This window comes from Schistocerca gregaria, chromosome 4, assembly GCF_023897955.1.
Source record: "Schistocerca gregaria isolate iqSchGreg1 chromosome 4, iqSchGreg1.2, whole genome shotgun sequence".
NCBI classification, from domain to species: domain Eukaryota; kingdom Metazoa; phylum Arthropoda; class Insecta; order Orthoptera; family Acrididae; genus Schistocerca; species Schistocerca gregaria.
The window spans coordinates 169,040,926-169,276,942 of record NC_064923.1 but is presented as its reverse complement, the minus strand read 5'-3'; the positions used below and the strand labels follow the sequence as shown (position 1 = coordinate 169,276,942).

Sequence of the window (236,017 nt, the reverse complement as noted above, 5' to 3'; positions counted from 1 at the left end):
TCAGTGTAACGTAATCCAAAATTTAGAAACAGGGAAGCAATTTAGTTCTGATTATTGAAAGAATGAATTGAGTTTACTTTAAGAAAACATGCAACTGGTTTTACTTTTAATATAATAAGATACATACCAAGCCAGCAGAAGTCACTTGCTAAGCTAATACAGAATAAATGAGATTGTGAACTCTTAATTTGTGCTATATCTTTGGCTTTCCCTGCGAAATTTTATCTTACTTTAACTGAATGAAGTTGCTATTCAGAATTAAAAATTAGTCAACCCTCTGTTACGCAGTACAAGAATGAGGCAGAAAAGTTATACTGAAACTTATCATTAGCAAACACACAAAACTGGTTGTAAAAAGGTAATCAATTTTCCTATTCTCAAGAAACTCGGTGACCATGGAAAGGAAAAGGGCCCCTGCCTGGTAATAATATCTGCGGACAATGACAACACAGGTGCCCTACAAGCTTTAAACATTGCAGTTAGTAATACTTTTTGAAAGAAATGTCACTGGCTAATGTACACATAAGTTCGTAATTTTTCACTGGTCTGGAGCTGTGCGGACGACGAATAATGTAGCCGATGACAAAGGTGAGCTGCCGCCACAGTGGGCTGGATGAGAACCCAAGGTCGTCTGCACAGCCACGGATGATTATGGGATAGGCTTTAGTTACGTGTAGGACTGCAGCTTCCTACTGACCTCTCAATATCCTCCGGTTCACGGAATAGGTACGCCTACACTGACGCGTTCGTAGCTGCATCCTGCGTCTGCGAGAGCGCCCAACAAACGCTTCAGCACTCTTTCATGATTCCAGATGCTCTGCTGCCTCTTTGCTCGCAGCGCGACAGAGACTTTCCATACACAAAGATAAACAACGGCACAGCTGCTGGCATTTCGTCGTTGCTATCGATCCTTTTAAATAAATTTCACGTGGCGACAACAGCCTTATGACACCCTTCTCAACCCCAGCAGAGCAAGCATCCAGGCGAGAGCAGAAGAGGTGCGGCTTCATAGTGAAAAGTGGGCTCATAGTGTCAAATACTTTGTAACTTTCACTCGATGCTGTAACCGTTGAAATAACGATAAATCCTCTCTCAGCCCGGACAGTGTAATTTCGTTTTTTTTTTTTTTCAATTTATAGATGACTTTTTGTCCGTAGCCAGTTAATGTTGTGTCGTAGGGACATCGGAGATTCTGTGACAAGTTACCTGTGACTTCCTAGACTTGCGCCATAAAGGCCCCCCTAAATCTGTCACGAGGCTACTACCCATGTAGCTGACTACGTTTGGGATGCACACAAATGCTTTTAAGTTAGGCAACTCTATAGAGATTGGTTCAAATGGCTCTGAGCACTATGGGACTCAACTGCTGTGGTCATTAGTCCCCTACAACGTAGAACTACTTAAACCTAACTAACCCAAGGACATCACACACATCCATGCCCGAGGCAGGATTCGAACCTGCGAGCGTAGCAGTCGAACGGTTCCGGACTGCGCGCCTAGAACCGCGAGATCACCGCGGCCGGCCTCTATAGAGACTTCGGTGTAATACATGTAACTTATATCCTGGGGGAAATGGACAGAAGGGTGCCCAAATAAACGCCTTTGGCTGTCAAGAAAAGAATTCTTGAAGCCTGTAATGTCAAAACAAATTTTAACAAAGCGTAACGAAATTCTAATCGCATGTAAAGGTTTTTAGTGGCAACGAAGTTAATATGTGGAAACTCACAGAGGACCATAACGCTTTTCAATTGTTCGTTTTTAATGATGTCATTGATGTTGAGAAATAGCTCCATGGTTTGATGGAATCCGTATCAGATTCGATACTGAGTTTATCGCTGTGTTATCCCTTAATCTGTGGTAGATCCCTCGAAAACCCAAATCCAGTATGTGGAAAAAAGTGGAAGTCACATTCGTTACAAGAAGTGTAGCAAGGTTATCCACAAAACGGCAAGGTTACCATCATTTTCCTTACTTGTTATCCCTTTCCTTTTGGTTTGGCTATAGGTACATGAAGCAAATTGTTTGTGCCATCGTTATCAGATCTGTACTATTCAATGGCACTTTGCGTCTTTCCATATTCTCAGGTTGCGATGCTCAGATTCTAATCATACTCTATGGCCTAACTTTATCTCTGTAATTACTAAATTAAGAAATGTAATGGATAACGCTAATGGCAGCTTCAACCGACAAATTGGGCATAGAGGAAGGTAACTTCTTACTTGAAGCATACCCCCAACCAAAGAACACTAAATTGAACTCTAGAAATTGTGTTCATTGCTTGATTTAATCTTATGTAACATTGTTGCTCCTCTTTTCTTTTATGGATTTTTTTTTGAATGATCCAATTAATACCAGGGAGTCAGGAATTGTCATGAGCAACACGTAATTAGCGTGAATGGATTTTTTTATTCTATCAAACAACATTCCCCCTGAATTTAAACTACATGGAATTTAATTAATATTACTTCTGAACTGAAATAACTTTAGTTACATGGAATTACTAATAAATGAACTCATGAATTAGCCTTTGGTCACACTATCAGGAATGCAAGGCGGTGAAACGCAACAATTTCATGCACTGGCACTCACAGACAGATACATCGAAAGCAACCGTGCGCTAATGACAAAATGACATGCGTTAAGGTACTTCTTTCGAAAGCTCTACAGCAAAGATGTCTCACGTTACAGTATTTCCGTAAGCTCGTGAAGCGAGTGGGAAAGATGGAATTAATGAGTGAAAACATTCCCAAAGGGGAGACTTTGATTACGACTAATGATATAGAAAGGTTTCTCTCACTTGACCAGATAAAGTACACCGGAAGGGGCGCATTACGCGCTTTTGGCGGAAATACTCAGTTCTGCTGTCGCCCACGCAGAAGCCACAGGAATGTCACCATACATGTGGATGAAAGCGTTGTAATTCTGATATTGAAATCGATAGAAGGGGGACAGTTAATGAAAAGCTATGGACACGGGCACCACTTCGATCATTGTTAAGCACGTGGCTATCTCTCAGTCACAAAGGACAAAATTCAAAAATTACATAAAATTAACTAAAGATTAATATAATTTGTTCTAGATTACTTCAGATACGTGTTGGCTGCCTTGTTCAGCACAGTGTCTACCACTTGCATACACATGTACAACACAATGCGTCTACAACGAACCATATAGAGAGTCAATCCAACACTAATCTAGTAAAATACCTATCCCCCAATTCATGCTACCTCTAACAATCCCTGACCAACGTTAAACACTCACCAATCACGGAATTCTGATCGTTACTGCTTTCTTTCGGAAACCGCACGACCGCTTGGCGCAGTCGAAAGCCACAAACAAAATGCCGCGAACTCGTACAAAAATTAAATAATAGCATTGTAACCCGATTTCTATTATCTCTGTGAACGTTTTCTATCATCGACCTATTTCAGTTCTATGTATTCTCTGCAGTTACTAGCCCACCGCAGAAATGACGCGAAGCGGTGGTCAAGAGCCCATTACAAGGGAACCTGCTTTAAAATTTAGCATCATAGCACAAAATGATGTTTGCAAAGAAATATCTTCTTTTGTCTTCGTAAATACCACTATTTAAAAGGCCGAAGCTGGTTCTGTGAGGCACAAGACTGGTTGTCAGCACTACTACAAAGGCGGTTGCAGCTACCAATCACCATCATTTTGTTACACCAAAACAATTATAATTATATCGATAGTTGACTCTTCAATAGCCAGATCAACCGTAAATAATACGTCGCTAGTACTATCCGCAATGATCTAACTCTTTTGCAACTTCTTTCACGTACCAGCCATATATCAGTTACAGCACATTTCTTCAGCTCGATCCCGCTATTAGTAATGCCAGAACATAGCTGCTTTCCGGAGACAACGGCCCCTCATTCAAACCGCTCTTCTCCGATTGGCTGAAAGCCAACCTGCGTTCTCTACTTTCGTCCGGCTCAAACTTTATACAGCCCCCTGAAACAAACTTTGTGTTTAGCTTTCTTGTGCTCTGCCTTGGCAAGTCTACTGCTTTCTAACTATCGTTCGGTTATTTCTTCACCACAATAGATCCCGTTATGTTCTCGTACCACGCCCTCATACACAGTAGGTTAGGCCAAGAAAGTGTGACACACGGGTGCTTATCAAAATAAAACACAGTGGTGAGATTTCCGTGTCCATTAGCCGACGTTTATGATTGTTGGAGGAAAAACGGTTTTTCTGTGCCATAGATTATGATAAACGTAATCTAATTTGCCTTCTGGGACCAACTGCATATCGAAATGTCGTGAAGCGTACTCTGATTTGCTTCTGATATCACTTGAATCTCGACACTAGTTGTGAAGTATACTAGCAGTACCACTTCAAAACTAAAGTCCAATGTCCTTGACATCCATTTGTTTTAAATATGTGGAACATGCAAGGAAGGAGCTCAAACGTAATGTATCATGAACAGAATGACCTTATTTATTCAAACCAGTACTGATTTCTAAAACATCGATTATGAGAAATTCAATTTCCACTTCTATCACATGACATACTGTAAGTAGGCTGTTTAGGTTTTCTTATTGGTAACGCCACATAGCGCTCTGTATGAAAAATCACTGGCTGTGCTGTGCGCAGTCTGTGGCTAGTTTGCATTGTTGTCTGCCATTGTAGTGTTGGGCAGCGGCAGCTGGATGCTTACAGCGCGTAGCGTTGCGCAGTTGGAGGTGAGCCGCCAGCAGTGGTGGACGTGGGGAGAGAGATGGCGAAATGGCGGAGTTTTGAAATTTGTAAGAATTGGTGTCATGAATTGATATATATATATATATATATATATATATATATATATATATATATAATGACTATTAAGGTAAATACATTGTTTGTTCTGTATTAAAATCTTTCATTTGCTAACTATGCCTATCAGTAGTTAGTGCCTTCAGTAGTTTGAGTCTTTTATTTAGCTGGCAGTAGTGGCACTCGCTGTATTGCAGTAGCTTGAGTAACGAAGATTTTTGTGAGGTAAGTGATTTGTGAAAAGTATAGGTTAATGTTAGTCAGGGCCATTTTTTTTTTGTAGAGATTTTTGAAAGTCAGATTGCGTTGCGCTAAAATTATTGTGTATCAGTTTAAGCACAGCCTTGTACAATTGTTCTAAGGGGACGTTTCATATGTCGACCCTTAGCCGAGGATACTTCACTGGAATGTTCTGATTTTTTCCTTGTAGTTTGTGTAATTAGTGTAGATTTTGTTTATTGCTAGCGCGTAATTGTAGAGAGAATCTCCTTTGTAGTTGCAGTCTTTCATTGTTGTACAGTAAAACAGTTGTGGCACGCACGTATATTTGCACCAAGTATTTCGCAGCTTCGCTTGCAATTAACTACATATTATTTTCAGTGCTATGTTAATGTGTTCTCTTATTTTTGCTCTTCATATTGTGCTTTTCTGTGTTATCATGTGAAATTTTGCGACAATAATGTCGTGTGAAAAACGTAATACTAGGCTACAAAGTAAACTGAGAAATGACAGTGAAGACGAAAGCAGTGTGTTAGCGCCACCATGTAATGAATTCACTAATGTTCAAAGTAGTAATTTGGTAATTGTTCATAGGGAAATGGAGCGGGCTGCAAATAATGGTGTAGGCAGTGAAACAGTTAGTGAACATGGAAGCATTATCGATCGATCTGTCGGCAACAGCTCGCGTCAGGAATCCGATATGACAGGACACAATCTTGCAGATACTGTACATTCAGGTTTTGCGTCCTCACCGTTTTCTCAAATAAGTCGAGACACATTTTCTGCTTGTAAAACTGTGAATATTGCCGGTGCAAATGCACTGCCGAAAAGCATACAGGAACAGATTCCAGACAATAATACATTATTATTGCAATTAATGCAACAAATGAAACAAAACTAGAGACAAACAAAACAACAGTTAGACACAATGGAACAAATTCTTCAAAAGTTAGACACAATGGACAAAATCTTCAAAAGTTAGACACAATGGAACAAAATTAGAGACAAACACAGCAAAAGCTTCAAAAGTTAGACACAATCGAACAAAATCTTCGGAAGTTAGACACCACACTTGAACAAACACGTGAAGATTTAACTACTGAGTTACATAACATTGAATCTAAATGCCAAAAAATCTGTAATGATGTAAAAACACAAATTTGTGAGCATTTCCAACCCATTTTTTCGCGGCATGAAAATGCATTACAGAATCACGAAGCAGCCATAAAAGAACTGCAAACTATTGTTCACGAAAATCATGAGACCTTGCAAGCTAAAACTGACTCAGTTGCATCCACCGATTCGGTTACACAACTTGCAAGAACTCAGGAAAACTTAAAGGACACAGTAGATTCGATTTCAACACAAATGGACACTCTGAAACTTGGCTCAGAAAAACACACTGAGGAAATGTATTTACTATCGGAGAAAGTAGCCGAACTTTCAGATCAATTCATTAACTTATCTACAAAGGTAGATGATTATCTGAATGATACAGAAGAGTGCGAACAAATTAGGAAATTCAAACAAAATCAGAATCAAATTAATACACAACACCAAAGAGAAATCCGGGAAGTGCAAGATCAGATGACACAGGTAATACAAGAATTACGTATTTCAGAGGACACTCGCGCTCCAACACGAAAAGATGGACTTAGAAATACGGAAAAGCCACAAAATAATAACACAGGGAATTTTGGAAATTATGAAAGAAATTGGCAAGGTGCACCGAATTTTGAGATGGAACCGTCGACACGACTTAACAATGACCGATAGCTACTCGCCGACACGATGATTTTGACTATAAGCTGTTCATTACTGCACGTAAATTCAAAACATTTAAGAATTCTGGCAATGACATTCATCCACAAGCGTGGCTCCATCAATACTCTCATTGTTTTCCTCCCAACTGGTCATTGGAGCACAGGTTAGAATTTATGTGTGGCTACTTGGAGAATGAACCAGCTGTAAGAATGTGATCGGTCATCACGATTGTCACAGTGAAGGAGAATTTTATCATGCCTTCCTCTCAGCATATTGGTCTCAAGCTACACAAGACCGCGTAAAACATAGCACCATAATGATGAAATATTTCTAACAATTTGAATTATCCAGTCTTGTCAAATTTTTTGAAGACATGTTACATAAGAATCAGTATCTTTCAAACACATACAGCCCCTCAGAACTCATCCGCATTTGCTTAATCAAATTACCTGAACATTTAATTAATATTATTTTGGCAGGGCGTTGCAAAGACGACATTGAAGCTTTTCAGGGACTGTTACAAGAACTGGAAATTGACTCTGACAATCGCGGAACGCGAAAACAGGAGCACAACAATTGCAGGACACACCTGTCACAATTCCGCGATGACAGAAATAATACACGAAAAGGCTATTCGTACAACGTAAATCGTGACCAAAACAGACAACACCCATATGACCACCACTGGCAGAGTAATAGTTACAGAGAAAGATCGCATTTCCGTAGTAATGAATATTAGACAGACAATCATAGAAACAGACAATATGGAAACCAGAACTGTTATTATCACGGGAGACAGAATAATTTAAGACGCAACGGTCCAGCGCGCAGTTACGATTCTGGGAGAAATTCTCCACCAAGTGACCGACAAGAAAGACACTATGGAATCTACCGATATGACGACAGACGATATGATCCTAACGACAGACCTGAATTTCATCAGAACTGGCGGGATTCAAACAGAGCTGGGCCCTCTCGGCAAGGAGAATTTGTAGAGGATAGGTCTCGTAATCCCAATAACGACGCGCGCCAACAAAGAAACAGTCAATGACTCGCACCGCAGGCAGCCACGTGCGCCGGCTGGCTTAGAGAAAAATAACATAGGCGCTAACCTTGAGAAAAATTCCAGTATTCTTTACCGACGTATACCGCATGATAATTGCGTTCAAGTTGACTCTGAGCACTAGGAAGAGTAAAGGATTGTACTACATTTCACATGTAAAACCGTTTATTGAAAGATAATCTGCTTTTTAACGTTGTCTTTGCCATTTAACTTTTCACTTTACAATACTAATATGCTTTGTCAACTTAGAATCTGTTAACATGCAACAATGTTTGCAGTAAAATATCCATGCAAGAACCACGAGAACTTATTTAAACAGAAATTACGCATGCATTGTTATTGTGAACAAACGTCACAGTGTTGTTGTGTTTATACATTCTTGCTTGTTAGTTGCACGATTACGTAACGACTATAAGGCTCACATACTCAGAACATTTACCAGTACTGCGAATGAGATTTTAATGCAATATTTTGGTTTACTTGAAAATACATTCTGGATTTAAAGTACTTTCTGTGAGATACCAGATGACACAGTGGTTAGTTTATGTGACAGCTACACGATTTTATCACGACGCTACTAATGAGTGACAATTTACAATGTTGCTTTTGCAATGTTTCTGTTTTATATCTGCACTGTTTTTCTGAATTCTTCTGGAAAGGAAAACATGTTTTAGTAGTAACTTTTGTGGTATAGGTACAACGAGAGAGCCTTTTCCGTAGCACAACAGTACGTTACAGCACAGTACTTTCCTCATCACTGCAATAAGCGTAATAACTAAGATATTTATACGCAAAGCATTTCACTTTTGTTTATCATGAGGTAAGTACATTGACTTCTGCAGAACTTAGCTTTAGGAGGACGATAACTACGACACTTCCACAGAATTATCTTACAGGAAGACGCACATACAGCGCTACGGGACACACATTTGAGTGATTAATTTTATACTTGAACCATTTATTTTTCAAGATTTTTGAATTACATAGAAAGTTTTCCGTGATACGTTTCACTCCATTCCTGTAATCTGAAACACCTGAGGGTATAATTACATTAATCCTCAGGGGGTGTACACGCTTACTCTGTGTGTTCCATGTGTTTGGCAAGCACAGGGAGCCCTAGCTAGTATGGTATTTGCTTATACAACTTTACACATCGGTACCATATTTCTGTAACACATATTTACACAGCTATCTGATCATTTAACTGAGAGACAAACATTTTTTTATTACGTCAGTGACACATGTTTACGCAGTTACACATTTGGATAATTTCACACTTTTGAAATTTCAATTTTGTCTATACTTTGTGAAATGTTCATATTTTTTTCGGAACCATTGTGATACTATGAGAGCTTTGACTGATGTATTTGGTATGGGATCATGATTTTTAAGGTACGTTTGAGGCAGATGACACTTTTGACATCAGCAGAGAATTTTTTTAGGTTTTGAAATTATTGGCGGAAGCTACGACGATTTTGAGATTTGGCTGAGGTTTTATGATGTTATGATGACGATGTGTATTACGCTATTGCGGTATGTTTATGATCAATAAGCTGATGCTATATGAGTTATTTGATTATGCTACGTATATGTGATGATGAAATATTGAAGAAGTGTCGACGAATAAGGTAAGGAATAATGAGTAGTGGTTAGGGACTCTGGTTTGTGAAAAAGGTTGTTGGAAACCAAGAATAGTACTTTAAGAGTTATGAAATGTATGTAAATGCGTCAATGTATTACAATGCCGACGAAAATACAACGACTACAGTGGGTCTACACCTTTGATGACCCACCAATACCATTATTTCTACAAGGACTGCAGTGGGTCTGCACCTCTGGTGGCCCACCAATAGTAATCTCTACCAGGATTACAGTGGGTCTGCTCTGTGATGACCTACCTACCGATAGTCTTCAACGTTGACTGACTCTGCTGTGGCCCATTACCTGTCTGCATGTCAAGAGTCAGCACTGTCTTTCGTTGGAAGGACAACACTTCTTCTTCAAGACTGCTTAGAAATCCACTATTTCAAAGTGCAATTTCTTTTATTGTTCAGACTTTGAAAAAAAAAAAACCTGCAATTTTACTGTGATGAACGATCAGGACTGTCTTTATGGACGGTGAGAAAATTTTGATATCTTTGTTATAGTAATTATGAAAAATTTTATCAAATCATTATTGGCCACTGCCAAAAACAATTTGCAAAAATTTTTTTGTGGGGAGCATGGGGGCTATGTAAGTAGGCTGTTTAGGTTTTCTTACTGGTAACGCCACATAGCGCTCTGTAGGAAAAATCACTGACTGTGCTGTGCGCAGTCTGTGGCTAGTTTGCATTGTTGTCTGCCATTGTAATGTTGGGCAGCGGCAGCTGGATGCTAACAGCGCGTAGCGTTGCGCAGTTGGAGGTGAGCCGCCAGCAGTGGTAGACGTGGGGAGAGAGATGGCGGAGTTTTGAAATTTGTAAGAATTGGTGTCATGAATTGATATATACATATTATGATTATTAAGGTAAACACATTGTTTGTTCTGTATTAAAATCTTTCATTTGCTAACTATGCCTATCAGTAGTTAGTGCCTTCAGTAGTTTGAATCTTTTATTTAGCTGGCAGTAGTGGCGCTCACTGTATTGCAGTAGCTTGAGTAACGAAGATTTTTGTGAGGTAAGTGATTTGTGAAACATATAGGTTAATGTTAGTCAGGGCCATTTTTTTGTAGAGATTTTTGAAAGTCAGATTGCATTGCGCTAAAAATATTTTGTGTCAGTTTAAGCACAGTCGTTTATAATTGTTCTAAGGGGACGTTTCAATACTGAAAACCATAGATAAGTAGATGCGGTAATTCTGGGTTTTCGAACACCATTTCACTCAGTACCGTATCAATGCTTATAATCAAAAATATGATCACATGGAGTGTCAAACGAAATTTGTGACTGACTGGTTTAAGGACTTTTTTGTACTGAATACGCAACATGATGACGACTCATCGTTACATAAAGGGTGTTACAAAAAACTACGGCCAAACTTTCAGGAAACATTCCTCAAACACACAAAGAAAGAAAATATGTAATGTGGACATGTGTCCGGATACGCTTACTTTGCCGTGTTAGAGCTCATTTCATTACTTCTCTTCAAATCACATCAATCATGGAATGGAAACACACAGCAACAGAACGTCCCAGCGTGACTTCAAACACTTTGTTACGGGAAATGTTCAAAATGTCCTTCGTTAGCGTGTATACATGCATGCACCCCCGTCGCATGGAATCCCTGATGCGCTGACCGGCAGGAGTGACCGTGCGGTTCTAGGCGCTACAGTCTGGAACCGAGCGACCTCTACGGTCGCAGGTTAGAATCCTGCCTCAGGCATGGATGTGTGTGATGTCCTTATGCTAGTTAGGTTTAATTAGTTCTACGTTCTAGGCGACTGATGACCTCAGAAGTTAAGTCGCATAGTGCTCAGAGCAATTTGAACCTGATGCGTTGATACAGCCCTGGAGAATGGAGTATTGTATCACAGGCGCCCACAATACGATCACGAAGAGTCTCTGCATTTGGTACCGTGGTTGCGTAGACAAGAGCTTTCAAATGCCCCTATAAATGAAAGTCAAGAGGGTTGAGGTCAGGAGAGTGTAGAGGCCATGGAAAAAGTCCGCCTCTGCCATTCCATCGGTCACCCCATCTGTTGTTGAGAAGGGTACGAACATTTCGACTGAAATGTGCAGAAGCTCCATCGTTCATGAACCACATGTTGTGTTGTACTTGTAAAGGCACATGTTCTTGCAGCACCGGAAGAGTATCCCGTATGAAATCATGATAACGTTCTCCATTGAGCATAGGTGGGAGAACGTGGGGCTCAATCGAGACATCACCAATAATGCCTATCCAAATATTCACATCTGTGTTGATGAGGTGATTACACAGTTGCGTGCGGATTCTCGTCAGCCCACACATGTTGATTGTGAAAATTTACAATTTGATCACGTTGGGATGAAGCCTCGTCAGTAACGAGAACATTTGCACTGAAATGAGGATTGACACATTGTTGGATGAACCATTCGCGGAAGTGTACCCGTGGAGGCCAATCAGCTGCTGATGGTGCCTGCACACGCTGTACATGGTACGGAAATAACTGGTTCTCCTGTAGCAGTCTCCATACAATGACATGGTCAACGTTACCTTGTACAGCAGCAACTTCTCTGACGCTGACATTGGCCGGCCGGAGTGGCAGTGCGGTTCTAGGCGCTCCATTCTGGAACCGAGCGACCGCTACGGTCGCAGGTTCGAATCCTGCCTCGGGCATGGATGTGTGTGATGTCCTTACGGCAGTTAGGTTTAATTAGTTCTAAGTTCTAGGCGACTGATGACCTCAGAAGTTAAGTCGCATAGTGCTCAGAGCCATTTCAACCATTTTGACGCTGACATTAGGTTTATCGTCAACTGAACGAAGAATTGCCTCGTCCATTGCAGGTGTCCTCGTCGTTCTAGGTCTTCCCTAGTCGCGAGTTATAGGCTGGAATGTGCCGTGCTCCCTAAGACGCCGATCAATTGCTTCGAACGTCTTCCTGCCGGGACACCTTCGTTCTGAAAATCTGTCTCGATACAAACGTACCGCACCACGGCTATTGCCCCGTGCTAATCCATATATCAAATGGGCATCTACCAACTCCACATTCGTAAACCACGTTCGTGATGAACACTAACCTGTTGATGCTACGTACTGTTGTGCTTGATGCCAGCACTGTAGAGCAATGAGTCGCATGTCAACACAAGCACCGAAGTCAAAATTAACTTCCTTCAATTGGGCCAACTGGCGGTGAATCGAGGAAGTACAGTACATACTGACGAATCTAAAATGAGCTCTAACATGGAAATGAAGCGTTTCCGGACACATGTCCACATAACATTTTTTCTTTATTGGTGTGTGAGGAATGTTTCCTGAAAGTTTGGAAGTACCTTTTTGTAACACCCTGCACAGAAGAAAGTGTGCCCCAGGGAAATGTGTTGGGAACCTTGCTGTTCATGTTGTATTTTACCGCCACCGCAGACCGTTTTGCGTATCATGCCGATGTCTGTAAAGTACTACCGTTGGGAAAAAAGCCGCATATGTATAGAGTCATGGTATGTTTTCTTAGAGCTGCGCTGCGAAGATAGACAAATTGCTTTAAATGATCAGAAATATAAAATGGTGCAGTTTAGAAAACGAAAAACATGGTATACTAGGGCTGTAACATAAGCAATAACGGCTGGAATTTGTAGCTATTTCTAGGGATATGAACTGGAACGATCAAAGAGGCCTAGTTGTGGATGAAGCGAAGTGGTGGTACAGTGGTAGAATTTTACGTAATTCAATCGGTATACAAAGGAGACAGCGTACAAAAACATGTACGATCTACCCCAGACTACTGTTCAAGTCGGTCGAACATGTACAGAATGAGACTAACAGGGAACGTTGAACGAATAAAATTTAGGGAAGGACGAATGGTCTAATGTTTGAAAGAAGGTGCTATTTCTCAATTTTGATCTACTAATGTTGTTAGTTCACAACTAGTTTCAGCTTTCTGGGCGCTGTCATTTCAAGACGACTGGTATACCTTTCTATTTTAGAATCATAAAACCGCTTCAGAATGCCCTAGATGACTGCTTCTAATTCTGAAATAATGAAACTACTAAAGAAAACGTGAGAAATAACACCTTCTTATCGTAAAGTGATGGCTGTACGAAGAAAAAGATAGTTCACCCGTTCGTTTGATACATAGGACATCGTCATGAAAACGCTTAAGAAGTGAAATTATAGACGCTTGATTATAGAAGTAAACTGCTCCGTGAATTGAACTTAGAAAGTTTCTAGAAACATTTTAAGTGATTAATGTAGAACTGTACAATAAGCCCGTACGTGTCGCTCCCTTAGGACCACTAATTACAGCGCACACTGAAACATTTAAACAATCTGACTTCCCGCGCTCCATATATGAAACATATGGGAAAATCCTTAATAAAGGGCACAGGAGACATATCCACTGCAATGCACCTCACAGTCGTTTGCACAGTTTCAATGTAGATGTAAAGATTGTCGAAAGCTCTGGGCTGGTGAAATATGGATTTTAGCTGCCGAAAATGACTAATGATGACCTGTAGTGACCGGTGAATATGTCAAGTTCTCTGTCTGACAACTTCATTAGTAATGATCTGAGACCACCGACTTCTAAAAACGCTTTTAGTTTCTTTAACCACTCATGAATTGTACTGGAACAAGTAAATAATCCATGTTTTAGGTTTTGAGAATGATCTACACCTAGCCAATACGTACTTCAACTGCCGTCTGTTCGTCACGTACAGCCATCTACTCAACAGTTAACGTGCAGCTGCAAACACAAAATCTCTGTGGAAACACGAAGAATGACATCGTTACCGATTCCACGCAGTGTATGACAGAATTTGGTTTTAACTGACCCGTTGACGCAGACTTTCCTGTAATCCCTTTTCAGCGAAGTTCGTTACCGAGGTTTTGTTAAGCACAGGCACAGAATATAAATGAACTGCTCTGAAAGTAAAATGAGGGAATTTGACGCGCAAAAATTCCTAAGGCAAGCGGCGGAGTGATTGCTGGTGCTTCCCGCAGCAACCATCGCTCAATTTCGTTCGGCAAAATACTGGCGCAGTTGCAGCAGCGATAGTGTGGGACAACTTATAAATTATTAATGAAGTGTAGCATTACTGATAAAAATTCTATGCCATGGTAATTCGTGACAAGTTAGATTATATACGTTAAAAAAAATACATGTGTAAGTAAAACGACATTAAATTAAATTAGTTTGACATAAATATTTTCAAATGTTGCCTTGTTCCATCCAGTTCCTGTTATATTCTTAATCAATGGTATTTTAGTGGCAAAAAATGACGCGAGTGTACTTTCGGTAGTAGAATAAGACAGACATATCACGGAAATGTAATTAAATCAGAAACAGTGCGCTAGTGACACTATAAAGGAAACACGGTTTCATAACCGACTAGTGAATCTGGGAATATTTGGCAATTGCTAATATGTATGGGAATTCTATGAACGTCGCAATCTACTACACCCCCCCCCCCTCCCATCTTCTCTGTCCGTCTCCCCCACCCGCTCCATTTGTTCATCTCCTCGTCTTCCCCCATCTCACACCCTTCCTTGTTCATCTCCTCCTCCTCTCCCTCTCACTGTCCACTTCCTCTCCGCCAACATCTTTCAATTTCCTTGTCACACCTCTCCTTCTCCTCTTTTCCCCTCTCCTGTTCCTTTCTTTCACTATCTCTATCTGTCCATCTCCTCTTCCCCTCTCCGACACTTAGCCCTATTTATCATCATTGCAAATGAAACCTCGATTCGGAAATGAAGTCACTTAAAACGAATAGGTAAATCAGATGGAATCATTAATACAACGTATTAGGGGTACAGGAAAGATTTCTCCATTTGCTGGATCCTTGAGGATAGTACCTTCAATGACAGTATTTCCCATAGTTTTAATATGTGAAGTGGTATGATTACAAAGTTTCTGATCATTTACAGCCTATAACCGCCAGAATTTTTTTACAGCGTCTGGTAAAAATTTCAAATAAATTGGTAAAGAATTTTTCGAGATTTTTTCTAATAATGGTTCTCAATTATGTATTACATATATACCATACATGTTTTGAAAAAATTCATGGCCTACGTCTTTCCGGACGATTGTTAGAGTAACGTACAAGAATCTGTAGCTGACATTTAAGAACGTTTCGAGATTCTTGGTAAAAACTTTAAACTACAACTTGTCTCTAAATAGCAGTATACGTGGGTTGCGTAAACAGTAGTTATAATTCATACTAGAACTCACTGACAGACGTTCTCCGTATTACATGTCCTCAATATACTCGCTCGGGATCTCGATGAGCTTCACTCACACGTCAGCGCGTCCATCTCTGTCGATGTCTCGCAAGGATAGATCTATGCAAGGATGATGTCTCCTCTTGTGTTTTAGCATCTGCTACGAAGACGTTTCTTATTTTTGGGGAACAAGTCGTAATCGAACCGACACGTCCCGGATGGATACAGTGAATATTCGAGAATTTTCTACCGCCAAGCACAAAGGAGTTCCTGTACGGTGTTCGACATGTAGCGTGGTGAATTGTCAGGCAGAATGATGGGATGCAGTGCCAGAAGCTGTCGTCACTTTTCTCTCAGTGTGGGAAGAAGATGATGTCGCAATAAATTACAGTAATGAGCTCCAGTGGCCGTCTGTCCCTACGCTACAAAGTACTGCTGGATTAACCTAGGATATCGTAAGTCACGGAAACCATCACTGTATACTAACTGGTTTACGGCGTTCAGTGGGCGAGGTGTACCACGGCGTTTCCGTTCATTGGATTTCCGCTTTAATCGTGGTACATGCAATCAAGCACAGGTTTTCTTTCGTCTATAGTGACGATCCTTGCAAGGAAGTCTTTCTCGTTCCAGCGGTAGCAACAGATAAATTTCTCTGCAAGTGCATAAGCTGCCACTGTTGTACCTCGATCACTCCATGTGGTACCCAACGTACTCCAATTATGAGGACCACAGGATATCGTGCAAAATGTGGAGCACCTTTCTGTGGCACACGTGTAAAGGTTTTGTTTAACGTAAGGCTTCAATAGCATCTGGGTAATAGAGGGTAAAATCTCTCACGAACAGGTTTACTGCGAGGAGGAATCGAGCTGTATCTTGCGATGGAATAAGATGCGTTTAGACCCTGCTATGTGCCGGCAATAATTTTCTTATATTATTTATCATTTATGAAGAGATATTTTGTAAATTAATTCAGAAGACTTCAAAAGATTACATAAATTTCAATAATCGATTGAATTTAGTTTTTCCTATGCAACACTATAGTACAAAATCAGTAGATAAGAGTAATGTGCAAGAATATGAAACATGAATAACTGGCACTACGTTCGTGCACCATAAAGAAGAAACGATTAACAGCAGGCAGGTTTCTTACTACGTTTATAATGAATTGCAGTGCATTTTAGCCCATTTATGTTGACGTATAATGAAAACAGTGTAAAAGAGTCTTTATTTTCATGTGATTAAGAGAACTAGGGTGATGATACTACACGATTATTTGCTGCGCGTCACAATATTCTTCTTTGTTTCAGATATTCGGTACATAAATGGATGATTGTACAGGCTTTTGAGACGAAGATGTGGCTTATAATGATGATTCTACGAATATTTTGAGGTGATTTATTGAGTTTACGGAAATTATAGCACGGGTTTAAAATAATGATATTTATAAGGATTTTATGGATTTTTGGGGGGAAGTTTTGAGTAAGTGAGGGTAATGGCAGAGATATTGTACGGACTTCTGATTCTTCTGCTAATAAGGTGTACGTGGCGCTATTTTGGTTTAGTGGATTAATCTGAAGTAAAAAAAAGAACAACGGTAGATTTTTGTGAAAGGATAGGCCATTCCAATCACAAAGAAAGCAGGCGTTGACAGATGTGAAAATTACCGAACTATCAGTTTAATAAGTCACGGCTGAAAAATACTAACGCGAATTCTTTACAGACGAATGGAAAAACTGGTAGAAGCTGACCTCGGGGCAGATCGGTTTGGCTTCCGTAGAAATATGGGAACGCGTGAGGCAATACTGACTCTACGACTTGTTTTAGAAGCGAGATTAAGAAAAGGCAAACCTACGTTTCTAGCATTTGGCGACTTAAAGAAGGCTTTTGACAATATTGACTGGAATACTCTCTTTCAAATTCTGATGGTGGGAGGGATAAAATACAGGGAGCGAAAGGCTATTTACAATTTGTACAGAAACCAGATGGCAGTTATAAAGGTCGACGGACATGAAAGGAAAGCAGTGGTTGGGAAGGGACTGAGACAGGGTTGTAGCCTCTCTCCGATGTTGTTCAATCTGTATATTGAGCAAACAGTAAAGGAAAGAAAAGAAAAATTCGGAGTAGGTATTAAAATCCATGGAGAAGAAATAAAAACTTTAAGGTTCGCCGATGACATTGTAATTCTATCAGAGACAGCAAAGGACTTGGAAGAGCAGTTGAACGGAATGGACTGTGTCTTGAAACGAGGGTATAAGATGAACATCAACAAAAGCAAAACGAGGATAATGGAATGTAGTCGAATTAAATCAGGTGATGCTGAGGGAATTAGATTAGGATATTAGAAACTTAAAGTAGTAAAGGAGTTTTGCTATTTGGGGAGGAAAATAACTGATGATGGTCGAAGTTGGGAGGATATAAAATGTAGACTGGCAATGGCAAGGAAAGCGTTTCTGAAGAAGAGAAATTTGTTAACATCGAGTATAGATTTAAGTGTCAGGAAATCATTTCTGAAACTATGTGTATGGAGTGTAGTCACGTATGGAAGTGAAACATGAACGATAAATAGTTTGGACAAGAAGAGAATAAGAGAATAGAAGCTTTTGAAATGTGGTGCTACAGAAGAATGCTGAAGATTAGATGGGTAGATCACGTAACTAATGAGGAAGTACTGAATAGGATTGGGGAGCAGAGAAGTTTGTGGCACAGCTTGACTAGAAGAAGGGATCGGTTGGTAGGACATCAGCAATTTAGTATTGGAGGGCAGCGTGGAGGGTAAAAATCGTAGAGGGAGACCAAGATATGAAAACACAAAGCAGATTCAGAAGGTTGTAGGTTGCATTAGGTACTGGGAGATGAAGAAGCTTGCGCAGGATAGAGTAGCATGGAGAGCTGCATCAAACCAGTCTCAGGACTGAAGACTACAACAACAACAGGCCATTTGAACACTTTTTTGTAGGTTAAGATACTTCTTTACCTGATATGCATGTTTTTTTGTCTTTAGTGCAATTAATTGATGATTTCGACAACTTGATATAAGTTTTTATTCATTTAACACTTCTTCGCTGCAAATGTGATACCACCACCACATTCTTCTTCAGTACCTCTTGATTGTTTGATTTTTTTCTGATGATGATTATTTACAGTATTTTGTTCAGTTAAAATTTAATTTTTTCCTTTACATTTATCTGTATATATGTCTAATGTACTACTTTTGCTGATAGGTTTCTTCAATTTTTCTACAAATACTTCATTAATTTTTTTTCATTTTTTATCTCTTATTGTGATCTGACTGGCCGGCGACTAACATTTTACAATACATTTCTGTATTCCTTAATCGTGCTGTAGCCCCAAATATGATAGTTATGTTGTGATATGTACTTTTTTAGTGAACAGATGTTATTATAATACATAGCACTGATACATGATGATTATTAGTTAAGATGTACTTAGCAACACTCTTTTTATTATGTGTTGTATTATGTAACAATGCATCTGGCACTGCTACATATTTTGGTTCGCGTTCTGTTTTAATGGCTGGCCGGAGTGGCCGTGCGGTTCTAGGCGCTACAGTCTGGAGCCGAGCGACAGTCATGGTTGCAGGTTCGAATCCTGCTTCGGGCATGGATGTGTGTCATGTCCTTAGGTTAGTTAGGTTTAAGTAGTTCTACGTTCTAGGCCACTGATGACCTCAGAAGTTAAGTAGCATAGTGCTCAGAGCCATTTGAAACATTTTTTTCTGCCTCATTGATTGCTGAGATATGTTTTTTTCTTGCTTATGACTACATTTCTTTTTGCTGAGATACTTGCCTTCTTTTTACCGCCATGTGCACTTTTTATGACCTGCATTTTGCTTTTTCCTTTTCGTTTGGGGTAAATTAATTAGAACTGAGTTAGTATAAACGAGTTCTACTAGGTTCTTGTTGTTGTACGCGAAAAAGGAATACTACATGCAACACTGGAAATGTGAGAGTAAGGATTACATTAATTATTATTATTATAAGTGGAAGGAATGTTTATATGACAACGTATGCTTGTAGGAATTATAGTAGACAGAAGTGAAGTAACTGAATTAGGTGAACGACATTTTACAGTGGTTAAATGGAGAGGGAGATTCGATTATTTTTGTACAGCCTGCCGATCTACAAGTATTTTCTCTTACTCATGCGACAAGACACACATTTACTCAAAGATTTACAACACTGCAATCCTCTTTTTCCCTTCTCTAAACCAGTACAATTTTTTCTCATTCAGCCAATATTTATTTTTCATTAATTCTTTTACCTTGCAGTTTGATACCTTGTACTATTGTCACATTGTATACATTTTTATGTCAAGTTGTTTTTAATGCATTACCAAGTATTTTCTATGTCTTATGTTAGAACATCATTTTTTATGAACTGCTGAAGTAACTTTTCACAATGGGTGAACATGTCAAGCAACGTACCTTTTTTGTATTTGGCTAGAATTAATGTTTTGTATCTGGTGTATTTTCTGAAAATGGCCATTGAATGCCAACGTAATATGTGGCACTTTGTACAATATAAGTTTTCTTGATGTAAGTATGGACAATTTGTGATAAGGTTTATCTGACATGCTCTTCTTTGCACTGAGCCGGAGATGTTACTTGGACTCTGTATAGGAAAACTGAAATGAACTCAATACTTCTATCCTTAACGGACTTTCACTGACTAAGGAATGTACTGCTTAGGAAATGATGTAATGTTATGAGCATTTCTTTTATTACGTTATATATATCTCTGTTTACTTTCTGTGTCTGAACTACAGTAGGCTTTGAGCGACTACGCAAGAGTACACGAAAAATTTGTACGGTGCTATTGGCTGACATTGTAGTGAACGTTTATTGTACAAATGGCTCTGAGCACTATTTGATAGTATTTCATTTCAATGGAATGTACTGCAATTCATGTGTTACTCAAGTTTTTGTCATCAAGAACTTTTGCTTTTCATTTGAACAATTTTCCAACGACTTTCTACAGTGACTGCTGTCTTGGACTGTTTGCAACATTTTTCTTGTAGGAAAAGTGAATAAGTGAAGTGATATATCTTACCAAAGGACTGACTATTCCTTTCAAGTACTAATTCTGTATCTAACTACAGAAATTGATTTCTGCATAAGTGCATTACAGCTTCAAATATGTACATAGTACAAGCCAGGAACTTTAATTTTACGGTTTTCCTTTTATGTTGTATGATATTAATTGTGCATTTATTTTTCCATTTTTTATGTATTGTGCAGAAATTATCATGCAGAATTCTGGCTGGAGCAGCTGAAGAGTAACTTAAGGGTTTTGTGTTATATGAGATATTGTAATTTTGGTAATATTTCGGATGCCACATGGAAAAGTAAAGCTTCAGTAGCATCTGATTGATAGTGGGCACATCTCTGCAAAAGAAGTAGCACTGCAGGGGACTGTCAATAGAAACTTTTCTTGTGAGCGAAGTGCAGTCTGGGATAGAGAAAGAGGAGGAGTCGAGTTGTATCTTGTGATGGAGTAACATGTCTTTAGGTTGTGCTATGTACTGGCAATAACCACGAGTTCAATTTCACATTACCACACAGAAAAAAATTTAAGTAGATTTAACTATACATTGCAACAAAAGCTAATCAGTCGCTTCCCAATGCCTACTCTTGTGGCTAACACACTAGCAGTCCATTAGCATCCCACATCCAACAGGGAGGCTAGGAGTTACTTTTCATGCACTCTGTATGGGGAGCCATTGCAAAAGATGCCGATCTCGAATGACATCCCTGCCATCCCAAAACATTTTCACCCATCTCAGCACCAAACAATATGACACCGTTGCATCACCGCATGCCTCACACAGTCCCTCGAAACGATGTTGTGCACACCAACCAGATACCTCTTAAATCTTGATCCAGACACATTGTTTGTGTTTCCAAAACATACTGTTAGGGAGCATGAACTGCCGTCCTGTACTTCCAGACAGTACACACTGCTACTGACACAAACACAGCAAATTCCCACTCACTGCACTGCTTCAGCTGACTTTGTGCTATCAACTATAGACAGCATGTATGAAACTGGACGCACATCCTTCATGTTATGGCAGTATTGTCACTACTTTTTTATCCAATCCTAGTAGATTAAATTGGATAACGCTAAGCAAAACGAACAACTAAATTAGCTTAGGAATATTGAAAGGTAACAACATTACAAAAACGAATATATCTTATATTCTCAATTCTTTTAATCTGTGCTATATATATATATGCCTTTGTTTTATTGTATATCACAATATGCATTAATTAGATAAAAATATATATATTCTGACGTTGTGCATTACTACTTGTGGTAATTGCACACAAAGAATATGAATGGTGATCGTTGTTAAGAATATATATTGTAACTATTTAATGAATGCACTTGAAAAATGCCATTACTTATGTATTTGGTTTTATGAAACGAGAAAGTAGGAGGTACTAAGACTTACGTGTATTGAATTTTGATGTCCACAGGGACAGCATAGGACAATCTCCATCGAGCAACCGTTTTAGTTACATTTAACTGATTGCAGTGGTACAAAGCAATGATAATCCACTTATCAACATTAAATTTCCTCAGATGGAAGGTCTTGGAGTTATATAGGCAATGAATAAGATAGCCCGTAGTTTTGTAATGAAGGGTTTAATTTAATACGGAGGAAATTCTGTTGTTGTTGCTGTTTTGTTGTGATGGTGATAGTGGTGGTGGATATGGTGGGGGTTGTCTTCAGTCATTCAGCGCTCCATGCTACTTTATCCTATACAAGTCTCTTCATCTCTGAATAACTACAACAACTTACATCGTTGTTAGTGCGATTACTGCATTCATCTATTGGCCTCCATCTACGAAACGTATCCCACACACATCTCTCCCCTACTATATTGGCGATACCGTGGTGTCCCAGAATGTGGTCTATCAACTGATCCATTAATCTAGTCAGATTGTGCCACAATTTTTTTCCTTCCCAATTCTGTTTAGTAACTACCCATTAGTTACTTGATTTACCCACCTCATTTCTTCTACAGAAAAACGTTTGTTGCCGCTCACAGCCGACATTTTATATAATCCCTACTTCGGCGGCAATCTGTTATTAATTTTTATTTCATCTCCACAAGCTTAAATTCCAGATTGTCTGTAATTTCCTTTGCTGCTTGCTCAGTGTAGAGACTGAATAAAATCTTCAATAACCTAACATGCTGACAGTGCTTCCCTTTCATGACCTTTGACTCATGTAACGGCTGTCTGGTTTCCGTAAAAGTTGAAAATAGCGTTTTTCTCCCTGTATTTTACTCATACTGCCTTCAGACTGTCAAAGAGAGTACTGCCATCAACATTGTCAAAGGTTTTCTGTAAGTCTGCAGATGCAATAAACGTCGATTAGCCCTTCCCTCACTTACCTTATAAAAGAAATTATACAGTCAGTACATCCTCGCCTTACACTTATTTCCGAGGAGCCTAAACTGATCTTCCAGTTTTTTCTATTCTCCTGTAAGGAATTCATGTTAGTGTTTTGCAACCATGATTTATTAAACTGATAGTTTGGTAATACTCACACCTGTCAGTAACTGCTTCCTTTGGAATTAGGATTATTATATTCTGCTATACGTCTGAATGTATTTCAGTCTCATACATCCTCCACACCATATGGGAGAGTTATTTGATGACAAGCTCTCCTAAGGCTGTTAGTATTTGTGACGGATTGTGCCTCAACTCCAGTGGCCTTGTTTCGACTTAGTTCTTTCAGCACTCTGTCAAATTCTTCTCGCAGTATCTCTTCTCGCAGAAACTTCATCTCCTCTCCATTTCTACAGTATTGTCCTCAATTACATCTCCCTTGCATATTCCTTCCAACGTTCGCCTTTCCCTTCTTCATTTACGACTGCCTTTCCATCTGAGCGCTTGGCATTCATATAGCTGCTTCGTTTTTCACCAAAGGCCTAATTAGTTTTCTGTAAGGATGCATCTAGTTTTACCCAAGTGAAGTATGTTTCAAATTCTTACATGTTTTCCTCTAGCCATCCCTGTTTAGCCATTTTGTGTTCCTTTTCAGTCTCATTTTTAGACGTTTGTATTCCCTCTCGTCTGCTTCATTTTCTCCATTTTTACATTTTATCCTTTCAGCAAATAAATTAAAAATCTCTTGTGTATCCAAGGATTTTCGACTAGGACTTGTAGTTATACCTATTTAATACTACGCTGCCTTCGCTTAATTCTGTCATGTCTATGACAATGCGTTACCAATAATGTTCATAGTAGCTTAACTGCATTTCTATTTTCTTATTCGTTATTAGACTTACTCTTGCACTATCTCTACTTGAATTTGTATTTATAACCTCGCATTCACCCGACCAGAAGTCCTCTTCCTCCTGCCGCCTAATTTCCCTAATTCTCCAGTTCACTTATATCTAACATCAGCCAATCTATCTCTCTCTTAAAAGTTTCTAACCTACCTGCCCATTGAAGTAACGTAGCGTTCTACTCTCGGATCCGTGAGTGACTCTTTTCTTTCTCGTTTCATTTTACCCAAGAGGATACCATCATCATTTGCCATACAGTAGAGCTGCTTGTCCTCGGGAAATATGGCTGTAGTTTCTCCTTGTTTTCAGCTGTTCAGAGTGAGGGCATGGAAAAACCATTTTGGTGGATGTCACAAACCCAGATCAGCCAATCATCGAGTCACGTGCCCCTGCATCTGCTAAAATCTTTTCTACCGTCCTTCAGGTAGCACAGGATTGTCTCACCATTCAACAGATATGCCTCTATTGTTACTAGACGTATGGTAGAGCTATTTGTGTTGTTGAGGCCCGGAAATCATCAAACAAATGGCAAGGGCAAAAATTCATGAGGATCATTGGAGCTCACTGTTGTATGGTTGTATACTTATTATATCGTTGCTGATTTATTCTGTATAGTAATTTTACTGTTAAGTAAAATTTATTGTGTTTCTTGATGTGTGACTGGCAACGCATGTGCCTTTACTCCACAGTCATGTGTAAAATAATTTAGCAGTCTTGCAAAAGACTCGTAGTGAGAGCTGCTGTAGGCTTGTCAGCCAGATTATGCGAACAAGAATTGATAATATCCCGTACACAGGCACGAAAGATAATGAAACATTAACTACATTACTCGAGTTCACGCCAGGACGTCGTTTAATCTAACCTACAGTTGTTCCGTTTGTAAAGCGATATCTAGTTTACGATAAGGTCGAGTGATGTTTGCAGAATTTGATCCCAAATATTATGTGTGTTATTGATATCGAGCGCTCCAACTTAATGGTTCTGGCATAATAATGTGTATAAGTATTCACTCCCGCAGAATACACAGCCACTGCCGCACGCCGAACTCTTCCCTGAGCCACAAATACTTAGGGGAATATTTTCCCAGGGTGGATCGGTTTACCGTATAACGGTCACTCAATGAATGTTTCAGATTCTTCAGGACGTGTCAGTATTGTACACAACAATTCCCACTATGGAATATATTTACACGGCAGGCAGACCTGGAATTCCGAGACAACTGAAAAACAGGCTGCAAAAAGTTAGTTAAATGACACTGAAAAACAGACACGGCATTAAGGGTATCGCCAGGGTCGCCAGCGTATGCAGTGTAGTGTAGTAGTTAATGTCCCAGGTTTGCACACTGTAGGTTGTCAGTTCAAACTCAATGACGAGATATTTTTTATTATTTAGTACCTATCATTTTTGGGAGTTTATTGACATATCTTACATTTGTAATTTATCAGCACTATGGTATATTACACCCCCCCCCCCTCCAATTAACCATGGACCTTGGCGTTGGTGGGGAGGCTTGCGTGTCTCAGCGATACAGATGGCCGTACCGGTGCAACAAAAACGGAGGGGTATCTGTTGAGAGGCCAGACAAACGTGTGGTTCCGGAAGAGGGGCAGCAGCCTTTTCAGTAGTTGTAGGGGCAACAGTCTGGAGGATTGACTGATATGGCCTTGTAACATTAGCCAAAATGGCCTTGCTGTGCTGGTACTGCGAACGGCTGAAACCAAGGGGAAACTACAGGCGTAATATTTGCCGAGGGCATGCAGCTTTACTGCAAGATTAAATGATGATGGCGTCCTCTTGGGTATAACATTCCGGAGGTAAAATAGTCCCTCATTCGGATCTCCGGGCGGGGACTACTCAGGAGGACGGCGTTATCAGGGAAAAGGAAGCTGGCGTTCTGCGGATCGGAGCGTGGAATCTCAGATCCCTTAATCGGGCAGGTAGGTTAGAAAACTTAAAAAGGAAATGGATAGGTTTAAGTTAGATATAGTGGAAATTAGTGAAGTTCGGTGGCAGGAGGAACAAGACTTCTGGTCAGGTGAATACAGGGTTATAAACACGAAATCGAATAGGGGTAATGCAGGAGTAGGTTCAATAATGAATTCAAAAATAGCACTGCGGGTAAGCTACTTCAAACAGCATAGCGAACGCATTATTGTGGCCAAGATAGACACGAAGCCCACACCTACTACAATAGTGCAAGTTTATATGACAACTAGCTCTGCAGATGATGAAGAAATTGATGCAATGTATGATGAGATAAAATAAATTATTCAGGAAGTGAAGGTAGACGAAAAATTAATAGTCATGGGTGACTGGAATTCGAGAGTAGGAAAAGGTAGAGAAGGAAACATAGTAGCCGGATATGGTTTGGGGGAAAGAAATGAAAGAGGAAGCCGTCTGGTAGAATTTTGCACAGAGCATAATTTGATCATAGCTAACACTTGGTTCAAGAACCATAAAAGAAGGTTGTACACATGGAAGAATCCTGGAAATACTAAAAGGTATCAGATAGATTATATAATGGTAAGACAGAGATTAAGGAACCAAGTTTTAAATTGTAAGACATTCCCAGGGTCAGATGTGGACTCTGACCACAATCTATTGGCTATGAGCTGTAGATTAAAACTGAAGGAACTGCAAAAAGGTGGGAATTTAAGGAGGTGGGATCTGGATAAGCTGAAAGAATCAGAGGTTGTACAGAGTTTCAAGGAGAGCAAAAGGGAACAATTGACAGGAATGGGGGAAAGAAATACAGTAGAAGAAGAATGGGTAGCTCTGAGGGATGAAGTAGTGAAGGCAGTACAGGATCAAGTAGGTAAAAGGACGAGGGCTAGTAGAAATCCTTTGGTAACAGAAGACATATTGAATTTAATTGATGAAAGGAGAAAATATAAAAATGCAGTAAATGAAGTAGGCAAAACGGAATACAAACGTCTCAAAAATGAGATCGACAGGAAGTGCAAAATGGCTAAGGAGGGATGGCTAGAGGACAAATGTAAGGATGTAGAGGCTTATCTCACTATGGGTAAGATAGATACTACCTACAGGAAAATTAAAGAGACCTTTGGAGAAAAGAGAGCCACTTGTATTAATATCAAGAGCTCAGATGGAAACCCGGTTCTAAACAAAGAAGGGAAAGCAGAAAGGTGGAAGGAGTATATAGAGGGTCTATACAAGGGCGACATACTTGAGGACAATATTCTGGAAATGGAAGAGATGGTAGATGAAGACGAAATGGGAGATGCCATACTGCATGAAGAGTTTGACAGCACTGAAAGACCTGAGTCGAAACAAGCCCTGGGAGTAGACAACATTCCATTAGAACTACTGACAGCCTTGGGAGAGCCAGTCCTGACAAAATTCTACCATCTGGTGAGCAAGATGTACGAGACAGGCGAAATACCTTCAGACTTCAAGAAGAATATAATAATTCCAATCCCAAAGAAAGCAGGTGTTGACAGATGTGGAAATTACCGAACAATCAGTTGAATAAGCCATGGCTGAAAAATACTAACGCGAATTCTTGAGAGACGAATGGAAAAACTAGTATAAGCTAACCTTGGGTAAGATCAGTTTGGATTCCTTAGAAATAATGGAACACGTGACGCAATACTGACCTTACGACTTATCTTAGAAGAAAGATTAAGGGAAGGTAATCCTACGTTTCTAGCATTTGTAGACTTAGAGAAAGCTTTTGACAATGGTGTCTGGAATACTCTCTTTCAAATTCTAAAGGTGGCAGGGGTAAAATACAGGGAGCGAAAGGATATTTACAATTTGTACAGAAACCAGATGGCAGTTATAAGACTTGAGGGACATGAAATGGAAGCAGTGGTTGGGAAGGGGGTGAGACAGGGTTGTACACTCTCCCCGATGTTATTCAATCTGTATATTGAGAAAGCAGTAAAGGAATCAAAAGAAATATTCGGAGTAGGTATTAAAATCCATGGAGAAGAAATAAAAACTTTGAGGTACGCCGATGACATTGTAATTCTGTCAGAGACAGCAAAGGACTTGGAAGAGCAGTTGAACGGAATGGACAGTGTCTTGAAACGAGGATACAAGATGAACATCAACAAAAGCAAAACAAGGATAATGGAATGTAGTCGAATAAAGTCTGGCGATGCTGAGGGAATTAGATTAGGTAATGAGACACTTAAAGTAGTGAAGGAGTTTTTCTATTTGGGGTGCAAAATAACTGATGATGGTCGAAGTAGAGAGGATATAAAATGTAGACTGGCAATGGCAAGGAAAGCGTTTATGAAGAAGAGAAATTTGTCAACATGAAGTATAGATTTATATTTCAAGAAGTCGTTTCTGAAAGTATTTGTATGGAGTGTAGCACTGTATGGATGTGAAACATGGATGATAAATAGTGAATAGAAGCTTTGGAAATATGGTGCGACAGAGGAATGCTAAAGATTAGATGGGTATATCACATAACTAATGAGGAGGTATTGAATAGAACTGGGGAGAAGAGGAGTTTGTGGCACAACTTGACAAGAAGAAGGGACCGGTTGGTAGGACATGTCCTGAGGCATCAAGTGATCACAAATTTAGCTTTGTAGGGCAGTGTGGAGGGTCAAAATCATATAGGGAGATCAAGAAATAAATACACTAAGCAGATCCAGAAGGACGTAGGTTGCTGTAAGTACTGGGAGATGAAGAAGCTTGCACAGAATAGAGTAGCATGGAGAGCTGCGTCAAACCAGTCTCAGGACTGAACACCACAACAACTACAACAATATGGAATATTCGATGTTTTTATAAATACTAACAGTCTGCTTTAGTTAATCTCTGTATAAATTGCTATCCTTTCCTTCCAGGATATCAGCCATGTTCTGACAGCACGTTGGAAAGAGTTCCAAGCGCAAAATGTTTCACACAAAGTGACCTCTCAATTATGCCCCATAAATGAAGGGCTTATTTCAATAGTGGTACAAGCCTATTACCTCCACTTTTGTGCCTATAATGCTTCTGAAATTAATGAGCCAAACTAACAGCAGGAGTCCATAAGTTTGAATATTTCTGGTACCTCAACTGCAGATATTTCAGAGCTCATTTAACTCTAGGACTCTGTATCTCAAAATGAACAAAAATGGACTTGTATCACTATTGAAAGAAGCCCTTCATATGTTCGATGGGATTAATGTCGGATGATCTGCATGGCCAAATCATTTTCTCGAAATATCCAATCTTGTTTTCAAACCGGTATCGAACAATTTTTTGCTCAATCCCATGGAACCATTGTTTGGGAATATAAAGTCCATGAACGGCTCCAATGGTCTCCAAGTAGACGAACATATTCGTTTCCAGTCAGTGATCTGTTCACTTGGTCAGGGGGCCCAGTCCATTCTGTGTAAACACAATCCACATCATGGTGGAACCAAAATCAGACTACAAAGTGCTTTGTTGACAAACTGGGTCCCTTGGCTTCATGGGGTCTGCACATTTCTCGAAACCCACCATCAGCTCTTACCAACTGAAGTTGAGACTCCTCTGACAAGGCCACCGTTATTCGTTCCTTTTGTACCAAACCGATATGGTTATGGGCCCAGAGGAGGCGCTGCAGGCGATGTCGTGCTCTTCACAAAACACTCGCTCCGGACATCTACTGCCTTAACCCATTAAAGTCAAAATTTTCCCCACTTTGCTAACAGATACGTTCTTCGTACATTCCACATTGATTTCTGAGGTTATTTCGCGAAGTGTTTCTTGTCTGCCAGCATTGACTACTCTACACAAACGCCGCTGTTTCCGGTCGTTAAGTGAAGGACGTAGCCACTGCATTGTCGGGGCCTGAAATGTGGTATTCTCGACACATTCTTGACACTGTGGAGCTCGGGTTATTGAATTTGCTAACACCTTCCCAAATGGAACGTCCCATGCGTCTATATCCAACTATCATTCAGCGTTCAAAGTTTGTTAATTCCCTCTGTGCGACAAATAATAAAAAAAAACTTTTCTAGTGATTCTACTGAGTGCAAATGACAGCTCCGCAAATGCACCGCCCTTATATACTTGATGTATGCGATACTACTGCCATCTGTGCATGTGCATATCGCTATCCAATGGCTTCTCAACTCAACGTATTACATACAAAAATAATAGAACTGAAATAACCACTCCACAGCGCCAGAGGCGTTATATCATTCATGTAATTAAGGTAGCAGTATTCAGTATCTGCTCAAGGTCTTTAATGGGACACCTCCATGAGGGATGCTCTTTCTCCCCTAGTCCTAATAATCGAAAATAGCCGACTTCGTGGACTGTTTACTTACCTTGATCCACAACAAATTACTCTTTTACAACAGTTATGTGTTTGAAATGAATAAGTTACATTTAGTTATCTTTGGTGGTTACTCTGTTCTCTGAAAGCAACCTGCTGATCTTACTGACTGGTTTATTGGCAGTAGAAATCGTATTAAATTCCCCGTATTTTGCAAGATCGTTTGTGTTATGAGCATATAGAAAACATTTAATGTCATTTGTCATGGTGAGCGACTGATCATTGGTACCTGTCAAGAAAAAGTAACGGACCTAGAACAGAACCCTGTGGTACCCTCCGTCTAAATGCCCCTCAGTCAGATTAAAAACCTTTCCCTGTTTGTAGCCACTGAGGATAACTTTCTTCTGCCTACTTTCTAGATACAGGGTGGTACATTTTGGGTTTTATCCAAATGTCTCCATAATGTTGTAACTTATGCAAAAGTATTACAAGAGCCACAGAGTCAAGTGTCTGAGTTAAATCACAGTAAATACCTACTATCGCCAACTTATTGCTTGGCTATTACAATGCTACAAAAACAAAAGAATATACTGTGACAAGAGTCTGGGCTACCTCCTAATTTCGTGTCGAATTTCCGTTTGCCTGGCATAGTGAAGGAACTGAGAGTGGCAAAGACTCAACAGGTCGTTGGCAGTCCGCTGTGGAAATACTGAGCCATGCTGCCTCTGTAGTGCAGAAATGCGGAAGTGTTGTAGTGTAGCATTTTGTGCACGAACTGTCTTATGGATAGCGTCCCACTAATGTTCGATGGGATTCACGTCAGGCGATCTAGATCGCTGAATCATTCTCTCGAATTTTCTAGTATGTTCTTCAAAGAAACCGGGAACGACTGTGTCATCTTTAAAACTTCTATGAATGGCAGCAAATGGTCTCCAGATAGTCGAACATAACAGTTTCCAGTCAATGTTGAGTTCACTTCGACAAGCGGACCCAGTCCATTCCGTGTAAACACAGTGCACACCATTATGGAACCACCACCAGCTTGCGCAGTGCCTTGTTGACAACCTGGGGGTCATCGCCAAACTAGAACCCCAACATCAGGCCTTACCAAATGAATCGGTACTTATCTGATGAGGCCATGGTTTAAAATTCGTCTAAGGTCCAAACGCCATGGTTACTAGCCCAGGAGATGCAGTGCAGGCGATGTCGTGCTAATAGCAAAGGCACTCGGAGTCGATCTTCTGCAGCCATAACCCATTAACGCCAAATTTCGCCGCACTATCTTAACGTATACGTTAGGCGTTCGTCTTAATTTGATTTCTGTGGATATTCACGCAGTGTTGCTGGTCTGTTAGCACTGACTACGCAAACGCTCCTGTTGTCGATCGTTTTGAGATGGGCGTCACCCACTGCGATGATATCCGTGCTGAGAGGTAATGCCGAAATGTGTAAATCTCGGCACTCTCTTGACACTGGCATATTAAATTCTCAAACGAATAGTTCCTTTTGTGCGTCCGTAATCGCGCCGGAAACCCTTTTACATGAATCACCTGACTACTATGACAACTCCGAGAATACTCTGTGTATGCGATACTGACGCTCTCTGTATATGTGCGCATCGCTATCCCACGTCTTTTGTCACTCCACTATAATATACGGTGCAAGAATAATACAACTGCGTAAGAGAATCAAACAATTCTCCGCATATCAGAGTCAGAGACTGTATACATCATTGATGCACCGAAGATTGCAGCATTCAGCTTCTGCAAAAGGTCTTGCAAGGGATACTTCCATCAAAGGTTCCCCTTTCTCTTAGTGTTAAGAATTTAAAATAGCATGCTTCAAGGACTGTTCAACGACTTGGGAATGGAAATAAATCTGTTTTACAATAATAGTTCTGTGTCAGAAATGTATGCATTACAGTTTGTTATTCTTGATAGTTGATCTGTTCTCCAAAAGCAACTTCTGATCTTACTGACTGACTCACTAGTTTCAGAAATTGAGTTACGTAGCAGGTCATTTGAAGAACAGTTGTGATATGTGCCAACAGAAAACATTTAATGTCATTTGCCTTGTTTACTCGCCGGCCGGTGTGTTCGAGCGGTTCTAGGGGCTTCAGACTGGAACCGCGCGACCCCTACGGTCGCAGGTTCGAATCCTCCCTCGGACATGAATGTGTGTGATGTCCTCAGGTTAGTTAGGTTTAAGTAGTTCTAAGTTCTAGGGGACTGATGACCTCAGATGTTAAGTCCCATAGTGCTCAGAGTCATTTGAACCATTTTTTTCTTGTTTAGTCGCAGATCATTAATACCTGTCTAGAAAGGTACCGGACAGAGGAAAGAACTCTGTGGTACTCTCACCTTCAAACCTTTCCTTCTTTGTTAACACTGGAGGATGACTTTCTTCTTCCTATTTTCTACGCGTATATACAGAGTGAACCATTTTGAGCTTTTCCCAAAACATGGTACACATGATGAAACGCTTTTGTATCATTACAGAAAATACCCGCAGTCGTCAGCTTATTGCTGAGTCATGATATCATGATATAGAATCACAATCAAAAGAATAAATAGCATTTATTGACGAACAGAGAAAAGGATATCCAGCTGTAAAATATTAAGAATGAAAAGTTACTGAACGGCGTGGCTTATTAGCTACGGGTTTCTTTTTACGCTAGCTGTTTAGTTTACAGAACCTTGTACTAATTTCCGTTGTTTGCGCGCCCGATCCGGTGCAGTGTGTGGCCCGCAGCCATGTCCCCATTAGCACTAGTTGGCTGAGTCTCCTGGCGGCTGGCTTACACACACAGGCCGTGGGAGCCGGCGTCATTGTCGCTCGACTATCCGCCCACACGGCGTGGAGGGGGGGGGGGGGGGGGGGGAGGCGGGAAATCGCTGCCATCCAAGCCACCAGCCACTCGGTGACAACAAGCCATTAGCGGCGCCTTTTGACGCTCGCGGCAGCCACTCCAAGGCCACCGAGGGCGGCGTACCATTCCTTTCAGTCTGAGCGTTATTGTGGCCGCCATGGGGGGTTACGGGTCTTCAAATCGCTGTCGGTAGGTGAAGTCACTGCAAGACTCAAAACGGTTATGCACCTGATGTCTGATACGAAATGAGTCACAGTTTTTAATGATAGTGAAGTAAGTAACTGTTACAATATACACCGTGATTCACAAATATATACAAATATTTTAATATGTTATTCTACAAGTAAAACTTAAGAAAGATGTTCATATAGACATAGGTCCGCTAATGTTTAGTTACTGAGTTGCGGTTAATAAAAAATTTTGCCTGAAATTTAGCAATTTCGTAATATGAAGCCCTCGCAAAACTGTATGAGGTTGAAGTAAAGCAAGATTTCCATTTATTTCGTTGTGGTTGATTTGGTTAATCTAATAAAACATGTCTCAGACGTGTATTTGTAGGAGTTTTCCGGAACATCCAGGGAAACAAAGAAGTAATTTCGTATAATTTTTATTTTTTATTATTTTGAGCTTTTCCTCATTACAGAGGCTTATCTCAAACGTAATAATTTACTCGTAAAGTATTACACAAAGAAATAGTTCTTAAACTATATTTTCAAAATATTCCTCCAGGTGTTTCGATCTTGTGTGTCCTCTTCCTCTGCGCCCATTTTCCTCATTGCGTGCTGTACATTTTGAGGCCAGGTGGTCATAGGTCGTCCTCCTCTTCTTCTCCCCTTCGGTTCCCATTCCAATATAAATTCTGGTACTCTGACTTCCTCTATTCGTCGTACGCGCCCGTACCACTGTAATTTCTTCCTTATCTTCTTTTTCCTGGGAAATCTTACTGATCGTCTCCAGAAGTCCATCTCTAGAGCTTGTAATTTTTTAGTGTGGTTCAGGTTCATTATCCAGGTATCCGTTCCATACAGAACCACACTCTATAATATAGATTAGTATATAAATTTTTTTCTTCTGCTCATTACATTCCTGCTCCATAAGACTAACTTTAGCATCCCAGTGACCTTCCCTCCGTTACTAACTCTTTTATTGATTTGTAACTCTGATTTCCCCTCGATTTCTAAAATGGATCCCAAATAACTGAATATGTTTATCTTTTTGATTTTCTTTCCTTCACTGTATAGCTCATCTGAATCATTAGTCAGGCATTCTGCTGTTTGATAATTAATCTTCAAACCCCTAATTTTGTATCCTTCTGCTAGCTGACAGCACATATAGTTAGCATCCTCCCCATATTGTGCTACGACTACTTGATCATCAGCAAACAATAAATGATGTAGGTAAGTTCCACCTCTTATTTCTAATCACATAGTATCACGTTTACGAGACCATGTCCTAAGGCTAATATCTATATAGGTTTTTAATAATGATGGTGACATGCGACAGCCCAGTAAAAGGCCTTTGCTTGTTCTGAATTTCTGTGGACGTTTATTACCAACTTTCACTTGGCAAATGTTATATTTATACATCTGTTGTATTATTTTCATCAAGGAAGAGTTTATGTTTGCCATATGTAGTGCTCTCCAAAGTAATTTTCTTGGAACAGTATCATACGCTTTTTCTAGATCCATGAAAATTAATCATATTTTTTTTTTATTTTTCCCTATGTTTCTCCAAAATCTGTCGTAATGTGAAAATATGGTCTAAGCATGATCTCCCAGGCGGGAAACCACATGGTTCTTCTTGGGTTCTAAACTTTTTCCCAGTTTCTTTTTAGTCATTTTCGCAAAAATTCTCATTAATATGATTGTAACCCATATTCCTCTGTAGTTTGAACAAATTTTACGATCCCCTTTCTTAAGTATGGTAGTAATGTAACCTAGCTTCATCTCGTTGGGTATTGAATCTCCATGTGTCATTTTGTTGAAGAGCTGTGTTATTAGTTTCACAATTCTGTCATCACCATATTTCTGACACTCCAGAATGATACTGCCTGGTCCAAGTGATTAACCATCCTTTCCTGCTCTCAACTCCTGAAGCACTTCACTTTTTAAAATCTGGATCTCATCATCTTTATGTCCCTTTTCTTCCACTGTTCCTTTTTCTAGATATTCGTCTCTGTCCCAATTTAATCATTTTTGGAAATAGTTTTCCCATTCCTTTTGTGTTATCAGTTGAAGATTGGTTTCGCTTTTTGTATCCTGTTGAAGCCCTTTTAAAAATGACCATGCTTCTTTTGCTCTCCCAAATCCTAATTTGCTATTAACCTTGGCACATGTTCTTTTCCATACTTCATTTTCTTGCCATCCTTATTATTTTCATCACTTCATTCTTCTTTTCCTTGTATGCTGATCTTGTTTCTTCTGATTTATCATTCAGCCACTGAAGGAACGCATTTTGTTTTTCTCTAACGAGGAAGTCTATTTCCTCTGACCACCACTCTGATGCATGTTTGTGGTTGCTATCTTTTTTACCCAACACCCCGGTCACTATGATTTTCACATTAATTTTTATATAGTCATATATTTCCTTTGTACTTACTTCAAATGATTCAACCAGATTTATTTCGACCCTCGCCGCGAAGAGTGTTCTGATACTTCAATCTTGTAGGCTGTAATTATTATAAGGTAAATTTTCGTCTTTCTAAGATTGGTTCGTTTTACATATTTATATGTTACTTGTATCATTCCTTGCATTCTTCCATGGCCAAAAAGATTTCATTTTTACTAAATTGTGGTCTGATCCACACTGGGCTCCTCTGTAAGATATGGCGTCTACTGCCTTGAAACTACTTCCCTGCATAATGACAATACAATCTATCATAGAACGAAGTTCTTTAGTGTTATATTGTCACGTATATTCATGAATGTCCTTGTGTTTGAAAAATGTGTTGGTAATTTTTAGACCACATTGTTCACAAATTGCACTCTGTCTCTGCTCATTGTCATTATATTATTCCTCTTCATGTTTTCCTACTATTCTACGGGATTCTCTAATTCCTACTCTTCCACTCACGTACCCCATGATAATCAGTTCCTCTCTTCTTCTAATAATTTCCGGGTATGCAGCCGGATCCCGTCGACATTCTGCCACGATATTTCGGCCCAGAGACGTCCGGCCATCATCAGGTGAGTACACAACTACTGAAGAGCCCAGGTGCACCTGGGCTCTTCAGTAGTTGTGTACTCACCTGATGATGGCCGGACGTCTCTGGGCCGAAATATCGTGGCAGAATGTCGACGGGATCCGGCTGCATACCCGGAAATTATTAGAAGAACAAATACGCCGGGAAAATTTCAGAAGTCAGTTCCTCTCTTCTTCGGATTTTTTAATAGTCTCCCTGAGCGTGGCCCAGAATGTGTCTTTCTCCTTATCTTTTGTGTCGTTTGGGTTCATATACAGCAATAACCACAACTTCCTTAGCAAATAATGTAATTTCAACAATTATAATACGTTGACTGATGAATGTCCTATTTGTGATCTTTTTGTCCATGATTTCTTTAACATCGTGGAGACTCCTGCTTTGGCTCTCACTGCCTTTGATACCACACTTCAGATTTATACATAATCACCCAGTTCTTCATCTCCTGGCCTTTCTTCTTTGTTTCAGAGAGAACGACAACATCCATGTTGAACATGTCAAGTTTTGCTGGTAGAAAATTTATTTTAGTGGAAGTACCTTGCGCATACCAGCATCCAAACATCATTTTCCGTTTCTCATCTCAGTTCGTCGTCCAAAGGTCAAATTTTTCCGAGGAATATTATTAGTTTTTTTAGTATTTTTAGGTTTTTATGTGAGTGAGGAGCTGTCCCACTGCACAACCCCAACCCGGAGGGCCAGGTAATTTTTACTCATGGTTTCCGTCCTTTAGCCTTTGATAAGCCAATATCATACTACAAGGCAGCCGTGGCTAGTTTTGGTCCACCCCAGGTATTTTATTTCCCCGGTACCCCATATCTGGTTAGCATTCCCCTATCCGCCACCTGGTGAGGCGCCCGATAGAGAGACCAGCAAGCTCCACAAGGGTCGTATAATTTTTAATTTATTAACAACCTCGTCCATTTTTTTTTAAATTTTAGACTATTGCCCAAGCTTTCCAACAAAGGTTGTAGAGCATTTAGTTTTGGAAATATGACAGTAAAAACGTTAACTGAAAATGTATTAATGTGTCAGATAATCTGCATTTGTTAATACCATAGCATACGTGAATTCACGTTAAGCTGGAAAAAACAAAGCTCACGGTTAAGGAACTGAATAGTGTACATAAAATTTCACAATACATTCACAATAAATGTTCAAAAATGTCCCCCACCGAGTTCAATACATGAATGTCCGTCAGAGTGATTGTATACTATTATGCCGAAGAGGTAAGGGCTAGCTGCAGGTTTTGTTTGCAAGGGTCTAACTGACGCGAAAATTCTGCCTGCGTTGTCGTTTTTGTTGTTATGGTTTTAAAGCAAATACTGGTTTAATGGACCTCTATTCTGTCGTGTGCAACGTCTCTACATCTCTGAATAACTACGGCAAATCTGCGGAACTTGCTTACCATTCCCATTTGCAGTTCTCCCACTAGAGTTTTTACCCACCAGACATCCCTCTGTATAATCAACTGATTTTAGTTTCCTTGTAACACAAACGTTGCCATTTCGATTCAGTCCCTCCTTGTTAGTTACTAGATCCACCTGTCTAATCTTCAGGATAGTTCTTTAATACAATATATCAAAACCTTCTCTTCCCTTCTTATCTGAAACACTTACATTCAACGCTTCACTTCCGTACAGGCTAAATTCCATACAAATTCATTAAGAGAATACTTCCTGACAGTTAAATTTATATTAGATGTTTAAATATTTCTCTTTAATTCAAATTCATTTCTTTCTGTTTTCACTCTGCAGTCTGTGTCCTATATACTTCGGTCTTCATCAGCATTTTAATATCCAAATAGGAAAATTCACCAACAGTTTCTAGTATTTTATTACCTAATGTAATTACTCAATTATAACCTCATTTAATTCGACTAAATTTTATCACCCTTGCTTCACATTTGTTGTAGTTCACCTTATAATCTTTTAACGTACTATACAATTACACTGAGGTGTCATTCCGAAGTCTTTTCCGTGGCTGTCAGATATAGAGTGTCACTGAGTAACAATTTTTTGTTTTCTTTCTGGTTTCAGAACTTTAATTAATATCCATATTTATCCTTGGTTTCTTTTACTGCTCAATGTACAGATTGAATAACATTGGGAATTGGCTACAATTCAGTTTTATTCCCTTCTCAGCATCTGCTTACCTTTCACATCGTTAGACTAAATTAGAAGCAGTTTAGTTTCTATGGAAGGTGTATTTCATTGCTGCTACCTTGGAAATGTGAAAGACAATATTGGCGTTAACATTTTTGAATAATATTTTAAGGTTACAAGTGCTAAAAACATAGGTTTGCATTTGTTTAACCTGTATTCTGTGAGAAGTACTGTGATCAGTATTGAATCTCATGTCCCTACATTTCTCTGAAATACAAAATGATCTTTACTGAGTTAGGTTTCTACCAAAAAAATGACTCTGTGCTCTGTGTGACTTAACGTCTGAGCTCATCAGTCCCCTAGAACGTAGAACTACTTAAACCTAACTAACCTAAGGACATCACACACATCCATGCCCGAGGCAGGATTCGAGTCTGCGACCGTAGCAGTCGCGTGGCTCCATACTGTAGCGCCTAGAACCGCTCGGTCACTCCGGTCGGCGGTTTCTACCATTTTCCTCATTCTTCCGTAAAAATTTCTTGTCAGTATTTTACAACCATGTCTTATTAAACAGCTAGTTCAGAAATATTCATACACGTAGGTATTTGTTTTCCATGTCGATAGAATTACTACATTCTTGTTGATATGAGGGGGTATTCAGCTTGTCTCTAACAGCTTGCACAGGAGGTGGAATACTTTTTTAAAGGATAGCTATCCCAAGGACATCAGCAATTCAGAGCGAAAGTAGTCTACGCCAGGGGACTGTCAAATTCGCCTCGCAGTAGTATTTCTCCCAACTATCATTAATCTACTTTATCTTCCATTTAGATAATATGCGATAACTTTGTGTGTGTATGTGTGTGTGTGTGTGTGTGTGTGTGTGTGTGTGTGTGTGTGTGTGTGTGTGTATGTGAACATTTTCTCCATTCATCTATTTGTAATTTTTGAGACTGTCGAGTAACACAAGGAAAAAGTCATTTCGTAACAAAAGTCTCTTAGCGCAATAGACGTGAAATGTAAGGTAAAGCTGTGGAGAGTAATGAGTGTGATGCAGAACAAATGTGAACCTGAATAAGAAATATCAATTTCTTTAACACTCACTTGAAAACAAGGTAACTTTTGGACGTGATTTTAATTCCAAACTCTACGTATAATTTTACCATTCTTGAATGATAATGATTTTGCCTCCAGCACATAAGGAGAAACAATCCCCTGTGGGAGCTGAGTATGTATGGGGAGTAAGCATGGCGGGTTGGACGAATGCCACAATGTTGTCACCGATCAAGTAAAATAAACGAAACTCCGTCGAATGAACTCATCCACAGAAGAAGGACTCGTACCAAACACTCAGAAGTTGGAGCGGCGAGTGTAATTAAGACAGACAGCCATCAGTGAAACCAGAATAATATGTCACTGTCATACGTCTTACATAGTAAAACACTGCTATTATATTTGCTGTGCGAACAGTTCCACAAGTTCCGTGCTTTAAATCTGTTATGCCGAGATGCTGATGGAGCCTGTGCAGTGTCAAGAAAGATTCCAACATGTAGACTGGCATGCATTAAAGCTGACTTACAGCGAGAGTGTGAAACGATCAGAGCCCCCTCGTCACGAACGCGTGTTTACGCTCAGGAGGACTTAATTCACGCCATGTGACGCAGCTCCTTTGCACATCATAACGCACTGAATTTTCCCACATCCCGGTCCTCCTACCCACTACACCCAACCTTACTCCGCTTGTGCCCTTATAGTCTTCAAGTAATCCCGACACAGTACTGTCACGAATGTAAAGGACCATCAAGAGGAGTAACGCAGGGAAATTCTAAAATAAAAACAAATTACAACTTAAATGTTAAGCAATTCACCGCTTTCATAGATGTACCAGTTTTCCTAGTGATTTCTACAAAGGAAGCTATGGTACACTACCTTCTCACGATGAAGAAATGATATTTCAATTTATGCGTGTTTCATGAGGCCGTGTGGGTTCTTTCTCTAATGCAGCAGTCGGTTCCTCGTCCGAATTGTTTCATTATACGTTTTGGGGCTGCAGCCAAGCAGGACAACTTACCTCTCAGTACTAGTGTCTGTGTATATAATTCCTACTCTTGATTTTCTATAAATATCTCTGCAGCACCAGCAATCAATTTGTTTCATTTCGCCTCTGTTCCTCTTCTATGCAATAGCTAGGCACGGCTTTAAGGGACAACTTTTCTCTTTCGCCTTCACCGCATTCTCACCACCTGCCACCCTACTCAGCTAATTTAATCTTTACTCACCGCATCACAATAGAGGTTGATGGTAGTTGTAGGGAATATGAAGCAGAGCTGGTACATCAGTTTCGGATAAGCGAACTTGATACGGAAACGATATTTAGATAACTACCAAACAATTTTTTTTAGGTACATTCCTCCTGTGAAAGGGGAAAATACGAACTGTTCTTTTTACGACATAATAAAATGATTTATGACGTACGTACTTCTTAACTCGTCCCGATATTTGCACACTTTAGCACACTGCTTCTGGGTTTCGGGGATACGCGCATGCCCAGGGATCAAATCCGTCTTGTAGCTTAATGCCTAGGCCCCCTGTTCCAGCCACTCTGGATGTGGCTCTTAAGCGGTTTACCGAATTCGACAAGGTGACTACCAAGCTGATATCCAAGTTCCTCCTTACTTGCCCGATTCGCAGGCATTTGGAAAAGTTCTTCCACTTTCTCGTAGTCTAACACTTGAGAAGCAACTGGGGTACACAGATTCCGTCCGAAGGGCAAATGGGGGGGGGGGGGACGGGGGGGGGGGGCTTGACAGATCAGGCTACGAGGCGCCCTCAAACACTTCTTCCCTAGTAGTCAGTCTTCTGGCTGGTCTGACGTGACTCGCCATGAATTCCTCTCCTGTGCCAACCTCTTCGTTTCAGAGTAGCATCTGCAACGTACGTCCTCAATTATTTGCTGCATGTATTCCATTCTCTGTCTTCCTCTACAGTTTTTGCCCTCTACGGCTCACTCTCGTACCCTGAAAGTCATTCCCTGCTGTCTTATCAGATGTCCTACCCATCTGTCCATTTTCGTTGCCAGTGTTTTCCACATATTACTTTCCTCTCCGATTCTGTGCAGAACCTCCTCATTCCGTACCTTATCACTCCACCTGATTTTCTACAACTTAAATTACTCGATTCTCTTTTGTTCCGGTTTTCCCACAATCCATGTTTCACTACCATACAACGCTATGCTCCAAACGTAGATTATCGGAAATGTCCTTCTCAAATTAAGGCCTATTTTTGGTAACAGTAAACTTCTTTTAGCCAGGAATGCCCTTTTTGCCGCCCTCGCTCCTTCCGTCAATGGTTATTTTGCTGCCTAGGTAGTAGAATTCCTTAACTTCATCTACTTCGTGTCCATCAATCATGATGTGAAGTTTCTCGCTGTTCTCATTCCTGCTACTTCTCATTAATTTCGTCTTTCTTCGAGTAACTCCCAGTCCATATTCTGTACCATTACATTGTCTATTCCATTAATAGATCACGTAATGGTTCTTTACTTAGATCTGTTGTGGTTGGCAGGAGAGCCAACCCGTATGCCTAAAGGATGGCCGAAATGCACGCGTTCTAGCTTACGCAGGCTGGCGTGAGGTCTGGAACATGACAAGGGAATTAGAATTGAGAAAAACGGACGTAGCTGGTGGAATACTTAACTTTAATCCATTCATGGAGAACGTCGCTCTTTATGGTACATAATTCACAATATCAATAGTACGGATACTGGTGCCTTGCTAGGTCGCAGCAAATAACGTAGCTGAAGGCTATTCTAACTATCGTCTCGGCAAATGAGAGCGTAGAAGTCAGTGAAGCATCGCTAGCAAAGTCGGCTGTACAATTGGGGCGAGTGCTAGGAAGTCTCTCTAGACCTGCCGTGTGGCAGCGCTCGGTCTGCAATCACTGATAGTGGCGACACGCGGGTACGACGTGTACTCATGGACCGCGGCCGATTTAAAGGCTACCACCTAGCAAGTGTGGTGTCTGGCGGTGACACCACATTCCTCCCCCGAAATTCGGCGAACGGTTGTGGCATAAGGCTTCCGCCCGCCGCGGGGAGGACCGCATGTTGACGTATGCGACGAGGTGGGGAGCCTAACAACAGGCGAGGCTGTGCCACCCGCACCCTGCCATTCGGACCGCGGGGAGCTAGGAAACGCCTGATAACCTGCTCCAGGGTGCACGCCAACATGCGGTGCATGCGCCCGTAGAGAGACAGGAGGGGTCGAAGGGGCGACCTCCATCGGGCCGGGGCACCCGACGGGCGAAGACGACATATGGTCCGGAGCGGGCAAGAGTTCCATGTCGGAGGACAACTGGTCACGGGAAGCGATCGGCTGCGGGTGACCCAGGGATGCGGCTGCAGCGACGCGTCCACTGCGAGCGTCGCCAGCGGGAGAACAGGCGGCAGCGACGGCGGCGGCGGCGGCGGCGGAGGCGGCGGCGGCGGCGGCTGCGGCGCGTCGCCATGGGGCAAAATGGAAGGCAGCGTCGGTAACACCTGGGGCTGAGGCGAGCCAGTAGATGGGTCTCCAGGGCGCTGTCCGGACGGCACCGTCGCTGAAAGCAGACGGTGAGCGGCAGATCCCGTGCGACGACAGAGGCGCAGCTGATTGAGATGCCGACGCACCTCACCAGAGGCCCCCAAAACCAGATACATAGCGCGTCCGAGGCAGCGAAGAATGCGCCTTTCGAGCCAACGCCGTGAACTCGACAGTGGCGATAATAGACAACGTCGCCTGGAGCAAAAGCAGGTGTCTGCCGAGGCACAGGAACCTAATGCGGCGGATGTAGCAAAGACATCAAGGTTCGATGACGACGACCGTGGAGCAACTCAGCCGGCAAGCGACCATCTCGCGGCTGAGAGCGATACGAGGACAAAAGAGCAATAACGCGTCCTCCCGAGAATGCGACTCTTTCAACTTCAGCATCTGTGACTTGAAAGTCCTGACCAATCGTTCAGCGGCACCGTTTGGCTGTGGCGTAAACGGCGCGGACGTCAGATGTTGAATAGCATTGGCCTTGCAGAATGACTGAAATTCTGCGGACATGAATTGTGGGCCAATGTCGGAAACAATAGTCTATGGAAGACCTTCAATCCAAAAGATGGCGGATAACGCTTGGATGGTGGCTGATGACGTCGTGGAAGACATCCGGACAACAAAAGGAAAATTACTGAATGAATCTACCACAAACCAACCACCGAGCATTCCAAAATGGATCAGCAAAATCGATGTGTAAGCGTAGCCAAGGGGAAGTGGCTTTTGGCCATGCAAAGAATTTCCGCGGTGGTGCTGATTGTTATTCGGCACACACCATGCAAGAAGAGCACATATTCCTAATCGCGGCATCGATTCCGAACCAAGTACACTGCCGACGAGCAAGTTGTTTCGTTCTCACTATACCCCAATGTCCTTGGTGCAGAAGCTGTTAGACAGAGGACTGTAACGAACGTGGTACCACGACCCTGGACTGATCATTATCAGAAAGCAACAGCAAAACACCACGTCGTACAAAAAGTCTCCCGTTGTGAGCAAAATATCGGCGAACCACCGGGTCCCCGATCCGTGACTTTGACAAGGGCCATTGCGTAGCAACAAAACGCAGAACGGGAGCAAGGACAGGGTCGGCAGCTGTGGCTGTAGCTACACGACGAAATCATTCGGAAACGATTCAACCACGTCATCGGTTTCCGCTTCAATGAACATGCAAGCAAGTTCGGAGGAATCGAATGCTCTATCCTCAGCAACAGGCAAGCGGGACAACGCATCGGCGTTTCCGTGCTTAGCAGTGGACCGATACAAGACATCGTAGCGGTACTGCGAGAGGAAAATAGACCAGCGAATGAATTTCTGCGCTGTACGTGGAGGTACAGGCTTGGTCGGATGAAAAAGCGATGTCAAAGGTTTGTGGTCTTTGATTATGGTAAAGTGACGACCATACAAGAAATCATGAAACTTTGTAACACCAAATACGAGAGCTAATGCTTCTTTCTCGATCTGTGAACAATTACTTTGCGCACACGAGAGCAATTTGGACGCAAAGGCAATAGGGCGATCGTGCGATCTATCTTTGTGCGCAAGCACAGCACCGATCCCGAAATCCGAAGAATCCACCATCAACAAGAGGGGCTTCTGGGGATAGAAGGGCGTAAGGCAAGTAGTGGAAAGCAACGCCGATTTCAACTGGCGAAAGGCGCGTTCGCATTCCGTCGTCCAGACGAACGGAACACCTGTATACGGCGTAAGCGATGAAGCGGAGCTGAAATGGAAGAGGCATGCGGAATATATTTATCATAATAGTTGATTTTTCCCAGCACACTCTGTAGCTGCTTCAAATTCTGCGGCGACGGCAAGTCTTGTATGGCACGAAGGTGCGTGGGACTGGGATGGATGCCTTGGGCATTGATTACATGTCCCAGGTATGGCAAGTCCCGAGCAAAAACCACACATTTGTCCTTCCGTAAGCGAAGGCCATTTTGTCGCAAGACCTGAAATAATGTTCTGAGATTGGCCAAATGTTCTTCTTCCGTCTTTCCAGAGATCACAATATCGTCCAGATAATTTGCTGCAGCAGGAACCGACGCACAAACAGTTTGTAGAAATTGCTGATACAATGCAGGGGCGGATGCACACCCGAAAGGCAGTCGTTGAATTAGAATTGAGAAAAACGGACGTAGCTGGTGGAATACTTAACGTTAATCCATTCATGGAGAACGTCGCTCTTTATGGTACATGATTCACAATATCAATAGTACGGATACTGGCGCCTTGCTAGGTCGTAGCAAATAACGTAACTGAAGTCTACGCTAACTATCGTCTCGGCAAATGAGAGCGTTGAAGTCAGTGAACCATCGCTAGCAAAGTCGGCTGTACAACTGGGGCGAGTGCTAGGAAGTCTCTCTAGACCTGCCGTGTGGCGGCGCTCGGTCTGCAATCACTGATGGTGGCGACACGCGGGTCCGACATATACTAACGAACCGCGGCCGATTTAAAGGCTACCACCTAGCAAGTGTGGTGTCTGGCGGTGACACCACAAGATCAGCAATGTTTTCAGCGGATCGTATCTTTGATATGCTTTCACCTTGAATTTTAATCCCACTCTGGACCTTTCTTTTATTTCCATCAATGCTTCTTCGATGAACACACTGAACTTGTCAAAACTGCCTTTCTTGTGCCTTTATCTTTCCTAACGCCAAACACATCGTCATCTAACAAATCCTCAATTTTCCTTTTACAAGGCCGTTGGTAGAATGAGGGTGACTCAATATGCAGGAAGTCTTCGGCTACCAATGCTTATTATTAATTAAAATATAAGCGGTGGCAGGTTTCGAACTCGGGAATGAAGACGTTAACCCTAGACCACCTGTGCGAACTTCACAGCTAAAGAAATGCCTTCGGAGTACTCTTTCCACCGGTCCGATCTCTTATCTGGAACTTCCATTGCACTGTTAATGCTACCACCCTTGCTTTTAATTTCACTGAAGACTGTTTTGACCTTCGCATTTGCGCAGGTAGTCCTTCCGACCATCATTTCTTTTTCGATTTCTTCAGATTTTTCATGCTGCCACTTCATCTTATCTTCCTTGAACTTCCTATTTCTTTTATTCCTCAGTTACTTGTATTTCTGTATTTCTTAATTTCCCTGAACATTTTTATAGTTCCTTCTTCCACCGATCAGCTGAGGTGTTTCTTTCGTTAGGCACAGTGTCTTCGCAGTTACCTTCTTTGTACCTATGTTTTTCTTTACAACTGCTGTGATTGACCTTTTTTGTGATGTCCATTCCTCTTTAACTGCACTGCTTACTGAGCTATTCTTTATTGCTTCATCTATAGCCTTACAGAACTTCAAGCGTACACCGTCATTTCTCAATACTTCCGTGTTAATTCTTCCTGACTAATCTCTTAAACTACAGCCTACCCTTCATCACCGCTAGATTGCGAGCTGAGTCTATATCTGATGCTGGGGACGCCTTACAATATAGTATCTGATTTCGGAATCTTTCTCTGACAATGGTGTAATATAATTGAAATCTTTCCGTATTATTCGGTTTTTTCCAAGTATACCTCCTCCTCTTGCGATTCTTGACGAGAGTATTTACTACTACTAGCTGAAATTTCTTACAGAACTCAGTCTTTCTCCTCTCGCATATCTTGCTCCAAGCCCATATTCTCCTGTATCCTTTTCTTCTATTCCTTTCCCTACATCTGCATTCCATTCCCCCATGCCTATTAGATTTTCATCTCCGTTTAATTACAGTATCACCATTTTTATATCCTCATATACTTTCTCTATCTCTTCATATTAAGCTTGCGACGTTGTCACGTACACCTGATCTATCGTTGTCGGTATTGTCTTGCTGTCGGTTCTGATAAGAACAACTCTATCACTGAACTGTTCACGGCAGCACACTCTCTGCCCTACCTTTCTATTGAGAACGAATCCTACTCCCTCTACACAGTTTTCTGCTACTGTTGACATTACTCTATACTCTTCTGACAAGAAATCCTAGCCATAAATCTACATCTACATAGTTTCTCGGCAAATCAGATTTAAGTGCCTAGCAGAGGGTTAATCGAACCATATTCATAACAATTCTCTATTCTTTCAGTCTCGTATAGCGCGCAGAGAAATCGAACAACTACATGTGGTGGTGAGAATTCTGATTTTCCTTATTTAATTATATCAGTCGTTTCTCCTTATGTAGGTCGGCGTCAACAAAATATCTCAGCATACGGAGGAGAAAGTTGGTGATCGAAATTTCGTGATCAGTTTCGGCCGCAAAGAAAAATGCCTTTGTCTTAATGATGACCACCCCAAACCTGTAACATTTCAATGAAACCCTCTCCCGGAATTCGCGATAATACAAAAAGTGCTACCCTTCTTCGAAACTTCTCGATGTACTGCGTCAGTCCTACCTGGTAATGATTCCACACCGCGCAGCAGTATTCTAAAACAGGAGGGATAAGCGTAGTGTAGACAGTCTCTTTAGTACAACTGTTACATTTTCTAAATGTCCTGCCAATAAAACGCAGTATCGGTTAGCTTTCCCCACAAGATTTTTTGTGTTTTCTTTCCAATTTAAGCTGTTGGTAATTGTAATTCATAAGTATTTTGTTGAATTTACGGCCTTTACATTTCATTAACTTACTGTGTAACCGAAGTTTGTCGGATTCCATTTAGCACTCGTGCTGATGACCTTACACCTTTCGTTACATAGAGTCAACTGTCAATTTTCGCATCATATAGGTACCTTTTCTAAATATTTTTCAATTTGCTTTGAACTTTGGATGACTTTACTTGTCGATAAACGATTGCGTCATCAGCAAACAACCTAAGGCGGGGACTCAGATTGGCTCCTATATCGTTTATACAGATGAAGATCAGCAAAGGGCCTATAACAGTACCTTGGGGAACACCTGTACTACTCGAGTGTGTGTGTGTGTGTGTTGGGGCTTATGGGCGCTCAACATCGAGGTCATCAGCGCCTGTTTTACTCGACGACATTCCGTCAGTTATTACGAACTGTGACCTATCTGACAGGAAATCATTAATCCAGTCACATAACTGGGACGATATTCCATAAGCACACAATTTCACTACAAGCAGCTTGTGCGGTACAGTGTCAAGCGCCTTCTGAATATCCAAAAACACGGAATCGATTTGAAATCCCTTGCCAATACCAATCAACACTTCGTGTGAGTACAGACCTAGTTGTGTTTCAGAAGAACGATGCTTTCTAAATCGGTGTGGACAGTATGTCAATAGAGCGTTTTCTTCGAGATTATAATATTTGAACACAATATATGTTCCAAAATCCTGCTAAATATCGACACTAATGACGTGGGCCTGTAATTTAATGGGTTACTCCTACTATCTTTTTTTAATATTTGTGTGGCCTGAGCAACTTTCCAGTCTTTGGGTACGTGTTTTCCATCGAGTGAACGGTTGTATATAATTGTTAAGTATGAAGCTATTGTAGCATGATACTCTGAAAGGAACCTAACTGATATACAGTCTGGACCAGAAGACTTGCTTTTATTAAGTGATTTAAGTTGCTTCACTACTCCGAGGAAATCTACTTGAGCGTTACTGACGCTGACAGCGGATCTTGACTCGAATTCTGGAATGTTTACTTCGTCTTTTTTGCTGAAGGAATTTTGAAAGATTGTGTTTAGTAACTTTGCTTTGGCATCACTATCGTCGATACCGTTTCCATTGTTATCGCGCACACAATGCATTCATGGTGACATGCCGCTACCATTCTTCACATACGACCAGAATCCCTTAGGATTTTCTGCCAGGATTCGAAACAAAGTTTTGTTGTGGAAACTGTCATAAGCACCTCGCATTGAAGTCTGCGCTTAATTTCGAGTTTCAGTAAGTGATGGCCATCTTGGTGATTTTGCGTCCTTTTAAATTTGGCCTGTTTCTTTCGTTGTTTCTGCAAGAGAATTCTGATCCTTTTTGTGTACCAAGAAGGATGAGACCCGTCGTTTGTTAACTTATTTGCTATGAATCTCTCAACTGCTCCTGATACTATTTCTTTGAATTTAAGCCACATCTGCTTTACACTTACAATATTAATTTGGAAGGAGGGGAGATTGTCTCTGTGAAAGGCGTTAAGTGAATTTCCATCTGCTTTTTTGAATGGGTATGTTTTTCGTTTATTTTTGGAGGATTTGAGGGTTACAACATTCAATCTCGCTACGATAGTCCTGGACTTCTTTACATTTCACTTCACTGACCCCTACTATTTGAATTTGCCGTTTCAGATTTACAGCTTCCATACCACACTCAAGCTTTAGAAATTCCACCCTCTGACTCGTAGAACGTTATCCTTTCGTTGGTTATTAAATGTTTTTTCATGGTCACCTCTCCTTCGCCAGTCCCCACCCGGAGATCCGAATGGGGGACTATTCCCGAATATTTTGTGAATGGAGAGATCAACATGACACCTTCTCAATTAAAGGCCACATGCCCTATAGATAAACATTATGTCTCTTTAATTCAGTGGTTGCATTAACTTCGGCAAAGAAGCTTTCCCTTTTTTTGAATTTTTATCTATTTGTTTATTTGGTTTTGTGTTTCTTTTTTTTAGGACCACAGTCAGCTACGAGTAGGAGGAGACAAGGTGGACACCGGTCGAACTCCGTGGCCTGGCCACGATGCCTCCCTCTTTCCCGTCGCAGTGCTGCATCCTCAATCTACGCATATTAGTTTTAATTATTTATTATGGTTTTATCTGCACATAGATACAGAGAAGAACAAAGAACAAACTAGTTCACCCATCCGGAACACTGGAAATCCTGCAAGGTGGTACGGGATGGAAGGCGGGGCGAACCCAAGGTGAAGCGCGTCATGTTTCATTCCGAATGGGAGGACACCTGTCACGCCGGAAACACGCCACCTTGGTGGAGGCGTGGTAAAGACGCTATTAAGATAATCAGCAAAATACGCGCGATAACGGGAACCGCGCGCAACCACTACATGTGCAGTCAGCAAATATTTCCACAAATCAAGGCGCGATTGATGAGCATATTCAAATAGATATGTCGAAGTCCAGCCCTCCGACTTTGTTGCAGGAAAGTACTCCACAGCTGGGTAGAGAAAGGACTCGGGATCAGTAACACGCGACGGCAATCGTAGAAAACACGTGACCATTTATCGGCCGAACAACCAGACATCGGCAGCGGCTACGCAGTTGAAAAGGTAATGCTCATCGTTGAGATTACGACAGACGGCTCAGAGACGATAATCCGTCAGTCCTATAACATGGAGCCGCTAATTAGTTGGATACTTCCAAGTCGATCGGAAATGCTCCGGAAAGAAGCTATGGTGAATATGCCGCCAAATCCCAATGCACCGCAACAATGGGAACTGCCATTCTACTACGCTACAGGCGACACCACGCAATGAAAAAACGCTCCTAGAAATATTTCGCCCGCAGCAGGCGCTGTCGTGGCAGTTCGGCGCCAGCATTCACTATTTGATCACAAGTATCTGGACACCCTCAAAAGCACACGTTCTTCATATTAAGTGCATTGTGCTACGACCTACTGCCAGGTACTCCATATGAGCGACCTCAGAGTCATTTGACATCGTGAGAGAGCAGAGTGCGGCGCTCCGCGAAACTCACAGACTTCGAACGTGGTAGGTGACTGGGTGTCACTTGTGTCATACGACTGTATGCGAGATTTCCGCAGACCTAAACATTCGTAAGTCCACTGTTTCCGATGTGATAGTGATGTGGAAAAGTGAAGGGACACGTGCAGCAAAAACGAGTACAGGTCGACCTCGTCTCTTGACGGACAAAATAATGTTTCAGACGGCTCTGAGCTCTATAGGACTTAGCATCTGAGGTTATAAGTCCCCTACAACGTAGAACTACTTAAACCCAACTAACCTAAGAACATCACACACAACCATGCCTGACGCAGGATTCGAACCTGCAACCGTAGTGGTCACGCGGTTCCAAACTGCAGCGCCTAGAACCGCTCGGTCACACCGGCCTGCTGTTGACTGACAGAGACCGCCGACAGTTAAAGAGGGTCGTAATATGTAATAGACAGACATCTATCGAGAGCATCACTTGGAATTCCATACTGTATCAGGATCCATTGCAAGTACTATGACAGTTAGGTGGGAGGTGAGAAACCTTGGATTTCGTGGTCGATCGGCTGCTCATAAGCCACACATCACGCCTGGAGATGCCAAACGACGCCTCGCTTCCTGTAAGGAGCGCAAACATTGGACGATTGAACAGTGGAAAAACTTTGGGTGGAGTAACGAATCAAGGTACACAATGTGGCGATCCGATGGCAGGGTGTGGGTATGACGAATGCCCGGGAAACGTCATCTGCCGCCGTGTGTAGTGCCAACAGTACAAAGGGCTAAACTGATGTTTTAAGCACCTTCTTGTTTCCCACTGTTGAAGAGCAACTCTGGGATGGTGATTGCATCTTTCAACGCAATCGAACACCTGTTCATAATGCACGTCCTGTGGCGGTGTGGTTACACGGCAATAACATCCCTGCAATGGACTGGCCTGCAGAAAGTTATGATCTGAATCCTATAGAACACCTTTGAGATATTTTGGAACGCCGAATTCGTGCCAACCTTCACCGACCAACATTGATACCTCTCCTCAGTGCAGCACTACGTGAAAAATGGGCTGCCATTCCCCAGGAAACCTTCCAGCAGCTGATTGAACGAACGTATCTCTGCGAGGGTGGAAGCTGTCGTCAAGGCTAAGGGTGAGCCAAAATCATATTGAATTCCACCATTACCGATGGAGGGCGCCACAAAGTTGTAAGTCATTTTCAGCCATGTGTCCGGATACTTTAGTTCACATAGTGTGATTGAGTTTTACAATGACGGCTGCGACATTTGCAAAAGCGAGCCTAATGACACCAACCGGGACCGGAGCAGATATAGACAATGTCACAAGCACGGAATGTAAATTATGCGTAACAGAGGCGTCGACACTGCACCACTGTTTGCGCTTCGTGTTCTTGTAAAGTGCTGCAGCGCGATAGCGGACGTTTGTAAGACCAAGCCCTCTTGCACGTGGCGGGCGAGTGATTGTATCACAGCATACTTCGACGATGGACACAGCCGTCAGAAAATATCTGAATGCCGCTTGAATACAACGTCCTATCGTTATCGGCAGCGGTAGAATCTGCGCAATAAGATCTATTCTGGATGCTAGATAGGCATTCAGGTAGGAAACACGCTGCAATGGATAGAGGCGGCACAGGAAGCTGTGACTAATCGTATGCGGGGTCATTCTCAAAACATGACGGAAGCTGACCGCTGCCGTACGGCCCACTGACTACGTAAATGTGATCCCAAGGTAGCAGGGATGTTGGACACACGGCAAGGGCGCTAGATCTTCCGGGCGGCAAGGGGGGGGGGGGGGGGGTAGCCCGCGTCATTGACCATTTTAACGCAAACGGTGTTGTTGTGTATCGAGAGATGGGTACCTTGAAGTTCGGATGGCGGAATACTCGCATCCTCACGGAGGAAATCTCCCATATCTGACGTTTCCGATCTTGTAAATTCCGGGCAAAAGTTGAAACGTAGAGTTCCTTAACGTGTTTGCCATGATCTCATTGCGATAAACCCGCGCACAGACTAACTCACAGTGTAATCAAACACGAGCTCACACGCTCCGCAGACAGAGGTACGGTACGTCCACTCCGGTTGTCCGCTGAAGCCAGACTGCTTCTAGCCAGACTGCACCGGTGCCTTATTGGCTCTTTTACATATTATTTATTTGCCGTCTTCGCCTGTAGCACCGCTTCTCAAACGCTTCTGTTCTTTTCCAGATTTCTCACACAGCATGTTTCACTACCGTACAGTGCAGTGCTCGAAAAGTACACTCCTGGAAATGGAAAAAAGAACACGTTGACACCGGTGTGTCAGACCCACCATACTTGCTCCGGACACTGCGAGAGGACTGTACAAGCAATGATCATACGCACGGCACAGCGAACACACCAGGAACCGCGGTGTTGGCGGTCGAATAGCGCTAGCTGCGCAGCATTTGTGCACCGCCGCCGTCAGTGTCAGCCAGTTTGCCGTGGCATACGGAGCTCCATCGCAGTCTTTAATACTGGTAGCATGCCGCGACAGCGTGGACGTGAACCGTATGTGCAGTTGACGGATTTTGAGCGAGGGCGTATAGTGGGCATGCGGGAGGCCGGGTGGTCGTACCGCCGAATTGCTCAACAAGTGGGGCGTGAGGTCTCCACAGTACATCGATGTTGTCGCCAGTGGTCGGCGGAAGGTGCACGTGCCCGTCGACCTGGGACCGGACCGCAGCGACGCACGGATGCACGCCAAGACTATAGGATCCTACGCAGTGCCGTATGGGACCGCACCGCCACTTCCCAGCAATTTAGGGACACTGTTGCTCCTGGAGTATCGGCGAGGGCCATTCGCAACCGTCTCCATGATGTTGGGCTACGGTCCCGCACACCGTTAGGCCGTCTTCGGCTCACGCCCCAACATCGTGCAACCCGCCTCCAGTGGTGTCGCGACAGGCGTGAATGGAGGGACGAATGGAGACGTGTCGTCTTCAGCGATGAGAGTCCCTTCTGCCTTGGTGCCAATGATGGTCGTATGCGTGTTTGGCGCCGTGCAGGTGAGCACCACAATCAGTACTGCATACGACCGAGGCACACAGGACCAACACCCGGCATCATGGTGTGGGGAGCGATCTCCTACACTGGACGTACACCTCTGGTGATCGTCGAGGGGACACTGAATACTGCACGGTACATCCAAACCGTCATCGAACCCATCGTTCTACCATTCCTAGACCGGCAAGGGAACTTGCTGTTCCAACATGACAATGCACGTCCGCATGTATCCCGTGCCACCCAACGTGCTCTAGAAGGTGTAAGTCAACTACCCTGGCCAGCAAGATCTCCGGATCTGTCCCCCATTGAGCGTGTTTGGGACTGGATGAAGCGTCGTCTCAAGCGGTCTGCACGTCCAGCACGAACGCTGGTCCAACTGAGGCGCCAGGTGGAAATGGCATGCCAAGCCGTTCCACAGGACCACATCCAGCATCTCTACGATCGTCTCCATGGGAGAATAGCAGCCTGCATTGCTGCGAAAGGTGGATATACACTGTACTAGTGCCGACATTGTGCATGCTCTTTTGCCTGTGTCTATGTGCCTGTGGTTCTGTCAGAGTGATCATGTGATGTATCTGACCCCAGGAATGTGTCAATAAAGTTTCCCCTTCCTGGGACAATGAATTCACGGTGTTCTTATTTCAATTTCAAGGAGTGTATATTCTCAGAAACCTCTTCCTCAAATTTAGGTCCTTGTTTGATTCTAGTAGACTTCTCTTGTCCTCCTCGCTCCGTCCGCCACGGGTTATCTTGCTGCCTTGTTGCCTTATGTCCATATACTTCGTAATCTCCAATCCTGATCCTAAGTTTCTCGCTGATCACATTTCTGCTACTTCTCATTACTTTGGTCTTTCTCTGATTTACTCTCAGTCCGTATTATGTGCTGATTAGTGTCTTCGTTCCATTCAGCAGAGCCTGTAATTCTTCACCACTTTCGCTGAAGATAACAATGTCGTCAGTGACTCTTATCAGTTTTATCTTGAATTACAACTCTTCAATCATTCCACTACTTCCGTCAGTGTCCTTCGATGTATACACTGAATAACCGGGGCGAAAGACTATATCCTTATGGTTCACCCTTTTTAATACGAGCGATTCCTTCTTGACCCTCCACTCTTTTTGTTGCCTCATGTCTCTTGTACATATTGTGTAATATCCGTGTTTGCCTATTGCTTGCACCTATTTCTCTCAGAATTTCAAGTATCTTGCTCCATTTTACCTTGTCGAATGCTTTTCCCAGATCGACACACCCTATGGACGTGTTTTGATTTTTCATCAGTCGTGCTTCCATTATCAAGCGTAACGTCTGAACTGCCTCTCTAGTGCTTTTACCTATCCTAAAGTTAATCTGATCATTGTCTGACAAATCCTCAATTTCCTTTTGCTCAGGCACTAACAAGTGCCAAAACCAGAATAACACGCAGACCCGGTGATGACACAGGATAAGCTCTGGAAAAAAGAATGGTATGTTCGTATTTGTTGTCATTGCAAGTTGGGTGTTTTGTGCACTGCACACTCACATTGTCCATTCTAAAGTTTGTAAGACCTCAAAAGTTGTAGGGTAGAGTCGAAGAGTCCTTGTGAAATAATGTAGAAAACCGTTACAGGTTCAGCAGACATGATTTTCTTATACAGTCAAGCAGATGTAAATTCTAGCGAAGCTGATGTGATGTATGCGGCCAAGTAATGACCTAGCAGACATCCAACGCTCACCATGTTTTCAGCCTTTTATAGGTTAAGAGAAAAAGGGAACCTTGTACTACATAAGGGCAGAAGAGCCCTATGAATTATACACACCGCCACCTACTCCCGTTTTCGTAGGAGCAGGTCTGTCGCTAGACGTATCATTAGTCATAAAACGTTTTGTTTCTAAAGATTTCCAAACCATATCAGTTGAAACAAGCCATTGCGATTAATAAGATTTTCCTTGAAATGTATCTACACCGATTCCTTATTAATTGAATCCCAGAAGCATCGCCGGCCTGTGTGGCCGCCGAGAGGTTCTAGGCCCCTCAGTCTGGAACCGTGCGGCCGCTATGGTCGCAGTTTCGAATCCTGTCTCGGGTATGGACGTGTGTGATGTCCTTAGGTTGGTTAGGTTTAAGTAGTTCTAAGTTATACGGGACTGATGAGCTCAGATGTTGTCTCATAGCGCTCAGGGCCATTGAACCATTTGAACCAGAAGGATCCTGTCGAGGCCAAGATATCCGGGGCAGAATAATCCGTGTGTTCGAGTATGGGTGACTTACTGGGCTGCAAAAGGCGAGTGTGGCGATCATGTTCAACGCATCTTTCACGAACTTTGTGGTGGTCTCACTAATGTACGCTCTGCTACACTGCAAGGTGTCCTGCATGTTCCAGTCTTCCGAAAGCCCAGATCATCCTTTGCCGAATGGAGAAGAGCACAAGTCTTTGTAGGCGGGCGGAAGATTACTTTGACATAATGTTACCTTAAGATTCTGCCTAATCTCGTACGAGAGGAGCCTCTTGATCTTGTTGATGGTCACGTTTCTTCTGCCTTAAAACTGTGCAGATCTGGCGTGGAGAATATCCATTATCTTTGAACCCATATTGTAAGCGTTCATGCTACTTTGAACGCCAGCCTCCCTCAGACACAACATGTTACCCGGTGCACAAATGCAGGGAACAATGAGACTGGAAGACCAAGAACGAAGTTCTCGGATTATAAAAGGGATGTAGTCTTTCGTCTTTCCTGTTCAATCTATACAACGAAGAAGCAATGGCGGAAATAAAAGAAATATGAAAGTGGGATTAAAATTGATGTTGAAAGGATATCAATAAAAATGGTTCAGATGGCTCTGAGCACTATGGGACTTAACTGCTTTGGTCAGCAGTCCCCTAGCACGTAGAACTACGTAAACCTAACTAACCTACGGCCATCAAAAACACCCATGCCCGAGGCAGGATTTGAACCTGCGACCGCAGCGGTCGAGCGGTTCCAGACTGTAGCGCCTAGAACCGCTCTGCCCCTCCGGCCGGCGGGTATCAATAATACGGTATGCTGGTCACATTGATACCCTCAGTGATACTGATGAAGAACTATAGGATCTCTTGAATGGAATGAACCGTCTCATGATTACGGAATGGGCTGAGAGTAAACCAGAGAAAGGCAAAGGAATAAGCTGTAGCAGAAGTAAGAATAGCAAGAAAGTTAACGTCAAAATTCTTGATCACTAATTTGATAAAGTGAACGAGTTCTGCCTCCTTGGAAGTAAAATTAGCCATGGCGGACGAAGGAAGGAGGACATAAAACGTAGACTAACACAGGCAAGAGAAAACTGCTGGTATCAAATATATTCCTCAAACACAGAAAGAAATTTTCGAAAATGTATATCTGGATGATAGCACTGTCTGGTAATAAATCGCCGGCCGTTGTGGCCGAGCGTTTCTAGGCGCGTCAGTCCTGAACTGCGCTGTAGCTCCGGTCGCAGGTTCGAATTCTTCCTCGGGCGTGGATGTGTGTGCTGTCCTTAGGTTAGTTAGGTTTAAGTAGTTCTAAATCTAGGGGACTGGTGACATCAGATCCCACAGTGCTCAGAGCCATTTGAACCATTTTTTACTAGAGGATCACGCACAATGGGAAAACCAGAACATAAGAGAGCCGAAGAAGAATTGTGAGGATTGGGTAGATTGATAAAATAAAGAATCAGGGTGTTCTCCCAGAATCAGCAATTACATGGAGAAATGACAGGAGAAGTGTTACATCAGGGAATATCCTCCATGATACTAGAAGGATCGGTAGAGGGTAAAAACTGTAGAGGAAGACATAGATTGGAATATGTGCAGCAAACAACTGACGATGTAAGTTGCAAGAGCTACTCTGTTGCTGTTTGTTACAAGAAAGGAATTCGTGGCCGTCCGCATCAAACAAGTCAGAAGACTGAGCAGTAAAAACATATGTAAGTGCAACCTAATACCGCAGCCAAGCTACCCCACTTTGACATGCTTCCTCCACTGACAAGGCGTCGGATTGTAGGTAGAACTTTATGGTGAAACCAAAGTAATTATGGTCTAAGATATGCTTAAGTATGTATACGAATCCATGCGTCTCTGCTGTATTAATTTTCTTATAATGTTATTAGTCCCTTTTCCAGAGATTTACTTGTCTGATGATGAAAATTTAGCTGTGAATCGGATGGGGATGTCTTTAATAAATTCTAGGGAAATGGTCTGTGAAAATAGTCAATGAAAGTAGTTGTTCAAAATATTTACGTTATACATATTACACATGAACTCAAAGAGTTTAATGCAGACATGCTTGCATATGTGGATATGGGGGACGACAGACGTTGGGTGTACTAAGTTTAAACAAACTTCTGCAAAAATGGAGTCAAGAGCTCAGATGGTATTCGGACTGTATTCAAAATAATAAGGAGGAAGAATTAATTGTATAGGAGATGTATACACGGAAACCAAGTTGATGACAGTATTACGTACACAGATGAGGAAGTAGCTGCACATGAGGTTGGATGAGCCGACCTGGAGGAAGATCTATTTGGGTTTAAAGTAAATGGAAGAAAAACTGTCTGGTTTTGTAAAATAAAAAGAAGAGTCGAATTTACGGTTATGACAATTCTAGTTTTCAAGAAAGTGTGACGGGAATACATTACACGAAATTATGGATATAGCATGGATACAACACAGCAAGCGAAAAGTTATCTACACCTTGTACAAAAAGGAGTCAAAAGGGAAAGAGTGTTTGAGAGGGGAGTTATTGTGTAGCCATGTGTACAAGAAGGGAGCAGTAAACTAAAAACAGTAGAAATTTAGAAAGGGAACTGAGGGGGAGCTCGGAAAAAAAGGGAGGCTCCCCGATCACAATCAAAGTCTGCCAGAGTCGGTAAAGTCTTGGAAGGTAAGTTGAACGGAATTAATAGGGTGTTGAGAAGAGTTTGTAAGATGGATACCAGCAGAAGAAAACGGGAGGAACAGGGTGTAGTCGAATTAACTGAAGAGATTATGAGGGAAGTAAATTGGGAAATTACACTAAAAATAGTAGGTTAGCTTCGCTGTTGTCGACTGAAGTACATTACGAATGCCGAAGCAGAGACGGTGAAAATGTAGTCTGGCAAGAGACAAAAAATCCATTTCAGAAAGTGAGATACTTGTTAACAACGAATAAATATTTAAGATTTAGGGAATGTTTCTTGGAGGTATTTGTCTTGCTTTGAAGCATTGTACAGAAGTTAAATGTGGACTATAAATACGTTAAATAGGAATAGCTTAGGAAACACAGTTCTAGACAATGATGCTGGAGATTAGATGGGTACATCGAACAGTTACTGACCAGACACTGAGTCGATTCAAGGTGTAAGGAAATTGTGTGGCACAACTTAGCTAAAAAATGTGATTAATTGGATGTTCACATGTCTGAAGTATCGAAGTATCTTCAGTCTGGCAATGGAGGGCAATGCAGGGAGTAGACGATATGAAGGAAAACTAAGGCTGGACAACAGGAAGAAGGTACAAACGGATACACTTGTATGTGCTGCCGTTGCACGAAGGTGAAGACGGTTGTACATGAAAGACTAGCGCGGACACTCATTAAACCTGTCTTCGAACTGACGACTGCAGTAACAAAACAGGGAAAGAAACATGAAAACAGGTGAAGTTGGAAGTGGTAATAGTCGTGAACTTAACGTACTATGCTGTTTCAATGATTATTAATTATTTCTACATTTCCGGATCATCACTGCAAAATACCGCATGTAGCTTTTACTTTGGCCGTATTGATACTGTAACAGCTCTATGTCATTCAGTACGATCACGACGACACCCCTCGATTGACGTTAACACTCGTGGTATCATTCGCCTTCATACATGGCCGTGGACATTAGAAAATTCGTGACACATGCTCAATGGTAGTCAATTGATTTAAATGTATTTCCCGGCTGACTCTTAATTCAATTACTGCCACGGGGTGAGGAAAAAGAATACATCCTGGTGGTACCAGTATTATTCGTATTTAGATGTCCGATTAATCTGAATGGTTTGCTATCTTCCAGCGTTTCTATTCGCACTCTATGCTGATGTACCGACAAGGACCACTTTCGGAGATAAACATCCAAGTACGTAATTGATGTTCAGTTTCTCAATATAGTCCGTCGCACTCACACATTATACATCTGCTGTTAGAACAATTTCATGTATTTACATTTCTGGTGGCCCACAATATTGGTTGGCTAAATATTATGACGATACTTTGCATACAACATCCACAGATATTGTTTATCATGCAGTCAAGACTACGTTGTGAAGCCAAAATCGTGGATAAAATTGAAATGTAGTTTGTTTATTAACACTTCTCTTTTCACTGATTAAATAAGAAATGTGAATTGGGATTGGAGGTGATGATCCTATCCTTCTTTTTTAGTATTTTAGGTCCCCGTTAATTAATATCTGGCGCGTTGTTTCTATCAGTTACCCCCTTAACCGTCTCAGGATAAGATTCTATTAATGTTCCGCGCTCACGCGTTTCACCCTTTTATAAAATGCTGAATTACGTAAACTATAGCTTTCCGTAGCGCTCAACTTTCGTGGGCTCCCCAACCATAATAGTTTCCCAAGAGCATCTTTCCCAGCTAACACAAAGTACGCATTATGTTGTCGGATACATTTTCACTTCACCCGACAATAAATTTCTCTGTTCACTTCGTCACGCGTGATGTACTTTAAACGTGATTGAAGAGTCTTTAAATAATCTCCTTAACGTATTTCGCAGTCGCGTACCACTTATTCATCGACTAGCCCGATCGCGATAACTGAAGGTAGAGAGCTCAATAATGTGTTACATGTTCTCTTATATGTATTAAAAAACAAACGCGCCCCTATATCTTTCTGTCAAGCTTGGTCTTTGCTACTTCGCTTTTTATTACTTTCCATTATATTGCACCTTAGTAATACCGTGCAGTTATTAAGGTTTCGTGTACTTTCCCCTTTTTAATTCTCCCCGATTTTAATTAATATGGTACTAACCGACACGCCTGCCCGCAAAGTACCGTTATAATACGACTTGTCAAATTACTCTGTTGCTATTTAAAGATTAACCGTCACGCTCCAAATAAAACATCACAGGCTATTTTGTTCTTATTACACGACATGTTGTGAAATATCTGCAAGCATTCGCTGGGAGCCACCAGTAATTTGCTTTATGTACCTTTCCAAAAGGGCGTCACTCAGATAATCTGTTTTTAAATCAAAATAGCATTTATACCTGGTAACCGATGTCTGATCGTGATGAGCATTAAGGGCTATGTTTTTCTTGGTAATGTTATGTCGCTTCCCACAGCAGATCCATGTATACTTTTTCTTATATTTTTCTTATTAAAAGCACACATGAGTTCGTACTTCAGTATAAAAGAAGAAATACTTCATTTACTCAACGACCCACGTCAAAACAGCAATGATGCGCCATTCTTCAAGCAAGCGGCAGCTTAACGCATGCGCAGTTGGCATGATTGCAGACAATTGCTCTAATCGGCCAGCCTGCAGAGCTCTGCAACGGAGCGGACCAGTCTCAGCCGCGAGGAGCTCAGTGATAGGTCGCTGAGAATGAGCTCCGTCTAATACTGAGAAATTCTGCGAGCAGCAGCATCACACGTCGTAAGAAGCATACAATTCACACATTTGTCAATATGTTCAATATGATGTGTTCGCCAAAGTTTCTTCTCAATTACGTCTTCCTTCACTGTCGAAACTACTGGCCTCTGTAGAGGTTTTTGTCGTCAAAGTTATGAACGAAGTTACAAGTAACAAAACCTTTTTCGATCCTTGCAGGTTTCAGCCTGAAATGATGGCAGTTAACCGCAATATAATGTTTCGGCGGCCAGCAGCAACAACCTGGCCCATCACGGTGATACTGGTGTTTATGATTTCTCTGCAGAATGCCGCTGCACAGGGTGAGCTAACGATTAAACTTTTCACAGAACTGGGTTATGTCACTATTCTGTCACATTCCATAGATCCTACATCCTATCAGCAGCGATTTCTGACCTAAGGCTAGGTGCTAAGTGTTCCAGATAAAACTGTCGCTTCGTATACTTAAAATCAATTTTTACTCAAAAACCTGACTGTATGAGGATGCTTGATTTTCAAAAACTTCAGCTATAGCCGTTAAGTGCGCTCAAGGAAAAGTTCTTTTACACGACTAAATTTATACATATTTTTTACTTGATATGCTCATAATATCGAGAGACCAAGAGAAAACATGAGTTTTTCCATCGAATTTTCATAACAATAAGAGTAGATTCATTTCATTCCAATTGAGTATTATAAGTTTACTGTAGTGCCATTTGAGTTTCTGGATCAGAGCTGGTGTTTAATTTACCGCATTACCTTGAATTCCAAATGAGATGTGATTGTCCTCAGTTATGGCCTTCCATCGTTATTTAACCCATCGGATACCTGTAATAATATGTGCTTCAGGTAATCAGCCAACGCGTGTATAAAAACTTGATCGGTAGAGGCGTATTAGCAGAGGATATAAAAAATGGTTCAGATGCTCTGAGCACTATGGGACTTGACTTCTGAGGTCATCAGTGCCCTAGAACGTAGAACTACTTAAACCTAAATAACCTAAGGACATCACACACATCCATGCCCGAGGCAGTATTCGAACCTGTGACCGTGCAGCAGCGCGGTTGCGGACTGTAGCGGCTAGAACCGCTCGGCCACTCCCGCCGGCGCAGAGGACATAGTATTCCGAATGTAGCATCTGACGACAACAAACTGAAATCAAACGAACGTTGAAGAAAGTCGAAAATTCTAAAGAGTAGAAGGCACATGTTCAGGTCTTCCGTTAAAAGCGATAACAGGAACCCCGAAAAAGGAATTACATTTGTTAGTTTTGCCACATAAATTGCCTATTATCTAGTTGGGAAAAATGCGTTGATGCACCGTTAGAACTAGGCTTGAGTCGTTTTGTTTTCTGAGTTTCGAGGGAAGATGGAAATCAAAGCGAACACACAGGTGCATCTATGGATGAGCGGTTCAATAGTGTCTTCCCCAAACGCTGTTAATATTGGCCGGTAGTCAATTTCTTTGAAAGGTAATCGTTGACGATATTAACCCCATAGAAGCTTGACCTCTTGTGCAACTTTTTCTGAAGCTACCTCTTGAGACAAAAGATACCACTTAAGACATTCCGTGACTGCAGCGCAGTTAATAATGCTCCCTTTGTGTTGGAACTTATAACTGAAACAAAGTACAATTTCAAAAGTAAAAGTTAATAGTAGATTAGAATGTTCAAATGATAAACTGATACTGCTCCGTGAACTTACATATGTATGCTGTGTTTAATGAGCTCCACAAACTTGTCGATATCGTTTCTCAAAGTCGTCCAGCAAACAAATATATTGTTACGTACTGTCGCAACAGGTAGAGTCTTCGAGCTGAAGAGTTCCTAGTAATTAGAACCCAATCGTTCTTCGTAGGAACTATAATGAAGGAAGTAGTTTCGGTACTACTCTGAGGTACCGCGGCAGGCCTAATACGGTTCACGACAGCATTTTTCGCGTTGAGTCAAAAGAAATTTTCCGCTGAAATCACACAATCAAATTTTAATATTTTCCTTTATCTAAAATGGGGGAAGAAGCTGTTAAGGCATCAGCAGTTTTCTGTAGGCTATCTCGTGCCGTCATGCAGACAAAGAGCTTAATGCTTGTATGTATTACGTAGTATAATGATTTGCTAACGAAGAAAGGAAGTGAATTTCTTACCCTCAGAAGGGATGTTTTCCTGACATTGTTTTTCTATTAGAAATTATGTGAAGTCCACTCTTATAATCATAATAAAGTCATCGTTAGATGTGTATGGCGAATTACGCCCTTCCCGACTCCTGTGTCCCGGATGTATACATTTCGACACGTAGTGTATCTAGAATTGAGGCGATTGATAATTAGCTTTCGTTGTCAGCATTATCTAACTCCTAAAGGTCACCAGATTTTATGAGCTTATTCATTTAATATTATTTTCTTGACAGCAGAGATAGACATTCTTATCGGAATACTGTTAACGAACTGCTGTTGCAGTATTTCGCCGTAGGCGACTGACAAAATTCCTGAACTATGGCGTATGAACATCCACATCATTCGGTTCAGTCACTTGTCCACTAAACCACTAGTTAAAACCGACTCTCACCTCGATCGTAAAATGTCAGTATTAATCAGGTGCTGGAATGATTGTTTCTTTTGTTAATGCGCTCAACATCAAGTTATCACAGCCCTCGCTAGTTTTTCATACATCTGGCTAACATATACTTCCGGAAAAAAATTGCACAACTGGAGAGAGGACGTGGAATTTGACCAGATGACGCCATATGCCACCACAGGATAGTAGCTGCTCTCATGATATTTCAACATCGTCCACCAATAGCATACTTGTTTAGCTACCAAAGCGCCATCTATCCGCGTACGCTCCAATAGCTGAGTGGTCAGCATGACGGATTGCCCGCGTTCGATTCCCGGCTGGGTCGGCCATTTTCTTCGCTCATAAACTGAGTGTTGTGTTGTCTTCATCATCATTTCATCCCCATCCAGCGCGCAGGTCGCCCAGTGAGGCGTCGAATGTATACTGCTGGCCAATAAAATAGCTACACCACGAAGATGACGTACTACAGACGCGAAATTTAACCGACAGGAGGAAGATGCTGTGATATGCAAATGATTAGCTTTTCAGAGCATTCACACAAGGTTGGCGCCGGTGCCGACACCTACAACGTGCTGACATGAGGACAGTTTCCAACCGATTTCTCTAATACAAACAGCAGTTGACCGGCGTTGCCTGGTGAAACGTCGTTGTGATGCCTCGTGTAAGGAAGGGGAATGCGTACTATCACGTTTCCGAATTTAATAAAGGTCGGATTGTAGCCTATCACTACTGCGGTTTATCGTATCGCGACATTGCTGCTCGTTTTGGTCGAGATCCAATGCCTGTTAGCAGAATACGGAATCGGTGGATTCACGAGGGTAATACGGAACGCCGTGCTGAATCCCAACGGCCTTGTATCACTAGCTTTTTGGATGAAATGCATCTTATCCTCATGGCTGTAACGGATCGTGCAGCCACGTCTCGATCGCTAACAGATGTGGACGTTTGTAAGACAACAACCATCTGCACGAACAGTTCGACGACGTTTGCAACAGCTCGGAGACCATGGCTGAGGTTACCCTTCACGCTGCATCACAGACAGGAGCACCTGCGATGGTGTACTCAACGTCGACCTGGATGAACGAATGGCAAAACTAATTTTTTTTGGATGAATCCAGGTTCTGTTTACAGCATCATGATGGTCTCATCCGTGTTTGGCGACATCGCGGCGAACCCACATTGGAAGCGTGTACTCTTCATCGCCATACTGGCGTATCACACGGCGTGATGGTATGCGGTGCCATTGGTTACACGTCTCCGTCATCTCTTGTTCGCACTGACGGCAATTTGAACAGTAGACGTTACATTTCATATGTGTTACGATCCGTGGCTCTACCCTTCATTCGATCCCTGCGAAACCCTACATTTAAGCAGGATAATGCATGACCGCATGTTGAAGTAACTGTACGGGCCTTTCTGGATACAGAAAACAGTCGACTGTGCCCTGGCCAGCACATTCTCCAGATCTCTCACCAACTGGAAACGTCTGGTCAATGGTGCTCGAGCAACTAGTTCGACACAATACGCCAGTCACTACTCTTGATGAACTGTGGTATCGTGTTGAAGCTTCGTGCGCAGCTGTACCTGTACACGTCATCCAAGCTCTGTTTGACTCAATGCCCAGGCGTATCAAGGCCGTTATTACGACCAGAGGTTGTTGTTCTGGGTTGTGATTTCTCAGGATCTATGCACTCAAATTGCGTAAAAAATATAATAATATGTCAGTTTAGTATGCTATATATTTTCCCAATGAATACCTGTTTATCATCTACATTTCTTCTTGGTGTAGCAATTTTAATTGCCAGTAGTGAAATAAGACCGGCAGCAAGGCGGCCAGACCTGCCCCGCAAGGGGCCTCTAGGCCAATGGCACCAAACGCCGATTTCCATTTTCCATCTATCCCTTAATAGAGAATGCTCACAGTATGGTGCAAACGCGCGAAGCAAGGAGGCAGCTATGCCAAGGGGGCACTTAAGTGCTTCCTACAGTCATATGCGCCAGATTGAAAGGGCTGAAATTGTAGCCTTCCGAGTGGCGGGTCAGTCCTTTAGGAGACGTGCCGCTCAAGCTGAACGTGGTGCATAAGTTGTGCAACAATGCTGATATCACTGGTTACTAGAACAATGTACCACCGTAGAGGAGGTTCTGGACGGCCATACAGCACAGACGCCCACAGGCAACGTCTTATTCTAAGGCCAGCAGTGGCACATCGTACAGCTACCGCAGCACAGATAAGCGAGCTTGTGTGCCCAGACGTGTCAACACGAACAATTGCGAATCAGTTATTACCAGTGAGACTACGGGCACTCACACCTCTGGTCCAGCTTCTACTCACGCCACAGCATCGACGTGCACAGCTGAACTGGTGCCGTGAGAGGATCAACTGTAGTCTTCAGCGATGAAAGCAGATTATGCCTCCATGCAAGTGATGGTCTCGTAGACTGCATTCGCCCAAGACACACTGGCCGCACCTCAGAATTTATGATCTTTGGTGCGATAAGCTACGAAAACGCTATAACAATCGTTCCCCATTGGTGTTTTTGGAGGGAACGCTAACATGGCTTGGTCCATGTGGAATATTGTTCGACCCGTTCTTTTGCTGTCCTTGTGACAGTAAGGTGGTGTATTATTCCAAAAGGATATTGCGCTCCCACCCACTGCCCATGACATTTAGCGTGCTCTGCAAGATGTGTAGCAACTTTTCCGGCAATCACGATGCCCAGTTCTGTGTCAAATCAAGCACCTTTGGCGTATGAGGGGATGAGAAGTGACTGCATCAGGACATTATCGCTATCTGTATGATTGACTGGATGCCGGAGTCAGCTACAGCATTGACGGCCTTGGAGGCTACACCACGTGTAAATATGAAAGATTCAGTAGAGGTCGATATCTGCCACCTCAGAACCACTAGTGTAATTGAACAGTACAAGTAACCACTTCATACACCCAAGAATCATTGTAGCAACCACAAATCTTGAGTTGATTGGAAATCTTTAAGAGGTGTACAGATTTTATTGCCGTTAGTGTATATGAAATTCAGGGACATTAAAGCTGGATAAGATCACATTTGGTTTGTCCCGCTCATTCTGATATTAGCACACAGTGTCTATCTGATGTGCACAAAACTGAAATTTATTGACGTAGTTTGTTTCTTTGGGCATACTACCAGACTAGAAAAGACACGAATCAGCAAGTTCGGAAATCTTCTTTTAGCTGACCATCTACTAATTGGATGTACAAACATCAACTGTATACTCTGATGTTTTTCTGCATAATAGTTTAGTAAGAAATATGACATAACACAAAATGATAAAACGCTTGCTACATTCATTTCAAGGCAACGTACAATTAAAGGAAGATCTTCTAACACACAGTATTGGCCTCTTTGATCATTGTATAAAATATAGACAGTTATACTGATATTAACTGTAATCGAAACGTTGCTAACACAAAAACCTGCAAGGCTTCATAAGTGAAGAAGACGATGGCGTCATACTATATTCCCAAAATTCATGTAACCTGCAGGAAACGTGATCTTACACTCTCCTTGATGACCGCAGTTTGTTATCCATCACACCCTGCAAGGCATCGCTCCATAATTGCATTTCGGATAGCAGCTTGGATCCCAGTCGTTAGGGTAAGTTACCACGTATCAGGAGTACTGAATACCTGTCCGGGGATCCAGCAGAAAATCAGAGCTTTCCCTTATCTTTATGGCTAAACGAGGGCGTCCTTGACATTCTGGATTGTTTGCTGGGTTCATTCGTTGAATGCTCTGCAGGGCGCTGAGTAAATTGGCACACGTCATTAATTTCAGCCCTTATTTACGTCTCGTCTCCATAGCACTCATAATCGCACAGATTTCGGCCTGAAATACATTAACCTGAGTGGAGAGACGGGTCCTGAAAATAACGTCAGGCAACATGGTGGCAAAGCCAACCGTGTCCTTGGTTTGGATTCATCTGTAAATACTACATTGTTTATTATAAAAAATAATGTTGAGTGAACAGTTTATAGCACACTGTCAAGTATAAAATTATCCTAGTTTTCAACAAGAGAGCGAGTAATTCCAGCCCTGACATTTTATAAATGCAAGGTGCGCCTATATACCTGAAATTCTGTTTTGTTTGTATATCGGTTTTGTCGCTCATGAGCGATTGTGTAAGGTCGGTCAAAGACGTTAACTTTATTTTGTTGCCTGAATGATTGTTTGACCACAAGGAGCGTTTTTGGATCAGCCATTAGCTGTTCAGCTGCCAATGCATATGTCAAATACTTCAAGCTCTGTTATTTTTAACCTACATACATGTGGCTGCCGAGAGAATTTCTTATAAGTTATGAGACTCAGACACACATGAGAGTGTTCGTTATTAAAATCAATCAGGTCAAATTTTCCAAGGGCGAAATTAAATTCTGTTCCTGCTGACCATCCCTTCCCTTCGTAAGTGTCCTTTGTAGTTGGGGAGAGTATGACGTGGTACTAGATGGAAATGTAGAATTCGTTAATAAGTAAGAAGGAATTCACAGGTCACCTCATCGCGGGGATCTAATAATGATAGCAGTTGCAAATAAAGCAGTATCCTCTGAGATATCTCTAATTTCAATAAATTTATCTGGGAGAGTATTTTAAGCCCGTATTGGAAGAATGTTCAGCAAGAAGGAACCGCAGAAAAATGCGTAGATGATCAGTGAATCCATTTAAGTGTAACTTTCTGATTATACTTTTTCCCCACATATTATCGTATTTAGGGTCAGTATGAGATGCATAGTGTAACAACATCTCACGTATGACCATCTCCAGTATGTTTACGTTATCAAGAGTGAAATTACAGGCTCTGAACCAACACAATTGACGCTTGGTGATATTTCTTAACCACTGTAGCGTCTTTTCTATTCAGCTGCAGTGAGCAGCAGTTATCGTAGCGAGCCGTAATTATAGCCCAGAAGCGGTATATGAACAGTACCTAACTCTATGTTCAGTTCGCACTTTGCGGATGATGGATTACAGAGCTTTTCCTTACTCGAACTGACATTAGTTCTGCCTAGCTCTCTGTCTTCTCGGTGAGTCTAAGTAGTGTCGCTATCTGAACAGGTTCTAGAGTATTGGCATTTTCTCTACGCTGGAATCTTCGCAGCGCTGTGAGCACTTCCGTTGTTAAGCAACTGCTCTTATCGTTACTGCAAGGGACAGACTATATCCTATGATGATCTCTAGATATAGGTGTAGACGTACAAGCGGCAGAGTTCGTCACGTTTTCAGTATGATTATACCTCTCTAGGAGACTGTCGCAGAGCTAGACATGCTGATTTTAAAGGTTTCAGTTTCGTTTGCTGAGCATCTGTTTGGATAGTTCACTTTATGACTCTGTGTATGAGGCTGACAGAAAGTGAGATGTGGTCATTCCAGTGGTGCTAGTCCACTCTTACGTACAGAGAGTAGGACAGTTTGTGCTATCGGTGTCTGTTGCAGTACAAAAATATTTCTCCATCGTGTTGTGGCGGCACAAGTTTCCAAATCTAATTAATTTCAATCACTCAAACGTAGGTCTGATTGAGATATAGCTACATAACGTATTATGAGCGCTAAAAGCTTCTGAAGAATGAACGGTGAGAGAAATCGGTTAAGATGCTTGAAGGCCCCTCCTGTTAAGTGGTTGTTTCGGGAATTAAATGAACGCATTGTAACTTGAATACCCTGTCGACTGGACACTATCTTCTCAAAACTGAACAATTATGGGAACAGGTACCGCATGCTGTCAGAGATATGAAACTTTCTTTTCCAAAAGTGACTGTGTAGATCAAAAACGTACCGAGTCTCACGCTTGCAGTGTGATATCACATATTAATCCCAGCCCACTGTCGTTCTACGGAAATACAAGTTTCTGTTAGACGCCCATAGCGGTCGCATGATATACGGCAGAACCAATGATGAGCACCACTGTGCCAAATTTCTAGCAACTGTGGACTACGTTTGGCCGAGCTGTTCTAGGCGCTTCAGTCCGGAACCGCGCTGCTGCTACGGTCGCAAGTTCGGATCCTGCCTCGGGCATGGATATCTGTAATGTCCTTAGGTTAGTTAGGTTTCCGTAGTTCTACGTCTAGAGGACTCATGACCTCAGATGTTAAGTCCCATAGTGCTCAGAGCCATTTGAACCATTTTGTGGACTATGAGCGCCATCTGCTGCCGCAATATTGGACGGCCGGCGACAGTGCTTGGAGCCACTTCACTGTGGGACGCTATATCCTAGATGCTATTGAATAACCTGGGCTCTGTTTCTTCTGCATTATTTGTAACGTGTCTTCATGTACGTGGACAAATATAGGTTACGTAAATCATCTGTCTACAGCGTTAACAAGTTCAGTTACCATTTCTGCTCCTGTCCATCTTTTCTACGACGACAGTTGCCCACCTTTCCTTATCATTTCATACTATGTTATACTCAACATACAGTACGGTCTAGAATTTTTGTATATAGAAAGGAGATACCACGTAAATGAGGCTGTAGCCCCTTTCAACAATCACGAAAGCGTTTGACATCATTGTGGCTATTTAGTCTAACAGTTCCTTACTTTTTAAGGGCAGGTTTAGAAAGGTTGCCGTGATATGTCCTCTTTTTCGGCTGGGTATTTGCATGCTAACCTTTGGCACACTCCATCCACTAAGTGAGCATTCTTAAAAGGTAATTGGTTTATTTCGCGTTACATTAGCGACAGTGTAGTAAGAGTTCATCCAGATCCCTGGTTATAGGCCAAGCCTTGTACAAAATAAGGTGCGGCTGGCTTCCCTTTACTACTGTTCCACATCAGCAGGCATTCATACCACAAGGTACAATGCACACCATGAGATTCAGATATTTTCTGGGTTGGAGGGTTGGGGGGGGGGGGGGGCTGGGAGGGTGTTTGTGCCATCAACGAGATACAGGCTGAAGCATATCTAGAGCTAACATTTTCAGAGGTCTGTCGGCTCTCACCAGATCCAGCTCGGGAATCGCAGTTTCACCAAAGCGGTAACCAGTCAACAAAAAAGGAACTTCATGATGTGCTCTCCATCTGGCCGACGTAGAAGGAACGTTTGGCTTGTCGAATGCAATGGGCGCGGCCAGTATTAGGCCATCATGTTGAAATATATGGTAGTGAAATGAAGTGGATCTACATTTTAGAAATGGGATAAGGAGACGATCACTAGTAATTTTTCGTGGACACATAGCCAAATAGTAAAGCGACCTCTCACGAGCTGCGGGAAACCTGTGTTCGAGTCCCAAACCGGCACAGATTTTCACTGTCGTCATTCCCTTCCACTGCTGATGGCTGTGATTATTCGCAGTTTCGAACACATTTCATGTATTTCATAACGGTTGTAGTCGCCGTAGTGCTTGTTCTTTTGCCTTCCGCCACACACCGTTGTGTGGCTTGCGGAGTATATATGTAGATGTAGATGTAGAATTTTAACACAGTGTAACAGCCCATAACTGCAGTGGAAGTAGCACACTTTTATCTTGGCACCTATTATATTTTCGGGAGAGTATTCGAGATACTTTCTTAACTTCTGTATACGTAATTTTGGAATATTACCTGAAGTTAATAAGGGAGAGATCTGGCTACAGAGGTGTTTCTCTTTCTTTTACTTAGAAATTACCTTAGCAAGAGATACTGATCGTGAAACGCCACAAGTTGTGAACTGTGTGACTTTTTTCTACAACAAGTTTCGGGACTGCTTTGTTCTATTACCAAGTTGCTATGAACATCTTTATATAACTTGACAATAGGATAAAATAGTCCCGTTACGCATTCTGGGTAAAATTCTAAAAATCACTCATTTCACAACCGATGACATAACATGATTTTATGATAACGCTCATAAAGCTTTAAAACTCAATTTGCCTACAGATACCTACAGAACCATCCGCATTCCACCAGAAAGGAATACGTATCAGAGACGGTTCTCATAATAATGGCCGTTTGTAGAGAGGGTCAAGTTAAACAATTGCGCGTTTCTATAGGGACTCGGTTGAAATATCTTCAGTGGGACAGAGAAGGTTCTCTCTTACTACTTATTTCAACCTATGGCGATCCTAGAAAGACAAGACATGTGGTATCAAATGAATATAAAAACAGGTATATGCACTTGGCTCAAATGTTTCCTTCTTTGTTTGAATCAAAAATATTTAAGCCGTAAATTAAATACACGTGTCACATTTGTTTTAAAGAGGCAGCAGTTAAATCAAATTTGAGCACTATCTCCACTGAATCGTTTTCTCTTGGCATCGTTTACACGAAATAACTAATATGAATTAAAAATCGAACACATCCCATTAACCATAAGGTTTACCATCTTTTTATAGTTTTCAACAACTATATGTTATGGTACGTTCAAGAGTGATCTGTAATGTACGTTAAGCCAAGAAGTAAATATCTATTGAATATACAGAGTAAGACAAACAAAAACGACGCACAACAAAAGAACTACCCTACTGGGACGGCAATCGGTATATTTGATGTTCATGTACACCTAAAAAATTTTATTTCAGTGAAATTAGATCATTTATACAGGAAACGTAGCTTCACAAACTGAGCATGGCAATAAAGCGTTCTTCCACATATGGCCCTTATGCAAGCTGATATCCGGCTTGGAACTATCTCTCAGAATTTTTGGATTTGGTCCTGAGAGATATCGTGTCAACTTCTGTACAACTGGTGCGTTATATCATAGAAATCTCGAGTTAGTTCGGAGGGTCCTGTCCGTAATGCTCAAAAGGTCTAATTTCGAGAGGTGTCGGGGGACCTTGCTTGCCAAGTTAGGGCTGGGCATGCACGATGACAAGCAGTAGAAACTGTCGTAATGTAAGGCCGATCATCATCTTACTGAAGTGTAAGTCTTGGATGGCTCTCCATGGAGCGTAAACTGTCGTGGACGTACCACTGTTCTGTGAGGGTGCCGCCGTTGACAAAGTGGCTATAAAACAAATGGCACCCCAAACCATCATTCCTAGGCGTCGGGCCACATGCTCAGAGACAGTCAGGTTGGTATCCAGATACGTCTTTGGTGTACAATCTCATTGGCTGTAGTGAATTTGTCTTCACTGATCAGTCCCGCCTCTAGGTGAGCCCGAAGATGAGCGACGACGAGTCTGGAGCCGCCCCAGACAACGGCAGTATGCCAAACTGGATATTGCTTGCCATGTGGCCTGACAGCCAGGGGTAATGGAAAGGGTCGCCATTTCTTTTCACATCAGGATCCCGTTGGTTATCATCCGCTGTAACACAGTGGTACATCAACGATATTGTGAGCTATGTGGCATACCATCCAGGGCTTACATTCCATAAAGATAATGTCTGTCCCCACAAGACGTTAGTTTCATCTGCTTGTCTTCCTACTTGGTAAATCCTGCTTAGGACAGTAAAGTCGCCGAATTTCTTCCCAACTGAGAACGTTTGGAGCATTATGGGCTGAGCCTTCAAACCATTTCGGGATTTTGACGGTCTGTTGCGCCAATTGGAGATATTTTGGTGCGTTGTCCCTCAGAATGACATCCAACAGATCTAACGATAAATGCCAAGCCAAATAAGTGCTTGCATAAGGACCAGAGGTGGACCAATATGCTATTGACTTGCTCAATTTGCGAAGTTCTTTATCTTGAAGAAATCATTCAAGTTTTCTGAAATTATAATCATTTGTGTGTCTGTACAACTACGTGACATCGACCGATTGCGTTCCATTTGAATAATTCCTTCGCGGTGCGTCGTTTTCATATTCTCTTTTTTTTCGAAGAGCAAATTATAGTTGTTAATAACATATGTTTAATTTGAAATTAACATTTTCCTACAAGCTCTGAATCTGAGAGTCTTCCTTTGCTGAGAGCAGATGGTATTTATGTTCTATATTCTATCTCTCCGGATATGGAACTAATATACTTTCTAGTTCAATATATCCTCTAGTTCTTATTTATCGAGAATTCTTCGCGCAGGGAATCGACGCAAGTATCTGTAAAAGATCATATCTGTAAGAGAGCACAAATTTCCCCTTTTGTAGTTTTCTTGAGCCTAGAGCATATTCTACAGTGGAATGTTGTAATAACTCATAGCGAGACAGAACTACCAGCATGAGCCAGGAGAAATCACTCGGATGAAACTGAACATGCCTCATTCACTCTCGAAGCCTTGTATGTAATATGATGGACGTGAAAACGACAAATTCTGTTCCCTTAAATTTTGGAAAGTTAATCGAAATTGTAAAGCACTAACCATCTTGAGGTTGAAGCTCTTTTGCCTGTGTTTGCTATAGCAATAACATATGTTTTTGGGTGGGATCCCCATTTAGCAAAAGATAATTTTGTTTTTTGTCCCAGACATGTTTCACGGCAGTTGCAGTATCGTGAGTGTTTTTTTATTTTATTTTATGGCTGTTAACACAAGGAATGTTCTTTACTGTTTATATGCATGTAAATATTAGTTTGATAATCGTAATAACATATTTTTTAAGAGCACATAAAATTATCTTATCACACCTTGTCGCCACATCGTGTGGTTTTCCTACTGTATTACGTTTCTATAGTGTCTGTTTTCTTTACAGTTTGTCATCTGCAACTACATACATCTTAATGTAGACCATGTATTTACCCTTTTGCCTACATTAAGTTGCATATAGTTGCAGGTGGTACCTATACTTCTTACTATTTTGGTCATTCTGTTATTGATGCTTCCACATAACGTGTCGGCAGTTGAGAACCGACCAAAAGATAAACAGGAAACTTTGTCGACTCTTCCGGCTTCTCAGGACAAAGCTATGAAATCTGGATGTTGCCATTATTGACCTCAAGACCCCGTAAGCGTTTCTGCATCTATTATGGTCAACATTTAGTGCTCCACTACAAATAATTTTAATTGTCCTGTATCATATTCATTAATGGTCAGTTTTGCTCTCACTGCGGACTCTGATTCACGCATGTCAGCGCTTGATACAAGTTTTTCGAATTTGCGATGAAAATGTTGGACGAAGATGAAGGTGCCGATGCAAACAATGAAAGTGAGTCTTTTTACATTAGTGAAGACGAAACTGCTCTGTGTCGTCGTGCCAGCAAGAGAAAGACAAACCAATACTGTACCTGCTGCAATCGTCCAGTTTGTCAAACTTGTCATTCACACATGTGCGAATGGTATGGAGAGGAGAACTTGGTTGAATATTGTACAATGGCGAAAAACTGTGTACCAGTGCGTATTTGACGTTCATTGTATACCGTCCATTTTTCACACACTATGTTCCTATTACAGCAACATAAATTTTTATAGCAGGGTAGATTTTTATGTTTCATTTCACAACACTGTTATAAAAGGTTTCATAAACATTTTTTTTAATTTTGCGATTTATTTCGAGTTATTTTCTGACTAAAATTATGTTTCGCTTTCTTATATATATAAAAATGTTGTTGTTGATGTTGTTGTGGTCTTCAGTCCTGAGACTGGTCTGATGCAGCTCTCCATGCTACTCCATCCTGTGCAAGCTTCTTTATCTCCCAGTAGTTACTGCAACCTACATCCTTCTGAATATGCTTAATGTATTCATTTCTTGGCCTCATTCTACGATTTTTACCCTCCACGCTGCCCTCCAGCACGAAGTTGGTGTTCCTTGATGCCTCATAACATGTCCTACCAACCGCTCCTTTCTTCTTGTCAAGTTCTGCCACAAACTCCTCTTCTCCCAAATTCTATTCAATACCTCCTCATTAGTTATGTGATCTACCCATCTAATCTTCAGCATTCTTCTGTATCACCACATCTGTCAAAACTATTTATCGTCCATGTTTGACTTCCATACATGGCTACAATCCATATAAATACTTTCAGAAACGACTTCCTGACACTTAAATCTATATTCGATGTTAACAAAATAATCTTCTTCAGAAACGCTTTCCTTTCCATTGCCATTCTACATTTTGTATCTTCTCTACTTCGACCATCATCAGCTGTTACGCTACACAATTAGCAAAACTCCTTTACTCCTTTAAGTGACGCTACTCCTAATCAAATTTCCTCAGTATCACCCGACTGAATTCGACTACATTCCATTATACTCGTTTTGCTTTTGTTGATGTTCATCTTATATGCTCCTTTCAAGACACTGTCCATTCCGTTCAACTGTTCTTCCAATTCCTTTGCTGTCTCTGACAGAATTACAATGTCCTCGGCGAACCTCAAAGTTTTTATTTCTTCTTCATGGACATTAATACCTACTCTGAATTTTTCTTTTGTTTCCCTTACTGTGTGCTCAACATACAGACTGAATAACATTGGCGAGAGGCTACAACCTTGCCCCATTCTTTTCCCAACCACTGCTTCGCTTTAATGGCCCTCGTCTCTTATAACTGCCACCTGGTTTCTGTACAAATTGTAAACAGCCTTTCGCTCCCTGTATTTTACCCCTGCCACCTTTAGAGGTTGAAAGAGAGTATTCCAGTCGACATTGTCAAAAGCTTTCTCTAAGTCTTCAAATGGAACAAACGTAGGTTTGCTTTTCCTTAACCTTCCTTCTACGATAAGTCGTTAGGTCAGTATTGCCTCACGTGTTCCAACATTTCTACGGAATCCAAACTGATATTCCCCGAGGTCGGCTTCTACCAGTTTTTCCAGAAGAATTCGCGTGAGTGTTTTGCAGCTGTGTTTTATTAAACTGATAGTTCGGTAAAAATGATATCCATGAATAAATATTTGTGATGTAAGTAAGATAAATTAACTGTCGTGAATAAAGCGAAGTCGCGTCCCTCTCGATACCCCAACACTGCTTATGATACGAGGGAATCACCGCTCCATGTGAGAGTCATTCCGAGAACTTTACATAACAACATAATAACGAGTAGGGTATTCCAAGTGGAATATTGCCTGTCAAGGTCAATCTTGCGCGGTGTTGCAGACGGGTCGCCGCCAGCCAGCATCCTGATTAACATCGAGCAGCCACTGACCGCAGGCCTCGGCTACGAGATTACGTGCCGCACGGTGGACCGGGAGGCAGCGCCAAACATCTTCTGGTGGCTCGGTGATCGGAAGCTGCACAACAGTATAGAGCGCACACTGGTACGTGCTGCTTTGTTTTCCATAGGAATGCAACTCGCACACAATAACTGTCGCACCTTCTATGCCGTATGTTGTCAAGTCGTATGACCAGAAAGATGTAAACATGCGGGATACACCAGAGCTGAGAAGTCACATCTAACACAAGTAACATTTTGGAGCAGGAGCTAGTTACAGTCTATTATCATACACTAATTTCTTCCACTACAAGCGACAATGTCATCCTGTTGGTATGCGAGATCCAGTGCCCGTTCCAATTTCTACCAACTCAGAAATCAAAGATTGCCTTGTTGGTTTATTGGGCGCCATACAACAAGACTAAAACTTCGGGTGTCAGTCCTCAGCCAGTAAATGGATTTTTCATTGACATATACACTGACGTGACGAAAGTGATGGGATATTTCTTAATATCGTGTCGGACTTACTTTTTCCCGCACTTAACAAGTCCTTGAAAATCCACTGTAGGAATAATGAACTACACTGCCTCTACAGTCATCTAATATTGTGCACGAACTGAACTTTAGATTATGTCGTATATATGATCTATTGGATTCATGTTGGGTCGTCTGAGTGGCTGAATCACTCGTCCGGACTGGCAAGATCGTTCCTCAAACCTATCACGAGCAATTTTTCCCGTTGACATGGTCTTCTGTCATCCATATCAACTCCTTCGTAGTTTTTTTATTTATTTACACGTCACGTTCCATAGGATCAAATTGAAAAGCAAGGCCATGGAACATGTCAGTACACGTAATTACAACTTAAATGTAATAACAGATAAAAATTAAATGTTTATGAACCCGAAAAATGTCAATCCATAAATAAAAGCAATCAACAATGCAACGAGAATGAGCTTAATTTTTCAAGCAACCTCTTCGACGGAATATGAGTGACCCATGAGTAAACTCTTCAGTTTTGATTTTAAAGGGCGTCGATTACTGCTAAGATTTGAATTCGAGCGGTAGCTTATTGAAAATGGATGCAGCAGTATACTGCACACCTTTCTGCACCAGAGTTAAGCAGGTTTGATTTCTGCCGTGTATTAACTGGTTGAAAGCTGCTTATTCTTGGGAATAGGCTAATATTTTTAACAACAACTGACAGTAAGGAATATATATATTGGGAGGCAAATGTCAAAATACTCAGACTCGTGGACAGGGATCGACAATAGGTTCGTGAACTTACACCACTTATTGCCCGAACCGCCAATTTCTGAATCAAAAATATCCTTTTAGAATGGGAAGAGCTACTTTAAAATGTAGTATCATACGACATAAGCGAATGAAAATAAGCAAAGTAGAAAAATTATCCTGTCACTCACTTCAGATACCATTCGAATAGTAAAAATGGCAGCCCTACGTCTTTGAACAAGATCCTGCACGTGGGCTTTTCATGACAGTTTACTATCTATCTGAGCACCTAGAAATTTGAACTGTTCAGTTTCACTAATAACATGCCCATTCTGTGAAATTGAAACGTCAGGTTTTGTTGAATTGTGAGTCGGAAAATGTAAAAACTGAGTCTTGCTGTGATTTAGCGTTAGTTTATTTTCTACAAGCCATTATCTTGGGTAATGAACTACACTATTTGCAACCATGCCATTGTTGCACACAACATCCTTTTCTACCAAGCTAGTGTCATCAGCAATCGTGAGAGTTACCTGTAATACTAGAGGGCATATCATTTATATAAATAAGGAACCAGAGTAACCCTAACACTGATCCCTGGGGCACTTCCCACTTGACTGTACCCCACTCAGACCCCATATCACAGCGATTCTCAACGTTATGAATAATGACCTTGTGAGCTTCTCCCCATATTTCGTAATGGTCCTACTTCTGGAGCAATATTTTGTGATCAACACAATCAAGAGCCTTATTTAAATCAAAATATATGCCTTGAGTTTGAAACCTTTTGTTTAACCCATCCAGTACCTTTCAGAGGAAACAGAATATAGCATTTTCAGTCGATAAACAACTTCTAAAGCCGAACTGTACATTTGACAGCAAATTGTGTGATACAACATGATCAATGAACCTTATATACACATTCTTTTCAATAACTTTAGCAAACACTGATGGAATAGAAACAGGTCTAAAATTGTATACATTATCCTTTTTCCCATTTCATAAAGCGGTCTTACTACTGAGTAGTTTAATCGTTCAGGAAACTGACCATTCCTAAAGTAAAAATTACAAATATGGCTAAATACAGGACTAACATGTGCAGCACAGTACTTTAATATTAAGCTAAGCACTCCGTCACATTCATGAGAGTCCTTAGTCTTCAGTGATCTAATTATTGTCCCAATCTCCACCTTGTCTGTATCACAGAGGAGTATTTCAGACATCAGTCTTGGAAAGGCATTTGCCAAGAAAGTCGTATGATTCACTATAGAAACTAAATTTTTATTTAATTCACCAGCAATGCTTAGAAAATAATTGTTAAATACTGTACATATCTCTGCTTTATTAGTAACAGAAATATTTGTATTGTGAACTTACTTTAAATCGTCGACTTTGTGCTGCTGAACAGACACATCCTTCACAATTGGCCAAATAGGTTGAATTTTATCCTGTGAATTAGCTATTCTATTTGCATACCACATACTCTTTGCCTTCTTAATATCATTTTTAAGCACCTTACAGTGCGGTTTGTAATAGGCTGCTGTAGCTTGATTGTGACTACTAACATTTTCATATAATTCCCACTTTGTTCTACAAGATATCCTACTAGTCAGCCACCCAGACTGCCTACTAATGCTAGTATCCCGTTTTGAACGTTCTAATGCAAAGCAACTCCCAAAGAGCATGAGAAACGTGTTAATGAAAGCATTATATTTATCATCTATGTTATCGACAATATAAACATCCTGCCACTCTTCTTCCTTTACAAGGTTAGAAAAGTCTATATTACTGTTGGATTAACTTTCCCACATACTTTGTAATTATATGTGACATTTGTTTGAGAACAAAAGCATTTTAGTGTTAAAATTTGTGTAGCCTGTACTGAAAGGCCAATTACCCTTTTACTAACAGAATGCCCATCTAGCAATGAAGAATGAATAAAAATATTGTATGTGGCTGTGCTACGGTTCCCATGCACCTTAGCTGGAAAGAACACTGTCTGCATCAGATCATATGAATTTAAATCGTCTACCAACATCCCTTTTTTTGCTCCATCACATACAAAATTTATATTGAATTAACCATGTATAACTAATTTCTGATACTTCCTACAAAGTGAGTCAAGAACCCTCTCTAGCTTGAGCAGATATGCTATGAAGTCAAACTTAGGGGACCTACAACCAACAACGACTAAATGTTTAGTTTCACCCAAATTTAACTGCCCCTGCACAATATTCAAATATCTGTTCAGTGCAGTGCCATGATGCGTCTGTGGACTCAAATGGAATACTTTTTTTTTAGTAGATAGCCACACCCCACCCCGCAAGAAATTCCTTGAAAAAACAGCCATCTAATATGTATCCTGGTAAAGGAAGCCTCTGAATATCAGAGCACCACTTAAATAATTTAAGTGGTGCTCCGATATACCAATAATTTCAGAGTCAACGTTTATAAGCAGTTCTCGAACTTCACCTCTAATACCTCTTATATTTTGATGAAATATGCTAATTCCTTCACTACTTGGAAACATGACGTCCTCTGAAGGTGAGCGCTTAGTTAGAGGGACTTCCTTTAAGCAGGTATATCTATTAGCAGACTTCAATTTAAAAAAGGTGCACGTCTAACACCAACTACTACTGGAGTTTTTCCATGAGTGATCCCACCACCACCCACTACACTGTAACCTATAAACTTTTCCACCCTCCACTTCCCATACTTACTGCGGTGCCAGTCATGCCTGGTAAAACCTGGTCTACTGATAGACCCAGCTGGCACCACTGAAATGTGACACATGGCCTTTGTCCTCAGCACCCTCTCCACTCCACGAATGGCTGAAATTGGTCTCGAATAGCCGTACATAGTCATTTCCAGTCAATGATCGGTTCCGTTGGACCAGAGAACCATTCCGTGTAAGCACAGCCCAGACCATTATGGTGCTACTAGAGTGCTTTTTTGAGAACTTTTGCTTCATGGGGAAGTCTGCTACACACTCGAACCCTACCAACTGCTCTTACCAACTGAAATCGGGATTTACCTGACCAGACCACGGATTTCCTGTCGTGTATGGTCCAACCGATATGGTCACGAGGCCGGGACAGGCGCTGCACGTGATGTCGTGGTGCTACCAAAGGCACTCGCATCGGTCGTCTGCTGCTATTAGACCCTTAACGCAAAATTTTGCCGGACTGTCCTAACGGATACTTCAAGGGCTTCAACACAATAAATAAATGACACTTACGTCTGTTGGGCCACATTTTAATGCTCCTACAATCTCTGTTTTCAGTTTAACAACCTTATTTCGCTGCCATACCATCCAGAGCTGTAGACGTTTGGTACTCGACTCAGGATGGTCTTTCTCAATTCCATGAATCTGATACCGATTAGTTTATTACTTGGCAAATTTTTTTCTTTTTTACGTTTTTCATCCATCATTAAATTCAACCAGTACAGCTACAATGTTTTCAACAAAACTTTCGAAGCGTGTCCGTGTTTCACCTTCTGACGCTCTTAAGCACAATCACATTTACCTGAAGCTGACCTCTTTACTAAACAGGCACCCCTATCGATTGAACAGTCAAGGGGTTTCTTCACATTTACCCGTGAGTGCTATATTATCTATGAGCTCTGTCATCGATACTTCATCTATTCTCAGACTCCCTTCACTTCCCTCGCTCCATCTTCGACATAACCGGTAACTGCTACAAGCTACAGCCCGATCTTTCACTGATCCTACAATAATAGCGGCATTTGCTATGTCGTGTTTACTAATCTCACTTGGTTCATGGAAGTCCTATTGGTAAATAATATGTTTCGGTACCACAGTCTGATCCTTTCTTACTTCTTGAGGGTTTGTAAGAGTCTAAAAGGTTCATACGTTTTTCCTGATTTCACTTCCGTTACGAAGTGCTATGCTTGTACCTAACTTTAACTTTATACCAATCAGAAATGATCTGCGATTTTCAACCAAGAATGCAATAAAAAAATTTTCCCCATATCCTGGACGTCTCCTACTACTCAAAGACAATTTGGGACTGTTATTTTTCCTCACTTTTACTTTGAATTAAAGCTTTACCTAGGAATTGACAACATACTTAACGAGACCATTACAATATGTATGCGATTGCACTATGCATGGGAAAAACCGATCACTTATGAACGATACGAGTATGTTAGCGCTGAGTACTTTTCGGTATATTTTGGTCGTGATTGTAACATGTGGTTTCATTCTTTACTAATAACTAAAAAAAACTGATATATTCGTTAACCATAGCGGCAGTGATAAAATTTTTCGTTTCTAAATAAATCTTTTTTTTAAAAAGGAATAACTTTTATTCCCGAAACTTCCATTGGTTTAAAATATTGCTTTATTACAGAAAATGGGAAAAACAACCACTGCTATTTTCATAACGATGCCGACAGTAGTGAGCAACAAACACATGGCATTGCTGAGACAATAATCTACATGTTACGATATGACCTGCCTTAAGGTACGCGTGTACATTTTTACGAAGTTACACACCAATGAAGTACAATGCTTCATTTATTTTAACAGATTACAAATTTGTATGCCTCATCTATGAAATAATAACAGAAGAGGGAGGAAATGACGGTAACAGTTATAAACTAAAAATTTAATAACAGTTCATCATGAAAGAGGGTTGTATACATGGAAGGGGCCTGGAGATACTGGAGGGTTTCAGATAGATTATACAATGGTAAGAGAGAGATTTAGGAACCGGTTTTAAACTGTAAGACATTTCCAGGGGTAGATGTGCAATCTGACCACAATCTATGGGTTATGAACTGTAGATTAAAACAGAAGAAACACCAAAAAAGTGGTAAATGAAGGAGATGGGACCTGGATAAACTGACTAAACCAGAGGTTGTACCGTGTTTCAGGGAGATCATAAAGGAACAATTGACAGGAATGGCGGAATGAAAGACAGTAGAAGAAAAATGGGTAACTTTGAGGGATGAAAGAGTGAATGCAGCAGAGGATCAAGTAGGTAAAAAGACGAGGATCCTTGGGTAACAGAATGTATATTAAATTTAATTGATGAGATTAGAAAATATAAAAATGCAGTAAACGAAGTAGGCAAAAATGAATACAAAACGTCTCAAAAATGAGATCGACAGGAAGTGCAAAGTGGTTAAGCGGGGATGGCTAGAGAACAAACGTAAGGATTTAGAGGCATATCTAACTAGCGGTAAGGTAGGTACCACCTACAGGATAATTAAAGAGACCTTTGGGGAAAAGAGAACCACTTGTATGAAAATGGAGGGAAAGCAGAAAGGTGGAAGGAGTATGTAGGGGGTATAAACAAGGTCAATGTACATGAGGACTTTATTGTGGAAATGGAAGAGGATGCAATGACGATGAAATGGGAGATATGATACAGCGTGAGGTGTTTGACAGAGCACACGAAGATCTAAGTCGAAGCTAGGCCCCTGGAGTAGAGAACATTCCAATAGAACTACTGACAGCCTTGGGAGAGCCACGCCTGACTTTCCTCTACCATCTAGTGAGCAAGATCTATGAGACAGATGAAATACCCTCTCGCTTCAAGAAGAATATAATAGCTACAATTCCAAAGAATGTATGTGTTGACAGATGTGAAAATTACAGAACTCTTACTTTAATAAGTCACGGCAGCATAATACTAACACGAATTCTATACAGACGAATGGAAAACCTGATTGAAGCTGGCTTCCAGGAAGATCAGATTGGATTCCGTAGTAATGTTGGAACACGTAAGGCAATACTGACCCTATGACTTATTTTAGAAGCTGGGTTAAGGAAGGGCAAACCTAAGTTTCTATCATTTGTAGACTAAGAGAAAGCTTTTGAGAATGTCGACTGCAATACTTTCTTTCAAATGCTGAAGGTGGCAGGGGTCAAATACAATTTGTACAGAAACCAGATGCTGTTATAAGATTTGAGGGGCGTGAAAGTTCAGCAGATGTTGTAGGGTTGTAGCCTATCCCCGATGTTATTCAATCTGTATATTGAGCAAGCATTAAAGGAAAATTCGGAGTAGGAATTAAAATCCACGGAGAAGAAAAAAAAAAACTTTTAAGTTCGCGAATGACACTGTAACTCTGTCAGAGACAGCAACCTGCAAGAGCAGCTGAACTGAATGGACAGTGTCTTGAAAGGAGAATATAAGATGACGATCAACAAAAGCAAAACGAGGGTAATGGAATGCAGTCGAATTAAATCAGGTGATCCTCAAGGAATTAGATTAGTGAATGAGACACTTAAAGTAGTAAATGAGTTTTGCTATTTGGGGAGCAAAATAACTTATGATGGTCGAAGTAGAGAGGATATAAAATGTAGACTGGCAATGGCAAGGAAAGCGTTTCTGAAGAAGGGAAAATTGTTAAAATCGAGTATAGATTTAAAAGTCAGGAGTTCTTTTCTCAATGCATTTGAATTGAGTGTACCCATGTATGGATGTGAAATATGGGCTATAAATAGTTTGGACAAGAAGAGAATAGAGGCTCTCGAATTGTGGTGCTACAGAAGATTGATGATGATTTGATGGGTGGATAACATGACCAATGACGAGGTATTGAATAGAATTGTGAAGAGGAGAAACTTGTGGCACAGCTTGACTAGACCAAGAGATGAATACACTAAGCAGATTCGGAAATATGTAGGTTCCCGTAGCTACTGGGAGATGAAGAAGCTTGCACAGGATATAGTAGCATGGAGAACTGCATCAAACCAATCTCGGGACTGAAGGTAACAACAACAACAACAGTAATACAGCTTGGCTTTAAAAGTGGATAATAAAGAGGATAATATATCTGATTTCTACTGCTTCATACTTTTAGGGGATTCCTTTTACTGATGTTAAATACTGACCCCTCTCTAAAACTTTTCTCTCGCTAACTTCAACCTACTATATAGCTAATTATTTCTTGATGTTTCAGGACGTATCTTATTAACCCATACCTTCATTTAGCCAAGTTGTTCAATAAATTCCATTTACTGCCAATTAGCAGCACAAAATCTATATTAGTTACTTGACCTACGTACTTAAACTTTAGTTCTTTTCTGTATAATCACAGCTGAAAAGCTAATATTATCTCTCGCTATGCACCGCTGTCCACTACCATTTAATTCTATACTCTAGTTACTTTCAGAATGAAACAATTTCTGACGATAAAATTTATAGTACATATTAACCAGGTTCTCTTTTTCAGAGTCATTTTTTTTTTTGCTTGTTTAGGTCAGTCACGTGTTTTGTCGAACAAATCGAAACCCTCACCTGCTCTATCTCATGCATAAGTTATCGATTATTCAGGCCTATGTAAAACAGCAAAGAGCTCTTGAATAACCTCATCTTAAATCGCCAAGCTATATGAATTTTTTGTCATTTAGATCGACCTTTCTTCCATAAATGAACTCAGAAAACCATTATTACCCTTGACAATTACATTTCAGGTCAGCATCATTCCCGTGTCTCCTTCTCCCGTTAGGCAGAAATGCTGATTTATGTTGCTGTGCACAGACGGAGCCGTTGAGCCAGCGCTGGCGAAACGGTTAGGCAGTTTTGCGGATGGCCATCATGTTGCACGCAAACGAACGTCGCTAACTACAATATGAACAACATCAATTAGTAAACAGTTACTCCCATATGCTCATGAGTCTAAATTTACAGAAGGAACTAAAATATTTCTAAACATACAAATTTTAGTTACGATTGTGTGCTCCCCTACAGATGTTATCTTTACAACTTTGCAAATTATTGCCTTAATGACAGTGTGATATTTTAATCCGTTTCAGGAGATTTTGCCAGAGAGCTTGAAGTGGGATTATTCTTTGACAGGGCGTGTTAGGGGGTTCAGAACGAAACATTATTTTAAACAGTAAAGTGAAAATGTAATCCATTTACAGAGAGATTATCATCTCACTATAGTTCGTGATTGCTGCCCGTCGTGCCATAAGGCTACAATATAAATAATTAAAAAATGTTCATTCAAAAATCTCTAACTGGCCAAGGACTTTTGCTTGATTGTAATTCTTTGAATTTAAGCAGAACCTGCTAATGTTCAAATTTAGGAACGTAAGACAAAGATTTTTTTTCTTCAATAGTTCCTAACAAATTGTATTTGGTGGTTTCTGTTTCAACAAACCTCTTTTCTGCCGAAGGTAACTGAAGACGGGAACGAGACTGTATCAATACTGTTGCTGACGCCGTCACCGGATGACAATGGCCAAACCCTCAAGTGTCAAACCAAGGGCGCACGTGGTGTGCAGGAGAAATCAGTGGAACTTCTGGTCCACTGTAAGTCACATATCCACCGTTTCCTTTTTCTCTGTTACTGGTATTACTTCTATATTAAGAAACTATCATCAAGCACGCTTATACGGTTTACGTCATGAAACCGTGTTTGCCCCTATTGAGGTGCCCGTACCGCCTAAGGCGTGTATTACGTAATGTGTTCCTGATATCTTTCACTTTCAAAGCTTCTCTTACATGCTCGTTTCCATAATAACCAGCCTTACAATCAAAAGGATACCTTTTGGCAAACAGACTACATCAGAAAGAATTTTTAAGAAACACCGCTCATAGTACAACAAAGAAAAAAATAAAACATAAATGGATGAGCTAGAAATGAGATTGGACACCACAATTGTAATGCGTGTACGCTTCAATCACTAGTATTGCAAATTATTATACTATTAGATGACGTTATCGGGATGTAACAGTGATTTTACAGTTAAGTAAAATTAGTAACAAAAATTTATTAAAATGGGATTATGATCCAGACTGTTTTAATAATTTTATCAAAATATTATGTCCCAAAACCGCAAGAGAAAACAAATGAACTTTGGTACGCCCGCTAAACCCACTGGGTAGAACAGGTAATAGGATTGTGGAAAGGGCTAAGGGTTGAGGTCAGTTTCTGCTTCTAATTGTCATTTATTATAATTTAGCAACTCTTTCACGGTTGAAAGCTTCCAACAAGAAATCTTAACAAGGTAAATAGCCAACTAAGATGGAAATAAAATAATTTGAAGAACCAACAAACGCAAGGTGCAATACCAATGACTGAGGGCCACAATTAAACTTCAAAATTCCAAAATATATTACCATAATCTTTAAAGTGGGAAGGCAGCAGTGTTTAAGATTCAAAGATAAATTTAAACATTAATTTGCTAAATTTTAAGAAACAAACAATAACCATAAGCCTACAATTTAAAATAGCTGATAACAGATTATTACACACCAGTGGCACTCAGAAGGCCTTCAGGAAGGTCGGTCTGCACTCGTTCACTTAGGTGAGACAGGTGGTGAGCCCAAATGGTTCAAATGGCTTTGAGCCCTATGGAACTTAACTTCTGAGGTCATCAGTCCCCTAGAACTTAGAACTACTTAAACCTAACTAACCTAAGGACATCACACACATCCATGCCCAAGGCAGGATTTGAACCTGCGACAGGAGCGGTCTTGCGGTTCCAGACTGTAGCGCCTAGAACCGCTCGGCCACCCTGGCCGGTGCGGTGAGCCCAACTATACTTGATGCGTCGAAACCCAACCAGGGGACAGCCACGGACTGACAGATACAACAAGTTGCTTCTCGTCAATCAGTACATCAGAACCCCAACCGGCGATGTTGCAAACGTGATAATCCACAATGGAGTACGTATTAGCTCTCAAAATTACACCCCACGATGGACAGCGACAACAGGTGAGGATAGGACGCTGCCAGAAAGTACGTATGTGGTCAGGGCAGGTAACCGGAACACCAACGGTCACTAGTCAGAAAATCCCGCTGGTACACTTGAATTTGAAACATGGTAATAGTTAACACTGTCTAAATTTACGTCAGTGCCCAGGACGGGTAACCAGAACACTAACGGCCACAAGACAGAAAATTACACTGATGCACTCTAATCGCAGTCGACCAAAAGTTAATCGCACCGCATGGCGGCTAAATCTCAGCAGTAGAACCACTCGGTGTTACTCACAGTAGAATCTCCCTAATAGCAAACCACCGAAGCGAACCACGACAACATGAATAGACGTGGCTTGGGTAGTTGAAATCATTACTCAACTTTGATGTCCTGGGTCGGTGAACCTGGAAGCTCGTCGCGATCGGACATCTCCACACACGCTCCGGCACTCCGCTGGGGCTGCCAGCGGCTGCAGCCGACTGCACGGCGCGGAGATAACTTCCCTCGTCCGCAGTAACCGACCGACTCGCAGCAAAATGCCGAGAACGTCTAAAATAACCGTCAGTGGAAATAACGGCAACTACACACACAACCTGACAAACACTTGCACGAAGACCTGAACGATACCCAACAGTAACTAAACACTTCGAAGACAAATCGGGAGCTGATGCGCCCACACACACAGCCGACTCATGAACGTTCGGCGAGCCAAAACGCGTTGTCTGGTAGGGCGACCGACCGACAATCTACCATGTCCGTGGCCCGGCTCAAGTGATACTTGGCGGCAATGGTCGGGTGGGCCGTGTCAACGCAAACCTGACTCCTCCTCCAACTCGACTGCACTAGTGTCGCATTGCAACTCTGGCAGGTCCGGACTGCGCTCCCGAAGCGACCCCAACCGACTGGCAGCCCGAAGTCGCAATCCGGTCTGCAGACGCCAACTGAACTCTCGACGTGAACTGACGATCCCAACTACCGACGAACTGAACTGTCTTCAGACAGACAACGACCAGGAAGTCATAACAGTCAAGGAAAGAGACTACGAGAGGGGATATATCGATACGCGCTGCTAATGCCGCTCACGGTTAGGGAAAACAGCAACTCAGTGACATTAGTAATTTAAATTAACGTTGAGAGGCGGAAGTACGTTAAAAAAACAGGATGATGGAGGGAACACGAGCCAAGCACGGCTCAAACTTTCTCCACCTAAGTTCGCCGGCTTCCAAGGACAGTGCCAATTTGAATAAAACCAGTTTGAGTGTTTGGATGTGTCATTATAAAACAACAAAACAAATAAAACTCCGATGTTTCTATCGTCTTTGCAGGGGTCGTCTTCAGGTCAACCAACTGCCGGATTCGATGGAGGATTCCCCTGTATACTGTTTATTACAGTTGTCAGGTGGGTACTTACGCTATATTCTGACATGTCATTGGAGAGTTTCAGGTAAAGATTGCTACGGAGGGTTGGCTGTAACGTAAGCTAGTGCTTGTGCTATCCGTAGCTGGTACCGAGGGGAAGTATTTTCCTGCTACGAGACATTGTTGATGTAAGACATTTCTCTTCTATCCGTGCTCGTGTCAGTGTTGTAGGTGTATGGTGACAGAAGAATTACGGTGACTAAAGATGATCAGGAAGTGAGTATGGAAAGGGCTGGGAACAGCCTTGGGAGGTGCTGAGACTAGATTCCTTCTCAGATCACTAAGTAGAGAAGGATTTGATGAATGCCAGGAAGATAGAAATTTCAGTTTTTCGAGGTTTTTTCTTTTTATTTAAATCAGATCTCCACGAATTCCCATCCTGTGCCACCTCTTCGTCTCAGGTAAGCACTTGCAACCTAAGTCCTCAATTATTTGCTGAATTTATTCCAACGTCTTTGTGTCTCTACAGTCTACAGTTTTCGCCCTCTACAGCTCCCTCTAGTATCATGGAAGTTATTCCGCGATGTCTTAACAGATATCCTACCCTTCTATCTTTTCTGCTTGTCAGTGTTTTCCTTATAGTCCCTTCCTCGTCGATTCTCCAAAGATCCTCCTCATTACTTAACTTACCAGACAGCCTAATTTTCAGCATTCCTCTGTAACACCATGTCTGACATCCTTTTATTTTCTTCTTTTCCCTTTTTCCCGTACTACATGTTTACTATCATATAATGTTGTGCTCGTACATTCTCAGAAAACTCTTCCTGAAATTAATGGATAAGTTTTTGCCTCTGCTAACGCTAGCCTGCTTTTTATTTCCTATGCTCCTCCCGTCATGGGTTAGTTCTGAGCTCCAACGTTGGGCGCGTTATGGGGCCTCTTAGGGACTTTGCAGACAAAAAGGGTAAGAAAAGAAATGTCCAGTCCACGTGCATACCGGGTGGAGTCATTCCAGATGTGCAAAGGGTCCTCCCAGATGCCATGAAGAGCAGAGGGTGTAGCCAACTGCAGGGGGTGGCTCACGTCGCTTCCAATGATGTGTGTCACTTCCGATCAGAAGAGATCCTCTCTGGATTCGAGCGGCTAACAGAAGTGGTAAAGGCTCCAGTCTTGCTTGCAGGATGAAGGCAGAGATGACCATTTAGAGCATAGTCGACAAGACCGACTTCTGACCTCTAGTACAGAGCCGAGTGGAGGGTATGAATCTGAGGCTCAGACGGTTCTGTGACCGTGTAGGCTGCAGATTCCTAGACTTGCGCCAAAGGGTGGTTGGGTTTCGCTGAATTGGTCAGGTATCCACTATACGCAGGAGGCGGCTACACTGGTAAAAGGGGCTGTGTGGCGTGGACTGGGCGGTTTTTGAGGTTAGCTCGTATCGGGAAAATACAAGAAGATCTTCAGTCAGAAAGGGTGCAGGCTGAACACAGGAAGAACGTAGCTACTGGAACCATTGGTATAACAGTTGTAAACTGTCGTAGCTGTGTTGGGAAAGTACCAGAGCTCCAAGCGCTAATAGAACGCAGTGATGTTCTAATCGTTATAAGCATTGAAAGCTGGCTAAAGCTGGATATGTGCTCAGCCGAAATTTTTGCGAAGACCCTAACGGTGTTCCGAAATGACGGGCTAAACACGGTTGGCGGTGGCGTGTTTGTTGCTGTTAGAAGTAGTTTAACTTGTGAAATACTTGAAGTAGATACTTTCTGTGACTTAGTATGGGCAGATATCATTGCTGGCAACCGGAATAAAATAATAATTGGACCCTTTTACCGACCTCCGAATTTAGATGATTAAGTTGCTGAAAGGTTCAAATAAAACTTGAGTTTGATTTAAAATACGTACCCGACTCATACGATAACAGTTGGTGGTGACTTTAATTTACCCTCGAGGTACGCATAATATATCATCCGAAATTGTGCTAAAAGCATTCTCTTTTAATTATTTCGAGCAGTTAGTTCATGAGACCACGCGAATAGTAAACGGTTGTGAAAACACTCTTGACCTCTTCGCAACAAATAATCCTGGGTAAATAACAAGCAACAAAACCGATTCAGGAATTAGTGAACACAGAGATGTCGTAGCGAGAATGAATCTTGTAACCCCCAAATCCTCGAAAAATAAGCGAAAAATATATCTATTCAAAAAAACAATACCTACTCTAAAAATTCACTTGACGCCTTCCCAAGAGACAATCTCTACTCGTTCCTAATTATTAATATAAGTGTAGACCAGATGTGGCTTGGATTCAAAGAAATAGTAGCTGGCGCAATTGAGAGATTTATACCAAATAAGTTAACAAACGACGGAGCTGATCCTCCATGGTACACAAAAAGAGTTAGAACGCAATTGCAGAAACAACGAAACAAACATGTCAAATTTAAACAGACGCAAAATCCCCAAGATTGCCGATCTTTTACAAACGCTCGAAATTTAGCGCGGACTTCAATGCGAGATACCTATAACAGTTATCACTACGAAACTTTGTCTCGAAACCTGGCTGAAAATCGAAAGAGATTCTGGTCGTATGGAAGTTCGTTAGCAGCAAGAAACAATCAATGCGTTCTCTGCGCGATACCAATGGAAATGCTATGGTTCAAATGGCTCTGAGCACTATGGGACTTAACATCTATGGTCATAAGTCCCCTAGAACTTAGAACTATTTAAACCTAACTAACCTAAGGACAACACACAACACCCAGCCATCACGAGGCAGGGAAATCCCCTGACCCCGCCGGTTATCGAACCCGGGAACCCGGGGGAAATACTATCAAAGACAGTGCTACCAAAGCAGAGTCACAAACACAGCCTTCCGAAATGCCTTCACAAAAGAAGACGAAGTAAATAATCCAGAATTCTAATCGAGAACAGCTGCCAACATGAGTAACGTAGAAGTGAATATGCTCGCAGTATTGAAGCAACTTAAATCACTTAATAAATGCACATTTATTCTCATAGTGTGTTGAGTGCTATTGAAGAGGGATTTCAGATCGATTCTGTATTTTTGGATTTCCGTCAGGTTCAGACTGTATACCAATTAGGTCCCTTTGGGAGTATGCTGATGCATTAGCTCCATACTTAACAATCATATACAACCGTTCGCTCGACGAAAGATCCGTGCCCAAAACTGGGAAGTTGCACAGGTCACACCGATATCCAAGAAAGGCTCATATTGTTAACGTCGATATGCAGCAAGATTTTAGAATATATATTGTGTTCGAATATTATGAATTGTCTCGAAGAAAACGGTCTATTGATAAACAGTTAATAAGGTTTTAGAAAACATCGTTCCCATGAAACACAATTAGCTCTTTATTCACATGAAGTGTTGAGTGCTATTGACAAGGGATTTCAGATCGGTTCCGTATTTCTGGATTTCTGTAAGGCTTTTGGTACTGTACCACACAAGCGGCTCGTAGTGAAATTATGTGCTTATGGAATATCGTCTGAGTTATGTGACTCGATTTGTGATTTTTCCTGTCAGATAGGTCAGAGTCCGTAGTAATTAACGGAAAGTCATCGAATACACCATAGCTGATTTCTGGCGTTCCCCAAGGTAGTGTTATATGCCCATTGCTGTTCCTTAACTATATAAACGATTTTGGAGACAATCTCAGCAGCCGTCTTCGGTTGTTTGCAGCTGACGCTGTCGTTTATCGACTAATAAAATCTCTAGAAGATCAAAAAAAACTGCAAAACTATTTAGAGAATTGTGCAAAAACTGGCAGTTGACCCTAAATAAGGAAAAGTTTGAGATCATCCTCATTAGTGCTAAAAGGAACTCGTTAAACTTCGGTTACACCATAAATCAGTCTAATCTAAAAGCCGTAAATTCAACTAAATACCTTGGTTTTACAGTTACGAATAACTTAAATAGGAAGGAACACATAGAAAATGTTGTGGGGAAGGCAAACCAATGACTGCATTTTATTGGCAGGACACTTAGAAAATGTAACAGACCTACTAAGGAGACTGCCTACAATACGCTTGTCCGTCCTCTTTTTGAATACTGCTACGCTGTGTGGGATCCTTACCAGATAGGACTGACGGAGTACATAGAAAGAGTTGAAAGAGAGGCACCATGTTTTGTATTGTCGCGTAATATGGGCGAGAGTGCCAGAGAAATGATACAGGATTTGGGCTCGAAATAATTAAAAGAAAGGCGTTTTTCGTTGCTGTGGAGTCTTCTCACGAAATTCCAATCACCAACTTTCTCCTCCGAATGCGAAATTTTTTTGTTGACACCGACCTTCATAGGGAGGAACGATTATCACCATAAAAGAAGGGAAACCAGAGCTCGTACGGAAAGATATAGGTGTTCATTCTTTTCGCGAGCTATACGAGATTGTAATAATAGAGAATTGTGAAGGTGGTTCGATGAACCCTCTGCCAGGCACTTGAATGTGATTTGCAGAGTATCCATGTAGTAGTAGATTTCGCTGCCTAGATAGCGGAATTCCTTATCTTCATGTACTTCGTGACACCAATTTTGATTTTAAGTTGCGCGCTATTCTCATTTAAGCATCTTCTCATTACTTTAATCTTTCATCGATTTACTATCAATCCATATTCTATATTAAACTTTCTGGCAGATTAAAACTGTGTGCCTGTCCGAGACTCGGGACCTTTGCCTTTCGCGGGGCAAGTTCTCTTCAAACTGAGCTACCCAAGCACGACTCACAGCTTTAATTCCGCCAGTACCTCGTCTCCTACCTTCCATTCCAGACATATTCTATGTTTATTCGACATTCAGCTGATACTCTAATTCCTTTTCACTTTCTCTGAGAATAGGACGTCGTCATTGAACCTTGTCACTGATATCCTTTCAGCATGGACTTTAATCCTGCACTTGGACCTTTCTTTTATTTCCTTCATCGCTCCTTCGATGTATAGTTTAAACAGTAGGGATGAAAGACTACATCCCTGTCTTACACCCGTTTTAATCAGAGGACTTCGTTCCTCGTCCTCCACTCTTATAGTCCCCTTTGGCTCTAGCACATATTTCCCTACAGCTTACACCTATTATGTCAGAATTTCGAGCATCTTCCACAAGTTGTCACTGTCGAACGTTTTTTTCTGGTAAACAGATCCTGTAAAAGTGTTCTGGTTTTTGTTCAGCTTTCCGCCCATTATCAACCGTACCGTCAGAACTGTCTCTCTGATGCCTTTACTTTTCCTCAAGTCAAACAGATCGTTATCTAATAGATCCTCAATTTTATATTCCATTCTTCAGTCTATTATTCTTGTCAGCAACGTGTATTCATTAGCAACTAAGCTAATTGTCCTACAATTCGGCTCCGCACTCTTCGGAATTGTGTGGGTGGCGTGTTTTCGAAATGCAAATGGTGTATAGCCGGAGTCATACATTCTACACTCCAACGTGAATACTTGTTTTGTTACCACTTCCACCCAGTGGTTATACTATTCCCAATTAAAATTTGATAGTGGTCGCTATTAAAGATGAGAAATCGCAGTAAAGTGCGTAGATTTGGGCTCACTGAAAGGCTACCGACTGTGATGAGGTGCAGAACCAATATGCCTTAAATATGCAGTCAGTTAGGAAGTCTTCTTACTTGAGGAACCTCCGCCACTGGTGGTGCAGATCAGATTGCAAAGCAATTATTTTCCATAAAAAAACTTTTAGGGAAATAAATGAACGAGTAGTAGACCTCGCATCTGACATTTTTTTCTCACAGCCTTGTTTATCTGTCGAAGAACTGCGACGATTTGCTTTAATTTCTTGTACATGGGAGAAGTGGTAATTTATGCAAAGTACCCCAGCATTGGAAGAAAGAAAAAGTTTTCAATCAAAACTTTCTAACGAAAAAAAGAGGGAGTAGGAATGGAAATGTGTCAGTGTGTCAACCAGGCACAGACAGTGTACTTTCCTGCTGCATTTGACGGGAACTTCAGCACAGTTACAAACGTTTGCACAGATTATACTCTAGTTGATAGGCGCAGTATAAGATAGATCTTTAATGGCCTTTTAGATCTTTGTTCGCAAACAGGAATAGAAATACTGAAAGAAAGAAGACAGGATCATGTCAGTTGGAATTTTCTCCTGGTTTAATAATTGTTGGTAGTCTCCTTGGGCCTGCTGCCGGATCCAAAATTTACAATGACTCAATAACTGTCAATGGATCTGAAGTGAAAAGTGTTTCCTTTCAAGTACAAAGATTAGGGCATTACTCTGAGTCGCCGAGGAAGATCTGGGACATAAGAAGCTTGTAGTATATAAAATTCGGTGTTCATGTGATTCGCACAGTTCAAGGCAGGTGGGCACAACGTCACCGTCACACGAGTCTGCAACAGCCTGAAGAATCGGCGACTGCGGAATACCTTACAATTTAGGAACAGTGGTCACAGGACGGTTGTTGAAATTAGATTGGCAGCCGATTAGAATAATGCAGACATCAGTTAACCTTATAGTAGGACGAAGAACCCTGCACTATCACGCCTCCAAAATAACATTCTGTGGTGCAGCCTGCGTTAGTGTTTGAGGATGATCTTTGAGTGTCACACATCGTTGGCACCGGTGCAGCGTCAGAAACCCACTCTTGGACAGAGCATCAGACGTTGGTGGAGCATGCACCCTGCGTGAAATGGGTGTCTATGTAAGACGACATTTTCCTGCCATGGAACACTGTGGACAGTGATGGTTTTACCACATTGTCTTGAGGTACTCTGGAAGTTACCTTTACATCTGTCGATCTGGTTCCGTTAAGAACGACGTGTTGAGTTCAGTCTGCAAGGAAATCTCCAATCTAGTGGACAAGATGGTCCGGTATGCTCGAAACGTTTTCATTAAACGGCAGTGCGTGACGGTGTAAAATGTCTTCCTAGCGTCAAGGAACACGGCACCAGACTGAGCTCCGTTGCCTTTCTCGCTATGGATCGCAAGGAACAACAGAGCGAGCTCAATTTCACGACGTCTCTTTTTGTGGAGTACATGTTGAAATCTAAAAAGGAGATTTTTCGTTCTCCTAAAATGACGAATTTCTGGAAAATAAAACAAGTTCCATCATTTTACAACAGATTGACGTGAACAATATTCGCCTGTCATTATGTGCCCATGTCCTACAACTCTTTATGGTAACGAGAATGACCTGCGCTTTCTTACAATCGCTAGCTACCCTTCTTTGCTCCTACGATAAACTGTTGATAGAGGAGAAAGTTCTGTCACGTAAAATTTGTAGAATCTGTCTCATCTGGTCTTGATGCCTTTTCACTACTAAGTGATTGGAGTTGCTTTTCTGTTCCGGCATTAGTTATCTCAATATATACCATTTCAACGTCCATACTATTACTAAAAGGAGGGAACCAGTTATGACTTTCCTCTTTGAAGTAATTTCGTATGACAGAATTCAGTTATTCCGCTTTCTCTGTGTTATCTTCCGTTTCGGTGTCAGTGTGCTCAAAGTCGATTTTGCACTGCTTACTGATTTTATATATGTCCAAAACCTCTTAGCTGTTTCAGTCACGTCGGTTGACTAAATTTTAGTACAAAAGTCATTGAACGCTGCTCTCATTGCTCTCCTTACTCCACTTTACGGTTCGTTCAGCTTTATCAGCTAAGGTTGTCTGTTATTCAGAGTGTGACGATGCTATATTGGTTTACTTATAATTTTTCTGACACGACCATTAAATGTGTCTGTCCCATTCCTTAACACCTTGTCGGAACATACTTGTCTAAGGCATATTGAATGACGCTAGCGATTTTTTTTTTATTTGTGCTCCACGTCTTTGTCCTCAGCAATGAGTTCTCGATGCTGATTATCTAGATACTGTGCAATTCGTATCCCGTCACTAAGCCAAAATAGTTTCTTATCTTTTTTAACGTGCCTTGTAATACCTGTAGTTATAGCTGCTATGACAGCCTTCTAATAACTAAAACTTCCCCTATGTTAACTGTTAAACTCATGATTGTCTGTCTAAAACATTACCTTCTAGAAAGGATTCTCTAATTATCTGTTCGAGCCGGCCTGTGTGCCGTTAGTTCTTGGCGCTTCAGTCTGGAACCGCGTGACCGCTACAGTTCGAATCCTTCCTCGAGCACGAATGTGTGTGATGTCCTTAGGTTAGTTAGATTTAAGTAGTTCTAAGTTCTATGGGACTGATGTTAAGTCCCAGAGTGCTCAGAGCCATTTGAACCATATCTGGTCGAAGTAATTTTCGGACTAGACATCCAGAATAATGTGAGACGGATCCCAGCCTCTAACCCCAGTTCTGATTGCATGATTCTCCCATTCTATACCAGGCAAGTTGAAGAATTCCTATGACGATCAGGAAAATTACTAACGATGTTCTGCACTTTCTCTCTGAAGGGCTCTACCACTACAGCTCCTGAACTTGGTGGTCTATAAAAAGCTTCCTATTGCCATTTTAGTCGACCTTTGATGCTTATCTTCACTCATAACAATTCAAATTCTAGATCCGACACAACCCCGCATGGATATTATCGCGTTCTTTTCTACAATAAATAAGCCGTCATAACTGACGATAAAAACATTTGCACGATGAATTTCGTTGCTGTCCACTTCCGGTTTCTATAACTTTCTCTTCCTAATACTGCCTGGGCATTGTAACCTTCAATAAACGATGCTAAATCTTGTACATTTTCCGTAAGCAACCTGCGAGGACAAGCATTCTACACCGTGGTTGACGTAATTACGACTTCGGCAGGGGATTCTGTATGATGGGTTTCTGTATCTTAAAAGACCAGCATGCATACGCCACATGGAGTCCAGTACACTAGTAGCTGCTTCCTCCACGTAGTGAACGTCTGACCCACTAAGGGAAACGGTTCCAATCTTCACCCTACACCTGAAGTTGATAAATTCGCATTCGATATCGTCAAAGAGTAGTCTCAGCCTCTTGGTTACAGGCCCTGGTTTAGACCTTCTACGCCGCCCTATACAAGAGCACATCGATCGACCCTACAAGTAGTTACCTTATCCTGCATCCCACCTGCGATGCGAGTTGCCATCACCAGATCCGGCATCCGCAGAAAGGAGCCGAGAACGGCCATAGAACTCAAGCAGCAGACGTCAGTTATGCCGACGTGTGTCACTATCTCCAGCCAGGTGAACCCACTGTTCTCGATAGCCGCCGGCAGAGCTCATCCACGTCACAGAAGAGACTCTTGCGAACATACCGAGTGCACGCAGGCATTCTCCCCAACCCTGCGTGCTATATCCATGACGTGCCCCATCACCCACCTAATACTGCAACTCCAAATGACTGCACATGTCTGAGCATGAAAGTCATCCACTAGACCCACAGAAGAGACATCCTGCGATGGCTCAGAAATGTTATGAACACAGGATAACACCTCGTACCTGTTACTAAGTTCCAAGAAGCCAGCCGTGCAATCTGTTCCCTCTTTCGCCTTCCACCCTGTGACACCCAAACCCAGCGCCGTCTACCATTCAATCTTGAGCGAGGACGGAATGGTCAGATGTTGTGTATCGGAAGACAAAGCGACAACGAAGTCACCAGGGGATACCATCGCACCAAAGGTGTTGCAGATCTCGACACTGGCACCCCAAGGCCCCCACAGCTGTTGACCATGCCCAATACAGCTCTCAGCTGTTTACGGACAGTAGCCAGTTCTCCTTTGTGAACGCCGGAACAAGCACCGTCCCTAGCCTTATTGTACTGTGTGAAAAAACTGAGTAACTTGTCAAAAGAATGCAAGAAGCCTATGTTCCCAGAATATTTAAATATGACTTATGTACTTTCTCATGTAATTTCGCTTTCCAGATCCTCCGATTGTCTCTCTGTATATGGATCGTCCTCCGCGTCCCGACGGCATACGCGAATGGGATAACATCACTTTGAAGTGTTATACACAGTCAAACCCGCCCACGTGGAGTGTGAAATGGATGTTACAGGTTAGTATGCAACTGAAATATTTGAAATATTTTGATTCATTCATATAGTTCTGGACTATACTAACCAGAAATGTCTGCCATATCTATGTCTTTAACAAATAAAAACTTAACTAACGCTGCATATATGACTTCAACTCTTGTGTACATCACAGAAAAAGTGATTACAAGTAGTAAAACGACTCCAAAGAGTTCATTCTTATTTGCGTTTTGATTATTTTTAGATTGTGGCTATTTGTATTGTATTGTCATTTACTCGCCAGTTGTGGTGGTCATGTGCAACATACTCATGTCAGACAGATAACAATTTACGGTTCGATGCGCAGAGTATATTTTCATAGAGAGAGAAAAATTAATGAAGATATAAATGGGGGGGGTGTTAATTCACACATTAGACGATTCCATCTTTACTAGTGTTCATAGTACCATTGTAGACAAAACCCTTGATAATACGAACCATTTGATAAAAGCAGCCTAAAGTCAGTCCGTGGCTGGACGTGAGCGGGAAGAAACGAACCGTTGACATACGATGCCCGCTCTGTAACTGTTTGTGCCACTTGTATCGTGCTTGCTTATTGGCTGTCAGTGGGATTGCTGTCAACTTAAAATTGAAACCGATTTTAACGGCATTATTCCGAAATTTAATGTTAATTTTTTTATATCACTCCGAATTGTAATACTAAAAACTACGAGGGTTGCCCATAAAGTAATGCACAGCATTTTTCTTCAACGATTCTTTAACGAACATAACAAAAATTACACAGGTAAAAGAATGGTGTTTTATCTACACATCCTATTTTTCACCGTAATCTCCATCCCTTTCTTCGGCCTTCCTCCAGCGCGAAAGAAGGGCTTGTATGACCTGTCGTGAATCACCTTCTCATCGTCCTCATAATGTGTTCTACGAATGGCATCCTTTAATAGCCCAAACAAGTGGATGTCCGAGGGGGCTAGGTCAGGGTTGTAGGGTGGATGGGGTAACGCTGTCCAACCCTGTTCTGCCATGTGTTCAGCAGTCCTCAGACTTGCGTGGGGCCGAGCATTATCGTGTTGCAGCATAACATCTCCTGGGTTGTTATGGCGCCGAAGTCGCCGGAAGTGCGTCTTGAGTTTCGTTAATGTGTTGACATATGCTTCTCAATTAATGTTACCACCTCTTGGCATCACATCAAAGAAAATCACGCCTGAACAGTCCCAGAACGCGTTGATCATGACGTTACCCGAGGAAGCAGTTGCTTTGAATTTTTTCTTCTGTGAGGATAGGGAATGGCGTAATTCCATCGACTGTCGTTTTGTTTCGGGCTCAAAATGGAGAACTCAGGTTTCTATGACCGGTCACTATCCGGGACAAGAAAGCCTCCGCCTCAGTTTCAAAACTTTGCAACAAATGAAGATAATTGTTTTTTCTCTGCAATTTTTTATCCACCATTAGACACCGTGGGACCCACTTGCACACCCGTTTGAACATCCCAGACTGTCAATAATTTCATCCACATTTCCTTTCCTGATTGACAAAGGCAGCATCAACTCTCGAGCAGTAGTGCGTCTGTTCTTGCGAATGACATCAGCTCTCTGCAACATGTCAAGTGTGACAGCCGTGGATGGTCTCCCCGAACGCTGCAAATCGTGGAGTTCCGTCGAACCGCCTTCTGGCAACCTCACCCACCGTACCCAGAGACTATCTGTAGCCGGCCGCTGTGTCGAAGCAGTTCGAGATGCTTCAGTCTGGAAACGGACGACCGCTACGGTAGCAGGTTCGAGTCCTGCCTCCCGCATGGATGTCTGTTGATGTGCTTAGTTAGGTTTAAGTAGTTCTAAGTCTAGGGGACTGATGGCCTCAGATGTTAAGTCGCATAGTGGTCATAGCCATTTGAACCATCTTTGACTAACTGTACTTCTGACGACAGCAGATGCTCTGTGCAAGCGTTTATAGATATTCCCCATTGTTTCTTTCTCTGCAGTGAGAAATTCAATGACGGCACATTGCTTGTAACGTTCATCACTTACAGACGCCATTTTGAAACTGTCCTGCAGCTACGCTATCTGTCGGAAATAACATAAGAACTTGGTGGGCTGACTCAGGACGCCTCATACAATACATACGTAACATTTTTCATTCTTAGCTTTGTTTTCGGCTGAGAAAAAAAAATGCTGTGCATTACTTTCTGGGCAACCTACATACATACGTGAACATAATTAGTAACTACACTGCATAACACAATTAAATGATCACTTATCGGGAACCCCATAATTGTCTCCCATTGCGCTGCAGACGTTTGAAATTTGGCTAAAAGGTTCCTACACACGTCTTATGTAATGGTGCAAAAGCCATCATCCTCGAGCACGGCGACGCTTCAGACTGGAAGGCGTCGACACGTGCTGAAACAAGACCAGATCACTGATGTTCGTGTGAAGTCTAAGGTCGCATTTGCTCGAAATTTCATCACAATTCTGCCTAGCGGCGGCATGGACGTGTCACATATGGGAATGTCGTCGCACGCCCTTGTTCGCGCATTTTGCTCCTGCTCCTGACGCCTCTGCGACTGAGGCCAGAATAATGACACCCAGCGTTGAAATCACATGGTTCTCTCATGGGTGGCCGATGAAAACATTTCAGATACACGAGCGCTGAAAATCGACACTAAAGCGAGAATTCCTATTGCGATGATTAACAATAATGGTTCAAATGGCTCTGAGCACTAGGGGACTTAACTTCTAAGGTCATCAGTCCCCTAGAACCTGGGACCGTAGCAGTCTCTCGGTTCCGGACTGAAGCGCCTAGAAGCGCACGGCCACTCCGACCGGCTCGTACAGTAATTGATCGTATTTAAAGAAAAGAAGTAATCTACCCATTCACAATCATAACTCAAGTTAAAGATTTAACAAAATAAGTCAAGCATTAAAATTAGATCCTGTGTACCTAGGTGGAAGTAGCGTAGGTCACGCCATGTCAATTACATTGAATGTATTCATCCAGTATTGTGAACAGAGCACTTAGGCACTTCCAGCTGTTCATTCATTAAATCTTCAGCCTCAGGCATTATAATTTAATGTATTACTTGTTCACTACTGATACCTCTTCCAGACTCCATTCACATATAATACTGAACGTACCTGCAGAACGTAGAGTAGTTTACGACCCTTAGTTCAGACTACGTCACATTATAAACGTTGAGATGCGTGAGAAGATAAAATCTCTTCAACGATACAGATTTTACATGCGTAGCCTCTAATATTTAACGTAGTAATTCATTTGTAAAGTAATCTGATGTCACCCGCCCGGTTAGCTGTGCGGTCTAACGTACACCTTTCCGGATTGGGAAGGAGCGCCTGGTCCCCGGCACTAATCCGCCCGGCGGATTTGTGTCGAGGTCCGGTGAAACAGCCAGTCTGTGGATGCTTTTTGGGCGGTTTTCCATCTTCCTCGGTGAATGGGGTGGTAATTCCTCTTATTGCGCCTCCGCTACACTATGTCGACGATTGCTGCTCAAATAAGTTCTTCCACGTACGCGTACACCACAGTTAATCTACCATGCAAGCATATGGGTTACACTCGTCTGGTGTGAGACGTTCCCTGGGAGGAGGGCTCCACAATACAATCTGATGTCTGAAGCTGCTTTACAAATAGCATCTCGAATTTCACTCGATTTTGAACAAGTGGACAGTGTCGCCAGGGTTATCATGGTGGCCAAGTATTTTATGGAAGACGGTGAGGAACGAGCGCTGCAGTCAGAAAGTCTCCAACCTGCCCTCTTCTGGCGGTATGTGGACGATAAATGTGTGGCGAGGCTCCAAAACATACATTACTCATGGTTCTCCTTAATTTGATCTCGCTCCATCCGAACTTAATGTTCACCTTACCATTCCTGTATGTCATCGCCAGAAGAAAAGTCGACGGTATACTGTGACTCCAGCGTCTATCGCAAACCAACCACATAGAGCTATATTTACACGCCACGAGTTACCATCATCCGTGCACAACGCTGTAGTGTATTACTCTTTGCTACACAGAGCACAGGTGGTCTCAGATACCTACAGTCCCACTGGTGAGCTATAACTAAGAACGCAATTCAAACAGGATGGCTGTTCTGATAGATATACCATGTATTCCAGTCCAAGCAAGTTCACAGAAGGGACGTAAATGAAGATCAGGAGGCACTGCAACGCCGTTCTTGATGTATTTGGCGGTATGTCTTCAAGACTGGAAATAAGCCTCAAGAGACGATACAACAAGTGTGTTTTTCGGGCACCAGCAGAATTGAGAATTTGTAGTGCTCGGTTAAAGACGATGTTCGCATTAGAAAATGTGACATATACAAGATGGCATGCCAGTGTGGCAAATATTTCATTGGGAAGACACGAAGAACTGTGCAAGATGTTGTGCAGAATATCATCGTCAAACACCACCGTCATACATACCTTGGTGATACCTATAAAGCAGCGATAGGGAGCATTGCCACGACACGGGTAATCACATGTCTACATGTCTTACTAGAAGACCGAGGTCTTAACCTCAACATATCTTTCTGGGACTGTGCTTTTAATGAGGCCAGACATATCCGCACAGTGCACTATCTTATGAACAGATCTGCAGGTTTTGAACTAAGCGCCTTCTGGAATCTTGTACTGGCTGCCAAAAAAATCAAACCAGAAGAAACAAGATCTTACGATTCACAGCTAGAAGCAGCTTACTGCTGAGATATAACAACTGTTGACCACAAGGGCGTCTGACAGAACGGACATTGCCCACAGCGTACACAAGAGCGTGTAGCTTCTCGCGCAGGCGTATTACCTGCTCCTGGTGTCATAAGTCTCGATAAAGCAGTGTGCCCCTTACGATCCAGTAGTAAACCTATTGAAGTACTTATGGAATTGTCATTTTTAAAAATTGGGAGTCGTGGCCGCGTTAAAGCCTCCTAATAATGTTCGCATTTAAATTTAAGTTTGTTCTCACTTACGACACTCCTGACCTCGAAATAGACTGCGCTTGATTGCAGCCTTGTGAGACCCAGAAACAGTTTCAGGACTGTCAGTCAGGAAAGAAAAACGAGAGTGCGATTATATGCATACAGAAACCCTATTTAAAAATTTTTAAACGCCACAGAGTTGTCAATGAAATTTCACATTCACAAAAAACGAACCTGTACGTCAGGTGAAGAAAAAATGCAGCTATTGACAAACGCGCACTTCAGGACTTTTGTAAGTTTTGTACCTTTAATAGAGGCGGCCTTGTAACAGAGGCTCAGTAATTTCATTATTCCATTCTGCAAAGACATCAGTCACTTTAAGTATGCTCCAGCGTTTTTCTGAAATTACAAAAGCTAATCGAGAAAAGTAAGATTGTTCCAAACGCAAAAGACTGTTCCAATGTACAACATGGTCAAGTGTCTAGAAACAAATATACTACTCAAATTTAAAAGAATGACCATCGAGAAAATATTGTCAATAGTGTATTTAACAGGCTATATGTTACATTATTACTCTAGTGCACACCACTAATCAGTCAATGAAATCGAATCACAAGTGTTATCAAAAGCTAGTAACAAGTTAAAACTATTTTGAAACAGAAGCACTTGGAATATAACACATGCTTCCATTTTCGACAAAGAGAAAGTTGCTAATACCTTAAAAAACTCAGTTCATTTGCAAAGATCATGTGTTGCTTGGTAGGAGAAATGTCGTTTCAAGATACAAACTGATGCATCACAGACGAAGTATTGCTCAAGCATACACACGGTATGTAACGAATTTTAAAAAACTTACACAATTTTACTCATAATAAAACGCTATAATCGCACAGTTCGCAATATTCTACACTTGTATATAACACAATGTACAGCTATTCAATATGTAGACTCGTAATATTTACAAACATAGAAGAAAACACACTCATGTTTCGCAACAACGAAAACAATGTAAAATGACTGAAGCTGCTTAAGGCAGCCTTTAGTGCGCATTTTTTCATATGATTTGTAGCTACAGTGCTAGAATACATGGAATCAGTTCATGAAGTTTACGAGAATATAACATTAAATGTTATATGTATTGTCGCTTAGTGATGTGTAACAAACCAGTATCGTGACGGTCTTCATCAAAATCGGATAAGAGGAAGAGAAGATAACGCGATTTCCGTGGGTTTTCCACAGGTAACTTGAACGTATCTTGGGGCAACATGTAGGCTTCATTACATCAAAACTGGAACACAGAAGGAAAGATACCGTAACTTAAAATTTTGTCGATAATCGTCTGCTCAGCATAGTTGTGGAATGTTTATTTATCATGGTATAGCACACTAAAGAAGCAATAAATGACGCTCAGAGTTTCATTTTATACCAAAGTACTAATAGAAGATGCAGTTAGTTTCATTATTATTGTTATTATAACTATTCAGGTATAGAAGTATTTTTGACGTTTACGTCAGTAGCAGAATTAAGCGACACAATCTTATATTTATGAATTCAAACTAACATTGAATTTACTTGGCTACAGTATATGGATTTTTTTGCTTTTCCTTTGTATATTAAATTCTTTGCCGGTAAAAGCGATTTTTTTTAGGATTGTTTTGTTATTTGGGTATCTATCACTAGATTGTAATTTCGTTTTGCTTACGATTAAATGTGCATAGAAAACGGTCGAGTCTTTCTGAAGACACCAGAACGGCTAAAAGACTGAGTACTATGTGGTTTTATGGATCCACCTAAGATCGTGAGGCGCGTCTTGTTGCTGCTCAAACACATCAGGGTTTAACTCTCTCTTTGGAAACGCTTTCCGAAACCGAGGCATGACTTAATTCTGACTGAGAGCGTCATGCCTTATCTGACTCCTCACAACCCTTGAGATACAGAGACTTACAGTTACTTGTCTCCTACATAGCATCAGGATGTGGTGCAGCAAGTAAGTTTTTTTAACCCGAATCCCTCTTATTCTTAACAGTTTTAAAGTGCGATTTAAACGTATACTATTGCCAGTCAGTTTGTGTTATGCCATGACCGTAAACAAGGCACAACGCCACACATTGAATGTTGCGGACGCAAACGTTAGTGTCAGTTGCTTTTCACACGGCCACCTCTAAATGGCTCTGTCTCATGTTAGGAAGGAAGCAAGGTCTTTGTTCGTGTTTGCAGTCTTACTAATTCAAATATTGTACGCGAAAAGGTCATAAATAGTCCATGTATATGAAATCTCTGGCATAGACATAAATGAAAACCCAGGCAAAGCTGCATACCACCGCCGGTATAAAATAATTTTCGAACTGCACTGACAGTTGTAGTGTCCGTGTGTTAAGAAGATAATATGACATTCACGTAGAATGATAGAAATAAAGTCCTTACGATTCCTGTTACTTACGCAAAAATTAAACAAGATGTTTCCATTGCAGTAAGTATTCAGTGCTAATGTTCATTTCCAATAGCACCCGTGGTCTCGTTTTAACGTTTTTGAGTAGCGACCAAAATATCCTTGATCCCGGGTTTGAACCACACCACTGACTAAAATTTTCATAAAAATAATCAGTAATGGCGGCAGAAGACTTCCGGCAGAAGAAGTCACCCTCATTCTGCCAACGGCCTTGTCGAAGAGAGTGAAGAAGCGGACAGATGTTCAGGGCACTGTCTTGCCCTTATGGATGGGACGCTTCCCGCAAAACGATGAAAATCAACAAAGATCAACGGCATGAGAATGCAGAGGACAATGGCATCAACGGTATTAAAGACTCGAAATGTATACATACATGATGTGTGGCCTATAATTAAAAATGTGTCTTGACAATCTCTCCTTTGGAAAAAGATTCCGGAGTAGTTCCCCTTCGGATGTCCTGCAGGGGATTGCCAAGGGAGAGGTGACTGTGACAAAACGATTGAATAACCAACCAAAGTATAACGTTCTACGATTCGGGGCGTCGGAAGTCAGAAGCCTGAAGGTGGTGGTAGATGGTGGAATATAAGGCGTACCCATGGGCAGATAAAACTCAAGACCTAATTTAGTAATGATGAAGAATAGGCTAAGCTTAAGAGACTAGTCATAAAGAAACAATATGCAAAGAAGTGGGGTATGGAAATAGTAAGGAATGAAGAGAGATACTTGAAGTTCTCTGAGGCTACAGATACAGTGATAATGAATAACTCAGCACGCAGTTCAGTAGAAGAGGGAGGGACATCTCTAAAAAGGGGATTCACAAAAGATGGAATGAAAAATATAGGCGGAAGTAAGGTAGCTGCGAGGAAACCATAGGTAACGTAAGAAAAGCTTCACCTGATTTACGAAAGCAGGGTGTACTAAATGTTCAGGGAAGTTCAGCAATACAGGGACACAAGTCGCTTAAGAATGAAACAAGAAGGACAAGCAGTGAAGCTAACAGAAATGGTTGCAAGAAAAATGTGAGAAATAGAAAAATAATTGATTGGCGGAAGGACTGCCTCATAATAAAGGAAAGTGAAAATAGCATTCTGTGAAATCATAAATAAGAGCGGAAAGACACAGAGTACAATGAAAGTTCCATGGTTAAATGCAGAGGAGGGAGTGGACAGGTGGAAATCGATTTGTGTGATGGCGTGACAGAAGATACAACAGGAGTCGATAGGAAGAGATAGAGGATCCAGTATTAGAGTCAGAATTAAAAAAAAAAAGAGCTTTGGAGGTATTAAGATCAAATACGGCGGAAGGGATAGGCAATATTCCTATCAGAATTTCTAAAACAATTGAGGGACTACAAAATAAGTATTCGCGTTGGTGTGTAGAATGGATGAGACTGTAAATACACCAGTAGAGGTTCAGAAAAAAATTATTCTGCAGCACAATTCGGAAGATAACAGTGCGGATGTTACCACGAACTGTGTTTAACAGCTCATGCATCCAAATTGATGACGAGAATAAAGTACAGGAGAATGGAAAAGAAAACTGAGGATCGGTTAGATGATGATCAATTCAGCTTTGGAAAAGGTAACGGCGCCCAGAAAGGTGGATCTGGCTTTGTCATTGATAATGGAAGCAAGACACAAGAAAAGTCAAGACACTTTCATACGATTTGCCGACCTGGAAAAAGCTTTCAAGGATGTAAAAGGGTGCAAAATGTTTGGAACGCTGTGGCAAGCACAGGTAAGCTGCAGGGGAAGTACCTGTGGTCTAGGGCTAACGTCTTTGATTCATAATGAAAACGTATTCGGTCCCGGGTTCGATCCCTGCCAGTGCCTAAATTTTGATAAACAATCAGCATTGGCGGCCGAAGACTTCCGGCATAAGAAGTCAGCCTCATTATGACAACGGCCTTGTCAAAGAGGGCGGAGGAGCGGATAGAGGTTCAGGACACCCCACTTGTCCTAGGGGTGGGAAATTGCCCCTAAAGGCGGAAGAATCAGCAATGATCAACGACATGAGGATGCAGAAGGCAATGGAAACCACTGCATTAAAGACACGTAACTTGTGTCCACAGGACATGTGGCCTGTAGTTGAAGAACTGTCATGATGATCTCTCCATTGGCAAATGATTCCGAAATAGTCCCCCATTCGGATCTCCGAGAGGGGACTGCCAAGGGGGAGGTTACCATGAGAAAAAGATTGAATAATCAGCGACAGGATAACGTTCTACGAGTCGGGGCGTGGAATGTCAGAAGCTTGAATTTGGTAGGGAAACTAGAAAATCTGAAAAGGGAAATGCAAAGGCTCAATCTAGATATAGTAAGGGTCAGTGAAGTGAAGTGGAAGGAAGACAAGGATTTCTGGTCAGATGAGTATCGGGTAATATCAACAGCAGCAGAAAATGGTATAACAGGTGTAGGATTCGTTATGAATAGGAAGGTAGGGCAGAGGGTGTGTTACTGTGAACAGTTCAGAGACCGGGTTGTTCTAATCTGAATCGACAGCAGACCAACACCGACAACGATAGTTCAGGTATACATGCCGACGTCGCAAGCTGAAGATGAACAGATAGAGAAAGTTTATGAGGATATTGAAAGGGTAATGCAGTATGTAAAGGGGGATCAAAATCTAATAGTCATGGGCGACTTGAATGCAGTTGTAGGGGAAGGAGTAGAAGAAAAGGTTACAGGAAAATATGGGCTTGGGACAAGGAATAAAAGAGGTGATAGACTAATTGAGTACTGTAACAAGTTTCAGCTAGTAATAGCGAATACCCTGTTCAAGAATCACAAGAGGTGGAGGTATATTTGGAAAAGGCCAGGAGATACGGGAAGATTTCAATTAGATTACATCATGGTCACACAGAGATTCCGAAATCAGATATTGGATTGTAAGGCGTACCCAGGAGCAGATATACACTCAGATCACAATAAAGTAGTGATGAAGAGTAGGCTGAAGTTCAAGACATTAGTCAGGAAGAATCAATACGCAAAGAAGTGGGATACGAAAGTTCTAAGGAATGACGAGATACGTTTGAAGTTCTCTAACGCTATAGATACAGCAATAAGGAATAGCGCAGTAGGCAACACAGTTGAAGAGGAATGGACGTCTCTAAAAAGGGCCATCACAGAAATTGGGAAGGAAAACATAGGTACAAAGAAGGTAGCTGCAAAGAAACCATGCATTCTGGCTTTAGCCGTCGCCGCGGTCGGACGTGCTTGTTGTTTACTCCGCGTACGTTAGCGCTATCGCCGGCGTTTGGTGTTTACGTGAAGTTAGCTGTACATTTTCGTTGTTATTTTTTGAGTGGTGTCTCTGATAAGTGTTTTTATAGTGCTTTCGTCCGTTCCACGTCTCGTGCTTCGCCGCAATTTCGGTTGTTGCCGGAATTTCGTCGGAACCGACGACCATGTCTGACACCGTCAGGAAGAATACTTTAGTCTTCTCGTTCGAGAAAGAAACACGGCCGGTCCAACCCACTGCGCTGGAAATCCACGATTGGCTGACTGAGGTAATCGGTATAAATTCTGACTCTGTTCATACCACGCAATTAGATGCTGAAAAATACTGTGTTTTTGTTAAATTTCTGAACTCAGTGACAGTCGATAAGTTGCTTGCAAAATGGGGTAATTCCGTCGAATTTGTTCATCGAGACGGTTCAAAAAGTAATGTCTCTGTACGAAAAGCTGATATCATGTACACCAATGTCAGGATTTTGAATGTTCCAATTGAAATTGATAATCAGTTGATCAAGGACGCTCTATCTAAATATGGCGAAGTTAGATCTATCTATAACGAAAGATGGTCGAAGCTATACAAGATACAGTGTTTTAATGGCATTAGATCCGTTGAAATGGAGGTGAAAGCCAACATTCCGTCCCATATATCCGTTGCAGGCCATAAAGCACATGTTGTGTATTCTGGTCAGGAGCGCACGTGCAATATTTGCAATGAGACAGGTCATTTCCGACAAGATTGTCCGCGCCGTGTTTTTGTTCTTCGGAACAATCTAACACAGCGTCAAAAACTGACCCTCATCGATGTCTTACCAAATAGCACTTCCCTTCTTTCGGTTAACGACAGTGGTGCATGTACTTCTGCAGTGCCCGCCATAACTACTACGGAGTTCCCTCCCCTGAGCGTCATTACATCACACCCTTCTGTTCCCGATTGCGATCTCCAGAATAAGAAGCGACCGTTGGAAACGACCGATGACGGCTCGGACGGCGAGTCCGCCCGTAATTCGCCTTCCACCCGCAAGCAGAAGCAGTGTCATGCGGATGTGCTCGAGGAAACAAACAGTACATGTATTGACGTGACGACAGCCGCTGAGGCAACCCGGCCGCTGTCGGCGGCTGAACAGGTACAAACGGTCCACGGAGGGGACGCAGTAACGATTGTCGCGGAGACGGAAGAGGCGCACTCCGAAGCACAAGAGGTGACGGAGCGGAACCCAACTCAAGCACTTACAGACCCACAAACCGCCGACTCAGTCAGTGCTCTGGAGCTAGTGACGGAAGAACAAGGAAATGGCACTCGTAAAAAGGACGCTGTTGAGGCAGCTTCGGTCACAACGGTGGTAAAGATAGACAATCCGAATGACGGCGCGTTGAACCAAGATGTCCGAAGACGCCGACTAAAACCGCAACCTAATCTCAAAGCTTCCCGTAACCAAAGCAAACAACAACCAGCACAAGAGGAAGCGACGGCCAAGAACGTCTTGTATGAAATCATCACGGAAAGACCTAAGGAGGTACCTTCAAGTGACATTAGTGATGCAAAGCCCCTCGGTAAAACTAAAACCCGAGATGTTCGGAATCCTGCACCAAAATGAGGCTGTAAGATGAAAAAAAAAAAAGGATTTTGTTGAACCAGTTTCATTTCTAATTGTACTACTGTCTTAGTCATATTTCAGAGGAACCAGCTTCAAATACCGACTATTCTTTTAGATGTTTGTTTAAGCGGAGTCGTTTCTCCCTTCTAGAAGCTGCACATCTCTTTTTTTTTTATTAATATTTTGTTATCTTTTTAATCACTTATTTACTTTTTATGCAAACTAAATGTCCCAGGCATATACAATTACGACTATCAATATTAACAGGATTACATCCGTGACTAAAGTTACAGCGCTCAAGGATTATTTATATGAGTCAGGGACGGACATTGCTTTCCTACAGGAAGTAGTGCTGACTAATCTTACAGTGCCTGGATATTTGGCGATTTTAAATGTCTCACTTGACACCAACGTCGGTACAGCAATTTTAGTCAGGGAGGGGATTCCTGTCTCGGATATCGAGAGGTTGGACTCCGGCAGAGCGATAGGTATAAAAGTCTTTGGTTCTACCCTTATCAATCTGTATGCCCCTTCTGGCACATCCAATAGAATGGAAAGAGCACAGTTCTATAAAGAAGAAATCATTTATTTATTACGGAAAAACCCAAAAGATCTTATAATAGGCGGTGATTTTAATTGTGTGATAAATAAGAAAGACCAGGTTCCGAATTTTAATAACTGCAATGAACTGAAGCGTTTCGTCACTGTTTTACAGCTTAAAGATGCTTGGGAAATAATGTATCCCACATTTGTGGCATTTACATTCCTAGGTCCTCACTCACGTAGCAGGATCGACAGACTCTACATCTCGCAAAGTCTAGTTAGCTCCTTCATTAAAGCAGAGACGATTCCAGTTTACTTTTCTGATCATAGCTCCGTGCTAGCTTCCATCAACCTTACTGCGCAACCCACTCGCCGTTTTAGAAGTTCATGGCACCTTAATACGTCACTGATGCAGGACGACGGATTAGAAGAAAGTTTGACAGAAGCGTGGGCATTGTGCCTCCGCTCTGCAGATAGACACGTCTCAGTACTAGACTGGTGGTGCAACAGGGCAAAGCCTAAACTGAGAAAAGTTCTCATCCAGTATAGTGTACAACGATCGAAAGACTTGAAAAATTCCATAGAATTTTATTATACCATGCTGCGAAATTTATATGAGCAGGCAAACACTTCCAACGTCCGTCTGGCAGATATCAAGCAAACTAAGGCCAAATTGCTCAGTCTTAAAAGACAGCAGATGGAGGGTCTGAAATTAAAATCCAAGGCTAAGACAGTCGTGGAGGATGAACATGCTTCCTTGTACCATCTACTGAAGCACGAAAGAAACAGGAGACGCACCTTCATTGATGGACTTCAGTCTGAAACTGGCGAGACACTCACGACTCAGAGAGACATCGTCAATGCAGTGCACAAATATTACGAAGACCTATACACTGCCAATCCGGTATGTGAAGAGTCCTTCGATGAGTTCCTTAGTTCCATAGCTCCACAGGTCTCGGACGAGGAAAACGAAGACCTTCTCGTTGAGTGTACTAACGAAGATATCCACAGAATCATCTGCAAATCTCCTCTGAGGAAATCGCCGGGACCGGATGGTTTGCCTGTTGAATTTTATAAACGATACTGGCCACTGATTGGTGACATGTTTACCCGAATGACGAACGAGGTGCTTCAGGGAAAGCATTTACCTGCTGTTTTTAAAGAGAGCACAATAGTACTAATCCCAAAAAATGCTGCACAAAGAAACCTCAACAACTTTCGTCCTATCTCCCTGTTAAACTCCGATTATAAAATCATCGGCAGAATTTTAAACAACAGACTCTCACAGTTGGCCAAAAAGATAGTAAGTCCATACCAGTCCTGTGTGCCTACCAAGAGCATTTTCAAAAGCATAGCTGAATATAGAGATATAATTGCAATCACTGCTGTGACCACCATAAAATGTGCTATCATGTTTATTGACTTCCAGAAAGCATTTGATCGTGTGGATCATAGATTCCTTAGTGCCACACTGAACAAAATAGGTTTTAATGAGCGAGTCGTAAGTGTGATCAGAAATGTTGCAACAGGCATCAGCGCTTGTATATCAGTTAACTGCCAGAGGACAAAGCAGATTCAGATCAGGCGCGGCGTTCCTCAAGGAAGCCCCCTCTCCATGTTCCTATTCGTGCTTTCATTAGAACCTTTCCTCCGCAGTGTTCATGCCACTCTAACTGGCATCACATTATCTGGTCACCGAACAGTCATAAACGCCTATGCCGATGATGTCGGAGTCGTCCTGCGAAATCCCGACGACATTTTGAAATTGGAAACGCTAATTAAAAAGTACTGTAGAGTCTCCGGAGCAGGTGTCAACGCAAACAAAAGCAAACTCCTAAACCTGCGGGGTTTTCAACATACCACCTTAGCCTGGGCCACAATGGTCACCCAATGCAAAGCACTAGGAATAACACTGACACCTTGTCCGTTAAAAATGGCAGCTATCAATTGGAGAAATACGTCGGGACAACTTCTTGGAACAACAAGAGAAAACCTCCACCGTAACATGAACCAAGTTCAGAGGGTGATTTTCATTAACCACTGCATTCTCTCCAGGAGTTACTTTATAGCACAGATCTTCCCACTACCGAAAATGATTGGAAAAAAGATAATGTCTACCATTGCCAGCTATCTTTGGAGAGGGGACATATTCAGAGTCGACGCAAAAACTGCGACCTTAGATCCCAGGAATGGAGGTTTGGGGTTAGTTGACATCAGAAATAAGGCGTCTGCGCTTTTTATAAAAAGGACCGCCACTATCCTTAGCGACCACGCTGATAGCATTACAACTAAATTATTTGAAGTTGTCAGGCCTGCCAGTTTACAGGCGCCGGTGAATGTGCAAAAAATAAATAACCGGCTCCAGTACGTTCGTGTATATTTTGTGGAATTCAGCTATCTCGGCGGTGTCATCATCAACTCACGACGGATCACGGCCCGCGATATTCTGTGCCATCGAAAGAAAATGGAGGGGAGAAACAAATTGGAAAGTAAATACCCACACACTGATTGGGACGCCATATGGAAAAATATTAATATGCGTGGTCTACCATCGGACGTCAAGTCAGCGTGGTATAAAACAGTGAATGAGACCGTAAGCACCAATGAAAGGTTACATGCAATCGGCGTTAGCGACACGAACCTATGTCTCAAATGTAAATTGATCGACACGTTAGTGCACAGATTCACGTGCGGTGGCAATCTACAACTCTGTAATTGGATTAGGGAACAACTGGCTTTTCTTACGAGATCTTCGGTGGAAAATTTTCCCCCTGTTACATTCCTCAGGCCTCAGACTTGCTATTTTCCAGCAGCAAAAAACAACTCGGTCCATTGGTTAATGGGACACTATGTGAATTACGTAATTAATCACCTGGGAAATGACAATTCCACTGATTTTTACATGTACTTGAAGTGTGCTTTTTATAACGCCCTGAAATATAAAGACCACAAGAAAAACTACGGCAATATGCTGAAAATTGTATTCGAGCGACTGGGCATTGGTTGACAAGCCAACGAGATAAACAAAAATCGTTTATTTAAGCGACACGACGCTTAAACAAAAACAATTGGGGAGAAGTACAATTTTACAGTTTCATATTACAATCTCTTATCCTCTGCTGGCAAAGAAGGCTATTTTGTTTATTGCACAGAAGAAGCCGAAGCCGAAAGCCAGTATCGCAGGGTTAAAGATAAATTGTTTTCTTATACATTCATTTTATGACTGAGAAGGAAGTCTCATTTGTTTCCATGGAAGGGAACATACTTTTTTATTATTATTATTAATCTCAAGAAGGAAAGGAGGCTATGGAATTAGTGCCTTAACATAAAATTCCTTCTTCACATTCCATGAAGATTTTTCTTTTACAATAAAAAAATAACAAACAAACAAAAATAATAATAATAACAATTAAAAAACTAAACAGAAATTAAAAAAAAATAATATACAGGTTCAGGGTCCACTACTTCCTACAACTTTATTATATATTACAAGAAGTATGCTAGGTTGCCGAGAAGCAGTGGATGAGAAAAAAAAAAAAAAAAAAAGAATGCGTAACAGAAGAAATACTTCAGTTGATTGATGAAAGGAGGAAGTACAAACATGTTCCGGGAAAATCAGGAATACATTAATACAAGTCGCTGAGGAATGAAATAAATAGGAAGTGCATGGAAGCTAGGACGAAATGGCTGCAGGAAAAATGTGAAGACATCGAAAAAGATATGATTGTCGGAAGGACAGACTCAGGATACAGGAAAGTCAAAACAACCTTTGGTGACATTAAAAGCATTGGTGGTAACATTAAGAGTGCAACGGGAATACCACTATTAAATGCAGAGGAGAGAGCAGATAGGTGTAAAGAATACATTGAAAGCCTCTATGAGGGTGAAGATTTATCTGATGTGATAGAAGAAGAAACAGGAGCCGATTTAGAAGAGATAGGGGATCCAGTATTAGAATCGGAATTTAAAAGAGCTTTGGAGGACTTACAGTCAAATAAGGCAGAACGGATAGATAACATTTCATCAGAATTTCTAAAATCATTAGGGGCAGTGGCAACAAAACGACTATTCACGTTGGTGTGTAGAATATATGAGTCTGGCGACATACCATCTGACTTTCGTAAAAGCATCATCCACACAATTATCGCCAAATCAGCTTAACAGCTCATGCATCGAAGCTGCTTACGAGAATAATATACAAAAGAATGGGAAAGAAAACTGAGAATGCGTTAGGTGACGATCAGTTTTCCTTTAGGAAAAGTAAAGGCACGAGATAGGCAATTCTGACGTTACGGCTAATAATGGAAGCAAGGCTCAAGAAAAATCAAGACACGTTCATAGGGTTTGTCGACCTGGAAAAAGCGTTCGACAATATAAAATGGTGCAAGCTGTTCGAGATACTGAAAAAAGTAGGGGTAAGCTATAGGGAGAGACGGGTCATATACAATATGTACAACTACCAAGAGGGAATAATAAGAGTGGACGATCAAGAACGACGTGCTCGTATTAAGAAGGGAGTAAGACAAGGCTGTAGCCTTTCGCCCCTACTCTTCAATCTGTACATCGAGGAAGCAATGATGGAAATAAAAGATAGGTTCAGGTGTGAAATTAAAATACAAGGTGAAAGGATATCAATGATACGGTTCGCTGATGACATTGCTATCCTGAGTGAAAGTGAAGAAGGATTAAATGATCTGCTGAACGGAATGAACCGTCTACTGAGTACACAGTATGGTTTGAGACTAAATCGGAGAAAGACGAAGGTAATGCGAAGTAGTAGAAATGAGAACAGCGAGAAACTTAACATCAGGATTGATGGTCACGAAGTCAATGAAGTTAAGGAATTCTGCTACCTTGGCAGTAAAATAACCAATGACGGACGGAGCAAGGAAGACATCAAAAGCAGACTCGCTATGGCAAAAAAGGCATTTCTGGCCAAGAGAGGTCTACTAATATCAAATACCGGCCTTAATTTGAGGAAGAAATTCCAGAGGATGTACGTCTGGAGTACAGCATTGTATGGTAGTGAAACATGGACTGTGGGAAAACCGGAACAGAAGAGAATCGAAGCATTTGAGATGTGGTGCTATAGACGAATGTTGAAAATTAAGTGGACTGATAAGGTAAGGAATGAGGAGGTTCTACGCAGAATCGGAGAGGAAAGGAATATGTGGGAAACACTGATTAGGAGGAGGGTCAGGATGATAGGACATCTGCTAAGACATGAGGGAATGACTTCCATGGTACTAGAGGCAACTGTAGAAGGCAAAAACTGTAGAGAAAACCAGAGATTGGAATACGTAAAGCAAATAATTGAGGACGTAGGTTGCAAGTGGTACTCTGAGATGAAGAGGTTAGCACAGGAAAGGAATTCTTGGCGGGCCGCATCAAACCAGTCAGTAGACGTTTACTACACTGGGTTACCGAAGGTCATGGGGCAACTCCTAATAATGTGTCGAGAAGCCTTTCGCCCGGAATAAAGCAGAAACTTGACGTAGCGTGGAACCCGACAAGTCACTGGAAATCTCCTGCAGAAATATTGAGCCATGCTGCCTGTATAGTCGTCTATAATAGCGGAAGTGTTGCTGGTACAGGGTTTTGTGCACGTACTAACCTTTCGATTATGTCTCATAAATGTTCCATGGGATTCATGTGCGATGGTCTGGAGGCCAATCGAGTTGCCTAGAATGTTTTTCAAACCGGTCGGAAGCAATTTTGCCCCATTGACATCGATGCTTGAGAAAATGAAGTTCATGAATGCTAATGATCTTCAAAGTAGCCGAACATACCCATTTCCAGTAAGTGACTAAATCAGCTGGATTAGAGGACCCAGTTCATTCCATGCAAACACCATTGTGGAGCCACCACCAGCTTTCGAAGTTTCTTGTTAGCAAACTGGGACCATGACCTTGTGGATTCTGCGCCACATTCGAACCCCACCATCAGCTCTTACCAAATGAAATCGGAGCTCATCTGACCAGGCTACGGTTTTCCAGTCGTCTAGGATCGAACCGGTATTGTCACGAGCCCAGGAATGGGCCTGCTGGGGATGTAGTGCTGTTAGTAAAGGCACTCGCGTCGGTTGTTTGCTACTACAGCCCGTTAACGCCAGATTTCGCCGCACGGTACCAATGGAGATGATCGTGGTACGTCCCACATTGATTTCTGTGGTTATTTCACGCACTGTTGTTTCACTTCTAGCACTGACTGCACTACGCAGCCTCCGCTGCTCTTACTCGTTAAGTGAAGGTTATCGGACAAAATGTAATGCCGGAAATTTGATATTCTCGACAAACTTTTGAGACTGTGGATGTCGAAATACTTAATTCCCTAACAATTTGCGAAATATACTGTCCCGTGCCTATAGCTCTAACTACCATTCTGTCTTCGACTATGTAAAATGATGCAGGGCCTTCAAATGTACAATGTGTGCAAGAACAAAGAGGGAACAATAAGACTAGAAGACCAAGAAGTAAGTGCGGGAATTAAAAATGGAATAAGACAGGGATGTCATCTTTCGCCCCTACTGTTCCATCTACACATCGAAGTAGCAATGACGTAAATAAAAGGAAGATTCAAGTACGGGATTAAAATTTAGGCTCAAAGGTTGTCAATGCTAAGGTTCGCTGATGATATTGTTGCCCTCAGTGAGAGTGAAGGTGAATTGCACATCCTCTTGCATGGAATGCACAGTGTTATCGATACAGAAAATGGTCTGAGAGTAAACCGAGGAAAGACGAACGTAAGGAGAAGTATGATAAATGAGATGATCTACAAATTTAACATCAGAAATGGGAATCATGAAGTATACGAAGTCAAGGAATTGTGCAATCTATGCAGCGAAATAATCGATGGCGTATGGTTCAAGAAGGACATAAGAAAAAGCTTTAGTAAAAAGGGCGTTCCTGTCTTAGAGATGTCTACTAGAATCAAACAGAGGGCTTAATTTGAGGAATAAATTTCTGAGAATGTACGTTTGGAGCACAGCACTCTACGTGGACTGTAGGAAAACTGGAACAGAAGCGAATGGAAGTGTTTGAGACGTGTTGCTGCAGAACAACATCGAAAATTTGGTTTTAAGGGATGAGGAGGTTCTCGGCAGAATCGGAAAGAAAAGGAGTTTAATGACACACAGAAAAGAAGAATGATTGAACACCTGTTAAGACATCCGGAAATAGCTTCCGTGGTATTGCCTGCAACTATAGAGAGTAAAAATTGTAGGGGAAGACAGAGTGTGCAATATATCTAGGAAATAATTGAAGCCTTAAGGTGCGAGTGCTGCTCTGAGATGAAAATGTTGGCTCACGAGACGAATTCATTGCAGGCCACGTCAAACGATTCAAAAGACTAATCACTCAAAAAAAGTTAATTTAAATTAAGCATCTAAGACTTGAATAGTTACATCACCGTAGACTACACTGTTCAGTCAGATTAATGAGGACTGCCGATGTTCGACGTCAACGTGCAATGACCACCCACAAAAGGCAGGTGCCAATACTAGCAGTAGAAGGTATAAAAAGTGTGTCAGAGGTTGCAGAATACAGTGCAGTCTTTGTCGTAATGTGGAAACTAACCGATTTACTTGACATCTAAAATGGTATGGTCTTTTGAGCCAAGAGTAGGGGTGTTTCCAAAATGGCAAATTTTGTGAATGTCTCCGTGTTAAAAGCATGCCCTGTATGGAAAAATGGCATCTTCCAAAACCGTAGAATTAATATTTCCGTTAAGATCAAATGTATTCTTCATCTAGTAATAACGCAAAACAATGCCGGATTCCACCATCTTCAGTCAGATACAAACACCAAGATACGTTGTGGCAGACGCTGAATAAGCGTAAATTGAATAAAATAATTTAGAAATGGAATTCCCACAGGGATTTTGAAAGACCATACCAACAGCTTCTTATCGTTGCACGTTAGTTTCTGGACACAGAAGGATGATGTAAATCACTGAAGGGTTGACTTTACAATGCCTCTTATTTGTACATGAATTGCATCTCTTATGAGTGTAGAACGTCGGTCTAAAGTATATACCAGAGGTTCACTGGTAATGTTAACATCTCCCGGTGAGTGAAAACAAAATCACGAAAAATCACTTGAGATCACGCACATTCAGCTCACACTGCAGTGCTCTTGTATATTCGTTTGTCCTTCAATCAAACGTAGGTCATTACACATCGCACAGGGTGCTTATACATGCATATTGGGGTTTTAACGATTTATAATATTTATTATACTGAACTCACAGTTATAAATGATATCTCAAATGAAAGAGCAACTCTAACAGTTTTACCATGAGCCTTCTAAATGTTCAATGTGAGCACAATTTGTCACACGTCACACATCAAGTCTATAGCCGAGTTCTTCTCAAACGATGATAAGTGTGTCTTCAGTGATTGTAGCAACAGCTGCTTCAATCCCGCTTCTTAATTCAGGGAGGTCTCCTGGTAGCGGAGGCACGTACACATGATCCTTGTTGAAGCCCCATAGGAAGAAATCGCATGTTGTTAGGTCGGGTAAACGTGGAGACCATGCAAAGCAAGCAAGCCCTGTCACTGAGCCCCTTGCAGCCTATCCAGCGCTTGGGTACAGTGAAGTTCAACCAATCGTGTACTTCGCTATGCCAGTTCTCACAATGAACATTTATAAGTTTCTTGGTAAAAATGTTTGAGTTGCTCTTTCATTTAACATATCATTTATAACTGTACGTTTAAGGTAATAAATATTATAAAGCGTTAAAACCCCGATATTCATTTATAAACATCCTGTATTTAGAAATGTGGAAAGTGGTGTGCTCTATAGTTCTCGTACCGGAGCATAATAATAATAACAACAATAATAATAAAAAGTACTAGTTTTCACAAAATTTTTCTACAGAAAAAAAAAGTTACAGAAGTTTTCATCACTGTGTGAAGTGCTGAAATTACCTTGCGTACGTATTTGAATTGCTACATTTACATGAAACACGCAATTATTATATGTACATACAGAAAATATTTACATTTGTACTACACAAAAATTGTGGTAAGCAATAAATGATAGTCGCATCTGCTTACATATTTTAGTTAGATCACTTTAACTGGTCTTTTACTTAGCTCACTTTAACTGGTCTTTTACTTAGCTCACTTTAACTTGTTCTTTCTTCAATAAGAGTGAAAAAAACTTATTACTATATACCAGAAAGCATAGGTAAATATTAATTTTCTTTCCTCTTTACGTTACATTATATGCAAGTCTAGGCAGTATTGATGTTAGAAAATATCAATCCCTGCCATGCATTCGATCGTTAGTCCAAAAACGCTCATACTTTGTTTCCCCTAACATGATCTGCAGCAAGACCTGAATCTACATGGGCTTAGTTCTAGGGATAAATGCAACATGAGTTCCCTTACCTTAAGCGTCAGAACTTGTTCACACACATTATTTCTGTGAAACAATTTGGCCGATAAGGCATAGATATGGTAAGCATTAAATCACTGAGTGTAATTTTCAGTGATGCCCATCCCATTGCTAAAAGAGAGGTAAACTGTGTTCCATAGTCTGCCAAGAGCAGGCCAGTGGGGTTCCTGTCGGTTCTTGATTTTGTATGAATGTCTGCAGGGTGAACCTTACCGACGGTTCTTCCACACTCACAGCTACATAACCAATTTTCTCGGCTGCCACAATGGAGCTTGTGCCACAGTTGGTTTGGCTGTCGAAAATGATGACTGGAATCATGCCCATCCGGTCGTAATGGTTTCCGCTTCTCGTGTGACATTAGGGACTGTGACTACACGACCCTGACCTGTTATCAGATCTACGCTGCTCCGGTCTACTGCGACAGTTTCCGATAACTGGAAATGTTGCTTGTTGGCATTGCGTGATCGCCCGTTGTTATTTGAATACTGAAGCTGTGCACTGTGTGCTGCCTTCTCGCCACCTTGTATCAAATTAATGTTATCTTTAGAGAAGAAAGAATTTCGGACACTCATCAAGTGCATTTAATAGTTTTTCTCGCGTCGTGACAAGTAACTTGGATTTTAAAATTCGCAGCACGTGGGAAGCCGTTACCATCTCAATTACATTATTTCGTTTTATTTATATATTTTTCTATGTACCGGGGGACACTTCCTTGTCATCCCTTGAAAGGTTATTCGTTAAATACTTCCTTCTGCAAGCTTTTCCTAACACCCTACGAATAATATTAGGAAGAAAGAGTATTCAAAATCTTCGCAGATTTTACATATGTCTGCAGCCTCTGCAGCCCAGAGTGCTGGGTCATTTTGCATAAGCCCACTCATGAACTTTAATTTGTGAATATAACTCTATAAGCGCAGTAATATGCAAGTAACTTATTGAATCAATAGAACGGTTTGGCCAGACTTTTTTGCTGAAGAAAACACATTTAATTGTTGACATCAGATCATGGTTTCCTCTAAAATTTCATGTGAAATGAATGCAGTGGGTCCTAAACCAAACAATACATTAGGAATAGCAACGTTAGGAGACGACGCTTGTCTGGTTTCGGCGTAGTAATCGGCACGGAAGTACAGCTGGATGCAGAAATATCGTTAACCGAAAAAATGAGCCTTTGCTCTCCATTACTTAATTAACTTCCTCTATGACTCTCTTACGTGTAATAACTTCTTTTGCTACAGCTCCTCGCCACTGTTTTATTTCATTGGCAACAAATTCGTTGACTCTGGTTATCTGGGCAGATGTTTGTGTTACTTCGTCGGGAATTATGTTACCGACACACTTATTGGTTTCCTCCATAAATAACTGGAATGCATTTACATCCTGTATTTGGCACTCTTGTTCCCATTGGTAAATCTTATTCTCGATTGTTTGGGCAAACTATCGTCCCTTGTCTCTTAATCAATTGGTTCATTCTTTTTTCGTCGTTTCTTGATGTCACTTGAACTGATCTGTTATAAGAATCTCTTGCTCAATAGATATTTTATATGACGGTTAGAAATTTAAAAATTAATAAAATGTTACACAAAATAACAATATGAATTAATTACACATTGATTAGTGCAGGAAAATCAAGCCAATTTAGCGTCCACAAATTAAAGAAGACAGATATAACATGGGATAATAGAAATAATATTCATATACTTTTTGTTACTTACACGAAACCTGTGAGAGAGTTTCCAGGGCTCTAGGTGTCCAGCCGGATGCGATCGTTGAAGTCCTACGATATTTCGGCGAATAACCGACATCATCAGATGGTTCTGATGGAATGGTCTATCTGCTCATTGGCGGTTTTAGTTATGTGCCTCAGTCGGGCTTCGATTCTCTGCGCCGACGGTACGATTTCAGCGCAGGGAATCGAAGTCCGACTGAGGGACATAAACAACACCGACAATGAGCAGACAGAACCATTCAGACAGACCATTCAATCAGAACCAAATGATGCTGCAGGAAAGGTTATTCGTCGAAGTATCGTGGGACTTCAACGATAGCATCCGGTCGGACACCCGAGAGCCCTGGAATCAACACATACGCCGGGAAACCCTCCGATCACATACGATGAGGGAGCTACAGTAGCAACAAAGATTCGCAACAAATGTCGATTTGAACCGAGCTGCTAAGACCTAAATGACTGTCACCAAAGCTGCTAGGTGGCTCTCTCTGGATGCTAGAAATTAACATTTAGCCACACAGGTGCATATTGCTTTACATAATAATATATTTTTGTTTAAATGTTTACTTCCACAGGTAAATATGCGGACAGCCACAAAATTACACATCTCTTCTAAAACAGATTATAACATACAAAATTATGGGTGCGTTCCTAGGATAGATAAATGATAGCACGTAATAGATGTGTCTCAAATTTACCGAATATTTCAGATTATCTTTTCATAAATTCATTCGCTAAAATAATGGTACGTCAGTGGCTGTGCTGCTGGCCTATCAATACAGCATTTAAGAGCCAAAAATTTTCCGTCTAGCAATAAACTAGAGTGATGGTGGACTCTGTCCTGTGCGCTCAGATACCACACCAGAAGATGTAGAGGAAGACAGTGAATAAGTGAACATAAAGTAAAGTAACTGAGGAGTGTAATCCCTACGCCTGCCGGAGTGGTCGAGCGGTTCTAGGCGCTACAGTGTGGAACCCCGTGACCGTTACGGTCACAGGTTCGAATCCTGCCTCGGGCATGGATGTGTGTGATGTCTTTAGGTTAGTTACGTTTAAGTACTTCTAAGTTCAAGGGACTGATGACTTTGGAAGTTAAGTCCCATAGTACTCTGAGCCATTTTTTTGTAATGCCTACAGCGCTTGTGTAAAACTATGTTAGCTGTTTCTTACCTTTGCAAATGAGTGGAAAAATTTCTTGCCAGGTCACAGCAATACAGTAAATAAAAATGTAACAAAACTTAGGTTTACACGCAGTTCTCCACAGAAAGAATCGATGCCACATCTGCTCATGTCTGTCATTTCTACTCGTCAGTCTAAGAGGAGACCTCCCATCAAACGAGGCACATGTCTCAGTACAAATGCTGATTAATAAAATTCTCGTTACACTCAGGAGAAATTGAATCACTTACTTATAATCTGCCAGCCGTCAGTGGTTGCTTGGGTAGCAGACAGATTTAGCAACGGATATTGAACATCATTTGTAACAACAACACAATTCATTTTATCTGCCGGTGCCAACTACGGTTCAGTTAATATAATATTCAAGTGCAAATGCACAGTTACCAACAATCAAGCCAATCCCTGGTGGCACCTTGGGAGACAGGACTCATAGCCATGTGCCATCCACTGGTCTGGAAGAGCCACAGTACACTTTCGTCAGGTTACGAAACCAATTTTCAATTATAAAACTTATCTTACAAAACACATCTTAAAAAATAAACCTAAAATTTCATGAACCACCCATTTAACAAACACTTTAAGGAAATGTATATACCTTTTAAAATTATAACAGTTACAATCTCGCCCTTTAAAATAATACAAAACAATGAATTTTAGGTAACCATACTCTCCAAAATTTGCGAATTTCCAATAACCGACCACAAGCCAGTAATAATTATAAATACAGGAGAAAAGCCAGTAATAATTAGAAATACAGGAGAAACTTTTAGTGTAGGGAATTATGCTGGCTGACAAACCAGGCACTATTAGCAGAAAAAATTATTAACACCATGCAAGATAACCTTAATCTGGAAGAGAATTTACGAATAATGACCCGTTTTAATCCCGCCTCCCCCTCTCCCCCGTCGCCAGTGTCTTTATTGAACACAGTTCGCCGCGGGGGGTAGTAATGCGGTCTAGGGCGCCTAGCCACGGTTCGCGCGGCTGCCCTCGTCGGAGGTTCGAGTCCGCTCTCGGACATGAGTGTGTGTGTTGTCCTTGCCTTAAGTTACTTTCAGTTATATTAAGTACTGTGGAACACTACGGATCAATGACCTCACCAGTTTGGTCGCATAGGAACTCACCACAAATTTCTATACACATATCCATTGACGAAATATACAGATCAATATCCAGAGCAAGTGACGGAGATGTATCATAGAGAGGATTAAATTCCTCTAAAACCTTTAGAATTTACATACTTGGTCAACAGCCGCTGGGAACTACGCCTTATAGGTGTCGGGACAAAGACACAAAAAAGGTAAATTTTTATTTGTGGGACATCCAAAACCGATAGATACAGAGTTCAGAAGAAGGGAGCGTGACATGGTTATGAAACATGAGCAGAGTAGACAGTAAGGTACGTCTGTAGCTCGCTATTGAATGCGTTGTAGGAAGTTATTCAGAAAATTTTTATGCATGAGCTCAACTTTCTCCTTAAGAGCAGTGTCAGGATTGTTGAATCTACAATTGAAAATCTCGGTATCTCCCAAATCATTTAGAGTCAACGCCTTATCATAGACGTGAAGTATAGAAAGATCCTCTTCAACATTAACAAATTTATGACTATTTAAGTGCACAGACATTGCTCATTTGGGCTTATTATCGTTACAATGCTCCATAAACCTGGTCTGAAAAGATCTGCCGATTTGTCCAATGTAGCGGGTGTCACTCTGAGTACACTTAATACAGTAAATGCCTGTTCTATGTCATAGTTTAGATTACATGTACCCACGGAGAATAAGGCGTTGGCCGCTGTTGTTGTGGTCTTCTGTCCACAGACTGGTTGATGCAGCTCTCCATGCTACTCTATCCTGTGCGAGCTTCTTCATCTCCAAGTAACTACTCCAGTCTACATCCTTCTAAATATGATTAGTGTATTCATCTTTTCGTCTCCCTCTACGATTATTACCCTCCACGTTGCCTTTCAGTACTAAACTGTTGATCCATTGAGGCCTTAGAACATGTCATGCCAACCGATCCCTTATTCTATTCAAGTTGTGTCACAAATTCCTCTTCTCCCCAATTCTGTTCAGTACCTCCTCATTAGTTACATGATCTACCCATCTCATCTTCAGCATTCTTCTGTAGCACCACATTTCGAAAGCTACTATTCTCTTCTTTTTCAAACTATTTATCGTCCCTCTTTCTCATCCATACGTGGCTACGCTCCATACAAATACTTTTAGGAAAGACTTCCTACCGCTTAAATCTATACTCGATATTAACAAATTTCTCTTCTTCAGAAACGCTTTTCTTGTTATTGCCAGTCTACATTTTATGTCCACTCTACATCGCCAATCATCAGTTATTTAGCATCTTAAATAGCAAAATTCATCTACTTTAGATGTCACATTTCCTAACCTAATGCCCTCAGCATCACCTGATTTAATTAGGCTACATTCCATTATCTTGGTTTTACTTTTATTGATGTTTTTCCTATTGCCTCCTTTCAGGACACTGTCCATTCCTTTCAGCTGCCCTTCCTCGTCCCTTTCTGTCTCTCACAGAATTACAATGTCATTCACGAACCTCTAAGTTTTTATTTCTTCTATATGGATTTTAATTCCTACTCCAGAGTTTTCATTTGTTTCCTTTACTGCTTCCTCAATATACAGATTGATTAGGGATAGACTACAACCCTGTCTCACTCCCTTCCCAGCCACTACTTACATTTCATGCCCCTCGACTCTTATAATGCCATATGGTTTCTGTAAAAATTGTAAATAGTCTTTCGCTCTCTGTATTTGGCCCCTGCCACCTTCAGTATTTGAAAGAGAGTATTCCATTCAACTTTGTCAAAAGCTTTCTCTAAGTCTACAAATGCTAGAAACGTAGCTTTGCCTTTCCTTAATCTATATTCTAAGATAAGTCGTAGCTTCAGTATTGCCTCACGTGTTCCCACATTTCTACGGAATCCGAACTGATCTTCCCCAAGGTCGGCTTCTACCAGTTTTTCCATTCGCCTGTAAGGAATTCGTGTCAATTCAGTAATTTGCAAATCTGTCAACTCCTGCTTTCTTTGGGATTAGGATTATTATATTCTTCTTGAAGTCTAAGGGTATTTCCTCTATCTCATACATCTTATTAATCAAATTATAGAGGTTTGTCACGGCTGGCTTTTCCAAGGCTATCAGTAGTTCTAATAGAACGTTGTCTTCTCCTGGGGCCTTGTTTCGGCTAAGGTCTTTCAGTGTTCTGTCAAATTCGTCACGCAGTATCATATTTCCCATTTCATCTTCACCTACGTCCTCTTCCATTTTCATAACGTTGCTCTCAAGTACATCGCCCTTGTATAGACGCTCTACATCTTCCTTCCACTTTTCTGTCTTCCCCTCTGTGCACAGAACTGATTTTCCATGATGCCTTGATATTCATACAAGTGGTTCTCTTTCCTCCAAAGGTTTCTTTAATTTTCCTGTATACAGTATCTATCTAATCCCTAGTGATATATGTCTCTACATCCTTAATTTGTCCTCTAGGCATCCCTGCTTACCCATTTTGCACTTCCTGTCAATTTCATGTTCGAAAGGTTTGTGTTCTTTTTGCCTCCTCCTTTGAGTGCAATTGTCCGTTATATGAGGAATAAAGAAAGCTGGAACAATATTTAAATCCATCAGCGACTTTCCTAGCTTTTCCGGAATATTACCTTCATAGGGAATACTAGCATACATCACTCCAGCATCGTGTGCAGTCAGTGTGCTGTCTAAACTTCCATTATTCCTACTCTTTTTTTGCCAATCGTTTACCGATGTCTTCCATGTTCTTGGTAGGATACCCGTTAGCGTGAACTAAATATTTTATTGTGTCCCATTCGTTATTAAAGTCATCCTTATTAAATGAGAATTCGTGTAACTTATAAATCATAGATCTAAAGACAGTTAATACACTCCTGGAAATTGAAATAAGAACACCGTGAATTCAATGTCCCAGGAAAGGGAAACTTTATTGACACATTCCTGGGGTCAGATACATCACATGATCACACTGACAGAACCACAGGCACATAGACACAGGCAACAGAGCATGCACAATGTCGGCACTGGTACAGTGTATATCCACCTTCCGCAGCAATGCAGGCTGCTATTCTCCCATGGAGACGGTCGTAGAGATGCTGGATGTAGTTCTGTGGAACGGCTTGCCATGCCATTTCCACCTGGCGCCTCAGTTGGACCAGCGTTCGTGCTGGACGTGCAGACCGCGTGAGACGACGCTTCATCCAGTTCCAAACATGCTGTATGGGGGACAGATCCGGAGATCTTGCTGGCCAGGGTAGTTGACTTACACCTTCTAGAGCACGTTGGGTGGCACGTGATACATGCGGACGTGCATTGCCCGGTTGGAACAGTAAGTTCCCGTGCCGGTCTAGGAATGGTAGAACGATGGGTTCGATTCCGGTTTGGATGTACCGTGCACTATTCAGTGTCCCCTCGACGATCACCAGAGGTGTACGGCCAGTGTAGGAGATCGCTCCCCACACCATGATGCAGGGTGTTGGCCCTGTGTGCCTCGGTCGTATGCAGTCCTGATTGTGGCCCTCACCTGCACGGCGCCAAACACACATACGACCATCATTGGCACCAAGGCAGAAGCGACTCTCATCGCTGAAGACGACACGCCTCCATTCGTCCCTCCATTCACGCCTGTCGCGACACCACTGGAGGCGGGCTGCACGATGTTGGGGCGTGAGCGGAAGACGGCCTAACGGTGTGCGGGACCGTAGCGCAGCTTCATGGAGACGGTTGCGAATGGTCCTCGCCGATACCCCAGGAGCAACAGTGTCCCTAATTTGCTGGGAAGTGGCGGTGCGGTCCCCTACGGCACTGCGTAGGATCCTACGGTCTTGGCGTACATCCGTGCGTCGCTGCGGTCCGGTCCCAGGTCGACGGGCACGTGCACCTTCCGCCGACCACTGGCGACAACATCGATGTACTGTGGAGACCTCACGCCCCACGTGTTGTGCAATTCGGCGGTACGTCCACCCGGCCTCCCGCATGCCCACTATACGCCCTCGCTCAAAGTCCGTCAACTGCACATACGGTTCACGTCCACGCTGTCGCGGCATGCTACCAGTGTTAAAGACTGCGGTGGAGCTCCGTATGCCACGGCAAACTGGCTGAAACTGACGGCGGCGGTGCACAAATGCTGCGCAACTAGCGCCATTCGACGGCCAACACCACGGTTCCTGGTGTGTCCGCTGTGCCGTGCGTGTGATCATTGCTTGTACAGCCCTCTCGCAGTGTCCGGAGCAAGTATGGTGGGTCTGACACACCGGTGTCATTGTGTTTTTTTTCCATTTCCAGGAGTGTATATGGACCCTAGGGTGAAAGGAGGTGCTATGTATCAATGTATCCTTGGTGGTCGGTTTTCGGTATATGTTAAACCCAGTCACCTCATCATACAAATTTAGTAATAAGTCCAAACATAGTAAAGAATCGTCTCGTGGAAACTCCAAAGGAAATTTGACAATAAGTGCTTGGTTATTCAGGGCCTTATGCGGATCTAATCGCTGGTCCCTGTTCCCATCATAAATGACAATAAAATCCTCGATATACCTTCTGTTTATCACATGCATTGTGGGTGTTCATTAAAAAAAATTTCCTCCATGTGTGACATACATACTTTAGCTAATGTGGTGGCCGATGGAGAGCCCATTGCCGAACCGACATTCTGCTGCCATGCTTCCTCCCCACACTAGAAATAGGAGTTACATTTCACCAGCAGGGTGAACAAATTAATACATTTTTTAATATACTCTTCCTGTAAATTACTAAAAGGGCGTACGTTACTGTGAATTAAGTCCACAAACTTATGTATATGGAAATTAGTATACATGCTCTCGACATTGAAAGAAGCTCCCTGCGGAACCCCAAATGTTTGCAAGAGTTGATCATTTTCTTCCCCACGCTTAACCATATAATGCTAAGAGTAACAGTAACGGTGGTTGAGGACGCTCTTAAGAATCTTGCTAATTCATGGCCTAGGCTTCCTAAAGAATTAATAACTGGCCTCAGAGTGGCGGATTGCTTATGAATCTTCAACGTCTCTTCAAGTGTAGGGGTTCTTGGGATCATTCTTTTAAGTACTGTTCAAACACTAAATTAATGCCATTGAAAGCTGTCTTGACTACTGCTAAAAATTTGTTGGTTTGATGAAACCGAGCTCTTGTGGTACTGTTGCTCGCAATGAATTCCTTAACTTTTTCCTCGTTTTTAGCTTGAAATAGGACAACGGTGAGTTTCCCCTTATCGTCGGGTCCATGCCGTGTTATGTGCCCCCCTTCACGAATACGGTCGCCAAGCATTGCAGATCAGTTCAGTTCCGGTAGCCGCACGAGTCGCACGAGCGCGATGTATCAGCGTATGGCAAGTGTTGGCCTTGAATGTAGGCTATTCTCTTGCGTCATCAATCCAGGTTGGAAGCTGACTTGCGCTTACTGTAGCACTGGGTTGTTATTCGGTTTAACTTCGGTTTAGCTCGTGACTTCCACCGAATTCCTTGTGGTGGCGTTATTGTTACAGATTGTATGCATTACCACTGGCAGTTTTTGGAAATTAGGAACTTTCCCAGGCCACGATTGAAAGATAGAGTTCTTTGCAGCCCCAAATTGACGGTCCAACTACGGCAGATTTTTGCCTTTCAGTTGTTAGGTCATGGACATGACGTCCTACTACAGCTAGATAGGCTGTTGTTCAATCATTTTATTTTTTTCGGTTTCTAATGTCAGTCTGTAATTTCTTAATTGCTTAATGGAGTAGGCCACAACTGTTGGTTTTAATTCAAATTTCAGATACACCTGATGTTGGGAGTAAAACCCTGGTAGTGTTTAGCGACACATATCGTGCAAGCCTTTGGTCAATAATTTTAAAACTATGGCGGATTTGTTTACCATGAACAAAAAAAAAAAGAACAGCAACAGACGTGAATCACGTACATGCTCAACTGCTACGTGCCGCGGTATAAAGATTCCAATGTGGCCAACATACTGCCATACCACAATCACACTTTAACCAATTCAGAACATGATTATCCGGTGTAGTCATTTCTCAGGAGTAGCTAGTGACATTAGATTCGTAAAGGTGTACTGTCCATTGCCTGACAGCAAAGGGTTCCCTCCTCTGTGGGCTCTTCCTCACACCGTCTACTATCCACACTAGAGCTGGAGAGTAGCAATTCAACTCATGTCTTCCACGTACTAAAATGGAACACCTAAACTGTACTTACGATATTCGGTGCTTCAATACACTATCTTTAAGCCTTAACTGACGCTGAGCTGGTAAACCCCATTCTACACACGATTTATGAGTTGCCGACATCTGTAAACTGGTTTTCGCAGACTACCTGTAACAGAGATGTTGTGTCTCCAACCATCAACTACTAAGTTGGTACAATAAACAACGTGGTAACGACGTCTTATGTGTTCCATGTGATTACATAACTGAATGGCTGAAGTCCCTCAAACCTCCAATGAAAAGAATGGACATACAAAAACTTCTTGTCTCTCCAGTGCAGGTATGCCTGGTGCCGCGCCACAGTGTCGGCTCAGGCTGTCTCTCCGTCGTCCAGACGAAAAACTTCCTGGATCGGTTGCTCAAGATGGGCGGCCAGTTCTGTCCAGCTGGCCACATTCTGCTCGTCTCTGCTAAGTCCTCTAGTAGAACGAGGACAGAGTGCTCGCTTACGATGAACCCAGGGCTGGTAGACACTTTCTTCCAAGCAAGCAAGTCCTGCTTCCAACTGCCCCACAGTGCTCAGCATGTCCACTCACTATCTGAGCTCGGTGCGAGCTATGCGCTCAAACCTGGCATCGAAAGTTACCCGGAGTAGCCCGGTGCAAGTCACGCGCGCCTCATGCCAGTGCTACGTGTGCAGAAGCAGTGTGTGCAGCGGCCTATCGATTTTAGCACCGTGACTCAGATATAATGACGGGGGAAAGTTTCGCTCTGAAGATCGTGTTAATATCCCATTGCACTGACTCTATTGGATGCGAAAAGTTGACATCTCATCACTTATTCTCGTTCCCGTCCCCGGTAGCTGAGTGGGCAGCGTGACAGACTGTCAATCCTAAGGGCCGGGTTCGATTCCCGGCTGGGCCGGACATTTTCTCCGCTCAGCGACTGGGTGTTGTACTAATCATTATCATTTCATCCACAATGACGCGCAGGTCGCCGAAGTGGTCTCAACTCGAAAGACCTGCAGCAGGCGAACGGTCTATTTCACGGGAGGCCCTAGGCACACGACATTTCATTTCACTTATTCTCGTACATGCAGATTCGGCGACGTGCATAAACTCGCAGGCGGCATCTTATCCAGCTGCAAAGACGTGAAGATAGTGATAACTGCTGCTTGTGCCTGTGCCCTGTCACACAACGGTTTCAGCTGCCAGATTACATAGAATACGCGAAACGCGTAGGAATAACATTAGGTTGTCTATAAAACTCGCAACACACAGGGAAAAAGAAATGAATGAAAATACTGAGTTACTTTGATCCTAATCAACTCAGTTTACATTATCCAACATTCCCTGCTCCTTACCTTGTCACAGGTATTGTTCGTTAATAGAGGATAGGGCAACCAAACTCGAGGTCAACAAGAGGCTGGGGAGAGAAGGAGCGAACGCCCTCCACCACATTAGCGTATTGTTGCAAGGTATTTTTTGTTTAAAGAAGATGATTGAGAAGTCTGTATTATATAGGGTTTTGGCAGTGTTGGAAATGGAAAATTTTTATGGGTGCTTACAAGTCGCCAACGATCTTCATAGAAATTAAAAATGCACTATATCTTATGTATATGAACCGCTCTACAAACTGTCGTATGGGCGCCCTTGACCTACTACTGTAATCACAGCATGTGAATTCTGTACCGTGACGAACAACACGACTATTCCCTTGATGGCAAAGACCACGGTAAGTGTTGTGGTGCATTTGTCCCCCCGGAAGGCAGACGAGGCAGATGTTTCAGGGCCGTTTCTGCAGCCATCAATAAGCTGGAGGCGATGGGAGGCAGTGGCAGAGTCTGTTCCTAGGAGTAAAACAAAGAAGACAATTTTGGGTGGAGCGAAGTAAAAGGGTCGCAAGAAGTTGGTGTGTGGTTAGGTTACCGGAGGAGATAACAGTGAGCACAGGTGGGGCTTCCCTACGAAAATGACATGATAGGAGGTGCATTGAAGCTCTAAGGCCTTCGATTTTTTTTCTCCGGACTGGAAAGAGATAGAAACATGCGCATTGTTTTAAAATGAGGCCGTGTTTATTGTCAATACGTCCCAGAGATGGCAGCACCGTACGGCAGATGGAATTTTACTGCCAGCGGCGAGAATGAGAACGGTTTTAAAAACTTATAATGGCGACGTTTTCCTTACTTGAACAGCATGCAATCATTCGTTTTCTGAATTTGCGTGGTGTGAAATCAATTGAAATTCTTCGACAGTTGAAGGAGACATGTGATGATGGAGTTATGGATGTGTCAAAAGTGCGTTCGTGGGTGCAACAGTTTAAAGAAGGCAGAACATCGTGTGACAACAAACCGAAACAACCTCGGGCTCGCACAAGCCGGTCTGACGACATGATCGAGAAAGTGGAGAGAATTGTTTTGGGGGATCGCCGAATGACTGTTGAACAGATCGCCTCCAGAGTTGGCATTTCTGTGGGTTCTGGTCGCATTTTCAGGTCTTCATGCAGGATTGTGTACAAAGTGTCATCCAGGTGGGTGCCACGAATGCTGACAGACGACCACATAGCTGCCCGTGTGGCATGTTGCTAAGCAATGTTGACGCGCAACGACAGCATGAATAGGACTTCCTTTTCGTCGGTTGTGACAATGGATGAGACGTGGATGCCATTTTTCAATACAGAAACAAAGCGCCAGTCAGCTCAATGGAAGCACACAGATTCACCGCCACCAAAATATTTCGGGTAACCGCCAGTGCTGAAAAAATGATGGTGTTCATGTTCTGGGACAGACAGGGCGTAATCCTTACCCATTGGGTTCCAAAGGCACTACGGTAACAGGTGCATCCTACTAAAATGTTTTCAAGAACAAATTCGAGCTAACGTTACGCAACAGTTTCTTCATGATAACTTTGAAGTGATTCCTCATGCTCCCTACTCACCTGAACTGGCTCCTAGTGACTTTTGGCTTTTTCCAACAATGAAAGACATTCTCCATGGCCGCACATTCAGCAGCCGTGCTGCTATTGCCTCAGCGATTTTCCAGTGGTCAAAGCAGACTCCTAAAGAAGCCATCGCCGCTGCCATGGAATCATGGCTTCAGCGTTGTGAAAAATGTGTACGTCTGCAGGGAGATTACGTCGAGAAGTAACGCCAGTTTCATCGATTTAGGGTGAGTAGTTAATTAGAAAAAAAATCGGAGGCCTTAGAACTTGAATGAATCTCGTAGATCGGTTGCTATCTTTACCTGGCACCTCTAGTTAAGGGGAAGAAAGAGGTTCAGCATGAGCTACGGACCATTACATGACTGCGTTCACAAGTAATGGTGGCATCCTGGTGGAAATGCGATTGAGGCGGTGCACTAATTACAATAGCCAAGAAAATTTTACTTTTTCCAGTAAATGGCGTAAAAAAAGCTAGTCCTTATGTTTTTGAGTGAGCTGATATAAAAAATATTCATTAAAACGCAAGATTATCTCTCGTTTTGAATTTATGGTAACTTTACGATATTGCCTCTGTAGACATATGCACGTATTTACCTAGGAGGAAAGTCACTGAAGGCGCAACCGCTTTGGACGGTTTTCGTAGTTTCTTGCTGGTGATTCCATGATTAGTCTTCAGCACTAATCGCCTACACACATGCACTCCACTTTACCTGGTATCTCATTTCGATATCCAAAATTTTCTGGTACAAGCGTTCTCCGTGCTCGTTGGTTACAACACCACTGTTGTCATGAAAGAAGTCGAAGTGAGAATCTAGGATATGTTACTATAAGGACATGTTGCACCCGAGTGTACTGTGGCAGTGTAAAGGATTTCCTAGTTTTTTCCCTCCTATCGGCTGGAAAGTTCGCCAACATTTGGACAGCGACATCCAAAGCTAACTTTGCATAACTCGTCACGATATTTGTACAGTGAAGACCAAGACGAGGAAATTTCTCACCAGAAGAGAGAAATGCTTCTACGTTTTTGTCCTTGGTCCTAACGAAGTTTTCCGTTAGGCCAAATTCTATACGAAGAGCAGGGAGAATTATGTTTTTAGTTTCGACAACTTTTTCGCTCATAATACTGTGATATCATAGTTCCCGTGGTCGACACTTAGGCCATGTTTTCTTTTTGTAGCGAATTGCTTTCTCAGAGGCACAGGAAGGCACAGAATTTTTTGTATCCGTGTTATATCCTAAGTAACATGGCTATGTCTTTTATATCCCAGGAAATCTGCAATTAAACTTGGCATAGTTCAATCGCAATAACAACTGTTTATGTTGTTATATATTTCATTCATTTAAGATTCACACCCAATAGGAACCCATGATAACACGTTGCCATTACGCAGTAGCACACGCTTGAGACTTCCTTTGAAGGAGTCGACGAAAAGCCTTCACTGATCACTTTCACAGACAATGCCCATAGCAGCCATTAGTCCTTGTGAATCACTATGAAATACAAAGTTCTTTCCACTTTCGAAGGTAATGGTGCAGCACTATTTTCAATCGACCTCGTCACTATCACAAACACGTGGGACAGGAACAGGCTGTCCGTTTCCGTGATGCAATGGCCACGTGGTCGTCGTTATGTTAGCATATGTCGGAAATTCCATATGTTGATGGAGTGGTCATACAAAAGTAACAGTCATTCACATCGTTTAAATGTTCTCTCCAGATCAAGGATATAGCGAAGCCCATGAAAGATCTTCTACGATTCAACTGCGAATGAAGAAAATTCCAGACAGAATATATGCAACATACATCAGGAGCTCACGGCTTTTCGTGGTCCCGATTTTACAAGAGCCTCTACGCCTTCCTAACATACGGCGTTATTGGCTACCTTTGTGATTTCAATGTAGCCTGTCCACAAATGTACCAGAAATTGTCAGCGCTGTTAACGCATTTGCGTGGCGTATTGAATCACAGGTACTACAATGACCACACGCACTGACTACACATCAGTAACACGTTCTACCAGCACACAAACAGAATACAGCTTGTTAACAGACTGAAACTAAGCTTAAATCAAACATGCTGCGCTCCTCCCTTCCTCTTCCCCTTCTTGTTGTTGCTACGAACACGGGCTAGAAATAGGGACAAGATATACACAACTATTGTTGCCTGAAAATCCATCTCTGTGTCTACTATCAGCGGCGTTTCGAAGCCTATACGGGAAGGCATAGACAATGAACGCCAATAAATTATAATTACAATTTAATGCACCCACTTTAACTCGGAAATGAGAGTTAATTCGAGTTTTTCATTGTCGTTTTCATTATTGGCGTGGTCGATATCGTTAATAAACGTTTATTTCATCCCAGCTACATTTTCACTGTTGGCTAATGCATCGTGCGAACAAATCAGTGAGTGCAGCCACCTGTAAATATCTATATACTTGGAAGTCTGTGGATGTTACGTTAACTACTGGTGCCGGCCGCAGTGGTCTCGCGGTTCTAGGTGCGCAGTCCGGAACCGTGCGACTGCTACGGTCGCAGGTTCGAATCCTGCCTCGGGCATGGATGTGTGTGATGTCCTTAGGTTAGTTAGGTTTAAGTAGTTCTAAGTTCTAGGGGACTGATGACCACAGCAGTCGAGTCCCATAGTGCTCAGAGCCATTTGAACCATTTGAACTACTGGTTGGCTATTTGTGGCATGCGGGGCGTGCGATAGCGGGTGCTGTGAGGCAGAGTAGAAATGACGGTATCATTCCACGCTGTGGGCATGATTTAAAGTGTTTAGCATAATATGGCTGTTGACCACTGTGAACACGAACCGATTGGTTACCTCCAGTGGTTGTAAGACATTACTATGTTATTGATTCTATGTGACTGAGGCAGTTGCTCTCATTTGTTGTATTAAGATTTTTATGCCGCTATGTGAATGAGCTGTTACGTATTTTATTGAGTAAGAAGTTATTCGGACATAAGCATCGGCTGTTTATTGACGTTGAGGATGGGTGCTGTTTTACACGTGCTCTTGGCACTAGTAGATCAACGAGTAATTAGAGCTTATATTTACTGGTCCCAGATGAAGTTAAGTATTTCTGAGCATCGTAAAACTGACAGTTATTAATTATATACGGGGGAGCGGTAAAGTGAGTGTTTAGAATTCACGTTGTGGCGTACTGTAGTCCGAATAGAGGGCATGGTTTATAGTGACCCGTGGGAGGTTTGTATTCAATTATTTTTCAGTTCCGATAACGAAGTGGACACGTGAGGAGTCCCCATTTTGTGCTGAAGTGTGTTTCTCGAATTCGCATTCAATCATTGCAGGGCAGCGTGCTTTTCATTTGCGATTTGCAGTACCTCCACGTGGACTTGTTCCTGGACGGCAATCAATTTTAGATTGGGTAAATTACATTCAGAACAACAGGTGATGCGTCATGCGAACCAAGAGGACTTGAGAGAAGGGGTACAACACCACAAAATGTTGAAATAGTTAGAGCAGCAGTACTGGATGCTTCGAACGCTTAGCTCGGAAAAACGCACTTGCTCTTGGTATTTCAAGATGTTCTCTCCACCGGATTCTTAATAATGAACTAAATTTTCAACCATGTAAAATGTGCGTGGTCCAGCAATTGTCACTCCGGGCTTACGTGACACGAAGAACATCTTGTGAAGACATGCTTGCAACCATATCTAATGACGCAAATGTGTTCTTTTTTGATGAGGCACATTTTCACCTCGGTGGGTGTGCAAACAAACAGAACATGTGGTACTGGAGAGACACGAACCCCAGGCAAATTCATCACAGACCCGTGCACTCAGACCGTGCCACTGTGTGGAGCGCCATATCAGGAGTAGTCATCACTGGCCCTTATTTTATTCGAGGAAAACCTTCGTGCTGTTACTGTGAATTGGGATCGTTACTTAACTGTGCTGCAAGAGTTTTTCCAGCCGGCTTTCGAGGCAATACAGTTGCAGGATACCTGGTTTCGACAAGACAGGGCCACTGCACACACACCGGGCTTTGTCATGAATTTTTTGAGGCAAACGTTTCCTGAAAGAGGTATCTCTCGGATGAAGGGTCTCAACTGGCCGACATGATCAACGTACTTAACCCCATGCGATTTTTTTCTTTAGGATTACCTGAAGTCAAAGACGTATTGCAACCGTCCCAACATCCTGGAAGACCTACATAACAGTTTTGAGGCTGAAATTGCTATAATACCAGAAGACTTGCTTGAAAGAGTACATGAAAATTTCAGAAAACGACTGCGGCAGGTGTGGATTGTGAAGGTAGATACACATTTGGCAGGTATACCGTTTAAACGAAGTAAATAGAAGCTTCCATTATTGTCTAATATGAGAACAATGAAAATGTTAGTTTCTATATGTTCATTATTTTTTATCTAATTCCTAAATCAACAATTTACCGCGCTCCTACCTGTAGTTGTGGTCGGATGACAGATACTATAAATTGTTATGCTGTTTCCCGCTTGCCCATTATAGGGCAAGATTGAATTTGCTGCTTGAGAAGTCCTCAGGCTGTACATTTTGTTTTATTTTAAAAGGTTTACTATTTTTTAAATTGAGATTTAGACGCATAATAAAATAATCCTTAATTTGTGCCTCAAGTCCACACAACTCCCAGCTAAAACCACACTTCATAAAATTCCCATGCTTCTGTTTGCTATGAGTAAACATCAAGAATTGACCTTTAGCACGAGGACAGCATCATCTCTCGACCAAGTTTCACATCAAATGTTATATCTGCTAGTTATGTGCAGGTGAAACCCTCCACGGTGTTCCCGAATTTTAATTTGGTCTTTCTCTATTTTTTCTGTTTCCTTAAGCTTTGTGTGTGTGTGTGTGTGTGTGTGTGTGTGTGTGTGTGTGTGTGTGCTGAAGAAGGTGGGTCGTTCCTTGCGAATGCCGATAAACGATTACTGGTGCTGTTTTGCTCAACTTTTCCTGCACTTGCATGTAAGTGAGTGGAGAGTGTGACTTTATATTAATACAGAAAAGTCTGAGAAGCCTGTAAGGGTGTTGCAGGGTGTGCTGTGCAGAGAAGAAATTGTTAGTAAAAACAATTGATACAATCGCTGTTTCAGAATTCATTAGTGTTAAAGTTAGACAATCAGCCCATTGCGAGCACAAATACATGTGGCTGCCAGAAGCAATTACAGTATGTAGTTGTCATAAGATAGATGACAGCGCTCCAGACTACTCGGCCTTAGGCTCGGGTTCGAGCCTTTCTACCGTTCCGCTGAGCGTGGAGGCGCAGTGGTTAACATACTGCACTTGCATTCGGGAGGACGAGACTGTTCAATCCCGCGTCCGGCCATTCTGATTTAGATTTTCCGTGATCTCCCTAAATCGCTCCAGGCAATTGCCGGGATGGTTCTTTTGAAAGGGTACTGTCAACGTCCTTCCCCCTCCTTCCCTGATCGGATGAGACCGATGACCTCGCTGTTTGGTCTCCTCCCCCAAACAACCGAACCCAATCCCAGCTTCCTTACAACCGTCCCAATTTTTGTATCGCTCTATTGTTCAACACAAAAGTTTTTTTCTTAATAGTTACCTGTCGGTACTATCTACCCTGCCGTACCCTTACAAGCATTTCACTCTGTTTTGAGCACCATTTATATACGAGGGTTGGAACTTAAATAATAGCAACTATTTATTCACAACCGATACAGAATAGTTGCATGTTTGGACATGCTACTGACCTTCAAAGTAGTCACCAGCGTTGATTAGAGCCCGTTACGAAGGATGTGGAAGGCGTATTATACCATTAGCAGAGGCTGTTCTGTTGATGGTGCGAATGGAGTGGTCTACCGCTGTCGAATCTCCTGAACAGTTCTAAAGCGAAAGCCATGAAATGGTTCCTTCATCTTCCGAACCAAATCCAAGTCACAAGGACTTAAGTTGTGTTACTGTTCGTTTCTGGAGCATCACCTGCGACCAGCTTTGCGAAAGAAGTATGCTTCAATTTCCCCTAAAATATTGAAAAAGTCACATTTCACCTAAAAATGAGTCGGGCAAAAAGACCCGATAAGATTAAGATGGTAACGTAGTAACGATTAATTTGAAGCATTTACGCAAACCTTCTTCTGCAGCCTATTACAGTAACAGCGTTGTACATAAAAAAGATTGCAGCTTTGTATAAGTAAAGTGAATAGGGTACATTGAGATAAAACAGTGATTCAGATCCGTGCTACAGAAGATCAAACGCCCAATCGCATTGTGGAATGGCTGAATAAACTGTACGGGAGTGCTACAGCAGCCGTTAACACCGTTGGACGGTCGATTCGTCGCTGTATTGAAGCTGAACTGCAAATACAAATGGTTCAAATGGCTCTGAGCAGTATGAGACTTAACGTCTGAGGTCATCAGTGCCCTAGAATTTAGAACTACTTAAACCTAGCTAACCTAAGGATATCACACAGCCGACCAGTGTGGCCGAGCGGTTGTAGGCGCTTCAGTTTGGAACCGCGCGACTGCTACGGTCGCAGGTTCGAATCCTGCCTCGGGCATGGATGTATGTGATGTCCATAGGTTAGTTAGGTTTAAGTAGTTCTCAGTTCTGGGGGACTCATGACCTCTGATGTTGAGTCCCATAGTGCTCAGAGCCATTTTTGACATCATACACATCAATCCCAGAGGCAGGATTCGAACATGCGACCGTAGTAGTGGCGGGGCTCCAGAGTGTAGCGCCTAGAAACGATCGACCTCTCCGGCCGGCAGTGCACAGACAGTTGGCTCATGAAACACAGAACGGTCGGCCAGTGACTCACTTCACATAACATCGAGCGTGTTGATTAAATCATCCGTTCGCCTCGCTAAGAGAAATTCATCAGGGTCGTCATTTTCAAGAGGTGGGGACCTTGACAGATTCTGTGCACGAGTAAGTGATAAAGCATGACCGGACATGTATAATTTCTGTTGGTTCAAAGTGGAGAAAAACTACGGACAGTGTTGAAGATCATATAGAAATGTGATAAATTAATCATGAATGTTGCAACTGTTACCACATGTATAAAGTTTGTACATGTTTACTTCTCTTCTAATATAAAAATTAAGAAACGTTAAAGACTCAAGTAGTAAAAAGTGTTTAAAGATAGGCGGGACTCTTCTCTTTCGGGACAGTTTAGGGCTTTAGCCTTTGACACTAATAACAGTTGTAAGCTAGAACTTGTTTTGAGTTCCGTGAAGACTCGAGGATACTTCGAATAGTGCGGCACTAGGTAAGTACTACTGTCGGAAATTAATAGATTCTTGCTGGTTGTAAATGGTGACTGCATTCGTACGTGCTGGACAGACTTCCATAATAAACATGTCAGAGTATTTGCGAGCATTTATCTCGGCCTGTGCTTCGCAAGTATAGGCAGTACCCTATTTCCACTATCGTCAGATGCTGGTTTTGTTTTACTTCCGTAACACTCAGTACAAATATATGTGAAGTCCACTTACGTCACCGATTTTTTTTTACCACGAACCTACAGATCTGAATAGAAAGAAGACATCCAGATGGCTGCAGGGAGCAGCTGGCTTAACGCCAAGCACTTAATTTCTAGGCATGTGGATGCTCCTAGCTAGCTAGTAAGTCATTTGTCCAAGCATTGCCTTACGACACATCAAGTAGATTCGCTGATTAATGCGCCGAGTGAAACCCATTCATAAAGGAGCCTATTATGAACCATAAGCCCCCTGGTAATGTCATAGTGTGATAAAATATTCTACAAAATATTCCACAAAAGCATAAGCAGAGAGATGAATATTGCCTAATACCTCATTACGCGTTAATACTAATGCTCTTCACTGTAATGTCCAGTTAACATATAGAGCCTTTTCCTACTTCCGGGCTCTCTTGAGCGTGTTGAGTACTGCTAAACTATTAGGATTAAAACTGAACGCGTGCAGGTGGAGAGAAGAGCAGTATTAATTAACATAATTGATACTTTCGAGATATAACAACAGCTGAGGCCTGTAAAATGGATTGTGTTGTCCTAATGACCGATAGTACATTAATCTGAAGTTGAAGGTGTTGTTGTTCATTTCATTTTACAGGGACAACCACTGAAGGAGGTCACTTCCAGTGGGCCACTCAACCACGAGTATAGTCTGAGACTGAACGACATCAATCGCACACAGGCTGGCAATTACACGTGCATCGTTTCCAATGCGATAGGGGACACTGAGAGCTCTCCGTTGCGGGTGACCGTTAAGTGTAAGTTACATCACGAATGAGCATCCCAGTTTTTCTATAAATTATTGTCACTAAATTGAAGTTTTTAACTGCAAGTATATAGTAACCATACTCACAACACTTGTCTATCAGTTATAGAGACAAATGGTGCGATGTCTAATTAACTATGTACTGCTGGGAACTTAATTTTGATTGGGTTCATGTGTAACTATAGTTACGGTGAGAGTACGTGCACGCTTGTCACATTTGGCAGCTGCTGCAACTGAACACGATGCCATAACGCTAGTTATTGGTCAAAGCATTTATCATGATAGAAGATCTTAACCGGTAGCTCATCAACCAAAAATACAGGTTGATAACAAACAAATTTTAGAAATGAATTTCATTGATTCTTCATCTGTATCGCTATCAACTTTCTGACTACTTAAGTAACACATGCGACGAATTTCCCGAGAATTTAATAGCTACAGTACAATTTGATCAGAAGAGTGCACGTTCGAGTCCTGTCACATTCGCCATGTTTGTAGCAATGCTGCTAACGTATGTAGTAATTTTCCCTTATGTTACGATGGATAAAGCCATATTTGTTGACATTTTTTGCATTCAGAATGGTGTCACCAGTAACACAACCAGATTCTTCGCAAATATGCCATTTCTGTTTTCCCTTTCTAATTCGTATAATCATAATGTTTATGTTTTAAGTAAATTTGACCATGAAACATTCCTTTGTAGGCGCCCCGGTGGTCCCTGTCGCCTACGGTGGACTGGAGGCCGAGCGGTGACTTCTCCAGTTGTCAGGATGCTAGGAAATGACTGTGGATGCGTCACAAACACCAAAGAAACATTATTAATTCGTGACACCTTTATTCCTGGCGAGTACAAGATGGCCCGCGTAACACGGGCTGGCTGAGCTTGGTGATATCAACGATCTTCCCCGAGTCCTCGCTGACTCGTAGCGATGACACCAGATCCGGGCCGCACTAGTCTTGCTAGCGCAGCCTTGCTTGCTGTGACGTAGTGGAGGAATGCCCTTATTTCAGCCGCGCATGGCTGGCGGCGCCCAGCTGGCCGGCGGATGTAGGCCGCTGGCGTAGGAGGCTCCGGGTAGGAGTCCCGGTGCTATCGGCACGAGAACCGTTCTAGTAGTGTGGAGTGTACTCTATCCCACCCCGTCTTCATCACTGCTCCTCCTGGTTGCTCGTCCGCGGTGGACGGGCGGAACGGTCTGCATTCCCCCAACGTCTTCGGCTCACCAGGTTGTGACGGTGGATGCAAAGGGCCTAGGCCCCACAGGATCTCTATGACGGCTCACTGATATGGTCAGCATTGGCAGCGAGCGAATCTGCCGCGATGTCTGCCAATCCTGGGTTGATGATTGATAGTGACAGCAGAGAGGACCAGAGCTGGTACTGTCCCCTCACGTCTGCAGCTGGATGGGCCGCCCTTACTGCAACTTCTCCTTAATAAAGATTAACATTTCGATAGCGGAGCTGCGCGCTACGCAGCGACGCAGTACACATCTAACTGCAAGTCTGACTGCGAGTGCCTTGTTGCTATAAAAGCTGTCGTATTTAAAGGAAACACGAGCGACGTCCTGACGTAATGCTCATTTGTAATGAATGTATTTGTTACACTTATACTGCTGATTTATCTGTCGTACTCGCCCCTTAGGTGTTCTTGTGACAGAGTTACGTGTTATTACGGCAGACTTACGCGAAGTTGCGAAATGCAGTACAGCATACGCTATACCTCTGCCTTACACTCCACCAAAGTCTCCATTTAACACAAACTCGCATGCTAAGCAATTCCCTCTCGCCTGTTGTGTGTAACCAGACCACTGCCCCTGCGTGACGACACATTCCGATATATGTGCAATCCTCTTACCTCTTGGCTACCCCACTGCCTCTGGCTCTCGGCATAGGCAACGAAACTTTGACAATATTCCACGTTTCCAACTCTTTACTATTCAGCGACATTACACCTCCTAATACTTATTTTAAGAAAAAACAAGATTTAGTGTAAATTTAAAGCTTATGACTTCAGATGCTCTTATTAGATAAAGGAAATCACTGCCAAACTTGTCAAACTCAGCACATGCGAGTACCTTTGGAGAGATACTGATTCTTCGAACTGCTTGTGATATTGCCTGACTTAATATTAATACGCTTGAAATACGTCCTTGTCAAGTAAAGTCTCTGATCAGAGATGTCATTTGCTCATTTATTATTTGCCACATTCATTCAATTTATTGTAATTTAAATATTTCCTTACCTTCTCGTAGATACTGCAAATTAATTATTTTAGTGTGGATCTGTTTCGCTACTGGTTAGTGTATAAACCAACTTCAACAAGTTCTTGTTCACTAATAACTTAATTTGCACCTGTATAGCTACCTTAACATACAATTCCTTAGTAGGATCAGCATATTGATTCAATACTGATTCTATGCAGATATGATTAGCATTTGACAAGACTCATGCAGATCTCCCTAAGACCTGCTACATTTTTTTTACAAAATTAAAAAGTAATTTCAATTCAATAACATCTAATGGTAATCTTGAGAATGTCTCCGAGCCGTCGACATATTCGCTGATAACTGTGCAGTCACGATCAATTCACTCGACATGTAAAAAATAAAAAAATACATATTTATTAAAATATATTTATATAAACTGAATAATATTTCTCAAATAAATAATTATTACATGCTAATAGAACAAGAAAGTTAACAGCTGTCTCCAAAAGCCTCGACCACGTGAATAAGCCAGGCATGTGTTAATACAGAACTGTACATCGTATTCCTTTCTACTGGTACTTCATCCGCATCAATTTGGGCTTCTGCTTCCACTTATCGCTTTCGGCAACGGTTGTCACAAATTACGACCGCCTTACGCCTTATGTGCCTTTAAATCCTTCTACAGGAACAGTAAAATCGATGCATACATTTTGCAGAAATCACGAACAACCTAACTGCGCGTTGCGAACCAGGAACGTAAAGCGCTGTGATCCTAAACGAGAGTCCGTTGTCTCACTACTGCTCTACCATGTAATGCTACCGTAGCGCTTCTGTGATTGCATGTGGTGTCATTCATCTCTTTGGATCAGTCTCTCACCTCTTAGAATGAATTCTTCTAACGGCTATAGATATCTTATCTACGTGTATAGAGCTAGAGCATTGTCCCTGTCACGGAACTTTATTCTGTTGATATGAAGACAACGTATCTCTGTGGAAAATCTTCATTTACATTCTCGCAGTTTTGATTCTGGATTGTATTATTTTTATCGATTTCCTTTCAATTTTCGCTCAAATATGTAAGGCTTTGAAAATTCTTCTGTCCTGAGAAACCATCGGGTTCTTATTATCAACTGATATGTCTATCGGTGAACTTGCACCATCATCAAAGAGGTCATTTTATTTTCTCTCAAATGACAAGTAAATATAAATAAATGATAACATACACTACTGTTCTAATGTATTGGATTTTGATACTAATCTAACAAAAGCGCATTGGCCTTTGAAATTTGAAAATATTTTTAAAGAAGGATGGTCTATAAGTGAGGAGGAACATAGTAATGAAGGACGAGATTGTTTCTAATATTTTAATTTACTATTTCAACGTATCAACAGAACGTACAATGACATGTCATGTCACTGACTATATCGGCGAAAAACGTTAAATACTTTGGTGAAATCTCCATTTAATTTGGTTATAGTATAGAATATTGTGAATCACAACTGCATTATTGACTAGTTGTACCTTAAATCATTGTAGTATTGTGTCGGCCCCTTCTTGGCCCTTAAAACTGGCATGCGGAGTGTACGATAGTGTGCTGTGAGGCAGAATAGGTGTAGTGTATTTAGCAGAAAGTGATTGTTTGCCACCGTGAAGACAAATCGATAGGTTACCCCAGTGGTCTTAAGACATAATTGTTTTGTTGATTTTGTGTGATTGCCCCTGTTCCTCTGACTTGCTGTATTTCTTTTTCTTTAGTCGTACGACTCCCAACTTCTTTGATGTATCCGCTACGTATTCCTCCCCTGTGCCAACCTTTCCATCTCAGAGCAGCACTTTCAACCTATGTCCTTAATTAATTGATGCATGTATTGCAATCTGTGCTTACCCATGCAGTTTTTACCCTCTACAGCTCCCTCTAATACCATGTAACTTATTCCCTGATCTCTTACCATATGTCCTGTCATCCTCTCCATTCTTCTTGTCAGTGTTTCCATAAATTGCTTTCCTCACCTGTTCTAAGGAAAATTTCCTTATTCATTACCTTGTCAGTCCTAATTTTTAACATTTTTCTGTAAAACCATATGTCAGATGATGATATTCTATTCTCTTTCGGCCTTCCGACAGTCCATATTTCACTACCATACAATGTTGTGCTCCAAAAGAACGTTCCCAAAAATTTGTTCATCAAATTAAGGCCTTTGTTAAATACTAGTAGACTTCTCTTGGACAGAAATGGCCTTTCTGCAGTGCTACTATGCTTTTTACATCCTCCCTGGTCCGTCTACCGAGTGTTATTATGCTGTCAAGGTAACAGAATTCCTTAACTAAGTCTAATTGGTAATCATCAATCGCGATGTTAAGTTTCTCGCTCTTCTTCTTTCTGCTAATTATAATTATAATCGACTTTCTTCGATTTACTCTCAGTTCATACTTTGTCCTCATTAGACAGTTCATTCAACGCGTCCTGTAATCCTTTGTCACTTCTACTAAGGATAGAACTGTTATCAGCGAACTTTATCACTGATATACTTTTACCTTGAATTGTAATTCCACTCTTGAATTGTTCATTATTTTCTGTCATTACTTCTTAGATTCATAGATTGATCACTAGGGACGAAAGGCTGTATCTCCATCTCACACCCTTTCTAATACGAGTTCTTCGTTTTTGGTCTTCCGAGCTTATTTGGAACAATAATGGTTCTTATACATATAATGGTTGTTATACATATTGCATATTACCCGTCATTTCTTGTTTTCTTAGAATTTCATCATCTTGTATCATTTGACATTGTCGAATGCTTTTTCAGGTTCGACAAATCCTGTGAACGTGCCTTCATTTTTCATTAGTCTTGCTTCCCTTATCAACTGCAACGTTAGAATTGCCTCTCTGGTGCGTTTACCTTTCCTAAAGCCAAACTAATCGTTATCTAACACATCTTCAAATTTCTTTTCCATTCTTCTGTATTTTATTCTTGTTAGAAACTCGAATGCGTGAGCTGATTGTGCGATAACTCTCCTAGCACCTACCTGCTCTTTGCAATCTTGGGAATTGTGTGGATGATATTTTTCCGAAAGTGAAATGGTACGTCGCCAGACTCATACATTCTACAGACCAATATTAATAGCCGTTTTGTTGCTGCCTCCTGCAATATTTTTGGACATTCTGATGGAATGTTATCTACCCCTATTACCTTATTCGATCTTAAGTCTTCCAAAGCTCCTGTTTATAATACTGGATCCCCTTTATCTTCTACATTGACTTCTGCTTCTTCTTCTATCTCGTCATAGACAAGTCTCCATCCTCATAGAGTCCTTCTCTGTACTCTTTCCACCTGTCAGTAGAATTCCCTTTGCATTCTTAATGTTACCGGTACTGGTGTCAATTTTATGGTGCCCCAATTTCACAATCATCTCTAACACCTCCTGTATTGTTGCACGATGCTTCTTTTGCACTGCTTTACCGACCAGTCAGCAGAAATTCTCACCGCCCCCGGTAGCTGAGTGGTCAGCGGAAGAGAATGTCAATCCTCAGGTCCTGGGTTCCATTCCCGACTGGGTCGTATATTTCCTCCGCTCAGGGACTGGGTGTTGTTTTGTCCTCATCATCATCATTTCATCCCCATCGACGCGCTAATCGCCGAAGTGGCGTCAGATCGAAATTCTTGCACCCGGCGAAATGTGTACTCGACGGGAGGCCATGATCACACGGCATTTACATTTTATTTTACCACAAATTCTTAACTGGATTAAGGTCTCGCGAATTTCACGGCCACAGAAGTTCCCTGGTACCAATTTAGTCATGACAGAACGAATCTCAGATGATAGGTTTGGTCGACATGTAACAGCAGTAACGTTGGTAATTGTATTACAAGTAACCAAAACTGGCATTTACTGATGTGTAGCGTCGGCCGGTGTGGCCGTGCGGTTGTAGGCGCTTCGGTCTGGAACCGCGTGACCGCTACGGTCGCAGGTTCGAATCTTGCCTCGGACATGGATGTGTATGATGTCCTTAGGTTAGTTAGGTTTAAGTAGATCTAAGTTCTAGGGGACTGATGACCATAGATGTTAAGTCCCATAGTGCTCAGAGCCATTTGATGTGTACCATGGTAGCAGGTCTTGTTGGAAAAGGCACCGTGAATCAGGAAAAGCATCAGTTCAGTGGACATCAGAAGGAGCGTATTGATCGCCTGAGGACTGTTTGTTTGTGTTGTCCTCATCATTTCATCATCATTATCGTTTGCGATAGTGGCTAGATTGGATTACGTCAAAAACTGAACGGTGTGAAAATTGGGACTCGGTAAGGGCGCTGATGACCATACAGTTGAGCGCCCCACATGCCAGACATCATCGTCATCATCATATTCGTATTGACAACTGCTCATCGTTACCTTGACAAAGTACAGCGTTCCAGCACTAGGTAAGTTATTGATCAGCACTCTATTACCGATGGGGCACGTTCGCATAAGGCAGTCGGTATGCACCCTTCCGTTTGGGCCACTCCTGAGAGTTTGCGATTGACACTCATCATGGAAAATCGGCTTTAAAGTGAAAATACCACAAATCTCCACTGTTCTTTTATCCAGTTTAATTGCGGTCTGAAATAAGCTAGCCTCTTTTTCATCACTGCAGCAATTCAAAATGACTTCTTCGTGGCAACTCTGATCTTTGTTATCATTGCACATAGACTTTTCCTAACAACTGATGAACTGGAATCAACTCCCGTTGCCTCTTTCCATGCTTTTGCCAGTTCAGCTGAAGTAGCACTCCTAGTTTTCCCGCTTAGCCGACGAAGTATTCTGCCCACCTGGAGCAAAGAAATGCCTGGGCGCCATATTCGTAGTAAAGTTTCTATATTTCCTTTGGCCATCAGCTTTCGCAGGTTTGGACCCACAGCTCACCACGAACAGCTGAATCTCTTCCCAATTTCAGTGTTAGCGAAACCTCGCTCAACACAGAACACTTTCTGATGCACTACTGGTAGTATGAGATCACATTGTTGCTAGGTATTGGCTCAAGGCATCCCCAACCCCCTCTCAGGGAAAAATGCTGTGTTGCCTGTAACTGTGTAACTAACGAAAGAAAACAACTGCAGTCAAGGACGTGCAATAATTTAGAAAAGTAGTGTTTATCTCTGTAGGATTACGAGGGTTGTTTGAAAAGTTCTCGGAACCACCACGTGAGTCAGCGACAGCACAACGAGTTGTTCACGTGATTGATGATCAATGTAATCATTGGGCTGTTGCCTGTAAACACGAGCCACGTCAGAGTTCTTTGAAGAGAGCTGTGGCCATGGCGTGGCTCTGTTGTTGTTCCCACGTAGTGATATGTTAAGATGGAAAAAATCGAGATTCGAGCAGTGATTAAGTACTTCGTAAAGAAAGGTATGACAGCAAGGGACATTCATGCCCATTTCCAGAATAATCCTCTCCTTCGTATTCAACTATTACCAAGTGGACAAATGAATTAGAATTTGATCGGGAGAGCTGTCGTCGTCCAGGATGTGTCACTACTCCAGAAAGCTGTGCAAAAGTGCACAAAATGGTCATGGAGGATCGCCAATTGAAAGTGCGTGAAATTCCTCGCTCTTGCCAGATGTCATCTGAAAGCATATATCTCATTTTAAATGAAGAATTAAAAATGAGAAAATTATTGCATGATGGGTGCCGCGAATCTAGACGCTGGATCAAAAACGCATGAGAATGGACGTACCGAAATATGTTTCGCCTGTTTTAGGAGAAACGAACAAGATTTTTTGCGCAGGGTCCTGACCACAGACGAAACTTGATTGCACTACTATAAACCAGAGACAAAACAACAGTCAAAGCAGTGGAAACAACCTGATTCTCCTCCACCAAAGAAAGCGAAGACAATTCCTTCTGTGGGAAAGGTCATCGCATCAGTGTTCCGGGATGCGAATGGGATTGTGTTCGTAGTTTATCTCCACACTGGAGATTACTATGCTAACATCCTGGACAAATTGCAACAAAAGATAAGCGAAATTATTCCAGGTTTAGCAAGGAAGAAAGTCATCTTCCATCAAGAAAATGCGCACTAGCACACATGTTCCGTCGCCATGGCAAAATTGCACGAAATATGGTATTAACTGTTGCCACACCCGCCTTATTCACCTGGTAAAGCTCCGCCAGACTACCATCTCTTTCGAAAACAGAAACGTTTTGTTGGTGGACGAAGATTCACTCCCAATGAAGAATTGATAGCTGTAGTTGACAAATATTTTGCAGGCCTGGAGGAAACTCATTTTCGAGATGGGGTGAAGGCTCTGTAACATCTTTGGACCAAGGGCATTAATCTACAAGGACACCACACCGAAAAATAAGAAAAGTTTCAGTGATGTAAGTACTTTTTTTCTATTCCGTTCCGAAAATTTTCAAACCACCCTCGTATACTGAGGTAAGTCATTGTACCTCAATAAATGTGCTGCGACTGTGGACCCACGCATACAAAAGACCGTTTAGGATTATGTTCATTCGTTTAATAAAACACCTTACTTACTACCATTTGTTCATGTAAATGTCTGTCGTCCTTCGTTGGCTGATATTTTGGCAGTTTGTCTCTGCAGGTATCTCAGCAGTAATATACTTGTATTGCAGAAAAGAATCTTAGGACTGAAAATGAAAATATTCGAGACTGTTAATGCTGTATCATCTTAACAGCAAAGCTGCTAGCACCGCACTTTGCTAAGCCATGCCCCTGTTGGAGGTGATAAGCCGTTTCACTCCTCCGAGCAGCCTATTGTATGGAGGCCTACAGTTAAACATCGACCCCGAATCACGAAGCAGTTCGGTAGTTCCCACAGTAGCCATGACTTCCAGAAATGAAAGAAGTTGTGATTGACAGTTTAATGTCCTGGAAGGGAATGGCGATCGATCCACATACTTCCGGATTGACAGGCGAAATACCTTCAGACTTCAAGACGAATATAATAATTAAAATCCCAAAGAAAGCAGGTGTTGACAGATGTGATAATTACCGACCTATCAGTTTAATAAGCCACAGCAGCAAAATACTAACACGAATTCTTTATAGACGAATGGAAAAACTAGTAGAAGCCGACCTCGGGAAAGATTAGATTGGATTTCGTAGAAATATTGGAAGACGTGAGGCAATACTGACCCTACGGTGGTCTTAGAAGCTAGATTAAGGAAAGACAAACCAACGTTTCTAGCATTTGTAGACTTCGAGAAAGCTTTTGACAATGTTGACAGGAATATTCTCTTTAAAATTCTGATGGTGGCAAGAGAAAAATACAGGGAGCGAAAGGCTATTTACAATTTGTACGGAAACCAGATGGCATTATGAGATTCGAGGGGCGTGAAAGCAAAGCAGTGATTCGAAAGGGAGTTAGACAGTGTTGTAGCCTATCCATGACGTTATTCAATATGTATATTGATCAAGCAGTAAAGGAAACAAAAGAAAAATTCGGAATATGTATTAAAATCCATGGACAAGAAATAAAAACTTTGAGGTTAGCCGATGACATTGTAATTCTGTCAGAGACAGCAAAGGACATGGAAGAGCAATTTGACGGAATGGATAGTGTCTTGAAGGGAGGAAATAAGATGAACATCAAAAAAAGCAAAACGAGAATAATGGAACGTGGTCGAATTAAGTCGAGTGATGCTGAGGGAATTAGATTAGGAAATGAGACACCTAAAGTAGTAAATGTGTTTTGATATTTGGGGAGCAAAATAACTGATGACTGTCGAAGTAGATAGGATATAAAATGTAGACTGGCAATGGCAAGGAAAGCGTTTCTGACAAAGAGAAATTTGTTAACATTGAGTACAGATTTAAGTGTCAGGAAGTCTGTAAAAGTATTTGTACGGAAGTGAAACATGGACGATAAATAGTTTGGACAAGAAGAGAATAGAAGCTTTCGAAATGTGATGCTACAGATGAATGCTGAAGATTAGTTGGGTAGATCACGTAACTAATGAGGAGGTACTGAATAGAATTTGGAGAAGAGGAGTTTGTGGCACAAATTGACTAGAAGAAGGGATCGGTTGGTACGACATGTTCTGAGGCATCAAGGGATCAGCAATTTAGTATTGGAGGGCAGCGTGGAGGGTAAGAATCGTAGAGGGTGACCAAGAGAAGAATACACTTAGCAGAGTCAAAAGGATGTAAGTTGCAGTAGGTAGTGAGAGAGGAAGAAGCTGGCACAGGATAGAGTAGCATGGAGAGCTGCATCAAACCAGTCTCAGGACTGAAGTTCACAACAACAATAACTTTCGGATTAGCTGTCTGGCACTATACCACTTAGCAACTGCCTCCCTTACTGCCTTTATTTTACAAGTTTTTTTCTGCTGTCACCAGTGATTTGTTAAATTCATATTAACGGCTGTACGCTAGGATGCTATACTTTTTTTTTGCGAAATGTCTCACTTAAGTAGGTGCAGTAACATAATACAACATTAGCAGATGAATCGCTGTTCGGCACGGCCAGTATCCGTCGGCGTCCACCGATGTTAACCGCTCGCTGTTCTGCTCCTCCCATGAAATAGCACTTTCGAGTTGGGAAGGAGTTCTGGCTGTTCTTTGAGGAGTGGGCAGCGGTGGGCTGGCTATGGGGAGAGTGCGTGTTTCTGGCCTAAACAGCAGCACTTTGGCGGTTGACGGTGCTCTTGCTCTGACAAAGAACCCAGCCACGATGTTGTAGACGAATGGACCGGGGTTGGGTCTCCTTGTGAAAGGCCGTGCGAAGTCCATACCAGTGTTTCTCCGCCCGACCAGCGCGTTCCGCCCTTCACACCTTCGCTACTTGAGAAGGCATCCGTGAAAACCGACTCATTGCAGGGTAAGGAAACATTGTGGAAACATTCATAAGCACATTCGGAAGAGAAATAACGTTTTGTTGATTGCTTGTCATTATACGTTCCTGGCTGCAAACGTTAATCAATGTGACGACCCTCTGCTTCCACGACAGCCGAAACCCGCTTTTCACTATTTTTCACAGCACTTTTTGAATGGTGAACCGTGGAAAATTCAACTGCCGTTAAACTGACCATGCACTGTGCATCCAGCATTCTTAGGCATGGAAACTGTAAAAACTTCTACAACGTGCAGCGCAGATGGCCTACAGTTTCTCTGAGGAGCAATTTCCAAGTAGTCAGTTCGTTCTTCCGAATACCTTTCTTCATCATCGGTGTGGAAAGAGGATCACTCCATTCTCTTTTAATCCGTCGGTATTCGTCGATAGCAGCACTGTTTTGATAAAACAGGTTTACAGTAAAGCCCTGCTCACCTTCTCCCGATCCTTGTTGTGTGTCTGCACTTGTAATGCACACTGACACTTGTGTTTCAATCCGACGGCGCCGTTAGAGTACATGCTCCTAACAACACAAAAAGTGCTGTACACTCACTCCGAAAAGCAGTCCTATATATTAGGGTACCCATACCGTAAACTGTTTCCCATATACTGCATCTCAAGTAGCGGTATATACATACATTTACATCACCTCGGTTCCGAGAGATCCGGAACCTGCACAGAAAATTAGAGTAGAGACCAACATAAACATCGTTTCAGCCCTTTTTATTCCTCACGAAAACCACACTTTGCATGTTGTGCTGCCATAGAGCAAGACCTTGAGAGGTTCTGGTCCAGATTTCTGTATACATCGGTACCTCTAATACCCAGTAGCAAGTCCTCTTGCATTGATGCATGCCTGTATTTGTCGTCGTATGCTATCCACAAGCTCAACAAGGCACTGTTGGTCCAGATTGTCGCACTCCTCAACGGCGATTCGGCGTACATCCCTCAGAGTGGTTTGTGGGTCACGTCTTCCACAGACAGCCCTTTTCAATCTATCCCAGCCATGCTGGGTAGTGTTCATCTCTGTAGAACATGCTGGCCACTCTAGCCGAGCGATGTCGTTATCCTGAAGGGGGTCATTCACAACATGTGAACGATGGGGCGCGAAGTGTCGCCCATGAAGACGAAAGCCTCTCCAATATGCTGCCGAGATGGTTGCACTATCGGTCAGGGGATGGCATTCAGGTATCGTACAGCCGTTACAGCGCCTTCCATGACCACCAGCGGCGTACGTGGGCCCCACAAAATGTCACCCCAAATCAGCTGGGAACCTCCACCTTCCTGCATTCGCTGGTGTGTTTAACGCGTTCAGCCTGACAGGGATGCCTCCAAACACGTTTCTGGCCATTTTCTGGTTGAAAGCATATGCTACATTCATTGGTGAAGAGAAAGTGATGCCAATCCTGAGCGGTCCATTCGGCATGTTGTTGGGCCCATCTATACTGCGCTGCATGGGGCCGCGGTTGCGAAGATGGGCCTCGCTATGGACGTCGAGAGTGAGGTTGCGCATCATGCGGCCTATTGCACAAAGTTTGAGTCGAAGCACGACGTCCTGTTGCTGCACGAAAAGCATTACTGAACATGGTGGCGTTGCTGTCAGTGTTCTTCCCAGATATAATCCGTAGATAGCGGTCATCCAGTGCCGTAGTAGCCCTTGGCCGTAATGAGCGAGGAATGTCATCGATATTCCTCTCTGCATTTCCTCCAAGTCAGAACAACAACACTTAGTTCACTCCAAGAAGCAATGATACTTCTCTTCCTGGCACAAACTAACAATGCGGACGCGATCGAACCTCGTCTAGGCATGGTTGAACTGTAGACAACAGGAGCCGTATACCTCCTTCCTGATGGAGTGACTGTAACTGATCGGCTAACCGATCCCCTCCGTCTAATGCATGCATGGTTGTTTACGTCTTTGGGCAGGTTTAGTGACACCTCTAAACAGTCAAAGGTCTGTGTCTGTGATATAATGCCCACAGTCAACGTCTATTATCAGGAGTTTTGGGAACTGGGGTGATGTAAAACTTGTTCTTGATGTGTGTATATAGGGTTTTCCCCCGGTTTCTGGAGGGTATTCCTTAGGTTAACTGGAACAAAAAATGAAAGTAATGAGATCAGATCCATCATTAAGAAGCTACAGTCATTGAAAAACTCAGGAAAATTGAAGGAAAAACTTTCATTGTGGGATTTCACTAACAAAAATTGCACGTAATAATTAATTTAAACAATTTTGTAACAGACTCTTGCATTTAGTGTGGATTTAAAGCATATGTTGAAAATTTCCTCCCTGCATTTGAAGACAAAGATTCGCACAGGGTAGAACCGCGCCAGCAGCATTTCGTAATTTCACAAACTCGTTCCTTACTGACGTCGCGGCATCGAAAATCCTTTGAATCAGTTCTTCTCGTGTTTCCATCTCAACTTCGTACACGATGTCTTTCATCCACCCCCAGATGCAGTAATCTAGGAGTGTTAAATCTGGGGATCTGGCAGGCCAGTTGATAGTGCCCCCGCGACCTGTCCATCGATGTGGGAATTGCCGATTAAGGTAAGCTGTTACCAGATGGTGGAAGTGTGTAGCTGCTCCGTCATGTTGGACGTACGTGTGGTGTCTTGTTTCCAGAGAAACATCTTCGAGAAGCTGCGGTAGGTCTTCTCGTAAAAAGGTACCTTACATCTGACCATTTAAATTTCCCGGTGGAATAAACGATCCCAGTAACTGGTCACAACACCATACCAGACATTGACACTGGATCTGCGTTGAAATTGAGATACTACCGTGGTATGGGGATGTTTGTCTGCGCAGACATGCATGTTAAGTATGCTGTTGATGTCATCTCTTCTAAAGGTTGCCTCATCACAGTACGTTATGAAGCGACAGAGATGCCGATTTCCATTTAACCAGTTCCAAAAGTGCAAACGGTTGGTACAATCATGTGGCTCTAAATGATGAACTCTCTGCACATGGAAAGTATATAATCCATTCTCTTGAAGAATCCTACATACCTTACATCGTGAAACGTTCAGTAGGGTAGCTAGGCGTCTTGTACTTGAACGAGGACTGCGCTGTACTGAATTAAGAATGTTTTCCTCTTCTTGAACGTCACGATGTCTTTCGGAGTGAATACGAATACTGGGAAGAGTACCAGTTCCTATCAGTGTTCGATATGTTCCATTAAATGTTTTGACATTCAGAAAACTACGATCAGGGTACCGACAGTGATATTCTGCAACAGTGGCTTTCACATTGCCATTACAGAAGCTCAAAATGTACACCACCTCTCCATACTCCTGCGACGAAAACTTGTACGGCATCGCAAAGCGTACTGAACACAGGAGACTATTCCCGTATACAATGACTGTAGTATTAACACCTTGGTTGTTATGCAAACGTACCAGTCGCTGCAGTTGTCCACCTAAGACTGATTGTGTGTCCTGTGAACACAAGTGAAGCGCTCCATGCCTCGGAACTCTGTAAAAGCTTCTTAATTATGGATCTGATCGCATTACTGAAAGTACATTTTTGTTCCAAATAACATAAGCAGTAAGCTCCAGCAACCGGAGGAAAACCTGGTGACTCACCCTGTATATACACTGCCACGAAAAATTGCAACAATCTCAAGGACAAAGCCATTTTATTGTGTCGCAGGTAGTCAACCAGTGTAGCAGTGTATGATTAAAAAGTCAGTGCTAATGAAACACACGTATCACAATAAAGAGTGCCCGTTGCAGTCGGATTTCTCTGGCAGAAACACAAGCGTGTGTTCCTGGAAGCAAACGATCATGAAGCTACAAAATGGCATCCAGCGACAGATTGTCCTAAGCGTCATCCACCTTCTGTTACGAATTGGCACTAGTTCACGTAGGCTCTGGAGAACGTGTAAGTACCCTGTTCAGCATAGGAGCTTAGTTGGCGGCAGATTTCGTTATTTTGCTATCCAAGGTAATGGTTGGGCACCACGAAAAGTACGTTATGTCGCTTCAGCCGTATATGAACGTGCAGATTAGATTAGATTAGATTAGATTAATACTTGTTCCATACATCATGAATACGACACTTCGTAATGATGTGGAACGTGTCAGGTTAATAAAAGATGTCTGTACAAGAAATTACATTACACAAAATATTGCATGACACTAATGATTAAGTTTTTTTTTTTTTTTTTTTTTTTACTTTATATCTAAAAATTCAGCCAATGAGTAGAAGGAGTTGTCATCTAGAAATTCTTTTAATTTATTTTTAAATGTTAGTTGGCTATCTGTCAGGCTTTTGATGCTGTTTGGTAGGTGCCCAAAGACTTTTGTGGCAGCATAATTTACCCCTTTCTGTGCCAAAGTCAGATTTAACCCTGCATAGTGAAGATCATCCTTTCTCCTGGTGTTATAGGTATGCACACTGCTATTACTTTTGAATTGGGTTGGATTATTATCAACATTTTTCATAAGGGAATATATATACTGTGAGGTTACTGTGAGGATCCCTAGATCCTTAAATAGATGTCTGCAGGATGACCGTGGGTGGGCTCCAGCAATTATTCTGATTACACGTTTTTGTGCAATGAATACTTTTCTACTCAACAATGAATTACCCCAGAATATGATGCCATACGAAAGCAGTGATTGAAAGTAGGCATAGTAAGCTAATTTACTGAGATTCTTATCACCAAAATTTGCAATAACCCTAATAGCATACGTAGCTGAACTCAGACATTTCAGCAGACCATCAATGTGTTGCTTCCAGTTTAACCTCTCATCAATGGACACACCTAAAAATTTTGAAAATTCTACCTTAGCTACAGACTTCTGTTCAAATTCTATATTTATTACTGGAGTTGTGCCATTTACTGTACGGAACTGTATATACTGTGTTTTATCAAAATTTAAAGAGAGTCCGTTTGCTGAGAACCACTTAATAATTTTGTGAAAAACATCTTTTACAATTACATCACTTAGTTCTTGGTTTTTGGATGTTATTACTATACTTGTATCATCAGCAAAAAGAACTAACTTTGCATCTTCATCAATGTGGAATGGTAAGTCATTAATGTATATCAAGAACAGTAAAGGACCTAAGACCGAACCCTGTGGGACCCCGTGCTTGATAGCACCCCAGTTTGAGGAATCAGCTGTTTTAACATTACACGAACCACTTATTTCAACTTTCTGCATTCTTCCAGTTAAGTATGAATTAAACCATTTGTGCACTGCCCCACTCAAACCATAATGATTTAGCTTATCTAAAAGAATTCCATGATTTACACAATCAAAGGCCTTTGAGAGATCACAAAAAATACCAGTGGGTGATGTCCAGTTATTCAGAGCATTTTATATTTGATCAGTGAAAGCATATATAGCATTTTCTGTTGAAAAGCCTTTCTGAAAACCAAACTGACATTTTGTTAGTACTTTATTTTTACAAATATGGGAGGCTACTCTTGAATACATTACTTTCTCAAAAATTTTTGATAGAGCTGTCAGAAGAGAGATTGGGCGGTAGTTGTTGACATCCGACATATCCCCCTTTTTATGCAATGGTTTTACAATGGCATATTTCAGTCTATCAGGGAAAACACCCTGCTCCAAAGAGCTATTACATACGTGGCTGAGAATTCTACTTATCTGTGGGGAACAAGCTTTAAGTACTTTGCTGGAAATGCCATCAATTCCGTAAGAGCTTTTACTTTTCAGTGAGTTTATTATTTTACTGATTTCAGAGGGAGAGGTTGGTGGAATTACAGCTGTTTCAAACTGTGCAGGTATGGCCTCTTCTATTAATAGCCTTGCCTCTTCTAGTGAAGATCTAGATCCTATTTTCCCCACAACATTTAAAAAATGATTATTCAAAATATTTTCAATTTCTGATTGTTTGTTAGTGCACTTGTCATTCAGTTTTATTGCACTAAAGTCTTCCTGTGCTCTTGGTTGCCCTGTTTCCCTTTCAATAATATTCCAAATTGCTTTAATTTTATTATCAGAGTTACTGATCTCAGACATGATACACATGCTTCTGGACTTTTTAATAACTTTTCTTAGTACCGCACAATAGTTTTTATAATATTGAACAATTTCGGGGTCAGTACTCCATCTTGCTGTTAGATACAGTTCTCTTTTGTGGTTGCAAGATATTCTTATTCCTTTAGTTAGCCAAGGTTTTTTATATGTTTTCTTGGAATTATGTTTAACTATTTTCTTGGGAAAACAATTTTCAAATACCCTTAAAAATGTATTGTGAAATAAGTTATATTTCAAGTTTGCATCGGGTTCCTTATACACTTCATCCCAGTCTAGCTGCTGTAGGCTTTCCCTAAAGTTTGCAATATTTATATTGTTAATTGAACGCACTGCTTTGAAAGTCTGATTTATTATACTGCATGGAGCTATGTCATGTACTGTAACAAGCTGTGCACTATGATCTGAAAGACCATTCTCAACAGGATAAGCATTTATGTCCTTAAACTTATCTTGGTCTATAAAAAAGTTATCTATCAATGTACTGCTGTTCTTTGTTATCCGAGTAAGAAAATCAATGACGGAGCTCAAATTGAAAGAACTGAGTAATACTAAAAGGTCATTCTTCCTATTACACTCTTTCAGGGAATCAACATTGAAATCCCCACAAATGGTAATTTGCTTCCCCCTGTCTGACAGATAGCACAACAAAGCATCCAAGTTTTCCAGAAATAGCTGGAAATTCCCTGAGGGGGACCTATACACTGTTACAATTATGAAAGTGCCATCCTTTAGTTTAAGTTCAGTGGCACATGCTTCCATATGTTGCTCTACACAAAATTTTTTAGTTTCTAAATTTTTTGCACTGTGGAAGCTTTTGACATATATGGCAACTCCTCCTCTCATCATATTATCTCTACTTACATGTGCAGCTAATTTGTACCCATTGATGCTAACCTTTTGCATATCAGTGACAATGTGATGCTCAGACAGGCATAGTATATCTATTACATTCTTGGTTTCTATATCTTCTAAACAAAGCAGAAGCTCATCAATTTTATTCTTCAAGCCCCCAATATTTTGATGAAATATACTAACAGTATTTTTCACTTTACTTTTGTGAGTATCTTGAACTTTTTTAACATCTTTAGTACTTTTATGCTTCAATCCCCCAATATTTTGATGAAATATACTAACATTATTTTTCACTTTACTTTTGTGAGTATCTTGAACTTTTTTAACATCTTTAGTACTTGCCTGGCTGAGTTTCCCACTGGACACTGATCTTACACTAAAAAAGAGTTTCCACCATGAGATGTAGTTCCTCCCCCCTTTAAATTTCCTGCTATCAGCCCAGCCAGTTTACCCTTCCCTTTCCTGTTGAGGTGTAGGCCATGTCTAGTATAGTCCCACCTACAGAGTGAATCAACAGGAACCACACCAATGTGTGACCCTGCACCAGATCCAAGTAGCCGTTCCAACTCCAAATTAACTCTCCTGACAGAAGAGGTCAAATGAGGTCGGTCGTGGCGCTCCAGAACCGACACAAACCCAACACTGGTATGATTCGATGCCGATGCAATCTTTGCCAGGTCACACTTTATGCTGTACCCCGGATCTCTGTTAATACTGTTGCCCGGCCCACCCACAATAACCACGGTGTCTTCCTTAGTAAAACCTTTACATAGTGAACCTAAATCCTCTGTAACCTGCCCAAGTTCAGCACTAGGTTTGAAAAAACTTGTGACCTGGTAATCCAACCCTAATTCATCCTGCAGAAGTTGGCCCACACCCCTAGCATGCGAACTACCTAGCAACAAGACTTTCTTTCTCTTTGCAGACTTCCCTACATTCTTAATCAATTTGCTGCTGAAAGCTTGTTGAGCCCTGTGTACATCTACTTCTGTGAGAGGCTCATCAGTTTCTGACTGAGGCAACAGGTCAAACCTATTTTGTACACTAATAACAAAGCTGTCAGAAGAATTTCTTGGCCTGTTCCTCATGCCTGTTGCCACTTCCCACCCCTGTTTACCCTTCTCCCCCCTTAACCTGCCCAGTTTTCGCCTAGCCTCATCTAACTCAGCCTGAAGGGCAGCAATTTTCCCCTCCTGTTCCACAATCTTCCTATCTCTACTGCATAGCCTACAGAACCACTGATGAGTCTCGCTCATTTTCCCAATTCCCACGCCACTACAGTCGCCCCAATGAAAAAAGTTACTACGTCCATCACACCAGACCCCGGAGCTAACGATCCTACGGCACGTCAGGCACTTTACACTCATGGTACAAATCTATTTTAGTGACAGAAAGACAATTAAGTTACCGGAAAACAATGAAAATACGTGTACGAAAAATTAGGCCTACTCGCGACTATGTAAACAGTGGTTCAGAAGTTTTTTACTAGAAATTACTTAAGAGATGACGATACTCTACAGATATAAAGGGGCAGCAAACGTATTTAGCACACTAAACTATCAGTAAATGCACTTAAGATTGCGGTATGAAGTTTAATCTGAAAACTCAAAAGTTCGGCCTGGCCGCGATATGTAAACAAAATGAACTTTACGTGATTACTGTGAAAATACGCGAGTAAGACAAAAACCTTTAATGGTATGCTTGCAGAGCACTATAATTAACGTAATAAATTAGTTTAAAGTGTTAAAAAACAGTTTATTACTACTTAAATTACTTATCTTGTACAAGAGCTGTGACTCAGACGTCCGTGTAGCAGGCGCAGGGAGTAAGAGGCCATCACCGCCCTTTAGATGAAATGGTAGTATCATGGAGATAACAACCTAAGAAACCGGTCACTGGTTACTTCACCTTGCTGAAATACTATGTCACCACGAGTTGTAACTAATGATAGCCCCCCTGCTTCAACAGCTTGATGGCTGCTGAGAGACATGTGAGGCAGGCCACACAGCATGTCTTCGCCGTACATGTGTACTACCACCACTCGGATGAAGATAGAACCTACTATAATCACTGAAAACAATTGAACGTCTTTACACTTTCCAGTTGACCCTATCACTGCATCAGATTAGCATGTTTGGCGGTGTCGTGATGTCGGTGGTAGCGTGGCCAAAATGACTATCGGTGACACAGCAGGTACAAGATGTGCCTGGATATCTCACTGGACGTTGTTCAGTCAACCACCGCTAATCGCACAACACGTCGTCTTGACAAGCTTCTGAATTAAGTGTAGTTCAAGAGCATAACAATGTGCGAACGGTGTACAGACAACTGCAGAAAGCATCGAAACACCATCGATACATCATTCCCAACAGATGCAGTAGTAATCCATCGATGCACACAAAGTATGTTCAGGAAGAGCCTAAGCCTCTGTAGCTTACAAAATAATGGTGACAGATATATTTATAGATATAGATCCACATAAGACACATTAAATTCTTTGCGGGGCTATGAACATAGATTACTGATTTGTTTTCCAGAGAGCTGCAGCAACGAGATACAGTTTTTTAAATATAACATCAGTTTTTTTCTGTTGTATCCTGTCTAGTTGTCCAAGACAGGGTGTCTAGTAAACCAGCTTCTGGGATCGCTAGACAACAGTTCAAGCAAATCGTATTAATGAGTCTTTATTATAGAAAATAAATAATTAAATAACTATGAGAAATGCAGATGTGTCTCAAGCAAAGGGTAGTATGCCAAATAATCAGTGTCCTCCACTATACCGATTACAATACAGTTGAGGTAGTACACTGGATGCTTCTATCTAGGTCGATGGTCCTGACGCTTCTGTGGAACCGGGCTAGTCTTCAACTGGGCTGCGCCCAGTCGGTACCGGCTCTTACGTTCTCTTCGCCTAGGGGACGTCGCGTTGTCGTCCTAGAGAGGCGTCGGTCAGCTTGCTAATGGCTGACATCTTCTTCACAGCCCTCTATACTCTAATGTTCCCGATTGGCAATGCCGGCATTTTCTGTCATGTAGCTGATGTATTTAAACAAATCAGGCAAAGTAGCACGTAAGATGTATCGAATTTTTATCGTCGACAGTTTAGGTACCCTACCTCAAAAATTCCTTATATGCACTACTGGCCATTAAAACGGCTACATCAAGAAGAAATGCAGATGATAAACGACTATTCATTGGACAATTATATTTTATACTAGAACTGGGATGTGATTAAATTTTGACGCAGTTTGGGTCCGTTTATCCTGAGAAATCAGTACCCAGAACAACCACCTCTGGCCGTAATAACGGCCATGATACGCCTTGGCATTGAGTCAAACACAGCTTGGATGGCGTGTACCGGTACAGCTGCCCGTGCAGCTTCAAAACGATACAACAGTTCATCAAGAGTAGTGACTGGCCTATTGTGACGAGCCAGTTGCTTGGCCACCACTGACCAGACGTTATCAATTGGTGAGAGATCTGGAGAATGTGCTGGCCAGGGTAGCAGTCGAACATTTTCTCTATCCAGAAAAGCCCGTACAGGACCTGCAATATGCGGTAGTGCATTATCCTGCTGAAATGTAGGGTTTCGCAGGGATCGAATGAAGGGTAGAGCCACGTGTCGTAACACATCTGAAATGTAACGTCCACTGTTCAAAGTGCCGTCAATGCGAACAAGATGTGACCGAGACGTGTGACCAGTGGCACACAATACCATTATGCCGGGTGATACGCCAGTATGGCGATGACGAATACACGCTTCCAACTTGCGTTCACCGCGATGTCACCAATCACGGATGCGACCATTATGACGCTGTAAATAGAACCTGGATTCATCCGAAAAAATGACGTTTTGCCATTCGTGCACCCAGGTTCGTCGTTGAGTACACCTGTGATGCAGCGTCAAGGGTAGCCGCAACCATGGTCTCCGAGTTGATAGTCGATGTTGCAGCAAGCATCGTCGAACTGTTCGTGCAGATTGTTGTAGTTTTGCAAACCCTCGATCTGTTGACTCAGGGATCGAGACGTGGCTGCACGACCCGTTACATCCATGCAGATAAGATGCCTGACATCTCGACTGCTAGCGATACGAGGCCGTTGGGATCCAGCAAGGCTTCCGTATTACCCTCCTGAACCCACCAATTCCATATTCTGCTACCACTTATTGGATCTCAACCAACGCGAGCAGCAATGTCGCGATAAGATAAACCACAATCGCAATAGGCTACAATTCGACCTTTATCAAAATCGGAAACGTGATGGTAGGCATTTCCCCTACTTGCACGAGGCATCACAACAACGTTTCACCAGGCAATGCCGGTCAACTGCGGTTTGTGTGTGAGAAATGGGTTGGAAGCTTTCCTCATGTGAGCACGTTGTAGGTGTCACCACCGGCGCCAACCTTGTGTGAATGCTCTGAAAAGCTATTCATTTGCATACCACAGCATCTTCTTCCTGTCGGTGAAATTTCCCGTCAGTAGCACGTCATCTTGGTGGTGTAGCAATTTTAATGGTCAATAGTGTACATTGGAGTGCCTGTATGGATGCAGAAGGACGGACAACCAGCCCAATCTGCACTTAATGTTGTGCACCTACTGAGAAACAGATTACTTAGAAGACGGACTGCGGTGCCTTTGTCCTCAGGAATGTCCCGCACGATTTAACATCTTTGGAGATACGTAAGGAATCGTGTTTATTTCACTGGACGCATAACCCCAAGGGTGCATCGAGGAAGGTTGTCGCTCCGTGACACTGACGACATTACACCTAGGCCGCAGGTCGTTTAGAAGGTACGTTACGTAGTCCATTCAGAAACCTGGGTACACATTTGAACACCTCAACGACACCAACATACCACCACCAGAACATCCATCTGCACACAGGCAAGTGTTGTGTACAGTACGGTGCATCCGTTCCAAGAAGTTTGTAGGTTTCTAGCTACCGAAGTAAACGTGACATAAATGTGATAGTACACTGCCGGTTTAAATACATAAGCCAGACAATAGAAACACTAATGTTCTATTTAAAGAAATTGTATCTGGAAAATTAATCAATAAACTATATCTACAGCCGTGCTGGAAGTGTAACGTTTTTTATGTGGACCTAGCTCAATAATAATTACCGTCGCCTATTATCTTGTAAGTTACGAAAGCATACACTTTATCTGACAGACCTTATGTATCAAGGTGCTCACCGGCCCACATTACGACACCGATCAAAAGATGAAATTGATCAACAGGACTATATACTCGTCGGTGGGTCATAGTTTTTTTTTCTAAAATGAATGCTGCAATCAATGTCTATCTTTGTGGCACTGAACACAGACCTTGAGTGCGTTGAAATTTTCCAGTAGGATATATAGGGGGGTTAGAAACAGTCTGACAAACTTGTAAGACTGTGGCAGGGCAGGTTGTGCTGAGAAATATGCCTTCATAAAAAATAGGTATTTTGTGCCTTTTCTGCGTTATTTAGCACTGACGTTAGCCAGTCATATCGTTGCTGTGCGAATTCAAGCGGCCCGCTAGAGACAGTGTCGCCAACGTGTGCTTAATTTGGTTTTCTAAACTCGAACCAGAGACCGATAAAAAAATTGAACTTGGGACGGTAGTAAGGATCGAGCCAAAGCCCCAGGTAGAGCAGTCTCGTCCTCTGTCATCTACACACTGAGGACAACTGACACTAATTGTATCCGGCGGACCGCCTGAGTTTGCACGTGCACCGGCCTGATTGTGTAGCTTCAATGTTAACTAACTTCGAAACGGCGCAACGTATCGAATTTTTTTTCCTGACGGTTAATTCTTACGAGAACGTAATATAAAACACCCTTACAAGCTTTCCATACTGTTTCTGTCCATCATGTATATATTGTACACTTCCAAGCTCCTTTAAGCTACCAGTTAATCTTATCGCCAATCCAAGTAGCGCTAATTTTACAATTTCCCAGAAATTTTTTACAACTGTCTACTCCAATTTGGTCGTAGTTCGATTTAATAATTTTTTATGAAGTCAGTTTTAAACTGTTTCTGTTTCCAATTCGTTAACGTTCTGGTTTAGTTGTTTGCCTAGAAAATAAACTTGTCTAATGGGTCACCAAATGTGCGTGGTTACAACCTGACATAACGTACGAACCTACACTCATCATTCTACCTATTTGACCTGCTGAGCGCTGGTAAATATATTTGCTAACCCTAAAGGTTCATTTTATGCGGGACAATTTTGTTCACTGTAAGTAAGGTACTGGACGAACATGTTTAATAGTTGACAGTTTTTTCAAACACTTTAGCTGAACTACAGACCCTACAAAAATACTAGTTAATGCTCTGAAGGTATGAATATATAACCCGGAAATCTACTGAACTACAGACCCTACAAAAATACTAGTTAATGCTCTGAAGGTATAAATATATAACCCGGAAATCTACAATACTACCACGCAAATTTTACTATTATTCGACAGAATCTAAAACAAAACAGCTTAAAATGGTGAAATATCGGCGAATAAAGTATGGATGAACAGGAATAAAAACATGTTTGCTCAAAGTAGAACAATTTTCAAATGGTTTCTTTTGAAAGGAAACAAAAACTAGAAGTCAGCATCTATCTCAAGATGAATATTGTCAAATTTTAGCTATTTCCATAAGTGACTGGTATACGTATAATGCTGTGTGTGTGTATGTGTGTGTTTATGTGTGTGTGTGAAAGAGAGAGAGTGAGAAAGAAAGAGAGAGAGATAGAGAGAGAGTGATAAACAAAATTGTGAAAATCACTATAAAAACAGGGTTCCACGGAAGTAATTGCATAATCTCTGAAGCATACATGTAACGAATTTACTATGAAAGTACTAAATTCATATGAGACATAAACAATCGTGACGGAATTACTAAATTCCATTCATAACACGAGTGAAAAAACAAGGCGTTTGAATATCCCGAATGGAAATTAGTATAAAGGCACTCACAGCGCTATTGTGTTATTGCGTTGTTAGTACTCCGTACTTCCAATTTACCTCAAGAACTCTCTTCAACATCGGCTTTGTTACCGTTGTAGTTCTTGCACTGAAATTGTCGCCCAATCTTCTCGTATAGATCTCTTCATCTCAAATGCGGTCTTCAGTTGCCTTCCATTGGGATAAACAAGCCTTGCAAGTATTCCACAAAAATTCTGCATGAGGTTGTAATACGGGGTTCGTGCAGGCAACAGAAGACATCGGTACCTTTAACTCACTTTTTTGGTTCTATCTGAACCACACACAGATGCATTACCTTGTTGAAACATTAGACTTCCGTCCCCTACGTCCTCATACATTCTAAGTAGTTCAATTCCCAGTACAGTGTACATGTTAAAAGTTCACGCAAGTGTTCAGCCAAGCAATGCGTGATGTATCTCTAGCGCAGAAGGCTGCGAAAGTCACAATACTTCCACTAACAGAATTTCTCCTCATTCTTACCTGCTGCTCTGTTCTCAAATCATGGTAATAACACTGAAATCCACAACACCGAAGATCTCTTTATTCCATTCTGAAGATCTCGACATACGTTTTTCTGCAATCTTCAATCCAGGCTGTTTATTTTCGGTGTTAATGCGGATTTATGTAGTCGTTTCTTGAATGCAAATTCAGTCATGTGACAAGATTTGCCATCACGTCTGGCAGTTACTGACGACTCTAAATCTGCAGCAAGTTGAGGAGAATAACTGTCTGTGCCGCCTGTTATGCCAAAATGGAACCTTTTTATGCCTCAAATAATTTTCCGCTTAACCCACACTTTCCGTTGTGTCCACATTTTCCTTCCAGGTTCAACTTCCTGGCGATTTGACGATTAGAGAGTCCCATTTCTTTCTAGGTGTGGACTTTCGCTTTTTCAGCACTTCATAACTCTTTCAAAGCGTGGCGGTGTCACAATCGTGGTTTACATGCACAACGCCCACTGTCACTAATGGTGTCTGTTCTCTATCTGCAGTAAAGGAATGTACGCACACACTAACACCGCACGGAGCCGAGTGTCTTTACACCGAGTTCCTTCCTCTACCTCCTGAATCGTTGATGTTTTGTTATACATTGTACCACTGACATCAAATGCAGTACCATTAGACTGAATTTCTGCGGTATACTGGATTTTGTTCTGCTACCTATACGTTGTGCACATCCATTCAAACCGACAATTATAATTTTCCCGCACATTTCCGTGCCTTTATGCCGATTTCTACTACTGTACAGTGGTGGAAGGAGAAGGATGGTATGAGTTTCTTCGCATACATGTTTTCCTTTTGTTTTTTAAATTCACGCAACATTCAAATGCCTAGGCTACTGCGGCCAGAGACACTTGACATGTGAGTTTCCTAAATATGGTACCGTGCCACACGCCCAAATAATCTTGCCACGCGTGGTAGCCGCGCGATCTCAGGCGTCTTGCTAGTCACAGTCCTCGCTGTTGCCTCCCCCCCCCCCCCCCCCCACCCCGCGGAGGTTGACTCCTCCCTCGGGCATGGGAGTGTGTGTTGTCCGTAGCCTAAGTTAAAGTTATTTTAATTAGAGTGTAAGCCTAGGGACCGATGACATCAGCCGTCTCAAGACATCACTGTTTCGTCCTCGACTTCAATGTGCTTCTTATTCCCTCAAGAATTCCTGCGTAACTAAGGAGGAAACGTTAATTTCATGAGTGATAGTTTCTTACAATATGGCACTGTACCGTACTCAGAATTCTTTCATGCTAAGCCACTCAGTATAGTTTCAGGCAAACCCTGTTGCCTTTCTCCCAGAGGTGTGCATTTAAGTTCCTAAGAATTTCTCTTACAGTTTGTTATGGAAGATATCGACCTGTTACAATGCTAGCCACATGCACTGAATTCGTTCAGTGTGCACTGTCATAAATATTTGGCAAGATATCGAAACAGAGTATTCTGTAATTGGTCACACCAGCGTCTTGTAACGCAATTTCCTTTACAGTAGCACTGCAGTTTCCAGAACTATTTATGTCTTCTTTCCACCGTCCACATTAATGATTGTATTTGTTTGTACCACTGAGTATCACTTATTAGTATTACCCCAAAATACGTACAGGACTGACGAACCACAGAACTTTGCTCACTACCTAATTTTTAATCAGACACTCCTGCGCCCTTTTCGTTTTCTTTTTGCGTTAACTGGCGTTTGTCCTACAACAAAATATCTTCCGTGTTTTGGTGAACAGCATACACAGGGTACACACCAGCCACAGGTGTACATTTGGGCCGGCCCTGGTGGCGGAGCGGTTCTAGGCGCTACAGTCAGGAGCCGCGCAACCGCTACGGTCGCAGGTTCGAATCCTGTTTCGGGTATGGATGTGTTTGATGTCCTTAGGTTAGTTAGGTTTCAGTAGTTCTAAGTTCTAGGGGACCAATGGCCTCAGAAGTTAAGTCCCATAGTGCTCAGAGCCATTTGAACCATTCGTACATTAGGGATATGCTGTTCGCTATGAGTGTTCCAACTCATGAGACATCTTTCTTACCGTACAGACAGACCAGTTTGCCGGTTGCAGCATCCTATGGTCTACGCCGTAGCCCTTGGTGAGGAGGTGGAGCTGGACTGCGCAGCGGACGCCGTCCCACCAGCGACGAGCTACCACTGGATGTTCAGCCAATCGATGATGGATGCAGGGCCCTACATATGGCATCTGAGGGGTCCCAGCGGGGAGATGATATCGTATGTAGAATGGACGAGTGGCGTGTCGTGGCGACCCCACCAGCCAACGAAGGACACGGAATACGGCACCTTCTTCTGCACGGCAAAAAACACCATTGGAGAGCAGCTGGACCCGTGCGTCTTTCATGTGGTTCCACCAGGTAAGTGTTACTCTGGAAACATATACAATAGTTAATAAGTTCCTTCGTCCCCCTTCTCTCTGACCTCGTTTACCGTATTTACAAATGGAGTCTTGATTGAGAATAGATGTCGAAAGGAATGGGTAAATCGTGTGGACACAGTAGTGCAGTGGGTATGAGATAGACCTATCCAGTGACTGGACCTGTGAGGATAGGAGCTTTAATGACATTATTTCGCATGGTTTTATTCTACGACCAGGTAGAATTACTAAATTAGCCATAAGCACAACTTTCATGTGTTCAGTTAAAAATGACAGCGAAATGGAAAGCACAACCGCTCATTTTCACTGCAGAGCTAACCGTATTATTTCTTTCATCTGCTTTAACACAAAGTGTTTACTAAGCAATTACTATTCTGTTTGTCTCCAAACCCTGTCCACGCCTTTCGTCAGTCTCGTTGACTCGATGATCGGTAGTTGGCCTGTAGTATTCGTATTCCAACCGATATTTCAACGCCTCACTGGTGGCATTATTTTCAAAGAAATAGACTAGCTGAAATAAATTGAACGTCTGCAAAACACCAGATTACCAAATCTGACATCAGTCCATTTTTCGCAAAACAACAAAGAAACGATCGCCACCGATAACACACAGAAATACCATTCTCAATTGAATTCTTTTCCTTAAAATATCAATATTCCATGCAGAATCCGTCGTTCTGGAGCAAACACGCGACAGCAGAACTGTCAAACTGAACGATCTTTTTTTGTGGAAACATATGACAATAGAACAGTGCAACCGATAGTCAAATTTCTTTCGTTGAGATCTCCAAACGTAAATATCGTCCAGATTTCTGACTTTCCGGTGGATTTTACAAAAATTTTCTTTCATAGAAACCTTGTGCTGACAATTAGGAACACAACAAAAAACAGTCTGCCAAATCGGTCGAGCAGTTCTCGAGTGCTGATCTTTCAGACAAGAAGCAACTGGTTTTTATTTGGATGTATAACTGTAACAATGGAAAGAACGCTATGAGTGGAATTTGTTTTGATTCATAAATGGAACCGCAGGCGCATTCCGCTGTATTTCATAATATACTGATATATTACTAGCATTTAGTTCGAAATTATACAATTTCATCTTTAGACCAGGTACCAGCTCTGTACTGAACATAAACAGTGGTACGACATAAATACCGCCGTCACAGATACGTGTCGCCAAAATGTTTACAAAATACACCGTAATGGTGGTAGTAGGAGTGGTAGGACGTTTTATTTACTACCCCGATAACACCTTTAGTTCACAAAAGCTCACTAAAGTTGTTTTAATTTTCCCTCAGTCACGTGAGCAGCCAAATAGTAACAACAATTTATTCACAAGATGACGCTAATCAGTAGAACCCCAATACAACAGGTAATAGCAAATATTTTTAAATGAGGGTGATTGCGTAACGCCAAAGAGCGAAAGCAATGATAGTAAAAATTTTTAAATCTGATAATGAGTTTACACTGTTAAAGAAAGAACAAGGCCAAAGACGTCTGATAATTGTCGGTGCGTTAATCGACTCAAACACATACAAGCGTCCTCGAAAACTAGCGCGGATCCGTTCCCCATTCCACTGGGCTCCAATATCGAACATTCCCTTAGTGGAGGTTAACGAACTAAAACGCATACACCCGTCTACGCGAACCAGCATGATTCGCCCCCCCCCCCCTCCCCCCGGTCACCCTTTCATCACGTCCTAAATGTATCGAAAATTCCATCAGTGAGGATTAACGAACAAAACGTGTACACACGTTGATGGAAACCGGCACGAAGCGTTTCCTCTCCTTTAATCGTAAAATGGGCTAATGTGTCTACAACCTACATTAATACATTAATTAAGCATATTTCCACAGAGGGAATACAATTTGGGTCGCTTTCCCGGAGCTGGCAGATAAATACGATGTTGTTCAGAAGTATGATGCTGATTTCCTTTGGACATTAATGCACGTCCGTGTTCGTGTTCCGGTCTGGAACAAATTTTCATTGTTCTCATTCCATTGTACAGCCGATGATGGTCCATATTCGGAAACGCGAATACAATTCATGAATTTTAGACTTGTAGTTGGTGATCCAACAGCGTTCATGCGGCCGCCATCCTTCGTGCTTGACATCGAAAAGTGGCAGAGAAACTGCCAGTAATCGATGTGCACAGCTCAGGGCAGCCCTTCTATCTCATCGGTTGCGACATCAACTCGAACACAGAGGCGGGTCGCTACCCAAGGCACTCCAGAGGACCATCTCTGTTAATTTGTGAAAGCTCCACAAGCCAACGCTGCTTGACTTCTGCCTCTAGCACGGATCACAAGTGTCACAGAGGACTGACAGCATGCTTCTCTTATGTCGATAGGCAGAGACGCGCTGGAATGGGTCAGTTTCACTGTAGATGAAGGTCTCTATGTTGTGCTGAGACGCACTGCACATTAACATGACCTTGTCTCTTGAAAGGAGATGGATGTTGTGGAACCAGATGTTGTATTCCATGAAGATTGGCTGGAGAGTGATTGGTAATGGAGGAGGGCAAATAGGATTGAGGCCGCGAAATATAAAGAGGACTTGGTTTCGGGAGCAGATGGTGTTGAAGAATTTGGCTGGAGGGTATATTGTTGTTGGAAGGGGTCAATATTTTGGTGGATTCTGAGGATGTCTTCAGTATTGTGCGGTAGGCAGAGGGATTTGTTTGAATGAATCAGACTGTGAGTGGTACGAACTGGAATATTTAAATCTGGATTGATAAGCAGGGATTTGGGTTGGGGTTTGGCAACGTGGGTATGATGGAAATAAATTATTTTTCCTTCTTACTGTTTCACGGTTACGTAGAACATTTTTAAAGAAATTTCCATCGTTTGATTCTAAATTACTTCCCGTTTATTTCACACAATATAGATTTTGGCCTCATAGCAAGTCTCAGGTCCAAGATGAAAAGCAAAATTAATAAACGGTACAGAGCATACAGCGCAGGTCATAATATGGGTTGTTATTAGTAACTTTCTGAAATAAGTAATGAGTTTTCGATTCTTCGTATTACGCCTAACACTGCTATGAGAAGTACCGTTTTCTTTTTAATTTTCAGCTCACATAGCGTTAGAGAATGGCTATAAAGCTCTAATTATGATTGTGTGGAGTAAATGAACAATAATTTAGTCCAATAGCGGAGATTTCTTTCAAAATCCGAGGTAATCGTTACAGATGGAAGGGGAAGCAAGAAAAAAATTGAGACTTTACAGTGCACGCAGAACAGTGAAATTTTGCAATCGGTAGTGGATGGGTATTACAGAGGAGACATTCTTTCACCGGTGGTGGGCTTCTGAAGTTACATTTGTGATGAAGGCTGTGTATGAGAGTGCTCTCGGTTAGAACGTGATAAATGGAGAAAACTGGTTCAGTGAAAAAAAGTGCATGAGAAACGTCTTCCCCGATGCTTATCTCTTCTTTCTGATTATTTGGTCCTCTCACACCATATGGATGGCGGTGGGGGGGGGGGGGGGGTGGAGTAGGGTGCTGTCAGCGATACAGCACTCCGCGCTTCATCCAAGTGCTTTAAGAATAGAAAATATGAATTCTGTTGGAGTTCACATAAATCGGAAAGACCGTTGATTTTATTTGTGGTTTGAATTAAAATCCAAGGTCGAGACGATAAGGAACGAGAATACATACATCTGAATCACGTCGCAACATTGCTGACGTTGTTCTAAAAAGACAGTATCACACTTTACTGAAAGATTGAAGAAACTGCGCCCGCATCTCGTGGTAGTGCGGTAGCGTTCTCGCTTCCCACGCCCGGGTTCCCGGGTTCTATTCCCGGCGGGATCAGGGATTTTCTCTGTCTCGTGATGGCTGGGTGTTGAGTGATGTCCTTAGGTTAATTAGGTTTAAGTCGTTCTAAGTTCTAGGGGACTGATGACCATAGATGTCGAGTCCCATAGTGCTCGTAGCCATTTGAACCATTTTTTTTTCAAGAATCTGCAATGGGGAAAATCGATTCGCGGATAGGAATGTGTGCTCTGTACGGTTGAAGGCTGTAGGCAGAAAAATATAGGGGTGCTTTTGGAAGGTACTACGTAGGTGCTCCAGTGGGTAGTGCGAAGACAGACACTAGAATACACGCAGCAAGTATCTGAGGACACGTACGTTGCCAATTGCTGTCCTGAGATGGAATGGCTACCACAGAAGAGGATAAAATATTGGGAACACAGAAGGTCAGGGGTAGTCTGGGTGGTGGGCCGGCCTGTGGTTATCATGGGAAGTAGGGATGGGGAGCAATGGAGGGTAAATGGAGAGCCCTGATGTGGATGGGATAAATGAGTAAGAGTTACTGTTCATAGGACGGATAAATAGTTGCTATGGGATAAGGTATAAGGGGCGTGTAGGCGTAGGGACGATGGATGTGTTTGTAAAGCCTACCGACACCTGTGATTAGAGGGGAAACAATTAGGCTATATAAATGAACTTCCTTATATTATAGAAAATGTGGAGTGACGTGCCTAATGGATGATGGGAATTCTTTGGTAGATTAGAATGATGGGCATAGGGGAGGGGGGGGGGGTGCGAGGAGGGATACGGAAAGCATGTCAGAGTGCTTGATGACTGCTTGTTGTTCTCTAGTTTGGAAGAACTGACACAATTTAGTTGGATCAGTTGTGCCGTCAGTATTTGGTTAGAACGGGAAGAATCGGATCAAGGTTTTGTAGGTGTGGAGGATAGTGGAGTTGTGTAACATGTTATTTCAGCCAGTTAGTAATTTTAGTAAATTTAGTCTTGTGTTGGCATTTGTTGGTCAGCTAGAAGATGAGATTTCATGTTACACGCCGGTCGAAGGTATTTCCAAGATATTTTCGTGTATTAGATGCCTGGATAGGGTGGTTGGATGAGATAGAAGTCATGGAGGCGGAAGCTGAACGTGGTCTACATTTATTGCTTAGATGTTGCAGGCCACTCGTTCCACAACATTGTGACGTTCTACATGATTAACATTTTTTTTTGTATACATACGAAGGTCACTCCAAAAGGAATATCTCCTATATTTTTCTGATTTATATTTTTCACGAATTTCAAGTTCAACTACGTAGGTTGCAAACAACAACAAAATTGATGATTAATAATGACTTTTCCGAGTAATCTCCAACCAATTCGTGCTCCTCTAGACTGACTCACGGACATTTGCACGAACTCCTTATCTTCGAAGTGAATCCCATGACGAGCTTCTTTTAGTGCCAGCACAGGAGCTAGTCTCATGATGTCACGTCAGCGCTGTATGGAATATGAGACAACATCTCCCATCCAGTTTTATCATGCCTTCGGTGGTGGGACGATTGATGTGTGATCTTGCGCTGTCTTGCAAAAGAAGATCATCCACCATAGTTTTGGTTCAGCGAGCCAGCTGAAGATATGGATTAAGGTGTTTGAGTGTTTTGGCTTATTGAACATAGTCTATAATGCGCCCCTAATCCAAAAAAGCAACGTACTTACATACTCTGCACCCCAGATACCGTATCCATAACATTTCCTTCCGATCGTATAGTTTCGAACTTTTTCATCTTCGGCGGATTTCTGTGATGTCATTCCACTGACTGCTTCTTGGTGCTGGTTCAAACCAATGTTGCGTCTCCAGTCACAGTTTTTTTTCCAAAAACACCTTTCCCTTCAGACGGAACGGCTACAAGAGGTGGGAGGCAACTGTTTACCTGTTCACTTTATTCTCGTCGGTTAGCACAAGCTCTTGAATATCCCACTTGTTCAATAATTGTCATCACACTGCCTTTACCGAGGGAGATAATGCGACACAGAATACCTACAGTCACCCAGTGGTCACCAGGAGTGATGTCATCGACTTCTTGAATTTTAATGCATTCAGTGGCGTGCCCCTCCACTTTTCGTCAGCCAGCGGAGTTCGCCTTTCAGCTTCGTTACCGTGACGAACTCTTCGTGTAACACTACTGGTATCCATTGTGGCTCATCCTTACAGATTTTTCAGTCTCTCTTCTGCATTTAATAATTCTGTCACAGAACGCTGTCTAAGACGAAAATCGACGTTGGCCACTGTGCGAGAGACTGCAGTACTGCCATCTATTGATGCAGAAAGTTGATCCTGCAGTGGATTGAAGGCCAAGATTTGCCAAATTCAGATTTTTAATTTAACAAATTTTGTTTAACGAGGGAAAAACTAGGAGGAGGCATTATTTTTTTACTGACATATTATTTCAAGAAATTGAATGTGGCATTTATGTTTCTTCTTTACATGCTATCATTTTCTATATAGATACAACTGCACGCACATGATCTTTATCAATTTTTAGATTGCTCCGATCTTGTTCATACACTATCTCCATAATTTAAGTAAAAATTACAATTTTGATCATGATTATGATTGATATTTTGAGACATGACTATTTACAAAAATCTTCATTGTTTTAGGCCCTTAAATGCAATTCCTGGATACTGTATTAATACTGGATATTTTTAATATTCTTCTTTACAAGGTATGATCTGTTTGACACGTTATCTTTACTTCCTGATGACACTGTATCACAATCAGCACACAAAACAGAAATTCTATGGTGCTTTAGTTAAGATGTTCACAGCAAATATTTCCAGAACCGTTGAAGATATCCTATTTCAGTTTTTACTCAGATAACTTGTGAAAGTCCCCATCAAACAATGCACAGTCTCTTTTCATAGCTAAATTATTTAAAGAGACGTCGGTATTAACCTCGCTTTCTCAGAAACACCAATTGTGAAGAGTGCAGCTACTTCCAAAGAATGTGATTTCATTTGTTTAGTCTAGCAGTCCTTTAGGGTGTCTACGACCAACAAATTAGTCTGGCCTTGGTCACCAAGACATTTATGTTTCGCTCCGTATGACGTGTATCGGTATCCACATCATCAGATCTGTGGTACTAAAATAAAGTATGTGACATGGTGGAGAACAATTGTCTTTACAATGACGTAATGATCTGAGTTACATACCTTGATCCATAACAGTATCTAGTCAGTTGTAAGTATTCCTCCATCATATAAGTGCACAAACTAGCTCATGCGATAGAGCATGTTATGAAGTAAAGATCCTTTGTCACAAGATGGCGTTGTAGGCATCATCACCAGAAAAAGGTATCTGTGACATGTGAATGCTTATCTGTAATAATATGGAAGCCGCCAATAGGTATTCTGCAGTATTTGGATAATGCATTACGTTTTATAAGAAGTTCATAGACAGATAAATACGAATCTATAAAACTTGCATAGATACTAATGACATGAGATTTTTGAATATGCAGTGCTTTATCAAGCCCTCAGGACACACGTGGATATTAAATTTTATCAAAATAGGGTGGCAACAGGAGCCTTCATCAGGAAAACCCATAGCGGACATCATACATGTCATCACGAGTTAATGTGAAACTACTGGGACGCCACTCACAGATTATAAAAGATTGTGCTTAAATTTATTACATATCCCTCAAAAATATATATAACACTGGTCTTTTATTTTATAGACTTTCCTTACCAAAGTCAACTATGGAATGTGTTCTTCTAAACTACAAATCAATCTTAACTATGATATGTAATAAATCAGACGAACGGAACTTCTATAAGAAATTAATTATGTATCTATTTACACGCTATAGCATAATTTTACAGTTTATTCGATACTGAATTCGTATAAAATTTCAAAAGTGATGGCTGTGGCTGTTGCACTTCAACTCAACGAAAGGAGTATAAACAAAGCGCATTTGAACAACATGTGCAGTAAAATAATATAAACCCATTATAATTAATAGCCATAGAAAACGCAATTAAATTATAACTCTGTGCCTCTTCCTCTACAGAACATAATACTCCCGTAGTGATCCCATGAAAATTTATGATCAATGACAATAATGGTGCGGTCAGAGAATAAAAACCATGATGTGTTTGTTACGTATCAGAATATTTAGGTGAACACAAAACATTGGTTCATCGTGCATGAAATACTAAATGCAAGGCACGTGAAACGACACACCCCCGAGGCATCAATCAATTTTATCAATGTCACGGTACATATGAGGTGTCATGTCCAATCAAAAGTCCCACTAAAAATGGCAATAAATAGACAGACCATCTTACGGCAAAACAAAAGAATTACTGGTTCTCACAATGACACCAACAAGCCGCAGTTCACTTCCATTGAACTGTACAAGGCCAGAGGATCATGACACAGCATAATACACACCATTAGAGCATTTGGAATGAAAAGGCAAGGACAGTCACAGAATTTGGAAAGGAAAACATAAGTACAGAGAAGGTGACTACGAAGATAACAGAAGAAATACTCCATACAAAAATGTTCAGGGAAATTCAGGAATACAGAAATACAAGTCACTGTGGAATGAAATACCAGAGGTAGGGAAGCGGAGGCAAAAAGGCTGCATCAAAAATGTGAAGATATTGAGAAAGAAATGATTGTCGGAAGGACTGACTTAACATATAGGAAAGTCAAAACAATTTTCTGTGAAATTAAAAGCAATGGTGGTAACATTAAGAGTTTAACGGAAATCCCAGAGTTAAATGCGGAGGAGATGCAGACAGGTGGAAGGAGTACATTGAAAGCCTGTATGAGGGAGAATATTTGTCTGACGTGATAGAAGAAGTATCTGCAGTCGATTTAGAAGAGACAGGGAATCCAGTATTAGAACCAGAATTTAAATGAGGTTTGGAGGACTTGAGATAAAATAAGGCGGAAATAATCGGTAACATTCCTTCAGCATTTCTAAACTCATTGGAGCAAGTGCGAACAAAACGACTATTGATGTTGGTGTGTAGTATGTATGAGTCTGGCGACATACCATCTGACTTTCGGAAAAATATAATCACCCAGTTCCAAAAACTGCGAGAGCTGACAAGTGCTAGAATGATCTCACAATCATCTTCACAGGTCACGCATCCACGTTACTGAGAAGGATAATAAACAGAGGAATGGGAAATAACATTGATGAAATGTCAAGTGACGATGTTTGGCTTTAGGAAAGGTAAAGACACCAAAGAGGCAATTCTGACGTCGCGGTTGATAATGGAAGCAATACTGACGGAAAACCAGGACACGTTCGTAGCATTTGTCGACCTGGGAAAAGCGTTCGACAATATGAAGTGGTACAAGATGTTCAAAATTCTGCGAAAAACAGGGGTAAGCTGTAGGGAGAGTCGTGTAATTACGAAGTATGCAACAGCCAAGTAGCAATAATAAGAATGGACGACCAAGAACGAATGCTCGAATTAAAAAACGTTTAAGACAGGAATGTAGTCTTTCACCCCTATAGTTCAATCTCTGCATGGTGGAAGGAATGCTGGAAATAAAAGAAAGATTCAGGATTGGAATTAAAATTCATGGTGAAACGATATCAATGGTACGATTCGTTGATGACATTGCTATTCTGAGCGAGAGTGAAGACGAATTACGTGATCTACTGAGGAGAAAGAGCAGTGGAATGAGTGCACAATATGGACTGAGAGTAAAGCGAAGAAAGACGAAGGTAATAAGAAGTAGCAGAAATGAGAACACCGAGAACCGTAACGTTAGGATTGTTGGTCACGAAGTGGACGAAGTTAAGAAATTCTGCTGCCTAGGCAACAAAATAACCCACGACAGACGGAGCAAGGAGGACATCAAAAGCAGAGTATCACTGGTAAAAAGGGCATACCGGGCCAAGAGAAGTCTACTAGTTTCATAGGCGTTAAACTGAGGAAAATATTTCTGGAAATTTACGTTTGGTGCACAGTATAGTATGGTAGTGAGACATGGACTGTGGGTAAAACGGAACAGGAGAGAATTGAAGCATTTGAGATATGGTGCTACAGACGAATGTTGAAAATTAGGTGGACTGACAACGTGGGGAATGAGGAACACCTACACAGAATCAGAGAGGAAAGGAATACGTGGAAACCACTGACAGGGAGACAGAACAGGATGATAGGGCAGCTGTTTAGACATGACGGAATGATTTCCATGGTACTAGAGGGAACTGTAGGGGGCAAAAACTGTAGAGGAAGACAGAGATTGGAATATAATTAGCAAATAATTGAGGACGTTTATTGCAAGTGCTACTCTGAGATGAAGAAGTTGGCACAGTAGAGGAATTAGTAGTGGGAGAGCAGAAGACTGATGACTAAAAACAAAAAAAACCTTTTCAGTACTTGTGTGAATCCCACAGGGAAGAGGAGCTCAGTTGTTACCATGGTTTTTCCAGTGCCATTGGGCGCACTATAAACCTCCTGCATCCATGAATATTCAGGCACCGAATTAAATATTTTAATGGGATTCAAATAAATATTTTCATTGAGCAAATTCAAAACAGCACAATAAATAAAAGAATTTCGGTTCATAGGGATCGTTTCATGTGTAAGATCATGTTCACCATTAACCTTATCACGAATTAATTTAAAGGCAATTGAAAGGTCATTTGCTGATCTGCCAAACGATAATTCTGTCTACAAAGCACAATATAAGGTTTTAGTGCTCAAATAATTCTGTTAAATTTAATAAATTTGGTCCTAGCAGTAGCAACGTTTTTTTCCATAATGTGTACTACCAATAGGGCAGGAAGTAATTTATGCCCAACACAAAAGACGTAAGAATAAAAAATTCATTACGGTTTGTTCAGTTTATTAACACCATACATTTTTAACTATATCAACGTATTTTCTGTAACCAAGATGCGGTCCTTTACGATCGCCACAAGAAAATTTAAAATGCAGATTTCGTTAATTGTCCTTGTCTTTAATTCGCTACAACATTTTAAAGATATTTTTATGTTTAAGAATCGTCTAAATCTGAAAATATGAACACTTCATTTTTTTGTGCAAAGTCACCTGTTTAAATATTTTGGTTATGTTTAACTGAAAAATTTAAAGCAATTAAGGAGTCTCGTATAATAAACCAATTTTTAAAAATATGCTCTACCTGACTAGATAACTGTATTTTCAGAAGATGAACACGAAGTACTGCCCTCTTCCCGCCTCCTCTTGGCACTGTGAGGATTATATTTCATTTGTAATAAAATTTACTAATCTCTGCTCTTGGACCTGAGATTACATTCCACAAGTCAAAAGAAATCACAGTAACAGAGTTGCGTATCCTGTGTTGATCTCTGAGTGTCCTTCTCCGAGTCTCCTCTTTATTTCCTTTTTATTAACACATTTAAAGCAATTCTTTTTTCCAATTTTCAGTGAGTTTGCAACACAACAACACAGAAATTAATTTGATAGCTTTGAGTGGAGAAACATAACTGCTTTCCAAATCTGAATTTTCTATATTGGACGGTGAACATCTTCCAGTGATTCAGCCATCTTATCCGTATTTGCATCCACTGTTATTTACTGTGAACACTACACAAACTGTACACGATAACAGCAATATCTTTAATGAGTCATCAATAACAGAAACATTGTCGAGTTGCTAAAACGATGGTTCTATAATCTCTCAATAGCAAGTGTTCCAATTGTGCACTCGGAACTCTGTCATTCATATTTAAAATTCGTCTCTAGAAACACACAGTTTCATCTGTCACATAGAATCTTTTCGACCCAACGAATCAAACACAATGGTATCAGCTGGAACCTTGGAGATATTGGAGCTTGGCTATTTCTCCACAGCTTGCCTCACGATTGTTATATACTATTAGCAGACGTCAAATTAAACTTTGTCCAGTGGTGGCGCATGAAAATTTTTACAAATGTGTTACAATGTGGTGGCCTATAATGTTTTGAATTGCACGGGTAGTAATTGCAAATAAACTGATTATATTAATTTTAGTTACATAAACTGAATTGTTTAAATATATTTAAATTTTATAATTACGTATTTAACATTGCAAGGAATAAAATAAAATGAAAAAGAATGTTGATAGCAGCAGGGTTCGAATCAGAGTCAATGAATTGCCAGTTAGTACATTTAACCACTCACCCATGGGGCCATTTCTGCTATAGCACCTCCAAAACACTTAATCACCTTGTACCCTACGCTTGCGCAGTACGTTAAACGCACTTTTAAAGAAAAATATTGACCTGGTGCTGTGAGCAACGTAACAATCATAATGCCAGAACGGATGATGTCACTTCAGAATGCAACAGAAAAGAGAGAGCTGCATCCCTTCTCTCAGTTGATTGTAGTACTGTTGATCACCATTTCCATCTCATGACACTGGTTTCTATTTATCGTGAAGAAAGCGTTGCAAAACATATTTTCGTCCACTTGTTTTGCACACGAACACGCATTCGAAGAGAAATGGAGTAATTTTTGTGCGATTTCGCCATGCATTGGAAGGGAAATGTAATTTTAGTGCGATTTCCAGCTTGCGTGCGAAGAGATATCTCATAATTTTAGTGCGATATTTGTAGAGAGCTGCAGCGTATTTGCACGTGACAACTGGACGCCTCAGACTTTGACACACTCATTTTCTTCCAATTTGTCAGGTGGAGTCTTGTCATTCCTAACGGTCGGGTTGTTAATGCAATATCAAATATTGTTCACAGTTAGAGAAATAGGTAGGACGTCTTGAAAGAGAGTGTTAATTGCAACACATCAAATAATACACAGCTTGAAAGATGAACTACTTTTGTCTTTTATGATGGTACATATGAGGTGGAAATACGCCTTATGTGCGTTCTAACATAGAAGTGGTAATGTACGGACAGCATACATCTTACTGTATCTAAAGATTTTAGCTGTTCATAGGGTGCTGGTATGCTGCGTGTCACAACTAAAGCCTCCGCATGGATATGATATCAATGGCCTTGGCACTTCAGAATCCAATTACTAATTTAATAGTGGTTATAATATTTAGAACTTAATGGTTATCTGTTATGAACATGAACCCTAACGCTGTCATATGTCAATGTTTGTGATTTCATGCTCAAAAAAGGTAAAATGTCACGTCGGATAAAGAGGAAACAGAGTGTTGCACAGCCGTGATACTAGTATAAAAAGGGGCACCGAGGAAATGTAGTTCTCATTCTGTATGTGCAGTATATATGTTGGGAGCACTGGCTGCTTTCAAAAAATAAATTTAGTTGACAGGCAGAGACGAAAGATGTTCTATTTATTTATGAAGAATACAGAAAGAACTCGAAGAGAACAGCCCGGATGTACGCCCAAGGATATCTCGACAGACAGTGTTCAATTTGAATGACAATTCAACAGATGTGCAGAACATTGTTGCTATTACTTTCAATTATATTCGCAGTATGTATCCCCTTTTTGCATGCTCCTATGCTGTGGGAATGCTAACATAACACATGTTTCTCAAAAACCCATGCAGCATTTGTACACTTCACAAAATGTAATGTTCATATTGTGTTCCGTGTCTACTTACTGTTGAAGTACACTTGTTTACTTGTGATTTTGGGGCCCAATTTGAATTTTGTTTGCTTTTAATCTCCCACCGATGCAAGTGTGTGTTTTCTTTATCAAGTAGATAGAAATGCAGGCATACACAATAATGATTCATCAGGTAACTACGGCGACAGTTCTGCTCTCGATTCTTCCAAAGCGTTGTAAGAATGGGGCACACCAAAAATCGTATGGAGTTTTACAGCAGAGGACTGGGCTGTATAGATTTTTGAATAATAATAAACTCGCATCATGGGTTTGATACCGATACAGTAATTTATGTAATATGGGTAAATTAGTAACTGCAACAAAATGGAGATCACAAAAGAATATGGTCATGAAGATTTCCTTGCAATTCCCTTTATATAAAGTGTTCCAAATGCTCAACGTCATCTGCAATGTACGTTTTCAGCCACTGGTCCATGAATTTTTTGATAGATCTACTATATCGCTTCACACACTGCAACAGTACCATTTTCGAACATGTTTTGGGTCGTCGGGTATTTTTCATACACTTCACTTATGACTTAATACCGAGAAAAATCCAGTATAGTGTAATCAGGGTAGAGAGCAGGGCAACCGTTTATGTAACGCAACAAAAGGACCTTTGTTTTTGTGTATAATTTCGTTAGATTAATTAATACCTGAACTATATCTCCATTCCACAAACTGATTGCTCATAGCCGTTAATGACACCACAATAATAAGTAGACCGGAAATACCATACTTGTCACAGACGTTTTTGTGTGTCTGAACTTTATTCTCAATGTTCTAGGATTTGTACACGTGTTATATGGTGGAAATCTTCAACTTGTTGCTGATCATCTTTCAGTATGTCTTCAGTTCTTCGGTCTGTTTGTCTGCATATCCATTTTTTCTTTTTTGTCATCAGTCTTCTTTGATGTGAATTCCTCTCCTGTGCCAACCTTCTGATCTCAGAGTAGAATTTGCAACCTACGTCCTCAATTATTTGCTGGATGTATTCCAATGTCTTCCTCTACAGTTTTTTCCCTCTACAGCTCTCTCTAGTACCATGAAAGTCATTCATTGGTGTCTTAACAGATATCCTATCATCCGGTCACCTCCTTATCAGTGTTTTGCATATATTGCTTCAATCTCCGATTCTACACGCAACCTCCTCATTCCTTAACAAATTTTCAACATTCGTCAGTAGCACCACGTTTCAAATGCTTCGATTCTCTTCTGTTCCACTTTTCCCAGCTCATGCTTCACTACCATAGAATGCTGTACTCCAGACGTACATTCCCAGAAAATTCTTCTTCAAATTAAGGCCGATGTTTTATATTAGTAGACTTCTCTTGGCCAGGAATGCCCTTTTTGCCATTGTTAGTCTGCTTTTGATGTCTGCCTTGTTCCGTCCTTCATTCTTTATTTTACTTCCTAGGTAGTAGAATTCCTTAACTTCATCCTTATATTCAATTTTTCGCTGATCATTACGTTCAGCAGTTAACAATCGTGCATTATATAAATGATTTGTCCACTCGTTTGAAAAATTATGCTCTCGTGCCGTCTTTAGTGACGTAATGGTAATGCCATTCAGTAAAAATGTTGGCAAGTCAAATGATGGCAAGTCAAACGGCAAATATAATTGTGGCTCTAACTTAAGTAACGCTTTAGTCCTATACGTTGCACGTGTTTCGGTAATTCCGAAGTTACAGCATCGACTCTTCCTCACTTGATAGAGTTCAGCTCATTCAGTGCTCTGTCACACTCAGACTGTTTAACTTAATAACAGTTACACCTTGTAACATTACCAATCGCGCTCAAGATTAACGTTACTAGCGAGCTCTCCTTTCCTGCCAATGCTCTGGGAATGATTACCTCAATATCAGTCTTGTTCATGATTTACGTTATTGGCAATCTCTCCCTCCCTGCCATTATTCTGGACATTATTTCCAATTTAGGGAGTGTACTCCTTACATTTACTGATTCGTTCTTGTTTTGTGTTCATGTGGATAACTATAACCATACAAATGTAATGCGGTCACAAACCCAGAAAAAATTAATTGACTACATCTTCGTAATTATTTGCTCTCTTCATAATCCTAGTTATTATGAAATTATTAATTATTTCGTAATTATAAAACCATGTGTTCCACTGCAACTAACTAGCAAAATTCATTTCCCGTTCAAAGGTAGACACGGGCATAGCACCATCAATGGGACCTTGTCTAACTAAGCACTGTGGCCTTCACAGAAACATCCTTCGCACATTCATTATTTACAAACTAATTCATCTGCAGTAGTAACTTCAGTCCGTAAATAAATCTATTCATTATTCAATTCATCTCTAGTACGATACTGTACTTTCAGCATTGCATTGAACATGTTCCGTCATAACAATTCCACATAGTTTCTACCTCATATTACCTAATATTTCGGTTGTACCCACCTACAGGTTCGGATTGTAAGTGACAATGCAAGAGACTGACAAAAATTGGTCGGACGTTTAGGTTTAGGCCCACTAATTATCAGAAAATTGTAGTAGCCATTGGGTTGTACTAACCGCTCAACACTCTAGTGGGTTACGCTTTGATAACTCTATCCACATTGTCAAAGTTTGGCGTGACCAATTTGACATATTTGACGGGAGTCTTTCCTACCAATTCACTATCTTTCTGTAGGTTTCTCCTACTTCTCTTAGAACTGGTCTTGGGAACGTTGAGGAGTGTGACTTTTCTGCAAAATATAGTAATTTAATTTGAGATATATTTACGTGAGACCCACTGATAAGTTAATTCTGTTTCACTGTACAGCAATGGATTTCGCGAGAAGTTCTCCATACGCCACTATTTATCAGGTGGACTGAATACACACGTATAGACTTAATGGACTCTTGTTTTGTAACTGGATGTTTTCAATATTCCTCATTAGTACATTACGTTCTGACAATTGTTAGTTCATTACACAAAACTGATATCGTATTCGAGTCCCCATGCAATAACATAGAGCCCATAAGCTCAAGAAGCGATCCAATGTAAGTCTGATATTAGTTAACATGGCTGAGTGGAAAATATAAGGAAAAGAGAGGTATTATATAAGAATATTATCGCATACAATATCCTCCATGGCTACGTTGTGATGTGACATTCCCACTGTTTTCCATTAAAATGGAAGCCACAGGAAGTAATGACGAAGTATGACAAGACGGCTATAATGTTTTTTTTGTTTTATCTGATGTAATCTGCAGTAAATAGGGCCGTTGATATTGTGTTAAATCACTTTTTTTGTCACAGGATTGCCAGACGCTCCATCCAACTGCTCCGTTTTGAACGAGACGACTGACACTTTCGCGGTACAGTGCTCTAACTCAACTGACCTTGGATTCCGCCAGAGCTACCAGCTAGAAGTCTTCGATGTCAAAACAGGCAACTTAATGTTCAATAAGACGCAGAAGTCGCCAGTCTTCCTGGTGGACGACATCGAACCTAACCAAGACATCACGATGCGCATCGCAGCTGTCAGCCCCAGGGGTCGCAGCGAATGGACCAGGATGAACATCTTCAGAGTCCCGGTGAGTGACCGAAACGTCCAGATTCGTGCTCTAAGCTCTAAATGCTAAGGCCGCTACGTACGATATACACTACTGGCCATTAAAATTGCTACACCAAGAAGAAATGCAGGAGATAAACGGGTATACATTGGACAAATATATTTCACTAGAACTGACATGCGATTACATTTTCAGGCAATTTGGATGCAAAGATACCGAGAAATCAGTACCCAGAACAGCCACCTCTGGCCGTTGAAAATGGTTCAAATGAGTCTGAGCAGTATGTGACTTAACTTCTGAGGTCATCAGTCGCCTAGACCTTAGAACTAATTAAACCTAACTAACCTAAGGACATCACACACATCCATGCCCGAGGCAGATTTCGAACCTGCGACCGTATCGGTCGCTCGGCTCGAGACTCGTTTGACGCTGGGCCTAGAACCGCATGGCCACTCCGGCCGGTTCCTCTGGTCATAATAACGGCCTTGATATGCCTGGGCATTGAGTCAAACAGAGCTTCGATGGAGTGTACAAGTACAACTTCCCATGCAGCTTCAACACGATACCACAGTTCGTCAAGAGTAGGGACTGGCGTATTGTGACGAGCCAGTTGCTCGGCCACCATTGACCAGATAGTTTCAATTGGTGAGAGATCTGGAGAATGGGCTGGCCATGGCACCAGTCAAACATTTTCTGTATCCAGAAAGCCCCATACAGGAGCTGCAACATTCGGTCGTACATTATCCTGCTGAAATGTAGGGTTTCGCAGACATCGAATGAAGGGTAGAACCGCAGGTCGTAACACATCTGAAATGTAACGTCCACTGTTTAAAGTGCCGTCAATGTGAACAAGAGGTGACCGAGAGGTGTAACCATTGGCACCTCATACCATCACGCCGGGTGATACGCCAGTATGGCGATGGCGAATACACGCTTCCACTGTGCGTTCACCGCGATGTCGCCAAACACGGATGAGACCATCATGGTGTTGTAAACAGAACCTGGATTCATCCGAAAAAATTACGTTCTGTCATTCGCGGACCCAGGTTCGTCATTGAGTACACCATCGCGTGTGCTCCTTTCTGTGATGCAGCGTCAACGGTAACCGCCAGTCCATGGTGCACCAAACGTCGTCGAACTCTTCCTGCAGATGGTTGTTGTCTTGCAGACGTCCGCATCTGTTGACTTTGGGATTGAGACGTTGCTGCGCGATCCGTTACAGCCATGCGGATAAGATGCCTCTCATCTCGACTGCTAGAGATACGTGGCCGTTGGGATCCAGCACGGCGTTAAGTATTTCCCTCCTGAACTCACCGATTCCATATTCTGCTAACAGTGATTGGATCTCGACCAATGCGAGCAGCAATGCCGCGTTACTATAAACCGCAGTCACAATAGGCTACAATATGACCTTTATCAAAGTTGGAAACGTGATGGCACGCATTTCTCCTCCTTACACGAGGCATCACAACAACTTTTCAAAATAGTTCAAATGGCTCTGTGCACTATGGGACGTAACTTGCCAGTTCATCAGATCAAATGCGATTGGCTACAATCAGACCTTTATCAAAGTCGGAAACGTGATTGTACGCATTTATCCTCCTTACACGATGCATCACTACAACGTTTCACCAGGCAACGCCGGTCAACTGCTGTTTGTGTATGAGAAATCGGTTGTAAACTTTCCTCATGTCAGCACGTTGTAGGTGTCGCCTCCTGCGCCAACCTTGTGTGAATGCTCTGAAAAGCTAATCATCTGCATATCACAGCATCTTCTTCCTGTCGGTTTTAGCACGTCATCTTCGTGGTGCAGCAATTTTAATGGCCCGTAGTGTAGTTTTTTTTTGCGTTGGCATCCAACGTTCAACAGTTTACTCGTTTATGTTTCACTGCACGCATGTCATTTCATAGAGTGAATGCAACAGGCTGCCATAACCCAAAGGTTTCTTGTTGCCGTGTTGATGGTGACGCAACACCATCGCAATTCTTATTCACACCGTGGCAAACAGTGACGCAGTTTAACACACTTCCGTATGGTTGTTTTTGTATGGAAGTGAACTAATAACATGTTCATTTGCTAGTTTGTAATAAAATATTTCAGTAATCAAATACCCTTGAGTAAGATGCTGTCACATCAGTGCAGAGTAAGGCACGAAGACAAACCACATACATATACTGTCGAGTAGCATTAATGTGAGCACCGTCTATGTTCGACGTCAACTTCTAATCACCACTCACAGACGACAGGTGGCAGCACCAGCAGTCGAGGAAAGCATGTGAGAGGGGAGTCGGTAAGGAGTGCAGCAGCTGCCATATTGCGAAAACGAAGCGATTTATCTCACGCCCAAAGGACATTATCATTGACTTTCAGGGGAAGTTTGCAAATATTTCCGATGGGCTAAGTCTGCAAACAGATAGCATGCACTGTAGTTAAAGTACCCCGTTCAGGGGAAAAAGGCGCTATCGAAAACAGGAGCCGAGGCTGATTTGGTGCAGGTTAGGTCATATACAGGGTGGTTCATTGATCGTAACCGGGCATAATATCTCATGAAATAAGCGTCAAACGAAAAATCTACAAAGAACGATACTTGTCTAGCCTGAATGGGGAAACCAGACGGCGCTATGGTTGGCGCCCTAGATGGCGCTGCCATAGGTGAAACGAATATCTACTGCGTTTTTTTAAAAATAGGAACCTCCATTCCTTATTACATATTCGTGTAGTACGTAAAGAAATATGAATGTTTCAGTTGGACCACTTTTTTCGCTTTGTGACAGATAGCGCTGTAATAGTCACAATTTTAGACGAACAATTGGTAACAGGTAGGTTTATTAATTAAAATATAAAACCTAGTACGTTTGAACATTTGATTTCGGTTGTTCCAATGTGATACATATGCCTTTGTGAACTTATCATTTCCGAAAACGCATGCTGTTACAGCGTGATAAACTGTAAATACCACATAAATGCAATAAATGCTCAAAATGATGTCCGTCAACCTCAATGTATTCTGTAGTACGTGTAACGACATTCCTCTCCTCTCAACAGCGAGTAGTTCGCCTTCTTTAATGTTCGCAGATGCATTGACAATGGGCTGATGCTTGTTGACAAGCGTTGTTGGTGGATAAGGATAGCAAATATCCTTCAACTTTCCCCACAGAAAGAAATCCGAAAACGTCACATACCGTGAACGTGCGGGCCATGATATGGTGCTTCGACGATCAATCCACCTGTCATGAAATATGCTATTCAAAACCGCTTCAACAGCACGCGAGTTATGTGCCGGACTTCCATCATGTTGGAAGTACAACGCCATTCTGTCATGCAGTGAAACAATTGTAGTAGCATCGGTAGAACATTACGTAGGAAATCAGCATACATTGCACCGTTTAGATTGTCATCGATAAAATGGAGACCAATTATCCTACCTCCCATAATGCCGCACCATACATTAACCCTCCAAGGTCGCTAATGTTCCACTTGTCGCAGCCATCGTGGATACCCAATAGTGGATATTATGCTGGTTTACGTTACCGCTGTTGGTGAATGAGGCTTCGTCACTAAATAGAACGTGTGTGAAACATCTGTCATCGTTCAAAGTAGTCGCCATGCAATCCATGATGCATAGAAATATGATACGTGTGCAATCGATGTTGATGTAGAATTCTCAAAACCGACGTTTTTGAGATTCCCGATTCCCTCGCAATTTGTCTGCTACTGATGTGAGGATTAGTTGCGACAGAAGCTAAAACACCGACTTGAAATCATCATTTGTTGCAGGTCGTGGTTGACGTTTCACATGTGCCTGAACACTTCCTGTTTCCTTAAATAACGTAACAATCCGTCGAACGGTCCGGACACTTGAATGATGTCGTCCAGGATACCGAGTAGAATACATAGTACAAGCCCGTTGGGCATTTTCATCACAATAACCATACATCAAAAAGATATCGACCTTTTCCGCAATTGGTATTCGGTCCATTTTAACACGGGTAATGTATCACGAAGCAAATACCGTCCGCACTGGCGGAATATTACGCAATACCATATTCTTATACGTTTGTGACTATTACAGCGGCATCTACCACAAAGCGAAAAAAGTGGTCCAACTAAAACATTCATATTTCTTTACGTGCTACACGAATATGTAATAAGAAATGTGGGTTCCTATTAAAAAAAAAAAAGTTGAAATCCATTTTACCTATGGCAGCGCCATCTACCGGGCCAACCATAGCGCCATCTGGTTTCCCCCTTCAAGCTAGACGAGTTTCGTTATTTGTAGTTTTTTCGATTTATGCTTATTTCGTGAGATATCTTGCCCGGTCACTATCAATGGGCCACCCTGTATAACCGGGTAAAAAATGGCCGTGGAGATATGTACTGGTGAATAGACATGCTACTGTTGAGCAACTAACCGGCCAGGTGAACCAAGGGCTTACCAACAGTGTCTCCTTAATGACTGTTGAGCGAACGTTGCTGCGGATGGGTCTCTGCAGCATCCGCCTGGTCGATGTACCCATGCTGACTCATTTTCACCGGCGACGAAGACTGGGTGTTGCACACCACTAGCCTAGTTTGACATCTACTGAGTAGCGTCAGGTGGCCTTTCCAGATAAATCACATTTTATGCTGCGTCTGACTCATTTCCTTTGGCCTGTGCGTCCATGCAACAATCTTTGGAAGGCTCTAGGTCGGAGGAGGTAGCAGTACGGTCTGGGGAATGTTTGCATGACATTCCATGAATGAGCTCGTTATCCTGGAAGGCACAATAGATCAAGTACGCATCTATCCTTGGGGACCATTTCAACCTCAACTCGCACTTTTTTCTACTCGACACGATGCCATCTACCAGTAGGATAACGCAATTTGTCACATAGCTCGCACTGTACGAACGTGGTTCAATGAGCAGCACGATGAGTTAACCGATGTCCCCTCTTTTCCTCTGGAGCTGTCTACTACGATGGAAGTTATTCTCTGATGTCTTAACAAATCTCCTATCATATATCTCTTCTTGTTGTCATTGTTTTCGACAAGTTCCCTACTTCGCCAGTTGTGCGGAGAAGCTCCACATTCCTTACCTTGTTTTTTCGACAATCTATTGAAGCATTTCTCATGTCACCCAGCCTTCTTCGCACTTACTTTTCTTCCACGCGCGATTTTCTGTCCAACACCTGTGGCTGCTCTTCCTCTAATGAACTGCATACTATATTTTAGCATAGTACCGACATCTGCAGCGAACGCCAAACGTGTGTAATAACTCTCCAGTGCTTCTGCATCCATTTAGCTCCACTCTGATTCTCCCGCGACGATTCTCGCAAACCTCAGTCAACTCTTCGACATAGCTAAATTGTGATCTGAGTCTACATCTGCAGTCCAATGTCGGATTCCTGAATCTACGTCCGATAGTGATGTAATATAGATGGAATCTTCCCACATCTTACGGCGTTTCCAAGTATACCTCCTCCCTTGTGATTCGTGAACAAGTTTTGCAGTGTTAAAAGCTGCAAATTATTGCGGAACTCCATTAGTATTTCTCCCCTCTCATTGCTACTATCAGGCCTATGTTCTCCCTTCTACTCATTCCCCTAGAATATAATTACAATCATCCATAAGTATCAGACTTTCATCTCCCTTGACGTAGTTAATTACCTGTTCGTTATATTCACTTACATCTTGCATCTCTTTATCATCTCTTGCGACGTCGGTATATATATATATATATATATATATATATATATATATATATATATATATATATATCTGAAATATTGCTGTTATTGTTAGGATGCTGTCGAATCTGCTGAGAACAAACCTGTCTCTTAACTGTTCACAGTAACTCAGTCTCTCCGCTATCCTCCTATATTCGTCTTAACAGAAATTCTTATCTTCCTTCCATTGCACCTCACTAGCCCCAGCATTTATAGCGTGAACCTTAGCATTCACACTTCAAATTTCCTAGCTTCCCTACCACGTGAAAATTTCTGGAATTCCTCTCCCCGAGTCGTATAACTTTATCATTTCGTTGGTTATTCAACTTTTTTCTCATGGTCACCTCCCCCTTGGCTGACTGCTCCTGGAGACTCAAGAGCGGGGACTACCCTGGAATGTGAGACCTGACTTTCTCCCAAGTGTATACAATGTTCAAATAACTGGCCGGAACTCAACCAGGTTACGGCGTCGACAACCAACGATATTTCAACAGTAACACACTACCATTTTCAAGGCAAAGTTGCCCCATTGCATACCGAAGATGACTGACGTTAGAAGTTATAGAGAGGCGAAATTAATAATCAGCGATTGAGGTAGCATAAAATCTATTCCTCTGTTTTTTGGAAAGGGGGAGAGCAGGATTGGATTCCATGCTTAATTTAAACAAACCAATATCTTTGTTTATAAGTTTACTTGCTAATTTAATTCCAAAAGCTTCTTTAATAACACAATTCCAACAGCTGGAAATGCAGGCCGAAATCTCCGTTTGTGATACGGCGTAGGTTGACCAGTACCAAGACTATGGCGGAATTACTCGACTGTATACAAGCGTGTGTGCCGCTTATGCTTAGTAGACCGGCCCTCCACAATCCTGATAGTCTGCCCCGTATATGGCATGCAGCAACTGCAAGGAATCAGGTAGACATCCAGCTTACGTAAATCAATATTTATGGAATCTAAAAGATCCCTGATCACAGATGTTGGTGGAAACACAAATTTCACATCATATTTTCCCAATACAGGTCCTATCCTGTTTAAATGCTCCCTTAGTAAGGGTAAAAAATCGTTGTCTTTGGCATCACCTCGGTATTGCCGTATCATCACTCACTTGGTACACACTTGGCTCATAGCACAACGCACATCTGATCTGTCAAACTAAAGGTGACTTCGAGGCTGGCTAACTTAGCTGACATAATCACAGGGTACGAAATAGAAGCAAGGTACGAAGCACTCTTTCACGTTGGGCCCGATGCTGGGAGCTATTGGCCTGCAGATACACGTCAGTGTGAGTAGGCTTCCTATAAACTGCCAACGTACCATCCACCTTCCTCTTGGCAAGTACAGCAAGGAAAGGAAGATAGCCATTCGTTTGTATCTCCACCATGAAACAACCGACCTATTCAATCCACCCACATATTTGTGGTGTCTGTTTGCTAACAGAAGTTAGAGGAAACCATAAAATTTTCTACTACAATCGACAATAAGAGTTGAAAAATTACTATGGTTAAGTGAGAAAATATAATCTACAAATATAAAGAAACTGATAAGATTCAAACAGAACCAAATTTGATTGTGAATGAAATCTATCATCTGTATCCCGACATCACTCCCAGTACTTTCGTCTTGCCAAAGCATAGTTTCTTGATCTGGTTCCAAGATGCACTATCTGTAATTATGCACCACACATTTGTTTTCGCACATGGGAGTTGTATAGTTTTGTCTGGGCTTTCTGAAGGGAGAGGTAGATAATGATAAAGGTTCCGTTCCCTTAGGTCGCAAACCAAAATGTGTACAGTTACAGACTAAAGTATAATAGCTGCAAAGCGAAGAGATGACTACGTCTTAGGAGACCTACACAGATGTCTAAGAGAAAATGACCTTCGCGTATGTCCGACGTCAAGAAGCCACTCACAAACGGCTGGTGGCAGACATAGCTCTAGATGGTCTATTATAATGGTCCAGTCGCAGACTCGTACAGTCTTCAGGAGAGAACAGGGGGGAATGCAGTGGTGAGGTCCTAGTTACACTCGAGAGCGCCAAGAAAACATCATTCTGAATAACACATTTATGAAACAGAAATACAGGATTGTCTTCGTTAGTGTTTTGCCACAACTGTGCCAGTCCACTAGTGCTTCGTCAGCAGCAGAATACCGTTGTGTGATCGACTCGCAGTAACGCCAATACAGAGAAGCGTCAGGTGCCAGGTGTTTCATCATGGCGGGGTGGTGGGGGGGGGGGGTCATGTTCTGCGGCCTCCAGCTCTGCGTACTGGCTACAGGGTGCGGCTCCCAGTTTAGGAAACACGAGCCAGCAGCATCGCCGTCAGCGTCAGAAATCGGATGAGCAGCTGTGTTCCGCTCCTCTCGAAGGCAGACAACGGACAGCGTCCAGGTCATGCAAGTCAATACTTCAGGAGGCGTGTGCAGTGATGGCTGCTTCTGCGCCCCATCAGTGTCGCCCCGGTAGTAGGCACTGCAGCTGCCAGCAGCAGCATCCTTCCAGCTTAACTCGTTTCTTCATAGACCATCGAAGACACCTACGCATGCTAAGGGTTAAACTCATTGCCTTGCCTCTCACTGGATAGCTAAAACTGATCCAGGGCCTGATGTTACGCATTGGGCATTCGGCAATCAGCAATCAACACTAAGAAATTAGCAATGGAATTTGTTTAGAATGGAGGGTATTTATGTTGAAGCTTCCTACGCGCTCCTGCGGCTGCGGGGACGGCTGGTTTCAGCTCGCAGTCAGCTCTGCTAGTGACTTCAGACTTTCGCAACTTCACCCTTCTGATGCGCTATTCCGTTCTCTCTGCACCTAAATACTTACAGCTGCGTTGCATCTAGCCTTTCTGACAGTTGCGTTGTACCTGTTCTTTCGTATGTAACTCTGCTTTATCACTAGTATGATGGTATCTCTCAGCTTCCATGATGACTTAATGCTGATGGTACCCGTCCAATCGAAAGACGCAGAAAGTGATAAGAGGATGAGCTACAAAAAGACCTTTGCCAGCGAGGAGTTCTGTGAGAAATGGATTCAAAGCGCACAACCCTCTGCCATCTATGGAGGAGTATTGTGAGGTCGGCTCATTATCTACAAGATTATTCATCGCCGATGGTTCGGCCTCAGGGAGCGGCCAAGCTAGAACTTGTACAAATTTTTGTGTCTGCCGGGCATACTATGTTGGGGCACGATAAATCCTCTTCCTTCAGAAAATTCGTCTCGAATTTTTAGTTTGGAACACCATTAATAAACTAATCCTACATATTTTTCACCTGTAGTTACACATTTTACAGTTGTACCTAGTCTTGCATTACCATACAGCTAATTTACATTACCTTTAACGTAGGACTTCGCAGAAGTCGTACATTGCACACTAAAATAGTTATTCATATTCTTAGAAGTTCATCAATTAGCTTACACATAATTTATTTACTGTGTCTGAACTTTTTTTTACAAACCAACTAAAGTGTATTTGGGACATAAGTAAACCTGAGCGGTGCACTGACTTTCGTTTAAAGTAGAAGGAGATTACACAAATCGCAATCAGATCCACTACAGTCCTAGAGACGTCACGCTTATAGTCGTTTCGCTACAATGTTGTCTATCGCGGTATTACTGCATGTGCTGGAACATTTGTTCGTCTGTAATTCTCCCTTTCTGCATTGCTACTACTTCGTCTAGTGAGCGTAGAATGTTTTGATTCCAGGATTATTTAGGAAAGTAAGTTTCAGCAGCTGCAACTCACTGCTGTTGACCTCACGTTGGAGCTACAATAGACAGTAGGGTGCTGTTGTTCTAGTTGTGTGGGTATGGCACCAGACTAATATGACTCTCCCACTGACAATCAGTTGTGTTAACCGATTGTAGGATCCAGTTCCAGATTCCTACAGTCGTCTGGAGAGAGACGGGCGGGATGCTATGATGAGGTCCTAATTATGCTCGAGAGCGCTAAGGAAACACTGTTGTCAATAATACATTTACTAGGCAGAAATACGGCATTGACATGAAGGTATTCTGGGTATGGTACCGTGCCGTAATGTGTAAAACTACTACTGCTGGAGAAAAACCAACGTTTCGGCCACGGTTGCAGCGGCCGTCATCCGAGACCTAGAACAGATTACCGGTTTCGGTCTTTAATCACCATCACCAGATCTACTTAATAAATACGGACCTAATGTACTGCAGCCGTAGTAGCCATAGTGCGGCAGTACATTAGGACTTCGTTTTTATGAAACAGATCTCATGATGGTCATTAAAGACCGAAACCGGCACTCTGTTAAACAAAAAAAGATTGTGACCAATGACGTAAATTAAAGTAAAGTTATTACATAAATGCGTCACTATGTCTTTTCGTGACGATGTCGCAGCTTGTGAATATAAACACAGGATAGTACTAGGCCGCAACCCTGTTTCCGGACTTGCGCCTCTTCACCGGCAGGATGCTGGGGTAAGATCAAGTGGCAGTACTGCCAGAAGAGAGAGGCGTCAAGTGGCAACTGTTTCGTCACATGCGGCCGTCGACCACGGAATCTGGCGGCTTCCAGCTATGTGTATTGATCTCCAAAGTGCTGTCGTGGATGTCGAAGATTTTCACTCAGGAGCTATGCTCCAGGTCCACCTGAAGTATTCACTGGTTCACAGCGGGCGGCTCTCAGCCCCTGTTTAAGAAACAGGAGCCAGCGGCATGGCTGTCGCCTCATGGATCGGATAAGCAACAGAAATGCTCCCTCACTGTCGAAAGCCTTTGACGGACAGCGTCCAGGTAACACTGGTGAAGCCTCCGGCAGGTCTTCAGGGTGATGGTGGATTCTGTGACCCATCAGTGTCGCGCTGGAAGTGGGATTCAAATGGTTCAAATAGCTCTGAACACCAACGTGTATCGAGGGGATGGGGGAAACAGTGCAGTCTCGTTGCCGAGCAGAGGAAACGAAGTAATTTACCTGACCCCCAAAAGGGTGTCATCATGGGCTTCTTGGGCCAACTGTATAAGCATTATCTAAAAGGCAAAGTTTGTAAACAGTTTTAGTGCCTCAGCGCTGTCCGAAACTGCGATCAGGGCAAAGGTGGTGCACCATGGGCCAGGAATGACACATGTGAAGGACTATTGTGGAGATGTGTGCAGTCGAACAGTCTTGCAATGACCCTAATAAAGCAACGAACTACCGGCTGTGTATCCTCAAAGATCGTTCAGTAAAAGGATGCTGTGTCTGGGCTTCTGCATTAGGCGCCTAGATCATGCACCCATGCGGTCTGCTGTTCATTGGCGACAAAGGCTGCTGTTTACACTTCAGTTCCGCAGCTGGACATCCGCTGAGAGGTGACAATTGGCTTCTTCAGATGGATAACGTTTTGCGCTCCATCGGGCAGGTGCGACACATTGCAACAATCGTCAGAAGCGCCCAGGGCGGAGGAGGAAACTTTATGGCCTTCGAAATGCTTCCTTGACATTTCATGAGTGCTCTCGCTATTCAGGCAGGCGCACTGAATCAGCCTTAGCATGCATCTATCCTTGGGGACCATGTCCATACCTACATGAAGTTTGTTTCTCCTCAGCACGAAGGCATCAACCAGCAGGATAGTCCGATGTGTTACACAGCTCCCAAAGTACATACGCGGCTCTGACAGCGCCATGATGAATTTACAGTATGCCCTTCACCACCAGATTCTTGGATTTAAATCCAGTCAAGAACCTATGGAACCATTTCGATCGCGCTCTTCGCGTCACAATGGTTCAACCGAGAAACCTAGTGCAACTGGCCACAGCACTGGAGTCGGCATGGACCCTCATCCCTGTCGGAGTCTCCAGAACGTCAAGCAGTGGTCCGCGGTGCGAAGCAGGCTACTCAAAACTTTGACAGGTGGCCATATTAATGCGACTGGACAGTGTGTATCGCAGTGCATGGTTTGCCAATTTTGTATACCATCACATCTCAGTATGAGTTCGTTCTTTGAGTACATGAAGAAGTGCCATCACGGTGTTCTGTCTTTCCTGCATCTCTTGCAGTATTCTTCCAGAACGTAATAGGCGTCTCCTGATTCCTTCTTATTCCCAAACTCCTAGGGAGCGGCGACCTGAAGTGATCCACAATGAGTTCTCCATTTACCTGCATCAGTACACACTGCTAATATCGTGCCACATATTTTATAAATTTATAAACAGCTCTGTTTAACTTGTTAATTACTACTTACTGAGCAGTATGATTGGTGCATTGTCAGAAGAAGCTACGTGCTCCCAGCTTCCTGCAGACACAACTCTGATACGGTGCGGCTAAGAGGTACATAACAGTGTTTGATTGAGGAGGAGCAACAGCTGAACCAAAAAAGCTGAACCAAAAAAGCTGAAACACGGAGGGCAGTGCGACGCTTATGGGTAGAATATATAAATTGCACACTGATTCACGGTCAGATTCTGGGGTTACATAACGCAAATACAGTTTCACATACAGTTGCAGCGAAGTGATGCCAACAGGTGACTAAAGAGAATTCTAGTTCAAGGAACACGTGATTTACATCTTCCCATCAAGCTGAAAGAACATTTCGGAAAAGAGATTTTCCTATGATGAGGACATTTACAAAGCGGCTCTCGAGTATCTCCGTCACCAAGAAGCGTATGTTTTGTCGTCAAGGAACAAAACGAGTGATCAAATATACTGACCGCTGTTTGTCGAGACTTGGGGTGTTGGTTAAAGACAGTGTCGTACATCTGTGTCACTTCTCATATGTATCCCAGCATTCAATAAAAATAAGTTGCCCTGCTGCAGTAGTGTCTGATGTTCCTAGCTAGTCACATATGGCCTGGGCTGGAACATTTTATTTTACTCCTGACTTGAACATTTTTTTTTGTCATCAGTCTACTGACTGGTTTGATGCGGCCCGCCACGAATTCCTTTCCTGTGCTAACCTCTTCATCTCAGAGTAGCAGCTGCAACCTACGTCCTCAATTATTTGCCTGACGTATTCCAATCTCTGTCTTTCTCTACAGTTTTTGCCCTCTACAGCTCCCTCTAGTACAATGGAAGTCATTCCCTCATGTCTTAGCAGATGTCCTATCATCCTGTCCCTTCTCCTTATCAGTGTTTTCCACATATTCCTTTCCTCTCCGATTCTGCGTAGAACCTCCTTATTCCTTACCTTATGAGTCCACCTAATTTTTAACATTCGTCTATAGCACCACATCTCAAATCCTTCGATTCTCTTCTGTTCCGGTTTTCCCACAGTCCATGTTTCACTACCATACAATGCTGTACTCCAGACGTACATCCTCAGAAATTTCTTCCTCAAATTGAGGCCGGTATTTGATATTAGAAGACTTCTCTTGGCCATATATGCCTTGTTTGCCATAGCGAGTCTGCTTTTGATATCCTCCTTGCTCCGTCCGTCATTGGTTGTTTTACTGCCTAGGTAGCAGAATTCCTTAACTTCATCGACTTCGTGACCATCAATCCTGATGTTAAGTTTCTCGCTGTTCTCATTTCTACTACTTCTCATTACCTTCGTCTTTCTCCGATTTAGTCTCAAACCATACTGTGTACTCATTAGACTGTTCATTCCGTTCAGCAGATCTTTTAATTCTTCTTCACTTACACTCAGGATAGCAATGTCATCAGCGAATCGTACCACTGATATCCTTTCACCTTGTATTTTAATTTCACTCCTTAACCTTTCTCTTATTTCTATCACTGCTTCCTCGATGTACAGATTGAAGAGTAGGGGCGAAAGGCTACATCCTTGTCTTACACCCTTCTTAATAAGAGCACTTCGACCTGATCATAGCTGCTCCAAAATCGGATCATTACTTTTTGGCAATGTAATTTTACTTTTTATCAAGATTTCATTCTGATGAAGGCCCGTTAGCAGGTCTTGAAATCTGGGTCATTGTACCAAACAGTAACTTGCAACAAGTTGGCTGTGTAATCATATGTTGAAACTAGTTCACGTTTTCTGAGTAATAACCACGTTTAAAATTGGAATAATGTCTAAATTATTTTTTATGTACTCTCGTGTACTGACGTCATATTACTGATGGAAATATTTTTACGTACATTGTGCACCTTAATGCTTATATTTTATATAGCCCACACAATGAAAATAGAGGAATTGTAAGAAGAATATTATTTTTTGTTTCACTTAAATAGTATGTTTCACGCTTAAACAGCATGTTTCATTTTATTCTTGTGTATTGTTATTTAGAAGGAAATATCCAAGTGTCAGTAAATTATCTTGATAAAACTTGGTAAGCGTGATGAAGTTGCAAAGTAGTGCAATAGGTATCCTTTTTTGTTTGTGCTCAATTTCACATTGAAGGGACACAACACACCATTTCACGTTTAAGGGATAAAACACATCCCAAAAGACAATTTGTCATTTTAGGTTTACAGGGAATGTTTTAGTAACGATGATACAAAAGAAATGTTATTCTTATAAAAGATCATACGTAATTAACTTCTTTGAAAACTGAATAATCCCCTTATGTAATAATTTGTAATTTTGCGAAATACGCAACAACCATTAATTAATTTTCCAAAAATGGTATTTCAGAAACCAGCTTGTTATTCAGGGACACATGTGGCTAGAAAACTTGTTAAAATTATGTTGCAACAAAATTTTTCATTTCTAAACCTAAAATGCCAAATTTCATTCTAGGTTGTGCTTTACCCCTTACAGGTGAAACTGTAATATAACAGAAAATAAGTATTGCTCTATTTTACCTCTTCTATACACAAATACACACACGAATATATCAGTTATAATAATTTCGTGTAGACAGTTATGAAAACACACGTAGTGTGTGTTTTTGTAACTGTCTACGTGAAGTTATTATAACTGAGAAAATATATTCCACCAAATAATATGTGTATTGATCCCTATTTCTAGAATGTCTCATCACAGTTTGTTGTTTGTCCAGTGACACAAGACATGTGGAAGTGAGGATAACCTGGAGACAAACAAGCAGACATCTTAGGACATGGAGTCGTACTCACACCGGGCACCTGTTGTGTCTTGCACTTTCCTAGGCGCCTCGATCGCGTATACACAACAACATTTATCGCTGCACTAACTGCACTAAACTAATTCCTATATATTAAAAGGACGCCATGTTGGTCGAAGCATTACTATATTTCAGTGTTAGTAATACACTTACTGAGTAAGATATAAATAGCACTTTTTGTAAAAAATCCTAAAAACAGTTCCTATAATTAGAAATAGGAAATATCAACCATGTTAATGTTGATTAAATAGTTATAGCTTCAATAAAGGAGAACATAAAAAAGGAAATGTGGAGTACTGTTTAATAGAACTGAAGAATATAGTTATAGCAGGATACAGCATATTTATATGCAGTGCAGCAGCACATTATATAATTCTAACGCAAATTTTAGTTGTTACTCTACAAATACTGGTTCATAAATACAGTAAAATTTTTCTGAAGTGAAATGTTGGCATTTAAACCATGAATAGAAAATGTATGAAAACGTATGTTTAATCCATAATGATTTCAGTAAAGAAAATTGTCACCTATCACAAAAGAAATTATTTACCACATTTCGAACACTGCCACCTAGAACGGCTAATTTCAAACCAACGTTTATCGGGAAGACAGTGTAACCTTATCAAATAAGACTATAAAAATACCTATCAATATTTACCTAGCCACTCCTACATGACTAGTATTGTAATTCTACTCCTTTTGATCATCTGATGACTTTAGAAGACGGTAAATGACAGCATCATCAGCAAACAGGGATTGTTGCTTCGTTTTGTCACTTAGTAAGTGTACATGACCCTCTTCTTTATATAGCATTTTATTGAAACAGTTAGGTTTTACGCATTTCGTTTTTACCAGTTGACTCCATCACACTTCTTTACGTTTTCAAAATACTAATACTGTATGTTACACGAGGAAAAAAAGCTTTTATCTCTTATAATAGATTTAAATAATTGTCTAATTCTTTTCTCCTTGTGCTAAAACGATTTTCTCGTCTATTATAATTATTGCAAATGTCGTCTAATTCTCCCAGTCTTTGTGTATCACAGTATTCTATAAGCAAAATGTTGAGAATTTCGAGATAAACGCCAATTCAGCCGAGGTGACGTCAACCTGGACAGCGTCTCCATGGGCGAAGCGTAATCTCCATACATCTTTGGACGCCAATAGTCACCCTGCAACGTCGCCTACGCAACAGTGTCCTACAGCATTATCTTTGACAACGTCCCCACTGTAAAAGCGTACTGTACAAACTTAAGACGCCAATAGGCACGATACAATGTCGCCTACACAACAGCGTGCCATATCGTCATCTTCGACAAGCAACGGCCAACCCATCAATATTTCCATGGAAACGGTGTCGAAGCACCAAGAAGCACCACTAGATGGTGTTCAACGTTACATGGCTCTGAGCACTCTAGGACTTAACATCTATGGTCATCAGTCCCCTAGAACTTAGAACTACTTAAATATAACTAACCTAAGGACAACACACAACACCCAGCTATCACGAGGTCAAGGTTACGTACTTAAGCTTTCTCTGCCCCCTTTTGGGTTAACAGACGCAGTTTCTTACGGTCCAACGTTACCTGAACATTTATACCTCTTGATCTTAAGTCTCTATTCTTGCGTCTCTTCACAGATTGTAGGGACTGCAGCTGGTTGTAGGGTCGTTCCGTTGTTGATATGGTCAAGCAGCAAAACGCCTAACTATCTTCTCAGTATCCACATACGCCAGTCCACTACGTCGGACTCCACTGAATTTAAATTGAAATAATGCTTCTCCTAAGGAAGCAGAGCTTATTTGTTTGTGTTTATACAGGAATATAATCACGCCAGTCTAGCAGCTATCACGAAGAGATGTCATGGTAAACGTTATCTTTTCTATTTGTTTTTTTGAGTGAAAATTGATCTGTAAGTGAATCTGAATCTGCAAGTAGCATAAGGCTAAATGTTAGTGACAAAAAGTCAGCTACCAGAATGCATACATAAATGTAAATGTGAGAGTCTTCAGAAAATCTGTCTGTATACTTACTTTAGTACTACGAATTGGAACAAAAAAAAAAAACAAAAAACGCAAAGTTCGTCCTCGTGAAATTTAACTAAAGGAAGAATCTGTTCTCTTCGCAGTTTGTCTCTTATCTGGGTGCAAACTGCTCTCCTAACTGCAGTGCGTCTCGCAACAGGACGGCATATTGCAGCTGAAGAGAAGCAATACATAATATAAAAAAATTGGTGTCATTCTTAGTTCATAATTTTTATAACGGTTTTTAAATAAGTTGAAAATTAATTGACATAGGGTATGTGGACAATGACTCTGGTTTAAACGAAATCAGTTCCAATTCCAATTTCTTCATTTAAAGCATTCAGTGACATTTCAAAACCACTTAAGCTTTCTCTGAAAATACCAACCAGTAATTCAAGAATAACCAAAACTGAACTCACAAAAATTGAAATTCACATGCATAATCTTTCCTTAAACAAAATTCTACAACCTAATTCTTAAATTCATTTCTCTCTCAATGACAAATAAATCTAAACAAAAACGCGAAAAGCAAAAAGCTTCCAGAATCTGGATGCATGTTGTTGTTGTTGTTGTTGTTGTTGTGGTCTTCAGTCCTGAGACTGGTTTGATGCAGCTCTCCATGCTACTCTGTCCTGTGCAAGCTTCTTCATCTCCCAGTACCCACTGCAACCTACATCCTTCTGAATCTGCTTAGTGTAGTCATCTCTTGGTCTCCCTCTCCGATTTTTTCCCTCTACGCTGCCCTGCAATACTATATTGCTGATCCTTTGATGCCTCAGAACATGTCCTACCAACCGATCCCTTCTTCTGGTCAAGTTGTGCCACAAACTTCTCTTCTCCCCAATCCTATTGAATACTTCCTCATTAGCTACGTGATCTACCCATCTAATCTTCAGCATTCTTCTGTAGCACCACATTTCGAAAGCTTCTATTCTCTTCTTGTCCAAACTATTTATCGTCCATGATTCACTTCAATACATGGCTACACTCCATACAAATACTTTCACAAATGACTTTCTGACACATAAATCTATACTCGATGTTAACAAATTTCTCTGCTTCAGAAACGCTTTCCTTGCCATTGCCAGTCTACATTTATATCCTCTCTACTTCGACCATCATCAGTTATTTTGCTCCCCAAATAGCAAAACTCCTTTACTACTTTAGGTGTCACATTTCCTAATCTAATTTCCTCTGCATCACCCGACTTAATTCGACTACATTCCATTATCCTCGTTTTGCTTTTGTTGATGTTCATCTTATATCCTCTTTCAAGACACTATTCATGCCGTTCAACTGCTCTTCTAAGTCCTTTGCTGTCTCTGACAGAATTACGATGTCATCGGCGAACCTCAAAGATTTTATTTCTTCTCCATGGATTTTAATACCTACTCCAAATTATCTTTTGTTTCCTTTACTGCTTGCTCAATATACAGATTGAATAACATCCGGGAGAGACTACAACCCTGTCTCACTCCCTTCCCAACAACTGCTTCCCTTTCATGTCCCTCGACTCATAAAATTGCCATTTGGTTTCTGTACAAATTGTAAATAGCCTTTCGCTCCCTGTATTTTACCCCTGTCACCTTCAGAATTTGAAAGAGTGTATTCCAGTCAACATTGTCAAAAGCTTTCTCTAAGTCTACAAATGCTAGAAACATAGGTTTGTCCTTCCTTAATCTAGCTTCTAAGATAAGTCGTAGGGTCAGTATTGCTTCACGTGTTCCAACATTTCTACGGAATCCAAACTGATCTTCTCCGAGGTCGGCTTCTACTAGTTTCTCCGTTCAACTCTAAAGAATTCGTGTTAGTATTTTACAACTGTGACTTATTAAACAGTTCGGCAATTTTCACATTTGTCAACGGCTGCTTTCTTTGGGATTGGAGTTATTATATTCTTCTTGAAGTCTGAGGGTATTTCGCCTGTCTCATACATCTTGCTCACCAGATGGTAGAGTTTTGTCAGGACTGGCTCCCCAAGGCCGTCACAAGTTCCAATGGAAAGTTGTCGACTCCGGGGGCCTTGTTTAGACTCAGGTCTTTCAGTGCTCTGTCAAACTCTACACGCAGTATCGTATCTCCTATTTCATCTTCATCTACATCCTCTTCCATTTCCACAATATTGTCATCACGTAAATCGCCCTTGTATAGACCCTCTATATACTCCTTCCACCTTTCTGCTTTCCCTTCTTTGCTTAGAACTTAGTTTCCATCTGAGCTCGTGATGTTCATACAAGTGGTTCTCTTACCTCCAAAGGTCTCTTTAATTTTCCTGTAGGCAGTATCTATCTTACCCCTAGTGAGATAAGCCTCTACATCCTTACATTTGTCCTCTAGCCATCTCTGCTTAGCCATTTTGCACTTCCTGTCGGTCTCATTTTTGAGACGTCTGTATTCCTTTTTGCCTGCTTCATGTACTGCATTTTTATATTTTCTCATTTCATCAATTAAATTCAATATTTCTTCTGTTACCCAAGGGTTTCTACTAGCCCTCGTATTTTTACCTACTTGATCCTCTGCTGCCTTCACTACGTCATCCCACAAAGCTACCCATTCTTCTTCTACTGCATTTCTTTGCCCCATTCCTGTCAATTGCTCCCTTATGCTCTCCCTGAAACTCTGTACAACCTCTGGTTCTTTTAGTTTATCCAGGTCCCATCTCCTTAAATTCCCACCTTTTGGCAGTTTCTTCAGTTTTAATCTACATGTCATAACCAACAGAATGTGGTCAGAGTCCACATCTGCCCCTGCAAATGTATTACAATTTAAATCTTGGTTCCTAAATATCTGTCTTACCATTATTTAATCTGTCTGATACTTTTAGTATCGCCAGGCTTCTTCCATGTATACAGCCTTCTTTTATGATTCTTGAACCAAGTGTTACCTATGATTAAGTTGTGCTCTGTGCAAAATTCTACCAGGCGGCTTCCTCTTTCATTTCTTTGCCCCAGTTCATATTCACCTAGTACATTTCCTTCTCTCCCTTTTCCTACTATCGAATTCCAGTCACCCGTGACTATTAAATTTTCATCTCCCTTCACTATCGGAATAATTTCTTTTATTTGATCGTACATTTCTTCAATTTCTTCGTCATTTGCAGAGCTAGTTGGCATATAAACTTGTACTACTGTATTAGGTGTAGGTTTCGTATCTATCTTGGCTACAATAATGCGTTCACTATGCTGTTTGTAGTAGCTTACCCGCATTCCTATTTTCCTATTCATTATTAAACCTACTCCTGTATTACGCATATTTGATTTTGTGTTTATAACCCTGTAGTCACCTGACTAGAAGTCTTCTTCCTCCTGCCACCGAACTTCACTAATTCCCACAATATCGAACTTTAACCTATTCATTTCACTTTTTAAATTTTCTAACCTAACTGCCCGATTAAGGGATCTGACATTCCTCGGGAAAAATTACGGCCGTAGTTTCCCCTTGCTTTCAGCCGTTTGCAGTACCAGCACAGCAAGGCCGTTTTGGTCAGTGTTACAAGGCCAGTTCAGTCAATTATCCTGACTGTTGCCCCTGCAACTATTGAAAAGGCTGCTGCCCCTCTTCAGGAACCACACGTTTGCCTGGCCTCTCAACAGATACCCCTCCGTTGTGGTTGCACCTACGGTACGGCTATGTGTATCGCTGAGGCACACAAGCCTCCCCACCAACGGCAAGGTCCATGGTTCATGGGGGCAGGCTGGATGCAGGAAAAACCAAGAATCTTGCATTATCAAACCGATGCCGGAAATGAAAGAAACTTAATCATTACCTGTAATCCATTCTTCACAAACACAATAGTAGTATTGTAAAAATCAGTACTTTTTTTCTTCGAAGTAAGTCTTCCACTGATTCATTGTATAATTCCACAAATCTCCATTGTACGTCCCTTGCTACTTCCAAATTAAAACTGTTCACATCTAGCAACAAAGCTCAACCGACTGTTCCGTCTCGATCAACAGATATTTTTGCGTGCCTCTTGGCAAAGATCACCTCTAACTCATCTCTTTGCGTCACAGCCTCTCTGTCGGGGATGCGCTTGCATGTCTAAGCAATTAAAACCTTACGAGCGCGTGTTCAGACATTCAAACCAATAAAACCTCCTACAAAAATTAATACACTATACCTCGTCCTTTCCATCCAGAATTTTGGAGAATAAGATTTATATCAACAGTGATTAGACTGAAAAATTCGCTAACGAAGTTAAAACGCGAAGTGCATAAATGGAAATAATGTTAACAGTAAATAGAATAAAAGATGACAGAGTTCATAATTTACAAATTGTTTTCAACTGACATGCACAGACGGACTAACAGTCAGTGAAAAATTATCTCAAATCATTGTGCGCTAGGCCAAAACAGTCCATGATAAATTCTCTTAAATCATCGTCCATAAGCACATAAACAGTCGACAGCAAATCGGTTGAAATCATCGTGCATAGGAGCACCAACAGTCCATTAATTTCAATGAGCCCAAAGCATCATTACCAAAACAAATACAGTAATGTCACAGTTTCTTGCACCATTACAAATTCTATGTCGCCATTGTTAAATTATATACACCCAGTGAAATTCGTCTTTAATTTGAGTGCATGCAGTACATCAATAAATAAATCTCGTCGAAGCGTGTCTTGAAGTAAACAAGGTTTGTCGAAGACTCAGTGCAATAATATTTATATCATTTTAGTGATTTCTTTGTGAAGAGGATGCAATATAGATCCAGTCGCCCACAAATATATTATAAAATGCCATAGTAATGTGAAAACGTATCATTTATTGGCCAAAAGTTTTTGAAATATTTGCGTAAATCCAGTCGCAGTGAGGTAACATGCCGCTGTAATAAAAATACGTCCATATATTGCACAAATCTTATAGTGCGGGAGAGTCTGTCTCAATATGCCCATGAATTTATGATTCAGCATGGGACATAACAAGCAGCCATTGTCACAAATGAGTAAGTACTTACGATAGAATAAAATAAAAAATTTGTGTATGTTACCACATGGCATTAAGAACAAGTATCTATTTATGTTTCCGAAAGAGAAAGAGTTTCTGCTCCCATTCACGATCAGTCCACAATACACATTCTAATGTTGACCAGTCAAAATCAAGATCGCATGTTAATAGATATACGAAAGTCTTTACATCAGTGTTACACAGTATGGTAGGTAAGAAAACATGATGAAAACGTTTAATGCAAGAAGACATAAGGTGAGAATAAAAATTATACTATTTTCGTACAAATATCTGTCAAAATACAGCTACAAATGTAAAAGCTTCCGTAACTACTGTCTACAGTAATCATAAAACGTAATATTATTTCCTACAAATGTTTCTAGGTCGGGCAACTATTCGAAAGAGAAGTGGATGGAGGAAGGAAATACAGGTTTGTGCTCAAAATTACAGCTGTACCTGTCAAAAGAAATTAATTAGATCATAATGTCAGTAGTCAGTCCATCAAAAAAGGATAATGAAAGTGAAAATGTGGACACAGATGCATATTCTATACATTTACTAAGGAGTCATTACCATTTAAAACAAATGCTACTACACACAAAATACAAGAATGACGAAGTGGTATCCAGAAACGCCTTAGAGCTCTACACAGATAAGGTAATGAATATTTGTGCTATATGGCTAGCAAACTTATATGAATCTGTTAAGCTGATCCAAAAATTACAAAATATCATTAGCCTGTTAATCGAGAAAGAAAAGTTGTTAGGCTCGGAGCATTATGGGACTCAACATCGAAGCTATCGCTGAGCTGTCTATGTTCGTTCTAGTGCAGGAAAGGTCGTCTCTTAGCTCCTTCATCATCAAATCCTTTTCCTTTCTAATCCTCTTAGTTCCTTTTTTATATTTTAGACGTCCGTTGCCTAGTTTTCGTTGTTAGCAAGCAGGAGATCGTTTTGTCTCATGACAATAGCCTATACATGACAATGGGATCCATTAAAGTGCTCACATGCGTCTACCTACCACGCAGTGCCCAACCATAACTGTTCCTGTCGAGATCATGTAGGGCGGCTTCCCGATGGAGTACACAGACGAAGCCACTTTTTATATGCTTTTGGTGCTGAGTGCATCTGATAACCGAGCTGACGCAAATGTTTTAGAGTATACTGGACGGTACCTCCAATGGCGCCATCCAAATAAGAATTTGCGTTTGTGCGGAAACCGTTAATCTTCGTTCACAAGCAATTAACAGAGGTCGTTCAGTGACCAGACGTACTCCACCATCAGAGGACGCAATTTTGGAAACAATTTATCAAAGACGGTAGTGAAACATCGGTGATATTGCAAGGCGTTTCCAGATATCTCAAGGACTGTTCGTTGAAGTTTTGCGCGACAAAGAGGTCAATCCATGTCACTATACATTAATTAAGCATCAGCGGCCAGAAGATCAAATTCGATGAGTAAATACTTGTAAATGGATCTTACACCACGTGGACGATAACAAACATTTCTAAGTGACGTGATGCAGACTGAGAACTCGACCACCCCTACAACGGCCATACTGTAGGTCAGAATACAACCCGCTTGTCATATGTGAATGTGGCTTTATGCCACATGTTGACATAAACCTAAGGGATCGAATCGTAGAAGGAGTGCTTTTTGGCGCTTACCTATTGCGAGCCAAGTTGAATTTATCATACGTTTCTGTGCAGTACTTTCATTGATCCATCACAGAATATTAAAAAAAATGGTTCAAATGGCTCTGAGCACTATGTAACTTAACATCTGACGTCATCAGTTCCCTAGAACTTATAACTAATTAAACCTAACGAACCTATGGACACCACACACATCCATGCCCAAGGCAGGATTCGAACCTGCGACCTAGCCGGCCGGAGTGGCCGTGAGGTTCTAGGCGCTGCAGTCTGGAACCGAGCAGCCGCTACGGTCGCAGGTTCGAATCCTGCCTCGGGCATGGATGTGTGTGATGTCCTTAGGTTACTTAGGTTTAATTAGTTCTAGGGTCTAGGCGACTGATGACATCAGAAGTTAAGTCACATGGTGCTCAGAGCCATTTGAAACTGCGAGCGTAGCAGCAGCACGGTTGCGAACCGAAGCGCCTAGATCCGCTCGGCCACTCCGGCTGGCACAAAATGCTCCACTAGGTGTTTGGGGACAGAAGCGATTTTGGCGTTGTGGTCCAACACAGTAGTGGAGTAATGTTATTTCTTGTTCATTTCCTTTCTGTAGGTTGTATGCATTCAGAGGCAAGCATACCTTTAGGGGCAAATTATACTCCTTCCCTACCCCTTAACCTATCGTTGCAGTAACAGACTTGTGACTCTTCGAGAATAATTCATCAGTCTGAGAAACCCCTCACCTCTCTTCCTACCCCTCTGGGAAATCCCCAGTCCCCTTTCTCGGATATCTCCAGCTCTCCTCACCTGAACTCCTCTCCCCTCTGCACCTGTCCTTCCATCCCCTTCCTATCTGAACAATGGCAGGAAATGCTGAGTCTGTCTTGAGCTGTTGATGTGGAAAGATTTCATGACAAGAAATTCTACATCTACATCTACATCCGTACTCCGCAAGCCACCTGACGGTGTGTGGCGGAGGGTACCCTGAGTACCTCTATCGGTTCTCCCTTCTATTCCAGTCTCGTATTGTACGTGGAAAGAAGGATTGTCGGTATGCTTCTGTGTGGGCTCTAATCTCTCTGATTTTATCCTCATGGTCTCTTCGCGAGATATACGTAGGAGGGAGCAATATACTGCTTGACTCTTCGGTGAAGGTATGTTCTCGAAACTTCAACAAAAGCCCGTACCGAGCTACTGAGCGTCTCTCCTGCAGAGTCTTCCACTGGAGTTTATCTATCATCTCCGTAACGCTTTCGCAATTACTAAATGATCCTGTAACGAAGCGCGCTGCTCTCCGTTGGATCTTCTCTATCTCTTCTATCAACCCTACCTGGTGCGGATCCCACACTGCTGAGCAGTATTCAAGCATTGGGCGAACAAGCGTACTGTAACCTACTTCCTTTGTTGTCGGATTGCATTTCCTTAGGATTCTTCCAATGAATCTCAGTCTGGCATCTGCTTTACCGACGATCAACTTTATATGATCATTCCATTTTAAATCACTCCTAATGCGTACTCCCAGATAATTTATGGAATTAACTGCTTCCAGTTGCTGACCTGCTATTTTGTAGCTAAATGATAAGGGACCTATCTTTCTATGTATTCGCATCACATTACACTTCGCTACATTGAGATTCAATTGCCATTCCGTGCACCATGCGTCAATTCGCTGCAGATCCTCCTGCATTTCAGTACAATTTTCCATTGTTGCAACCTCTCGATACACCACAGCATCATCTGCAAAAAGCCTCAGTGAACTTCCGATGTCATCCACCAGGTCATTTATGTATATTGTGAATAGCAACGGTCCTATGACAAATCATTATCATCTACATTGCAGATGATAAACAATTTATATTTAAAATTCAGTTTGCATATTCTTTATTTAATGAGTCTGTGAGAGGCAGGGCTCCTCCTCTCCACCAGTTGTAAGTTGGGAGGAAGAAGAGTCGGCCTGTGCTCAGCTGCCGGAGAGGGAGAATGTATTGGATTGTCGTAAGGCTGTCTCCACTACTTTGCTTGTACATTAGTGGGAAAAAGGCTAGAGAGGCAGGTGCTACCATTATTTTTGGCAGGAAATGTGCTCCATTGACAAGATGTTGGTAATGGACAGAGAGGAGTTTAATATGTATAATTCTTGTAAGCAAACATCTGAGGACTTCGTCCATAGCCTTTTACATAAGGAAAGAAAGAGAGAGATAGTGGCTGAGCATAGGGGCAATATTGCTCAGGAAATAATGGTGATGCAGAGGAATGGGTTGAGGATGCTTTGCATGACTCATAGAGACTACTGCATGTGATGGAGCTATTTGTGTTTTTTAAAATGGCTGGTCAACCAAAGTGCAGGAGACAACTTTGCCCTGTTCCACTACCTCAGACTAGCTGTCAGCTGTAGTGACAGTACTTCCATTGTCGTCGTAACTGTCGTCTGCTTCGCATCTCCTGTGCAGCAAGCTACGTAAATTTAAGTATTAACTGTGTTTTTTTACTTTTCGCTTCTTTTTCCGTGTGTTTTTGCTTTTAGGACGCTTTAATTTTCGATTACTAGTAATAGTGTTCCATAGATTTCGTGTTTGTCTTGAATACAGTCAGAGACAATTAGAGCTTATTTTCTTTGTTTCCAACAAGAAGTGTCTCGTAACCAAAGTTTAAACAGCTATCAGTCGCCTTTAGTGAATTAGCAGTCTAGTTAAAAGTTGATTAATAGGATGTGTGACTGCTGTGTACGGACGCAGGAGGAGCTGGCCACTGTTCGCGAACAGCTGAACTTACTGATGGCCACGGTCCGCCGTCTTCAGATTGCTGCCTCGGAGTGTAGCGGCAGTGGGGAGTCTGGTGCGTCGCATGGTACACTGCAGGCGTTACTTGCTTCACCCTCGCTCTCTGCTGTCGAGACATCTTCGCGGGTACCGGGGGCGGTTGGGGCACCATTTCCCCAAGGAGAGTGGCGCGCTCAGCGGCGTTCGATTCGCATTTGTGTCAGACATACTCCACAATTTTTTAAAAAAAGTAGGTGATGGATAATACAAAACACATTATAGTCTTCAAGCAAGGCAATTTGAATTTAAAACACATTTATCAAGTTCATGTAAGAATTGATACGTCATTCCATAGATCTGTAAACATGTATGGAGATTGCTGGACTCACACACAGAATGGATTTCTTGTTATTGATAGAACAAGAAAATTTAATGACTGTAGGTATAGATGCTATTTTCTGGAGTTTCTAAACACATAGCAATGAAAGAGATGGGTATGTTAGTATACATCGAACCATGGACAAGTTCACACACATCCTGGACTCTCCACCTGAGAGCATGGAGAATTCGTCTCTACACAGATGAAAAATTTTATTCTCTCAGTCATAAAGTTAAGGATCTAGAGAAGTACGTGCGGACCATTCAGAGACTCGTCAACGATTAGATGTTAGGGCTATCCTGCTTGAACAGAATGTAAATGACTTGACTGTAAAAGCTGGTAGAACTAGATGGAATGTGTAACAGGTGCTCCCTGTGAAGGAGTCAGGGTACAACAAGATGTCTACTAAGCATAAGCCATCATGGTTTGCCGGGCTGTTTGATACACGTTAGGACATTTGGAACATAAACATGCAGTGCGTCAAACTCTTAAAGTATTTACTGAATCTCATAATGAATTCTCAGCCAAAATTACACAACGATGACAGCATTGCTGATTTCATTAACCATCATGGTGGTGCTAAGATAGGCAATTCATTCAATGCTAGTAGTGAAAAGCTTAAGAGAATAAGAGTATAGATAGATTATAGGGAATTTTAAAGAACATCTGGTCTAATGAACCTCATTTTCCTAAATCTCACAAAAAGTGTAAATTGTTCACCCAAAGATCTGCAGATGTGTGGTCAAATACTGTAATAGGCCAGTGTGTATAGAAAAGTGGGGAACCAATGTAAGGTGGAATACAGAACAATTCTACATTCTCGATATATTGTTGGTGATGGTATTGACATATGGCGTAAAAGAGTCAGCAATCGACGGTACTGCGATGATCGCAATGAGCTAACATATTGACAACTGCTCATGGCACTAGCTGCTGCTGCTAATAATGCTCATTCAGATGAGACTGTTTTAATACTTTCTGATCTTACAGAGAAAGTTATAATCTAATAATCGAGACAGTAGTTCGAGGACAGCACAAAGCAGCATGCAAAGCATCCCCTGTAGGCATGTTATGATTAAGGGCGTGGATGACTTATGGCAGGTTGATCTTGTAAATATGTATGAATATTCACTTGTGAATAATTGACTCAAGTATATTTTAATGTTCATTGATGCATGCTGTAAATTTGCCCGGGAATTACCTGTTAAAGAATACTGGATGGCATGTTGTAAATATTTTTGAGCGTTTGTTACAGTAAGGGATTAATCGGAGTCCAGACAACAATCAAACCGATTCTGGTGGAGTGTTCTACAAAAGGTATTTCAAGGCTGTGATACATTGATATGGAATACATCGCTACTGAACATTCATTCAACTGAAAACGAGTGTTGTGGAACTCCTGAACAGAACAATAAAACCTCATATGTCAGTAAGTTTTAATCTTCGCGATTCATGCAAATAGAAGGATAGCCTCCCAGAAATAATTGCACGATATAATCGAACCAAACAACGAACAATAAAAATTAGACCAATCGATTTGGTAATGGGCTCATGGATATGGTATACTATCATATTAAAAGACTGCATTCATATAAAGAGAAATTTAATGTGATTCATATCTCAGGACAACAGATACTTCATAAACTGATCGAGAGAGATAATCACAGCGTCTGGAGTGTAGAGAACAAATCCTAGTATTTACAGCTTAAAGGAGAGCAATGTCACTAAGAATTCAGGGTGTTTTTACGCAGAGGAAATGCAGAAGAGCTCAGAACCACAGACATAGCAAAATGTCGAGGAACCAGAATACTACTTAAATGGCTTGGTTTTTCTGCAGCTGAAAATGGACAGACGCTGATGATTTGCTATATAACGGGGTGTCCACAGCGCAGCCAGCCTACTAACGCAACGTTCACGATTGGAGGCATGTTATAGGAGGCAGTAATACTCTAAAGAATCTTGCAATCTAACTGCATATTCTGGGGTATAATTACTGCAGACCTCGTACAAACCTTCTAAAATGTTTGGCTTGAGGTGATAATGGGATTACTCCGCTTGACGAAACATGTTTCGAGCACCACACCGCATAAGCAAAACATAAAGATGTCTCAGGATGTCACGCTTAGATCGAGATTGTGCTGATAAATCCAAGGCAACACGTGCGAGAAAGGATACTGGTATAGGACAGCTTATTGCAGTAGTTGTAGTAAATAAAACCATGCATAGTAAAATCCTATGGGGGTTGGGTATGACTTTCATGAAAGTTATGAACGCCGCATACCGTACACTGAAGAAGAGAAAAAAAGCTGAATAAGAAGAAATCGGGGCAGGCGTGTTAAAAAAATTGTCTCCTGACAGCGATTATCCAGCTACAATCCCCTGAAGCGCAAATAACAATTTCTAGCACATTGGGCTCTGTAGGTACCCAATACATTAGGCGAAACTAACCCTTCCTCTTTCCTACCCTCGCATGTTTCTCAGCGATGGGTTCAGGGGCTGATGGCGCTACGGCTATTGCCAGAACAGTCAAGAACGCGCACAACTCCCAGAACCACCTAGAGGAGGCAAGGAGTCATAACCAGACGATGGAGGCAGCAGCCCCTGGAAAACGACTAGACATGAAACCATACAAGAAACGACTAGGTCTGTTTTTCAACAAAAAGAGGCCATTAGTTATCCTGATGAACAGACAACTCAAAACTACAAATCTGATGAATCATGTTAGAAAAAAATGTGAGCAGCATCGCAACATTCAGAAGTACGTCTATACCGGATGCATTACTTAACATTATGTGGAAATACACAGAATGAGGAATTGTGAATTCAGATGATGCTGTGGGGCCAGGAACTTACTAGGTGACATATGTTAGTAAAAACGCAAATAAAGTCTACTGTTTTGAGTGCTTTGGGGACTTTGAAGCCACTGGTTGGCTTTAACTAGAAAGGGTCAATAGGATGATTACTGGCTTTCACAAATGCAAAGGCTTTTACGGATCATAATAAAATTCACAGATCTCACAAGTGAGTGGATATACTTCCTGTCAGTACAATCCATGTCGAGTGTAACATTACAACAAACTCCTATCTTAACAATAGACTGACACATTCAATTTACGGATTCGTACCATCAGCTTACACAGGTTACAAGATCGTTGAGACCCCTACTAACCTTATATACCCCAAGACACAGTTCACACATTGGACTATCTTGAGCTGCGTATTGCGGACCAGGATAATAAACTTGTCGACTTTGGTGGTGAGTAAATCATTGTACGAGTACATCTGAAGTGGAAGCATTAGTGACCTCAAAGATGCAGAGATCTGGAAGTGGCGGTGACTTCAACCACCAGGGACCTGTTGAACGCAGAAGCGACGACGTTGATCTTTAATTCACTGGATTGGAAATCGTGGTGACCTACAACCAGCTGGACCTCCAGCAGCTTCCCAGCGTCCATGTGTTGTCAAGTAAGACATGACTGGTGTAAGGTATACAACCATCGTACCAGCTCACAGCGTAAACAGTTCATAATAGAAGAGGTGTAGTAAGTCTGAAACCTTGCAGTGACATCGTTTGATACAACTAACCCAGCATAATATGATTATCGTATTATACATCAGCAATATATCTCACATAAGCCTTGTGCCTCAACCAGATTTAACAAGAATGATGATATTAGGCTTGTTACCCAACATCAAGACGCCTTAACACTCCCATGCAAGAGTTTCCTATATCTCGATTAATCATTTACGAAAAGGGATGGTACAGCTACAGTGGTATCGAAATTTATGATTTAGCATTTCTTTTTCATGAACTTAATTGGGTCGAGGTTAACCTTGTTCGCAGTGTAGCAAAACATCAAGTCTTAAAAAGTACGTCTCTGCTACTCGCTCGGATTTGAACGATTGAGAACATGCTGAACGGTTCTTACACGAGCAGTGGAAGAGTATAGGTGTTTTACTGCTTGTCGGATGCTTTGAAGACATGCGAAGAATTATTATGAATGGCAAAAAACTAATTCTAGTATGGAGTGCAACAGATAAACTTCATACATTTAAGAAGATCAAGAGGAGATCGAAAAAAATATGGAAAATCTACACAAAAATTTATTGTATAAGCAACATTTGAATATTTGAAAAGTTCTGATTGCCAGTGCATTTCTAATATTATCATTGCGTTCATGGGGGGTTTTAGAGAACCCAGACCCACCGCCTGCAAGGAGACAAATGTGCTCTATCAAATCCACTGCTCGACTGGAGAAGCCCAGGTTCATCATTTTTGTGTTTCAGATCAACAGAAGAGGTAATGCAACAAATGACTCCACCAAATTAGACGGTTGCAGCTTAACTAATTTCAGAGTCTATCTGAACTCTGAATTCTATTGACCTTCCTGTTGGTGCGGAGGCTTGTCTGCCTCATCGATACATATAGCCGTACTGTAGGTGAAACAACAACAAAGTAGTGGGAAATAGTAATGTTCGGTGGCAGAAGGAACAAGACTTCTGGTCATTTGAGTACAGGGTTATAAATACAAAATCAGATAGGGGTAATGCAGGAGTAGGTTCAATAACGAATAAAAATGAGGACGTACAGAACAGAATTGGGGAGAAGAGGATTTTTGGCATAGCTTGTGTAGAAGAAGGGATCGGTTGGTAGGACATGTTCTAAGGCAACAAGAGATCACCAATTTAATATTGGAGGCCTATGTTGCGGGTAATAACCGTAGAGGGAGACCAAGAGATGAATACAACACACAGATTCAAATGGATGTAGGGTTCAGTAGTTACATCGAAATTAAGAGGCTTGTACAGGATAGAGTAGCATGGAGATCTGCATCAAACCAGTCTCTAGACTGAAAACCACAACGATAATTTACAACTGTACTGGAATGAAAATGTATACAGTCGAGCATTAGACTTGTGTGCGAGGCTTAATGCTTCTCACTATGAAGAGGAAGGATGTCTACAAAGCCATTGCAAATTCAAGATGTTTCCCCCAGTTATCTTAATAGATTGCTCAAAGAGATCAAGATAATTAAATCTGGATCTATAGATGTAAGAGCTGAATCTGGATCTCTTGAAAATTTGGCAGCAGATTGCACCAAATGCTCTAATTTTGCATGGCCCTGTAATTAACTGTTGCCTGCTTACTGGTGTGCGACGAGCTGTATAAATGAACAAGTGCAGCGCCACAATGGCATCTCAGGGTGTGAACATCAGTGCAGAAGCTTGGGGTTTTCATGACGTTGAGCACAGACAGTTCGTATTGAAAGACGGTGCATTCATGGGAAACACAGAAGATGCTGGTACAATAGAGACAGTCCCAGCAAGCACAGCATCGTTAAATTCTTGCAAGGATATGATGTGTACTAAAGATGAGGGGACTGTAAAGTGGTTATCATATTTCTACTATGGAATCCATTAGGATGATCCTAGTATTCCCTATAAAAATACGGTAACGTTGCTTCGATTACGCCACCACACGGATACTGTCACGTAAGCCGAGGAGAAGGTCACATGTGTGCATCGAATCTTCAAGGTTTCTGCTACTCAAGGCCTGGAATTCTATTGGTGTCCAGCTCTCTATAGACACAGGAAGAAAACTATGTGTGAAAATTATGTTGTGTCTGCCTATGAAAATTTAAAATTACTTTGAAACTGGATGAAAAATAAATCAGTTTTTACCTTGCAATATGTGTGTTTTGCTTTCATACTTTGTTAGTATGTAATTTTACCCAGATACCACTTCTGTGGTTTTCCTCAAGCAGGGGAATTATAGTTTTAGACATATTTGCTACATGTCTCTGCTAGCGGACATGGTTACCTTCTACCTGTTTCCATAACAAAACCTGTGCTGCATTTTACGCAAAATTCCATACAACAATTACATATGTTTTGTTATTATCATCTTAAACTTCACCCTCACCTTTGAAACTAATACCATATGTGTCTTGACATTCTTTACATATGGATCTCGCATAGGTTTTCTGTAAACAACAACAAAGATATGTGGTAACACTTTTTCGTTTACTCAATTCTCACTTATACAATTGGGTTCCTGAGGAACAATTTGGTTCTTGAGGTACAACTTGGCTCATGAGATTAAATTTGACTCTAATATTCAATACAAAGACACTTTTCGTTACACAATAACGAAAAAATTCATTGGTTGACATACTAACAATTTTTAGGTATATAAATTTACACTGAAAACTCAAATTATAAGAGGGCCATACTACTGTTCACCCATTCTCATTCTCACTCTCTCATTAAGCCAAAATCTCACACATCAAAACTGGCTCTGAGCACTATGGGACTTAACATCTTAGGCCATCAGTCCCCTGGAACTCAGAAGTACTTAAACGTTACTAACCTAAGGACATCACACAACAACCAGCCATCACGAGGCAGAGAAAATTCCTGACCCCGCCGGGAATCGAACCGGGAACCCGGGCGTGGGAAGTGAGAACGCTACCGCACGACCACGAGATGCGGGCTATCTCACACATCCTCTCTCTCAGAAAATGAACAATAGAAGTATGGGAGCGTTTCAGTGTCGTCTTCACAAATGACGCTGTTACCATCATGAGGCGACACGCTTACTTAGATTGTAATAAAGTGTACACCTCGTGCCCTCTAGATCGAAAACTGATTAGCCCCACCATATTCTGCGGCTGTTGCGGAGCGCCGCGAACATCACTGAACCGGCACTGCAAACAGTCGTCGACCGACAGGGCTATCAATACTCCATGATGCAAAACCTCAGCCGGCCTCTGCATAGCACCTCCCAACGTGCAATTTGCAAAAGGTTTTGCATGCAGACCTACAAACTCCACAGTCGGTGATCCCTTTGCCTCGTCTTCCATAAGGCCGATAGCCTTCTTGTTCTGTGGAACAATACCATTAGGTGTATCGACTACATATCCAGATGAGTCGAATTCTACAGTGAAGCACCTCATTACTTCACATGGATTACAGTTCTTCACCCAATAGATGAAGTTATCTGTATCTATATCAAGTAACTTTTGAGCAGCGAAATGAGTTTTGAAAACTCGTCGTAGAATCGGTAAGTGTGGGGTTTGGGTAGGTCTTGTATGCACTTACCCACAGACATCGGTTTCGTTAATTCTCTGCGAGCTTCGTCATCTCCGTTTCACGTATTTCCTCAAATTTTCGGTTGTCTTCTCGAAAATTGAGTTACTTTGTTAGCTTAAAAAATCTTTCTCAGTGTAGCATGTAGCGGAATCTCTCTGTTTCGTGTTCAACCAGGCGGATTACTCGAAGGAAATTGCTCGGGTTATTCTATCCAGCCTCAGCGCCAATCTGAGACACTGCTGGAGATCACGATAGTAAATAATCTATCACCGCTTATTCCTCAGCGTTGTAATTAGTTTTGGGATGGATCATCTTCACAGGACTAATCTCTCCAGACAGAGAAAAAACTTGGCGTGAGCCTCTTGCAAATTAATAGGTTACATGAGCTTTGCCTCCACCACGTCCCCTACGTTCAAATGGTTCAAATGGCTCTGAGCACTATGGGACTCAACTACTGTGGTCATCAGTCCCCTAGAACTTAGAACTACTTAAACCTAACTAACCTAAGGACATCACACACATCCATGCCCGAGGGAAGGATTCGAACCTGCAACCGTAGCAGTCTCACGGTTCCGGACTGCGCCCCTAGAACCGCGAGACCACCGCGGCCGGCCGTCCCCTACGTCAAAATCAGCCGCCATACCCTCGATTTTTCCACATAATCTCTTCCAGTCTTGTTTGGATAACCACTGCAACTCGTCAATCGGCATTGACTGTTGCATGGCGTGCCCATATATATTATTGATTTCCAAGTACACAATGTTACTGGAATCAAGGGATGCGTTGGACCTACTAATGCTACGTGGGGTATTTCTCTTGGCGTGACTGTGGACACGCCGACGAAGTCCTCAACGGATTCCTCACTCACAGAAAAGACACATGTCAACATCGGTCAATAGTTCGATGCTGCGCTTCGTTTTCTTGAGAATAGCGTCCCAAGATAACCCAGGTACTGTGTAACAAAAGGTGGGATCCAGAGATTCTGTGGTCGTGCGTATACTGTGGAACGTTTCGGAAACATCGGCAAGAAAGTGCAACTCTGGGTCCACATAAAGCTGTGCTTACTCTCCTGAGGTTTAGATATTTGGTATCCTTCAGATATTCACTGCATGTTCATACTCGGCGTCTCTCTGCGTCCATTATGGCCTCACCTGTAAGATTTGGTAGCCTGTTTTCGTTGCATTTTGCCATACTATCCAGATGTACGAGAAAACCACTTCCTAGTCTTCACTCAAAACGTTTCTTTGTCGGTAAGTGCAGCTAGAGTGACGAGCATATCATTCTGAGGTAGTTTCAATTCGTTACCGGAGTGGTGCCTGCTTAAAACGTTTCGAGTCAAGGAAACGAAGAGTAATTATTGGCCTCATACAGCTGATGAATGAGATATATTTCTGATCACTCTCAGGAAGGCCACTCGCCTGAACATTCTTCATACCGAAATTACCCAAGTGCTCAAGAAGGAAGCGAGTGTCATATCCGCTTAAATTATAAAAGCAAAAGGGTATGTGCCGTGGTCGTTGATACTTCATGTTGCATGTATTGTGAGCTAAACCACGGAACTTCCCTATAAGATGACAGTGGTTCCTATGGGAACTTTCCACTCTTTTGCCTAACGCCTACTGAGAAATAAGGCAGTCCACCGTGTTACTGTAAAAATCTTCATTCTCCTTCGGTTTGGTCATGGTAATGTTGTCGCTGTAAATCTTAACAACCTCCCATGAAAGTTTTTCAAACTCAGTGAGACTCCAAACTGCAGTATTGGACCTGACAGGAGACTTTTGTCGGTTCACAGTCGGGTCTACATCTACATGACTACTCTGCAATTCACATTTAAGTGTCATGTACACTCCTGGAAATTGAAATAAGAACAACGTGAATTCATTGTCCCAGGAAGGGGAAACTTTATTGGCACATTCCTGGGGTCAGATACATCACATGATCACACTAACAGAACCACAGGCACATAGACACAGGCAACAGAGCATGCGCAATGTCGGCACTAGTACAGTGTATATCCACCTTTCGCAGCAATGCACGCTGCTATTCTCCCATGGAGACGATCGTAGAGATGCTGGATGTAGTCCTGTGGAACGGCTTGCCATGCCATTTCCACCTAGCGCCTCAGTTGGACCAGCGTTCGTTCTGGACGTGCAGACCGCGTGAGACGATGCTTCATCCAGTCTCAAACATGCTCAATGGGGGACAGATCCGGAGATCTTGCTGGCCAGGGTAGTTGACTTACACCTTCTAGAGCACGTTGGGTGGCACGGGATACATGCGGACGTGCATTGTCCTGTTGGAACAGCAAGTTCCCTTGCCGGTCTAGGAATGGTAGAACGATGGGTTCGATGACGGTTTGGATGTACCATGCACTATTCAGTGTCCCCTCGACGATCACCAGAGGTGTACGGCCAGTGTAGGAGATCGCTCCCCACACCATGATAGCCGGGTGTTGGCCCTGTGTGCGTCGGCCGGATGCAGTCCTGACTGTGGCGCTCACCTGCATGGCGCCAAACACGCTTACTGCCATCATTGGCACCAAGGCAGAAGCGACTCTCAACGCTGAAGACGACATGTCTCCATTCGTCCCTCCATTCACGCCTGTCGCGACACCACTGGAAGGGGGCTGCACGATGTTGGGGCGTGAGCGGAAGACGGCCTAACGGTGTGCGGGACCGTAGCCCAGCTTCATGGAGACGGTTGCTAATGGTACTCGCCGATACCCCAGGAGCAACAGTGTCCCTAATTTGCTGGGAAGTGGCGGTGCGGTCCCCTACGGCACTGCGTAGGATCCTACGGTCTTGGCGTGCATCCGTGCGTCGCTGCGGTCCGGTCCCAGGTCGATGGGCACGTGCACCTTCCGCCGACCACAGGCGACAACATCGATGTACTGTGGAGACCTCACGCCCCACGTGTTGAGCAATTCGGCGGTACGTCCACCCGGCCTCCCGCATGCCCACTACACGCCCTTGCTCAAAGTCCGTCAACTGCACATACGGTTCACGTCCACGCTGTCGCGGCATGCTACCAGTGTTAAAGACTGCGATTCGGCTCCGTATGCCACGGCAAACTGGCTGACACTGACGGCGGCGGTGCACAAATGCTGCGCAGCTAGCGCCATTCGACGTCCAACACCGCGGTTTCTGGTGTGTCCGCTGTGCCGTGCGTGTGATCATTGCTTGTACAGCCCTCTCGCAGTGTCCGGAGCAAGTATGGTTTGTCTGACACACCGGTGTCAATGTGTTCTTTTTTCCATTTCCAGGAGTGTATGTACAGTCTGCAAAATGCTGAGTAAGTCACTGACTGAAACGACATTGACTGGATGCAAACTGACTTCGTTATGCCAGTATTATGCGTTTGGGACAGACCTATCATGAATTATCTACAGATAACAAAACAAAAATACATAGCTATATACAAAAAATAATTGTTACGGCTTTCGTAGCCAGTTGTTGAGAAACTGCCCATTTGCTTCTGTCTAGGGTTCTTGGACCGACGTTCGTCTGATGATTTTACTGACGTTTCGCCAGCACAAGTGGCTGGCATTGTCAAAGCTTCACTCCATTGTCGGTGGTGAACTGGAGTCGAGCTCGCGGCGGCAGACTATGTGTACGTGTCGCGCCAACGTCGGAGGGCTTCTCCGCTGTCATTTCCGTGGCGGTTCTCCTCTTGTTACCTGCGGCGGTCGTTCGCTGCAGTACGGGAAGTCAGAATCCGTTTACCTTAAGGCTTTCCTCTTTCTTGTTGAAGCTGTTCCCGTTTTTGTGCATTTCTGCAGCTTCTCTAAACAAGCGGATGTGTTATTGCTTCTCTACAGCCAGAACTTCCGTGTCAGAGAATTTTATTACATGGTCGGTATCATTCAGTACGTGCTCCGCTACCGCCAATTTCTCCACTTGGCCCAACCTGCAATGTCGCTTATGTTCTTTGACCCTGGTGTTGATTGATCGTCCAGTCATTCCGACATAAACTTTTCCGCATGTGCATGGTAAGCGGTTAATTCCCGACATATCAAGTGTGTCCCTTTTATCCTTTGCTGATCTAAGACATTCATTGATCTTCCTTGTCGGTTTCAAAATTGTCTTTACACCGTGTTTGTGCAATATACGGCAGATTCTATCCGTCACTCTGGGAATGTATGGCAGAAACGCCGTACCCGACATTTATTTTCCTGATTTCTTACTTCGTCGGCTGTTCGGCTCTGTTACACGTCTAATATAATGTGTGGAGTACCCATTGCTCCTCAGAACACTTTCCAGACGTTGCATTTCGCGTTTGAGGTGCTACGGCTCACATATTCGTCCTGCTCGCGTTAAGAGCGTATGAATCATGCCTCTTTTCTGGCTCGGGTGGTGGTTTGATAGCTTGTGCAGGTATCGGTCGGTGTGTCACGGTCTTAGGTACACGCTATGTCCCAGGTTTCCGCCGTCCCTTTGACCAGAACATCTAGAAATTGTAGTTCTTTTGACCTTTTCTATTTCCATGGTAAATTTTGTGTTTGTGTGGAGGCTGTTCAAGTGTCGTAGGAAGTCACCGAGCTGTTCTTCCCCATGGCTCCACACAACGAAAGTATCATCGACGTACCTGTACCACACCTTAGGTTTACAAGTCGCCGAGTCGAGTGCCTGTGATTCGAAATGGTCCATGAAGAAGTTGGCCACCACTGGACTAAGAGGACTACCCATGGCAACGCCTTCCAGCTGTTCGTAGAAATTGCCATTTCACGTGAAATAGCTCGTGGTGAGACATGCGTGGAAGAGCTTTGTGATGTCTTATGGGAAAGTGGAACCGATGTTTTCCAGAGCGTCTTTGAGTGGAAGTTTCGTAAACAAAGAAACAACTTCAAAGGTGGCCAGGATGTCGTTTGGTGGAAGTTTTAGTTTCTTCAGTTTCTTAATTAAATATCTTGAGTCCTTTATGTATGTGTCGGTCTTCCCCATGTGCGGCTGGAGCAGAGGGGCCAAGTGTTTTACCAGTTTATTACATCGGTGAGCCAGAGCGCTAGCAATCGGTCTTAGTGGAACGTTTTCATATGGATCTTAGGTGATCCATACAGCCGAGGTGGTAGGGGTTACGTGTTGTGCAGCTTTCTCTGTATGTCTGCCGTCAGAGAAGACGCCTTGATTAATCGATTCGTATACCGTGTCATAAGCTGCGTCGGATCTGCGCTTAGTTTTCGGTACGTGGTCGGATCTAATAGGTCTCGGATCTTTTGCTCTTAATCTTCGGTCTTCATTATGACGGTCGCATTCCCCTTATCGGCTGGCAGTGCCTATATATAATATTGTTGGCGTCAATACTGTTAATAGCTAGTACCTCTTTTTTCTTCAGTTTGCAAGCTGGTGGTTTAGCTCGGCGCAGCATCCTGGCTATTTCACTGCGTAGTTCTTCTGCCCCTTCACAAGAAAGGGTCCTAGTAGCCGCTCCGGTGTTATCAATAATGTCCTCCATAGGTATTTTTGCACAAACACGGCGTAAAGACTATTTTCAAACCGACAAGGAAGATCAAAGAATATCTTAGATCGGCAAAGGATAAAAGGGACCCACTTGTAATGTCGGCAATATACCGCTTACCATGCACATGCGGAAAAGTTTACGTTGGAACGACTGGACGATTAAACAACACCAGGATGACAGATCATAAGCGACATTGCAGGTTGCGGCAGGTGGACAAATCGGCTGTGGCAGAGCACGCGCTGAGTGAGACTAACAAAGTAATAAAATTCTCCGACACGGAAGTTCTGGCTGTAGAGAAGCACTATCACGCCCGCTTCTTTAGAGAAGCAGTAGAAATAGACAAAAACGGGAACAGCTTCAACAAGAAAGAGGAAAGCCTTAACGTAAACGGATCCTGGTTTCCCGTACGGCAGCGAACGACCGTCGCAGGTAAAAGGAGGAGATGACCGCGGAGGAGCCCTTGGACGATGGCGCGCCAGGTACATACAGTCTGCGGCCGTGAGCTCGGCTCCAGTTCACCACCGGCATTGGAGGGTGAAGCTTTGACAATGTCAGCCACTCGTGCTGGCAAAACGTCAGTAAAATCATCCGATGAATGTCAGCCGAGGAATCCGAGACTGAAGCAAATAGGCAGTTTCTCAAATAATAATGAATTATGAAACCAAGATAAACGAACACAAAAAAAAGTACATTGCAAATTTTCCACTCCGGACGGCGTCGTCTTGGCGAAAGTGGCACTATATGGTGCTAAAGCATAAACTACATACGTTTTACAAAATAAATCGAATATATTAACAGATGATTAGTAGCAAAAATACATATGGTGTAACAATGAAAAATATATATACAGAGAACACGAAAAATACAATTTTTACCATACTCCGGAATGGTAATTAATATCCACACTTGTCAGTTCTGGTACATTAACCAGCACGAGGAAAATAATGACACTACGTAACGCAATAATTATGCAGTTATTACACACGAACCTTATGATCAGAGCATCGTTTTTGGACACTGCATAATGGTGATGACATGCATCTAAGCAAAATATACAAAAGTATCGAAGAAAAAGCATTTAAATTAGAGCCTCATAACGGCAAAACTTTTTTTTTTTGCATTAGAGTAGTACATAGTAATGCCGACATGTTGGCAAGTTATGATAATTTTTTCTATATAAAAACGTTATACAACGAAGAGCATAAGCGCTCCAGCGCTACCTGGCATTATAAAAGGAGAACTAATTAGTGCATATATAGCAGACTGTTTAAATGAAGAAGTTAGAAATAGTCCAGTTATGAAGAATATATCCGTCATCGAAGGAAACAGAACTTATGGAAGACATTCTATTTTTGATCTTTTTAAACATACAGTGAAAACATAAATAGAAAGTATAAATTAAATAAGGTCATTCATCAATCACACGATAACACCCCGAAAAAAAGCCGTTCGTTCATGGCAGGAATACACTAAAATTACGAATAAAGAGGTTGAAAGGTGGGTAGCTTCAATTAACAGAATAACACTCTGAAGGATGTTGCCTTGCATCAACATCAGTAGCGCTGCAGCACCGTTGTGAGTTACTAGTGAACTAAGGTGTTCAAATACGATCCGTAGCCACATATTATTATCTTGATTTTTAACTCATTTTTATTTTACATGTAGCTATGTATTTTTATCTTGTTTACTGCAGGCATCTGAAGATGAAATTCCGAAACGCGCTACGTTGGATTAATAAAGTCTTCTTGCATCCAATTAATGACTTTTTCCAATCGATCTATTCAGCTTCGTGACTTCACATCGCACCTATGCAAGTTTACGCCACACTGGGCCATTCATGTGGCCAAATGACTCTTTATTTAGAAAATAAATGTAATAACTAATCAAAAGAACATCTTCTTCAACAGAAGTATCTGAATACTGATGTAAATCGTCAATTTTCTACGTTAAAATTGAGTAATTCTTTACTAAGTGCACAAGAAATTAAGGACAAGTGTGAACATATGTTCGCTAAAAGTGAAATAAAAATAGTATAAAGAGCCAAGTACTTGGCGCGTAGTAAAAATTCTGAAATTTCTAAACTAGTATTTTTATTTTTTGATAATTTTTTTCTTGTATTGGGGAAGCTGTGTAACAGATCGCGAGCATCCCATTAAATTGTAGGCGCTTGTCGCACAGTGTGCACTAGTTAGTGTAGGTATCGCCTGTTATGCAGAGAGGCTCCTTTGAGGTTAGAGTTGTTAATGTACCTGAATTAGCAAATTTCGGTTGTAGACAAGAATCTTTTGCACACAAGGTTTGATTTTAGTTTTCCTTTAAATGTGCGTTCGCAAATTGTTAAAATGACTTTGCTGAAGTGAAGGGCGTTAATGAAATGTTCAGAGTTTCTAAGCTTTTGCAACCAAAAACTGCACTACTGACAAAGCACTTCACAAAACGTTAACATCAGCTAACTTAACAAATTCTCATTTCATTTCAACAGTGAATTGGCTGGCCACCTATCTCCAGAACACAATGTCGAGGTCTCGTAGGTTGATAAAGGAAATTCTGTATAACTTATTTCAGTTGGAAATTATATTTCGAAAAATGGGGATTTTTCACAAACCAAGAACATTATTGTAGCTAATAAATGCCCACTTCAGTGATATATTAACGACATGAAAAAGTTGTTCAGATTTCTAATGTTCTTTTTGCCTGGGATTACACAAGAAAGGCGGATCCCAATGATTCCTACAATACCCGTTCTATATTCGCCGATTAATATAAATAAATTGAATTATCCTATTCACTCGAACGGTTGTTAAGGACCTAATTATTTTTCGGTTGATTATACCACACTAAACTAAAAGCTGCATTTACTTTTACGGAAAATTGTGCTACAAAAATTACTATGAAATAGCAATGATTCTCATGGAAAATGTCAGCAGGCTACCAATACCCCTCTATGGTACCACCAACATTTATACAAATACCTGAAAGACGAGAGGTCACAAATTATATGGACGGATCTCCTAAGACACATGAAGTTTAATGACAATGAAACTTTTGACTGTTTGGACTGAAACGCCTATTTTTGTCTTTTAATTACATCACTTTTAATAACAAACCTTCAATTAAACGTGATGGTCTAGAGTTGGGCTGCAGTTTATCAGGCATTTTAAGTAACATTTTTATAAATGTCTCAGACAAAAATTTTTTCAGGACACTAATTCCAGTACTGTAATGGTTTTATTTTTGTAGATATGTTGATGATGTATTTGCTTATATCGTGGTAACGAACATACTGTAACGAATTTGGTAAGACATACAGTAGGAAGTACACAAATATTCAGTTTACCGTTGAGCTGGAACATAATGGATGTCTCAACTTTCTTGACATTACGATTAAAAGATAAAGTGTAGATTTTGTTTTGGATTTGTTTTGTAAGCCAACCACTAGAGTTGTTGGTGGTGTACCTTGCAACCCCTGCAAAACGAAAACGAGCATTTTTGTTTTCAATGTTCAATAGGGTAGGAATGTTGAACCTTGGTTGTGTACTACAGAGATAGGGAAACTGATCTTATTGTACAAATAGTTGTTGACAATGGATACAAAGTAAAGCTCACTCGTAACGTAGCTCACGCTGCTTTCAGTAAACAGACTGTCGGACTTATTTCAGTTAAAGATAACGTCATATATGGTTCCATTTGGTTCTCAGGTCAGCTTTGTGAACAAATCACTAGCGCTTTTAGAAAAGCCAAAATAGAGAGCAGCTTTCGAACAATGAAGAAGCTTAACTCTTTCTTAGCTACTTAGGTAGACCGAAAGCTACTGGCCTTGGATGTCATCCGTCTAGAGACAGGCGTTTCCAAGATTCAATTAAAAATGCAGTGAGGGACAGTCCTGTATCTGGAATCAAAAGGATGGGACTTTGATATCCTCGATGAGCTTGAGGTTTACAATGGACAATTCGCACAGCGTCCCGAATGAGCAAATCATCTCGAATGGCAAATGGTGGTCCCACATCTTCAGTAATTTATTGAAGGCATCTATTTATTTGGCCTTCCTTATTTTCCCTTTATTTCTCTTTCACATCATCCATTGCTCCACCTCCCCATCACCTCTATCCTTGCCTACTGAACTATACGTATAATGACCGCAACGCATTGAAGGTCATCTGTCTGCGTGTTACCATGTTAACTGACAGTCCCTCTCCCCACTCTTAACACAATTTCTTCACGTTAGTTGCAGTATAAGTGTGTTTCCCCCCCAACGTCTGTTTTCACAGTGCTATCCTGTGATTGTCCAATGACATTATAGAACTTATATTCTGAAATTTACTTTCTCTGTATATTTTCAAGGATTTAAAATAAAGTGTTTTGTACAATATCTAGTTTGTCGATGACGGACGTTGAAAGGTGGCTACACTGAGTCACAGTACCAGAGTTTGCGCCAAAGAGTATTATTCAGCCGCCTCCACTGGCAGTGCATGTTGAGAAATTGGAGAGAGTAGTATTAGTTCTGAGGTAGGCGTGATCTGTGCTTGTTGATACGTCGATAGTTGCTCTGTTGGGCAAGACACCATATGTTATTCGATTGGGGATGTTGTAATGATCAAAGTGTGTTTTTCGTCAATATATATGAAGGTAAATATATTTTTTTTATTTTTGGCGTCCTAAATAACAATGCCTCTTGGTCACAGGTTCAGTCAACAAAGCATCTGGCTCGTGTTCTTGTATTTGACTGTAATTCTGGTTTATATGTGGAATGATAGTATTTCTAGTTTTTTTTTTAAATTACTTCAGTGTAAATGGTGTTCAAAGTATCTTGCCTTATCGTGGGAGAACCGTGCCAGACGTGTACGTTGAATCACACTTCCACACACAGAACAGTTACATTTGTGCTTTCTTGTTTCATAGGTTTTATAGTTGCTAGGGACTTAATTAATTAATTGAGTTAATTGAAATATCCTTTCATTCTTTGTTATTGTTCTGTGCAGTCAGATTGCGTATTAATATTATTTACGGCCAACTGGTTACAAAACTGCATAACCGGACAAACAGCGACTAAAATTAAAATGATTAGCATTTTATTTAATTAAGCCCCCATGCAACGTATTCTTTATTACTGAAATATTTCTAATTTCCATTTTATTCTTTTTGCAAAAAATTGTTTTTAAGTTTCATCATTTAGACTTTTTTATATTTATTGTATATGTACTGACTAATTCTTGTTTATAATGCTGAGTGGCCCTGCGGTACTTACTCTGCACTTTGTACAACGATTATATAAAAGTTATTTATTTTATTATAATGCACTATTATGTCTGCACTATATGTGTACTACTTTCATGAAACAATAAATTACCATGAGGCCCTTATTTTACATACTTATTCTTATACTGTTTTGTATATTTTGCGTCTATACATGTCACCACCGCTACGCATTGCCCAATAGCGCTGCAGCGCCCGTAATGTTCATTTGTAATAAGTGCATAATTATTGTGGTACATGTTGTCATTATTTTGTGCATGTTGATTGATGCAACTGCAATGGCACTTGTTGTTAGTACTTTACATTCTGAATATGTAATTTTCGTGTTACCACATATTATACATTTCCTTTGTACACTGCATCAATTTTTGTTGCCTATCATTGTTATTATATTAGATTCTTTTTGTACATTTTATTTGGTTTACACTTTGGTACTAACAACACCACTCCCACCGCGTGTAGTCCATCTCGTGTTAAACGTTTGTATCTGACTGCAGCCACCGCCAAACCTTTTGTTGATGATAGTTACCACTACTAAATGTAAATTTGTGTATGTGTAATATGATGTTCCAGGGTATACGTATTCTGGTTAATTGTAATATATCTTTGTGTATCCAATTACCTTGCTTTGTAACTCATTTTTGTTATACATATAGCTATGTATTTTTTTCTTATTTTCTGCAGATCTCTGATGATGGCAACACCAGAAACGCGCTGTACTGGAACAGTGAAAGTAGCCCTGCATCCATCGAAAGACATCTTCCTCAACTACCTATACATCGTTTTTCGAACTACATATACCTTTAAATGCCGTTTTGTATTGTATGAATGCTGCAAATTCTGGTGTTTATAAGTTGGCTGCGCCACGTCTCCTAGTCATTTCTGTCTGAAAGGCTAAACACCGCAGTTTGTCACCATATGCTACTCATAGCGTCCGAAGATAACCGTTGTTGGCAGAAACCGGTAATGATTGTGTCAGAAAAACTTCACGTGGAAAAAAGGTAAGCAGAATTTCATGTATTTTGGTGTTTGCTTCTCTTGTGGACATTTACTCGCAAAACGTTCACATGTAGCACACATGTTCTGGTGTATTACTATGACTGCTTGCTGTGATATGTTTCAATAGGACAGAATGTGCTTTTGCAAATCTTTGTGAGGAGTTTGCTACTTCGATCAATATCGGCGACAATAAGAATCCTATGGTCCCATAACGGGCTCCAAAGGTAAATTGTGTACTCGTGCGGTGAACAATCCGATGTCTGTATTAGAGACTGACTAATTAATTACGTCTCCCAAGGTTCTTCCTAAATTGACAGGACAGTTGAATTGGGACTTAACTTGAACGAATATATCGCGTGATATTAAGTTTACATAAACTGTATCGGGAGCATAACCTCAAATTGTAACTTCAATTTCATATTATCGGCTATCCCTTGCACCTGTTTCTTTAGTATTGGGGCAGTCATGTCCTAAATTGAGACCGAAGACCAGTGTACTATCCTACTGGTCCTCCCATGAATGAGTTTCACCATGACTAGAGTGGCTGAGGTTAAGCTGGCTGCCCCACGCGCAAGTAGACGTAGCGTGACCTAGCGAATGAAAAAACTTAACTCGATGTCCTCTAGGATGTCTAGGTACAACTCACGACCTTTTGTCAAGACTTCCAAAGACCAAAAGTTTCAATTCAGCGTAAATTCCTCCGAAGATCAACAAACATGCCCCAGACTGTGACAGTTTGTCAGTAAAGTCCATGATTGTTCAAGCCACTGAATTAGGCTGGACTGCCTCTGGGTAGTTTGGAAATTTGGACAAGGATGGAGTGTGTCATAACAAGCATATATCACATGGCAACCCATGTCCGCATCTCTTAGTGTACGGCGTAAGGCGCCGTTGAAAAGCGTCTAAAGCAGCCGAGAGAGTGGGCACGTAACATGTCATCCGAACTGTCATGGTAGGAGGCCTGCAGGGCAACGATTTCAATGTATTTGTAACATCAAGGTAAAAGAGACTTCGGGTTGAAGTTCTTTGACCTTTGTTTGCAAACGCTATAGTCTACGCAGTTGTAGATACTCCAGGAGGGACAATATTATGGATTGGCCGCCTCTTACTGCGACGTGAACGCGTTGCTTTTGACTGTGAAATTCCCTGTTTGACAGGTGTTGCGTAGAGGGCAACACCCGCACACACTGTGGAGCCTGGTTCGCACTGCACCTGTTTGTCATCAAACGGGGACACTCCTGTGTTTGTTACTGTGTGGAGCGAACAGACATGAGCACCATGTTTGGGAGGAAAGGGCAAACGTGCACCGTGCTTAATGGACCTTGGGTATAAATGTTTACGCTACGTTCAGCGGCTTCAGAAACGTTGAGTTCCTGATCCTAACACATTTACTGCCGTCTATAGGTCCCTACAGCAGAGAGTTTCACCTGAGGTACGTTCTCCACTGACCGTTTATCGTAATGGAACTAGTGCAGAGGCGTATTTCGAAGCCTGGTGTATTAACTTTATGCTCCAGGTGCGCAGGCGTGACGGACACGGCCATCAACGCAGAGTGCGTGCATCAGAGCTTGAAGAGGAGGCTTTAGCAATGCTAGAAATTACACCCTCAACAAGCTCGCTGCATATTGAGTGGGAAATGGGTGTAAGCCTTTCCCCAATTTGGCTGTATGGCATGGAGGCGATTTGCATCCCTGCCACCTTCAGAAGGTTCATGCACTTAACCCAGTTCAATTCCCTCGTCAATTTGAATTCTGCTAGTGGTTTTGCAAAGGTGTGCCATTCAACAGGACTTTCCAGACCGTGTGCTATTTTACGGATGAGGCAACCCTTAGACAAGAGGGTATGTTCAACAGCCACAATCAACACGTATTGGCACGGAAAAAAACCGCACGACGGCTTGGTTCGTGGTCACCAAGGACACTCCGCTGCCAATGTTTGGGCCGGCTTGGCAGACGTTCTTTTGGTTGGTCCATGCATGTTGCCCCAGCGAGTGAATGCAAGTAGAAACTTAACCTATTTACGAGAAACCCGACCAGAGTTGTTTGGAACATGTTCCACTCAACGTCCAACGGCGAATGTGGTACCATTAGGATAACAGGAAATGCTATAAATTATCTAAGACATTTTATCGAGAAGGGTGACAGTTGACAGTCAAAAACAGCAGCAGAAATATGGACTGAGGAATAGAGATTTGTTACTGGAGAAAGAAGTTGAGTTTTGTGCCCGTGATAATGGATGGACGGTAAAGCGTGGCCAGCAGATGGTTTGGAGGAGTAAGGAGAGGTAAGTTATGATGGAGGCAAGTTCGTGAGATTTGCGTTCGGTAATTGTGGGAAGAATAAATTTCTTTCGTGCTCAATTAGGACGCTAGCGAGAGAAGCGAACCAGAAAGGGCGAAAATTTAAATAAGTAGTTCTATCAAAGTAGTTCTGGGAAGATCATCTTGATATAGTAACGAAGAATTTGTCTGTGACTGATCACGGGGTCACTCTTTCAGTTAAGTATGAGTATTTCAGGTTAAAAGCTATTCATATCCTGAAGGTGTGAAACGAGAGCATAATATCAGAAGAAGACTGCGGAAAGAAGACTGAAGTAACGGTTACCGAGGCAGAAGATTTATAAAGAAAGAAGATGTTATTGCGTAAAGTGAAGCGCCGGCACGGCAGTCGGGAACGATAGAACAGAGAGAGCTGTGACAAGACGTCAACCCATTGCACGCTGACTGACCACTTTCCACGACGGCAACGGGACAGCAGCGGCCTCTATGGGAGAGGACATAAACGGTGTGCCCTACAGGTCGCGGCCCAGTCGAAGAGAAGCTTCAAGACTAGCGACCTGAATGGAAGCGTTAATGCTCATTACTTCGGTTGTATTAGAACTGTTGTACAGAAGAAGCTTGTTTATTTCGGATGTCGCCCTTTGCTTGCGACACATCTATGTAATTCTCAAAGTTAAGTATTGTCATTTACTTTTCGTAATAAAACTCATTAATACGATTTGGTCTATCTACCCAAGAAAGCAGGTTTCCTAGGCACTCCATATTCTACGAATAGGCAGAATTTAACAGAATAGATGAAGCGAAGACATAAGAATAGTGAGAACAGTATGGACTTTTTCAAATAAGTATAAATGGACTGAAGAATAGCAAAGACAAATCGCTTTTATTTGAGTAGAAGAGGATCAGAGTAGATGGACTGGAGCGGATGAGATGGACACCATTACTCTAACGTTTTTGATAGAGAAGACGAACCTATAAACGTGCAGCTAGTGTCAAATTTATTGTTGTGTGTCCCTAACAAAGAAAATGTTGAAATAAATAGAAACCCACGACACTTTAATTGTTGTATGTGTGTGTCTATTACGGCAATTAATACATACACTCCTGGAAATGGAAAAAAGAACACATTGACACCGGTGTGTCAGACCCACCATACTTGCTCCGGACACTGCGAGAGGGCTGTACAAGCAATGATCACACGCACGGCACAGCGGACACACCACGAACCGCGGTGTTGGCCGTCGAATGGCGCTAGCTGCGCAGCAGTTGTGCACCGCCGCCATCAGTATCAGCCAGTTTGCCGTGGCATACGGAGCTCTATCGCAGTCTTTAACACTGGTAGCATGCCGCGACAGCGTGGACGTGAACCGTATGTGCAGTTGACGGACTTTGAGCGAGGGCGTATAGTGGGCATTCGGGAGGCCGGGTGGACGTACCGCCGAATTGCTCAACACTTGGGGCGTGAGGTCACCACAGTACATCGATGTTGTCGCCAGTGGTCGGCGGAAGGTGCACGTGCCCGTCGACCTGGGACCGAACCGCAGCGACGCACGGATACACGCCAAGA

The 236,017-nt window shown here is 41.8% G+C and overlaps 1 protein-coding gene across 1 annotated transcript; it reads left to right on the top strand.

Annotated features, from left to right (window-relative positions):
• Positions 1 to 61,056: 61,056 nt before the first annotated feature.
• On the top strand, positions 61,057 to 201,914 carry LOC126267131 (hemicentin-2-like). Its single transcript, XM_049972054.1, has 9 exons — positions 61,057 to 61,180; positions 61,355 to 61,476; positions 76,629 to 76,789; positions 86,072 to 86,207; positions 98,777 to 98,907; positions 142,145 to 142,304; positions 169,710 to 170,036; positions 186,675 to 186,952; positions 201,544 to 201,914. The coding sequence occupies exons 2-9, from the start codon at positions 61,368 to 61,370 to the stop codon at positions 201,544 to 201,546; spliced, it is 1,305 nt and encodes a 434-aa protein (XP_049828011.1). The 5' UTR covers positions 61,057 to 61,180; positions 61,355 to 61,367; the 3' UTR covers positions 201,547 to 201,914.
• The last annotated feature ends 34,103 nt before the right edge of the window (positions 201,915 to 236,017 follow it).

Excerpts from the sequence above, each read along its gene's own strand:
- LOC126267131 (XM_049972054.1), top strand. The coding sequence starts at position 61,368 with ATGATGGCAGTTAACCGCAATATAATGTTTCGGCGGCCAGCAGCAACA. Across the intron at positions 86,208-98,776 it reads AGTGGAACTTCTGGTCCACT|ATCCTCCGATTGTCTCTCTG; the intron begins GTAAGTCACATA and ends TTCGCTTTCCAG. Across the intron at positions 170,037-186,674 it reads CTTTCATGTGGTTCCACCAG|GATTGCCAGACGCTCCATCC; the intron begins GTAAGTGTTACT and ends TTTTTGTCACAG.